General features: G+C 40.8%; 3 protein-coding genes across 7 annotated transcripts; 2 read left to right on the top strand and 1 right to left on the bottom strand.

Annotated features, from left to right (window-relative positions):
* The first annotated feature begins 24,027 nt into the window (after positions 1–24,027).
* Positions 24,028–36,790, top strand: LOC110955794 (F-box only protein 40). Its single transcript, XM_051958265.1, has 4 exons — positions 24,028–24,056; positions 28,836–28,844; positions 32,076–34,029; positions 35,961–36,790. The coding sequence occupies exons 1-4, from the start codon at positions 24,028–24,030 to the stop codon at positions 36,141–36,143; spliced, it is 2,175 nt and encodes a 724-aa protein (XP_051814225.1). The 3' UTR covers positions 36,144–36,790.
* A 150-nt stretch (positions 36,791–36,940) lies between these two features.
* Positions 36,941–39,274, bottom strand: ttc36 (tetratricopeptide repeat domain 36). 2 transcript variants are annotated; one of them, XM_051957696.1, is made up of 3 exons: positions 39,091–39,274; positions 38,696–38,880; positions 36,941–37,276 (listed from the first exon to the last, which is right to left on the bottom strand). In XM_051957696.1, exons 2-3 carry the CDS (start codon positions 38,835–38,837, stop codon positions 37,005–37,007), a joined length of 414 nt encoding a protein of 137 aa, XP_051813656.1. In that variant the 5' UTR covers positions 38,838–38,880; positions 39,091–39,274; the 3' UTR covers positions 36,941–37,004. The 2 variants fall into 2 exon arrangements, with proteins under 2 accessions (XP_051813656.1, XP_022056611.1); XM_022200919.2 differs by having other exon boundaries at positions 38,696–38,884; positions 39,091–39,272.
* A 78,097-nt stretch (positions 39,275–117,371) lies between these two features.
* Positions 117,372–283,508, top strand: nectin1b (nectin cell adhesion molecule 1b). Of its 4 annotated transcripts, XM_051957684.1 has the most exons (10): positions 117,373–118,282; positions 169,528–169,899; positions 172,637–172,936; positions 173,738–173,855; positions 178,177–178,328; positions 244,078–244,225; positions 252,697–252,790; positions 260,481–260,582; positions 265,609–265,795; positions 280,812–280,936. In XM_051957684.1, exons 1-9 carry the CDS (start codon positions 118,231–118,233, stop codon positions 265,750–265,752), a joined length of 1,482 nt encoding a protein of 493 aa, XP_051813644.1. In that variant the 5' UTR covers positions 117,373–118,230; the 3' UTR covers positions 265,753–265,795; positions 280,812–280,936. The 4 variants fall into 4 exon arrangements, with proteins under 4 accessions (XP_051813643.1, XP_051813644.1, XP_051813645.1 ...); XM_051957683.1 differs by lacking the exon at positions 265,609–265,795 and having other exon boundaries at positions 117,372–118,282; positions 280,812–283,508; XM_051957685.1 differs by lacking the exons at positions 252,697–252,790; positions 260,481–260,582; positions 265,609–265,795; positions 280,812–280,936 and adding an exon at positions 245,943–246,158 and having other exon boundaries at positions 117,375–118,282.
* The last annotated feature ends 4,850 nt before the right edge of the window (positions 283,509–288,358 follow it).

The raw sequence follows: 288,358 nt of genomic DNA, 5'->3' as shown, positions 1-288,358 counted from the left end.
TTTTAATTCAAGTGATTCAGCCCTTTAAGATATATATTTTAGAGTAGCACTGCTTCTGGAAAGGCATTTGGCCATTCCTGTGCACTGAGCTGAAATTCTCCTTGGTGCTTCCTCCATTATCGACTTGTGTGTATCAGGACTTCCCATGAGTATCGAGCAAACAGAGCGGCCTGCAGAGAGCTGTCTCTCATCATCCCCCGGGCTCTTTACTCTCCTTGACAGCATCAACGGGCAAATATTTGACTTGAGATAAGGTTCACATTACCAGGAGATCTAAATTTGTCGGGCAGAAATGGCTCGGCCACCTTCTTCATTTGGGAGCCACAACTGAGCTGGAACGTCCGAGCTTCATCGCACACGGATTTGCTGATCGCTGTTCAGTTTTGTAGTCTTGTACGTACAAGACTGGGAATGCAAACATAGAGGGCTCTAAGATAAAGACATTATGTGGTTGATTGATTCAAATTTTCATCTAAAAGTGATCATTAAAGCCACGTGTGCGTGCATTAATAATCATCCAAGCAGAACTATTTTAACTGCACCTGTGAATTCCAGTCTACTCTCGGCGGAAATTCGTCTCGCCGAAGCTCAAAAGAGACCAAAAAAAGAAGAAAAAAAAAGAAAAAGTTTGAGTTGGCACGGAAGCAGAGAGTCATCGAAGCGAGAAGAAAACACACCCAAGGTTCAAAATGTTAATGAAGCCCAAGGTTGTTCAGGGAAGAGAAGTTTAAGTTCTGACAAGGCTTAATAACTTATTAATATGAATTTGACATGAAAAATAACTTCACAAAAAAATGCCGTCCTCCGTGGAGTAAACACACCCGTAAAATACTGGAAAAAGCGTTGATAGTAAATAGATGATATCAAATCAAACGAATTATACACACAAAGAAAATCCACATTCAATCTTGAGTCCATTTATGTTTGAAAAACGCGGCTTTCAAAGTCTCCAAAAAACTGGCTTTTCATTCATACAGGGATCTTTGCTATTTGTAGCGCCGATTGTTTTATCTAACATATCAATATCGAGATTAAGCTCAGGAAAGAAAGAGAGGAAAAGAAACAGGGAACAGCAGGAGGTACACTTGTGTTTCGCAGCAATCAATGCAGGTATCAGTGAGCTGCTTCCATTTGCTGACCGACATCAAAGAGGCCGGCTGTAGGGGGCTGCTAGTCTCACGCAATGCAAATTGTGCAGTGAAGAACTCGGGAAACAATGGAGGAACGACAGAGAGCACTGTTCTGAAAATGCTCTACATTACTGTCATGTGTTTGTGTGTGTCTCGGAGAATGTGTATATTTTTGCATGCGCTTTGCACAGAAATTCACCACATTTCAATATCTTCCTGCCTGTTTTTGTGGGTGAGATGATTCAGTGGGAGTTGAGCAAAAGTTGGATATTTGGTTTGGCCCAAGCAGCTCTGTAAATCTAATACCCCCGGGGGCTCACAGATTATTTCTCTGCATAATAACCTGCAGCTCTGAGGATAAGTCTTCACCTTCACAGCAGACATAGCTCTTTTTTTTTCCTCCTCTAAAGAAAGCAATAGCTCAGAGAATTGCAGAATGCATTTCACTAATGCTGCTACCCAATTGTCAATCACTTTTATGCACAACAGGACCAAACACTGCTCTAATTGCATTTGTATAAGATCTGTTTTGTATTACATTGGCAAACAGCTCTGAACCACCCACTTCCACTTCACTGAACAAGAAAATAGGGCCTCTGTTATGTTGGCAGGGGAGGATAAAGCTGCCACTCCTTGGGAACCATCACACCTCTATTGGACTGCAAATGTTACCACACGTGCAAATATCGATGGAGCATTTTATGACTAATAACTACTCTGAAAGAGCTGTTAGCTGAAACAGGTGTCATGATATTCACTGCATGTCCATGTACACATAAAGTCATTTTAGCTCATGTTATAGTAGGGAAATTTGAGCTTATTCTATGGAATGACTGGCAAAATTGAGTTGTCAAAGCAAGAATAATATTCCAAGCCCTGTGCAAAGCATAAGACTATATGGCATATCTTACAACCTCAGTAAAGCACAGCTCAACTAGAAGGTCAGCAACAGCCACAGCATAAAACTTCAGACAGACTCAGAAGTAATTATTTATTTTATAATTAAATAATAAAAAAGAAACTGCCTGAGGGAACAAAAGTACCCCAGCCAATGCCAGGTGTGTCAGTCAATTGTACACTTGGAGTGAGACATCTAAATCATGTCTGAAAAAAAAGGAGTAGAAAGAAAAGACTTTGTAATACTTAACACGGTAAACAAAACTGTTTGTGAATTCAGTGTAGGTTTGCCTTCTGACTTCTGTCAGCCTCATCCACAAAAAACACAAACATGGTGGATGCAAGAGATGCTCTCTAGTCAAACAAAACTGAACAATTTTGTTGTCATCCTCACAGCAGGCGTCACATTAGTATACCGACGAGGGCCGGCAATAAATCACTCAGGATTCACTGAAGAAGAACAATAGATTACATAAAAAATCCGACACCAGAAATGAAAGAAACTGTCTGTTGCTACCTAAATAAATTTCACTTTATGTACACTTGTGGACAGAAGTTTATATATGTTTGCAAAGACTGTGTATGTCATGGTAGTCTTGAGTTTACAGTAACTTCTACAACTCTATTTTCAGTGATGGAATCTCTGACACACAAAAAACAATCATGCATCTTGGTTAATTCATAGCTTTTTTATTGGCCTTCTGACAAAATCACAATATCTGCTGAGTCAGAAATATACATACAGCAACATAAACGATTAATTCTGGTGATGTATACAGTTGTGCTAATCAAATTATCTTAGTGTCATGTCCTCTTAACTTTTTTTGATTATGATTGACTACAGCTGGTGACTCCTCTGAGCCAATATTAAACGGGTCCATTTAATACACTCATTATGCTCAGCCTCAAATGCTACAGTGGGAAAGTCCAAGGAGCTGAGTAAAGATCTAAAGAAGCAAATCACTGACTTGACTTGGCACTTTGAGCCATTTGAAAGCAGCAACGGATGCCAAAATCAAGTGTGCAAATAACTGTCAGTGCGTTGTGCAGTTGTGTCACTGCCACAATCAGAAATATAACACAAGATAGGTATGTGCTCAGAGTCAACTGGTCAGGACAGTCAAGACTCAACAAAGAATAACCACAAAGTTAGACGCCGCTGGAACACAGCTGTCGGTGTTCAGGTAGTTTTACATCACTATGCGCTGAGAGGCAGCCATGCAAGAAGTAAACTCTTGCCCCAGAAACGACACCTTAAAGCTTGACCGAAGTTTGCTGCTGATCAGATGAACAAAGAAAATCCTTTTTGGAGGAAAGTTCTGCAATCAGATGAAGCAGAAATTGAGCTATCTGACCTCAACTATATATTTTCAGGAAAGAAAATACATAGTTGTGGCCATCAACCCCAAGAACACCAAACGTACCGTCAAGCATGGTGGTGGTAGTATCATCCTCTGGGGCTGTTTTGCCTCCAGTGGAACCGAGGCTTTGCATAAAGTGCTTCCATGTTCTTCAGAAAACCCTAAAATCATCAGCCAGAAGGTTGGATCTTGGACACAGTTGGGTGTTCCAACAAGACAGTGACCCTAAATCTCATCAAAAGTGGAAAAGAAATGGTTAAATCAAGCTAGACTTATGGTTCAAAACTGGTTTCCTTAAAGTCCTGACTTAAAGCCCATCAAGAACCTCTAGAGTGTGATAAAGAAACAAGTTTGTGTCATAATGCAAACAAATTCAGCTGAATTAGATCAATTCTAACGAGGAGGGTCAAAGATACAACTAGAAGGTTGTGGACGACTACCAAAAGCACTCAGCTGAGGTGAAAATGGACAAATATTAGCATTGCTGTACATATATTTTTGACCCAACAGATTTTGTAATTGTTTCCAGAAGACCTGTCATTCATATGAAAGAACCAAAATGCATGTTTTTAAAAAAAAATTGTGATAAAGACACATATGTTTCAATGATAAATGGTAGATGATATATGAGTGCTCTTGGTCATATTCAGATGTGATATTTTATGACATTATTTGCTATGAAATTATGTATTAATGTGTCTGGTTCCTTAATTGAATTGCTGTTCCTTGATATTAAATTGAATTTGTCTGTAGCAATAACATGTTTTTTGATCTTGCAAGCCTGTAGCTCTTTAGTTTTCTTTATAAATGTTTTAAGATTGATTTTCTGTTTTTCTGGAGATGTTTGGTATCAGACTGGCTGCTTTGCATGCAGTGGCAGATTGGAAAAGAAACGAAAACAAAGAAGAGAACTGCTTCACTGTGAACAAATGGGCGAATCATGCCTTCTGTAAATACAACAAAAACAAAAGCTCCACTCATTCAATTAGAAAACATCTTGAGCAATTGAGAAAAATAACAAGTAAGCAGTGTTACTGGGTCAAAGCTGATAGAGTGCTCTGAAATTAAAATGTTTTCCACTTATTTGGAATTCTCTGATGTGCCGTGAAATTATGCAAACTGTTAAAACATGCAGTTATGATTGCTAATATGTGCAGTTTAATGGATTTATTATTATTTGGACTCTCGCGGCTCATGTTCAATGGTGCTGCATTAAAGTGACTCTCCGGTTCAAAGTGTATTTAAACTATGCCGGCTCTCTGGTGTTCCAGGTCCTTTTTTAGAAAATAATTAATCACACCGGACTCCCTCTGTCTCAATATTGCAATTAAGGAAACAAATGCATGTGTATAAACCAATAATGGCTGGCATAAACAGCATCAAATTCAATAATGCAAGCGATCACATCCATCACGTCTAGGTACTTGTGTTGTTTTCTCTCTTTTTCAAACTGACAATAGCTGGACCAGGAGTCAGCGGTTGCATTCACCATTTTATATTTGCTGGAGAAAGAAATTGACATTAGCTTTAAATGAATTCCAAAACATCTAATAAGCTTTTGTAGCTTATTAAACTCCTCCAGACGTACATGTGGATCCATTACTCCAAACTGAGGATCTACGCAGCATTAAAGAAGTGCTAGAATAAACATCTGGAAAAGAGGTTTAAAGGGAAAACCCAATGTTGAAACATGGATCCAACATTTTCACATGTAATAGCAGGAAAAGCACAGCTATAACCCCTGAAGACATCATTAAGACTCTCTTCGAGTGAGAAGTCCCAGTCAGCCAGCAGGCAAAATAGCAGCTTCCTGACATTGGAATACCAAAGTAAGTGCAGCCATTTACAGGATTAGATGCACCTCTGCTTAGAAGGTCAAACTGTCCTCCGTGAGAAAAGCCGATGTGGTCACTTCTGCTACTGAAGTTTTGCCTCAACTTTCACACGTATTGTGTCACTGTGTCGGCTGCTGAAGGAAGATGTCAGTATTTTTACATAATCAACATCAGACAATCATTTTGACCTGATAGTGGCATTTAAAGTTAGGAGAAGTTTTATATTATTTCCAACAGAAATGTGAATCCCATGTTGGTGCTAGACCAAACATCAAGGGGTCATAAGGACTTGTCTGGGCACCATCTGCACCAAGTGGTTTGCTAATTAATTCTGTAAGTGCTGTGAAATTTCACAGGAAGTCAGTTCAGATCATCCTGTGGGAACTGTGAATGTCTGAGCCAAATTTTATTGCACTCTAACTGATGATTTTTAAGATATTTGATCACTGAATCTGAACCAGTTGAGTCACCATCCAGACAGTCATGTAACTAGTTTGACTGTTATTTCAAAAACTTGCTGATGCTACGCCGCAGTTGCTATTGTAGGAGGACATCAGACAAAATATTTTGGACCTACTAGTGACACTAACAGTCAAGAGATTACCAACATTAGTATTCTGATGGGAATGTCCGTCAATTCATGCAACGGTTTTCTTTTAGTTCCACCAAAAATGTGTACCCCAACACAAAACGTCAGGAGGTCATAAGGACTTGTCTGGGCACCATCTGCACAAAGTGATTTGCTAATGAACTTTCTAAATGCTGTGATATTTCACAGGAAGTCAGTAGATATCACCCTGTGGGAGCTTTGAATGTCTGTATCAAAGTTTATTGCAATCTGATGGTTTTTGACATATTTGAGTCCACACCAAAGTTGTGCGACCATCCGTACAGCCATGCAGCTAGCTTGACTGTCCTAAACTAACCAAAGCTACATGCTACACTGCCCAGTGTGCAGAGTTTATTTTGTATTCCACTTTTGTTCCACCAGTGAGGATTACCTCACATGTGCAGCGGTCCATTGGGTTGGTGCAATGCTAATACAAACAGACCTCAGATCTCTCACACCTTTTTTGCATCAACATCTCGAGCTGAACACCGGAGGCGGCAGAGGAGTTGAAAGACTGGCCCAGCAGCAGAGAGCAGGTGGCTGGTGTGGGTGTTGGTTTTTGACAAATATACACACATTGTCTTCTCTTTTTCTAAGACACCGAGGAAGGCTACATTCCATGATGAAGAGAATTTATATAGACCTGTCTGGCAACACATGAAATGAAAAGCTCATGGAGTTTCACGCGACATCCTCACTGTTCCAGTAAAGTCCTTCAAAGTCTTTACAGGCTTAAAAGTCATCCAGTCTCATTAATGATCATCTCATCTGATTAGAATGTTGCTCGATTTGTAATCTGGATGTTTTATGTTACATTATATTGACAAAATACCTCTTCCTCCCACCTTTTCTTGTGCATTCTTGCATCTCCTGCAATTGTGCAAGAACCGCTGTCTGAAATGACGACTCACTAAAAACATTAATTTTATGGATGAACAACCTCAAACATTTGCAAAAGCTGCAAGCACGCTCATGTAAATGTGTAAAAATTGCATGCTAACTGCAAATTTTTCATGCAATCAATATAAAACAAGGACAGTTCTGATGCGCTCGCATCATATGTATTAATTCACTCCTCCAGGCCAGTTATTGCACTTTTTTCCTGAATTACTTTCCATTTAGGCTGTTTATGTTCTCCTGAGATGGATCAGCATCACATGTTACAAATCGGAACTGAAAGGAGAAAGAGAGAAAGTCAAGTTTCTGTTGAAAAGTTGGACAAAAAAGTGAATTAAACCCCCCCCAAAAAATGTTTTTTTCATAAAGCCTATGTTTCTGTGAAGAGGCCTATGAATAAATGTATACTAAAACAACAGCTGCATGGGGTTCGCTCTGTAATGGGAAAGCACATTATCCCAAAAGTTTTAGGCGACGCTTGCCTTTTTCCCTTCTCCCTATTGGACTTGAGTTTGAAATATCCCTTCAAATCCCCTCTTCAGTTCTGTCTATCCGTCTGCAGTCGACTGCTCACCTCTGACATCTCAATCAAAATTGGAAATATTGCTCAGGAAGAAGATTGAAACAAATGCCAGCGGCCCGTTAGCAAATCCCCGCTTAAACAGCCATCACTCATGGCAACATCACATCACAGCTTTTTAAAGTTGCAGGCGATAAATGTAGCTTGAAATTGCTGTGTCTTTTCCTTTTTTTTTTTTTCCTTTCCCCAGTGGAATGACTGTTTGAAAATCAGCAGCCATGAAAGTAGACACAGACGTATTATCCAGTAATGACTGACAGGCTTTGTGACATATTGTTGTTTTTACGTGGAAACAAGGAGCGCAGAGGGCATTTATATAACCTACGACGTATTTCTTCCTTAGAAAAATAATCCGTCTCCTGTTTTGATGTCATGTTAGATGATTCACTGACTTCTGCTGTGCTTTTTAGTGTGTATTCTTTTAATACTTCTGCTGTTTCTGCAGAGCATGCTACATAACGCACAGACATGACGGTCATTATATCCCAGATAGTCATCACAGTGAAGCAGTGATATCACAGCTCCTCGGGGTGTGATGTTACGTGTTTAAAGTCGCTTCTACACTGTTGGGATGCATTTCTGTTTCATTTTACCATACAGTCTGCTAAGCACATTCTTCCTTGTGGTAATTCTATTGATATTTTTGCAGCCTCCTCTTCTTGCTCTGTTCACTTGAGTGAATTTAACGCCATCGTAACGAGCAAAGCAGCGTCTAGATTTATTGACTGTGAATGCACCTGTGATTGCACATGCTCGCAGTTGCCTTAAAAGTGGAGGTTGGTGTAAATACTGAGGTCTAGACGAGCGTCCTTCCAGGAGTTCTTTAAAGCCCGCAGGACTTTCAAGAGCACTGCAAGAGCATATGCTACCCACAGCTTGTATAATGACCCCCATCAAAGCCATCAATAACCATAATGTTCACCCAGACATTTATGTTACAGTTACCAGGATGAGGAATGAGGCATTTAAGTCAGAGGGCAACCTTTGTGCAAACTGATTTCACAAAGGTCCTGTTCGTTTTTTTTCTGATTTTGTTAGGAAACAGCAAATGATGGGCAAAGAGCAGCAATGATATTTTGCGACAAGAATAATGGATACATTGGTAAATCATGAGTTAATGCAAAGACAAACTCCTCACACAGATAATGCAGTCACAAGATTTGAATGTAAAGCTTCTGAAATTAACCTGATCGGAGAGAGAGAGAAAAAATGAAATAAAATAAAGTAATCATGTTATATTTAAATATCTAAAGCAGTCAAAGCTCCTCAGTTGCCTTTCAGTATAATACGTTTCATTTTAATTGGCCATCTTTGATCACATAGCACACATCTGCACATAAATATAGCTTTTACATTTCCTATTGATTCTGTCCCCATGTGGAAATACATTTGTATCCAATTGTTTGCACAGTTATCACTTGTCAGCATTGTTCATTAATTTTACCAGAGCTACATTCTTACATCAAAGATGCATTTCTTTTCCTGCTGCGAGATGATTAATGTGAATAACAGAGCAGGAAGCAGCGGCAGCAGCAGCACATGAATATTGATAAACGTAAGAAACCAAAATGTACATTTTTATCGATCAGTCTTCAGAAACTCCTCTGAATAAAGAATGGCATGTAGATGAAGAGGGTTTGTTAATTACACACTGAAAGTAGCTGTCGTGGTGTTAAACTGCTGTGAGTTTAGAAAGTATCACACTCTTTTTTTCACACTTTATGGTGTTGTAGATTTAACTTTCAAAGGCAATAATTTGCATTTTTTCCCACCAGTCTACGCTCGATACCGCTGATGACAAAAGTTTCTGACTTTTCATAAGTGTGTGAAACATTCTTAATGAATTTATTCATTTCCTGAAAATTATTTAAACATTGGAAACTTTTTCACCGGCCAAATCTGTATTTAAACCCTAGAAGTTGCTGCTTTCTCAAATAAAAATGCCGTTTTCTGTTTGTCAAAATATAAAATGTGATCTAATGAAAAAGCTCGGTGCTAATGGTGACGTCTCAAATTCACAGTTTTAGGAATTTTGCTCCATGGATGTCTGCTGTTTGAGCGTTGGTGGATTCAGTGTGAGCATCATACAAAACAGTCCCTGTAATTCAAAATGAAATACTTTTAGTTCTTGTAAAATACACAACAGTTGCTTCACCGTGTTTGATCTGAGCAACCTTTGAGCGTTCAGGTTTTAAGGTTACACATTTTGCTGTTATTTGCTGGTTTGATGTTTCCACCTGCTGCCAAAGGTGTTCAAAATCAGTAGAATTTAGAGTTACTGCTCCACACAAATACAGGAAAGGCTCTGTTCTCATTGCAAGTCTTAGTGTTAAGTTTGGATTTACCGCTCAGATCTGAATTTTTGTTCACACAAGGTCATACTTAAAATTTTGGCTTCCCGACTCTTCATTTTTTGGTCAACTCTAAATGCAGACATCCATGTTTACAGTTTGTTCTTTTGGCATGCAGGTCATGACTTCACGTTATTTTTTTTTAAATGTGGCAAATATCCGATATTTAAGTGAACTACTGCCAAAAGAACAAGATGAAAACATAGATGTGCAGTGGAAGCAAGCCAGTTTGTGAATGGATGAGAACAAAAAATGAAGAGACAGGAAGCCAGCATTTTAATTATGCCTTTATGTGAATCTATGGCTGCTACTTTTGTCCTGAGATGGTTTTGGATGCTGAGTCGGAGCCAGGAGTGATGTGAATGGCTTCACTGAGACAAATTTGATCCGAAACCATGCATTCATTTCATCCAAATCGAAGCCGCTTTTATGTAGCATACATCCCCACAAGACTCTCACAGCAAAACACTCCCATCTCCCTGAGAAAAAGCAGAAAAGTTGGGTTGTTTTGGCTGGAAATGAGGGCATTTTGCTGTATGTTGTCTAACCTGTCTGGCCATGTAAGATCCTTCTTTTTTGCTCGATTCACTGCATAGAATCGTGATGAATGTCAATGCAGAGTGATGTAAAAGTTGCATGAATTCTGATAGGACAGAAAATCCGACATGTGTTGGATTTAGGACCACACATGAAATATTGAAAAGATCAGATTCCAAGTGACTTGCGCTGTTCTACTGTTGATCTGAGTCACATGTGAGCAAGACAACGAAAAAAATCCGTTCCACTTTTGCCTGCAGCCTGAATGTAGCCTTGGACATTTGGTTTAATATCTACTGAGTCAGTACGAGACCATCCAAATAAAGTGATATTTAATGATTAATGTCATGTCCGTGGGCTGAATGCGTGATCTCTGAGGGGTACGGACAGATACATTTACAGAGAAGATGCTTTAATTTAGACTTGGAAACTGTCAGACCAAGAAAGTGATTGAGGTTCCTGAATATGAACCCACCACGGATACCTCACCAGGTACCTGTCAGGTTCTGGCCACAGAGCATCGCCGGTGGGAGCTGGAAACCTGATATCCGGCCGGTGCATTGCATACCGTACACCTTTGTGCATTTCTCTTACATATTTTATGGGTTTTCTTCATATATGAGGTGAGAAAGATGATTTTTCCTGCAGTGACGTGGGTCAAACACCAAAAGCATGTCAGTGGATAACGTTATCATCCCTTTTGGAGCAACAAAAGCCCTGAGCTCCTGTTGGCTCCAGCAGGTCTGCCTGAAGCACATCACAGCTGCTGCGGTAACTCTTTAATTTTTCGATTTTCTGCAGCTTTCTTTTCATGTAACGTTAACTCCTCACCGTGTAGCTGGAGTCGGATGCCGTTCTGGGTGACCGTAGCACTAACTTTCTGGATGCTCTTTCCTTTGTACTTCCAGGAACTCAAAGAAAATATCACACTGAAGCTCTGCATGCATGCACTTACTATAAGAAGACTGCTGCATAATTATCATGTTACAAGTGTTAATTAGCAGATCAGAACACCGCGTCCTACTGCAAAATAAGAGTCGTCTTAGAAGGAACAATTTTTTTCCACGTTGTTCTTCCACCATCACATATTTTCGAGTATAGCTGTATGTTTCCCACCTGAAAGTACTAAATGTACCACAAGCACAATGTACTGTAACACACCGCCTTTACAATCTGAAAGTAAAAACTGGAATCGTGATATTCTGCTCAGAGCTGAAAATGCATTATGTCAGGAAGTCTAGCATTTTTTCTCCATGCACTAGTAGATGTTAAAATACCAAAACATTGTCTGTACTGTGGCTGCAGATGTTCTCCGTCCTCTGTTCTTAAGAAACACTATTCAGGTTTGTGGAGTCACATCTTTCCAGCTGGCAAATTGAATGCCATCACTCTGCACAGTAGAAAATATGTCTGCCTTCACATTACCGGGTCTGTCAATGACATTTACTCTGCATAATAACAGGAACTTGACAGCTGCTTCATCATATTTGCTGAACTTTGGTTACAGAGTGAGTCAATTTATAAAAGCATGTGGGGACGGTGCGAAGAACGACACTTTCTTACCTCTAACTAAAAAGAGACGCTTATATTGAGTCCACAGAGCTCTAAGAGGAGCCTTGAGCAAATGTTTGGCAGCGACGTGGACAAGCACAGAGAGATGTGATGCTCAAAGGAAGCAAGGGTTTTCCTTTAATTGTGGTTTCACGCCTGAAGCTCCAGTTTCAGGAGGTTCTTGGGTCCTGATGAGGACACCGGTGGGTTTTCCTGTCGGCAACTCTTCCTGCTAAACAGTGACTGTGACCTGCAGGTCCAACATACAGCAGATGAGACTCATTTCAAATATCCTTTAGAGCAGGGGTGTCAAACTCATTTTAGTTCAGCCCAAATTGATCTCAAGTGAGCCAGAACAGTAAAATCATAGCATGCAAACCTATAAATAACAACAACTCTAAGTTTTTCCCTTTGTTTCAGTGCAAACTAGTACATTCTGAAAATGTTCAGATTTAAGGAACCATCTTTTATAAAAAAGAACAAACATTATGAACAACCTGAAATTTGTTCTGAAAAAATAAGTGCAATTTCAACAAGAAAAACCCTCAGAGAGCACAGTACTTCACTAAGGCTGCTCAGTCGTACTATCATTTTTGACGGATGAATTCTTGAAAAGATTTGTGGCAGAAATCACAGCAACATAAACGTGGCCATTGAATTTTGATGTACCCACAAAGAAAATGACTTGCGCTGCGCAGAGACTTGTGTTATGCATGTGTATGTTATGTACGGATACCGTAAATATGTAGACTCGGACTCGGAAACATACCCACAATTTAATCAATTGTTCCTTGTATCATTTTCAATGGATAAGTCCTAATAATTCCGCAGTGATCAATTTGTAGTAGGATCGAAATCATATGATCGTCAGCAGGCAGCTGACGTAGTTTTCAGGTAGACAGTCATAGTTACAGTAGCGCCAGCCTGCTATCTCAGTGATACACAAATCTTTAACAAATCCATGGATCCAAACTATAAGCTGCATCACTGCCGAAATCTAACCACTAGGTCCTTGTGTCATTTCTGACCTTCCCTGAAAATCTCATCCAAATCCGATAGTCCATTTTTGAGTAATGTTGCTAACAGGAATACAGGCAGACAAACATATGTCGATTTTCACGTAACTCCACCATTCCTTGGCAGAGTAACAATATAAAAACACTGACAACTTCACCCTGACCACTGACAACTCCACTCCGTCCCCATCACCTCACATCCATAATCTGGGAATCAGTCTTGACAGCAACCTCACCTTCAACCAGGACCGCCTTCTTTCACCTCCAAAACATCGCCCACCTCCACAACTCTGGCAGTGATTCGGCTCATAGTCTTTGTTAAAGTTTTCTGTATCATTGCGAGACATATAACTATGACAACAGGTGAACACTACTTCATCAAATGATACAAGGAACAATTGGTTAAATTGTGGGGGTGTTTCAGAGTCCCATCAATTCCCACCGCCTGCTATATATTTAGGTCATGCGATTCAGTATCTGTATATAACATACAGATGCCTGTGCTCAGGGTATGGTATGTTTTTTATTAAAGATTTCACCTGCTGGAAATGATACAATAACTGAGCAGCCTTGGCGGAGTACTGCACTCTCTGAGTGCTTTTCTTGTTTTATAATTTAACTATGTAAAGTGTCTGAATATTTTGAAAAGTGCTATACAAATAAAATATTATCATTATAATTAATTTATGCCTCAGTTTATCATTTACACTTGTGCATTACAACTTACAGATCACAGAGTATCTACAAGAACACAAAACATGATCACAGGTTTCTGGCACTGAACAATCTAGTATTTTAATTTATGACCAAAACAACTAGATCTAGAAATGATTTCAAAGTGGCATTTTGCAGTAAATGGCTTCTCTGTCATTTTTACACTTTGTAACGTTGTTTGTTTGACACCCTTACTTCAGAGGCAGTTCTGTTCACTCCTCTTTTCTCTGTCGCTGTCATTGTTCCTGAACTATAAATAAACTTTCGTTCTGTGCCCTTAAACTGACTCATACTGAATGTGCATCGGGGACACTGGAGAAGAAAGAATGAAATCTTGTATATGTTTGAGCTCTTCGTTGGACAATCCCATAGATACAGCAAAGCTACGTAAGCCTGTTAGCTACCTCGATAGTGTGCCAAATAAGAAAAAACTGCCAATGATAATCTGCAGCTTCAGGCATGTCTGCGATTGGAAACAGGGTCCTCTTTTTGGTAATAAAACGTGTGATTAGTGGCTTTGGTTGGCAAGAAAAGAACTGATGAGATTGCTTCTTTGTTTATCTGAGAAAAGTTGCTCAACAATTAACAGAGGTAATACCAAGTGGCAGCCACGTTTTTAGGCTTTATTCATATCTCCTCCCTTTCTCTGAAGTTGACATGGTTGCATCTAACATCTAAAGGTTCCCCTCTTTCAATCTGCATATATTACAGCCAGTTTTTCCTCATTCTGTCTGAATGGATTAACGTTGCTGTGTGACATGTTACTGGCTTTGCTGCGTGTAATACTGCTCTTTTTTTCCTCATTCTGTCTCTATGGATTAACGTGTTACTAGCTCTGTTCTTAATGTCTCAGTGGCACTCAAAATAGTGTTTCAAACAAACCTTTTCTTCTGGGGCTAGGGGAAAAAACTCTGTTTACCAACAACAAATACCGTTGCATAACATAAAGCCGGCATCGATTTTGGGGTTTGATCGATTCTCGCAGGTATGTGTCGGAATCTCAGGTAAACAAAAGCAGGAAGTGGTGATTTTTGAGACGCTAATGAGCTGTTCACGAGAAAGCTTGCATTTCAAGTTTCCATTAGTCGGTCAGTAAGGGAGGACGGGATGCTGCAGGTCATTTAATTCTTCAGCAGTGAATGTTTTTGGTGTGGAATCTCCCACCACATCCCCTCCAATGAACTTTTCGGAGCATTTTTGTATGTGAATACTTGCATAATTCAGATTACAATCACATTGTTGAGCTGTTTATGTTGAATTTGTGCTGCAAATAGACAGATATCTTTAAATTTACCTTTAAATGAGCACAGCTTTTCTCTGTCACCGACATAAACGACAACATTTTACAAATACAGGCACCGTGGCAGTTTAAACTCAGATTTTTGTAACCTTTAATGGCCTCATCCAGCCTCCAAAAATTCCCCGGCACCAATAAACCGAACACATCTTGAATCCAGTTTCTAATTTTAGCCGTGAGCCTTTTGGATCAGCCTCTAAGTGTCCACTGGAACATGAATGATCTCTTTCCAGAAGACAATTTAGCCTCGTTTGGCATTTGGCCTGAATGACACACAGCTAGTAGAATGAAACTGAAGCTTTGCCAGTATAAAGATGTCTGTTTTATGTGTGTGCTTTTGCATCTTTTTTTTGTATATCTCTGCAAGTGTGTGCGTGTGTGTGCATGTGCGGTGTATATATCTGCATCCAGTGTAGCTCTGGGTCAGGCTGGGCTGTCAGCCAGCAACATCTGCAGGGGTCTTGTGAGAGTGCTGCAGCGAGAAGAAGCTGAAGATACCTGATCAGCGTGATGGATGCCTGCGAGCCTTGTGCGCACGCCGACATGCACACCTGCCGCCTGTGCCCCACTTATTGAATCCATGAATCAATTTAATGAGTGGAGGACGGGGTCAGGACTTCAATAAACACCCCACCAAGCTTTCAAATTTAATGTCCGCCCAATGAATGATACTGTATGTTCAACAAACACCCATCGCAAAAGACTTCCACTGTAAATTGGAAATGGGTTTGGAGGCAGTCACCACGTACAGTGCGTGCCGTCGAGTGGATAAGTTTTACAGCTTGTGCATAAACATTTCCAACGCGCGGTCCGACTGCAAATGAGTTCAAACTGAGAGCGAAGTATAATTTAGTTGTCTGCCCGTGTGTGGCTCAGTGTGTGTGGCGGGGGGGAAAGAGTGAGACTCGAGAAAGAGAATCAGACGTCTTCCATTGGTAATCAATACTGCAGCAGTGACCTGAGCGTTTGCTCTGTGATTCAGCCCATTTAGTGGAGCAGAGTAGGCTGTCTGAGGGAGACGACTCCGTGATTTTCTCTCGATAGAACCGTAGAAAATCCACATGACTCACATGGCAATTTAAACATGTATATCGTCACTCATACCCAACGGTAAATCCTTGAAAACCTCCTTGTCTGAACGTCGCCGCGCTGCTCTGTTGTTGGAATCACCCTGACATGCACCTTATCAGTGAGTTATATTTGCATGAAACAACCTGAGCTCCATCTTTCAGGGCAATTTCAGGCTAAAACAATCACTGTCAACCTCCTGATCTCCTCACGCTGTGATTATAAACTTACTTTCCCCTCCACTGATTTGACCAGAAAGCATGAGGTCATCTGAAGCGCGGAGGACGAATGGTTGCTATTTAGATGTCTGTGGCAGCAGCGTCCCAGTAGTGAATACATTTTTCTTTATCCACTGGGGACACAGAGGCTAATGGAGCATGAGAGTGGCATATCCCCTGGAGTTGTGTAGCTGAGTCACGCCCCCGTTTGGAGAGGAGCTGCAGGCAGCAGTTGTATGAGACTGAGACCAACAGGGCATGCTGTGAGAGTCTGGGCCAATTCAGGGGTAAACATCGATGGTCGTAATTGGAGAACAGCACAGCGGGGAATTTCATACATTTCTGATCCATGTAGAGCAATCGAGAATATCCCAACTGTGGAATTTTTTTAGGTGGCAGAAGTGATTGTCTCTTTGCCAAAGCCTCATTTCGGGTTTTGCGCGGAATTTCCTGAGCTCCCCATGATACATAAACTACGAATATTTTTCAGATCAAGATGCAATTGATTGAATAAATACAAAACTCAACAGATCAGAGGAAGGCAAGTCAACACGAACAACAGGTTTCCGTCTTTGCTCTCACGAAAATCCACATGAAAATGTAAAAAAACCAACTGGTGTGCTGCCATGAGAATAGCAAACCAGCAGAGGGTGATAAAGCCCCAAAACCACAACAATCAATAAGGCAACTTCTTCTACTGTTTCCATCTATCGTGCATCAAGACAAGAGGGAATCATATTAGCTTCTCATTATGGTGGAAGAGTTAGAAGCACTAGCACTAGTTTGGACACAAAATCCCCAGCAAATGAGAAAACATGCAGTCTGACTCACACAAACCAAAACTTTCACTTTCTACACAAACACACAGCAAGCAGAGTTTCTGGCTTTGGGTTATTTTAAAAGCATTCCGAGAAAGTTCTGCAAAGTTCAAGAGGGAATCTCACTTTAAGTTCCCAGAATGTTCTTCTTAAAGGTAGGACGATGTTTTCTGAAGACGTTTTTCTAAAAATGTTGTTAAAACATTTGCTGAATGATGCGTTGACAACATCTTTCATTTGTCATGGAATATTGTAAGAATGTTTTGTGGATCATTTCTACAGTGTGTTACCTCAACATTATTCCCAAAACATCCTTGAAATATTGCTGGGAAACTGTTCTACATTTGTTAATATATCACATATTGCATCTTGCAAACATTTGTTGAATGTTGGTTTGACAACGTTTGCACAATCTGACAACATCCTCCAAACGTCCTCTGAATGTTCCCATTAAAATGTTCTGTCTGGGTTAACCTTTAACCTTATGGGAACATTATTTGAAATGATAAACATTCTTAATACCTTCTTTGACCAGTAGATTAAAATGTTCAGTTGAAGTTGTGGAAACGTTCTCTGCTATTTGAGTTTTTTTAGTGAACCAAAAGTGCGTTTTGTGCTTTTGTGTATCAACAAAAGAACAAAACACATAGAAAATGCTCCATTTTAACACCAACATACCATGTTCCGAAGGCCTGCATTTCAATAGTCTGGCTTCTGATTGGTCCTTAGCATGTCTGTGCTAATCACACGTGTACATGTGAACACAGGTGCAGAATAAAGAGCCTGTTTGCTTCCAAACACTACATGCTGCTGCTGTCTGTCACTTTTCTAATTCAGTGGAGCTCCAGTGGAGCTATTAGTCCTGTATTTGTAATTAGAAAGAATCAATGTCCTTCATTACAGGTGTTTAAAGAACTCCTTTTCAATCTATCCATTTGTCCTGCTTTCCTCGTTTTTCATTACTCTGCTGTCCTTTCTGTGCTGGAACCACAACAAGGGAGGAAAATTAAATGACTTGAATAGCTTTAAATTATGAAACATAAGATATTCTGCCTCTGTTAGGCCTAAAATGTTCATTTTTTCCTCCTAATCAGAGATTATGGTAATTCCCAAGTTAAAGTTTGTGCTCTTTTCTTGTGTTGTGCGGTAGAGCTGGGGGTGGAAGACAAAATAACACCAAAACCTTACAGTGAAACGCATATGAAAACTGCTGCTTAGAACGTACAGCAGCCGCAGCAGGGACAGACAGCAAAACTGATGCACAACACACATAGCGATAGCATGGAAACATGTATATATATGTATGAAAGCACATGTACACCCGTCTCTACAGTGCCTCACTAGACTTGTCGGGAAAGTACGGATAGCAGCGGGAGTCACATCCTGCCGTTCTGCTCAGGTCTCTTATCAGCGTCTGCTGCTTATCAGTCAGCCCCACAACGGCAGAAACACACACGGACTATTTTAGCTGCACCTGAGAAGAAATTATCTTTATCAACGTCTGTCGCACGAAATTCTGCCGTTTTTTCCTCCTTCTGTGGATCCCTGATAAAATTACACATTACAAATAAACAGAGTGAACTGAGAGGTGATTTGTGTGCAGATACTTTTACATGCAGCACCGACCATCATTATCATGCCATTAGCATGTTTTTATATCTGTTTACATTTTATATTCCATGTAAACAATAAAAATACAGGTTAGTGAAAGCAACTATAATACAGGGATGTTGAGAGTAAAAGAAATTCATTGGATTTTTCAACTTAAAAGCTCCATAATGAACATTTCCCAACAATAATTCCGATGGTAGTGTGTACGACTCACTCACAGTGACAAACTTAGCAAATTATTACCAAATTCTGAAGCTCTATAGACATTTTTAGGCTTGTTTATGTCATTGTTTGGGTATTACAGCAGATTTACAGAGTCTCAGTGCTCTCAATAATCTTCAGGCCAGAAAGAATGTTCATAAAAAACATTTTTGTTGGAGTTTTTCCTGATGAGAACATTATTTCTTTAGGCTCCAAATGTGAGTTTTTATTTAAAATAACACTGCATAATTTTTTTAAAAATGCATTAAAATCAGTGTTGGTGTTAATCAGTAACACACCTACATTATTTTTCGACTTAGCTCTTATTATATGGAAAGCAATATATTTTTTTGTGTGTGTGTTTTTAAATCAGAGTGGCATCATGTAAACGACCTGGTATTTAAAGGGTTAAAATCCAGGGAAAAAAAAGGAATATTTGGTAATTATGATCAGAACTAATGACGGTTAATGTAATTTACTCATTTAAAGTGGAAAATTCTATTAACATATGAAATTTTAAGGCAGTTTTTTTAAACAAGCGCATTTTGTCCTGAAGGTCCTGAGACAACGTAAAGAAAAGCTACACTGCATAAAAAACACAGTCTATAATTAGCTAAATAAAATAAATTCAGCTTAGCACATTTTATATGGAAAGAAAATTAATTGTCACAGTTTTTTCCCCCATAAAAACAACTGTGACATCATGCAAACAAAATGGCATTTAAAGGGTTAAATTCCTGAAAATGAATGAATATTTGGTAGTTATGATCAGAGCTGCCGATGGTTAAAATAAATTATTTATTTAAAGTGGAAATAATACTAATATATGACATTTTGAAGGCATTTTTGAAGTCCTGTAACTTTTTCCCCTTTTTTATGTTACACTGCATGAAAAATAATAAAGCATCATAATCAATGTTGTTGTTAATCATTGACACAAATAAAAAATATCAATTTTCCACTTGGCTCTTATTATGTGAAAAATAATTGTGTTTTTTTTTTTCATAAAATGTACAATGGCATCATGTCAACAAAGTGTCATTTAGGGTTGAAATTCTGAAAAGGAATTAATATTTAGTAATTATGATGAAAACGTATGTAGGTGAAAACAGATACGTCATTGAAAGTGGAGAATAATATTAATATAGAACATTTTTCTGGGCATTGTTATTGATGTGGACATTTTTGTCCTTAGGGAGCAACTTTTTAAAATTGCAACTAAATAGTCGCTTTTGGAGAGCAAAGCAAAGTCATTCTTACATTTCTTAGCTGCACAGAAAAACAGTTTTAAATGGCAATAACACATGAAGACTGTAAGAAAATTAAATCAGATTTATGTCCAAAAAAATCTTTCAATGCATGTTGAAAGCTTCAGTGTACCCAATAATAACTATTGCATATTAAAACTATATTTAACCTCAACTCTGATTTACTTCAGGATGTTGGAATATGCACATGTTCTGTGTTAAAGGTAGTTTTTGCAATGATAGATACTTTAGTCATCTCCTTGGAGAAATTCTAGCTATCTGGAAGTTGAAAAATTGCAGGTATTTGCAATAAAGGTGCAAAACGGCTGAAGATTACAATAAAAAGAGTATTAAAAAGTCTAAATATAGTATAAAACTAGAAATAATAATAATAAGGATAGGTGGCTCATTTCGTGTACGAATGCAGAACAGTAATCTATTTGTATGCATTAATATACATGAAAGAAGAGGGGGATAGTTCACACATGACACATGCACCACATGTCTTCGGATGGCTGCACGTGTGAAAAGGTCGACTTTGGATTTGCTCGTCATACATATAAAAGTTCCTCCTGCAGAGACGAGACAGAGCAGATAAATGGCTTCAGTGAACTTTATTATTTCATTTGTCTACAACAAGCTGTTTAACTTCTTTCATGAATTTTATATGATCTATCATTTATTACGGCTGTGTATCGGTCATGAAACGGCTCTGTGCTGTAACCCCACCCCCACCCCCACGCAGCGTCTTCCCTCCTTTAGCAGTTATTAGCTCCTGACATTAGCAGAACAAGCTGAGTGAAATGTCTCATTTACAACTTTTAGGATTTTGTCATTCTTTCGCGTATTCTGCATTAATGATGCAAAATGACACAAAGTACTTTGCCCTGGGGGGAAAACCTATACAGACTTCATTACGAGGTACTTTTAATTAGTCTTTGTAATTAAAAGCAGAATATTGGGTGCAGAAAGGCTGCGAGCCAAATTGATATGGCTATAAACATTTGCATGTTCATTGGTCAGGGTGAGCAAACCGTCTCGCTGTTGCTCAGCCGGCTCTGACGAGGCTGGAGAGTTGAGCTGGAGAGGGATTTAAAAGGAAATGTGTATGACACCCTCTTAATTAAGCGGCCAGGGAGGAGGAGATGGGGGGGGAGCTGCATAATGAGAAAGTGAAAACTAGATGTGAAGTTGGGTGTAGATGTTTTCCCGTCCTATTTCTGGCCGAACCATATGCTCTGATATGTCGTCCAGAAGGGCCTCGTAGTAAAACCCTCATCCAACGGCGTATACTATTAAATGTATCCTCCAGCTGCGAGGTAATTTGCAGTGTCAGGTTAAAAAGACTGTAGCGCCTTGAGATGATGGAGGGGGTTTATAGTTTTAATGAGTCAAAAAGGCCTTTTTTAAATTCATATGCAACACTTTCTCTGACAGACTCAGACAGGGAGACTTTATAAGAAACACGAGTATAAAGTGTTCCAAAGCTGATGGATTCACATGATTTAAAGTGGCTGTAATCAACATTAATATAGGAAGTGTATGAAATATGACAGGAAAACAGCAGGACAGTGTGAAAAGAGATGAGAAATACCACTCGCTCAGCTCCAAACATCAGAAAAGCTGTTCTAAACTTTCGAAACAGTCGTTGGTTTTTCTGCCTAAGAGTTCAAAACAATCCTCGCACACTCTCCGAGCTCACTTTAGTGCATTTTCAGATTCATTACACATTTGCATAGCGGTCTGCAGCTTATTTATGGTCTTCTGCTGGCCAGGCTCTGCAATAAACACAACACAGTTTTTCTGGGTCTTTGAAAATCCAGCAGTAGCACATTTCTCTTCACGCCATCCCAGTGGTTTGGGCTTATTAATATGTTTTTGCCAGGTATAATAAACTAGATGGAAATCCCAAAACGAGGCCAATCTTTAAGAGGAGTGGTAATAAGAGTGGAAAATCTCAGGAAATTGGGTGAGATTTATAGGAGGCTCCACGGACCACATGAGGATGTGCTGGTTTATTGTGGGTCGATGGAAACATTCAGTACCGAACCAGAAACTGGAGATGTTTGTCCCACTGCAAGCTGACAGCTTTTAAATGCCTTGAATATTAATCAAGTTTGACTTTTTACTTTGACATCTAAAGCTGTCCGGTCACATTTCAGAACATTAAATTAGAGTTAAATGACATGGAGCTCGCATGAATCATTAACCTCACAGCCTCAGATTTGTTCAAATCCATGCTACAGAAAGTGAACAAGCTGTAATTATCTTCATTCTCGAGCTGCCAGGTTGCATAAGAGCTCAAGCTGAGTGTTTAAGTGATTTTCATGAGACTCTGTGTTCTGTTAAAACATGTTGTTGCTTTAGATTGTTTCAGTAAAATGTGAGTCTGGTCCTGTTTTAGATGCCTTTGAAGATGTAGAAAACTTTACAATTATCATTTTTCTGTTCACAAAACACTTGTTTATTGCAAAGTTTACACATTGGTGCATTTAATTATGATTCCAGATTCGTTTAGATGCAAACAAGTTTGTCCTTTATTGCTCTGTCACACATGACTGAATTCTAAATTGTATATGTAAATTTGCAATTGCAAAACTTAAAACTACGACTCAGTTAAAGCTGAACTCTTTGCAGGAGAGTTAACAGAAAGATTTGCACCTATTTATAGTAAACATAACCTTTCCACTCTTGTGCTAAGCTAAATATTTGTCAGTGTCATGGTTTTAAAAGCTAAAGTTCATTAATATCTAGTTTGTTTGGTGTAAACTCAAGTATAAACAGCATTTGAGAAATATATATATATATATATATATATATATATATATATATATATATATATATATATATATATATATGTATATATACGTTTTCAAAAAACTAAATGGTGTGGTGTATGTGGTCTAGTCACTTTTGGTTTCCAAACAAAGAAAAAGAAAGTCAAATAGACAATGTTTCATTTTTCCTCTTTTTTTCATCTCTTATTAGCAACAGATGGTAGAACAACAGACAGACATGAGGCAGAAGTCTAAAAACGAGAAAATAAAAGCCAAGAAGATAAAACAACCATTCTCTAAAAGTAGAATATTATACAAGGCCAGAATCCATCCTGGTTTAATGAAGATATCTGGACTATTTGTAGTAACCTCCTGGAGTGTCTGCTGGTTGCCTGGCAACCGCATTAGAAATCCTCCATTAAAATCGCTGTATTGTTTTTACACTTCGGTTTTTGCCCGTGTAAACAAATGAAAATGAGATAATGTGCAAATAATTGAGCTTTAGAGGTGCTGGCAGGTGGATTTTTGTTATCTTTGGACAGATCCAGTCAAGCTGTTTCCCTGTTTTTAATTTCTATGATAAACTAAGGTAGCCAGCTGCTACCTTTTAATTCGACTCTGGCAGGGAGCAAATAAGCAGAGCTGCCAAAACTGCTTTTTAAAAATGCACACTTTTATGTGGCTGAAGATACTGACTGTACTTTTGGGTGTTACAGTAGTTTAAAATGTACAAGGGTTATGTAGAAGGATATTAGGTTGATATCAGCCTAATATCCTTCTAATTAAAAGTCTATTACACTGCAGGTAAAAGCAAACCAAGAGTGAAGCTAAAAGAAGCTTATCCAAGTCATGTCATTGTCAACACAAGGGCAAAGTGAATTTCCTGAGTCATTTTTCTAAGTGATTACAGCTTAACCCTGTAGGATGTATTTACATTAATTCTTAAAGAAATGATGAGCATTAAATGAATGTGTTCCTTATCTGATTTTGGTGACTAGAGGTTCTTTCACTGTAAAAAAAAACAAAAAAAAAAACATGGACTTTGTTTGTTTTTGTGATTTATTCCTGTGTTGTCATTTTCTGTGCTTCTTGTGGCTGTTTGTCTTTATGTAGGTTTCTTTTTTATTTTGACATTGCCTTTCCTTGTGTGTTGCTTGTGTTTTTACTTCTGTTCTTTGTTCCTCCTTTTCCTCCCTTTTGATTGCCCTGATTAGTTTCACCTGTGTCTCTCCCCAATCACTTCTAAATTTTTAAATAGTCTGTCTTTGTCAGTACATCTATTTTGTTTTTTTTACCCTGTTTGCCTCCCTCATGTCAGACTTCCTGCTCACCTGCCTCTGGTATGTATGTTTAGGTTTTTTGAGCCTGTATGTCTTTATTTGTTTCTCCAGTTCATGCCATGCTTTAAGGGCTTTTGGTTCTATTTTTACCAGCTCCACTTGCCTTTGATTTATCTGGACTGTGGTTGTTTTGTGTTAAAGTTAATTAGTTTTGTTGCATTAGTATGTTGTTGGTGTCTTTATTTGGGTTTTTTACTCCCTGACCTGTGACTGAAAGGTGCTGTTCTCTGAGTGCTCTAACTCTAGATGCAACTGTACTCATCCTTGAGATAAAATTGGCTCATTCTGACTTCACTGACCGACCGTATGATGTTTCCTGTCTGCTCCAGATAGAGGTCCTTGGAAAAAAAAAACCAAATGCCCACCTGCAAGTGATCACAAAAACACCTCGTACATGGTTCTCACTGTTAATTTCACAGTGTCATGGAGAATCCTGAACTTACGAGAGTTACCGCTTGCACTTGTAGCATGTGAATGACCGTACTGTGTTGTATTCTTTAGCTGCAGAAACTATTTGAAAACTTTCTGATTTCTTTACTGACAGTTGGAAAGTTTAGTGCCACCTGTAAAGTAGCTGATGCATTCCAACAACACATTTTCTCTATGTGTGTAGCAAATATTTCACATAAATCGACTGAATAAAGATTTTTACTTTACCAGTTTAAAATAAAGCTGCAAATGCCATCTGCAGATCAGAGTAGAACACAGAAGTCTTTCTGTTATGTTGGTTTAACAGGATAGAACTTGAATCCACAAAATTATAGCAAGTGGACTGAGTTTATGTTGATTAAAAGCACACTGCATTTCTTTGTATATTAAATACTTTACATGCAAATATTACATAGGCAGTACATACAAACACATTTAAATGCTTATTTTAAAATATCAAATTAGAACAAAAATGTATGCGCATGTTTCATGGTACAAAGTTCAACACGTGAACTGTAGTCTATTTTTGCATGTTAACCTTTACATGATAAAACCTACATTTTTACCATTTATTCTGCACGTGCCCTTTTTGCCCTTTGCATTGTGTATTCAACATTACCTACCTCAGTTTGTATAAGCAGATGTTCACTTTTTTATGCAGCATAAATATTGCATGTGCTTCTTTTATGCAGTTTTTTAAAAATTTATTCCTGTAGGGAACCTTTTGCACTGTTCTTGTTTAGTCATATTTGTTACTTTAGTATGTATAACTAGATGCGAGTGATGTCTCTGTGAATGAATGTATCCGGTTAATCGCAGCGCCAGGTAGAGACGCAGATCTAAGAATCTCAATGCACTCATAACTTGCAATTGCTGCCTATAACGATAAAGCTTATGAATTTTTCAATCTCGGAAATTACATAAACTTTAATAATACCGAATCTAGATTTTTCCAAAAAAAAAAAGAAAAGTTAATCTGAGGAAAAAGTCTGCAAGGAAGTTCATGTGTAAGTGGCAGCATCTGGCTGTCCAAATTGCATGCTTCTTCTTTGTACCTTCAGTGCAGAGTGCAGCTGCCCTCACTTTTTAATGCAGAACGCGTACAACTGGGACACACTTTTTCATCACAACAGTGCTCCTTAAACTTTGACTGTGTTGCCCATATATCTGCTGCAGTCTGTCGTGCCAAATGAGCTGTCATATGTCTGTGCGCTCAGTGACTAAAGCCTTTTTTATACATGTGACGCTGTGACGTCGGTGATGCATCTTCCACTGTGCAGAGGATTGTGGGTAAGAATGTCCAGAAAAGCAAGCTGGCTTATATACCGCAAAATGCAACCGGATGCAGCAGGACATCCAGGTATTTTTACTATATTGCATTTCACATACAGTGTACTGGGACAGAATAAATATTTTGTTGGTGTATTATATTGTATGGTTATGTGATTATTGCAACGCGTGTTAAGTTTGTTTCTGGTTCGTGACCTCTACTTCTTCAACCATACATAACTACACCAACCCTGACTTTTTCTTACTGAATAGCCTTTTTTGTGTAGGAAGGTTCTATGTATCTAAGTGTATCTAAGTCGATGCAGTCAGATTTTCTTTGCACTGTGGTTTGTTTTTCTGTCCTCAAGAATTCTCTTTCACATTTTTCCTTGACCTTGTCACATTTTCCATCTAGCTTAATGGACGTGTTTAAGAAAAGACATCTGATCGGATTTTTTTCTGACTATTTGACTGCAACCAAAGTGTGTGTTTGTGCCTAGGTCAAGGAAATTCAAGAGGTATTGTGTTCACAAGAATGGGACCAACCATTCCAAACATTGGTACTTTTGAAAGGATTTTGATGATCAGATTCGAACTGACAAAATTTGCTGAACAAAGTTGCTTTAAGGGAAGTGCTCTGTGAATTTTGGCTAAATTAGAACTTATTTTCATACTAAAGAAGTACACATGTTCATGTCTCATTGCACTCTGAAATGAAAGCATGAAACAAATGAAGTTAAAAACAATTTAGAAACCAAATGTATTTTAAACTTTTGACTCAAAGTAGCCACCTTTGGCAGATATAACAGCTGAACACACTGTTGACATTCTTCCACAATGGAAATCAAGTATTCTTCAGAAAGTTCTTCCCAATTCTGCTGCCGAGGTTCCTATAAATGTGTGGAACTTGTTGGTTGCTTTGCTTTCACTCTTCTGTCCAGTTCATCCCAAAACAGCTCCATGAGGTTTAAGTGGAGACTGTGCTGGACACTCTGTTTTCAAGCTTATCTTGTTCTTTTCTCCTAAAATAGTTCTAGCAAAGCTTGGACTGATGTTTTGGGTCATTTTCTTGTAACGTCACTGCATACAACCCTCAACACTGTTGTCCCTTTGAAAATGAATCAGAGCAGACCGGCTCTTTGGTAGAATTCACACATGTAGAAATCCTGAAAGCTGGAGAAGCAGTAGTGTTCCACTAATTAAGAAGAATGTCACTTAGCCTGGAAAACTAGTCTAATAACATATAAAAAGGCCTCCGTGAAACTAAAACTACATTATTCACCACTAATGGTAGAAAATAAGAACAAGCCCTGGTTTCTTTGCAGCACTGTAGCCAGGCTGACAAAAAAATCATGGCTCTGTTCAGTATTGTTTCTTTAGCCCTCAGCAATCATGACTTTATAGGTTTCTTTCATCGTAAGATTCGAACATTTACGGAAAAATCCATCGCATACTGTTCACAGCTGTCACAGATGTGTTGTTTTTAAGGTGTCCTTAACTTGGATTGCTTCTCAGTAGTAGTACTGATCTTTGAGTTTACATCAATGGTTGCTTCATCTACAATGTGTCCGTTTGACCCATCAGAGCTGGACTGCTACAGGATGTTTCTCCTTTAATTAACACTTCTTTATTTGATCTGATCAATCTATCTTTATTAATAGGCTATGAACTGCAGCCTTTTAAAGTTTGCTATAGTTAAATCTCTACCCTTGATCAATGTCTTTTAGCCAACTTTAGACCTTTCTCTTATTTATATAATCCTTTTAAGAAGTAGTTGTAAATTAATTATGTGACCATTTGCATGGAAATGGTTTGTTTGAAGAGTTTCAGTCAGGATTTATGCATCATCACATAGAACCAGCACTGATGAAAGCACTTAATGATCTTCTTGTAGCCTCAGACAGTGGACTGGTTTCTGCACTTGTCCTGCTGGATCTCAGTGATGTATTTGACACAGTTGGTTGCAAGATTTTAATACAGAGACTGGAACAAGTCATTGAGATTGAAAAAAAATGCCTTAGACTGGCTTCAGTCTTACTTATCAGAGAAATTCAAGTTTGTTCATGTAAATGATGATTCTTACACCTACACCAGAGTTAGCTATGTAGTAGCACAGGGTTCTGTGTCAACTACTTTTTGCCTTATACAGTCTCCTCTTAGGCAGCATTATTAGCAAAACTTTTATCACTATGCAGATGACACCCAGCTGTATTTGTGTATTAAGCTCAATGCAACAAACCCTTTCTTATGAACAAAATGACCTGTTATTTTCATCATCTAAATTCAGACAAACCTGAAGTCATTGCATTTGGCCCTAAACACCTCAGAAATCACACAGTTAATCCATATTACTGTGATTAACCGTGGAGGCATTTTGACCACGATATGTGTTTTAGATCACACATTAAAAACATCTCAAGGATGACCTCCTTTCATCTGAGCAATACTGTCAAAATTAGGAACAGTCTGTCTCAGAGGGATTTACTTGTCAATGCATTTCTTACATCTAGACTTGAGTATTGTAACTCTCTATTATCAAAATGCACCAATAACACAGAAAAACCTTAATTTTATCCATAATGCTACAACTAGAGTTATCCCAGAAACTAGCAAGAGAGATCTTTATCCGCATCTTTTCATTAGCTCCCTGTAAAATCAAAAATAGAATCTTAAATCTTTTTCCTAGCATACGACACATTGACCAAGCGCCATCATTTCTGGAAGACCGTATTTTACCAGTATGTTCCAATTGATCACTTCTGTCAGAATACAGGACCACAAAGTTTTTAAAAGGCAGATCCTTCTGCTGTCAGGTTTCTCTCCTGAGGAATTTGATTTTATGAGGCAGACACCATCGCTACTTTTAAGATTAAACCTGAAAGTTTCTTTCCTGATAAAGCTTATAGTTATAGCTGGCTCGAGTGATCCCTTAGTTATGCTGCTTTAGGACAAGGCTGCTCAGGGAATTCCCATGACGCCCTGAGCACCTCCAGTCCCATCTCCTTTCATTTATATGACACTATCGCAGTTCACTAACTTTGTGTCTTCTCTATTCTAATCTTTCTTTTGTCTTCTCTGCAGGTGTTTCTGGTATGTGGTTACTGGTGTGTTCATCGTTACCAATGTTTATTGCTCTCTTATGCATTATTTTTTGTTTTGTTTTCTTCGTCCCCTTAAACCTCACCCCAACAAGTCAAGCCCTCCCTGAGTCTGGATCTGTCGGACATTTCTTTTATTTTAAAGAGAGGTTTTTTTTTTTTTTTGCTGCTGATCAATGAGAGTTGTTTAGAATTGCTGTGTTTCTCTCTTTAATATATTACTGTAAGGTCTTTAGTTACTAAGTGCTGTACCCTGAGATGATTCATGTTGGAATTTGGAGCTTTATAAATAAGAATGCATTAAAAGGCTCTTTGAAGAGCAAAACTTCAGTCAGTTGGTTCAATCTTGAGTCACTTGGTTCATGGTTGACGTCTGCTGTCCAGAAATAAACAAGAGTGTGACTTTTGATGTTGTGGGCACAATCCTTGGTTTCTCTTTGGAATTTGAAGTCCAGAACAGAGAAGAAAGACTAGGAGCTCCGGCGGAAACACAGCAAAAAGCTCGCATAGATTGTCGTTTTCTGACGTTTTGAGGTTGTGAGTTCGAGCCTCAGCATGCTCATATTGTCCTAAGGGAGGACTACAAAGCTTGAAAAAAAAGAAATCTCACTGTGTCTTTGCCAGTAGCTCGAAGTGTAAGAAGTTGAGTTTTGAGTTTAGCGTTTGATCCCCAGGCATTCCAATAAATGTTAAAGTCGAAATGCACAAAGTGAAGACTGAAAAGCATCCAGGAAGCAGGTTAGAAGTGTGACCTTATAGGTCATTGTGATAGACAACAGCTTGGGGTCTCAGAGTCTGTGCATTTGGTTTTCTATGAGGCTCAGTGAATATGACTTCCAACACAGAGGGTAAAGACAGAAAACTATGAAAGCAGCTCAAATGTTGTGGCCCAATAGTTGAGGCCTGCTTGAGGCTTCAGAGGCTTTGGGTCTCAATCTTATGAGAATCTAAAACTTTTGAAGTCTAATACCCAAAGCAAAGACTGAAAACTGCCCCAAAGATGTTCAGATGGTTGACCCAATAGATCAGGATGATACAGACCTACTTTGGGTTTCTGAGGATGTGTGTTTGAATATCACGAGAGTCTGTCGCTTTTGAAGTCTAACACCCAAAGTAAAGACTGATAAGTATCCAGACAGCAGTTCTAATAGTAGACCAGGGTGATAGAGAAGTGCTTGGGGTCTTAGAGACTGTGGGTTTGAATCAGATGAGAGTCTGTAACCTTTGAAGTCTAACACCCAAAGCAAGAAGCTCCCAGTGCGCTGGTAGGTGAGGTGGGTTAATTTGTGGCCATTTAAGGCTGGCTCTGGGGTGCCTGGTTCAAATCCTGCGTGTTGCCAGAACCTGCAGTGTCCAAACAACCCCCCACTGCACAAGCCTGTTGCTGTAAAGAGGAAGAAAGAGGGTTTGTCAGTCAGAGAACTATGGGTAGCTGAGCCTTCATTGAAAGATTGATTTAATAGTAAGGTGTGGATCTGGTTTGGAGAGAGGTTTGTTTTTGGTTATGACATGACCATCACAAGGTCAAAGCAACGCATCCGAGTCACATATTCCCTGTGATGGCAGTTTGTCTCTTTCTGTTTGTGGTTGCTGTAATGTATGCTGATTGCAGAGCCTATAGAAAACAAAGCAGCTGCCTCTGATAAGCTGTTTATTGTAATCTCTGCCAGGTTTAAAAAAAAACAAACTTGCATGAAGACTTCCAGATGCAGACTGTGGATCCAAACCGCTTACATGAGGTGGAAAATATGTAGGTTTTTGTGAGGTTTTGCAGGGTAGCGAAAGGAATGACAGTGCAGCCAGCCTCAATGTAAACGAGTGTGACTGGGTGAAGCTAGTTAGCTGAATGTCACATTATATTACACGTCACTTTTGTGCAAGTAAATGAAAAACAGACACATAGAATATCAAATATGTATGAAATATAATGAGCTACTGTTGAACTACTACTACGACTACAGCAACACTTTTGCATGGTGAGACACCTGAATGGCGATTTTAATCAGAAGAGGCACCTCTTTGAGTCCATTCTCTAAATGATTTGAGGTGTTGAACGCATCAGTTGCTATATTGAACCAAAACATTGCTTGATGAAGATAAGTTTCCCATCAGCTAATTCCCTTAAAAAGTCACACACTGGTCCTAAACTTGCATCGATATTCAAATCAACCAGGGACATGAGTTTCCACGCAAGCAGAATTTAAATTAACCTTTGTTTTTTTTTAAATAAAAAAAAAAAACACACCATGAAAATTCCTCTCTGATCTTACACTGCAGCTCCATGAATTTAACTAATGCATGTTGACAACAGAAAAAGCTGGTGTTGCTTGAATTTCTGCAAAAGTGTGACTGACATCTAGTGGAGGACATGGATCAAGACAACTCTAGAGTGGAATACGACGCTTGATGTATTTTGATTTAGGAAATAATCGCCCAGAATTTCAATTACTTAATGTATCTAAAATCTAATTTGGTAAATGAAAACCGCATCTGTCTGTAAAATCATACAGACGGATATTTTAAGACAAGTTTTGTTTATTCAATTATCAAATGGTAATATCATTTTAGTAGGAAATGCAACAAATAAAGCGAAATACTGGGACTGAAATGTAAACGGTTGATATTGCGTGTATACAGATGATACACTGCACATGCTAAGGTGATGTTTTCGAGCATACGTTAGTCACAGCGTTGAGCGCTTTGATTACCTGCTATTATCAACACCCTCTCAGAGTGAAGCATTGCCAGAGACTGTAACTTGACCTTGGCTCTTAATGGCTATGTGACAATAGTGCCCCTTCCCACTGGCCTGTCTGCCCCTCTGTTGTGTCTATTTATAATGTCCAGACACAGTGCAGAGGTTACTCAGAGGTGCCAGAGAACACAAGGCAGCAGAGGAACAAAGGGTGAGAAATTTTCCTCTATTGTGCTTGTTTTCCCCCTTTCTACTAAAGCTTGCGCTTGTTTTTTGCTTTCAAAAAGTCCTTTGTTAACCTGGAAATGTAATTCTACTCATTATTTGTGCATTTAAAATATAGGTGTATGTACATTAACAGTATCTTCCTTGGAAGTAGCTTCTATGTGGAGTATAATGACAAAAATTGCACTCTAACAGGATTTTCTGGCTTGGATTGTTCACAGATGATCACATCCCTGTGTTCATAAGGCACAATGGTAAGTGCATTTGCTTCCACTGTAAGAAACAATCTGATTAACACATTAGTAATGATAGGTTTGAAAAACTTGGCTGGAAATGTTGCCTATCACTGCTTTTTGTGTTGTGTTGTTTCTCTCTGAAGGTGAAGACAAATAAGAGGCCAGTGGGTCATCATGACCACTGTGACAAGTGTTACAACGTCCACTGTCAGGTCCCAGTGCAGTCCTCTGTGTCGTGCATGGTTATCAAGTGTCGTAAAAACTGCGGTGCCACCCTCCATATGTGCAAACAAGAGGAGCACCAGCTTCTCTGCCCGAATGAGACGGTCCCTTGCATTAACGTTAACAATGGCTGTCCCCTCACAATGCTGCGCCACAGGTTGGCCAAACACCTAGAGGTCTGTCCGGCCAGCGTGGTCTGCTGCTCTCAGGAGTGGAACCGCTGGCCTGTCGCAGAAACCGATCCGACCTTTTACAGAAATGTTTCTGAAAACCCCCTGGCAAACACAGAGCTCAACCTCGATGTTGCTTTGGCTCTCAGGGACCAGGAGCTGCTGTTTCAATCCATCAAAATGAAGAACATCTTTCCCGAACTGATGGCAGAGGAGGATCCTGGCCTTCAGAGTGTCTCTGCTGGGGTCAACGGCCCTGCAGAGGAGGCATCCTGTTCTTTAGATTGCGGTGAACTCACAGAAAATGATTGGGCGAAGACTGAAGTAAAAGAAATGAGTCAAGAGGAGAGAGACACTTTGGCGAAGAGCAGGGATGTGACGAGTATTGAAAATTACAACTCCTGGGAGAAAATATTCAACAAAGAGAAGGAGGGATGCAAGGAAACTGTCAAAAACCTGAATAAGGGGGAGAAAGAAAAAGAGCAAGAATCATCAAACAGTCAGGGAGAGACAAGAGACTCACACCAGGGTGAAAAAAGTGCTGCTGCTGCCAGAAGCACGGATGGTGCAACCGGCCTTGCTCCGTGGCAAGACGGGGTACTTGAAAGGTTAGGCAAAGAAGTCAACATTTCAGAGTATAATATGTACCTGGTGCACAACGGGGCCATGTTGATTAACTTTGGCCAACTTGCTGCTTGCACACCGAGAGAAAGGGATTTTGTATATGGGAATCTGGAGCCCATCGAGGTGAAGACAATCCGCTCATTTAATGTTCCAACGAGCTACCGAGCAAAGCGCTGTCACCTTAAAGACCCCGCACAGAGGGCCAAGACCACACACAAGAGTGTTGACACTGCAGATTTGGGAGTGTCAGTTGAGGATCTTCCAAAGTGTGAGGAGATTAACGCAACGCTTCTGTGCTCCCTGGAAAAGGAACTGAAGGGACATTTAATCTCAGAGAGCACATCGACAGATGGTCTTTATGTGGATGTAGGGACACAAACGTACAGCTTTTCATCTGCACCGTTCAAAACAAATGCATCCCTTGCAGAGGTCATCGCAGATAAACCCCATGGCGTTTATATGCACGTTGAGTCGGAGTCAGTCACCAGGAGGCACAATAAAACCAGTTCAGCCTTCACCTACATCTGTGGCCACTTCTTTCGGCGCAACGAATACCGCCATCATTTCAGGAATGTGCACTGTGACATACAGGCCTCTCTAAACGGCTGGTTCCAGCAGCGCTGCCCCTTAGCGTACCTCGGCTGCACTTTCACCCAGATGAGGTTTTACCCTGCAGGTCAAAGAGCTACAATAAAATTCTGCCAAGATGTCAGCACCTTTGCTCTCCAGCCACAAGTCCCTTCTTCTCTCTGTGAAGGCGGGAAAAACTTAAGCCCTCAGAGAAATGGTATATGTAATGTGGATCCCCTCAGCAGGCTCCCTCTGGAGATCCTGCAGCATATTGCTGGTTACCTCGATGGTTTTACACTGTCTCAGCTGTCCCAGGTTTCCCATCTGATGAGAGAGGTGTGTGCTACGTTGCTGCCAGAGAGAGGGATGGTCTCCCTCAAGTGGGAGAAAAAGACATATTCCACCGGAGCAAGTTCCTGGAGATACAGAAAGAAAGCAAGTATCAACCATTGCATTTTTGAACTGCCCGTGCGACTCATTTGTCATTAATGTCTGTGCACAGATTAACAGAGGAATACTCTATTTCATTATTATATTTATTTATTTTACTTATTACTAGGCACTATTTCATCTGGTAGGCAGTGAAGGCAAAGTAAACACAAGTCCAAACTTGTGCATCAGATCCCCTTTAGTACCTGCCACCAGTCACCTAACTGTCATTGGAACATTTCAATCATTCCTGCAGCATGACAGCTGCTCCATTGTAAACACTCTCTCTAGACTCTCAATAGGCCTCACTAATAATAATACAAAGCAAATCACACCCGTGTTGGTGACAGTTTATGGATTTCTGAGTATTTTTCTGCATCTTAGTTGAAGCTCATTTGTCGTGTGTGTGTGTGTGTGTGTGTGTGTGTGTGTGTGTGTGTGTGTGTGTGTGTGTGTGTGTGTGTGTGTGTGTGTGTGTGTGTGTGTGTGTGTGTGTGTGTGTGTGTGTGTGTGTGTGATGGTGAAACTTAGCTTTCTTTCCAGATATTGGGGTCAAAACAGTTGCCTGATAATTAGATGTTTGAGCTAGAAAATCATTACAGTTGCAGGATGGTCATTTTGTTCTACTGAATGAAAACAAAACAAAAAAACTACAAAAAACGAATCAAGCAGCACAATATATACAGTATATATGACAACCGATGACATGATTTTAAAATTTTGTCTTTATTTGAAAGTGGACACTGGAGAGGCTTAGGAAAAACGGGAGTGGGGGGGTCACATGAGGCACCTGGAATCAAGCCAGGGATGCTTGGTTGTTATTAAACCACTAAGCCAGACCTTAGACCTTGTGGCTTACACCACAAGGCCATGAGGACGCCTTGCGGTCCAGGAGTTTAAACCATGCAAATACCAGCAGCTGCCTCACTTTTACAGCTTACCAAAATCCTGTTTGGAATTACGAGAACTGTGCATAAGACAGTATGTGATTCAGACTCATGACCGCTGAGCTGTGGCCATTTAAATTCATCATTCTGCTGTAGCACCATCTTTTCATGAGACGCCTCCAAAATGTGCAGGACTCCTTGAGTTACTGTAGACGAGTGCACAGCATCCATCATCATCAGCTTTAGTTGCAGGTGTTGAAGAGTTGTGGCAGCTTCCATCATTGGTCACAAATAGATAAATTTGGCAACCAGGCAGGCATAAAAGAGCAATTGAAATCTTCTGAGGGCAATCGCAAATATCAAATTTGATTAAATTAATATAGCTGGTGGAAAAAGGACAGTATGTTTAGCCAGGTTGAAAGCTTTGTCGTGACACCTAAAGCTGATTTTTGTTGCTGGTTTACATTTCCGGTGTTGTGAACTGTGAAAATGAAAGTGTAGTAGATTAGAAATCAGGTTATCTTTTGCTATTTCGCTCCATTTCCTCTTACAAATTTCAAAATTCTGTTAAGGACTTTCTGACAAACAAACAAACACATGTGCCAAGAAGATGTCTGCTGCAGCTATTAAAGGACAAACACAATATAAATGCATGTGTGTATATTTTTATACGGACTATCTCGGTATTGCAGTGATCATGGGACAAAGAGTGTGCCGATGATATCAGGGATGTGGAATGGCCTGAGGCTTTGCTGCCAACAGTCATAGTGCTACCATAACCAGGCAGATATGTGATCATTCACGGAAACGCGGAAGTTGATAAGACTGTGTGGGCAACAGCTGGGTATTTGCTCCCCAATGAGAGGCATAATTTGTATGAATTTGCTATGGATGGAAACAGAAATAACATCATGCCCCCGTGGTCTAGATTCCACGGATATCAAATATATATTTATCTCCATGACTGTATACTATAACTGCAGAGCAGTTGACGGATGCCTTGACAGCAGCCTCCTACACCTCCTTCAGCTCTGCTTTTGTGTTTTACAGGTTTGGAAATTCAGCCCTGTGTTTTCTTCCGTGGACAGATGGAGCTTCGGAGATGCTCCTTCCATGTCAGATCACCTGCAAAGCTGCTCCTTCTACCAGAGACATGAGCGCAGGGAGCCGGTGGCTTTAGCCTGCCTGGGAGAGGTCAGAGGCAAACATGGTGAACTAAAACACAAAAGATAACACTTATGTCCCAGAGCACAGCGGGTGGACTGCAGCAGGAGAAAATGCCGTGTTTAGAATCACTGACGTGAAATGTATGCAACCACAAAACTGAAAAGTGGATAAAGCCTACGCATGTAAAGCTGTTGTATAAAAAAAGATGGATTTTCAGAGCTGCTCTGTGTTGAAGCCCTGCAGATAGATAGTATATATGTGAAAACATTTACTTTGGCATAAACTGCAATTTTGATGTGATTTATTCAGTCTTGTCCTCAAATCACTTTCCTCTTGTACAGGCAAAACCCTTCAAGATGCATTTACTTATGCAGAAAATGAAATAATCTCACTGAATTTCCAGTTTTACTGATGTGTTGTTTGAGAGACGTCCTCCTCAGCTGTGATATCAGATGAACTGTGTTTGGCATACTGAGCTGAATGGTGTTGTTTGTTCCATCTCATTTCATTCTTGTGGTAAAAAAAAAAAACATCATTTGAAAGAAATAACGGCCACTGCTGCTGACAGTTTCAGCATGACAAGACTGACATCTACTGGAAAAAAGCTGAAGTACCTCATCCATCCGGAGTGACGCCACATCACACAAATATTAATTTAATATCTGAATACTGAACATGAAATCACATGTCCTGTCTGTCATATTTGATTAAACTCAGCAGTGGCTGCTTTGAGATGATGACTTGCAAGAGAAAAGTAGTAGACTGATCTGCGCCTCACTGATGTTTTACTGCATATTGGTAATAAATGTGACATGCAGTTGGATTTGTGTTTTTTGCAGCAGCACAATCAATGGAAGTAAAAGCATAATAAAAGCTAATTTTATTGACTTCATAACAGAAAAAGGTGCACATATCAAACTGTCTCCATTAACTACTGCATCTAGACGCTTCGGGGTTGCGTAGTTTGTTGATCACCTCTGCCAGCATTTTGTTGCACAGGGCGGCGTACGGATTAAGGACTATGGCCTGTTGTTTCGCAAATTCGCTTCCAAGCGCAGCTGCTTTCTCGAAATCCGCCCTGGCTTCATCATTCTGGCATGCCAATCTACGGAGAAGGCCTCTCTGCACCAGCGCCTGGCAGGCAGTTCGTCCAACGCTGCAGCTCAGAGCAACTGCTCGGTCCAGATCGTCCAGGGCTCCTGAGAGCAGAGAAGAGCACCATGAGGCACACACATGTTTGGAAAGTTGATTTTCAGTTCATGATGTTTTACATGCTCCTCAGTTTGGGCTTAAAGCCAGTCTGCTGCAATATTAATGTAGCTGAATTTGCTTTAAATGGGGCTGCACAGTGGAGTAGTGGTTAGCACTTTCGCCTTGCAGCAAGAAGATCCCCGGTTGAAAAATCCCGGCCTGGGTCTGGGATCTTTCTGCATGGAGTTTGCATGTTCTCTCTGTGCATACGTGGGTTTTCTCCGGGCACTCCGGCTTCCTCCCACAGTCCAAAAATATGCTGAGGTTAATTGATAACTCTAAATTGCCCGTAGGTGTGAATGTGAGTGTGATTGTTTGTCTGTATATGTAGCCCTGTGACAGACTGACGACCTGTCCAGGGTGTCCCCTGCCTTCGCCCGAGTCAGCTGGGATAGGCTCCAGCACCCCCCCCCACCCCACCCCCCGCGACCCTAGTGAGGATAAAGCGGTGTATAGAGAATGGATGGATGGAATTTGCTTTAAATGACTTTCCTCCCACATATAGGAACATTTAACATGAATGCAAAAGTATCAGCGATTTATGATCATAAAAACAACACTTTTAGCAATATATCTTATATGTAAAGTGCTATAGAAGGATTTTGCTGCTCTGCAGTAGTGATTCAGCTCATCCTCTGTTCCTTTTTTCTCTATTTAACGCGCATTTTCAATAGAGATGTAGGTGTTTTGAATTTACGGAGGATCTTGTTAGTCATAACGAACAGCAGGAGACACCAGGTTTCAGATGAATTTGAAAGCACCACCTACCAATTGAACTCCACTTTTAGAAACAGACAATGCAAGTGTGATTGAGACCTGTGACTGGTGTGACAGATGAATTGAGCTCAGCAGAGTGAGTGTAAAAGCACCACGGGATATTCTGATCCTCTAAAGAGGTTGCATAGCCTGAGAACTACAATTTGCAAGGAAATGTAAGCATTAAGTACAATGTGTGGCAATTTAAGCTTTGTACTTGAAAAAATAAAGGAAATCTATAAAGTTTGGAAAGACCAACATCTCATGCTGATTTCTTTAGAGGCGAATGCAAAGAAGCACACAAAGGATTCTTAAGTGACTCAGATACGACTATAGACTGTATGAATGCAATGTACTTCTCTGTACTGCACTGTAGCAAAAAACACCGTACTTCATTGTCTACAAAGCAGCCATTTTTGTGACAGACAGCAGGCAAACGAACCAAACACAAGGCTAACTCAGAACGTACAGTGGTAACTCTGTCGACACAGTGCATCAGATAGACAAAGCTCTAATACTGTGTCATGCTGGCCTAAGACTTGGCAGGCTGATATGCTGGCACTCTGTGGTGTCTCTGGAAAAAGGGCTATTGTTGAATCTGTTGCACGTACCTGCTGTGTCCCCCTGCAGCCGCAGGGCCTGTGCCCGGTTGTTATAGGCTGAAGCTCGCTGAGGCAGGATCTGGATTGCCTGGCTGAACAGTTGAAGTGCAGCTTGCAAATCCCCAGCCTCTGCTGCTGAGACACCCCGCATCTCCAACTCTTTCACTTGCTTCAGCAACTCTGTGTCAAAGCCACTGTCTGGCAGAAGGAGATAAACAGGTTGAAAAAGCACTCAAACTCAATTGACAGGTACCGTGGCAAGGAAAACACAGAAATGTCACCCAGAACTCAGTGTGGATTACAATGTCATGTTTTTTTAGCCCAGGAATGGAATGTGTTCAAACAAATTCAATATGCTGTGACATGATATGTAGAGGCACATCAAGTCAGAAGCTCACGCTCACCATCATCAATTAATTCCTCCTCTTGGTTAAGGCCAGGAATGTCTCCGAAAGGGGTGTTGGGGTTGAATATAGCCTGGAGTACAGCTCTGTCATGCGCTGAAGCCATCTTACCAGTGTGTGTGTGTGAAGAAAGAGAAGAAAGATGGCAAAAAAGGAGACTCATAACACCTAAATTACAGCTGGGTGGAGAATGCTTCCTCCCCTAACTTCTGCCATTTCCACCAGCCAATCAGAGAAGGGGGTGGAAGCAGAGCTGGACTTTGAGATTCTCCTGCACTGAGCACATCTGTATTGAGTTAACTCAAAAATCCAGGCCAGTGAAGTCTGCACAGCTCTTGTTGTAATGACAGAAAGGAGACAGAGTGAAACTCCTCTCAGAGATATTCCATATGATGACAGCTGTCCAAACCTCACTGGGCTTATACTTATCGAATACTAAAGAGTATACAGTTGTTGAATACATATTTGGTTGGTTTTCTTGCTTACAAAAGTGAAAGGATTGCTTCAGATATCAGTAGTAGATGCCTATACAGAAGATAATGTGGACAGAAAACCTTAAGAAAATGCTCTATTGTATCAGAAAGGCCGAGGACCAAAACCAGTTAGCAGACAACGGGAATTTACTTTCAGTGAATGGGGCACCTGACCTCGACTCTAAAACTACTGCTGAGAAGTTCATGTGCACGCTGGTGGGTTCGGATTTTCAATATTCATTCAGCAAACAAGGCTGTTAGCAATAAGAAAATGCCTGTTTTTGGTGTTCATGCTTCTGTCCAGAAACTGCACTGGTATTCTGGCATATTCATCTATGAAAAAATGGGGATGAGACAGAAGTTTCCAAATCCTAAAGGAAATTATTGTGCCAGATATTTCTCAGAAACAAAACTGCACAACATAAGAGTAAATGCAGTGCCTCAAAGAAAAGCAAATTTAGTTAATAAATGTATATATCAATAATAATAATAACATAAAGTGAGAACTTTTGTTCAGGACCATCAGTTGTAATTAATTAGGAATAGTCACCCCCCCCCCTCCCCACACACACACACACACAAGCAGAATGAATAAAAGTCATGACAAAAATAAAAACAAAAAAGGAATAACATTTGGATAAAATTGCACTGCATAAGAACATGATTGTACTGAATATAAAATACGAAAAGAGCAGATAATCAAAATGGAATTTACCTCACTCTGTGGTGCTTGCAGCACATTTTGGTCCTTAGTTAGCATTTTTTGTTATGGACGTGGGGATTGAAACTTTTTCACTTTTCGCACATCCAACTGGATAATTTTTGCACATCATCCAGATCCGAAGAGTGTTTTCATGAGCGCTTTGCCATGAAAGTGCTTTCTCCTGAAATTATATAAGTCGGTAAAAACACTCCACTCACCGCCAGGACCCGCTCTATGGTTGACCAGTCTATGTGGTTGACACACAACTGCAACACACTGAAGGTAAACACGGTAGCTTTTTTTTCTGTTTGCTAACGTTTCATACGGTTTTAAACGTTATGCTAACGCTACTGTACTCCGTGCTAATGTTGCTTCTCCTATTGTAAAACAGATTCTCGTTAAGCTTGCTGTATTGCAAGGACATTTTGAGAAAATTCAACGTTAAATTCACGCAAATTAACACGGCGTTTCATCGTACTGAGTGGCTTATAGCTGCATCAGTGACATTAATTCACAACAGCATCTTTGGAAGGCTAATCTATGCTAGCTCTCGCCTAGTCTGTTAGCAGCATTGCTGGTTAATTAAGTGTTGCACATTTTACAAAACAGGAATTGTGGACATGTAGCGTTACATAGCAGTTTCATCACGATGGATAAACTAAATTAGTCATTCTAATGGTATCAACCATGCTTCAATTTGGATGCACTTCATGTTTATTAGCTCGTGTAGCTGGAGATGGGTATAGCTCAAGCTAGATGCTACAATTAAAGCAGTCAGTGAAGCACATGATTCCAATTTTACTTGAAAAAATAAATAAATAAAAGAAAGGAAGAGCTAGATACAGTGTGTGCACAAAATAAATTTGCTATAGAGTGAGCATGTGTCCTGTTTGCACACTGTCAGACAGAACAGGTGGAAGGTGGCTATGTGTGTTCATATTTATTGCAGTAGTGTTTGTGTGGAGGAGTAGCTGACAGCAGTGGTTTTGTGCAAATTGTGACGAGCTTCTTCAGGGCAAACAGTAATTTCATAATATTAGTATTTTCACAGAGTAGCATGTGACAGTATTTGATTTATAAATCACTTCAGCAGCCTCAATATTTTGTAAAAGAGGTGACATTATTATATACTCCACATCAATTCAGTTGTCACCATGTTTAATAATATCAATGGACTGAAGCTTAATCTGCTACTTAACATTTGCTTGTCTATTATTGATCTGAATATGTTGAACTGAATTAAGTATTTATTTAAGTGTACACTAACACAGGCTTTGGAGATGTGTTTGTGTTGTGCTGCCATATTTTCAAGGTTCAAGGTAATCTTTATTTACCCGAGGGGCAATTTGTTTTGCAGTCAGCAGCACAACACAGTGGTACACAATTTCACCACACTCTAAAACCACACAGATGACCAAAGTGTTCTAGTAAAATGAAAATAATCATCAGTCAGAGACAAAAGAATTAGGATGATAAAATGAAATAAAATGAAGATAAAGTGGATGAAAATTAATTAAATAATATAAAATCACATGGCGCTGTTTAAAAGATATTCTTTTGAGGATGTTTTTTTGGGTAGCTGTCTGTTTTTCCACCATAATGGCAGCTTTTTGGCTGGTCAGAATGAGCTGTTTTGTTCTAGAAACCAAGGAGGGTAAAGCAGAGTTTGAATTTAGCGAGTTAATTTCAGGTTTGACTAATTAGTTTTCAGGAATTTGATGGAATATGAACACATCCTCAAACACTGCCTGCTGACCAGAACTACAAGTGATTTCAAAGCCATTTCATTGTTCCGCGTGGCTTTTGTAGAGCGATGTAATCCTAAAACAGAAACTGATTAAAACGCTAAAGCCGTATAGCCTGCTTGTTGACCTTATAAGATTAGCAGCAAGTCTACTTATCAGTTTGAATGATGTTCTTATATTTGTTCTTTATTTGCTCCCATGACTGTTTAACACCACCAGGGCTGACAGAATAAAGCTTTAGACTGCCTCATACACTCGAAGAATACAACTGAGCAGCATATTCATTTAACAGAGTATACAATTGAGTTTATAGTCAGATATACTTGTGCCCTACTAATTTTGCAGTGACATTGATAAGCGTTTTAACATTCAAACAGTCTGCAGTTGTTTTTTTGCCAGCTTTCCCTCCTGCTTTGGTCTGTATAATGGTGTTTAAAAATGTTCTCTACTATTATAGTTTGCTCTTTATTTGTAAAATATGCCACTTTGGTTTCAAGAGATCTGTTCATGTCTCGACTTCTTTCATTGCCTGGGTTGATCAGTTGATAGCCAACACAATACAGTATATTTTCAGCATATGGGACCTTTAAAGTAAGGTACATATTTTAGTGCTTCCACCACTGAGGCAGCTAAAAACAGTTTAGAAAACTTGGTAGGAAAATAAAGAACTTGAAGGAATTTGGATTGGAGCTACAGTGGATGGTCACCAGCTTCATCCTAATGATTGGCAGCAGTATTTTAATATTTTATCAGATACTATACAACATGGAGCTTTAACAGAATAAACTGACACATTGATGGAGCACTGAACTTAAAGAAAAGCTATTCCAGCTTACCAGTAATGGATCACATTGCAGCAGAGCGTTATACTCACATTCTCAGCCTTGGTAAGTTTGCTGTAGCCCACTGCTAGGCTTGTGCATGGCTGGTTTCAGAATATAACATGACTGTATTTTGCAGGAGACCCCCGGGTGAAATTACCCTGCTCCAACCCTGCTTTCTGCTGTCACTCCTGGCCTGGAGGTGGATGACTTGATGCAAGAGAGGTTCTTCTACAGGTGATTGGTTTCAGTTTGTTACATGCATTTAGATGCCATGAGGCTGGTAGCATTGATGAAATCCGTGTGGAATTTGTTTCATGGAGCAAGTATAAAGAAAGCTCGACATAAATGAGATGACTGCTCGGTTTGTTGGCAGGTTTATGTGCATTGATTTTCCAATTTTGACCTTGGCTTGTAGTGTGGATATAGTATCATTCCATTCCACGTCTGTATTACACTGAATTAGAATTCAGCATCGAAGAATGGCTCAGTACTGTATGTTTCTTATGTTAGGGCTAGATATGGTACATCTTCAATGGAAGTTCACTGTTCGCAATACACAAAACGTATTTATTAGTATAGTAACACCGATTTGGGAGACGGAGTTGTATGAAAACATTTGATTTTACTACTATATACAGTTACATTTTTCTTTGATCTTTTGTTTCTTCTCCCAGTGAAACACTAAACAATTGTATTTCTTCAGGCCTCAATAGTTATTCAAATGAAACTGTCTGAGGAGACAAAAATCTCTCTTTGGTGACGCTGCTCACATCTCATGCTGTGATGAGGAATCTCAGATAGGCATTGCCTTGATTGAAGGGGTCACAAGTGAAAAACAGCTGGGTACCGCTGATGTGTTTACATCAGTGTCGTATTTTAACAGAGCACACAACAAATCTGTGGTGTAAACAACAGAAATATGACAATGCGCAGTGTTTGGAGTGCTGCAGACCTTTGAGAATTATCACAATATACAGGAAATGTGTTCAGTACTTGTCATGTAAAAACAAATTTTGTTGTACTGTAGTATGTGGTTTCTTTGGCCTTTCTGTCACACGACTCATATGGGTTTTCCACAACAGTCTATCCTCAGTCAGATTTCCAAGTTATAGCAGTTTTTTTCTTCAAATAAAGCTGAAAAAAAAAACCCATTTCTGATGAAGCAAAACCCAGACTTTGTGTTGTGTTGCACCCTGAAGTGTTGGGCATGTTTTGGCTCTCCTAAGAGATGCACTGATATGGATTTTCAGGGCTGATAACAACAGCTAGTAATTGTGTTTGCAGGGGCTGATACTGATATCAACATTGTTAAATGTGCAAGAAAGTAAGTCATGAAGAGGCAAATAAAGCAATATCTTTAAAGTTAAAGAGAGCCATTGACATCCTCTAGTGTTTGAGAGTACTCCAATTTATATCAAGCTTGATTTGGCTTGTTTTTAAAAAGTATGTAGGCTAATTAACAGCAGACCATATCTCCTTATTAACAAGCATATAGCATATAGGCTACAAAAACATGAGAATGATTTTATATTGAACTTTACTGTTTCCAAAGGTGCAGGTCTTTTAGATGAACCACTCTGTCCTGTTCCACAGTGCTCTACTAGACAGGAGAAGGAACTGAAATTTAATAGAACATAGTAAACATAGCATTTAAAAAATACTAGCTGTAGATGAGTAAGAAACAAGTTGACTGCAGGGGGAGCAGTTAAACATTGCATTTCTGCACATTTCTGTTCTGCTTGTTCAACAAATTTGTGATAAATGGTTTGTACTGTCTCTCTCACGAGCAGATTTAATTGCACATACGGGATTTAGAATTGTATTCCAGTATCTTAGGTGTGTGAAATATTATTAAAATCTTGCACTGATCCATTGTGCACCCCTAGTTATCACATATTCAGGTACAGTAACATATCACCTCATGCACTTTGTATTGATTTTAATGCACTGAAGGAGTATAAATTAATTTTGATGCAAAATTTGCAAATTCAGTTAAAAAGGAATTCTGTTCTATTCTTGTAATTCTATTTTATCACTGTAGATTTAAATGTTTTGACAATCTGGTGATGAAATAGTGACCCACTAAATGTTTTTATTGCACTATAACTGTCATCCGTGTAACAATCAGACATTCAGATTCAAATAATTAAACTTTTCTAATCTATGCTGAGCAATCTATATCACAGCAAAATGTCGACCAATCAGGGTTCTCACCAGGATTTTTTTACAGCGTAACGGCAGGTCCTCCCGCACGCGCATTAAATCTCGTGAGCGGCCGGCCCAGATGTCAGCCAATGAGCGTCACGCAGATGCTCCAAATGCTCGTGATTTAGGTCACTATTCACCATACATGGCATCATGGAAACAACCGAGACATGCTAATTGTAACCCTGAGATTGGAAGCGACTCTTAATTTTAGACGGGAACGGGTCAATCGACAGGAAAGTACGGCTGAGGTGGGGAGACATAAATTAACCTAGATAGGCACCCAGTCGATAAAAACAAATGCACATGGTGTTATCTGTCAAAATAACAGCGTAGCGGCCCTAATCACAGTGTTAACCCTTCCTGTTCGGCCCCCGACCGTGGTCAGGAAGCCCGGGGTTAACCCCCTTCACTTCATCAGCAGCCGTAGAGGCAAAGACACAGGAGCCCAGCCGCATTGAAGAACACTGCAGCCTTTATTGTCTATCAACAGTGGCTGAACCGCACAGTACCGCCAACCCAGCAACTACACACCTTCTCTCCTCCTCTACCGAACCGACTGCTGTCTCTCTCGCTCGCGCTGCATTCAGGGTCGCTCGTACATCTCGCTCTCCACCTCTCTCACACACACACACTGCTTTCTCTCTCTCATGACGGAGCCACACACTCTCATAACAACAGCGTAATCTTTTAAACCGACAGCGAAACGGCCCGTTATGCTGAAATGCGCTGGCAAGAACCCTGCCAATATTGTAATTTAAAATACTGAATGTAAGGTATAGCTCCTTTTTTGTGTGGAGACAAGCATTTCCAAAGTGCAGTTTTGTTTTTTCAAGAGAAAATGATGATTAGATCTGATTGATTGATTTGACGACAAAGATCAAACAAAATCTCAAACAAAACCCTTCATGTGGAGTTCTTAAAATCTGGTTAACCTCTGTACCAGCACAAAACTTTACTGCTAGAGACTGATTGTTGGCTCGTTGCTTTAGCACCAACATTACACAATAATATCACAGTCCCTCTTTTTTACCAGTGTTCACTCAAACATAACCACTTCAGGCATTTTCAGTCGCATCTGCTTTAGATTTGATAACAGCCTGTTGTCCTTGCATCTCTCTGTGTTCCTATTTCCTGCATTTCTCCCTCAAAAACAGCTTTGACTGGGTATTAACTTGTGATGTATAACCAGTCTGATTGTGCTGCGGCCAGGATAATGAGCCAGACTACAAACAGTAACCAGTAGAGCCTGCTGCATCAGAGCCAAGACAGTTCAGTTCAGACAAAGTATTGATTCTGATAATTGGAAAAATATGAATATTGGGTCCTAGAATCTGCCAGGCCAATACTCAATTGACCCGAGAGCAGATGCTAGTCCACTGTCTAGTGTTAACCCAGTCTTTTACCATCAGAAAGGTTATTTAGAAGCAAATTATGATTCTCAATCGCAGTCTAGTGGGTGGTGTTTCTGTAAGACTGCCACAAAAATGAGACAAAGAGAGATGCCCCGAGCACACAAGACATTAACAAAATATGAAAACTACCAGTCATTTGATAAGTTACAGTGTTGAAACAGAGAGTATTGAATAGACACAGTTATGGAGACTGAAAATAATAGTGTCTAAAAAAGGTACTGGTGCACGTAACAAATGGCAGATAACAGCAGTGGGGAACAAGAGATGCTGCCACGAGGGGAAACCGATAGCAGCCAAAGTAGGAGATAAATACAGGTTAGAGCGATCAAAACTATATTATCAAACATGGAAAGGCTGCGGCTCGTCATAGTTCTCATTGGCCTAGAAAGTTACTGCAAGAATCTCCAACAAATGTGTGTAAGTGAGTCACAGAGATGAAAATGGTTCCAGCTCAAAGCCTTTTTCAGTTGTTTCCAATTACAGGCAGCAGTGATCTGGAACAAGAGAGAGCTCGTGAAGGTACAGGCTTTTCTGGAAAGGAGGAGGCAGATCTTGATGCTCAACTATGGGAGCTGAAAGGGACCTCAGTTGGTATGAATGTGATTTTTCATTCGTGTGTAGCTTTGTACGGTCTAATTGTTGGGTTCGTTACGTTTAAGTGGCCCAAAATCCACAGAGGCACCTTCAGACAAAATGACAAAGAAGACTTCATGAGCAGAACATCGGAGGATCCACCAGAAGACGCAAACTGGGAAGCTTCAACAACAAGTTCCCAAAAATATACGAATGGAAGGCATTGGGATCAAAATTCTGCAGAGAGATGAAACAAATCAAGCAAACAAAAAAAGAATCAGGCATAACCCACCTTTTCTGTAAGACATAGTTTGAGCTTATGGCTGCTAAAGAAACTGGCACAAACATTTATTGAAAATGCCACTGTAGACCGAAGCAGTGGGATGAATGCAGAGGTATACAGAGGCATTCATTTCATTTTCAACAACGCTAAGCTTACAGTCGCAGCAACCAAAGAGCTTTTCATGGTGAAGAGGTGGAGTACACAATCACCTGACCTCAGTCTGATTGAGCTGCATTGAGCTTAAGGTGGCTGAAGTGAAGACCCAGGAGAGCATCACCTAGAAAGACACAAAGCTTCTGCTGATGTCTGTGGGTCGGAAACTTCCGAGCCTGACTGCGAGGGATTTCTATAGTGGCACCTACTTGACTAATACTTGAGGTTAAAAGTAGTTCTATTTATCAAGAAATAGAGAAATAAGAGAAAAATGTTTGCTTGATGCTGATGTCAGTATTGATAACTTTGGTATCAAGTACCCACAATGATTTTTTGGGGGGAAGAAATTTAAGAAACAAACAAAAAAAAGTGCAGCGATACAGAAAATGTCATGTAGAAGCAGGACTCCAGCAAAACACAGTTGTAACAGGTTCTTTCTGGTGCAAGGACAGCAAATTTGCAAAGGAGAAAAAGAGGACTGTGGCAGCTAACACCTTTGGATCTGTCATCCAATAAATTTAAAATCAGATTCTTGTTTCCACTCCTACCTCGATTATAATTGATTTTCTTTTTTTAAGTACTTTTTAATAAAAAACTAACAAAAAACGAGTAGCACTTTTATTCATAAATGTGATCTAACAAAGGTAAAGAGCACATATTTACCATTTATGTTGTTTATATTGCTTGTAATTGGACTGAGGAAAACATCTGTTGAGTATTTTAACGTAAAATTATTTGATTGTGTTGAATTGAAAACCCCAAAATGCACCGGGTCCCCCAGACCCGCGAACACTGGCTGTGTAACAAAAATATGAACACCACACAAGGGTTAAGCAGCGTGCACCAGTCCTCTTTTTGAATTCAAGGACTTTCTTTCTGTGTGTGTTCTTTGATTTTTTTTCTCAAAAACTGTTCATCCGGTCTACTTTAAACTCGGCAGGTGTTTTGCCGGCGACCCAAGGAAGTGCAGTATTGACTTTGAAGTAATCTGGATGTGCGTGGGATTTGAATCTTGACCGCCCAGTTCCCTAGCAGCGCTCTTAACCGCTACTTCATTGTGTACATTGCAGCCTTATTGAACTTTTAGCTTTAGCATTAAAAATCATGTGTCTAGATGATTGCTATATGCATCAAAAGCAAATGCCGATCATGCATACTTGCACATAGGTTTGTTTAAAAAAAAAAAAAAACATGTACATGAATTCCTGCTAGCTAAGTGTGATACCCCAAAAAGACAAGGCAAATTGTCACCAGTCATGTAAAAAAAAGCTACACACTTGACACTGCACCTCTTTGGTTCCCCCACAATACATGAGGTTTTACCACAGACTGTGACATCTACGTTTTGCTGATGCTAACATGTCTGTGACAGTAAAATGTGAAGGTGTAATAATGCACAAAATCTTTCTTCTTTTTTTTCCTGGCATCCGAATGTGTCAGAATTACTTGACATTGTTATAATTTGCTTCAGTTAGTGCATCAACCTGCAGTGAAACAAAAACTGAGACTGACATGTTTTCATATTACACCGCTTCTGGAAACCGCTGCCAGGATTGTTGCTGTATCACCGCAGTGTTTGCTGTCCAAAGTTGTCATGCTCAGTGTGTCCTCTGTGTCCGGTCTTATTTTTGTTGGACACTTCCTGAACACGCTTGAGAGAGAATGAAGCACCAGGAAGCATGTCACCCAGTCACTCCTGGTCAAGAATTCATTTCACATTTGTGCAACTAAAGCAGTTTCTTGGCTGCAGCTTAGATTTTGGCTTCCAATTTCCTTCCATCTACAGCACTTTACCTAGTAAAATGCCAAAATCAACAACTGAGCATCAATGTTGAACCAGTTATTTTTTTAAAATAAGACAATGCATAAAAAAAGTGGCATTTTGGAATCAGATGTGTTTATAGTTGGAAAATAATAAGTCAACTACTTCTTGTTGCTTGGCGACACTGTTTCTTTCCATCTCCTACCACCAAAATAACTAAGACTTCTGCTTTCTTTTTCACAGCTTTGACATGTATTTGTGACAAATCAATGACCAATTTGGCTATATATGTAGATATTTGTCACGAGACAGCAGAGAAAATGGCCGGAGTTGAGACACGAATTCAATCACTTAGACAAATTTCTGATATTGTGCAGGCTCATTTGAGAGCCAATCAAGTTTTCTTTTGGATCTGTTATCTCAAGAGGCGATAATTTCACACAAATACAGATCAGTGCAGTGAGAGGAGAAAAGGAGCATTTCAGGGGTCTTAAATTGGGATTGGGCTGAGACGTGAGGGAGGCTGTTTCTCAGGGGCTGAATTTAAGAAGAATGAGAAAATGGTGAAAATCTCATATTGATGCTAAATTGAGCTCAGCTATGTCGGGGAGAAACAGACTGGAAAAAGAAGGAGTTTTCCATTCTTCTGGGACAGCCTATCAATAGCTCATGCAGCAAACACAAAATCACCATCTTAATACAAACAAGCGGTTTTACTTCTTCACGGCAACAAGCAACTTTGTGTTGTATGTGCTTCAGCCCAATAAAACATGTTCGCTCACACAAGTCGAGGTTATTGAATCCTGGACACAAACAACAATGAAAGAACAACATAATTCACACACCAAACTGCCAGTTTAATGGAGTTTACCAAGACTGTATGTAGTAAAAAACAGTGATGGAAGTGTATTAGCTGGAAAAGCAGATGACATCTCTTTCCACAGAGCTCTATCTAAATGCACCAACTTGGCTTATGATCAGAAACCAGTGAATTGACACAATATGCAGAGAATCAAGACTCACTAGTCCAACAGCTAGAAGGCCAGCTCAGCGGCTGTCATGCAGGCTTTTATTTTGTAAAGCTCCTGCCAATGGCTAAAAACCAGCCTTGGATTTATTTTTCTCTGGTCTTTTGCTTGGTCAGTTTCTCTTTCATTTCTCAGCATGGTCCGTCAAAGTCCTCTTTGGTCTCTTATCTCTGCCATGATGTCAGTACTGAGAATTTTCTTCTGTTTATGTCTCTGTTCCTGCAACAGCTGAATTTGGAGGCATGATGCTTGGGAGTTGTCTGTCCGTACCTCTCGTTCTTGGGAGTGCAACATGTCAGAAAAGCATAAATGGCATAAATGTTTGCTTGGACTCGGAGATTAAGTGAGCTGAATTTGGTGGTCAGAGGTCAAAAATGAAGTTTACTTTGGCCTCACAAAACATGTCAAGTCCATGGGCTAATTATGATAAACCTTCATAGGTCAAAAATCAAAGTTCAAGTCTTGACAGACATGAATATAAACTGCAACTTGACTGATTGCTGGAGGCGGATGAGGAGGTAACTCTGGCTTAAATTTCATGATGTCCATGCTGAGAGTACAGCGCTATAGCGTCCGCTTGTAAATAGCCAAATACCTGCTCACCCAAAGTGAGAATGAAAGACGACTCATTCCCTTAATTACAGTTAACATCACAATGATTTCAAAGTTCTTGTTATAAGTTAAAATAGCATAATGTTGCTTTATTCTATTTAAAAAAAACACATCTAGGCAAAAAAAAAAAATGCATTGTTTTAAAGATGCAGTTAAAAACCTTTGACAAAATATAATAGACCTTCTTGATTGCTTGGCTGAAAGAAGTTTTCTTTTTTACCACTTGAGAGAGCTCTTGCTGCTTTTATTCCTGCCTTGTCTCCTTCTCCCCATCCACCTAGTCAGCACAGATAGTTTTGATCCTGCAGGACTCCATTTTTTCCACAGGGGTAATACAAGCTAAAGTGTGAGGGCTAGGCTATCATGTTCACGGTCACTCTTTAAGCAGTTGATTTTCTGCAGAAGCGTCGTGTGTCCCCCATGGCCTCCCCTGTAGTGCAAAGGAGGAGAAGCAACTGTGTGAGGATTATCAGTTTCCTATTACGGCAAATGTCACTGCATCAGCACCACTAAACCTGATTATGTCAATTGGGGAACACACTGGCGGTGTTTACAGACTCCAAAACCAAGAGCGTGAGAATATGGAGTCGCCTCCGCTGTAGGTCAAGAGGGAAATTAGCAGATAATCAAAAAACCCTGACCCTCAGTGGAAGTACTGTAAAACCTGGACACATACAACAACAAACACACACTGTCTTTCCTCAATTAATTACAAGGACAGCAGATAGACGAAATTATACTGCAGGAGCGGAGAATAAATAACTGTGCAACATTTGCTGAAGTGCTAACAGCAAATGACTACAGCGATATTATTCAACAAGCAAATGAGCATTTCATAACAGAGACTCTGCAGATGGACTTCTCTAAAAGCACCATAGAGATATTTTCAAGCTATCCCTTCGGTGCAAATGAGGAAAAAATACAAGTAATTAAAATGCGAAAATAAAAAAATAAAAAGACTGAATAAAGGTTAAAATAATTTCCTCTGCAGTCGGTCTTGCATATTTAATTTCGTCTCCTCTCTTCTGGCTCTCTTGTTGCTTTTTAGGTTAAAGAATGGCCTCGGATATCATAATAACACTGAGAGGCCTCGGCTTTGCTCTGCTACTGTCTGTAAATCTGACATCAAAGCTTGTGCTCCTAATCCCTCTGCCCCGTGGAGGTAAGCAGGGGCCCGTGTGTCGATACCTGGCCTGTTATGATGACGAAGGACTGTTGCATGCTGTGCAGGGGCACTCTGAGCTGGATTAAAACAAAGTAATCCGCTCTGTGGAGCAATGGGGAATAACTGCAGCGGTACCAGGGGTTAAGTAAATAAACAATGTACTCTTTTTATGGGGAGTCTTTAGCAACACCCTCTGTGCTGCAGCATAATAACTGCTAGCTGCTGCCTCTCTTGTCACAGAAATGTTAGCTGAGCAACTAATAACAGATAGCTACACAGTTTTAGCCAGCATCCTTAGTCACATTTTTGTCACAAATCACTGAATAGCATTATGAAAGCAATGGATATGTAGAGAAAAATGTCTTTTATTTATTGTCAAAGCAATTTTCACTTCCAACGCTTTTGCCCCAAAAGCAGCTATCCACTTTACTTTCAGTTTTTTATTACATTTTGCAAATTTGTTACATGGCAAACCCACGGAATAATGTGGAAATGTCATTTGACAAAGCTGCCAGGCACCACTCAAGTCTCCCACAATTGCAGCGCGTGGTGGGATCCATATTCATAAATCTCAGTACAATTTATCACCGGCTTGCACTGACGTTGCAGTTTGGTTTCTCAATTCAAATAAATTAGTTGACTGCATATGGCTGTAGTTGTAATTCAGAAGTAAAATAATGGCATAGTGCATACATTCGTTTACAACATGACAGATCCGAGGTGTGATTGGTTGTCACACTAATATTTTCCTATGTGAAGGCTTAGCTAGCCCTTAAAGGAAATCGATAGTGGCTTGCAGCCAGCAGTCGCACCCTGCCATCAGTGTGAAACTGAGTTCAGAGCACCCTCAAGGATATGCTTTTAAGATTTTGTTAAAAAAAAAGGATATAATGGTTAACATATATAGCTCTTTGCTGTACCTAATACAGTGGTTTCAAATGCATTAGCTTGCAAGTCTCTCTTAGTCAGGCCATCCTATAGAACTTAAACATTCTGCTACAGGAGAAAAAGCACTGGCTTGTGATCCTATTTCTTTAAACCAGTCGTAGTTGTCGCTGAGTGAAGGATGAAGCTTTGGTGTTTCTTCAAAATAGTTAGGGTTGAATTGTTGGGGTGGAACATTTGCATACAGAGACGAGCTCTGTAATTAAAATAGGATTAATACACAGAAAAAATTGCCCAACTGCATGATCCAATTCCCCTGCAAAAATTTGAATTTTTCCGTGCGGAAGGTTGCTAGCCCCGATGGCAAGCATATACCCGCATTCGACGTTGACTATTGACTCACTGACATGTTTATTTTCTGATATAAAGTTGAAAATGGTCAGATACTGTATTGATACATATAGATTTTTTACAGCCTAATAATACTCAGACACCTTAACTAGGTAGTTGGGTTTTGTGCCAAAAGGGTTTAGAAAATGTGACATAGTACTTTTGGTTTTGGCACACATACAAGGCAAGGCTTGATCTGAATTCAAAAAGAGGAAGTTCTACAGTAGATACATGACTATATACAGTATGTCACATTACCTTTTGAACAATGTGGACCAATACACTATCTACCTAAAGATGTACGATGATAATTGACTCACATTATAACTAAATGAAGAGGAAAACATACGTCAACAATAAAACTGTACTGATCTGTGTTTCAAGAGAAGCTCTGCCTCTGAGTTCGACAACCAAGCTGGAATTGGCTCGATCCCACACATTCACTCACTGGTCCAGCCAACCAACCAACCACGATTAAAACCATGATTGCATCAACTGAGCCACGGAAGAAAAACAAAACAAATAAAACCAAATAGCAATTTTAGGATTCAGGATTTCTGGACATGTAACTGTAATGTTTTCCCAAAGTAATGTGGTGGAGCGGAGCCGGATCTGTCATAACCGGGGATGATTTATGGTTTTTACTTGGGCACAAACAGTGGGATTTAAGTGGAGCAGGTTGCTTTGTTAGAGGTGTTGTGTAACTTTCACAGGCTGATAACAAAAACAAAATAACACACTGAAACTTTGGAACAAAACTATAACTAGTCAGGTGAGCCAGTCTGATAGATTTCCACTCACTAACGTACGTTTCAGGCCTGCTGGGAATGTTTTGCAGATGTTGAAGTGAAATTTGATTGTGTGTCCGGGGTGTTGGAGTGAAAGTGTGTTGTTTTGCAGTGCGTTTCTACGTGTAGGTCATGCAACACTGCAACTGTGCTGCGTCTCACAATCAATATCGTGTCACCATGCAATTTAAAGGTGCAATCTAGCTATAATCAGAATGTAAAAGGGGCGACCCGCTGTTGAAATTCAAAGCAGCTGAGTGGAAGCTGCTGTCAGTTCCAAATTACTGTAATTGAGTGACAAAGACAGGCAGCAGTGTTGCAAACAAATGTTTTCTGTCGATATTGAAGATGATATTAGATAGTGCTGATGTAAAGACGTCTGTTGTATCTTTAAATCATCAGTTTGTCGAATTCCTCAGTTATACATGTGGATATTTTTGGTTACAAATTACAACCAATCAGTATCCATCCCTGCATCTTTCAGTGCTACTCATAGATGCAGTTTTTTGAGTCTATCCCAGCTGGTAGAAACACTGTGATTATATGCAAGCAATTTAGTTTCTGGTTCTTAATATTCTTTGATTTATGTTCAGATCATCAAGTCTTGGTTGTTGTGAGAGAAACATTCTTTTTTGGTTCTGGGCAGACGAGACTAAACCAGCAGCTGTTTATTGGTAAAAGCAGCACAGCTGAGTCATGGAGCCTCTCTAATGCGACCACAAGGACTACTGCCAACAGTATTGTGTAAAATCCTATGGTTTTCTCCTTCGTGGTGCAATAATGCGGCCTGCACCTGTGTGCATTGCAGTCTGCTGTAGCTCCTGTTGCATGAAAATGGACTGCACTGCTGAGGTTCAAAGTAATAGTGGCCTTTCCTCATGAGGCCAAGATAACTCAAATGGAACCGAATAAAGCCCTCAAAATTCACCCACTGGGGACCAGAGATATGCCACCTTTTGTTCCAAAAGTGGCTGCCCGGCTCAAATCAGTGACAAAAACAACACCCAGAGACTTGGGCTTTAGCTTCTTCTGAGGAACAAAGTGTGTCGAGCTCTGTAGCTGCAATTTCTTTTGCAACACTTAACCTGCATTAGGCTGTTAACATCAATCCTAGCTAATGCAGCTCAGTGCGATACCTGCAGGGAATAAAACAGTATATCATAGTTAGAGGCAGTGACTCAAAGAGGAATCTTACTGATGTTTGTCCGTGAAAAAGAATATAAATGATGGATGAGCAAATAATGCACACTTTCAGTCTTTAAATGTGGCAACGAAAAATGCTTCATCTTTATTTTTCTGTTGAGCTGTAATATTCTTAGTATATTTTATGGTGGATTATCTGTTGTATTTTTACTGATGTGTTTTGGTATTGAGCACTAGAGATAAAAATGCCAGCTCCATCCTGTTTATGAAGCAAATTAAATTTCGCTATTGAATTTATGATATCCTCTATAATGCAGGTATTATCCGTTTCCCACCGTGTTGACGGTGTACACATACACCGCTATTCAATCAGTGTTATTGCTCTCCTCGTCTGACTGCTCTGTCTGGATTTAGGCGCGTGAGTAAGAGTCTCCCACTGTGCTCCGAGAACCAGCTGATGTTTTTGAAGAGTATCGGGGGTATCTTTAGTAGAAAGAGTAACATTTGCTGGTGCTGAGCTCGAGGCGCACTAAAATAAACAGTGTCAGTTTAAACAGCTGTAGCGCAATTGACAGTGCAGATCCTCGTAATTGTGTCTCTTGTGCATGACAAATCAGAAGCAAAGGATGATCAGAAAAATAATGAAATGCAAACCATTTCATTCCAGTATTTATCCACAGTGTGTTACATCATATCTGCACCATCAGGGAAGAAAAAGAAATCTAAAATCCTGTCCTCCTTGCATTTTTCTTCCCTGGAAAGCACGCATCTACCTGCCATCACATTTCTCATGCATTTTTTAGAGTCAACTGTTCTTATGCCAGGATGCACTCGAGAAGGCCTCGGCTGGCTTCGTGAGGAGCCATATGCATGTCTTTAAAGTCCCCTATTAGGAAGTTAAATAGGCACATGGATATCCCTGGAGAACGTTTACCTGAATTGCACAGAAAATAAGAGTTTTATGGTGGAATACACATTACAGCACAGCCACAAAGTAGAATGGATAGCCTTGGTCCAAAGCTTATTTAACACTTGATGTCATGCGGCTACATCATTTGGCCAGGCGGGATAACTCATTTGGAAAATGAAAAGTCCCTTGGAGTGATGTGCGAGATCTAATCGGCCGCAATATTGTAGGGTTTGTAGATTACTTCTTGTCAGCCAGTTCACCGGGTGCAAAAATGGTTGGTTAATGTGTCAGGCTGGATTGTCTGAAGGACTAAGTATGGCTGTATGAGAGCCTGAAATTTGTTTTGCATAAAAAAACTTCTCATTACAAAGAGATATTGCTCACTCTCCATTTCATCCATGGAAATGCCAAAGAGCGTACGAGAAATGCAAAATATAGGAAAGCGTGTCAACCGTGAAAGAGATGACATTCATTGTTGTTCCCCACTCAGCCTAGTTGTTGCCATACAGAACCCCAACATGCAGATTTGTTGATGTAGTTATGCAGATTGACCAAGGGATGGAGCCCAAAGACAGAGCTTTCCAGGCCCACTGTTGGTCACTTCGGGGGATTCAGTCTGTGAGGTTCATGCATGGAGACTGAATAAAACATGATGCTTCTCTTCTGCCTTCAGCAATACAACAACATCAAGACTCCATTTCACTGCTGTCTGGCCGACGTATTTTTTCTTTTTCTTATAGCATTCAGGTATTTCAAGGGCTTATCACTCAGAGCAAGATCTCAGTCTTTATTGTGGTAATTGAGAGCTCCAAGGTAGTTTCCATTAATACAAGCCAACAAGGTATTAATAGAAGCAACAACAGAAAGCATTTATGGCAAATTCACTGGTCTCTTTCTGTTGGTGACTCATAACATTTATAACTGGAGGCAGCACTGTTTTCATCTGGCTCGGGTCTTTTTGGAGCTGTCCGCCCACTCACTGCTCCCATGTAAATACAGTTGTTTGTTATGAGCTATAGTTCCAGCTAAAGGTTGGAGGCACTGACCTCAGTCCTGCTCTAATTAATCAACAGAGCAGTGCAACGTCCCCCACCATTAACCTAACTGAAGTGAGAGTGTCACAAATGGCACAGGCCAGACTTGCAAAATGAAGCTCGCTGATTTCCTAAACTCTCTGCTGCTGTTTTTCAGTCTACCTGTTACGTCAGTCAGTGCTGATCAGAACACGAAGCCACTCGGTTTCCTGCACGTCTTGTTTGCAGTAATTAATTTTACATTGTCCTCATAAATGACAGTTTGCTCAAATAGCCTGGAACCCACCTATATGTTTTCCCGACAGCTTTACAGCTTTGGTTGTTTGTTCAAGTGGGATTAACTTGAGTGACATTCTTCATCAGTGTGAAAGTGTCCTCAGAATCAGAATTTCAGATCTACACACTTTGTTTACCGGGCTGAAAAGTGACAGGTATACAAGAAGAAAACTGAAAGGTACGGTTGACATATTGATGTTCTATAGAAAAGAAGTGTTATTGTTGTTAGATTGAGCTTTCTTTAACAGCACAAATAAAAACTGAAGAATTGGTTGATGTTCTGATTTTACATAAGATAGCCAGCTATAAGCCACAACATTAAAACTACTAACAGGTAAAGTGAATGATGTTGATCATCTTCGTACAATGCAGTGTTCTACTGAAAACATGGATGTTGACATTAGGAGCTTCAGTCAAAAGCAACTGAATTTCTCTTTTAGGTTCCTGAAGACATTTCACATCTCATCCAAGAGGCTTGTTCAATTCTTGCACTGAAAATGAAACGTCCAATTGCTTTTTGCTAAAGCTCCTAGGATTAACTGAATGACTGAGAATCTACACAAAAATGTAACAAATATGGGGCACCCGGATAGCTCAATTGGTTGAGGAGGCAACCCATGAACAGGGGTTAGTCCCCAATGCAGCAGCGTGGGTTCGATTCCCGCTCACAGCCCTTAACTGCATGTCTTCCTCCCAGTCTTTCCCCTACTTTCCTGTCTGCCTCTTCACTGTCCCTATCTAATAAAGTCAAAAGGCCAAAAAAAAAATAATTCAACAAATATGCTTGATATGTCCCTTCCACTTAAACAATGCTACAGACCAGGTACTGGTAGGAACTGCTCGAGGAACACAACAAAGAGGCAAAGCTGCTCATGAAATGATAAATGTCCTTCGCCTCACTTGTCAGAGGTTCAATGTTGTGCCAACAGCCTGGTGTCAGACACCACAGGACACTCCCAGAGGTCCATGATCCATGCCCCGATGATTCATAGCTGGTTTTGCAACACATCACATAACACTAAGCAGGTGGTTTTAATGTTACGGCTGATCATGTCTAAAATACTCCAGAATGTTTACTTGCATGTGCTGCCTGTGTGGATTGTGAAAGAGGAGTTTGTGGTGGATGGTTGCATGAACACAATCTTGAGTGCATTTTTCTCCTGACCTTAACCGAGTAGTTTTGTTTCCAAACCACATTTTTGTTTGACCTTGACCACAATCTTTCCTCAATATTTGCAATGTAATTTGGTGTGTGTGCCTATGGATGCATCATCAGCCAACTGCTCATATGAGTCATTTTGAAACGCCCTGACAAGCCATTTTATCGTTTAGGCCTGAGGAAGAATTACATCAAAGATGATTTAATTCTGTTGTAATTAGGTGCACATGTTCAAACTTTTGAGCTGCAATTGAGCAGCTCCAGTGGTAGAGTTGAATCTTCATTGTCTTTTCCCGCAGCATATGTGCAGTACTTACAGAGGAAACAGAGACAAACTCTTATTCACTTTCCAATCTTTATCTGAATTCAAACCGTAGTCCTTCCAGTCACAACTCTTCTTTTCAAAGGTCAGAGAATCTGTGGGAGAAATAACCATCTGTTTCACAGTTGTCTTGTGTACTCTGTTTGGGGATGTGGAGAAAGAGAAAATACAACTTGCCATGTGCAGAGCAGAGAAAGGTACACTGTCAAGTGCAAAAAACTGAAACTGAAAATCAGCCGAGCATCAGCTTGTGCTCCACTTCACTTTTTGATAATGAAAAAACCCAGCTTCCATCTTTGGCAGTGTGTGCTTATCTTTACGAGTGTAGTCTCGGCTGATTTGAATTTGCTTCATAGAAACTTTAGGTATCAAGCGATCATATGTTCTATATCTAAGTGTGTATAAGGCAGAAAATGTAGAATCAGATGGTTATTTCTCGTGGATATTCTCAGAAATAAATCTGATGACCAATGTTAAATGTAATAATGTTAAAGTGATTTAATAGAGGAAGGGGTAGATTGATATTTTCGAAATTCAAGCTGATACTTTTTCTTCATTAACTTCTGGTCATTTTCGTTTTTACCTGTAATGGAAGTCAATGCTTGTGCAGCAGACCTGACTCAAATTAACTTTCCAACATTGAAAATCCATCATCTTACTCTCAGACTTCTCTGGTTGGGTAAAGGTGCTCAAATCTAATCCAAGTAACAGCACTATAGTAGTGTTGCTGGAAATTACATTGTGATTTGGCATCGAGAAAATCAGGCGGGCCTTCCTCCAAGACCTTTAAATAGAGACTTATTGCAAAAATATGCATACGCCAATGCGCATAACTAGATTCAATTAGAGGCACTAGCACAAACAAACAGGGAGAGAATCACAGCTCCTGATGGGTGACAGCACAACCTGACACTCCTTGATACATTCATGGGATTCCTAGCGTAGTTTAGGGGCCAAATAACCCTGGCCACAGAAAATAACTGAATAATATTGGTGCCGAAATACGCAATAAATTACAACAGGCAACATAATGAGGACAAAGAATGTAAATGTGACGATTGCAGTTTGTCATGTTGGGTGACCAGGGCCTGTGTGACTCCATTAACTTTAGAAATATGTCACTGGGGCTTAACTTGTGCTATTTTACGCTTGTGTTAGCCAAAAGCAGCTGCTGGTTGATGTGGAGCTGAATTTGCACCACCATTAATACTAATTAGCGTCATCCTGATGGAGAAAATAGCAATGGCCATGTCATGGCCTTATGTATGTTTCAAACTGTGAAAGTAAAATCAACCACAGGATCTTAGATTATCATTTATTATGTGTTTATTCATTTAATGTGCGTGAATCTTTGTTACTGGGGAACAATTTTCATGTAAGTAGTATAACTTTGCTGGGACTTAATTATGACAGAGTTACCTAAGGGTCGTAAACATTTGAGGTCAACCAGAGAAGATATGTTTACATCTGTAAAAGGTTTTTGTCTTTGGAAAGATGGGCTCTTTCTCACCAACTATGCCATAAGATTTGAACCTATTTACATTGAGCTAACAGGAAAAGAGTTTGTATTCACTATAAATGCTGTTACATTAAAGTGAGTTTTCCCCCGCCATGTTGAGTAGAGTCTTTCCTGTTGCAATGTTGTACTTTCATTCTCCATATTGTCAACAATGATACGTTTACTGACAACCCAGCAGCAACCCAGCACACAAATATCCTCAATAAAACCCACTGATTGGGTGTGCCTGAGCTTGCACATCTGCTGACTTTTTTGAATTTGCACGGTTTGAAAGTTATAAGAAGACAAACATATCAGTCAGCCACAGTGCAGCTTTCTACTCATGGCTCGTTCTAGCATGTTAACGCCGTTATTGGAGAGATGAGATAATCTCTGATTGTCTCCTGCTCCGCTGAGTGGCAGGTTTCATCTGTGTGGGATGCCACCTAATGTGACAGGAGGTGACACCCTGGAACTAATTTATTCTGCTCTTAAGAGAAATTCCATTTCTCATCTGCCTGCCACACATCCAGCCGTACATATCGTGTAGTTAGCAAATTACAGAGACGTCTCATCGGCTGACCGCTGTGAGAAATTAAGTGTTGTACTGTACGTATTGAATCTGTCTTGGTGCTGTAGCAATTATTTCAGTGCAAGAGAAATCTGAAAGTGATTCTTTAGATACAGCGTGAGCTCGTCAGCTGATTCTCTGCGAGCTGCGGCTGATGGCAAAACAGGTGAGCATGTGAATAAATGGATGTCACTTTAATAAATGTATCAGACTGTAAAATCAATTATAATTGATCCCCCATTTATGAAACTTGGCAGGGACATTTATTAAACCTCTGAGGGTTTGGGGTTTGATTAAATGGGCTGAATGGCTGGGCCTGCTTGTTTTCGTGTCAAAACAACACTTAGTTTTAAAGTGCTTTAATAGTTTGTCAGGTAGCATTTATTTGCCAGTTGTGTCTTGTCAGTTTGAAGACGGCTGTTGTCAGCATGCATGTTGTAAAGGAGTGCTGGCATTCTTCACAATCTGATGATCTGGTGGTTAAAACTTAATTTCACCTAATCAAGAAAAGTAAACAGAAATATGAATAACTCAATAATTACGCGTTACATAGACACGCGCAGATCGTGCATATTTTGGATTACGAGTAGACACAGCTTCTTTGTTGTTGCGACACCGTAGCCTGAAGGTATTTCCTGTTACTACTTTTGTGATTTCGCAGTTCGGCTTGTTTCATTCTGGATACACAAGTCAACAGCCTTTTCTCAGCAAAGGAGAAGTAACATATTAACACAGCAAACAAGCCAAGATGGGAATGTAGCTGCCAGTTACGGCAAGTAGATTACTTTGTTGGAAGCATTATTTACTTGAGATGCTAAAGCCCAGACTTGATCAGATGTATTCTCTGTTCTTAAACTTAAAAAAATTACAGTCAAGATAAGCAATGGCTTTGCTTTTAGTGGCATTAGATTTGCATTAGTGCATTAGATTGCATTTGGGTCGCTCTCCCTTCCTCTATCCCTTCCTCTCTTTTTGCTGTTGCACACACAAACCCACGCAGCTTTTGCATGGCTATCTTTGTGAGGACATTGATTTTATCAAAGCATAGTGGAACCCCTTACCCGAACCTTAACCCTTATACCAAATTAAACTTTTAAAGAGATGTAAAAAAAGGAAAAATCGTCTCAAAATTGACTCATTCCGATGGTTTAAAAGTCAAATTGGCCCTCATAACGATGGCTGTACCATTGCGCACACACACTGCACACACACACTACCTACAATTCAATTCCAGTAATCAGATTCATTTTCACTATGGACAATGCTCTTTCCGCCAGAAGCCAATGTTGGAACCTTTCGTCAACATCTTGACACAATCACAAGTCAGATGTCTAATTTACATTTGGCCTGGTGCCACTGAGCTAATTAAAGATTTAAATTTGTTTGGATGGTGAACACAAATCAATAGTTCTTCTCTGTAGACACTTTAGTGGAGTCATCAGTTGGAAAGTTTCGCAACACAAGTTGGTTTAAGAAGCCGAAGCCTACAGTGACTTGGGTTCACTCCATTTGAAAATTGCCTCACTGCACCCTCTGATTTCCCAGTTAGACATTCACTCGGCACCGTGAAGTAGAAACGGCGAGAGGGGGTTATTTCCAGCCCCTTACACTTTAATTGTCAGCGAATGAAATGTCACATGCAAACTCTCACGATTTAAATTATTGAATTTAAGTGGCAGTGGTTTTTCATTAGTACATTCATCATTCATTCACTGTGGATTTTTCTGTTGCAGCCCCTAGTTCATTTTTCTGCTATTACACTGCTCGGTGTTAGATAATGCGCAGATAAGGAAAGCCGTATCAATTAAGTTTGTAATGTTTCAGGGTGTCTAGGGTTAAAAACAGGATTTAAAAGGAACTCTTTGAGAAATATACAAGTGTTAAAATTAACAGGTTGGAAAAAATTCTGAAGTATTTGTGGGGAAGCAGCAGATTTTTTTTTAATGACTCTAAGATGCTGCAGTTTTGCCTGCAAGTCTTCCAAGTCTTTGTTACCTGGTCCTTTCATGTCAAGTATCTGTCCAGCTGTTAGTATGAAAGCTAATGGATTTCATATTGTGGCCCTCTCACCTGGGAATCGTCTCACTTCAGCTCTGCTCTCAGATATAGTTTTAGTTTCAGCTGTTTGGCCTTTTAGACTCCCAGAGCAGGTCGGCCTTTTTATTTGATCTCTGCGCTGCGTTTTGAACAATGACGGCGTGAGCGGGATCATTGCGACCTCAGCACCAGCGGTTATTGCATCGATTCGGATCATGTTGTAGTTGTGCCCTGTACGATATTGGGTCTTTGCACCGAGATAACATAGAAGAGGTGTAATAAATTTGTACTTGCCTAGCAGGGGGGGACATGTGGCTTGTATTGCTTGAGTACAACTGGAAATAGGGATTGCAGGAGAAAAAAAAAATATCCGACTGAATTCAGAAAAGGCTGTTAAAGCAAAGTGAAGGTGTTTTTCGAAGTGATGATATCCTACTGTTTGCTCGTCAGAATTAACAGACATTTCATTTCTGTCTCGAGAGCTTCAACTGGTTTCCTGCTTTGGGTTGTATCCATGTGGAACATTTCTAAATATAAATACAAAGCTAATCGCTGATGATTCATTGATGCTTGAAAGCTTGCAGACAAAACGCACCTTTACCTTTGGAGCAGCACAAAAGCAGCTTTTCCTCCTTTATTTGTGGCTTTGTGAGACTTTCTTCTCCCGTAGTCTCTTAAAATTCTTTACAAAAATAGAATGACAGCCTCAAAAAAACAGTCAGACATTGTGTTAATTATGGTCATGATCTCATAATTTAGCAGGTGCCTTGTTGGGGTGCTGTTGTTTTGCAGTAATATGACTCTGCAAGTTTGAGCTTTTTTTAATGTATCAAATAGATTCTCTTATTCACAGAAACTGCCCTTCGGCGTTCTTGCCGTCACTTTAAAAAATGTTTGGCATTTTTGTCTCTAATGAGCAGCTATTCTTTTAAAGGCTGATGGCATCACAGGTTTGAGTCACACAGCAGTTCCCTTGTTTCCTGCTTTGGGAGAAAGTTCTTCATGATTGCAATTAATCTCTAGGCTGTTTGAGGCAAAGCGAATAACAGGAAGATTCAGAAATCGACTCGAGTTCCCCTCCACCGGCTGCACAGACTTTATTTAAAAGAAACTTTTCGTGTGATGTGTTGAAATGATGCCACCCTGTAAATAAAACTGTGGCAGATCTTTAACTGTTGAAGCATTGCGGATAACAGCGAAATATTTAAGTTGATTGTCAGGACTTTAAACTTTGCTTCACTTTATCAGCTGGAATCCGGGGAGATAGGAGTGCAGAGCGAAGGGGAAAAAAAATCATAAAATGTGTCACTCTTTTACCACTGTTGAGTTCACAAGAGGTTTTATCTTACTTGGACTTAACCTCGAAAGTTTTCGGAGATGCCAAAGAGTAATTCACCAACCACAAAGCCATTATTTCTGATAAATAACATCATGCATCACATCATATCACTTTCAGGCGGTAGCTCATCCTAAAAAAGAAAAGGTATTTGTGGGGTTTCCATAGTTTTATTTGTCAAAAAGGTCCAAATAGAAGCATGTCAGATAAAGAAACCTGAGTGGGTTTTTTTTAGCCAGTGAGAACCGATCAAAGTCAGACAGAATGTGTTCACATATAGTACATGCCCAGAATGAACCTGAACTTTTATCTGTTGTTCTCAGCTGTCTGCTTTCAGTGGGTGTGCCTTGCCTTTCAATAATGCATTTCTTATTTGGGACACAGCATCCTATTTAGGTTTTGGATGAGACAATCAAACTTGAACAGGCTCCTCATAAGAACAAGCACAGCAATCATCGACTTCCCCCTGACCATGTCCTTGTCAATGACATTAGCCTCCTTCTTACATCAGCCCAACTACAGCCGCTTATACGCACTGGAGTTTGAAGCGGTGAGAATGACATCATGTTCGCCGTGTTTCACATAAAATTATTGCACTTGTTAACAGTGACAGTCACAGCTGTGTCTTGTGTGATCACAGCCTTATGCCGTGTTCTTTACAACTGTAATTATGAGCAGCTCAATCAGAAAAGACGCTCATCTCGCCTACAAGGGTACGAAATGCTGGGAATGTCTGACAACAGCGAGGCCTCCCACTCAGTGAGACAAGAATGGCAGACATTTCAGCTATTCAGGGGCAACATGTCGACAAAGGCAATCAAAGAAGATTTAATATCAGTAGTATTGCTCTCATTTTTAGCTAATTTAAAAGGAGATACATGCTGTTTGTCAGTATCTAGTTAATTTTGTCAGTAAACTGCACCACGCATCTAAAACTGCAAACGTACACTAAAAAAACAACAATAAAAATTAAATTTAAAAAACTATAGAATAATTTTCTGGCAGATGTGGTGCCAAAAAATAATGGAAAATAAATTAACTAAAATTAAACTACATAAAGTTTCTTAGTCCATGATGGCTTTTTTATTATTTAATGAAAAATATTTACATCTGCAAAAACAAAGTACCTGCATGTAATATTTCAACCCGGTCTCACGGGGATTCGTGAAACTGTCACGTAAGTTTTAGTTTCGGTTTCGTGCGCACCAACACGTGTGTGCAATAAATGAATTTTTAAAAAAATATTTACGAAGGTAAAAATGCTCTGCTTATTTTCAAATGCCACCTTACATTAGACATGTAATTTCAATTTCTTTTTTGTAATTGTATTAATATTTCCATGTAAAATCTGTAAAATTCTATAAAATTCCAGATTTTTAATTTTTAAATTTCTTTTTTAAAGCAATGTTGCTAATTCTGATATTTATATGTGGTTTAACCGTTATTGCTATGCTAGTTCATGAGTACATATCTTAGAACAATCCTCCCAAATCAGAATCACAATATGGCATGAATGCAGCATTAATTAAACCAGTAATGTCTCTGCTGCAACCAATAGATGTTTATTTATCTTTTTATTTTTTTCAATAGATGTTTGGTGGTTCTGTTTCGATTTAATCTATTCATTTATTAGTTTAGAAAATGTCAGAAAATTACAAGAATTTAACATGTGATCTTCAGAATGGTTTGTTTGATAACTGTTTTTCTTTTCTTTTTTTATAAATTTTCTGTCAGCTGGGTAATCGTGTAATCAGCATATAACTTGAGTACAAAAGTCCAACCAGTTTCATGTATTAGTTGTCCCAGAGTGTTTTAGAATTTGTGCAGCAGACAATCCTTAGATGCATATTTTGCACAAAACAAAACCTTCATTTCCACGCAGACCCTGAGGACGACTTCAAGAACCCGGAGTTTGTAAAAACATTGTTTTAAATGGATCAAGGCCACATTAGCTCTACCTATTGTGTCATCAAACAGCAGATACGCTGATAGTCTGCCTTGGATATTGTAAACTGATGGTAATATTCCTCCTAACAATTTAAAAGACAAGAAAAAAAATACAAAGAAGTCCCTGTTAACTACGATGCGATTCTCCCTCAATGACACTGCAGATTTTTTCCTTTCAAAGCTGCTCTGTACAACAACCTGTCATTGACTTTATTTGCTGCCTTCTGCCTCATTAATGGAATGGGAGCATACAGAAATGCATTCATCTCATTTTCACAACATTTGCATCTCTGAAAAGGACACCCTAACCCGAGCTGCGACATTGTGGAATCCTGCAGGAGATGAGATGGTTGTAATTTGAGACTGTTTAACACTCACAACCAAACAGGCTGTTTGTGTCGGTCGAGGAGGAAAACAGACTTCAGATAGAAGCTTTCACAGTCTCAAATATGCCGTTCAAGGTCAAAACATGCACAAGCTTCAAGCGACATTTGCAATAATAATATCCAATTTCTAAACATTCCCAGAAGTTTCTGTATTTATGCCTCCCTGCCGGCGACAGCAGTGGCTGGAGGCATTATGTTTTCAGGTTGTTTGTCTGTACGTCCATCTGTCCCACTCGCTTGAATGCAATATCTCAGGGATGCCCAGGGGGAATTTCTTCAAATTTGGCACAAATATTCTCTTGGAATCGAGCACGAGATGCTGAGAATTTTGTGGTCAAAGGTTACTGTGACCCCACAAAACATGTTTTTGGCCATGACTCAAGAATTCATATTCTCATTAGGAAAAAACACACAGATGTGTAACAGGATAAAATGACATTTTATATCCAAAAGGTCTGAGGTCAGGCATCATAGTGTTCTGCAAAACCACTTTTCTGGCCATAATTCAAGAAAACATTAATAACAGAAAGGGAGACTGTGACCATATTTTACATTGGGTTGGATACTGAATTGGAGATGCTAATCTTAAATATCCACCTTGAAACTGCTGTAATTGAATACACTCACCAATGACTTTATGAGATACACCTCACAAGTACAGAGTTGGACTTCTATTTGTCTTCAGCATTGTCTTAAGTCTTCATAGCATAGATTCAACACGTTGCTGGAAACTTCCTCACAGATCTTGGTCCATACTGACATGATAGCATTGTTAGCTGCACATCCATTTTGCGACTCTCCAATTTTACCACGTCCCATTGTTGCTTTATTGTAACGAGATCTGGCGCCCATGGAGCCCGTTGGAGTACAGTGAACTTGTTGTCATATTTAAGAAACTAATTTGAGATTTTTTGAGCTGTGACATGGTGGGTTATCCTGCTGAAAGTAGAGATCAGATGATGAGTACACTATGGTCTAATACTCAGGCTGTGGCATTTAAATGATGCTCAGTTGATACTAAGTGGCCCAAAATGTGCCAAGAAAATGTCCTCTACACAATTATCCACCACCACTGCTGTCATCTTGATCCAGCCTGGATACTCTCCTCTGACCTCTGTCATCAACAAGGTATTTTGGCCAGGAGAACAACTGCTTACCGGATATTTTTTTTCTTTTTTAAGAGGTTTTTCTTGGAAACACTCGAGATGGTTTTGCGTGAAAATCCCAGTACACCAACAGGTAGACCAACACATCTTGCACTAGCTATCGTGACACATTTAAAATCACTTAAATCACCTTTTCTTCCCCATGCTGGCACTCGGTTTGGACTTCAGCAGGTCGTCTCGACCATGTGCTATGCTGCCATGTGAATGGCTGATTAAGTAATTGAGCTGGTGTGCCTAATAAAGTGGCTGTTGATTGTGGTTGATCTGTGCTGCTGGGCTGGAGATGTTGATGAAGAGATGTTGCAGAATCCATACTTGTAGCATCAGAATCAGCTTAATTACAGCCAAGCATGTGAGCACATATAAGAATTTTGACTTTTTGTTTCTCTCAATCACACTTTACCACATAAATCATACAAATCTGGACAGACGTGGATGTAAGATGCAACTTTACTGGTTGGTGGATGCGTGCAACTGTTGGGTAATTCTACTTTCTAGAGCATCACTTCGATTTAGTTTCTCAACCAGAAGCACTCTGGAGTAAACGTTACCTTGTAATGCTGAATATAACAATCACATTTTCATGTGGCTACAAAAAAAGTCATGTCTTTTTTAGTCACTTGGACTATGGCTCTTCATGGCACACATACTAAATGTTGCATTTTATTAGGGCTCACATGTGACATTCTCATCTGTGCCTTCCTGCAGGGTTATATAACTCAAACAACCCTGCAGCCACTGAGACAGAAAATGTCGTCTTCGGTTCACTGAGGCATACCAGCCCCTGACAACCATTACTGTGGCCCCGTGCTTCCTCTACATTGTGAGCATGAATACATTTCAATGACTCCCACATGCTCAATCTTTCATGACAGGGATGTGTGTGAAATCTTAAGCCAGCCTCCCCACCTATAGTGCAGAGCGAGGTGTGTTGCTAGCAGCGGTATCAGGATAGTAAGCTGACTGACAGAGGAGGAAGCATTTCATTTTTACACGCTGTCACAGCTTTCCTCTCGTACATCCTGCGAGATTGTTTAAAAAAGAACAACCCATCTTTCCCGAGGAACCGTCAAAAACAAGCAGAGGATAAGATCTTGCAATGATAAAATTAAGAATTGGGGATCTGGTTCAGTTCATATTAATAAGTAAAGAAGATTCCTTTACTGATTTAGGGAGGATGGGATCAGATACAAGAGAATATGAAGTGTAAAGAATAGTATCACACTAATTATCTCACTGTGCAGAATCAATTGTAATGCCATCCATTGCCACGTGGATGATGCCAGCACTAAATATGCAAGAAAGAGCGGAGGCTAATGATGCTTGCCAATGGGGGCTTGAGTTGATATTATAACAGATTGCACTCCAGTCAGGGTCTAGCCAGTGGGAGAAAGGAGCAGCTTCTTTATTCATGTAGAAAATTGCGAGCACAAAGAGGAGAGGTAAACGTCATGGATGGGAGAGAGTTGTTTACACTCTAAGGGAAATTTTACACTTCAAAGGATTGACTGTGTCTCAGTTTTGACAGTGAAAGATAAAGGTTATTTGAAATACATTTTTTCCCTTTATAGTTTCCAATCCGAGAAGTCCTTATTGGCCCTGTGGTATCTCAGTCGTATATATTTTTCAGAAAGCTTATTGGAGTGCTCCAGTAATGAATTTACAAAACTGAACAATGGTGTGTCCTCATCTGTGATGCTTAACTTTCTCTTTCATTTGTCGCATCCTGCGAGCCCCGCATGCTGCATGGCACATGACACAGACAACGTGGCCGTCTGATTCTTATTAAAAAGAATGACAAATGTGGAGGAGAGATTAAGTTCTGGGGATATACTGTTGCTGGCATGAAAGATGGTGCAGGGGCTGACGAAAACAAAGAAGAGGATCTGGATTTATTTTCAAAATGACACGTGTATCAGGAAATGCTGTAAAGAAGCTAGATGTTTGAATAAATGCAGCACATTTCCTCTGATGCAATAGACTGTCACCTGTAGCTTTGGCCAGAAATGTGTCCCCTCAGCTCATTTATTTCAGATGCAGGACTGGAAATCAATCAAAATATTACACAAACCAAAAAAAAATAGAGAAAAAACAGAGATTGTGCCGTCACTTGTCACTAAGATGAATTTCCCTCCAACAGATGATGTCTACCAGCTATAGTGCTCGAGTCACTTAGCTCGCAGATGGAATGCTCTCTTTGAACGGTTATGACCCGAATATGAGTGTGTGTTTGCTTTGTATGCAAACCACTTTCTCTCGGAAACTGAGTGCAGCAGCGAGCTTTCACCTGGTTGATGCGTCAAATAAGTTGTCGTTTCTCTTCTTTTGATGTGCGGTGTTTTGTCGTCTTTCCATAAGAGCCCCTTTCAGATCTCGCTTTCAAATTTTTTTCCATCTGAGCTAATAAGATGAAAAGTGGTTGGAGGCATAGCTAGCATAAACATCCTCTCCGCTGAGATTAAAGCAGGGTTTCTGTGATGAAAGTGCTCGCTTAGATGTTTTTGCTAATTTTCACCTATTCCGTCTTCGGCACTGTCGGCTCCCATTGTCAGGATTGTGTTGGTGTGGCAAATTTGTGATCAAGAAAGTATCCAAAAATGCACAGTCGCTAGAAATACTTTAATCGGAATAGTGAAATAACAGTAACATTGCATAATTTGGTGTGTAGAGTTAATTGAGTTTCATGACGAGGTGCTTCAGGTCTGATTAAAAAGTCTTGTGAGAGAGAAATTCCAACAGCAGAGATCTGTCAAGTGCTTCCCTCGTGTATTTGACGACTCACAGTGATTCCCATTGTCCTCTTATAGACCTCTCACATCTGATTTAATCTTTCTCCTCAGAGTTTTCTCTTTTTTTCTTCCTTTCTTTTTTGTCTCGGATCATCTTGCGGTTGTGTGTTTGACATAAGCAAATAGAGGAGAAAGGTAATGAGCATGTTACAGTTTGATGTTTCCTGAGTGTCTGCAAGATCAAATTTTTTTATCTGGCACTCTTGTTTTGTCCTAGAGCAATATCAGGGTGAGGAAATAAAACATCCAGGTACTCCTGAGAGAGGGGAGAAAGAAGAAAAGAAATTGCCTTGTGCTCAGTGGGCCATAGTCAGGGAAGAAACAGGAACAGACACTCCTCTTTGTATTAAGAACTGCATGTTTACCTATATGTCTGCTCATCTTTGGGGGTCAATCCTCTTATGACTAAATCTGTATCAGGTTTCCATTCCTGTTGCTAAAAATGACTACTGACCTGCCGTTCCACATAAAGCAATCAAATTTTGAGAACATTTTAACAGAGTAATCTTGACTCAAGATGTAGCAATAGCTCGATAAATCAATTTATTCTCAGGAAAAAAACAGCCCCTAATTTCAGAGTGTAATTTGGTTCTGCATTCTTGTGGCTTCGTAGCTTGTCGGTGGTATCAGAGAACCCGATGAAGGCTGAAAAATGTGATAGAAAATAGATGGAACAAGCCGACGTGCGCATCCCACAGAGATGTCCAGAACACAAGTCAGGCAATTATATACAGTAACCTCGTAGGAAGAGCTGGAGTGGAGCTGCCCACACTCTCTAAAACAAAGAGGAAGGAAGAGAAATAGAAGAAACAACCTACATGCAGTATGTCTTTCAAAGTGGCTTCAGGGAGTGTTTTACTGGAGCTCAAAAGGCCCGCAATAGAGAAAAAGTGGAGAGCACTCAGAGAGATCATTGCTCTGCCAAGGCCACAGAAACTACTAGATTATGCATTTTAATATAGGAAGTGGTATTGAAATTTCTTTTTTCAAATCTGCCCCTTCATGTCCACCAAATATGTATAGTGATGCAGAATGTCTGAATGCTAAATTATCTATATTTTTACATGATATAACACTACCAGCCAAAAATTTTTGAATGCCCAAATTTTCCGGTTTTAACTGAAATTCATGTAGTTCAAATTCAATGAATAGCTTGAAATGGTGCAAAGGTAAGTGGTGAACTTCCAGATGTTAAAAATAAAAGTAAGGTTAAGCAAAACTGAAAAATAATGTACATTTCAGAATTATACCAAAAGGTCCTTTTCAGGGAACAAAGAAATGGGTTAACAACTTAAAGCTGTTCTGCAGTAATGCAGATTGATCAAGTCTTGAAAGTTGGTGCTACCAAATCCCACAGCTGTCCCAACTTTTCTTGATTACTTACAACCCCCTCTGTCTTCATAAAAGTAGTGCTAGAACACACTGTGGCTGCACCATAAGCTCCAGAGCATTATTTGAACAGTATTGTACTGAGAAAGTAGTGTGTTGCTATAAAAATGGTGAGAAAAAGGCAATCAACAATAGAAGAGAGACAGACCATCATAACACCTAAAAATGTAGGTCTTTCCTGCAGAGAAATTGCGAAGAAAGTCAAGATATCAGTGAGTACAGATTTCTTCACCATTAAAAGGCACTCAAACTGGGGGAAACTCTGACAGGAAGAGGACTGGAAGACCTAAAGTCACAACAGAATCAGAGGACAAGTTTCTGAGAGTCAACAGCTTGGTGATAGGAGCTCACAGGACAACAGCTCCAAGCACAACATAATACTGGTTGTAGTAAACAAAATCTCGGTTTCAACTGTGAGGAGAAGACTTGGAGTTGCAGGTTTGACTGCCATTGCTAAGACGTCAGAATAAGAAAAAGAGGCTTGCTTGAGCCATGAAACCACTGGACTACTGAAGACTGGAAGGAATTATGGACTGATGAATCAAAATTTGAAATCTCTGGTTCATCACGCAGCATTTTTGTACGCTATCGAGCAGGTGAAAGGATGGTTCCTCAGTGTCAACTGTCTAACATGGAGGAGGAAGCGTGATGGTCTGGGGCTGTTCTGCTGGATCCAGGCTCGGTGACTTGTACAGAGTGAGAGGAACCCTGAACCAAAACATCTACCACAGCATTCTGCAGCACCATGTAGTACCCTCTATATGTTCCTAGTCAGTCAGGGCTTCATCCTGCAGCAAGACAGTGACCCAAAACGTAAGTCCAAGCTATGGCAGAACTACCTTAGGAAAAAAGAACAAGATGGTAAGCTTGAAAACATGGAGTGGTCAGCACAGTCCCCAGACTTAAACCTCGTGGAGCTGGTTATGGCTGAACTGGACAGAAGAGTGAAAGCAAAGCAAACCGCAAGGGCCACACACTGATGGGAACGTCTGCCTCTGAGTTGGGAAGAACTTTCTGAGGAATATTTGATTTCCATTGTGGAAATAATGCCACCAGTGTGTTCAGCTGAATATCAGCCAAAGGTGGTTATTTTGAGTCAAAAGCTCAGAATACAATTTGGTTTCTAAATTGACTTTTTTTTTTTTTTTACTTAGTCTATTTATTCTATGCTTTCATTTTTGAGTACAATGAGACATTACCATGAATAATTTCCAATAAAAAAATGGAAAAATTGGAGTGTTTGAAAATGTTGGTCGTGTATACACTGCTCAAAACATTAAAGGGAACACTTAAATCATTGATATACACTGTAATCTATTGAGAGCAAAATGATGCAAGAATGGACAGCAGAAGATCGATATCCAAGAAGTTTTGTTGAATTGATGTAATACTGTGATTCTGGTTGCTCAAGTTAAATATGTGCACGTGATTGCAATTTGATGCTTCCCAGTAGTATGAATGGATTTGTGGAATTTGCTATAATACAGATGGGCTGAAACTGAAATATAGATGATCAGATCAGACGGAATTGTTTGAACAGTCAATCTTGAACATAGAAATTGAACAATAAAAGCAGAATCAGGAGGCAACAGTCCAAGTTTTTATTTCCCCGCTGCAGATTCAAAGTGCCAAACTTTTAAAGAGATCTACTTTGACATCTCCACTTCACCTGCAGCTCCTTTGTGTTCTCAGAAAACAACAGTTCTCAGGCATCCCTGCTTAACTGCAGCTGCTAAAAGTTCAGTGTTAACAAGATGCAGCGTCGGTCCTTTCTCAGGCTATCTGTTGAGCTGTGTAAAACCACGTATGACGTCTTGGGAAAAGCTGCAGGACAGGTCTTGTAGCATTAGAGAAAACTACAATTACCTACCACTTAATTCACTTTTAACTGTAATTATTGAGCAGATTTTATCATGCTAGAAAAGAAAACTGTATTTCCAGTAATATGAGTCAGCTCCATTTAGCAAAAGTCTGATCCGTTTGAGCTGTAATATGTTCGGTAGACTTTGAGATGTCTACCAAACATATTATCCAGATAGTATCCGCTTTGGCAGAAAGAATGAAAAATCCGTTGTGTTTGAAGGAAGATGCCTGAAAGGGACAAACAGGAGGACCAGATGCTTTGTTCATTACCGCCTCTTTGGTGTTATTATGAGCGACGGGGAATACATTCATTTTACTTTTGGAATTCTTTCACATCAGCATCCAGTAAATAGATTTTTAGGAGGGAGGTGTTCATTTTAATATCCCAGACCATTTGTAACGTGAACGCCAGAGCGACTCGTCAGCATTTTAAAAAATTTACAGGCTTCCAGGGGAATATGAACAGGAGCTGTTCGCGTTCGGTATCCAACCCTCCAAAGCTTGACGCATGCTAGATGACACCTTGATTTCATGATTTCTCTTTTCAATGCTTGTTTAGCTAGCAGCAGCTGACCCGAAAGCATTTCAAAGGTAACTACAGAGAGAACAAACTCTCTGGCGTCGTGCTTTTTCCACTCGTTCTTTGACTGGAAGCTCACCAGAGTCAAAGACTGCTTAAATTGGCTGACAGATGTTTTTGGGTTTTTTTTCTCGAAAGATTAACAACCAAACGACATATTTTCTAAAAGGAAATTTACAGTCACTTAATTTGTATGTCACTTGTGAACCAGGATGTTACTTCAGCAAGCCTCAGGGTAACTACAGGGTGCGACAATGTAAATCTGGTGTTGGCATGTCTTTATACAACAGCCAAGTGTGACGAGCACAGCCTGTGTGTGATGGACAGATGTTTAACGTAGCAAGCTGCAATCACACGAAGACACTCGGTACCAATCTGCTGCTTCTGTCAGCTCCCACTGTGACACCGTCTTTGGATTTTTTCCATGAGGAACAAGTTTACCATTTGAACGCCGGTGAAAATCGGGTGTTATTCGTATAGTAAAAACATTTAATTTGCAGGTTTGCTCAAATTGTAGCATTTAGCTGAGTTTACCGAATCCCATCAATATACATTACGTGGTTATTCGGTGGAGGAATAATTTGTCTGCCTTTCTCATCAGGTTTGTTGTTTTGCACCTCGGCTCAAATGATTTAAAAGTCTCTGCCACGCAGCGCTTTTGAAGTTTGTGTATTTAATGTACATTCCACGTACAATTAATTATTAAAAAAAACCAGAGAAACACACGAGGCGCATTGTTAACAGTATGACAGCTACACTGGCTATACAACATTTAGATAGGCCTCTTTTTTTTCTTTGGTGTTGCACAGCAGGGCACGGTCGCTGCATGTAGTTTTGCAAGGATGAACGTTGTTTTCCATTCCTTCCGTTGCTTATCCGTGGGAAGCCGCTCATGGTCTGAATAGCATTGACCCATGATACCAGAACCTGTCATCATGAAATGTCTTTTTAAACCCTTTCCTCGGAATAAAAGGAAATTTCAGTGTCGTACTGTTCAGTTTGGTGTGGACACCGGCTCAAAAGTAGTTATTATGAAACTTCCTATGTATTCCAGGCTCTTTGACAGACTCTGCATACATATATACATAAAACATGTCCATTTTCACCACATAAAGACAGCTGTTGCTATTATTATCGTTATTGTTACTATTATAGCACTATGATTATTGCTTCGCCGACCGTCCTCTGTGTGAACCTCCAAGGACATTTTACCATCTCATGATTCTGGCCATCTTATTTTTTTAAAGTTTGTACCCCCTTTCAGCTTTGCAGTATATATAGAATATGTGTGTTTTACATGTTCTTCAGCTACAAAGAAGATTTCCATCAGGTTTTAAACAATAGTGTAACCTGAATGTTCTCTGTATAAGAGAGACATGATCACTGCAATTATATGCTATAATTATCATTAATCAACCGTCTTCACCTTATCTAAGCTATATTGACTGTATAGTAAGTCATTATTGTGGCTTAAATTACACTTATGCTTTTTATCTTTACCTTATTTTTTTGTAGAAACCTCTGAAAGCTAGTTAAAATCACAAAATAAGGAATAGAATACTGTAGCAAGCACAAATTTAATGTTACTGGAAAAAAAAATAACGCAAATCCAAATAATGTGCATAAGCAATACTGATCCAGCACCTTCAGCTAAGTCTGTTTTGTCCCCATGACTTACTTGTGTTTGCTTTATTTCTATTTTAATGCTTCATATTTGTTAAAAGAAATCATTCGGTCAATGGATGACTCTGCGTTTCTCTGTATCTCAGCTAATGTGCTGTATTTCCTCTGTACACAGTTCACCTTCATTTCAGTTTTGGTCGGGACAAAAACACACAGAAGATTTAATATTCAGTGTAAATGCCTCTAGTACAACCACATCTGCAGTACATTAATGAGACGTGATTTATGCTTCTCTGAATTTTTCACTGCAAGAAGTCGTTTAATTCATATTTTTATATTGGAAATATGAAAATCTGCTCATTCATGCAAGCAATTTTGCCAAACTCACTGTCGAGGGAAAAAAATACTGAAGGACACGAATGCTGTTTATCGTTTATCGGTACAAAAGTTTCAGCTTTTCCTTGTGATCTTGCTCGCCCTGCTCTTGAGAAGCACCAGAGGTCGTATTCTGTGGGGAAGCCGCGGCTGTAAACACTGGCACCTGAATGGCAGCGTGAATGGTGTTTGGTTTGTTGTGATGAGACTGCAAATTGAATCTCCATTTCAATTATTCAGAAACCAATTACACAATTTAATTTATTACCTTGATGTTTTTGTGACTCAACTGTTCATAAGCTAATATGCTTTTTATTTTTAGATGTCAGTAGTGCGCAGAAGGGAAACCAGAGAGAATTCAGTGCATAATGTGAGATTTCTAGGTAAAAAGAGACACAATCTGCTTTTGTCAGACTTATTGTATAGACCTTGATGGACATATATAGAAATAGGCTTTGTATGTGTCTTTAATGGAAGTGTATCGCAGACTGAGCTAATGTAAAACTGCACATAAAAGGCAGAGCAGTGTAGGAAATAAAGCTGCACTCTACAGTAGACGTAAAAGGCTTTGTATTCATGGCTTCTATAGAAACCTAAATCACAAAGTCGAGCTACAGCAGAGGAGAGAGTGCTTTCTCTGCTAATCCAGACCTTTCAGATTTCATCATGGGGCTTATTTGATGCGCAGCATAAACTCTTTTCTGCACACAGGAGAAAAAAAAAAAACTACAACAACTCAAAACTCAAAAGTTAAATCCAGAGCTGTTGCCTGGAGCGATTACTCCAGGCTTTGTAATGTCAGCTCTTCTGCCTCTTGTGTCCGTTTGGTATCTTTTGGTATAAAGTGATCAGAGACCAGTCAGGTTGGTAAACAAGAGCAGCCTGTGTGCAGTTTACGAGCAGGATTTCTGGATATTCAAGTTCATTTTATTCAAAAGTACACTCCTGTCGCCATTCCAAGCCCGAAAAGTTGCCTGGTGCAGTCAAAGTCTAAATTGACCCCTTCAGGGAAGAGTGAAAGGGACTGTACTTAAATAAGCTATTAAACAAATGCGCACATGCAAAATTATGAAATGGTATTTTCAAATCTGTATGCCTCATTTCAAATGGAGAATGCACTCGGCGAAGACCATTTGGCCGGCGGGCATAGGTGCTAGAACCTCTATTACACATTCATTTGTGTTTTTATTCAGGTTTCCAGTTTGCATAAAGAACAGGGGGACATAACAAAGCAAAAGGAAATGAGGAAAAGCTGCCCATTCTGCCATTAGATAATTACATGTTATACAAATGTAAGAAGATATTCAAACCACTCAACAGTGTTACACAAATAGTTTAACCCATTGCACATTCAGAGGTGGTGAAAGGGATAATAGGAGTTTTTAACTTGTCAGCAGCATGTATTTAGTATAGTTATGACCACTCAGAGCAGGAGAAATCACATTTTCCTTGATAAACGGCCCTCATGAGGTTGCAGAAGGCGCCACAATAGCCTAAATCAGATCTCCCCAGCAAATAATTGCAAAAGTTTATCTGATTAGAATATATTTTCTATTTCAGTTCTGCCTCATCACACTCATCTTGCTCATTGTTATGGAGGCAGCGGTGAGACTGGACCGGATTACAGTGCCCTCTGATGAATGCGGTGGAGATACCGCCCCACAGGTACCGCTTTACACCGAATTACAAATATGGCGAGGCAGCTTGTGACAGGGCAACAGTGAGGCTAGCGGTGTGCACCCAAGTGAGACAAAATACAGCTAGATAGTAAATCACTGGCTATGGCTCCTGGGCTGAAAGCAGCAGTGGCAGTCACACTGTTGAGCTTCATCATGGATGAGGCGCTGTATTGGCAGTGAGCTGAGGATGTGTTTGAAGTGATGAATCGTGGAACCCAAACACACAACATATCTGGGCACATCCTGTCTCGCTTAGTATACAGCAAGGGTTTTCTTTTCCAGGATAAAACAGATTCATCTTCTCAGCCCAGAAGAAAAGCCTTTCTGTTTTCTTCACGTCCATGCGAACGCTGTCTGCACCTTTTCAGATTTGAAAATCTTGTGTGCTGCAAATCCTGCGTAGAAATGCAGTCCTTTAGCTAAGACATTGTTATGGTAGTGAATGATTCTTAAGTGATGCTCTGTATCCATTTTGCAGTTTGGAAAACTTCCCCGGTCTCGGCACAACCCACTTTTGTAATTGACCATTTACTTAAACAAAAAGCAACCAAGAGGCAAAACAAAAACCTTCCCAGTCTTCAACTGCCAAGCCTTTCTCTGTGCTTTGTGTTCAGTGAACCAGTGCAGAAGAATCATCTGCAGAATTCACTCTTGTGATTGGATAATGCCAGAAAAACAGATGATGTTACTCAGTCATCACCGTCGTTGCTGGTGCAGAGCCAACGACATGGAAAGTGTGTCCTTCCACAGGAGTGTCAGAAGAATGTGTTGTTGTAGAATAGAGGAGCAATAGCTTACATGCCTGAGGTGAGTTAAGTCATCAATTGTATGTCGAATCGGCCTTAAAGGGTGCTCCATCAAATTCTTCCTTGCACTTTTCTATCAAAAGCTTGCAAGCCTTCTGCTGCTACACAGCTCTGCTGTTGTCCTGCATTGCAGAGGGACTTTTTAAAAAGGTAACACAGCCAAAGGATGTCTGGATAACAATGGTGACAGCCCATAGAAAGCTCTGCCCAACACAGTCGAACAAAGGCTAAAACTTTCCTGAAGCCATGATTTCTGACACCAAACCAAAAAGAGAAAAGCAAACTTCAGAATGTGTCTTATAGTCTCTCGGCTGCTACACAGAATAAGAATATTGTAGCCAGAAATGAAAAAAAAGCCACTTCTAATATCAGCACATGAGAGTCAGAGTTTGTGCTCTTTACTCTGACTGTGTGCTTCTTTGAAGAAATAAGAGCGAATGTAAAAAAAAGTACATTTTGCAGACCTTGTCACGAGGGATTAAAGAGTATTGGAACATGATACACAAATATGACAAACTTGTGATAACAGTGACGGAATGGAATTGGAAATGTACCCAGTTTAAAGAATTCCTTTTATATCGCACCAATACCCACCCTGCTGTCAGAGTGATATTTTCACTTCTTGGCTCTGCTCTGAAATATTAGAAAAGAGTTTTAATTCCTTTGTAGTGAAATATTGATGTAATTTCTGGTTCCTGGTGTCCGAATGATACAACTCTGTCTTCACCATGTGCAGTGATTTTGCACTGACAGGTATGTATGATCACTTCAGCTCAGAAGCCCAGCAACATCGTCAGCGTTGGAGACACTATGATCTGAATGTACTTTTTTCCAAGTCATGTTACTGAACGGAATGCCCACGCCCGAAGATGCCCACCCAGTTTTAAACTGGGCAGACGCGGCTTCATAAAATCAATCTGGTTTGATTAACATTTCCAAAAGTTAGTTTAATAACATCTGACCTAGATTCTGCTCACTTTTAATGGGATGATGAATTGTGCACTGGGTTGTTATTTAAACAGCCATATGGTTGTCTCTCAGGAATTAATTAATTGCATTTATATCTTTAGAAAGGTGGACTAAAACTTAATTCAACCAAATTGGCATCACAATGCAGCACACACTGGGCTTTTAGATCACCCTGCTGTTCTCATTTCACCACGGTTTACTGTACTTCCTGTGCTACTCCCTCCTGCCTGTGAAAACATGAACGTATATTTTACACTATTTTTGCCTTGCTCATGGTTACAGGGTTTAGTCTTCTGTAAACAGGGCAAAGGGGAGCACACGTCCTCTTATCCTTCCCATGTGGTTTGGGATTGATGTAAGTTTATACATCTGTAGAAATTTAAATTACATTTAAGTGATATAACTCCCTGCAATCAGTGAATACAAATGTGGTTCCCATCTGAATTGTTCCCCATTGCAAAAAACACAAGTTAAACATTCCCCACATGGGGCTTGTGTGAGGGATGTGCATTATCTTATGACTCCGCAGTCTGCTCTCTTGGCTGCCTCATCAAACAATGCCATTATCCCAGATCAGCATGTGTTACATGGGTAGATAAGAACTGGTAAATCATACCGCAGTTACATACTGCAACTGGCACACGGTAAATTCTCTCCCCCAGCAGCTACATTAAATCAGATCCTCTCAACAAAAAAGGTGTCTCCTTCGGCTCGAACTCCTCCTTAAGTCTTTGCGGCGTGGTGCCTCATCTCCCTTTTAAAACTCCTCTCATTTGTCCTCTGTGGAGGTTTCTGATGTCCTGCAGCACACATTACTAAACAGTGGAGTGTATGGATAGGCTCTTTGGAGATCCAAATTCTAATTATGCAAATGAACAGGATTTTATTTTAAGATTGAATGCTGATAGTGAATTTTCCATTTTTTGGTAAAACATGATTCTCCTTGGCTGGAAGGTCAGTGCCTGTCTTTCATTAAATGTCCGGCCTTGAGGTATTGCCAACCAAATATAATCACTATTCTGCATTAATATGCTGATCAAATTCTGGGTTGCAGGCGCAGACATGGCTTTTCATCCCCACATTTCCCATTCAAAATAAAATATGCACAGGCATCATCAATGCAGTTTTGGGTGCGCTGTACCTGCTACAGGGTTACTTCCTGACATCACATAAAGGATCATGCATCCTGACTGTCCATTTAAGCATGAAGGGATGCCTCTCGCGGCCATGCCTGGCTGCAGACATCATCTACAATCTGTTTGGGTTGAGGCGTTGTGCGTTCTAGATGCATTTTTGTAGAAGGAAATTGCCTCCTTCTGAAGAATGCTTAACACAGTGTCTCCATTCATTTGTTCCTTTATGGGATACTATAGTGACACTGCTGCATCCTGACTGTACATTAGTGCAGCTCCTGCTCAAAATGTGCCGGTTTGAAACACTACAGTGATTTTATAGATAGCAGAAGTGCTGATAGATAGCATCAGAAACTGTGTAACACCAGATGGTTGTAAGTTTGCCTATAGTTCGCTTTTATCCTCACAAAAAATGGCAAACTAAAGCTTGGCTGAGTGGTGCTGTTTGTGCTTCTGCTTGTCAACTCCAAGTTCTTTGTAGTATCCAGCAAAAGACTGAACAACCCATATCCAAACTCCACCCTCAGGCCTAATCGCTAAGGCTGTCTTTCATACTGTATATGTTTTCTTTTTACTTTAAGTCTGTAGTACAGCTTCCCTACAGTTTCATGTAATATATGTACAATTAGGGCATACTACTTCATCATAATATTGCACCTTAAACTTTGACTGTCGCAGTCTGTAGAAATGAACTGTCATCTGTGTGTGCAGATGGCCAAGGCTTGTTTATCCTCACACAAGACACTACGACGTAAATTAGCAGCGGATTGTGGGTCAAAAGCATGCTGGTTGGCAAACTGCAAACTGTACATCCAGGTATTATGTATGGCATTCTATGTATTGGAACATACAAAATCTTTTTCTGGCAGGGTACATAGTACTGAAGGATGGATATTGGACCACACCCCGAATCCTCACAGGCTTACCGACATCACCTGTGTGCATCTGTCATTGTCTTTTAAAAAAAACAGACAAGAAACAAAAAAGGAAACTGCACCTTCAGCATGCATTTGACAGTTGCAATTATCACCCTGTTCTTTTTATTGCACCTCAACACAACTACTTTACGGAGCCCCTCTCATGACATGGTAAAAAAATAAATAAATTGTGGCCACGATATAGCTATATCGTGCGCACGAAATGCTACTTCGTTCCCACGAAATGCTACTTTTGCTTACCCAGCTGTCCAGGAATGATATTAATAGTATTAGTTAGTATTTCGTGGGCATGTTATACCTTTTTCGTGGCCACAAATTAGTATTTCGAGCGCACGTTGTACCTATTTCGTGGGATCGAAGTAGCATTTCGTGCACACGTTATAGCTATCGTGGCCACAATTTATTTATTTTTTTATCATGTCATGAGAGGGGCTCCGTACTACTTTAAAGTCAAAGCTACAAGCTTTTCTACACTGCCAACTTTACCCTATGATGACTGAAAAATACTTTAAACTCAGTTTCAGATAATTGTTTGATGCATCTCATGTCTGCACTTCTGCTATTTTCACTACATCAGTTAATTTATTTGAAAATTTTGATTTGCATTTGAAATTTGTGTCTGAAATGTGCCATACAAATAGAACTCCCTTGCCTTTATACTAGCAAATGTCAGAAAAGCCATGACTGTATGTGAACCTATGTAGATATTAGACTCTACAAACATGCAATAAATAAGCACATCAGTAAGCAGCCAAATGCTCTCCCTTAAACATCCTAGCAGATTTCTTCCTTACCTCTTGCACGCTTAGTTTGTGCACGCTTTGCGGGGGACAACACAGCCATGTTTACGTCCACAGAAAATCTACAGATATGCAGTTACATAAAGGGCAGACAAAAGGCAGCATCAGAGCCCTCATGCACTCTGTGATTTAACAGCAAGACAGCCCTGAGCCTTCATGCACTTAGCGACAATGTGCCTCAAAATCTACGAGTTTGTAAATGTGGACGCTGGGATTGAGCCAATGAGCTGCAGCTTTTGACCTGATGGCTGTTTACGCCCCCCCGATGACGAAAGGAGGACGTCACGGAAAACAGACCGTTGTGAAAACAGGACAGAAACCTACTTTTAGCTCAAATATGACGTCTGCTTGTCCATACAGCTTCACACTCAACACTGCACTTCAGTGTGTCCCCAGGATTACACCTACAAAGTGTGAAAAATACCCCAGAAATGACTCTCATGACCTCAAAATCTACCAATAAAAACTCTTTACTGGGTAGTTGATACATCTCAGTCCACTGCAAAAGGAAGAAAGGCAGAATTTGGATCTCTCTCAAAGAGAAAACAAGAGTGACAGCTTTTTTGTAGCATGACAGTGAACACGAAACTCCTTTCCATCCATTGCTCAGTTATGCAGAATTCTGAAGGATTGGCAAGTCTAACCTATGGAATTCTCCTCATCCATGTCAGAAACTTCAAGACTTGATTCTAAAAATGGAGAATGCAGCATCTTCAGACCGTAACTGCACTTCTCATAAGGACATTATATTAGATCAATCCATGTAACAAACATATGTTCCAAGAATGAAAGCAGGGGCCAGCTGCAGCCAAGAAAGTATTTTGTTTGTCTGGAAGTGACTAAACATAGAAGTAAATGGTTACGAATAGATCAAATAATGACAGTAATTAGAAAAGCACTTACAGTAGTCCGCCAAGGCTGCTCAGTCGTATTGATTCCGACGGATGAAATCTTGAAAAAATTTGTGGCAGAAGTCATGGCAGTATAGATTGTGGCCATTAAAATTAGATTTATCCACAAACAAAATGACCTTGCACTGAACACAGGCGTGTGTTATGTATGCGTATGTTATGTACGGATACCGAATTGCATGAACTAAATATGCAGTGGGGGGTTGGGAATTGATGGGACTCGGAAACACCTCCACAATTTAATCAATTGTCCCTTGTATCATTTGCGATGGATAAGTCCGATAAGTTCGCAGTGGTTGAAAAAACAGTTAAATAGTCCAACGGGGTCTTAGTTAACAGATGAATGATAACCTTAAAGCTGCATGCAAACAGAAAGTAATTCATTTTTTATAGTTAAATTATATGAAAAAAAAATTCCTTTTTCAAACAGTGTAGCTGAAGGTAATAGTTGTCTGCAGAGGACAGCTGAGCTAATGTAACTGTTGTTGGTGAGATCACAATAACCAGTTATCTGCCTTTCTATAGGTTTTCAGTTGCTGCACCTCATTTTTCTGAGGAACTCTTGAAAAAAAAACGACTTTTCAGCAAGTAACCATGCATTGCTACGCTTTGCATAATGTAAAGGATGAAACAGCTATATCTTTGTGGAAGTCCTGTAGTGGTGCTGATGCAGTCAGAACAAGCACATCATACCTTGCGGCTTCACTGTCATAGCCATAATCTCAGTAAAGAATGTCCTCTCCGCTATCGCTCCTCGCAAGAATTGTTTGAAGGGAGGTTTGCCAGCCATGCTGAAGTGGTTTTACATATGATCTCCACTGCAGCACACAGAATGGCCGCTGTTTATCTGCTTATATGCAAATAAAAGGAAAGAAAGCACAACATAATTTAATGCGAGCAAAAAAAGTCTCATTAATGGCTCTTCATGCATGAATGAAGAGTTGGATGGCAAATTAAAGAAAGACCTTACAGAGAAAGTACTGTCCTGACGATTCAAATATTGAGCCAGAACATGAAGTTTAAGCCAAATAAAGCCGAACATAGTTACAAGCTTCAGTAAACCCTACAGTGTCCCAAGATTTGTACTTCACAAACTCATTGCACACACAAATCTCCGTGCAGTGATAACTGTCATCCTGAAGGTCAAGATTTTCAATAGCCCGTCTTCAGAATTCGAGATCGCCAAGGTATGAAGAGATGGAGATAGAATAAGAAAAAATGATTATAGTGGAATCTGGCATTTTCTGGATGAATGCACTTTGGCACTCAGAGGCTGATTGTGAGTGACACTCTATGACCAGTCCCAGCCTGTCTGAGCATCTGTGCTGTCAGAGACAGCGAGGGGAGAAAGGGGGTCCGCTTGTGTTATCATGCGGCTGTTATTCTCTCGCTGAATAACTTACAGCTGGGAGATTATATTAGACAACGGTGTGCGAGAATAAAGTAAGGCTGGCATTTCTTCCTTTCCTAGCTGCGCTCTGTCAGGTGATTTCTCCTGGCAGCCATGTTGGAGGCCTTTAACTCCCAGCTCCGGCGGCTTTTAACAGCTGATTGTGTTCCTAAACAAAGTGACAACTTTGTTGTCTCAGCTGAATTTATTAGACATGGGAAATTGATTTGCCTCTAATATATTTGATTGATTTTGTGTTGAGATGATGTTTGCTTGCTCAACATACCATGGTCTGCTAACCATCGCTGTCTCCGTCTCCACACATCACTTTTTCACATCAGATAATTAGGGCTGCTGGCCGGGGAACAGCCTCAGTGTCTTGGAGAGAAAAAGGAAGAATTTCTCATTTTATGTTGAATGTTTTATTTATTTTCTGGCTCACTGAATCTATTAAAAAAAACTCAATAAATAGATTGTTTTAAGACACAACATGACACACCTTTTAAGTCGGTGTCACTGAGGCACATCTTATGGGTGATGTTCTGAGGTCATTTTGATAGTAGTAGAATATTTTTCAAAAATCGATTTAAAGTTTACATTTTTTTTTTCATTTGAGTTGCTTTTTTGGCATTAATGTCAGTTTAGCAATATTCCCAATACATCAAGTTCTTTTTTTAAATAGAGAGAGAAGACAGACATTTTACAAAGTGAATGCAAAAGAATGAAAAAGTGTAAATACATTTTGTGTGAGTGTGAGTGCACCATATTGTCATATTCAGTCATGCTTTAATTATGTGTCTCTCAGCTTGTGGCATGCAGTCGCATATTGTGCAGTTAGATAAGCAGCGTGTCCTCGACTATCAGAATCTGACTTTCACTGTTGTGTTCTGTGAAAATTGGGGTTCAGATGTAACACTTTCTAAAGTATTCTTCTCTTGTATTTGTCACATTTTAAGAAGAAGTGCATCTCTTTCATGGAGTCACTACAGATACTTTCCTCCATTGGTAGTCACTTACTTCCTACACTTACTGTGCCAGTAGAGAAATTTTCTGCCAATTCTTATTCATTCTTCAGGACCAAATAGTGCTGGAGTTTCTATAAAAGTTCGTTTTTTCTAATGGAATCATTTGGTTGACTCTGAAAATTGTGTTGGTTGAGGTTGTTGTGTGTTTTATGATCAGGAAAAGCCAACAGAAGAGACTCCTTTGGGGGTTTATCTCTTGTATTTGGCGCCCCTGAAATGTCAACATGTCTAGCGGGCTCGATTTAAGACGTATCCTAAATTTAAGTGCTCTTCCTCCTTGTTTTATTATTTCCATAAAATGTGTGAAAGCTGCAGTGACGGGCTCTACTGATAGCAAATGACAAGTTTACTTACCTCACTTTTCTCTGTGTGTTTCTGTGTGAAATGAAAAGAGTGGCACAGGGCTCAAGAGAGCTGCAAGAAATAATTAGAATTTTTTCATTCTTTTTATTAAATACCTGAATTTTAGTCGCACCCAAAGTTCAGCTGTTTCAGTACTGCAACTGAGACAGCAATAAGGATGCTGGCAATAGTGATTCAAGAATTTCCTTTAGGATTAATAAAGTTGTTTTTTGTTTTTTTTCTTATGTTAGCATGAAGCTAGCAGGAGTGGCTATTTGCATGCAAACTGACTTTATATATTTAATTTTTAAAATACCTGCATTAAAACATGCAATGACAGTCATCCAATAAGGAATATATTAAAAATTAAACAGTGTTTGATACGTTTTTGACCATGCATTTAATTGTTCATACTCCTAACAATGACCGGCATAGCATAATTTTAGATTTTCTGTTTCGCAGTGATAAACAAACCTGAGTACTGAACTGTGAGGCAGCACGCAGTATATTATGGCTAAAAATGCCTTTCAACTTCACCTAACTCCGTGTCTAAAAACCTACAAAAGCAACTTCTTGAAAAGCTGAGCAAAATATAGGATGCTGCATATGTAAATGTGTTTTAAAAAGTAAAGTGATGTTACCATTCAGCCATTACAGCTCCCAGGAGTCTTGAGTGTAGTGATACACTCTTGTGTGCAAACTCACAGCACTGGCTGTCTTTCAGCAGCAGATAGACAGAAATTGTAAATGACAGTATTTCCTTTTCAGGTGTCTCCTTCTGATCCGGCTGTTTGGACAGTTTTCCAGCAGACCTCCGTGATGTTGTCAGTCGTGTCTGGCTTGAGATTCATGATGTAATCGCACTGCCTGTGTAGAAATGTAAACTGAAGATATTTAGTTTAAATTTTTGCAGCCTTACATGCCAGCAAGACAAAGAAACTGTGACATGTGTGTATATAATGTCACCCTTTTCTGCTCGTCAGAGAGTTACCGATACCCTCTGCTGCCTCGTTGTCGTCTGAACGTGATAACACGCTTTAAACCTCGGTGTGATTGGAGAGCACACGAGCTGCGATTGTGGGTTGCTGCATGAAACAAAGAATTTCTGTGGCTGAGGGAAGCAGTTAGGCTGCTTTTGTTCTCTCTGCAAAGCTCCTGTTGGCTTGACCTAAGTCAGGATGACATGTTCACCTCCTATCCTCAGTACCTATTTCTGGATGACTGTAACTTACTCTGACATTGCTGGGGGCAGCTCTTCCTCTGTATTACTCACAATAGAAAATCTCACTAATGTATTTTGGCTGTTATTTATCTTAGGCAAAAACATTTGCGAGGAGTAAAAAGGAATAATGTGTGTTTCGGGACAACGTAGCTGATATTAAAATGTGCATACAACATTCTGATCACATTTTTGAAAGCTTTAAACAAGAAACGGCTCGGAAATGTATTATTTTTTGCTCACCTTCTGCACCATTTGGGCTGAACTAAAGGACACGAGCACTGCGACGGAGGTTATTCTAAGATACAGTGGATGCACAAGAGTGGATGTTATTTTGTAAGCACAAAGAACAGTTGAAAATAAGGTTCTGTCTCTAACTAACCACACGTCGTGTCCCAGTCTGAACTGCACTAAAGGAGGTGCATGGAGTGGCTTGTTTACGCCGTATGCACAAGATGTTTGCACTCACAGGGACATTTGTGCTTTGGGCAGGATGTGTTCAAGTACACGTGTCTGCCATCAATGTGTGCACGTTCTTAAAAATAGTGAATACTACAGGTGATTATGAACAGTTTCCATTTATCCTTGTCATGCATTTTACTTGGCATCCACTAAAACAGTGGTTCCCAACCTGGGGTCCCCCTAGAGGCGGTGCTTGAGATCAGGGATGGGGGCAAAAATCCTTTGCTGCTTCGATGGCCACACCTCCCTGACCTCTAAACTTCTGTCCACGCTGTCTTCAGGTTGGCTCGCTAACTCATCTCGATTCATTATTTTTGTGTGCAAATTACTGATGGAAACGAGAGGGACCTCACATTTGTTTTTTTATTGAAGGACAAGACAGAATTGAGTTATTTGTGATGAAATGCTCACAAATGACAGCATGAAGCCAGCAAATCACGGCAACATCAGGAAACAAAACACAGTTCGGTAAAGTCCGACAGATTCTTACTGCGGGCATCAATGACTCATGAAATATACGTTGTCAAAACATAAACTATGCCTATTTCCCATCGTTGTAAGGTAGACAATGTGCTACAAGCCCAGTTTAATCAAAAGTAGCTACCTTTCAAGCTGCAGAAGTAACATTGGTGTCTATGTGGAGCTGTCTGTGCGACAAGTGAACAGAGACCAAATGGCAAAACAGTTGCAGCAGCAAGGACACTGTTGTCACCAGATTTACTGCAGCCATTAATTGGCTAATGCTGGTCAGATTACGACTTGGCCAAGCCAAACAGGTAGGGAACCACTGCACTGAAAGCACCACATCGGCATCTTAATCAGACAAAATGATTAGAAATGTCACAATGTTCACAATCTTTTCACTGAAATTAATTAGGAAATCAATAAATATTATATTTAAGAACATCCCAAAAATGCTGCTGATCCAGCTGCGCAGTTTATTCCTTGTTCACATTGGTGAATAATCTAGAAATAGAAAGCGTATCTCAGCGTAGCAGGCAAAGAGAGGTGAGGAAAAATGGACGTCGGAGTTAACTGGAAACTCATTTTAATCAACCTTTTCTCACCACACATAATAGGCGACGATATGCTATCTAGTCCATCAGGATAATCACCTTTGGTTTCTGGTGGTGCAATCAGTTTGACTCTGTATCAAAGTTGAAATCACAGAACACGGCACAAAGAAGTCTTTCAGAAGTCTGAAGGTCTGATAGAGAAGGAGGGTCCCGGCGACACGACCATCTGAATAAAATATGCTTGAAGATTAAAACCAGCTTTTGCCATTAAAAGGGAAACAGGGTGGAATTTAAATAATCAAAGGGGCTCTTATGAATGGCAGCGTGGTTTGCTTTGGATTGGAGCTGAGCCCTTTTATTTTTTATTTCCTCGGCAGCAGAGGAAAATTAGAGAGATGGAGATAACGCGCATCAAAGGCAGTCACTTCTACTCAAGGCTGTAACGTCGCAGTGTTGTCTGCCAGCAGCATCCAAGACGATATCTTTTTTTTTTTATGTTCTTCATCTCGTCATTGCGAGCCAAACGAGAAAATATTTCCAATCAAGGTAGTTCAAACACAAACCTCGAGTCAATAGTAAATCTGCCTTTAACTGTGAGCAAAGCAAACACCACTTCAAGGATGTGAAACTCGCAGCTTGTTGTCCAATATTGACTTAAAACGTGGAGATGTGCGGATACCAAGCAAATTGTCAAATCAAGTGTCATTGTCCTGTGATTCAGACTGAAAGTAAACAAACTAAGTCACACTACTGGCTCCACAGTATTGCTGCATCTCAAACCTGTAGCGACTGCTGAGCTGCAGTCAGACTCGGAGAGCTCTGTTCTATTTATAATGCATGGGGCACTTGCCTGTCCTCATGAATAAACCGTACTGGGATGATTGTTTCCCACTGGGATTACAGTATGGAAGTGAATGAGAGGATAATGTCCACTGGTGTTTTTAGGTGGGGAAAAAAAAATGTGGTATGGGACCAACTGCTTATGAGCAGGCTTGTGCCAACTGGGAATCAAATCAGCTACTTAAAGCAAAAAAAATAAAAAAAATCCTTGACTGTTTTATTTTTAAAAATTAAAACATTTGCAACCTTGTTTCCATCTGACAATCCCGACCAATGCGCTGTGCAATTCGTCAAAACCCTGCGTGTCTAGTCTGCTCACGAAGGTTTTAGCCTGTGCACAAAGTGTCCACAGCATCTGTTTGCACCACATTGTGTTCCTGCCTCGCATGACCCGACTCTTCCACCACTGTACACTCCGGCTTTATTTTCCCAGACAGGCTTTGAAGCCTGAAAGTCACTGGTGAATGTGTAGAAATGTTTGTAATTATAGATGACGGATTTTTCAAATATGCATTTCATTTGCTGCAGATTTTGCAGAGCTATTATTTTCAGCCTAATTCATGGCAGAGAAAACTGAAAAGGCAACTTTGTCTCCCTCAAACCTCAATTCAATCTTCTGTCTGCTCACTAATTTAGTGTTAATGCAGCGAAATTTAAAATGTAGTTGCTCTCATTCACACAATTGTCAAGTAAATGAAACAAATCCCATGTTATAGACTGTAGCTGTGCTGTGAGATTCACTATACATGGGGTCCTGGGTTTACGACGTCCTTAACTTTTGGCATTTTGTCTATATGTCGGAACTGGTTACATGGAACTAGTTAGCAAGTGGATGAATACATTGTCACGCGGCGCTGGAAGACGGCTTTGTTTACATTCTCTGGTTGTACGCCATCTTGGATTGTTCGCCAACCTTTTTCCCTTCATTATGGTTTCCAAGCATAAGTCAGACACTTGATGGTAAAAGCTGCAGCTGTCCATCTAGTTGAACTCGTGCTTGCAAAATGAATCGTGAGTCGTAGCAAACTTGATGTCTTTACTGTGGCTCTTGATACACATTACAGAGTGAAAACAGAAACGAAAACAGGTTAAAACAACATAAATGCATGCAAATAAATCCTTTTAACTTAGCCAGTAAGCCCAACAATTCAGTTTATTACTTTTGACATAGTGGCATCAAAATAGCAGACAGGAAGTGACAACTGTGAACAGACATCAAAATAAAGGCTTTTTCAAATAAAAGTACATTGATAATTCTGCCTTAAGGGTAACACACAATGGAAGTGAATTTTGATTTAATGAAACACTAGGGACACAGCAAAATACTGACGAACATCGGATTTATTAAATCAAGTTGTAAAAACAGTGCAGCAACATCTTCTCTAATCTTCTCGTGAAGTGACTCATACATGCATAAAAATCGTTGGAATTCATGTCTTTTGTGAAGAACTGATCAATATCGTGATGCACGTAACCGCTTTGTTTGCATTTTCTCCGGAGTTCCGACTTATGACGAAAATCGACTTACATCAATCTGTAGGAACTGAACTCCTATGTAAGTCGAGGACCCAATGTTTTCACATTTGAAATGAGTAACCAGAAGTAATCAGATACTAAGATACTCAGATACCCACATATACCAAGTAAATACAGCATAAGAGTCACAAATAAAGCCGATTACACCGTAGTGCAACACCTGAGAGGGTTTTCAAAAACAATTCTTGAGATCAAACCAGATTAAACTGGTCAACGCCACATGAGAGGCATTTTCCTTTTCAGACCTCAAAGCGATGTTGTAAGTGACATTTGGAAACTGTGCTGCTTGCCGAAGCCTGCTGATGTCTGATTACTGTTTTTGAGGAAAATAAAACCCAATTATCCTGAAAATGTTAATCTTGTTGCCCAAACCAGCATGTAAAAAAATTTGTGGATACCGAAGGGACAAAAACGAAAGAGCTTGATGTTTTGAATTGCAGCTTACATCTCAAACTTGTCTTCAAATTAACTTAGAAGACATGGGATTCATAGAACCTAGCATTGTGTACACATATAATCATATATAGAATCATAAAATACATTATCCTTTTTCATACTTTCTTGTGAAAAGCAAGACTTAATCTGTATTTATGGAAGGATCATGAATTGTTTGAGATAAAACCAAGTTAGCAGTCCAAGCTAAATGACCCCTGAGATTGAAGTTTGACTCTGTGAATGGCTACTGCTTGAACTTTGTTACCAAACCTCTTTAATGGCATTAACAGATTAGTTATATGTCACAAATATGTGCTCCATATTTACGAGAGAGATGTAACAACAAGGAAATAAGACGTTGTTTTCAAAGGCCATGCAGATGTAACATTAGTTGCTATAAACATCACAATCAGATAATCAGTGAATATATTACCAACACAGAGTCTCGTTTTTTTCTGGGCAAAATCCACAGAAAGTGCTCGAACTGTGTGGGTGTAGAAGAAGAAGAAGGAAAAAGAAAAGGCACACTGGTAAGCAGTTTTTCAGGAACTCCCATTTAATAAAGGGCAAAGGTGATAAGGGATTTCATTCAATGGAGGTGAAAGCAGTTCCATCCAAACCCCAGCATCGAGCACTTTGGTGCAATGAGATAGCTAGTGCTCACTGAGTTTGTTTATGTTGTATTTTTATGTTGCATTAGTGCTAATGCAACCAGCAAATGCTTGGAAGAGGGATGAGGGAGTATTTTTTCACATTACCTAAAAGCGCATTTGCCAAATCAAACAATTAGTCCTCGTCCTTAAAGTACTTCTTCTGGAAAACCACTTCTGATGCCAAAACAGGTCTTTGAGGGTGAACTCATTACTGCCCCTAGAGGTTGGAGGGTGTAAGAACACTGATTAGTAGTTGACAGTTCTTCAACACCCCCAGTGGTCAAAATGTGCCAATATTAGACTTCAATAAACTTGGAGAAAACATGTAGTTTTAAATTTTACAAGAGAAAAGACTGAGGATGAAATAGATACATTGGGAGTTGAACGTTTTCGATGGAAGTAGTTTTGTTTCGCCACCCCATTCTGTAAAACATAAAGGTCTGGATGCACCTTTTGGACGGAGTCAAAGGACAAAACAGCGACAGTTTTCATCTGTTGTTTTAAACTGGGCGATTAAACAGAACTTAATTGTGCAATGTATGATGATGATGAAGTGATCTGATCTTCTGAATTTATTTATTTTATTCTTGGTGGAACCTTTGCATGCAGGGAGTCAAGCACTGTGATTAAACTTCATAATGCACCAAAAAAAAGTAGCAGTCCTGCCTTAGTGCAGGATAGAAATCCTTGGCAAAGCTTAAAATTTTCAGTGTGGTAGGTTGCTACCTAGAAGGTTTTTTTTGTAGCTTCCTGTACCAAAGGGGATTTTCAAATTGCTAACACATAAATAGCAAATAGGAAGGACAAATGCACCTGAAATTAACAGTCAATTTCAGGCTTATACCAGCAGCCTACATCTGGTAAGTGAGTTGCAATCGACAAGTCTTCAATGCAGTGGATCAGACCGTTCCCAGTGGAGCTACTCTGTGAAACATGAACAATAAGAACGACGACAATAATGTAATTATGAAGAGCAAACTGTGCTGTAACGGAAGTTTGACATAGCCAGGCTTTCTTGTTTTTAAGCTGGATCAACAAAACCAGACAAAATGGGTATCACAGCGGTGTTATCAACTTTTTGTGTTAACCAGGTTTTCTTTATCAGACTCTGAGGGTTTATTTGACTCTTATTTTCCCACAAAAGGAGCTGATGTTGGAGTAATGCTTCAGTCAAGAGGAACAGGTTGTTGTAAAGAAGAGCGACGCAGAATATTAAGATTATTTTGCTAAGAGGTGCTGCTCCTGCAAGTGATACAATAGAGGCGTGTTAGTAGAAAGCTGCTTTTCAAGTTAATAGATTTATTTAACCATTCTGAATGCTGCTGCATATTCCTAATGTAACAGATGCCCACTGGAAAACTTTGAAATGCATTCATTCATTGTGCATTTAGGTCTGACATCGTCCCATAATGAAGGATACGTGGAAAACGCCGTAGTTTTTGACCCAATCAAAGCGAAATGAATCTTATTGATTGAATATTCTGTGGAATAAACACCAAAAGACTAATCACTTTTCTAATCTGTTTTCATTAGCTGCAGTACAGGCAGTGTAAAATGGTCTTGGCAGCTAATCACAACCAAACATAATAACACAATTATGCATTTTCTGTTTGTAGGTTCCCGTGGCAATGAGTTACTAATGTACGTCTCAACAGGTTTGCAGATCGAACAAATCCCTCATCTGAGAATCTGTGTTGCCCCTGGAGACTTTTTAGGACAAGACTTTATGACAGAGAGACGCTTCTTACAGCTGATTTAAATCTGAACCTCAGAGCAGAATCTCTTCCCGAGCTGTTCAGCGGTGCAGCATCAGTTACCATGGTGACCTAGCAGGCTAAAGAGAGACACCTTTGTGAAACTGAAAACTCTGATTTAATAACTAATAATCAATTTCTAAAGTGCTGTGTGTGTTCTGACTCTTGTAAGAACACATCTGCACAAATAAACTGTTGTGACTTAAGTGAAAGCACTGCTAAAGGAGCATTATGCGATGATTAATCAGCGTATTGACCTCTGAGTAGCATCATAACAGAAAAGTGATGAGTCAAACATACAAGCAGCATGATTCAGGAGCACAGTGTGACTCTGGCGATGAACTGGATATCGTGTTTTTGTGCCGTTAATGTGATTTTCGCGACATCCTGTAAGTTGCTCACCGTCAAATCAGCATCCTGCTTAATCTGACACAGATGTGTGATGCATGTGTGCAAAAAACTCCTCAATAGATCATCGTAAATCCTGCTGAGAGAGCCCTATTGTTAAAAACGGCAACAACCGAAAAGTCCAGCGTCGCTGATTGATGCCAGCGCAGTGCCGCTTGTTGTTCGGGCCAAGAAAATGCCAGTCAGATTTCACAGACGCGTCACCTCCTCTTCATATTTAATACCACAACAGCAGCCCCAATTTTCTTTTTAATTCCCGTCTCCAACAGAGAACAAAACAGGCGGCTGGATTTGTAAACAACTGTCTCTGTTTTTTCCATCTCAGTGCTTTGATGTGACCCTAAGGTGATGCCAATGGGATTGACAACATGCTCCTGCAGGGCTTCTGGATTTGGAATAAATCACCGAGACAGGCCCTACCCTCTCGGTGCTGTGCTCCTGGACACTAATATATCTCCCATATAGCTCACTGCCCGAGTCACTCGGCTCAGATGAGAAAAACGACAAGGTGCCTTGGGGGAAATGAATTGCACGCATGCAATTTGCTAATACATGAGAGAAATAACACCTCATAAATGTTGGTAGGTAAGAGGAAGACGGTGTAGATGTGACAGCGATTAATTTATTTCCAGCGACGCACTGCTTATGACACAGAATGAAGGCATGTGGCATCCTAAGCTTAAGTATATTGTGGTAGAACAGTAACAAATGAGAGACACAACAAAGAGATAGGATGTCCTTTATCATGTATTTAGATAGAAAAACACCCTCGACAGTGAATGCAGATAACGAGGTCAGTGATCGGTGAAACACGTCTCCCAACAGAAAAAAGATAAGTCATTTAAATGTGGTTGCAGCGGCTCTTGCGTGACAACTGAAAGCTTTTAGGCAAGGTGTTGTTTCTAATAAAACGCACCCTCGGTTTTTGTGCTGCGTCTGATTAGGTTTCGCCAGCAACGGTCGCAGCAGGGGATTGCATATTGCATTACACCCAGATTAATGCAAAAACCGGTTGGCAGATTATCCTATGGCTGCATCACATCTTATTTCACGGGTAAATAAAGGATCAAGAACACATTAGAGACTACTCTGGTATTTAATCAAGTTACAGCCCAACACTATTTGCACACATGACATAATAAAATGTTTCATTTTCGAGTGGATGTGAAGTATTTATGCCACAAGATCACATGACCTCTCAAAATATCTCTGTCTTTTTCATATTTTATGCCTCCTGCCTAATTTAAAGGAAAGAATTAGAGCATAAAATACTTAGCTCTGGATGGGGGGAGGAGCGGCGGACACACACATGACATTAAGCGCTATCCTTTTCCTCACCCCGAGACGATGCCAACACAGGAGATGTTTTGTTTGTTGTGGGCTCGGAAAATGTTGAGTTTAAAGCTTCACTGACATCCTAAAAGTCCAGCTTTTCAGGCAGACGTGGAAGGTTTGCTTTCATCTGTTAAGCGGTTTGGCGCCACACACTGAGTGTCAAATGGTGAGGGATTCGATCACGCTCACTTTGGAATAGCAAAAATTCTCATTCGGATAATTTATAATACAGAAATGGAATTTTTAATTACATGTCTTTAAACACAAATGCCACCATTCATGGTGACCTTTGTCATAAATTGTAAGAAAATGTCCATCATAGCGCAAATTACTGGTGGCTACTTAAGCCCAAAGTGACAGAAATCAAATTATATGGTTATTTTGAGTCCAGTAAATTGCATATATCAATTTAGAGAAGCGGCACTGCCCCAAACCAGATTAGCTGCATTTGTGGATTATTTTTCAGTCTTGTGTTCACAATTAACGAAAAACTGGCTCCAAAATCTCTTCTGCCTTTTAATATTTAATGGCAATAATGCATCTGCGCTATTTTTCCGAAGTATTGTGTGTACACTGCACCAAAATAGCAGCCTTGTTGACCAGGAAATGCTTCAAACAAAGACTCCTGGAGTCCACTCTGGCTGCACAGTTTCTTCGGTATCTGAGTGAACACTAAGGAGTAGCAGCCTGGAGGGATCTTGAGCAGCATTAATAAAAGCATTTCTGACATCATTTGTACGTATGAAAGAAAAAAAAATAACACAGAGCCTCCACTCAGTTCAGAACCACCTCTGTGCTGCATCATTTAATTCACAACAAATCTAAACGGCGATCACAATCCAGGGGAGACGCATTTACGAACCCATCGAGCAACGCAAACACACGCGACTATGTGCAGTGATCTGCCCGGCACAATGACAGCCTTGTATTCCCAATGACAAACGATGCATTTGCTGCCTGATCTGCCCGAGCCCTGTAATCTTAATTTCTCTCTTAGGCTTCTTTCATGTCAGACACAACTGCAACTGGCACACGGTGCTGAGCGTACACAGGAGGGAACCTTTATTATGGATATACTGTAGGAAGAAATGCATATTTATACCTTCAAATTTTTTTTTCTTAAAGAACTGCAAAGGTTTGACGTTTCTGACAGTGAACCTCCAGTGTTGGGGGGGGACGCTTTCGCTTTATTTAATTATTTAACCTGAGGGCTATTCTCACCCACCGACACACAGACTTATGTTCACGACCGAGCCATTGTATACTTTGCACCATTTATATGTTAAAAAGTAGAGCAAAGGCATTGACCTCTACAACGCGAGGAGTCACTTCTCTGCCTCCAGAGATTCTACAGACCAATCTCACAGCAGCATAACAGGATGTAAAACATGCATGAGTAGCTCGTAGCATCATGGGGAGTGTTAGCTAAGCCAGCCTTGACATCTCTTACATAATGCTAATAGGGAACGCTACGTCGGGATCTAACCGGTCTCTGGCTGTCTCATGGCAATTCCACCGCTGCTATTTCAACATAGAAAAAAATAACCCCAGTTTCCCTCCTCTGTAATTCTGCCGTCTGTAATTCTCTTATTATTCTGTTTTTGCGTAAATAAAAATGAGCGACCTGTGAGCCTCAAATGGACTTAAATGCACCGCCTCGCTCACACCAGATGTACATAGTGCTCATTGCTCAGTCAGTCATTTCAAATGTAGGAAATCCATTACACATGCATCATTGATTTTAAGCTGCATTTGCATTGTGTGGAGCCTTAGGTGTTGACTGTGTTGGGGGGAAAAAAAAAGGAAAGTGATGTTTTTCACTGGCAAACAAAACTCCAGCTACACACTAAGCACTTTGTTTTCCAGCTTTCTTTGATAGTTTCATTATGGTGTCTTGAATTAATAAAAGCAGGAGCAGGAGGAAAAATGACATTTCACACTGTGGGAGCTTTGAGTTTCTAAGACCAGCGTAGTAAAGATCATTTGGTTCACTTCCAGAGCTGCAACATTACTGGCACAGTGATTATATTTCTCTAAAACTTGAAAGAAAAAATGAATAAACAAAGCACATTTTGGCGGTTTTCCAAATCAGGTCTTATACAGGGTGTCACTTTGGAGCACTGGAGTTAGTGTTTGGGTTGCATGCACCGCTGGATCGCTGTGTGGGATGTAATGCATTCATTTAGAAGTCAAATGTGGCACAGCCTACAGCTGCACCTCTCAAAGTGTCTGGCTCGAATCCTCCCAAATCAAAGTGGCAGCCAGAGCTTGTGCATGTGTGCGCTTTAGAGAGAATTCATTCTCTCCAACCAAACTACTTTAATTGGAGGGAAAAAACTTGGAAAAAAGGGGGGTTTGCATCATTGAACAAAAGAGGACTTCCACCATGAAGAGGTGGGACACGCAATTAGAAACGTAGTTTTTTTATAATTATATCCCGTGCCGTCGGGCTTATACGGTGTTATCGGAGGTCCCAGACTTTCTAACGGTGCTCCTGTTTGTAATGTAGCATTAATCATGTACAAACACCTGGACTGGCTCTATGATCTAAAACTTTAAATCCCCAAACTAGCTAAAAGAAAAAAGCCTGATCAGCTGCTGGCATCAACATACAGCAAGACAAAAGTTGAAATCATGTTAATTTAGGTGGTATTATGCTGCTGTTTAACCCCCTTGTGCCCTTTATTCTTGCATACACAACAAGATTTATGAGCATTTTATTTACAGCAGGCATTGATGATGTGGCTTCAGTGACCGTGACTTTGCCTCCAAACAGATTTGCACAGCAGTACGTTGGGAGAGTCTACCTAAAATAGTTTCGTGACGGCGAACACGCCAGCTACTGAAGTGTCCTTGAGCAACAGCTTTAGACACGCTCTCCTGTAGCTGGAACCGCAGTCTGACCTGTGTGAAAAGATAGTTTCACCATTCAGGAATCCTCTCATGCATAAAGAAAACCCAAAGTGTGACAGCTTTCCTCTTTGATTACATGAATAAAATGCAACACATACAGAGGAGACTCGATTCAAGGAAGAAGACTCTCAGATAAGAGAAGGTTTCGGTGAAAATGTGGAAATTGCACTCAACTGTTGCAATGATTAGTCTAAGTGCTAATCAATGTCAGCTATAATTACAGAATGTTGCAATGCCTGCTCATGGATTGATAAACTGTTTTCCTGTCTCTCCCCACACCCATCACATTTTATTTTGTCTGCTGCTCGGGAGGACATAAAAAAACTGGGCTGTTCCCGAGCAGTGGGAGAGGACGGTCTCTGGGGAGAGTTTGCGACAGACATGATTATCATCCATCTGTTCAATTAACTGTCAGCTTTCTCAGAAATGAATGGGGGGAAAAAAATGGGGGGCTGCAAAAAAAAAAAAAAAAAAAATCAAGTACATTGATGAAGTCAGGAGACAAATTGAAACAGTGGCCTCGTGCATTTGAAGGCGTGAAATATGAAAATGGACACGCAAAAATGCAAACTGGAAAAAGAAGGAAGGATTTAGCTAATTTCCGACAAGAGCCTCACAAAATATGCATAATATCGATATCTTGCCTCTCTGACAAGTGATAAGGATAATGAGCTTTTCTTCTTCCTCTGCTGGATTCAAGGAAATCACATTCTCTATGTTACAGATGTAAGTCTCATTATCTGACCTGAGTTTCTTCACTTCAGTTCCCACAGTCTTTGCTCACTAAGCGCATCAGGCTGATTAAAGAACTTTTCTAGGAGACTAAGCCTGTTTTATGCGTGGGTCCTATGTTATCACACCACAAGCACAGCCCTGTGCTCTGGCGGCCAAACAGATAGCGTAGCCTACACATCCCAAAGCTGGCTTGAACTCAGACAGCAGCTCATCACCTTCTTCCATTCCTCAGGTTTCCTCTCCTTCGACCGGCATTATGCAGAAACATGCTCGCGGTGTGTAGCCATCAGAGCAGCGGTGCAGTGAACTGTACAGCTCTCTAGCTCAACAAATACCAGACAATCACAGCTTTTAGAGCGTTTGCTTTGCTCATATTTATACATGCTTATACATGTATTTACATACATGCTTTGCTCACATGTGTCATCACGTATGACCTACCACATGTCAGCTTAATGCAAATTATAGGTGCTTTTGTGATGTGTAACAACTCTGCAATCTATCTGAAGATATCCTCTAAAAAAACAACTTTTTTAAAAATTCATCTCTTAAGTCTTTACATGCAGAATGGTTGAACATGTTATCATAATATGTCAGGATGTTTCTATACATTTCTATACATACACACCAATTCAGGACAGATTTAGAAAAAGAAATCTAAATCTGTCCTTAATTGGTTAATTGCTCCCAGGTGAATCTTGACTTTCTCTAATGAAGGGAAATGTGTGAAGGGTTAGAATTTTCTGAAATCATTCAAAGACACAAGAGAATATATTTCTGATGTGATGAGAATTTGTGTGTAATTCCTACAGCACTGCAAGTACAGTTCTCCCTGAGGAGATTGTCCTATGTTCACATTTCTACTTTGATTTTTTTTTCTTTGTGCTATGCAGCGCTGTTTTCCTTTCTGTATCACAATGATGTGGTCTGTCAACAAATTACTTTACAAACAGTAAAAATGTAAATATGAATCTTATCCAGTCTCTTGCAATCGATCTCCCACATACACTAAGGTGTAACTTACAAGTTACAATAACTGACATCAAAACTTTAGCCATAGTTTACATCAGAACATCCCTCCAGAGAACACTGTTCTTATGAGAACAAGACTAAACAATTTGACTCTATTATCCATACACAATAACACAAGGACTTGTCATTCTGATGGAACTGACACGTTCATTGACACAGATATTTACTTTTGAGAGATGAACTAAAGATTTTGAGCAAGAGACTGGCTTTTGCAGGTCATCCATGGTGTTTTGCTATTTGTACAAATTGTTTTGAGAAATGCACTAACTGTTGTGCAAATATCAATTCTGATCTGAGAAATGAACTCAAGCGACTGAGAAAAACTGTAATCAGGTAAGAGATAAATACAAAAGAAATCCTCTGAAAAATAACAGTAATTTTCCAAAACCATCATGATTTTGATCATTTAATTTTGGATTTTGTTCAGGATTTCCTACTTTTATCGTTCCATCGCCGTAAATTCTCTTTTTTTGCAGTTATTTTCCCCTTTTAATTGCCCCTTGGGGACAAATAGAGTTTTTTGAATTGAATAATTTTGTTTTCTGTCTCTCAAAACATACAATTTCACACTTCATCTGAGTGTACAAAACTAGTTAAGTCAATTTACATCATTTTATGAACATTTCAGTCTCCATACATTAATCAAATAAGAGAGAAATACAAAAACATACATTAGAAAATCCTCTTTGCTGTTCATGTTGGTCATTAGACAACACTTACAATATTCATAAACTGTCAAGGCCCATTTTATTTGGGTTTTTTGTTATTATATTGAAAGTAAACTGATATTTTATTAGGTTTTTGTTGTCAACTGTTAATATTTTGTATGGATTTTGTCTGATATCAGATCGTGGTAAATAAAAAATGAGGCTAATATCTTAATAATCCACGGTTGTCATTAAAAAGCGACAGAATACTGATAATGTTTACTCCCGTCCTTCAGTGGTCTGGGAGTCTTTGTGGTCACAGGAACAGTGAAATGATGTTTGAGATCGTGTTTGATCGAGTCACTGTGATGGCCTCTTCCTTCTTCCGTGGGGACAGTGGAAATATTGTCAGGTCAGCTTATCATCAAAAAAGAGCCTCAGACCATCAGCGTCTGGCAGCCTGGTGGGACCGGCTATTTCACTGTTTCCATGACGACCGTGTATATACACCGGGATAAACTGCTGTAAAAATGCAGCCGAATTCTCACAGTCATGTTCTGCTTTTTCTTTTCTTCAAAAAACGGTTAAAGAACTGTCAGATCTGATGCTTTTTAGAGCCACAACTGAAATGACCATTAACAGCAGGCTTCTGTTCAAAGTGACGGTGGGAACTGAACAAAAAGGTTTTGGCACAACAAAACCCTGACTGGAGTAGGGATTTGATTTAAGTAGCTAAGATTAAAAATAATTTATGCTGATACTCTGAGGTACAGGCTTTTACATTTTCTTACATTAAGTGAAATAGTTTTTACTTACGTTCTGAAATATATTTTATTGGCAACAATTTGCCATTCATTTCTGCTGTTGAAAAAATGCCCCCAGTCCATAAAGATGTAGCTTGCCTTATCCTTTATCCGTTATTGTGAAAGTGTTGTTGTGCTGCATGCATCTTTAAATTTGGCAGCTTTTCATTTTGGGTCATAATTTAAAGACACATTGTTACTTCACAGCACTGTTTATGCATTTTAAAAGAAGAAATGTCGTAGTTTACATTTGCAGTTGACGTCATGTTGATTGTAAAAACACTTCATTACTAGCAACCACAGCTGCCAATATTTTACCATATTTAGCAGGAAAAAGGGAAATTTGTTGCTTATATACCTCATATATAATATACATATTGGTTGGTTAAGAACGATTGCTTGTGAATATACATCATTGTGTTGTTTTTTTTTTTTTGCTATTTTCTAATTTCCAACGAGATTTATAACAATATGCTGATGTTCCACAGTTCAGCGTGTGTTCACAGCAAACACATCCAGTTTCCCCTTTATTGTGTCAGTAGCAGCCATTCGATGCACATTTCTGTTTAACTAGTTGGAAATGCAGCGCAATGCTGTGAAAATTATTCAACCAATTATCGCTGCAGTGGTGGCAGGATGTCCGTATCATACTGTGCCAAAAATGCTGTTATCATACGCTGGTAGAGTCCAGGTATGGTGGTCTATTTAAAATAATAAGGGTGATACCTTCTCTAATAGAGTTCTATGGGTTTCCTTTGCATCAGCATAATCAACACATCTATTATCACTTGATACCAACTCTGTGAGGATCCAATCCAATCCAATCCAACTTTATTTATAATGCACTTTACAAAACAACACAGTTGACCAAAGTGCAGGATGTAGCTGTAGAGGAAAAAGAAGGGGCTAAAAGCAGTAACTGTACATATTAACTATACTTTTAAAGAATTGCTCTCAAAAGAACTTAAATGGAGACTCTATTCAGTTTAGCATAAACATGATAGTTCTGACTCTATGGGTCAGACAGCTTTGAAGGTTGTCGAGATTCGGGGAAACAAGGATTTATGTTAAATAGTGTATACGTAGCTAAGCAGTACAAGCCTCCTACAGATTTCCGAATTAACATAATTTCTCTATGCATCATTTAAAATCCTTATCTGACTCTGAGTCTGACTGAGAGCAAACACAGAGCAGCCGCAAGAAATAGCCATGAAGGCTAACTGCATAGGGATTTACATCCCAGTTAACCTGTTGGCTGACCTAACCGCCCTGCTTTATTAATCTCTGCTAGCCGCTCTGTTTGCACATGTCAGCCTGGATTTCACTGCAGTTATTCTATCTTCTGAGGAAACTCAAATGCAGTGGGTTATGTTGTGATCTGTTGTGGTGACCAGCTGTATCTTGAAGGCGAGATGCTGCGATGTAGGTCTTAGGTCATTCTGATCAGAGATGCAGACTGTAACTTGTAGAAACTTTGATCTGTATATACAGTCATGAACCAAAGTTTACATGCACTTTTAGAGAATGTATACCATGGCAGTCGAGAGTTTCCAGTGACTTTTATAACTCTGGAATCAGTGGAACACATACATCCATGTCACAAAAAACTAGTATTTTTGGTTATTTCATAATTGTAATATAGGGCTTCTGAAAATATAACAAAAATATACACACAGCAACTGAAATGATCAGTTTTGGTGATGTAGAAACTGTGTTGATAAGAATTTCATAGTGCAGTGGCCTCTTGAGTTCTTGTGAGTGATTACGATTGACTACAGCTGCTGACTCCTGTGAGCGAATTTAACTAGGGCCAATTTGATTCAGTCATTAGCCTCAGCCACAAACACTAGAATGGGAAAGCCAGGTCAGCACACATTCAGAGCTGAATAGCAGTGTTTGCACTTGTCAGTCTGGTTTGTCACTGCTGTTATTCTATTTTCTAAGGAAAATCAAATGCAATGGTTTGTTAAATGAATATCTATTGTGATGATGACCAACTGTATTTTGAAGGTAAGATGCTGCGATGTAATTCCTTGGTCATTCTGATCACATATGGAGGCTGTAAGCGTTAGAAGCTTTGATTATACCGTCATGAACCAAAGTTTGCATACACGTGTACGGACCACGTATGTCATGGAAAGTCTTGAATTTCCAACCACTCCTATAACTTAATTTTCTATGATGGAATCACTAACCGATGCGTCAATCACACATTTTGATCCTTTCATAAATTTATTGTAGGCCCTCTGGAAATATATAAATATACAAGCAGGAAATTTCATGGTCAGTTTTGGTGATTTAGAAATCTGTGTCTATCAAAATTTAACAGTGCAATGACCTCTTCTCATGAGAGATTGTGATTGACTACAGCTGCTGACTCCTCTGAGCCAATGTAAATAGGGACCAAATGGGTACTGAGCCCTGGTAGTAAATAAGCCCTTTGGTGAAATTTTTAAATATCGAAGGATTGATTAGCTCCATTGTTAACTGTTCTGTTAGTGATACTTTAGAATACAAGAAGAATGTTGTTTTGCAGACAAACTCTGTCTTTATTTTCAGTTTTTCTTGAACCACATGTTGGTGTTAGTGGTAGGAGAAGCACTTTTCTTCACTAAACCTTTAACATTTCACTGTAAAAATGCTGTCAAAGTCCTGCATTCATTTTGTACATAAAAGTGAAAGAGGTTTTATCAGCACAATGTGCTGACATTTACATAATTCTGCTTTTAATTCTGATATAATGCTGGACAGCTTAATGAAACATACTGCATAATGTTTCATTTTGTGAGTAAAATATGACACCAACCACACACAAGATTGGAGTGTATATACATTTTAGTTTAAATACAGAGCGTATGAAAAAATTAAGCAGTCTTTTTTCTGATCTTAATTTTATTTATTTTTGTCTCTTTAAGAACAAAACAAACATTTAAAAAATGCCATTAAGCATACCGTTAAAGTACCAGACTGGTAAGCAGTCTCGACAAAAGCAGTAGTACTATTAAAATCTCAGCGATACCCATCCCTACTGATTAGAAACACTACAGTGGGAAAGCCAGATCAGCACACACTTGGAGCTGAATAGCAGATCTTCCCTACCACCAGTTTTTTGCTTCTCCTAGGAGGTTGGAGCCTCGAGGGGATGAAGCAGCAGGAGAACATGTCTCACTTCTCCTCAACATACATGCCAAGCAAAGGGAGAACCAGTGTTGTACTGCTTCACTCCTGTGCAGCTCTTTGTCGATCACAGAAACTGAGTTCCTTGCGGCAAATAGAAGAGCAAAAAAAGAAAAAGTGTAGAGTTTGTGTTGAAGGCTTTGCACTGATAACTGAGTTTTGTCAGCCGGCCCCCTCAGCTCCCATCCCGTCCCAAAAGTGGCCCTTGAACTAAGCCATTTGACTCTCGCAGATACAGGATGTTATAAGTCAAAATCCATTCCTTTCCTACAGTATTGTTCAGTAGATTTTAGTTAGATCAGCACAAAAAAAAATAAAAAAAACCCCACATGCAGAGGAAAAGAGGCAGTAATCAATTTCACCATCCTGAAGTCTTATCAGTTCGAGCAGATCCTCTTTTTTTTATTATTTATTTATTTCAGCTATCTTCTTATTCTCAAATGTTGCTACCTCAGCTAAAAAAAAAACAACAACACTTTTTCAACAACAACTTTATAAGACAGGTTGTTACCAGGAGGTGAAAGCTGATAACCCCCTGGCATGCTCAGAGGGTATTATTCAAACTCATGCAGGCAAAAAAGCAGCAGAGATAGGCGGGCGGACTGCTGGGGTTTCAAACAGGAAGATGAGACCAACATGACAGTATCATGTTTTTTATGATTGAGGGTGTGGATTTATTAATCTGAGGCTGTTGACAGGGGTTTATTTTCTGTTAGATGACTTATATTCCTGCAGCATGCTTGATCTCTTTGAATCAGATTGCACCTTATCAGGAGAAACAGACTGTGCAGAGCTATCTTAAGATACTGCAGCAGGCTGAGCTCTCCATCCACGTGTCGCTCGATAGGCACATTAGCCACATCATTATTGCAGGCCCCAGCGACACTTCCTCCACTCTGAGGTAGCCCCCCCGTCGTCGCCTTCCTAAATATCTAATTGAAAACCAGATGTTTCTCTCACATCGGCGTTAAGGAGGATTGATCCTGAGTTGATTCCGTGCCCCCATTGTGATAATAAGAAAATAAACAAGATGCACTTCCAGATACGGGAGCAGGTCTGTCAAACGGAATCCATTTTTCCCTGTGCATTCAGAAATTGTTACGCCTTAAATGCGCAACATGTTTCATTTTCTCTGAGGTTTTATAGGGGGTGAAAAAAAGGGATAATCTTATAAGTTTCCAAGACTTATTTTCTGATGTTTCAGCCATAATAAAATATATGATAGAGGCGACTGTTGCCTACAGCTAGAATTTATTCAGACGGACAGAGTAATTTTGTCTTGTGTGCACCTCCAGAATGGTCCCTGTGATGAGCCCTGTGTCACTGCCCACCCATTTGCTGATAGCCTACTGGTCACTCACCGACTCTCTCATTTTCTGAGTGCAGGCCTTTGAAGCCCAAGACCGAAATTAAAGATCTCCAGATATAATCCTTTTCCTTGCAGCACTTTGGTCTTCTTTCCTCCATCTTGCTCAGCAGTTTAACTCCACCGACTTTGGAAGCATGTGCGAGTGCAACACTATGATTTCTAGGTTTTATATGCACATGCAAGTTCCGTAAACTATAAATCTGCGAGCATCATCTGCATATTTAATGGTTTTCATCTGAAATGTATTTAATATTTTTCGCAAATAGATTCAAAATGTTTCTTAACTTAACTCTTCCTATGGTGCTTTTGCAGTTAAAGCCTTGCAATTGTGCTTCAAATAACTCCAGGCTATGCCAGGCTATGCATGGTGGGTTTTCTTTGTAAAATAAAGGCTGCGCAGGTGAATTTCAACACTGTGGTTTGAAAGTTTTGGCCCGCTGAGCTTAAATTACCTCTGTGCTATTGCTAAATCTTTATGTGCTGGGTTTCTGACAACGACGGATAATAATCCCGCCGAACTGACAGAATAAAATATGTCTCCTGCCTGCAGTGCATTTCCTGAAAGCTTAACATAAGAGCCATTGATTGAATTTGGATGCACATCTGATGGCTTTTATAATTGTTCATATTGATGGAAGTGTAGAATATTACATTGAAATTTGCAAGAACACAAACAGTGAAATTACTTTCTGTCTGCTGTCATGCTGTTAAAAGCATTAAAGTGTATTTATAGAATGCAGATATCGTCTGTCTCCCTTATTATACGTATCAGTCAGTATACAGTCTCCTCCAAAAAGTCAAATCATGTCATTCCCTTATATTCTACACTGATTGATTAGGAGCACACCAACGTTCTCCTACCTTGATTATGTTATTCTTGAAAACGGAGACAAATTGAAGAAGATTTGACTTTGTTTTCGTGTCACGCAGGTATAGGAGATGCATAGTACTTCATTAAAACTGCATAATTTCATTATTACCCGAGACTCAAAGCGCAGGGAATGGTGTAAATTAGGCTACAACATGTAAATGCAGAGAAAGACAGAAAATTGTAGCTTTTATGGTAATTTGAAACACTAATGGCATCCACAAAACATCTAAATACGGTATGTGGTGTGTCTGTAGATTCTCAGTCATTCGGGTTCATGATGAACCTCAAAGCTTCAGTAAAAAGTTCAACAAGAAACATCTTGGATGGGAGATGAAATGTGTCCAAGAGCCTAAAAGACACTTTTATTGAAGGCCTTTGGATAATATATGCTGCTAAACAGGCTTATAGAAAAGCTGAAATAAGATTTGTACGTAATGCACATCGAATTTCAGTATCCATAACATCATGTATTATTTGAAAGTCATCAATCTTTGTCCATTGAAGCAAATGTGAAACTGTAATACAAAAAGAAAAAAAAAACACTGCAGAAGTAGCAGAAGAGAGTAGTGACAAATACAGAGCGAATACTACAATATGCTAACAAGTACTCAGATGTGGTTTGAGCAAAAGGTCAGTAATAACAGGAGTATTACAGTGGAAATACGTCGAATAAAACAGGCTGTCTGAAAATTATCAAGGCCAACTTTTTCTTTCATCTGTCAGTGGAGTATTCAGATCTGATCCCCTGCAAGTTGCAAGTAGTTGTTGAAAGTATATTCATGCTACACTTGTGGTTGCACAAGGATTATATGGTACGATTATATTCAGTGATATATTTGAGGATCAAAAGATCATTTCCAATCTAGTTCAAGCAGTTTAACTTTCATAGGATACACTGTGGGCACAAATAAAGATGAATTTTGTGGGGTTTTGTTGGTGAGAGAACATGAAAAATCTGAACATTTGACAATAGGTGGTGCATTTACCCAAACAGAACATTTGTGGATGCTTTTATGTGTTGTTACAATACATATATGGTTGAATGAAGAATGTCCTTTGCCCAGTAGAAATTTTGTTTTTGCTTAATTAATGAGACCGTAAGCCACAGGGGCATGACAATGACAATAAAGATATTCTACTGGTTTTGTTTCTCTAAAAAAGATCATTTTTGGACCAACTTTAATGAAATGCAACTGAATTAAGTTGATCCAAATTAGCTTAGCCAGTAAACTGAATATCACTGGTTTAAGTTAGATGCACTTAAAACATTTAATTTATCTTCAATAAGCATTTCTGCAGCATTACTTTAAGTAAAGCCAACTTAAAATTTTCAATTTTTCCAACTTAAGTATTCACTTTACTCAAAATATTAAAAGAAAACATGGTTTTGTCATTAGTTTTTTTTCCCTCTCTTTAATCTGCTATCCAACTCGAACAAAGCAGCGGTTGGGTTGTAGCACAAATATTTAAAGAAACGTGGATGTCAAATGCACAACACCAAAGAAGAAGTAAACCTATTTTTGCACTTTTGCCAAAATTAGAATACCAACTTAGAGGATAAAGTGTAACTCTCCAAAGCAAAAAACATAAATGAGATTCATTTAAAACAGCACTTTACTTTAACTACAGCCCAAATACAGTTTTTACAGTGTAGGATGAAACTCACGATGCTAATGATGGTTGTTCTTTATGACATTATCTTCACAGAAATACTAAATAACAGCAACAGGAAGTGTGATGTTACACTTTTGACCTCCAGGATGACTGCCATGTGATATTTGCACACAGAAGCAGCTGTTTTTAACTAGACGTTATTAAGTTTAATAATAATAAAAAACTCAAATCAAAAGTGTAATCCAACTCAATCATATTCAGAAACCTTGAACATAAAAGACATATTAACCCCAGGTGCAGCGTGAGTCAGCTCTGTGGCGCCTGTCTAGATCCCTGCTTAATTCTGGGTGACTGTCATAAAAGTTTATTTTCACACTCCGCTCATGTTTTTTTTTTGAAGTGCCAGCTTATTTTAAGTGTTTTTCCAAATCTGAGGAAAAACCAAGAGTGGCCTTTAGTGTCACTCCTTCCTGATAAGTTTATGCTAATACGCTGCTGGTAAATAAATCATGAAACATAAATAGAAGTTAATAGGCACCAACAGAAAGCATGTGTCTCTCTGCGAGCACTTTTAATGATGTAGTCCTTTGAAATAAAGAAATGAAATCACCCGCCTCAGGCAATAGTCGGGAATAGCCTGAGCATCATGCAGTCAGCATTTCAAAATGTCCAATCTAGGTTTTTGTACATTTACTTTGCATTAATTTACATTCTCAGAGGAAAAACAGCGTTGCCTATAAATCCATTCCTTTTTCACCACGCAGATTTTTCGCTCTTTTGTTGGTTTTTATCCCGTCCGTGCATGTATGTGTGCATGATTGCTTGCTGTCAAAAGAAACAGAAACCTGCCACAAATATAGGAGTAAACAAACTCTCTCTTTTTTGTATTATAATAAGTAGTATTTGCTATTTACAAACTGCACATTGGGAGCGCAGCGTTGTGGCACCGTCTGCTCGACGAGGGGGTTTGGGTTTAATGATCCCGGCGTAGGTGACACAGCGGATGATGGACAATATAATTACATAAACAAGTAATTTGGTTAACTTAACGCTGAATTGTCGAGCGGCCCAACTGGAGGATTGAGACTCTGATAGTAACATGATAGCAGAGCAGCTGTGTCACCTTCGGGTGTCCTCCTCAGAGCCCGACAGAGAGAGGTACTTTTCTGTTATTACTTTGTAAAAAATGCTGATAAGGTTTGTACTTTGACAACACCGTGAGAGTTTTTTTTCCCTCCACACTACTTGTTTGACCTTGCAGATATTTGCATCAGCTCTCTAGATACCGAGGTGTGGTTTGTGGGCGTAGCTGGGTTTTTAAATTGACCTGAAATATTCCCATTGTGTCCCGAATCCAAGGTAATGAGAAGTTTTTTTATTTTATTTTATACAAGTCTAAACCCACAACAAGGCTTGTTTTTCCTGCACAGTAAATCCTTGTTGTGTCGGACCAAGAAGGATGTCAATTATATTAGTTTTGTTTTTTTTATCAGACAGGACAGGCCTGGAGCATTTTCTGCAAAAATTGTGAGGCACATGTGCTAAACCCCGGCTTTGAATGCTGCCACAAAAGCTGGATTCAATTCGTTCTCCACTCGGCAATCAATTCAGCAAAGTGGATATTCTTCAAAATTCTAAAAAATTGAAAGGCTTTTGGCATGAAAAAGGTTGTCATTCCGAACCGGGAAGATATCAGAATGAATACTCGACCATTAGCAAATGAGGCAGCTTCTATTTACAGTTTGAAATGATTGGATTGAAAGCAAATCATCCCCGACTGGCGCACATGGACATCAATGATAGTAACCTGCCTTCCACTCGCAGCTTTGGAGGTAACAGTTATGCTAAACCTTGCCTATTTTTAGCACTGATGAGTGAAATAAACGGGGCTTAATGCCATCAGGAAGGTGCCGTGATTACAAAACCATGAGTGATTTAAGGGACGCCTGATAGCACCCTCAGAAAGATAATTTCTTTTTCATGCGGGGGGATGTCTGGTTGCTTCTGTACGAGTGCAGAAACATCCACATTTTAACAAGACAGCCAGTCAAAGTGGAGACAGCCTATCTGGGCTATAGGAGGTTGAAGTGGCTTGAAAATGAGCCCGCTGATAGATAGTTAAAACCATGTAACTTAGCAAGCGCTGCCATGCATGTGATCCATCTCATTATCCTCAGAGCAGAGATTTTTATCCTGCTGCCACTGCAAAAGTGCCTCCGTGCTGAGATGTAGCTGTTGGATCCACATTCGGAAAGATAATGCAGCCACAACACTTCTGCACAGCTTCAGCCGGAGCTCAGAGACAGGCAAGTCATGGGTGAAGGGATTAGTGCAGCCTTGAATATTGGAAAAATAAAAACAATGGGGAATGTTAGTGGGGGCAAATTTGTACTGGAGAAGTGAGCTGGATTCTGGTGGTTAAGTTAAATTCGCAAGTCACTTTTTTTTTATAGGGATTTCGGTTACAAAACATGAAATTATGAATTCAGAAGCCATTATTATACTTGGTGTTTGCCATTTGACATTTGGCAGCTACCTCGGTTGGTTATATGTTGTTAGATTTAAAGACTGATTTCCTCTTTTAGCTGGAAGCGGTGGCATTTTCCTCAACATTCCCCGGAGCAACGAATTACCCAGACTCTTTCTTCCAAACGCACACATCGTACGTAAATTCACCGACACACCATCTTTCCCTGTCTTGCAACTGAGACATCAAGATTCATAAATAAAAGACTGAATACCTGCTCAGTGCACACAACTTGAAATGCTGTAGGCTATTTGTGTTTCTTTGGTTCGCCATCATTTTTTTGTGCGTGTTCTCCTTAGTTAAAAACAAAAACACACACACACAACAGCATGGAAGCACATTGCATTTGCCTTGACAAAGAAAAATCACTGTTTTTATTTTTTTTTCACAGTACCGAGGTTTCTTCTTATGATTTGGAGACTTTTTTTTTTTCTGTTCATCTGATCAAAAGATCCGGTAATATCGTGTTTTTTTGTCTCATTGTTTAGCATCTATTTTGTTTCTTACATCCTCATCTAACCCTGTGAAAGAATATGACTGCACAGCTCAACTTGAACTAAATAATTCAGGTAAATCTACTAATTATTGATAATGGCGACATGCCCCTGCTAAATACAGCTGCATTGTCAGGTTTAAGCCAAAGTTGGCATTAATTAATTTATGTTAGGTAGCCGGGGATGCTTTAAGAGAAGCTAATACAGAAACATTTATAGATTTTTTACCTTTCTGAAAGAGATATTGTAGAGAAATAGTTGCCCAGTAAGTGTGTGCACTATTTAAAGATGTGTGTTATTAAGATTAAACTTAAATGTCAAGAATTATTGCGAGTGGTCACAGATGCTTCATAAAGGTGTTACATTATATCAGCCGTAGTCTTGGTTGTTAGCATTTTCTGCCTCCAGTCAAACCTGCTAAAGGTTAAATTTACTTCCAACTCAGTTCACATTATTATACATCATTTATTCTCAGGAGATTTGGTTAAATATAGAAGCAGTCCTGGAATCCATATGTTTTCATATCTATCCAATTAAAGTGCACAATATGAGCATAGGTCAGGTGTGTATTTATGATGTGTGTATTTAAAATACAGTGTTAGAAACCCAATAAACTGTCTTTTTAAAACATTTTATCTCCAGCCACAGAGGTAGTTTCTTTCCAATTTGTCCAATTCTGGGTTAACAAATGGGAAACTTGCTTGGATCACTTCTCATCTGACATTTTCTGGGCTTCTCTCAGGATCCAGTGAGAGTTAAACTCCCCAACACTTCCTATTTTCTACTTCTAGTGATTTCCGAGTACATGTTGGTAATGCCCAGAGAGCCACTTTCTGTCCCGCTGATTTGTACCGGAAGAAAAGAAAGATAATACATTGTCAATAAAAACACTGTACAGTTTAACCACCTTGTATAAGATATGACTTTTTTTTCCCCATTCACTGTAGATTAGCTTCCTCACTGCAGTCTGGTGGACTTTCTCCTCCGTTAAGAGTCGTTTTGCTCTTCTGGTATGACTTTAATATACTGTTTTCAGTTCGCACAAAGCAAATTCTTCCTTTTCATTTCATATTTTTAGAATGTGGCTCAGTTGAGTCCATCTTTGGGTGTAGGACAGTTTTCTAGGAGCTGCTGACTTTAAGTTCCACCATTTACAAATTATTTATAACCATCTATGTTCCTGTCTATCTAGTGTTGGGAGACTTAATCAGGATGTCTTCCACAGCCATCTATTTTGGATTTGTAGACTTTAAAATTGTTTGGTAAAAGAACTTCAATCCACTGCATCAGTAAATTGTTTTAAAATGGCCAGCAATGTAATAATTACTGGTAGTATTTGTTGTTTTCAAGTGTTAATATGCTGTATTTAGCTACTTGCCTGTTAAAATACTGTTTATTTGCAATAATGTTAAACCTAATTTCACATTGTAGGTTTGTCTTCGTCGAGACGCCGTCGACAGGGCAAAGATTTCTCTATCAGATGTTTTTCAGGGCAGAGAAACTCTCAGTTTTTGGATCAAAAGATTCGTCTGCTCTCCAGGGAGGCAGACTTGGGTCGAGCCCAATGCAGATTTCATGCTATTCTGGACTCCGGATTCTGTTTTGCTCATCAGCACTTTGCCAAAGTTCTGCCACAATATTTTTGTGCTCACAATTGCAAGTTTTTGACAGCTTACATTAGGTCACCACCAATACGAGAAACGTCACTTCATATAAATCAGAGTTTGCATCACGAGCCGAGGTGATGACAGAATGTGGGACTGAAGCGGATCAGAGTCACGCCCTTTGTCAGTTATTGATAGATAGCATAATTTAAGTGAACTGGGTTATTTTTTTTGTACAGTTTTGTCTCTGTTGAGCACTTTGGGCTGTGAATATTTTGGGTTTTACTTCAATTTTCGGTTCATAAAATTGCAAATAAGAGACTTTAAATCACACTGTGGAGATCATTTTTTAAAAATCCGACACTGAAAGACACCAGATGAATCTCATAATGACAAAGACATCGCATTATAAAAAACAATGTGCTCATATTTATTGAAGCAATCATTTTTGTAGTCTGTTGAAGCTTTTGTTGTGAAAGGCAAGTGCAATAACTTCTAAGGACATAATCAAGCAATGGTGTCAGTGCCTTTTTATCTTTTAAACACCGCTGTCATACTGTTATCAAGAAAACATCAGTTGCTTTTTCTCTGCAGTAAAATGCATCATCCCCATTTATTTGATCATTTAATAGGAGGAATCTTTATTTTCCTTAACCTAAAATTGAGCCACTTCTTTCCCATGCGTCTCCAAATGTACATTATTATGCAGGACACCTCCTGAATCTTCACAGCGGCTCAGCACTCGCCTTGAGCTCTGGCACAAGCTGTAGTTCGGAACAAGTGTATCAAATTTCATCAGCTCGCCTGTAAATCAATCACCTCGGCCGCTCGATGGAGGGGGCATCGGAGTTAATGCACCAAAAGCAAGGGGCAAACCTGGAGTTTTTTTTACCCATTATCTGTCTCGGGAAGTTTGACCAAGCATGGAGGCTTTTTGTCAGCTGGGTTTCGACTCGGCGAAATAAATGCCTTGCTCAAGGGCACGCTTAAAGGCATTAGAGGAGATTTAATTTCCTACGACTTTGAACGTAGCATACGCATGCGCACATACAACCTCTCCCTCACCCCCCTCTAACCTCCCCCCTCTTAACATTTACGAAGAAACGCCCCCCTCCAGAAACTTGCGTAGGACTCGTGAAGTTGTCTTTTACGGCTGGGTCCCCCTGGATCTTTATCTGCCATTATGTAAAAAAATATGAGCAAAACAAGTCGCCAGCTAACTACGAAGCTATACCAAAGCAACACATACAGAAAACATGTAAGTCCAAAGCGTACGTAATCTACGTAACTAGGCCTGAGCTGGAAGATTTTTGATTGACAGGAAAGGGAGCAAACCAAACGCCTCGGTCCGAGCGTATTGATTGGCTGATGTTTTCAGGTCCTGCCATGTCCACAATTATTATTTTTTATTCTTTTAGAGACCATACATTCAAGTCCACTAAAGGTCAGTATATTCATTTTATGTGAATCAGACAATTTAAACAAACAAAAAAAAGCATCCTCCATAATGCCTTTAAGGTAGTCATCCTTGCAGGGACTGATTTCATGTTCCCCTTCCCTTCCAACCTCCACCCCTTAATATTCCAAGTCTATCGGATGTAGTCGACTTCCCATCCCTCAACACCTCCAGGCTGCTGCTGCCGCTCTGACCTTTCAAGGTTTATGAAGTAAAGTGATTATCCTCCAAATATAAAAACTAGTGCAGAATTGACATTGTTAATTCATACTGTATATTTTATTCATAGCCCTGGAAAATACTCCTGCTATCTTGATGAATTTCCCGCTTTCAGCATGTGCCGAGTCAATAGACAGAAATACATTTCAGCTGCAAACCACGCGGTACATGCAGCAAACAAGATTACGTTCGGTTAAAACCATTACTTTGGGATAAGCATGCTGAGTTTGGAGCAGCAGCCCTTTTGTTTTCCCTTTGACAAAACAAAATGTCAAGTCTTGGGTTTATCTGGGTGCTTCCAAATGTGCTCCTCCAGTCTTATTGCATTTAACAGGATTCTGGGCATGTTTATTAACTGCACATCATTCACCTGGGGAGGATAGTGTTTGCTGCATGTGGTTTTTCTGTTGTATACAGTATGATTTATGTTGCCACCGCACTGACCCTAATAACCAATTGGCTATTTTGTCATGCCAGGTGTTTTCTCTCGCTGCTCAGCAGATAATTCGGTGCCGGCGAGCACAGATCAAGACCAAATAGAGGATTTTGACCACATACAAATCTGGAGAATCGACTTGGGCCACATTAAGCATGTTACTCCTGGTCTGCTGTAATTATCTGCAGAAGTACTGTCCACAAGAGGGAAGTGTTATCACATCCATACTCCCCATTCGCGGCCGGCCCAGTGCTGTAACAGGCCTGATCCTGTTTGGTCGCTTCTGGACAAAAGGATGAGCTGGCTGAGGAGTGAAAAGAGGAAGGAAAAGGGGGAGAAGGGAGGTTAGTCAGCTCTCACAGTTGGCTCGCGAGGTAAAATAGATCTCCTCCTCCCATGCACACAAACACACAGAGTGAGTCATTTTTGCCTGCAAGATCATCATAAGAAACTCCTTCCTCCACTGTCACCTCCTCTGTTTTTAATTTAACTCACCGCGAGTTATGCTGTGTGTAGGGATAACTATCAGGATCATAATTCAGCTTTCACTGCCCGTGATTTTGTTATTTTGTGGTTCACATGAGGTCTGGGGCTTTTTATTTTGCTGCAGGCATCGTAGAGGAATTCGATGCTGGTTCCCAGCATATTAAAAAAAATACTACACTGTCTTAATTATTTAATCATTTAAAGCTAACAGTGCTATAATTGATGTAGCTGTTTTGTTTGCGGGTTTCTCTGCCAGGAAATGTGATCCATGTACATTAATGAGATTCCATTTAAGAGATTTAATTTCGTTATGGGGCCATTTGATGGAGTAAATTATCTTTTGATGATCTTATTTTGCTAGAAAATGGAGGAAAGCCAACAATAATGTTGACTATGAAGTAGGGTTCAGTCACTTTTCTTAATACATCAGTTAGAATCTGCCTTTGGTGCTTGTTTATTTGGTTTTGATTCCAATTTCTCTGTTCCCAACACATATAACATCCAGTGGCCAAACTTTTTGTGCGTCTTTAGACCCTAATTTGCATCTGAACATGTTAACCAGCCTGAATATAGAATTGTTTCTCTTCAGCATGGCTGCTCAGGCTCTGCTGTTGTCCTCTTCCCACATCCAGGCTCTTCGACGGATCCATCTATATTTTTTTTACGGACAATTCTACCACATTCTGCTCCAAAACGTGCCATTTTTAGAACCCTCGACGCGCAGGAAAAGTTGAGGCTCCCTCGCTGTAGGACGCTGCCGGGCTGCTGTAGTTTTTCCAGGCGATGGTTTTGCTTTTTGCAGGACAATCTAGGCTCCTCCCTTTTGCACAACGTCACTCGATCCCGATCTCTCTCCCGAAGCGTCAGCGATAGTCAGCAGCACACTGTGGTGGCGGATCAACGGGGCGGTGCGCATAGCGGGATAAAGCTACACTGTATTTCATCCCAAAAAAAAGAAGGAGAAAAGGGGGGCACATCCCAACCGTTCTCTCGAGTTACAACAACTTCACCGGCCCGCTGTGCTGATTCCTCCAGCTGGAAGCGGCTGCACACGAGGGGGAGAAGAACCGGGAACTTACGGAACTAAACAGGGACGGTGCGCACGAATCATCTCTTCAGGTTGCAGTGTCATTTTTTTGTTTTCTTCGCAAGCGACGTTTCCTCTGAGGAAACTCTCCAAGTGCTGGAAACTTCCCAGCACAGCATCGATCGAGGACCTCCCGCCCACTTCTTTACCTCTGATCCACAGTGCTGGAAGAGGGGGGGGAGAGAGAGTTGAGCAGCCGCTGCGGTGGATGGAGCAACAAAGGCTACATGGTTAAACTGGAAGAGCTCCTTTGATGAGAACCCAGCGCTCCCTTTTCCTCTCCTGTTCCCTCAAACACTTCAGCACCTACACGGCGAAGCTGCAGCCGCTTTGGATCTCGTTTTGAGGGGAACCCAGCCAGGTTCTCCTTAGTGCAAACTCAAAAAAAAAGGAGGGGGAACCGCCGCAGACGCGAAAATTGATGCTTTGGCACGGAGGAGCGCAGCGCAGATCCTCTAGTTTTGCCAAAGTCTCAGCGAGAGAGCTCGACTAGTTTGGGTCCGAAGTGGGATTTTTTTTGCAGAAGTTGCATGCGTGGTCTTTGTCGTCTCGAGTGAGCCCTGTCCATCCACTCTCAGGTTATCAGACGAGATCCGGATAGTTGAGGTGCCATGGCGCTGTGTGTGGGGATAGGGGTGCTCCTGTTGGCGCTGCACATTCAAGGTAAGCCGCAGAAACAGAGAATCATGTGCATATTCCATCCTGAACTCCCTGCTCTCCCTCTCCCTGTATGCATGTGTGTGTGTGCTGCATGAGGTTCCCTAATGACACACTCTTGATTAATGCGTAAATGTGGATTGATTCGATTGCACGCGTTTTGTGTTTTGCACCAAGATGCGCAAAGACAAAAAAAAAGAGTGGAGAGAAAATTGGAAAGTGTTGTTCTGCCTCTGAATCCAGTCCCTCTTCTTTAAACGGCTGCAGAATACTTATTTGGCTGCCAAATAATGAACTTACCCGGGCAGCAGGCAGATGGCGATATGTGCGAGCCGTGTAGGCCGAATGCAGCCTTTAAGTTTATCCAGTATTTCATTGTAATGGCAACTCGGAGACACACAGAGCACCGGAATGATGACTGAAACATGATATCCTGAGCTTCTGCCTGTTAGCTGAACAGTAAAACGATAATGCAGTTGGAATTAGGGGCTAATTGGAGCTTTGATATTTGGTTTTAAAGTCAGTTTTGTTGCAGTAATGACGCTTTCTGCGGATTGGTGACTCAGGATGTGATGACATTTTGACTGTGCAGCTTCAAAAGGACAGTTTTTGGGTGTGTGATGGTGTCACCGGTGGCTGATGAATGAATGACTGCGCTGATAGTTGGGCATTGATCATCCTGGCATTAAAGCTCCCCCATGTGGGCCTAATTATTTAAACACAGGCTTAATAAAAGTATTGGAAATTCTGCATGTGCCGTGTTTGCATTGACGGCCCTCTAATTGGAAAACAAAACGAGCCCGGCGGCGTGTCTTTGCGCATGTGCGTGCATGCTTGCGGTCCATCATGCAGACGGATTTGGAGGCTTAGCTGGAAGTTTACTAGTTTGTTTACATCTGCTAAATTCTGTCTGGCGCCCCCGTTTTTTTAAGGGAAGAAATGGACAAAGGTCAAGTGTGGTCAAGAAATGTCAGATTATGTTTTGATGGCCCACTGATGTCCTGGTTCCCACTCTGCAGCTTGGACATGTTTACTCCATGTAATCTCACTTTGGTGATCCCCTTATGAGCCTAATACAGCATTTTCTAGTGAAGTATTTTGGCACATCCTGCACCCCCTCCCACCCCCACCCCCAACTCATTCGAGCTTGAGAACAACCAAGATGTTGACCTTGTTCGCTGCGAGGCTCCTTGTGGCGTCATGTGTTTAAGACTGATTGAATACTTTGATCAAAAGCCCTGTCTGATTTATATTGAGATGATCCCTTTGGTTGTGGAGAAGATCAGGATTAACTGGTTCCCTTGGGATCCGTGCTGGAAATCTTTTGAAGCTGTTCAATCAAGGGGAGTGGAAAATGTCTCAAAAAATTGCGCTTAAAGCTTCCTGGAAATGTCTCATTTGTGTAAAGCAGGAGGTGTTTTTCGAGGACGTACACTCTGTTCCTATGTCTTTTTATTGCTGTAATTTATTTCAAACCAAAGTTGCTACATAATTAATGTGTTCAGACATCTTCACGAGCAGAAGGGCTTTGATTTTCTTTTTTTTTTTTGTATTCCAGCAGTTGTTTGGACCCTTTTTTCTTTTGACATGCAAAAACAAGAATTTGGTCTTTCACCCTGAGGTTAAAGGGCGCTGCCATAAATGCCCACTGCCTTTGATGGCTTAATTGATATAAAACATGTTCCAGACTTTTCCCTCATTACCAAAGCACAAACAAGCAGGAAGGGCCTGAAACAAATGCAAGTCACAGCAAAACATGAAAAACCCCTGTTGCACTCATCCACGAGGGGAAACCATTTGCGTCGTGGCAATAACCATTTGTGGAAAACACAAGCAGTGCCAAATTCATAAACTGAGAAATATTCTGAACCAGCTCGCCAAATAGATTATCAAATAAAAGGAACATTGAGAATAATGGATCTGTGAATAATAACAGCAGCTCTGTTCCTGCCTTCTTATATAAGCACTCAGTCTCTCCTGTATTCCAGACTGATATTTAATTGACTGTGAATTGAGTTAGCAACCAGGTGCTTGTTTATGGCTTGGCTCCATCCTCCGGTGTTGCTGCTGCTCTACCAGCCCATATAGATATCACTGTGAGGAGATTTTCCCCACTCTAATTCCTCATCATAGTTGGATTTAACGTTTGGGAAATGAACTGTGAATGGTGGACGAGCATCAACTATTAATGTACCATTATTCAGGATTGGAAATTGTGTAGCTGTGAATTCTAATCTTTGTAATAACTTGGCAGCACGCGAGCTAAAAATCATCCTGCGGCAGCCCCCCACCCCCCACCCTCCCGGTGTTCACTTCTGTCAGGCAGCCTCTCAGAAGAGTTTCTCTGGAATGATTAGCTTCTCTGGTAATATCACAACACAGCTACATCAGTTTGTGCGTCGCTGGCCTTTAATTGTTGTTGTTGTTCCGACGCTCACGTGACGTGTCTTGGGATTCTAGCGCCTTTGTTTCAGGTCTTGTAAGGGTTACTTTCTTGGCTAACTAGCTGCTTTCCATGCACAAGAACACAGCAGTTAAATCTGACTCCAGTCCAATGTTCACACGCTGCGCTCTTTGTTTCTCAGCCTCGTTTGAAGCACATTGAAGTCTACTTTTCTGTTTAAAATGTCATGCACTTCAGCCCCGATTGATTGATTGATTGGGGAGTTTGGGGGGTCGGAGGACAATGGCAGCTGCATTCATAAACTGTAGAAATAGATGCTTGATGTTGAGCAGGGAAATGTTTCCTCTGAAATGCCGTGGAAGGAATACTGCTGGCCTTTGGAACATGGTAATTAGCACTTTTGACTTTGTTCGCCCCCCCTCCCCCTCCTCTTGAAGAAAACTGTAATTGCCGCTTCGTGGCATTTTGCATTTCACTGGGATGACAGTTGTGATATCATGAAATGGTCATGGTGCCACTACGCGATTGTTGGGCCTTGTTGGTCTGAGTGAGAATGCAAATTGCTTTGATCCTCATTCCTTTGGGGAGTCTCCCTTTGGTCCCCGCTGAGGTGATGGATGGGAGAGAGCGCTCTGAGTCCTGGGAGACGAGCTTGAGGGGAGCTGACAGGAGATTAAGCTTCAACTTTTTGCCGTAGGAACTAATGGAGGCAGCTGGCCACTCAAACTTCATCACGCTCAGCATTTAGCTCATTGTGGTTCTGCTGTCAGCTCTTTAGCGAATCCTTCCCCAAACACTGCGTGAAATGTTCCTGTAGATTCTCTTTTTTTATTTATTTCATTCCTGAGTGTCAGGCGTGATTCTGGGAATGGAGTGGCCCTTCATTAATTTGTGATCAAACGAGCGATTTTTGGTTCCGAACAAGTTGATCCAAGAGGCATATTTCTCTGTTCTTTGCAAGTTCATGATGCACATTTCTCGCCCCTGTGGTCTCTGCATAAAGACTGCGTATCACAAAATAGATGAATAAAACATGACAATAAGCACTGAACCTAAATAATGGAAAGGTTAGAACAAAATGGAGTGTTCTCTGCATGCGGAAGACTGCACAAATAGTATTAAAGACTGAATGAATGCTAAATTAAGTTCACCTCTCCGATTGTTTGGAGTCTGTAGTTTATATGCTGGATTTTAGTCATGATAGGGAATGAAAGAATGTTTTTCAAGGCCCCGAGTGAGGAGCTTACAGCTTGTGTGCATGTCTCTGTGATGATGAAATGGTTTGGATCTGATCCCCCGTCGCTGAATGAAGCTATTTTAGAGGAGAGGGAAGTTTAGTCAAGTATCACAAGTAATGTTTGTCCCAGACACAAGCAGTCTAAGGTTGCCAGATATCTTGTTTGGAGGAACATGCAGTTCGGTATCATATGCAGTGTTTTCCTGAGGTTATTATTCTGGTGGTGCAGCGTGTCTGTCAGGTGTCCTCTCCTCCTCTTTTGCTGTCTTCACACCAGACAGTCACCATATTGGATCAGGATGGAAAACACATTTATCAGCAAGCTGCAGCTGCAATTTTATGCTTTTAAATCGTTGAAATTCTTCTCTGTTTCAACTCGGATCGCGGTATCAGCAAAGTAAGAGAAAAGGAAATCAATAAAAGGGATCAAATCTAGCCCTGAGCCTTTCTGATTTGGCATTAATCTGTCGAGTCTTCTTCTCTCTATTTAGCTGATCCTTGTCGAGGGATTAAATGGTTAAATTCCTGCCCTGCTCTTGAGAATGAGAATGGAATCGACTAACTACTCTCGTTCCATATTTTCCTCGCCTGTTGTCAGATAGCTGCATCTTAGGATAGGCTTATTATGCATCCTGAGTTGATGTAAATCTTCTCAGACGAAAAAGTAAATAATCTCACATGTCGGAGGGATTCAGACAGAATGCACTGTTTTCCTGTGACGCCGTCTAAGCTTGTCAATAGCTTGTTGAACTTCTTAGTGCTAGTTCTCCCATAGTGCTCGGTTACTGTAGGTCCTACCTGTAATCAGTCATTTCAGATAAGAGCTAATTCTATTTATTTCTGCACTGCAACTGTACACATGGCAGTGTTTTTCCACGCTGCTGTGTGATTGGAATGCAGCCTTTTAATGCATCATTTTAATGTTTCTTACGCAGTCAAGTTGTATTTCCTGCTTCACTGGTTTAAAAGAAGAAGCCATATGGGAACACTGTTCTTTGCTCATTGTGTCTCGGTTTACAACTGGGGCATTTAGTCATGGGCTGATCGGGGGGGATTGAGGGAGTGGATAATTCCTGGTCTTCTTACTAAGACGGTGTGCTTTTAGAATGAAACGGATCTGATCAGGGCAGTTTCCACAACAGGCAGCTGGGCTGATGTGCCTCTATTAAGGAGCAAAGAAGAAGTAAAGACCAGCCTCCCAACATCCTGCTGAGTGTGAGGATACACGGGAAAATGAGCCAAATTTTCACCAAACATGCGCTGCGTTCTCCGTTAGCAAACTGTTTTGTTGTGCTTGTCTCTCGCGGCTCTGCTTTGTGAACTTGTTGTGGAGAGCTCCTTTTCAAAACTTGATGGACTAGTTGAAGCCGTTGCCATGTTTTCTGCTGTTTGACTCAGTTGATTTTTGTGCTGACTGCTGCAGTCTGTTGACAAGAGCTGGCCTGCAGCTCTGCCTCTTACTGTCTTGGGTCAAGCCGATATATCAGTTGGCTGACATATTAGACCAGAGCAGGCTGTAAATTGGATGACAACGGTGTCATTCTGATGTTGTTCTTTGCCTTTATGAGCTGCAATATTGCAGTAGCTTTAAATATTTTACATATTTCATCAGCAGTAGTGGTTTGAAACACAGCAATGGGTCCTGCCTCAAGTATACTGGAAAGAGCTGCTTTTTTTCTTGGTTCCTTTGGCAATTTCTTGTTTCTGACACCCTAACTGCTGAATAGGTGGGTTTTCCATCCCGCTCAGAGCGAATTCTGATGAAAATGCTGACATTTTTTAAAATTTATGACCTCACACGGCATAGCACGCTGCATTCCGCACAAACTCTCTCCAACTTCTGACTGAAAATGTGCATGCCGCCTTGAAAAACCATATCTGCCAATCCCATTACAAGCCTTCCAGCTCGCCCACTGCACATGCCATCCGCTGATAAATGCCTCCAGGGGTCATGCAAGATGGAACACTGGCTTGGAGAACACATTTGAATGAAAATATCGAACAGTTCTAAAACTTAGGCGCAGGAAACGTTCAGAATCATCGTGATTTCCGTCATTGTGACACACTGCTTTCTCAGAGCTGATCTCCTGCCAGAACTTTTTTTTCCTGTTTTACTTTCTCCAAACTTGCCTCCTCCTCCTCCTCCTCCTCCTCCTCCATCTTTCTTCTCCCCTCTTTTCCCTCTCCTCGCTGCTCTCTGCCTTTGAGAACTGTGCGCACTGAGAGTCAGCTTGGTTAGCACTTGATACAAAAGGGGGTTTGTTTCATGAAATGTTTCCCTTTTTAATGAGTGATGGTGTTCGCTCATTTAATATTCCGTGCTGATATCTCTCCGGGAGCTGACTGTGCTTCAAAGCAACACCGTGGTTGTAAATGGGAGTGGGTGAAGTAGGGGTGGTGGTGCTACGAGGGAGGGAGGGGCTGCTTGGAAAACACAAACACAGGTTTATTTATTCTCCCTGACATATAGCTAAGCCCCCCCAGTGTGCCGCAGCTCGGTGCAAAGCTCCTTAGTGCCCCCGTCCTTTGCAGACAGACTCAAAATATGACCGATAACAGGTCAGCCTGTACTTCTGTGTCTTTTCCTTTAGGTCTCTCTGATCGACTGTATAGATAATTGCTCAATTCAAGAGGATTTCAATTGCTTCTGTGTGGGCATTTCTTTTGATTTCCCCCACTCGTGTCACAGCTGACGCACGGTTCTCCCAGGGCTCGTCGTTATTATCGAGATTGAGGTCGACCTGCGTGCAAACGGTTGAAACTCTTCACCCTGCTCGTTCGTGGCGGCTCGGCTTTGCTGTGAAACAGAGAAACACAGAGATGGCCCCGCAGTTCGGCATTGATCCTTCCATTTTGTTAGCAAGTTCCATGCCAAAGCAACTAATGTAGTCTGCTATCGATTCCCCAGTTTTAAGCCTGGCTGAATTTCACTGCATTGTTTTCAGAAAGTCAGGTGTGCCAAATGGCCTCTGCCTCCTTCCCACAGGTCCGTTCTCTTTTTCAGTTGGCGTCGCAGGGTACGTGGCTATTAGCGGATTTCGTAGTCAAACGTGCGTGAAACAGAGGTGGGTGGGTGGGCTGGGTGAGTAATCTAACCACCTGCCCCACCCCAGAGCGAGTTAAAGGACTTGTATTTATCCCTTTATCTCAAGCTCTAGCAGGCTGACTCGACGTCAGAGCTGCACCTATTTAAACTCTTGACTCGTGCATGAAAGCAGAGCTGGAGGCAGCGTTGTGCTTAATCTATATTCAGTCCCCTTAAATGCAGCACGCTACCTTGCAAATACAGTACAGTAGAAGGGAGAAAACAAGGAGGACATGCTTTAAATTCTGTTCTTTTCATGTCTGACATTTATTAGAAGCAGCTTATGTGAACAAGATGTGCACATCCCATCTACATTTGAGGTTTAGGTCACAGAAAATGCACATACTATCCCTCATGCACTGTTTTAGCAACTGGCTGACTGGAAGCAGGTCTCAGAAATGAGGAAAAAAATCATCTTTTGTGTTTTCGAGGCTATACATTGTATGGTTAAGATTAAATTTCAGCTAATATTTGATTATCTTACATGAACATATAACATAAGACAGACATGTTTTGCAAGATTTCATACATTCAAACAAAGATATGTCTATAGGTTAATATTTTAGAATCGAAGCTTCAAAATAGAGTCTGCGATTCTGTAAAGAGACTTGATATTTAGCTCATTTGCATATTTACTTGGACTTACAATCCCTCTTGCATCCAGCGCCAACTTTCCCTCCATCTTTGCAGAACAGCGCTGTCATAATGTGAAGAGATATATGCATAATTAGACCAAAAATACATTGGATTAGAATGGCATACTCCACCTTTAAATGAGGAAAATTGCAGTCCAACCGTAATAAAAATAGAACATTTACAGCTGCAATGTAATGCACTACAGTTTATTTCCACTGTTAGGTCATATTTTATTTGGAGCTCTTTTGCTTAATTTATTACTTTTAAAGAGTATGAAGACAAAATGATCACACTTCCATTTTTGCTAACATTAACTTCGATTGTTTTTGCTTGTGATTAAAGCAGTGCATGGCAACTAAAACCACAAAGTTTTGGTTATGAGAAAAACTGTCACGGTCCGGTTCTGGAAAATAACAAAACAAAAATAAAACATTGGTTAAGGTTAGAGAAAGATTTAGGTCATAGTTGACCTTAATCTGACTACCAGTCGACATTTTGTCTGGGTTACTTTTTTTTTTTTCTTTTTTAACTATTTCCCCTGCAGGTAATCATTCCTAATGCAGAATAGTTGCATATAAAACACCTCCAACCCACCTCTCTTCTCTTTCTTCCTCTCTTTACCTCTTCCAACCGAGTAACTTTGCCAGGGGTTTCCACATGGGAGCTTCCACCACTCTGGCAGCACACGTCTCGCTTGGCTATGAGCTTGCGACTGGAATTAACCATTCAGGAATCTGGAGAGGGGCTTTGAAACCGGTGCAGGAATCACGCAGGGCCATTTTGCAGTTCAGGGCAATTGTCAGTTGAGCCGTGAAGATGCCAAATGTCACGTCAGGCCAGAGAAGCAGAAGGTTCTCGGGGGTCAAGGGTTCCCCGTTCTCCCGCCCACTTGTCGAACATGCGAGTTATAGCATTTATACGACGATAAGTTATGCAGATATAAGTGGCTACAAGAACACCCACTCGCTGACCCTGCACCCACATAGCTCACAGTCTCGCAGATGAGAGCGAACAGTGCGTTTTCCTGCCTTTATCTGAGTCAAATTTCTTACCCTACTTCTGCAGGCGAGCATCGTAAATATTTATTTCAAACGGATGCAGGGGCATGCGTTTGTTCCCGGCAACTCTGTTCCTTCTTTGTCAGCATTATGAAACTGAAAATAGAAGCTAAAGAGGAACAAATGTTGGAATGAGAAACTTGATATAGAGGCTGTTTAATACCGCAGCGAAACCCTCAAAATACCTTCCCTCCTACAAGCCTGCAGACTCATACCCTTCAGGTTTCCGAGTTTTAAATTCTTCCACAGAATGGGCTCCAGCAAAAAAAAAAAAACTTGCAAGGGAAAATAAGTGCTTAAATGTAAAGAGGAAAAAGGGTAACTAGAGAATTGAGGTTTACATGCAGGCCCTGTGGGGGATGGGAATGTGCAGCGGGTCATGCTGTTCCTGAATAAGGCGACGTTCCAAGGGTGATTCTAGTTTGCCTTGAAATCGCGTTTCTTGGCTGAAGTTCTGTTTAGGCACTTCAGGGCTGCTCCCTGGAAGAAAAGGCTTGAGCAAATAAAAGTTCATTCAATTTCTTCCAGCTCATTAGGCCCTTTTTTGTTTCTATGCGGGAAGTCAGTGGACCTCCCAAAACCAACACATATTCTCCATTAAAGCTGCCTTCAAACAAATGCGTCACCCGTCGCCTAATCGTACGAATATTACCAAGTAAATTCAATTAAGAGCTCCATAATGTGCTAAAGATCATATTGTCTGCTAAATTAGTTTAATTAACGCTTTCCTTAATTTGAGTAATGAGTGATTCAGGAGCTCAATCAGATCTTTTACAACATGCGGGTCCAAGTGGAGATGAAATAGAAGTCCTTGTTTCAATAGGCTGCTCAATATGCGATGAAAGTAGCGGAGGGATGAAACTGATTGGATTTGCCCCACATCGCCAAGGGTGCGTTTCATCCCTGCTGTTTGTGAAATTTTTGGTTAAGCTGGAAAAAAGAGAGGAGGCAGTTCCTGCCAGAGTGTAGCGGTGCTCCGGAGGAAGTAATCCAAATAACGGGTGTGATTCTGTCTGTCGTTATATGAGATTTAAAGGGTTAATCCCATTGATTTGGTTGTGGGGATTTGCCCGTTGTAATTCCTGCAGGAAGTTTCTCTGACCAGATCCAGGGGGGCAGTTTGCTGCGTGCTTCCCCTTCTTTTCATTCTCACACTGCTGATGCTTTGTGACTGGCATGGGGTGGGTATTTGTTTTTGCTCGGAAGGCCCGGGAAGCGGTGCACCGATGCGTGAACTGTGCGCGCGTGGCTGCAAATGCATACGTCTGCGCGCAGGCCCGAGGCAGAGGCAGCTTCACGTTGTCGGCCCTGCTTCCAACCCCCCCGATCCTGACCCACTTTCTTTCCCCCCGCTCGTCGCTCCCTCTTTAATTGCCGCGCGGCACACTGAGGCCATCTGCTCGGCTGAGGCCCGTCGCCATGGAGATGCTGGGAGGCTTTTCGGATTTGCTGTGGACTGACCAACAGGGAAATAGAGGTCAGGGAATGGGGGTAGAGTGCTGAACAGTCACAGGGGCACCAGAACTGTTTCAGGAGGCACTTCTTGACGGTGCGGCAGCCACACCTGGGTGATACACGTGACACACATTCAGCCGGAGCTTTTTTTAAAACACACACCGAACACATATCTCCGCAAAATCTGCTCTTCAGAATGCACGATTCATCTTCTTCTAATGAGCCCTGTGAGGTTCAGTTAAACCTAAGAGCAACGGAGCATGTCGATCCCCGCAATTTAGCCAGAAACATGAAGTATAGTAATTGGAATCACAGTTTTCATTTGACACTGAAAGTAGCCGAGAAATTCCGATAACAGAAGCAGAATAGTTTTGTTGTCTGCATTTATATGGAACTTTTTCAAGTTAATTGTTGGTCCCAAGGACAGAAAAATTCCCTGAATGCTTGAGATTACACATTTTGTTTTTGCTTTGAGGGCAATTTTTAGACACAAGGCTATTTATCTGTGTTCAGATTAGCACATTGCCTCAGTCAGATGTGTATTATTTAGCATCATCTCATCTCCCTGCTCGGATACTGAGCTATGTTCCTCTATTCTTATGAATGCTTTTGTATATTTTGCTGCTCCTGCTTATTTCCTTTCCAATGACACGCCTCAGTGAGGAAGCAGTTGTGCTGTGTTTCCAATTAACACTCAGGCGTATTTCAGAGCCGTGGTCTGCTCAGCTAGGTCACCTCTTGCTCCTCAGTCTGTCAGCTGCAGTTGCATCAAGCCCGCCTCGAGTGTGTTGCTTAAGCATTCAAATATTCCTCATCTGTTCCTCAGCGTAATCATTTGGACAAATAGCTCAAATGTGGCATTTTTTATTTATTTTTTATTCCAGGAGACTGTTTTACTTAAACATCTCTAATGGACTCTCTATTGACCTCTGGCACATGAATAATGCTGAGCTTTGGGAAACACTCTGTATATTTACTCCTCTTTTAAAGGTCAATATTGGTAGCTGTCATTTCTGAGGTGCCATTTATAGGTCAATACCTCATTAGTAATCTGGTTAGGTTTGGATCAAAGACCCTGTCTTGTCTGTGTGTCGCTGAGCCACTTTGAAGTTCACAGCTAATCCACTGGATTCTATTAGACTGAAGCAGAACCTGACACATTTAATATTATTTAATTAGGAAATTTAGGGCTGTTGGAAATGATTATTTTCACTGTTGGCTGATGGGAATGTTGGATCGATCAAATGGAAGAAAATAATGGGAAATAGCCATTTTGGCGTCTTCAAATTGTTGTGTTCGTCCAACAGTCCAAGATCCAGCGATAATTAGTTAACAATTATATGAGCAAAGCCGCAAATTTTCAAATTTAAAAAACTGAAACTAGTGAATGTTATTCAGAATTACTTAAATGATGATTAACTAATTCGGTGTACAATCTATTCTTGCATTTTGTCTAGTAATGGTGTTGCTTCAGGCTAGTAGAGCTGTGGTAGTTGTTTATGCGACTAATAATATAGTCAATATGTCACAGCAGACAGACTAAACTAAGACAGCAGGTGCACACCTCCAACATGAATTTCTACTCCATTGTGGCATTGGGAGTTACACTGTCTTCCGACTCGATTGCTTAACAAGAGTCAGACCTCCTACGAAGGGCTGTCAGAATCCGGCGACTTTGATGCCGTCACTATCTTCATAGATGTCGCAGACAGCTTATTTTGCTCCTCCGTCACCCGCCACTGACAGAGTAACACAGGAGGCTGTGACAGCGGAAAAAGGTAGCTCTGTCAATTTAAACTCCAGAGAGCGCTTGATCTCTGAGCTGCCCAAATGTACAGTCGGAGCCGAAGTTAACAAGACAATGTGCCCGGTGCCTGTAATTGGACCAGGCCCCCTTTTCAGCAGTGTGAAAAGACAGAGAGCGCGTCTGTCAGCTGACTCTCCAGTCAAGGTCATGATGCAGAGTGCTGGATGTGTTGTATTTGCCTCCATGCCCTTGGTCCTATCGCAACTTATCCAGCTGCTGCTGTGCAGAGGTGGGGTGAGAACCACTGCGCTCTGTGGACAGCGCACTAGATTATGTGCTCGGAGAGATTAATCAAATCGTATGATGTTATGCTGGGAAAGAGTGACCAAGTAAAATTTCACCCCGCCGATATTTGCCCCTAAAGCCAAGTTGAAAGTCGTTTTGTTTGTCCTTGCCGTCATTGCCAAAGGGGCAGCGCATTTATAGCTCAACACGAAGCAGCGCAGTGATGGGAAATGAACTCTCTTTGCAACTGATTGTGTCATGGCAGGGCACTGTGGATGGACTTGTTTAGCTGAAGTGCTTTTCATTTGGAGGCCATGCTAAAGCAGCCCTCCTCAAGTACACATGCTGACTTGACAGTGGCGCCTTTTGATTTGTTGAACAAGCGACACCTGCCTCTTTCCCTTACTTGACCTGAGCTTTATCGCTACTTTCAGTGCCATCCAACCGCGGGTTTCTGCTCTGCAGCCATGTCCGTGGCTGTTTATGCTCAAAAGGGCTATACAAAAAAGAGAATGTCACTACTTCTTTTATGGACAGCGGGAGGGAGGCAGAGAGAGGTTGGTTCGCTATTCAGTGGAATGCAATCCACTCCAGCACTCAACAAAATATTTATTTATTTATTTACCCTCTTGATGCCATTCTGGTCTGCAGAATCCCTGGAGAGGAAAATGCATTAAGCCACTCACTGTATTTACTTGTGTTGGATTGATGCTGATGTGCGAGGGCAGGCCAGAGGATGGAGGATGGGAAATTGATCATTGGTGAATGAGTGTCGGGGGAATCTTGACATCCGCAACCGCTTTTCACACTCTTGAGCTCGATGAATGCATCAAGCTGAGACGCGGTGCCATCTGAGAACACGTGCTCAACACACCGATTAAGATGTTGTTGTTGTTTGTTTCTTTTGACTGTACAGAATAATGGACTCCCTCTCCAACTTATATTAACTTGCGGTAAACACGAATACATTCACATTGTGGCCGTGAACTCTGGTCCAGAGTGTTTTCTCTCTCTTAGGAAGGACCTGCTAATGTTAGTGAACGTGTAAAGAACAGGGCATAACCGGAGCTACACTTGCACATGAAGTAGTAATTTGTGAAATAAATGGATGAATCACAGACCGACAAGGTGATTTAGAAGTTAAGAAGGAAATCTTACCTCATGAAATCTGCATTATTTGCTTCAGTTGTTTGCCCATCCGAAGAGCTTTTATGTCTTTTCATAATTCTTTTGCAGCACATTAACTTAAATAATGAAAATATTGCAGTTATCGTGACTTACTGCATTTTTTACAAGAATAAACACAATAAATGTACTTTTTTGATGTGTTTTCTGAAGCAAAATTAGATGTGTCCGATCACCACAAGATGAAAATATATAATTGTAACAAGCACCGCAGGAGGAACCGGATAAGTTTGTGTGACTGTGAAGATGGCCACAGTTGGACTGCATTGAAAGGAAAGTGTTGGATAACTGAATGCAAATGGTATCATTATACATATAAAAAAAAATGGATGGATTAGCAGTTTATGCAATCAGTGAAAGAACGCTGCATAAAATAGTCTTCACATATGACAGAGTAACAGTATGGGTCCTTTGTGGAGCATCTCTTTTATAATATGGGAATGACAGTTAAGCATTTGCAAGGTAATCCCTGGTGCCAAGGCACGTTAGCACAAAGACCGTCTTCAAAACTAATTTCAGCTAAGAGTCTGTATTCTGCAAATCCAGTTTAAATAATGAATGAGATCCTTTTAAAATTACCTTCTAGATAAACAAAAGCCAGGAATGAAATGCTTATCTCTGTGCGTTTGAGGTTCGCCATCCCACACACCTTGACAATTTCTTCTTTTTTTTTTTTTCAATTTGAAAAGACCTTTGGAAAAATTTAAGAGGAAAAACAGATGAGAACTGCCATTAACGGCTGTGTTATATTTTGAATTAAAGGCATTTCAAGGATGGGTAGCAGGATCTCCCAGGCATGAATAAGCCCTTTGTGCTGCATGTGTAGACTCATTTGTTTAGCTCATCATGTAGACAGTGGTGAATTTCATGAGCTGGATGTGAAAGTAGACTTCATGAATAACAAGAGGATTACAGGCATTACTGTTTCATGACAATGCAAGTTTATTTAATCCACGTAATTGTTGATTATTTCTTTATCTTTGCCGGGTCTCAAACTTGCTCCCACAGGTTTGAGGGGCCTAAATGTGCTGGCTGCGTTTGCCTTTTCTGTTATTTAAATTGGCAAGTCATTATTGTAAATCAAATTTCGTTCTCAGCTGATTTCCCCAGTAAAACAATGGTTTAATGAAAGAATTAAATGCTGCACGCGGAATTAATTCTCCGGTTGCTGTTTTCATGCAACTCTTGAATTTACTCAACGCGTCGCCTGTTCAAGTAAAAAGCACCACAAGCGGTGGAGAAAACTTCCTCTACTAGTAAATTCAGAGGGTTAATTAAATTGGCTTAATTAATATTCCTGACTGGTTTTGTCTTTCAGATTATTCACCACCATGGCTTGAACCTTAGATTTATGATTAATATTTATAGGAGACTGTCAGGAGCTGTCAGCCTCCTATGAATCAACAAGGCTTCAGAACTCAAGAGCCAGCTGATGTGCTATAAATCAAAGGGCGAGGAGGGAAAAATCCCACCAAGATGAATCAGAAGAATCCAATTAGAAATGTGTAACCTTTCCGCAGGCAGACTCACTTTGTGATTTACTCTTGCAAATCTGTTTACTCCTCCCCTCCTTCTATTATATACTTTAAATATCAGAGCAAATGAATGTGTCCGAGAGAGCGAATGAGCCCAGACTGCATGACCGCAACTCATGCATTACAATGGAGGCTTCTCTTTCATGCAGCGCTGCTTCACACGCACCGGCGAGGTACTACTCTACTATCCCAATCCTCCAGAGCAGGCTTGCATGTGTAGGGGTATTTTTAGCAGCACGCAGCGCTCTGTTTCTCCAGCGCGGATGTGTCAGGACGGTAACATGTTAAGGATTCAGTCAGATGGTCCTTAATGCTTTGCCCAGAGCTCTGCAGAAGGGATGTGTTTGTCCCCGGCGCTGGAGGGGGGTCACGTGCTGACCTCATTGTGTGCACGAGTAAGTGCACTCTGCAGCATCAGAGTGCAGCTCCCCTCCACATAATGAGAAGGCGACTTATCTCAGCGCTTATAGCTAATTGATTGATTTCCTTGGCACAAATATCCTAGACAGAAACATTTTTTTTCCCTCTATGCCCTCAAGTGAAGTTCGAGAGGCACGGGAGCTGGTGAAAAATGAAAATGGACCCTCTCTCTCTGAAAATGGAAAGATTTAATATATTTTATCCCTAGAAAGGAACTGACACGCTTTATTACTCTTTGCCTCGCCACCCCCGCCCATCCCTCGCCGAGAGCCTCGTGCTGCTTGTGGTGCCGTCCTGCTATGGAAAAGCACTTTGCGATGAAAAACCGACATTGCTCTGCCGTAAACACGGAGGTTAATGTCTTATTTACAAGCTGCTGCCCTCGTGGTTGACATGTTGACACAAGAGTGTCTCTGTCTTTTTGAGTCAGACACAGGCAAAGGTGATGCGAGGAAGGCTGATCCATCTTGTGTTAGCCTCTTCCTCGCGGTGTCTTAGCCTCGCACAAGTCACACATCCTCCCTGCTGGACCTTCAAAGATTGCAGCTGGCCTGCTTTCTTCACCGGTACATTAACTCCTGCAGCCTGTGCTGCTTCACTGGAGCAGATGCCGCCAGAAGAAAACAAAGCTAGCAGGCCACGGGGTTAATCACACTCATCTAGAGGTCTGTCACACTGTTGCCAGGTGTGTCACACTCAAAGTACACTTGGCTTCCTTTCGTTGCTGCTCTTTGACCTCTGTTTTTCACAGCGAGGGTGGCGTCTGTTTGTGAGGATGTAAAAAGGGGATCTGTTCAAGAAAGAGCCTGATGGAATCTGTTGCAGCCGAAATGTCAAGTTTATATTAGGCGGAAAGTGAGTTAAGTGAGGAAATCAGGAAAAAGTGAAGAATTTTATGGGTGCCAAAAAAACGAAAAGTTAAGTGGCCACAAATCACTTCAGATATTTTTTCCTTTGGTTTTGACTGAAGCGCATTAAACGATCCCTGAGTCGTGCTCAGTGTCTCGAGGGCCGAGTTGTGCAAGTTGACAACAACAAAATACCACTGCAGCCGGAGAGGAGTCACAGAACACCTCGAATGTGCTTCAGATACTGTATCTGTGTTATTACTCTTGTGTCAAAACTTGGGGTTTGTTTCTGGGTGATTATTTTTCTTTTCTGCTCAGCACATTCATTTAGCAGCATGTGTTCACTCCATCTTCCTTAGGTTGCTACACAATACACAAGATGGGGGGCTCGCATACGTTTTGGTAAGGAATATGCTGCTCCTTCTCCTTCACTGAACTGTGACATTCGCATTGGAACTCAGATGGTATTGCTTGTGACAGACTGTATTTGAGTAAGGCCAGTGTTTTACATCAATATGCCAGAGAGATTTTCTATTATATTTGCTCCTGGCAGCGCAATGCTTTTGTCTGCATTTTGCTAGCAGCAGGGAAAATAACTTTTTTTTTTTTCTTTTTAAAACAAGTACTTTTGGCATCTTTAGCTCATTTGAGAGCGGGTTTGATACCTAGTAAAGAACATCAAGGTTGTCTCTGGGCCTTGTATTGTCACCAAACACAATGTGGAATTTTCCGAGCTGCAGTTAGATTCTTGTTAAGTCTGTTACATGCTTATCATTTCTCTCAGTTCCCAGTGATGCATTTGTGAGGTAAAATGCCAATTCCCTCCTTTTGAATGCGTCTCCTAAGACACAGCTGCCTACTTAGATAGCTAATGGCTGTGTTTTGTGCTGCGGCGCTGTGAGCCGAGTGTGGCGTGATGGCATTTGTTCTGTCTGCCCAAGGCCTGGTCTGTCATTGTGTATCAGGCCAGCCAGTGGCAGTGACTCACACATGAACCCTCTGGGTGCTGCAGCTCGCCGAGGAGGCGCAGTAGTTTTTAACGCTCGGCTCACAGAAACGCATCCGGGGTGGGGGGTAGGTGGTGATCCTGGTGTGGGAGGGTGTGGCAGGACACGGACAGTGCTAATGAGGACGTGTTAGCAACTGTTTTCTTGTCAGAGCAACGGGGGCTGTAGTTCTATTTTCTTGGTGTTAAACCCGTCCTTTTTTCTCCCTCGGTCATTACTACGACGGTTTTCTACTTTAAGCAGAGTTTCCTTTTCAGGCGAGCAGCGTTTCCAGCTCCGTAGCATCTGTTTCTTTGGATTTTCTGTTGATATAGTTGATCTGTTTAGGCATCGGCCTTCTCTTTGTGTGCTCAGTCACAGCGCTGCTCCTGCTATGATTCTGTTTATTTTCAGCTATTTTTTTGGGCTTTTGCTAAATTAAACTGCACCGCTTTCTGTGCTGCAGATTTTTCTTATTTCTTCTTCTTTCCCAGGAGTAACGCTGCCTTTAGAAATCCTCCAAATGTAACAGCTTTCCTGACCTGGGCTGGATTCCTCTTTTGTGTTTTATAAATTAATGATTAAGGGGAGCCACACAGACATTTACATGAATAGAAAATTCACAGATAACTGCTTAACCTGAGTCCCCGAGACGCTCGCTGTTGTTCTTAGTTTCCTGCTTTCATTTCTTTCACCTGCCTTTCTACTTCCTCTGACGGCTTTATCTTGCGTATTTTCAGAATCATATCCATCAATAGACGTCTCCCCCCTCCCTCGCCGCCCCTCCCAGTTCAGTGACAAAAACACTGGCTGTTGTATAACATCATCTATCATCCCGGGGCCTTTGTTCAGCATCCTGTCTCGTACGGGGGCTAGCAGCCAGTGTGAGGGTGGCATTCTGTTTGACAGGCCAGTGCAGATGCTAAATGACAGTGACACAAAGAGGGGGCCCTCCACACAGGTCCTGACAGGGCTGTTTTCCATAGAGAAGAGGCTTGACTTGACTTAAAGGCCCAACCCCAAATCAGATTACAGCGCCGCTCTTGACACCTCTTTGGCCTCGTTTTAGTGTTTGTAATTCACCTCAATAGGAAATAACACGAGATTGAAGCGTATTTTAAAGCCCTCAGCAGTTTCTGTCCATTTGTGTTGACTGAAAATGGTGTTAATCAAGTGTTTTTGTGCATACTTGAGATTGCAGTCGCTTTAAATTGTAATTTCAGCCTTTAATTTAACCCTCTGAACCCGCCAGCAGGTTTGAGACGTACACACGTGGACAAAATTGTTGGTACCCCTCAGTTAAAGAAGGAAAAACCCACAATTCTCACTGAAATCACTTGAAACTCACAAAAGTAACAATAAATAAAAATTTATTGAAAATTAAATAATCAAAATCAGCCATCACTTTTGAATTGTTGATTAACATAATTATTTAAAAAAACAAACTAATGAAATAGGGCTGGACAAAAATGATGGTACCCATAACTTAATATTTTGTTGCACAACCTTTTGAGGCAATCACTGCAATTAAACGATTTCTGTATTTGTCAATGAGCGTTCTGCAGCTGTCAACAGGTATTTTGGCCCACTCCTCATGAGCAAACAGCTCCAGTTGTCTCAGGTTTGATGGGTGTCTTCTCCAAATGGCATGTTTCAGCTCCTTCCACATATGTTCAATGGGATTCAGATCTGGGCTCATAGAAGGCCACTTTAGAATAGTCCAACGCTTTTCTCTCAGCCATTCTTGGGTGTTTTTGGCTGTGTGTTTTGGATCGTTGTCCTGTTGGAAGACCCATGACCTGCGACTGAGACCAAGCTTTCTGACACTAGGCAGCACATTTCTCTCCAGAATGCCTTGATAGTCTTCAGATTTCATCGTACCTTGCACACTTTCAAGACACCCTGTGCCTGATGCAGCAAAGCATTCCCCAAAACATTACTGAGCCTCCTCCATGTTTCACCGTAGGGACAGTGTTCTTTTCTACGTATGCTTGGTTTTTGAGTCTATGAACATAGAGTTGATGTGCCTTACCAAAAAGCTTCAGTTTGGTCTCATCTGTCCAAAGGACATTCTCCCAGAAGCTTTGTGGCTTGTCAACATGCATTTTTGCAAATTCCAGTCTCGCTTTTTTATGAGTTTTTTTCAGCAGTGGTGTCCTCCTTGGTCGTCTCCCATGAAGTCCACTTTGGCTCAAACAACGACGAATGGTGCGATCTGACACTGATGTACCTTGGCCTTGGAGTTCACCTTTAATTTCTTTGGAGGTTGCTCTGGGCTCTTTGGATACAATTCCAACGATCCGTCTCTTCAATTTGTCATCAATTTTCCTCTTGCGGCCACGTCCAGGGAGGTTGGCTACTGTCCCGTGGGTCTTGAACTTCTGAATAATATGAGCCACTGTTGTCACAGGAACTTCAAGCTGTTTAGAAATGGTCTTATAGCCTTTACCTTTAAGATGTTTGTCTATCATTTTTTTTCGGATGTCCTGGGACAATTCTCTCCTTCGCTTTCTGTTGTCCATGTTCAGTGTGGTACACACCTTTTCACCAAACAGCAGGGTGACTACTTGTCTCCCTTTAAATAGGCAGACTGACTGATTATGAGTTTGGAAACACCTGTGATGTCAATTAAATGACACACCTGAGTTAATCATGTCACTCTGGTCAAATAGTTTTCAATCTTTTATAGAGGTACCATCATTTTTGTCCAGGCCTGTTTCATTAGTTTGTTTTTTTAAATAATTATGTTAATCAACAATTCAAAAGTAATGGCTGTTTTGATTATTTAATTTTCAATAAATTTTTATTTATTGTTACTTTTGTGAGTTTCAAGTGATTTCAGTGAGAATTGTGGGTTTTTCCTTCTTTAACTGAGGGGTACCAACAATTTTGTCCACGTGTGTATGTTGTGTTTTGAAACTCAACAAAATTGCACCATCTATCACAGACAGGAACTGAAGAAGCAGAAGATTTTCATCTGTGATGTGTCGTTTCATTGTAAAAAAAAAAAAAAAAAAAAAAATCAGCCAAAAGAAATGCTTTGCTCTAACACATCCTGTAAAAACAAAAAACTCTGCGCTACACAGCGGAACCGAAAAGCCACAAGTGACAAGTGACTCACCAACAGTCATGTGACAAAAATTTTGGGACTTTTCAGCAGAACTGCGGCCAGTGTTTAACCAGAGCAGAGAGGAGACGAGCACGGAAACAAATAAAAATGTAAAGTTAATTATCTATAATATGTGGAGCCACCATTCTTTCTAGTATTGGTAGCAGCTGTAGGCACTTGGAAGAATGTTGTACATGCTCAGAAATTTAGATGGTTTCACTGCACAAAATGCATCTTTGTGTTGTTTCTACTTCTATTGTAGCATTCTTAAATTTCCATAGAGGTGCAGGGCTTTATATGGCAGGGAAAACTGACCCTACAGTGAGTGAAAAAGTACCCAGAGCAACAACAACCACCCAGAAACTGCTTGGAGTTCAGTGTTAACTTGTGGTATATTTTGAACTTTGGAGTAGCAGCTTTGCCTTGACACAGATCTGCTACAGTGTATGTAACATGCAGCATCAGTTGTGTGTCCTGTTGAATTGTCCTTGAGCTAGAAACTGAGCCAATGTCTGTCTCTGACTGTAAATCACTGTGGATTGGAATAGTTGCCAAACGCCTCGAGAGTAAATGTAATGATAATATTCATTGTTGTTTCAATTTACCTCGTATCCATTTTTCTGCGATGCCCTGAAGGAGAACTGCTGTTCTAAACCCTTTTGTTAAAATGCTGAATCTAAAGTACACTGGTATCTGCAGTCACATCTGTTGTTGGGATATGGATACGCAGACGAGTCGCCCCACTGTAGTCAGATTACACAGCCTCGCCATTTGTAAAGTTGTCTTTATTGCTTAGGTGTGTCACGGCTGGTATTGGATTTACATTTGTTGTGTTTGTGCTGGTGTAGTTACTGTATCATCTGAAAGCTGTAATCTAACAGGATTAGTGTTTTGTAAAAGCTTTGCGGTTTCCTATAATGCAATTTTCACTGTAGTTTTCCCGTGACACTGGCTCCCATATCTACGAAATGTATTCCAAAGTGTTGATAAAGTTTACTTTTTAGACATGAAAGGCAACTTTAGAATGCCAGCAACCAAAAGTTACTTCAAATGGTCAGAAATATCTAAATTTACTGTCCCACCGTGTTACGAATGTGTGTCCAGCACCAGCGAGAGTGGAATTATATTAATGGCTTCATTTCAAAGCTCTTTCTCCTCAACTTTGATGTCCAGTCAGCCTCATTGTGTGGGATCCATTAGCGAGAGAAGATTCTTGCCTTGATTTGCCTCTAGTGAAATAAATGAAATATAAATGCAGGGTATTTATAGATGTGAGGTGGCTCTGCAAGGATGTGAATCTTTGAACCCAACGGAGATATAAAAGCAAAGGACATGCAGAGTTACAGTCACAGGTGACCGAATCTCTACCTGGAACAAACATGTCATTACATGCGAGATGGTTGTCGGCAATCTGCAGGGATGAAGTCGCTTTGTTTATTAGCAGGATATTCAAAACCTAAAAAAACCCACTGACTTCAAATGTCAGTGTTTGTTAAAACCAGATCATTGGCTAAAAACCAGAGATTTTTGACTTGTTTCTCTATTTTCTCTTGAACCTCTTTCCATGTTTAATGCAAATGTAAGTAGATTGTGTCAGTAGGCTGTGACCTTTATGTATTTTAATCAAGTTGCAAGGCATAAATTACAAAGCCTGTGGCCTCTGGGGCTTTCCCACTTCATTATCACATCTCCTGTACAGTATCTTAAAGTCAACAACGAAGTCACAGTTCCCAAAGTGGAAAAGAAACGCAGAAGAAAGAGACACTTCTTTGTGGCCTTCACTGCACATAACTGATTTTTTTGTGAAACAAAATTGACCTACCCAAATCAAAAACGGGTTAAAATGATTAAAATGCAGTGTCTTCGTGTTTACTGCTATTTTCTGTGAAATACCACTTATGTTGCTCAGTGCCAAAAGCCATTTGTAAAGGAGTGGCACTGAGCTTTTGGAGCCGGAGCTCTAAACAGGCACGAATTATGGGTTATAAAACTGTCATTATCTAAAGGACACCAATGAGAAGGGGAGGGGTCTGCGCTCACAAAACAGGTTGTTTTAACCCAACACGTATAGAAGGACTCCTTTTATTTACATTTGAATGAGGTTTGGCTGTGTCTTGAAAGGCAGAATCACATGTGTGCCAGTAGAATATCAGACTGCTTTGTCTGTCTTTTTCTTCCCCTCAGCCCTTCAGTTTGTGCCCTATTTAACAGCAGCATTTCAATCTCTGCGAAGGACAGAGCTACATTTCTGTTCAAAAGGGTACTTCACACTTGCCATTAAGAAAGATATGGATTTAGTATGCAGCCTTGCTTTTAAGTATCCAGGAAAAAAAAAAAAAAGAAAAAGCCTCAGTATCTCTAGAGAAATGCAGAAATTGCAAGTGTCAGCTTTATCTTTTGGTAACCCCCAACGCCTGGCATTCACGTCAGCATTAGCCACTTCTGTGTAACTTTGTGGACTGTTCGGATTACGCAAGAGGGGAGAACTGGATGCCACAAGTCCTGCCACGATGTGAACCAGCTCCAGAAATGTTGAAAAACTAAAACTGCTCCTATCCACTTCACCACAGGGAAGGCTGACTCATCAAAAGAGGGCTCAGCTTTCTCCTTGGGGTAGAAGTTAACAATTTCTGCTCGTCCGGCCTTCTGTCTTTTATTTATAGTAATAACCCGGGGAGGCTTTGCCGTCCAGCTTTTTTGTCAGCCTGCTTCACCTGATCCTTTAACTGTAACAGCATCCCTCCCTGCGCTTCGCCAGTCTTCGCTCCTGAGCTGAAATTCCACCCTGTTTTCTTCTCTGAGAGCACTCTTCTCTGCCATCGTTTGTTCATGCGCCGCTTGGAATTGGTCAGTTTAGTCATGCGGCTAATTACACAGACATCTCCAGATAACATGCTATATTTTTTTCCGTCACAAGGAGACCATTGTTTTGTAGATTTGCAGGCGACCGGTGAGGAGCGTCTGCTGCTGTTTTCTGTGACAGCTTCATCTGTGAAACCATATTCTCCAAGGGCTCAAAGCCTGCCCAGGGATCACTGAGACCGTTTAAGATTACATGTCTGCTGGCAGGGAGCAGCAGATAGGTGAAAATAATTGGCTTCGTCACTAGCCGCCCCCCCCATTCGCCTCCTTTTTTTTTTCCTTACTCCTGGCGGTGACGACAAACGGCGCGACACTGCGAGGTAAGAGGAGCCCAGCTTCCCCCATCAAACAACAAACCCACCTGAGCTACTCGTCTAATCTGCCACGATGCCGTCACCCGGCTCCTGTGGCATATAATCAAGAGAGGGAACCCTTCTGCCCCCCGCTGATTGGGTGTAAAAGAGGTTGCAGACCTAGTTTCATGCAATTAGTGGAGGAATGCCAGACGCTAATGGAGCACAGAAGTGTTGGCAAAGCATTACGATGGGATTGTTGGGGCCACAGGAAGTTGCACAAAAAAAAAAAGAGGACATTTGCCCAGAGGAAGCGTAGCACGGTACAGTATATGAAACAATAAACTGGAATGGACGTGGGGGAAATTACCCACACACAGCATGCTTTTGGGTCTGGGGCTTATTAAGGAGGGGCTTTGTGGGAAAGTGAGCCTGCTCAGTATAACATGATAAATATTATTGAAGTAATGCAGATGGTGAGGCGCAGGGGAGCACTCTGGAGGGAAACAATACTGAATGGGTATTTCTGTAGTAATTATGCTCTAATTTGTGTTGACGGCAGATGAGGCGTTGATGCTTTTTCTCCAGACTCTCGGCCAAATCTGATTGGCGACAGCAGAGGGGAGGAGACCTTTTGTGCTCAGACAAAAAAAAAAAAAAGTGGCTCAAGGGAGGAAAAAGGGGTGAAAACAAACTCATCAGAATTTGTGAATTTGTGACACTTTAAATGTCACGTTTGAATATGTTGACGGAATAACAGGAAAATAGCGATTCTTCGGATTGGCTGTTGGAGTAGTTCAGTCATTAGAGGAGCATAAACAAGACCAGGCAGGTTTCAGGATGGTGTAAAATTAGTGCAGGGAAAGTCATGTGCAAGTAATTTGGCTTATTTATGTACTTTGGGATTAACAAGGCACCCTGTTGGGTCTGTTTGGGAAACATTTTGTTATGCGTTAGGTTTAACCTTTATGTCAAATATGAAGGAGTAAAACTAAAAGGCTGCAACTATTTTCATTGTATACAGCGTGTCTGCATTCGTTGATTTGTAGATTAACTCAGCCTTGTGCGAAAAGCTTGTTTTGTCCAACTTGGTGGTCCGAAACCCACAGCTGTTAAATTAACAGTGACATAAAACATAAAAAGGCAGGGAATATACTCAACTTTAGGAGGCTAGAAGCTACAAATGTTGACATTTTTGCTCATTAGGTAGGAATTATGCATGCACACACGTGAAGCTGTGTATATAAGGTTGATCCATGCTAACAGTCCGATGTTTTATTAATGCAAGGTCTATCAACAGGGAGTCATGCAACGAGTAGGCGTTGCAGAAAATGGGATGTACCACGGGACAGAAATGGAGCACTGCTAGTTCAGCAGTAGTAGAGGAAGATGAACCAATTACAAACTACACTGATCAGACGAAAGCAGCACAGAAACAACCCCCAACAAAAACAGAGAGATTTCCGTAGCTTGTGCTCTGAGCTAGCAGGAATTGTAATGTCACCACCTCCGAGTGAATTTGCAGCTATAGGAGGATGTTTCTCCAGCTGTCTCTTGGGTTTTCTCCCACTTTTCCCCCCCCTTTGTTTGCCCTTCCCCACTTAAAAATGCCGCACTGCCAAAGTGTCACTGGGGGTTTTAAATAAATAATCACAAAATGCATTTATCAGATGACAGCTCTGGCTTCTCTTCACCCCTCCCGCACTTTATCTCAAGGAGGTTCAGGTTTGAGCTCTGACAGGAAGGACAAGTCTGTGCCTGCACCTACAAACGACAAACCCAACTGTCTCTTAGACACTGTTGAAACAATCGCTCGTAATACCGCCGGCTCAGCCCACTGAATGGGGCCGTTGTTCCTCTGTTGCCATGTGAATATTCCACGAATGAATCACCCCTGATGTTCCCGAACCTGCAGAGTTTACACAGACCTTGACATCAGTTCTATGTCGGCTCACAAATATTATATAGGGAAGACAGTGGGATCCAACTATACTGTGGCATTGTGGAGGCCTTTAGAAAACTCACAATAAAGCCATGAGCTTGAATAGAAAAGACCAAGCAAAAGGCTGAGAGAGCGAAGAGGAAGGTGCGCTTCCCCCACAGTAGGGCTCTATTATCGCCTGTACTGTTTTCCTCCAGAGGCACAGTGTCCTTGGTACAGATGTGAGGACTTCATGTGTGGTTAGAGCATTTTCATAGCCTTTCAGACACACAGCTCCTTATGGATAATGGCAGGGGATGGGCACTGAGTGGCTGTCAAACCTTGAAGCTTGTTTGCACAAAGCAGAGACTGAGGCATTTTCGGCCGGCAGCGCCGCTCGCCGGGTTTTCAAGCGTCTCATATTGGCCATGTTGTGGTTAGTGAAATGTGTAGAAATTATATGTGACTCTGGCCAGAGAGTAAGCTGTGGCAGAGGCGGCCGCCACACCCAGCAGCCCAGCTCACCCACACGTCTGCACACCAAACCAAAAAAAAAGAGGGGAAAAAAAAAAGCAGTAAGGGTGACATCAGCTGTGGACAGAGCTGTTGAACCGGTCTGTGGACGGGAGACGTTATCTAGAGAAAGCCGTTAAAATCACCCTCAGGTGCTGTGTGTATGTGTACTTTTGTTACAGAGGGAGTGTTTGCATAGTGTGCATTGCCATTAGGGAGTTGTTTGTTTTGGGTAGAAGTTTATTGAGAGTGATATTTAGACACCATGGAAGCGGCGGATTAATATGGCGGCACAAGCGGACCTTGCTCCTGCTGAATGGGGTCACAAATGTGATGTGATGTGTTGTGGAGGGGAAATAACACATCTCTGTTTTGGATTCACTGCACACAAGCAGGAATTTACGTTCTTATTAGGGACAGACCGATTATCAGCCTGGTCGATAATTGTAGCCGATATTTGGCTTTTTATCTATTTACCGGTATCAGCATTTTTATTGAACAATTATTGATCAATTACATGCACTGTGTCAGGTCTGATGCAGTCTCCTCTCTCAGTCTGTAGTCAGGAATGTCTGTCAAGCAGCAAAAAGTCAACAAAAAACCCAAGACCGGGAAATTAGCTTCCAAATGGTTAATGCTATGCTAACGACTAAATTAGAAGACGGCCACAGATCAATCTGAAACAGAGTCTGGACAATAGTAATTAATGACGCTTTAAGATAGGGACCTTTGTGAACAATAAAAGTGATAGAACAGAGTGACTAGTAACCAGTAAATATTAAGAAAATAGAGAAGAACAGCACTACATATGCTCACTCTACACTCACATATCTATACATCACAACACCACCACCACAAGAGTCACTTTCAGTTATTATCCTCCTCTATAGCTGCTTAATATTTTAAATTTGAAATGTTTTATAGTCTGGTTGGAAATACTGTTTTCAATTGTCCATACCAACTTTATTTTGTGTGTACAAGCCGGCTCAGGTACGCAGACCATTTTACTCTGCACTGTACCATGTACAACTGTATATGTATCAAATAGATTTGATTTGATAGGAATTTGATTTCAAGAACAGCAGATGTAACTGCAGGAAACAAACTGATCAGTTTCAATCGATTCCACATAAACGAAGGAGATAATTTAATCACTCCTATTTCTATTCTACATAATCAGTTATGCTCACCCTTATTTTTGACAAAGCCTAGTTATGAATGACAAGTTCTCTGCTGTCACATGCTGGTAAAACATTACATTTCATGTATGTCGGCTCCAAATATTGGTTATCGGCCTGTCTTGCTTGCCAGTAATCGACAACGATATCGGCCTTTAACAGCCCATATCAGTTGCTAATTCTTATGGTTCTTCCAGAGACCAATACACATGAAATAATGTAACTTTAAGTTATTTTCAGCAGACTTCTGCAGATTTCAAACTACAGTGTTTCCAGTTTTTAACAGAGTTCTTGTTGGTATTCAGTATTGCAGTAAAATACTCTAGCATTATTCACATTACATGAAGAAATCAGCCACATTCAACCAAGTTTATCCCAGTTCTGAGACAGCTGAACGTCTCCTCACCTGCTACTTGCTCTCAGTGAAATCCTCTTAGATTTCTAGGTTACCTCTTGCTCCCATTTGAATCTGTCTGAAAAAGTTGTATCGTGCAGCCTTAATTATACAAGGAACCTTACCCATTCACCCAGTTTTAAGAGTGACATTATTATTTTATATGTGTTACATTGAATGTGACACAAATAAGAAAGCTCGCGCACCGTGTCACTGCCAGACCGACTGGTACGAATAAAACTATTCTTAATAGTGGAGCAAGAGGATCAGGGATGAATTACCTCATTTTAGTAGAATATTTGAAGTACAGCCAAAGGCCAGTCATACTGCTGATATGTTTATGCTTCTTGTCCAAACATTAATTTGTACGAGTGGCAAGAAAACACAATCCTGGGCCGTTAAAGGGTTCACACTAATTTTTCATGTCTTTTCATGTAGAAACTTGTGCAGAATCTTTCACTATTTTTTTCACTTGTAAAATTTGCTTGACAACTCAGACGCCTGTGTTTTTTTTTGTCCTTTCTTCACAGATCTTCGAGACGAGACTTGAATTTGAATGCGCCGCCTACGCCGCTCAATTTTTTTGCGCTTCAACGGCAATTTCGCTATGAAAATGCTGCGACTCCTGAAAGCGGGATCGGTTCTGACACCATTACCTTCCCATTGTGGAATATCACAATTTCACACTCCAGACCATGAAACAGTCTTATCGCTGCAGCCAGCCCTTTTCTGCCTGCTGCTGTTAGACTTACAGCGCTCTCGCTTGTCTCACTCACAGTTCAACTTTTTGTACTTGCGATTTATTGACCTTAATATAAACAATTTACTATTCTTTTGCTGTTTTTTTCCCCGTGTTTCATGTGCTCTATTGTTGCTCTATAGCCTCTTTCTTTGTCGAGAAGCTCTCATTCTATTGCTTTATTGACCTCCACTGCCTCGTCTCTAAATTATTAAACAAGGAGAAGACCAAAAAACTTCAGCAATAAAGCAAATGGACATGCTTCCTTGTTGTTTTTGCAGCCGAGCATCGCTTGTTCACACATTTCATCGGACAAAATTATTAAGCAGCCTGGCTACAATTCAATAAACTTGTTTTATGTCTGTGAATATTGTAATCCTGTGGGCGGTTTACTCATGCTTTTTACACCCACATTACAGAGCGCTATTTCTTCTCAATGGAACATCTGCTAAATGCATCTGTGAAGCGGGTGCCAAGGCTGGAAACCAGGTGTGCTGGCGAACATGACCCAAGTATTACACAGAGAGTCCTCATTTGTCAGAGAGAACTCTCATTATTCCCTCGCTGATGACTGTACATCCTTTTCGACTTACACTACAATCCAGGAAATCCTCCGGTGGTCTTGTTTTCTTTGTTAAACTTTGACAAAGACAGCCTTGCACGACAAAAAGTTACATAAATCTGTTTATTTCGCGCGACTGTTGTGCAACCAGGTGCACTCCAAACCTTCATTTCTGTCACATTTGAAAAGTCTCAGATGTTTTCTGTAAAAGTTGCCATCGTGTCATTTCCGCAGTGTTTTCTATGGGTAAATAAAAGCGCTCACATTTCAGAGAAAGCATGACGAAACTCTTGGTCGGTTCGGCTCCGCAGAGAGACGCGTTCAATTTGCGAAAAAGGCCTGAAACTTGTTGGTGTGTTGCAGTAAACATTTCGTGCAGCCTGTGCTTATGTTGCCTCGTTCACCAGATGTCAAACATCATGCGAGTATCGTGGTGCTATCTGTAACAGTCCTGTCACGACAGATTCACTGAATTTAGCTGGGTGAAAAACCAAAGACTTTCACAGATGAACACAGTTGCAGTTTTGTGCCTCAAAGTAGGGAAACATATGATTTTTCTGCAGTGTGTTTTCACCATGTTTGCCGCTCATAGATATAATGGAAACCTCTTTTTTTCCCCCTCAGACCACACGCATATGGCAGTAAATGCAGGCCTTGTTTACAATCAACAGCACTCCTAGCCCTGACATGATGGTGTGTGAGAGCTTTCTGACAGAGATCTCGATGGAGGCATTCCAGGATGTATTTACACAACACTGGACGAAGACTCTCACTTAAAACTGTGCGAATGTATTGATTCCCCTTCGCTCATTAATCGTTCATACACGCATAGCGATGAATGCAGGTAGAAATTAGACAATAATGCGTCACATTCCCAAATAATTGCACGCAGATTACAATATAAACACTATATTTTGCTTGATGGTCCTTTGCTGTCCTTTAATTAGCATAATTAAATCATTCAGATGTGCTCTCATCACGGTCTATAAATAAGCCACATTTTTATTCAGCTGCTCCTCAAGGATATTTTCTGCTGCTTTGGTTCCATAATGCAGTTCTAAACTGTGCACTGATGCTCATATGAAAATTTGATGCACTACACGCTTGGTTCTCCCCCATCGCCGCGCAGGGGCAAAACAAGCCTCTCCCTCCTGCATTCCCATTTGATCTGGCATCCCAGCTGTTTCTCCGCTCTCTGTCCTCTCCATCAACCTCCCCCTTTCTCTCTCTCTCTCTCTCTCTCTCTCTCTCTCTCTCTCTCTCTCTCTCTCTCTCTCTCTCTCTCTCTTTTTTATTCTCCTCATCGCTTCAAATGTGCAAAAATCATAAATTACAGGCTTGTGCGCGCCGCCGTGACGCTTCCGCCGCACTTCCACATCCCCAAAAAAGGAGTCAGTGAGAAGGTTATGTCTCCTCTTAATGAAAAATTCACCCTTGACTGACCTTTTAGGTGTCAGGAATCGCAGAGGCACTGGAACATGTTTTTTTTTTTTTTCTGGTGCTTTTAAGACACCACCTGGGGAAAACTGCTGCGCTGTCCTAAAATGCACTTAGTCTGCTACTTTTGTCACAGTTTTTTACTGTTAGTTATTGATTTCAATCGCTGTAATATGTTGCTTTCAGTAGCAGGGCTGAAATTAAAGCGGTTATTTGTAACACTGTAAAAATAAACTCCTTGTTTTCTGTCAGAGAAGTCTCTTTGAAATGACTTTGTAAAGTTCCAGCACTAATCCCTCACTCTGAACTGCTACTCCTTCATCGGGAGCTGTACTGTTTACAGTGTGGGTGTTGCACATCCACATGGTAGAGTGCAGTACCTTGCTTAGGAGACACAAATAGAAGTGTTGTCTGATAAAATGATTCTCTGAGGAGAGACATTGCTCATCCCTGTTTTTCCCTTTTTCTCATCCCACTGTTTGTCTATTTTTGTGTCTCTCCCTGCCTTACTTATTAAACTCCCCCGCCTTCTGTGGCTGTGCCATCCCTGTACTGTATAATAGTAGTAGGTCAACTCCTACCCCTCGGATGTGACTGTGTTTAGGGTGTGTGAATGGAAATTAAAACAAAGATCTGCTTCCCGGTCAGTGAAAACAGGTGGGTTTTTGGTGCCAAGGGTGGAATTCTGTTTGTATTTTTTCTGCGGCTGGTTTTTCCTGTTGGCGGCCCCCTCAGAGCACGACTCTGTGACCCATACAGAGCACACAGGGCCGTATAGTCCGTGTAAACATGTCAGAGGCAAATCTCAGGGTGATTGCCTCAGCAAGGTCAGTCAAGGACAGTGTTCTCTGTCGTACAGGAGCTACACAAACACTCGAGCGTGCAATAATGCCGAACCGACATTTCATTCCTGCTCTCACTACGTTGAACTTATTGGATATTTAGGCAGGATGAAATTTAAATGTGTCCCTGCTGTTGTTTTATTCATTAGCCGCTCAGTGCTTAGATGGGGGCCAATTCGGGTCAATGAATTCTGAATAGAGAAGACTCTTAGTTTTTAAAACTTAATCCTATCTGTGGGTGTTTTATCTAAATGACTGTTTCCCCGAATTACAAGTTGCATTTTAAATAATCAGGTGATTTCAGAATTAGTGAGGATTTTTTCTGCAATCTCTATTCTTCGAGAGTTTGGGTTAATGCCGCGGTATATAGATAGTGATGGGGGTCAAACTCATTCTAGTTCAGGGGCCACATTCAGCCCAATTTGATCTGAAGTGAGCCAGACCAGTAAAATCAGAGCATAATGACTGATAAATAACCACTACTTCAAATGTTTCCTGTGTTTTACTGCAAAAAGGTACATTCTCAGTTATCTTTTTACAAAACATTATGAACAACCTGAAATTTCTGAAGAAAAATAAATTCAGTTTCAGCAGCATTATGCCCCAGTTTATCATTTACACATTACGCCTTCCAGATCAAAGTGTCTACAAAGGAGCAAAGCATTTAGTCGCTGGTATCTTGAACTGACTGTATTATACTTTAGGATCAAAACGACTAAAGTCAGGCAAAAAAAATAAGACATAATATTACAAAAATGAGACAAACGACAAGAAACAAAACAAAATTAGACAAAGTTACAAAGTGGCAAGAAAATGGACACAAATGAGACAAAAAGTGACAGCAAAGGAACAAAAGGCGAAACAATAGACGAACAACACAAGCGAGACAAAAAGGAAACACAAAACGACAAAAACGAGAAGCAAAGTGACAAAAACATGAGACAAACAACAAAAATAAGATTTCAAAAAGGACAAAAACAACACAAAACAAGACAAAATATTACAAAAATGAGACACAAAATGACAAAAGAACAATATATAATCTAGTATTTCACTTTATGATCCAAAAAACTTGTTCTAGTCTAGAAATTATTTTAAATTTATAGTTTCAGAAATTTACAGTCTGCAGTTAATGTGTTCTCTGTAATGTTTACACTTTACAAAGTCGTCCCATAGGCCGGATTGGACCCTCTGGAGGGCCGATTTTAGCCCGCGGGCCGCATGTTTGACACCCCTGTGTGAGATCTTTAAAGACAAATTGCAATAAAGAACAAGCATCATGATCAGTTCACAGTTCATGGCTCTGATAAGGAGGAAGTACAGATAAAAGTTCACTCGTCTAATTACTTGAACTGTCAGCGTGGCCAAAATAGAAATGTCAACTCAGTCCGTGTCAAATTGTTGCCTCAGATGCAGCGCGAATGCCAAATGCTGCAGCCTTATATAATTCACGGCACAGTTTTTAGCATTTGCTATTACTTATAGTGACATCCTCAGAGCTCTGCTGCTTCTCTGCACGTCCCAGAGTTCACTTGTTAAACTGCTCGGGTGCCCAAGCTAGAAATCTCTTCAGTCTTGGCTCACTGACTCAGGATTCCCAGCACTTGGGGACAGACCAGTTGATTGAAACGCCGTAATTATTTTTGCATTGTAATAGTCTGCACGGCATTTCTTATACCAGGCCGCTTTGATACTTAATTAACTATTATTTATATATAATTATATTCTCGGGACTTCATTTATCCCCCTGGCATTAGGAGTCTGTAGAAAATTTACATTCCATAGAAGCAGTAATTGGTGTCTTTTCAAAATAAAAGCAGCGTTTTTTTTTTAATTTCCTTGTGCCTGCATCCTTAAACACCTTAATCACCATTTTTCCTCTGTGTGGATTTGGTTTTTCCTGTGAGTTTTGTATTTATTTAGCGGCAAAGCTGTCAAACAGAGCTGATTTTCAGATGGTATTCTCAAACAACGTGCTGTTTTGCTGCAGTTTGGACTGACTGGTCACATCAACAAAATGCAAAAGCACATTTTCCATCCACTAGCAGAACAAAACTAACAGCAGCTGTGTTTCTCAGAAGCAAAGCTGCGTGCAAAGTGTGAGATTGTAAAATTTCCAGTGAAGGACAACAGCAGCTGATGCACTTCACCGGCCCCCGATGTTTGCACACACTTTTACGCACAACTACTTGTAGAAGTGCAAGTTCTGGTCCAGTAAAATACATCAGCTCATGTGTGTCCTGCTTACGCTTTTTTTTTTTTTTTCCGCAGGCATATGCTACTCAGCGCTCAGCTCTTATTTCAGCACTTCAAAGATTATTACTTTAAAGCCTCTTTAAAACCTCTCCGTAATTATCAGACACTTGGTGGAAATGCATAACTCCTTTTGTGTCTACACAGATATTATCCGTCCAACTGTTACCCAATCCAATTACACTACCATCCACCCTACGGCTAATCAAACTTTTAATTCTCTTATGGTGCCTCATTCTGTAATTGGTTTATGCAGTCAAACCAACAAACAGTGCACATCAGGACTAGTAATCCCCTGACTGCCACACATGCTGAGTCTGCTAAATCATCTCTTAACAAATAAAAAAGAAGAAAAAAACAACTTCTGGGAAACTTCAAGGGGAATCCAACACTTGTTCGGGGGATGTAAAAGGCCAGCAGAGACCTGATGTGGAGTATTTGCAGAGGGGTTAAATGTAACTCCGAGGGATGAAGCGGTAAGCCTGAGGAACGATTATACAGTAAAATAGTAGATAGCAATTTAATTGCTTCGCTTGGATATATTATTACTGCCTGTCTGCCTGGTGTGTGTTATAACAACCTGCAATCACGGAGAATTTGTAATTATTTCAGTTTTGAAGTGATAATTTGTCTTTCTCTTACCTTTCTAACATGAATGCCTGTTTCTTGCAATAACTAAGTGTGTGTCGAAGTCTCCACGTCCTTAAATTCTGGGAAAATATAAGTCGGACCTGTGCAGTTTACCCGCTTTGTTGGACTGCAGTCATAAGACGGTGGGTGTGAACCAGGTCTTGGATGTAAATACTAGGTGTGTTAGGCCTATAAAAAATCAAATGGAGCAACAACAGAGTAGTTAGTGAGAGTTTGGCATTTCAAAAGGCAAGTCTCGAGACAACAAATGTTACACATATGCAGAAATATGCTGTGCGTGCCTTAGCATGAAGAGGAATCCATCCTGTGGGAATTGATCACTATTTTAAGGAGAGGTTTTGGCAGCTTCTCCCACTGTGGGACTTTGAAAGCCTCCCTGCAACAACGTGCAATGGCCTCGGTGATTGCTTTTGTAGGCCTGAACGGGGCGAGCGTTCACGGTTACTGCTGGATTCTATTACTGCAAACGTGAAGTAGATCTTGAAGTACAGTGACGTGAGGTACTGTACTGTTTCTGACTTGCAGAGAGTTGAAAGAGCTGCACAACCTAACAACCTTCCCAACACACAATCCCCTTTGTAATGTCTCGCAGTTGAGAGGGAAGAATTATCACAAAACTAGCAGCAGAAAGCTCTACAGAGTGCTTTGAGACCCATCAATGCTGGTGATAGGCTCTCTAGCCGAGATAGAAATGGCCCGTAGAAGTGATCTGAATAATAATTCCAGAAGAATTGCAGTCTCCTCACACACACATGTGCACATCTCAGTCAGGAACCTTTGTTTAGATTGATTTGTGAGACAAGTTCCCTGGAGTTTTGAGTGATTCGTCGTGTGCAATCACAGGACTGACTCATTTTAAGTTGTGCAAGGTATATCATGTCCGGGCAGGCTCGTGACGTTGTTTACGCTCTTCCTCTTGTACTGAAACATAAGCAGCTGGCTATACAACCTGCAACTCTTACATCCTGACAGCGGGGATCCTTCAGGTGTTCACTGGAGTGTGTCATGGCTGTGCAGCGGAGCCAGCTGATATGAAGGTTGAGAGCCATCAGCAGAGTTCAACATGTTTCACACTCCAACTCTGACTGGTTTGCCTGGTGAAGAAGGGAAAAAAAAAAAAGCAAGCAGAAACAACCTTGGAGTTGTGTCCCGTCACAGTTCATCAGCCAAGCAAAGTCAAGCCGGCTGAGCTGTGGGAAAGAGGGGAGCATCACCTCAGCCTGTCCGGGCCTGCTCACCCTGCAGGGGAGTGGCAGCACATTAACAAAGCACAGCCGCCTCGGCCTCCTGCAACGAAGAGCCGGAGCAGCGAGGGTCTGTCCTTCACCCACCTAATCAGCCAAGGAGTAGGACACAGACCTGGCTGCCCTGCGTCCTGCTAACAAACTGTCAATAAGGATCCCTGTGCAAAATATCGTGCTCGATGCGACTGTTTCTGCTTGGCTAGCCTCGTGGATAGAGGGCGGGCGCGGCCTTGTCATGTGGCATTCTCCTAACTAGGTCACAACAAGTTTCATTTTAGTGCAGCCGAGCGAGATCTGCTCATAGCTAGAAAATGGGTATATAAATATTTAACAGATTTCTTCTTGTTTTTTTATATTCGTGTGTTCTTTTTTCCTGTCCCCCCACCCACCCCCCACCCACCCACCTCCCGTAACAACAGGATTAAAAAGGGATGAGACATTTGTATTCATAAAGTAAATTGCATTTCAAAACTACAGCAAAAAATTATGGCAAGCATGATAATTGCTAAATAACTAAGTGTTCGGGGAATAGGAAGACAATACGCTGCCGCACACCATCGATGCTCCCACCTCTTAAGAAGCGAGTGTCTTTGATCATCGCCAGAGTAAAAATACATGCAATTTAAATCTAAATGCAACTGCTATTAATATTAGTTTGTTGGTTAATCCACTTTCATTAGGAACAATAAGCTGATATATTAATAAACTACTCTCGCTGACTCCCAGTGGCTCAAGTGTGAAGTCATGATTTATATTTAGGCATTTCGGTGCTTTATTTTTCCCCTTTTTTTTTTGCGCTACTGTTGTTCAGAACCTGCAACCACTTTTTTTTCTTGTGCTTTAAACAGCTTCTGTAAGCAGAAACATATTGGCTCGTAATCTAAATTCAAAACAGTGAATGAGTGACAAGTGAGATACAAATAAAACCGGTCAGATGGGACTTTTTTCATCATTCACTTCCACATATTAGACGATATCAAATAGTGTCGTCGTCAGCCAGAGCATTAGCATCATAAATGTAAACAGCATCACTGAAGCGGCACCTGTCGAGTCGTACAGTGTGAAGCATTGGAGCCTGTTTAAATGTTGGGGTGGAAAAAAAAAATCTCATTGTGTTTGCCCTGCACCAGCCCTTAGCCTCTAGCATCTGCAGCTGTGTGGACATGAACACATCTATAATGTATGAGGGGTCGGCCATGTCACTGTAGAGCACGTGAGAATACATTGCAGCCAAGCTGGAGCAGATAAAAGCAGTGAGAGCCTCGTCTCTGTAGACATCAGTCAGCACTCCACTGGCCTTCATCAGCCAGTGATTTAATGGATTTTTTTTCTTCCCCGAGACAGTGACAGTGTGTGATGGGTTAGCAGACGTCTCACGTGCAGTTTTCTCTTTTTATTTGGCTCTTTTTATTTCACTCTTTTCTGTCAATCTTGCTGGATTTGTATTAGCAGTGTAATGAAACACTTAAGCAGGGTTCATGGTGTTTCTGAAATGTGTAAAAGCTTCAGAAACCCCAAACGCTCTGCTTGTTTCAAGCATCCTGACAGGAGTTTCCATGTCAGCCATTATCTGTAACTTTCAGAGACCAACAGTCTGACATTGACACCTCTTCACTTCATGATTGGCTGTAAGGAGGTGAAAGAGTAGGGAGGAATTGTACTTCTCTTTCTTGGTTCATTTTTCCTTTTCATGTGTAAACCCTGGCAGAGCACTATGGGTGTATTTTTGCACAGATTGGGTAAAAATGTGCATTGTTATCCTCTTTTTTTTTTTTTTTTTTAAGGATGCTGATGTTCCCTGGGCAGGTGTTGGTCCAACTTGTGAAACCTCTAAGAACCAGTTAGCTTTTCTACGAATTAAATCACCACCACAGAGTCACCGCTTGATCTCCAGTTTCATTACTGAAGCTTCCTTTTTTTCAGAAATTCTGTCGCAGTAGGAGACGGTTTGTCTCTCCCACAGACCTGAGCTGGACAGCCAGTGAGTCATTATTCGTGTCATCTTCCCCGCAGTTAGACGTTTTAATTTTGCCAGTTAGTGTTTCTAACCGCCAGCTGGTAATATTAAATCATAAAATGTGTTTAGAAACACATTTATAAATGGCAGTCAGCGCCTGTGAACGCCACTCTATGCACCGACTTTTGCTACGGTGTTTACAATCGCTATCTGATGATCGTCTGGTGATTTCACAACACTGCTACAGGTTTTCTTCTTCCTCTTTGGGTTAGGTAGATTAGCTAAAAAAAAAACTTAATCACAAAGTTGCCTTGTTGATCACGATAATCTCTGATGAAAGTGGGGGTTTTTTTCGGTTGTAGACCAGAGTGTTGGTGCCACTCTGGAACCAGTTTTCCTCGCTAAGAGTTGGTTCTGTGCCTGTTGCAACATGAAGAACTAGTTTGATATTAATCACTGGCTCCAAACCAGCCTTTAAACTGCCACAGTGAAAAAGCGTATCTATGCTTTTCACCCTGTCCTCTACTGTGGCTCTTCAGATCAACCCAAAAGACTTCTGATGAGTAATGGCATTGGACAGTCTTCACCATAACATGATCCTTGAAAACAGTTTGAAGAATTTCTATGATTATGTGCAGATTAAATGCTGATCGGATGCTCGCTCCCATCTCTTGCAGCTATTTTTCTTCACACCCTGGGTAGCTGTTGTTGTGCATCTGCATAGCTGTCACAACCAGAGAGTTAGGAGTGTCTGCAGAACATTAGCTGGCAATCAGTGGGTGTTCCACAACCGTTAACCCCAAACCTATCCCTAACCACGTGTAACGGCCACCCAACACCCACTCTGATGGAGAAACGCCCACATGTGTTCGGAAGTGACCTCGGCTTGCAAACAGCCGGTCTCGCCACAGATAAAATGATTAATGTTATTATTTGTCCTGTTTTCTTTTCTTATCCTAAACATATCCATCATTCTGAAATTAATACCGGCTGTAATTACCACATTGATATGCATGGCAGATTAATGCGCAACACACTCTAAAATTCTAAATAACTTTAAACGTGATTAAACACACGATTATTCCCACAAGGGATACACCTGTCACAGCTCAGTGCCCTTTATTTTACTCCGGCCTGCATTAGCCCATATGTCGAGTCTTATTCTGGCATCCATTTACAACACGGCGCTTCGAGTGCACGAACACTGTTTTGTCAGTCATCCAGACACCTGGACCGAGGCTCATTTCTGCTCAAACATTTTCCCTTCCAGCCTTGTAAGTCTGGGATTGTAGGAGCGCAGGGTGCACTTACAATCTGTGAAGGACACAATGAAGATGAGAAATTTTCACCCAAGCTATCATTTCCCGGCATGTGTAATGCACTGTGGCCGGAAACACTGGCATTTATTATCCTGGTGGCAGAGAGTCTTCCCTGGGCGTCCATAAAAATACCCACGCTGCGGGGGGAAGATGTGATCCTTAATGAAGAAGAAACTATCAAAATCTCATTGCTCTAATTGTTGCTTGTAGTCAGTAATTAAATTGAACACTACAGGTGATGGTAAGGTAAAGAGTACGATACATCCCTGCATGGTTTTAGTCACACAAGAGGTCAGCCAAAGGAAAACTGAATCTATATTCTTTAAAGTGTTTTGCAAAATTCTAGCAAAAGTCTAGCTTCCGGGCTTTTCCCCACATCTTCCCCTCCTGTCACTTAGACCTCGTTTGAGAAGCCAGCTTCTATAAATGAAAGGGAAAACGCACACATGAGAAAGGACCAAAGAGCAGCTGCAAATGGAGATGTGACCTAGCACGCCAGCCACACCTTCAGCCTTTTTCCTCCTGCAAAGCCAGTTTCACACCCACTTGGAAACACTGCAGGAAACGTGTGAACTTGCTTCTTTCACATTTTCATCAAACATCTAAAGGCGGAAACGAAAAGCGAAGGAGAACTCGCACGGCTCCACACTTATGTACTACGTGTAATTGGTCATTTGGTGTAATGCTTCGTTAGCCGATGCAAAAAGCAGCCAGTCTGCTTCGGCTCTTTTTCATCCTTTTTCATAAACGCTGAACTTATGACATTGCATTGTAACGAGATCAATAAGAAATATGAAAATGAGCAGGTCTGACGCTCTGATAATCTTCATTTGACAACATCTTAAAAGTCTCTTTGTTGTGTCTGCTACGTCGGTTTAGTAAGAGACTTTATTTTCTCACGGCAAAAAGAAACAAGATTACAATTTGCAAGCACAATGCATCTCTGTGCCCATTGAATCATATCGAGAAAGACCGGCTAGGTGACTGTGTGGGGGAGGGATCCAGAAAACTGTGAAAATGGAGCCACTGTGGAGATGAAAGTGGTGGTGAGTGGTGTGTGCGACACGGTTTGAGATATCTTTTTGGTAGAAGTCACCCAACCTTTGAGCTCTTATCCCACAGCTAAAGCCACGGTATTAGGTTTCATTTTAAAGATTACCCTGAGATACAATGTCAAAAGAAGAACATTTTCTCTTCTGTGAACCTGCAAGTGGAAAGCCTACCAGAAGGGATGAAATTGGTAAAGTATCCACAGGAGCAGGTATCTTAATTCACCATCGTCCAAACTCAGACTGAAGTAAATTGAAATGTCCATCTCTGGATTATGACTCCAGAGAGCATGACCAGCTGTTCCAGTTTGAGAGATTCTCTCTCTCTTTTTATTTTTATTAGAGAAAACTGGTTACAGTGAGACAGAAAACGTGTTGCCAAGATGCTATAAACTCTGTGATTCGGGTAACTTATTTGGAGAGGCTTCAAGCGAACTTCAAACATCTCTTTAATGATCTATAATCCTTTGGCAAATCTTCAGTGGGCAGCCCGGCTTTCAAAGTTATTTTTAACAGGATGTGGAAATCCGTGATGAAATTAAGTCAGAAGCTGGAAAGAAATAAATACATTGCAGTATGTGCTTGTCGCTTTACATTTTATTCTAGTAAGAAAGCAACCCAGCCGGTGCTTCTTGGTTGTGCAAAAAATGTGATGATCTCCTACACGGAAAGAAAACACAACACTGTCCCTTTTTGATATGACAAGTAAAGCAGAGGGAAGTAAAAGGAGGAAGAGGCGGGTTAAAGGTTCTTTGCAAGCCAAAGCAGCACTGTCAGGAAGGGAAAGCAGACACAAAAAAAGAGAGAGAGTTCAGGTTGGGTCTTAATGGAGCCATTGATCCTGCACCAGTGGAGGACACACCCAATAGAGGACTGGCTCACAGTGAGGAGACAGGTGTTCGCTCGATATCTGTCCCACTTCTCTGACCTTAAAGCTTTTAATCAGCTCTGCCAGGGAGCTTGTCAATCCTGTCAAACAATGAGCAGCACACAGTATAGACACAGCAAGGGAGGGCAACTCGAGGGCAAGAGCTCTAAATAATGCTGCTGCAGCCCCGAGGAGAAACCTGTGCATGCGGTGTGCAGCTATTTTGTCTGAGCTCCCACCGGACGAGCCCCGGTGTCTTGTAGCCGGCTGCAGCAGTCGCCTAAACCCCGTCAGCAGATTTCAAAGGCTGTTAATGTCAGAGTGTAGCCATTCACGTGAGGATAACATCGGTTTGTGGCTACAAAAAGCTTTCAGTTGACGTCCGTATGATCACTTAAAAGGCCTCGAGCCTTTTGACAAACTTAGCAATGCAAATATGAGGGGTTTTTTGTCTTCCTATAAACATTTCTCCATTGGTTGATTGACAGACATTCCAATATGGCCTAATTGAGTTGCTGAATCTCCCCTTGACTGCCTGCTTTGCTTTCCCTGCTTCTAATCAATAGTAATAAACTACCGGGATTTGTCAGCTATACTTTTCTTTCATTGTTCCGTCAAGGATGCACGAGTGGGAGCCCGTTCGGTTCCTGCTGGCTCATTTCGCCGTGCATTCTCCTGCATTAGCGAGTCCGAATTGGCACGCTGTGAAGTTTGAGTACAGCATATCTTTTTAACGCAGGGAGTAATTACAGCGCCGGTTTGATTGCAGTTAATAGCGCAAGCTGTCAGTGGAGCAGTCACACAGCAGTCACACGGTTACAATTTAGCCACACTGAAATTGCATCGAACCGCACAATTATCTCCAGTCGAAGGCACTTCTCTTCACCTTTGTTCATTGCATCTGGATGCTACTTAGTATTAAAGTTTAAACTTGAGGTTTGTTTCAAGCAGTGGTTAATCCCACTGTTTATAATCTCACAGGAGCTATAGGTGTGGAGTCCCACTCCTCAGTTTTCGACAGCAGCATGTAGACGTAGAAAAAATAATACGAGTTCATTTCCTGACTACTTCTTCTTTCTTTTCTTTTTTTTTTAAATGCCCCAAGCCCACAGCCCACCCACTTTGGTGTTTTCAGATGAAACCCAGAGAAACCAGAGAGTCGTTTCATGATTTTTGATTCCTTTGATTGATTACTGCTCCCATTCTTTCTCCTTCCAGTCACATTGTAGAAGTGCCTGTCCTGTTTTTCTTGCTGTGTACATCTCTGAGAATGCAGCGAATGGTTTTTGTATCCTGGGTTTCTGTGTCAATAGACATTGTTAGACATCTAACAACCAGTGGAGACTTGAGTAACTTATACCACCCGACTCAGTTTTCAGCCTCCATTCCCCTTGCTGTGGCTTTGTGGTTCTCTCCTTATGTCTCCATGCCAGTTGCTTTTCTCTTGAAAGGCCAGTTGCAAACTGTGCAGACATTTAAGTGCTGTTATTTCATGTGTTTCTTTTAAAGCTTTCCATCAAAAATATGTCACAATATAAAGAATGAAGGGCGCAGAAGCCTGAAAAATAAGCCTCCATAGAATTGCCTCCCATAATATTATTAAGTCTCTTAGAGTAGTTCAAGTAATTTTTTAAAATTCTGTCCTTGCTGTCAGTTCCACATGTAATGGCCTTTAGGTAGTAATGGATGTAGTGTCAGAATGACATATAAGCCAAGATCTGAAATCTTTCATAATATCCTGCCCTGTATAGGCTTCGTGTAGCGAAAGTCACAGTGTGGAAATATACTGAGCTGTGAGAAAGTAATGTATATGATGAGGCTCAAAGGCTGGTGGGAAAGACAATACTCCATCACAGCTGGAAAGCACATGCAGCAGAATATGAACATGGTCCTGAGATGTGGTGAGCATTCCAACGGTTATATGTATGTGGAACATGGAGCCTTACTCGCCTTGGAAAGATAGGCTGTGGTCGTGGTTTAGGAAATGGTTCAGCCCTGGTCTCGGAGTTCTGCCTGGAACCGCTGGATTTCATAGAGGTTTATGATCAAAACACACATGAAAAAGGGGAATTTGGCAACGGCCAGAATCCAGCAAGCAGAAAGCTCGTGTGTTTCCATGCAGTCGTCTCGTGTTGGCATCAATCATGTCGTTTTGTTTACATGTCATATTCGCTGTTGATGCTTCTATTGTAACTTCACTCATTTCTGAGCTTCCAGCAGCCTGTTCAGAGTCAGAGTTTCTGGCAAAATGATCCCCAGACAGAAAAGCCTGAAACCTCCTGGCAACTATGCAGTGAATGTCACCGTTAAACTGCAGCAAGGAATGCCTATTAAAATGTACATCCATTACCAATGTGGAAAATAATTTAAATAACTAGATAAGATAACATGTTCAGGGGTAAAGTAAGTGTAGCATATCTAACTTTATCTGCTTTGGTAACTGTGCACATCCTTTCCTCCAGTGGTGAAATCAGGATACTAATCCATGCCTAAATGATGTGACTGCAGGGCAAAATTCATAATCGTGTTTATTTGTACTTAATTCCTTGTACACGTGCGTCGCAGAGAGGACTGGTTTGTTACAGTGTTAAATCTGTGCTACTAGTGAGCTGTTCTCAGTGCCTTCAGTTAGTGGACCATCAGACATGATACAGGGGCTGTAAGCTGCTAAAGCCCTGCTATTGTCACAACATTTTTTTTGAGCAAATGCACAGCATTTTCTGAGTCCCATGGTGATCATGACTCAGACACATACTAAGTGTGCTTGTTAATTGATAGCAGACTGGGGTTTCAGCCCACTGCCCACTCCAGCTGGAGTGTGAATTCCCTCTCCTATATGTTAATGGATCTGCTGTATAAATGGCCTGCGCCGGCAGTGCTGGAGAAAAATAGCTCTGTGCGACACACCAACAAGCAGAGCTGTGTGCACATTGCCCCTGCTGTCCTGTTTATGTCCCAGCCACAATTAGTGATGCACTTTGATGACAGCCAGTTCTTCTATTTTTTTCCTCCTGCGCATCCTTAAAAATGCAGGATATGCACAACAGTAATTTATTTCAAGAAATCTATGGAGGCCACTCCGATATAACTCAGAGTGGAAATGTCTGAAAAAATCACAAGTGACTCTAATCAAATATTGATTGTTCGTTCTCCTTTCTTGGTTTAATAAGCCGCCGGTCATGCAACAGTGCCTCTCGCTGTGCTCATACTGGACCTATTTATCCCTGAAAGGCTTCCTCCATCCTGCATGCCTGTAAGATATCAGCTGGCCTTTGTCAAAAAAGGGCAGCAAAAAACTCACCCAGTAAAGGTCAGTGCAGGTCAGATGCCAAAACGATATTCTATTCTCTCGCTGAGTATTTCTAAAGGTCACCTTGCATGGGGTGTATGGATTTCCACCCATACAATGTTGTTTTCATCGGGAATGCAGAAGGCATCACGCGTCCATTTCCTTCCTCAGGTGCAGCCGATAATTGATCATGTGGTTCCGGCTGGATAGTTGTTTGATTTTTGAAATCTTAATGTTTTATAATGTATCCAACACAAGTTCTTGGCATAGTCACATGGAAATATTCAGTGTTTGTACTCTATGCAAGACTTATCTTTACTTGTGGACAATGGAACAGATGGTGTGAGAGAAGGATTTGTCATGCATGGTTGTCCAGGGCCAGACTCTTTCTCAGCACTTTTTGGCAGGACTTTATATGCATTTCATGCTGTATTTGCCGAGTGCTTAGCAGACGTATAGGGTGCTGCTGTGGCTCTGGCTCAGATGGAGCCCTCCCCATCCTAGTCGCCCCACTCCAGAGCCATTCTTATAGATAATCCTGTGTGATTCATTGTCCAATGCATATTTGATGAAGATCTTTAGTAGTTCATACTTTGAAAACCGGCATCAGTACTGACTCAAGCAGGCAAAATGAGTCGCTGTCACAACCAGTGGTGATTAAGGCAGTGATAAGTATCTTAAATTATCGTCATGATGAAGCATTCTGTCAAATATTTGGAGATAAATCTAAATAATGTCGCAGGTTTCAAGGTTATCCAGCTGAGAGATGTGATAAAAAAGCATTAAATTCTAACAGGTGGTAGGTGGACATGTTTTCATACTGACTTTATGATAAATCAGTAACAAAATAGTAAATTTTTACTATCTAAGCCCAAGATTGATACAAGTGAGCATCCATTGATAGCACTGAGAGCCCACCTGTATATCTACGCTTATTATAAAAGTGTTGTTTTACTGTTCAATGACACGAGAGGTGAGCTTACGGACATGTTAACCTCCTGAATTCCGGTAGATCTGAATTAATTTACTGTGTGTTTTCCTATTGCGATTCCCGCTCGGACTGCATGCTAACCTGAAGGCACGAGGAGAAGCGTGCTCCTGCAGCAGCTTTTGTGTTGTTGTGCTTGTCATGTCGACTGTGTCAAAAGTATATGTGGACATAGCCTCTTTGTCACCCTGCGCTAATGCTGAAATTTCCACGGGAGGTGTGTTGCCTGCAGCGGCGTCTCTCCTCCGCTTTAATATCCTGAGTGCTGTAATCTGCTCACCACGTCTGACCCGCTGTGTGTCACTCTCGGTGCTTACTCGCCTCCTTAACTCCCCCAAAATCCTCTTCATCACATTTACGTAACCCCAGCCCTTAACCCCTCCAGCTCCCTATACCTGCTGGGGCTCAGCCTGTCTGAGACCATAATGCATCACTTTGCCGTGGCCCCCTTTTTATTTATTGATCAGCTCGTTCCTATTAAGACATCCAACAGCTGGCTTTGTTTGAAAGCCCAGGGAAACTTTTGCATTATTAAAAAAAAAAAAAACCGGGGCGCATCATCGTCTGCTCTGAAGCCATAATGTGGATGAAAACCTTTGTTGACTAATTGTCTGCTCCCTGTAAGTGCTCCCCAGCGTCTTGGCTTCAGATGCGTTTGATAAAGCGTGTTATCATCAACATGACTGTTACTCCTCTCACCCCCCTGCCTCACCTACATTTGGTTTCTGATACTGCACTTTTAGGCAACACCTGGATGTGTTCCCAGCTTTATTTTCTCTGCGAGTTTCAACGAAACACACACAGACGGTTACAGTCATTCATTTACCAGGTGGACGTGGGGGGTTAGTAGTTCCCTTTCTCTCGTATCCAGCCTTTTGTTTGCTGACAGTTGCTTGCCGGCTGGTATCAGTGGGTGATGTCATCCGCCATTTGGGCAGGTAACGTCAGAGTTGTTTATTTTGTGTCGTAGAACCGAAACCATGGTGGCCATGTTTGGTTAAGCTGCAGGGTGAGGGAGAAGGGTCACAGCTCTCTGATACTGTGTTTACTCTGAAATGTGCATTACTCTCCCTCCCTCTCCCTCTGTAGGGCAAAAGCCTTATTTTTGGCCCAGCTTTATTTGTCATTGCCACGGTCAAAGGCAGCTAAAACCCCATCATTGCTTCTAGCGTATTTCCTATTAGGCTGGAATAAAAAGCAGCGTTAATTACAGGGAATCCATAGGCACCGCTATTCACTGCATGTGTTACATTCAAAGAGGAGAGTGAAAGGTTTCCAGAAAAGAAGGGCATAGCATACGCCACTGTGTCATCTCAATTTGGTTCTTTGAAACAGTCTGATAACAAAACGCAGTAGTAGTGTTTTCCAGTGTTTCATTCAAGGATGAATCATTATCCCGCTGAACTAAGATAAGAAGCTCTATTGCAGGCGAACTGATGCATCCCCTTGACATTTGAAACGCCTTAAAGCTGCTCGAGGGGCGTGTGTGTGTGTGTGTGGGCTTGTGCTCTGAACCCCGCGTTGCCTCAGAAACCATGGATGCAGCTGCATTAGGTGAGAATCGGTGCGCATAACTGAGTAGCCGATGCTACGCGCCGCCAACCCTAAAGTTGTAATTTTATAGCCCCGATGGAGAACACGCGACTGCTCTGCTATACGACGCTTAGTCATTACTTTGCTGCCTCTTGCTCATGCAAACAGCCATCACGGAGAGTTAAAAAATGAAACGCGCCCTTTCATGGAGCCATCCCAGATTGGGAAGTTGCCTAACATAATAAATATTCCCGATAATCATTAACATTTACAGCGCAGCAGATGTTACATTGTCCTCAATGAGCGGCTGTGTTGTACAAAAAAGCATTTTCAAATTTGAACCAGATAGTGGAAAATTAGGAACAGGTCTACTAACCATCTGTTCCAGTGAGGTTTTGCTCGCCTCTGCAGTTGAATGTTTGCTCAGGGAGACAGAGGGTAAAGAGAGCTGCTTTGGCAGGTACACCATTGTTTACCCAAGAGACCTGGCTGAAGCACCATCAAATAGTGTCTGAGTGTAGATTAAAACAAATTCTCTGACACATACTGCTCCGTCTCAGAAATGCCGAATGGCCACAGTCCACAAAAAGACAACATTAACCACAGTATACGGCTGCTCCTGCTTAGTGAAGGGCCCTATGTGGGTGCACTAAAGCCTCGAGCACAGTGAGATAGCTGCCAGTTATCCCTAAGAGTAATGCCGTAATTTATTTATTTTTTTTGGAAATTACTTCTATTTGTTATATAACATGTGCAAAATGCCAGCGGATGAGCTCTAAATTACTCACTGAAAGCAAAAAAAAAAGAATTAAAATGTTCTGCCAGGGGAATAAATGGAAGTTTTTTTGTGTGTGTGATAGTAGATTTGGACTCCCCCTGAAACACCCCATGTGTGGTCATGAATAGGGGAGCAGAGAGGCCTGTGCCATCGCCGTGGGAACTGGGACTACATTAAACAGTCATTATCCCTAGTGGCTCAAGCCGTGGTTTATCTATCAGCATCCCACTTAAGTAACAGAGGGGTAACCAAAGCATATCGAGCATGAGGAGATGATATGTCTTCGTGTGATAAGCTGTAAAGCCGCATTTGGCGAGAAGTTGACACCAAAACACTACACATGTTGTGTCTCTACATACTTAGATTTGACCCATTTGCGAGAATAAATTATTGTGTGGGTGTCGGGACAGAAGCAGAAAATCGTATTTGTTTCCAGGAAGTGGCGAGTAATTAGTCCGTCCGGTGAAAATTTAAACCCGACGACATTTTAGAGCGCAGTTTAATGACATCACATTGTAGACTTTTTTTTGTGTGTTTTGAGGTCTTTGAACTTCAAACAGCGACGTCTCGCTGCCATTTGGGACCGACGGCATGCCAGGTTCCCTCGGTGCAGCTTTAAATAGAAGACACTACAGAGTGCTTCTTCTGAAGTATGCATTCAGTTCAATTTAATCTGCCTCACATTGCAGCAGCTTGAGGTGAATTATTCTGAACTTTATTTGACTCAGGCACAAATGGGTTTCTTTGGATGAGCATCGCCCCAGTAACACTGTAAGAGCCAATGGTCTTTTGAAATATTGTTGGTTGTTGGCAAGATCAACTCGGGGGGGGGGGGGGGGGGGGGGGGGGGGGAGAGACAATAGAGTTACATATCAGTTGCGAGATGAGTTGCCAAATAGCAGTTGTTTTAGGAAAAAGAATCTTCTTAGGCTTTAGCAGATAGTGCTCTGGTTGCTGAGTTTATATGTTGTGCTGTTATTGTTTCATATGTGGAGCAAGGTCTGGTTTAACATTGTGGGCTACAGAAGAATATCTGGGACGGATCAATGTAGCATTTTTGGTTCAGAAAAGTTATTTTCTTTCCCACTGCAGCACAGACAAAAGGCAACTATTTAATATTAATGTCCCTCATTTTGATTTATTACAGAAAGAAATCAGTGCTGTGTTGTTTTTAATCTTTGCTTTCCCAGCTGGGTAATAAAACGTCTAAATGTAACTCGTTTAAATACGCTTCAGGCTCGTGTGATCAGAACCGTTTTTGGCGCAGATTGGCCTGCAGCTCTGTATTTTCCTGGACGTCGGACGGCCATTAGACTGAAGGCTGTTATTCGCCGCAGCGTCTTCCGCACGACGTCCAATCTGCCATATGCAAACAACACAAAGCACATGCTTTTTCTTGCTGCCTGACAGGCCGGATCTTATTACAGTTGAATGTCGTGTTCACAGCCCTGCGTCGAGGCCTTGGGAGACTCGTGCTATCAGCGCAGGGCCAGACGGTACAGCAGCTGTTTCAATGGTGTCCCTTATGTCCCCCTTGATCCAAGTCAGCTCACCTGGTGTGAATCAAGCCACTCTTTTTTTTTCATATATATATTCTGCCAGCTTGGACATACTTTCTGCTTTGTTTGTTTGTCCTATTGCTTTACCTTCCAAAAATAGGTCTCCGCTCTCCACTGGCAACTCTTAAGGCAGTGTCTAGCCTCAGGTGTATTAGAGCATGACTGTCCCCCCAGTCACCCTCTTGTCAGTGTGAGAACAAAGCGCCAGCAGCAGCAGCACAAGCGATAATGCCGGCCAGCCTCAAACCTGCAGCACACTTCCAAATCTCCCTAAAGCCCCACCTTCCTCTTTGTCTGCCCCTTCTGTGCACCTCCACTACTTTGCCTATTTCTTTCTCTTGTTTTGCTCTGTTTCCGCATCACCGGCTCCCACAGCCCCGCTAAAATCTACCATCTTAATGCCTCTTGCATGTACAGTTTTCTGTGTCAGCTGCACAGTGAGCTCAGTCCTTGAGGAAGAAGGGGGCCTCAGTGGGCGCCGCCGGTCCTTCACAGAGGGGATTTGGACTCTGTGTAATTATGACTGTTCCTCTGGTTTCCATTTGCGTGAGCTGCTGTTTATGTGGTTCAATCTGAGTCAGGAACATCGGCGTCAAAGAAGGGCACAGCGAGGGGAGGGAGGAGCTGTACGCCTCTCGCACAGCCGGCCCCTGCCAGTATTGTTTTACCGTTGAAGTGGGTGAGGTCTGGCCAGGTACATATTTATGCGTTTTTACAGCCCCCCTGCGCCCGCTAGCTCCCCCAACTTAAGATTAAACTTTAACTAGTGTTGTCACACAGTAAATTGTGTTTGCTATTTCGAAAAAATATCATACTATAGCTGCCACAACTGGTAATCTAAGCTGTGGAAAAAATGGAGTAAAGCATTGCCCAGGGGTGCTCGAGGACACAGGTGGTTCTGAAGGTACAGATGACAAGGTTGCCAGTCCTCTCTGTCAAACTGTATTAGTAAATCAATCTGTCATCTTCAAATCCCCCAAGTCGAAATCTCTGTAGAGGGAGCCTTGCTGATGTGGTCAGAAGGAAATGAAAGATGATGTGCACTCAGTATCTTCAAAAGGTTGTCACTATATTATTATTTTTTTGTATGATTTGATGTAGGCAGCACAGGCAGTATTTGAGTGAAAGCATATAACAATAGGTTGAAATTGCCTTTCTCTCATAATGCACTGCTTCCTAGCTTTAGCCATTCAACCTGAGAGTTGTGCGGGCACTGTGAAAAACTCAGGGGGGAAAAAATACATTGTTAATCTTAATGGTCTTCTAGCCAGAGTCTGCTCCATTTCCGCTCTTTATGCGTGTATTGTGGTGTGATGTCCTTCGGCTGAATACCTACAGTTTTTACAAGAAGAATCTTAGCGTAGCGCTCGCTGCTAAAGACGGTTTGACGGGCGGCACACGCACACAAACTCCCCTCTGCTTCTCAATTCTCCTCTAGTTCAAGATGGACTGCGTCAGATGCTGTATTCAGGGGGTGTGAACAGAAAATGGATCTCTCACATGTATTCCTTTTAAAGCCCCCTTTTGGGAACTTTATTTCTGAAGGCAGCGATTATCCATCATTGTGATGCACTTACCCCGTGTTAAAGAGCCACTCTGTTTGTGGTGTACATGTGTTGAGGCCCCCAGCTCTCCACTTGAGGCCACAACATGTTTTCTCTCTGTTTATGACTGGATTCACTGGTGGCTTTATGAGGTCGGTGTGATTAACGGAGGAATTTCAGTCTTTCTTCCTGTGGGTCCTTGTCTATCCATGGGAGATAATTATGGCTGTGGCTGGTTGTAAATACAAGCTCAGCCAGGGGTTGGCAGATCAGGAAATGGGACATCATCAGCCTTCACCTGGAGAAGGAACATAAATTAGAGGCTGAGATAACAAAGACGCGTTGAGGACAGCATAATGTAGAAGCCCTGCAATAGCACATCTGTTCACAATGCAGACACCGCAGACCAGGTGAAAATGAAAGTTGTTTTCCTGCGCTCCAGACTCAAGTTGAAGGAACAATAGAGGACATGAGCAGACGGCTGCTGCAGTTGTTTTCAGCATTGATGTATCGATTTTTGTTCCATTAATCAATTAAGTCTTTAAATCCATGAAGATGGAGTCAGATTTTTATTCTTTTGATCAATTCACCAAAACCCCCCAAACTTTTTCCATATTTACCAATTAACTGGCTGTCTAATTATTCAAATTCAGGATAAAAGAAGAGAACTGTAAGGAAAATTAAATTCAAAGATGTTAACTGCTAATGTTAAGCAGAAAGCAAATGTGCAATGGGAAGGGGATTTGACACTTCATTTTAGCATGAGGTCAATATATGCATGAAAGATTAAACCACAAGCGAATTTAAAGGTCCATCCTGGCTAATTGACCTTTTTTTTCTTCTTCACTACCAAGTTCCTCGCAGGCTCAGATAGTAAGAGAGAGATGCATAATTGCCGTCTTTTTAATAGAGCTAATGTGTGTGTTCCTCATTGTTTTGAGTGGACTCCACATTGTTTGTTTTTTTTTTAATAGGAGCTCCAGGCTAGTCATTGAAGTATTTGCGAGTAAAAAAAGTAATTAAAATTACAATGGGCTACCCGGTGTGATGCAGTGGGGGGAGAGCAAAGCAGACGATCACTTGGCTCCAGCTCACTGCCCTTACTAGCCTCGTACTTATTCATTAGTGATGCATTGGTTCCTGCTCGGTCCTCCCATCTCATCAGAAACACTACCTTCACGCACAAAGACAGGCTTGTATGGATGTGCCTATTACGTTAAAAACAGCTCCCACAGCTTTTGCGCACAACCAACCACATGTAGCAGCTTTACATCGATGTATAGGGAGCATGGAGTTGTAGCATAAGAGTGTGTGTGACTGCGAGTGTTGTGAGTGCATGTTCTACCTAGGAGGCTGAATTGACTCTTTAACTTTCAGTGCATGTCCTCTCTATTGACTGGAGTGCTTTGCTTGGCCTTGGACACTTGTTAATCGTAATTAAGTGTTTGCTTTTTCTTTCTTTCCTCTTGTGTGTCTCTTTATGTATAGCTGGCAATGGACAGAGTGTACAGATGGACTCCAGTAAGTCCGGCTTCGTGGGTACACAAGTGGAGCTGCGCTGCATTTTCATCAACAGCAACCCGCCGGTGAAGATCTCTCAAGTCACCTGGCAGAAGCTGCTCAACGGCACCAAGCAGAACGTGGCCATCGCCAACCCGGCGCTGGGCGTGTCCGTCCTGCCGCCCTTCAAGGAGCGGGTGAGCTTCAAGCAGGCGGCGGTTCGTCATCGCACGCCATCGCTGGAGGACACCACCATCGTGTTCTCCAACCTCCACCTGTCCGACGAGGCCGCCTACATCTGCGAATACACCACGTTTCCCGCAGGCAACCGGGAGAACATGGTCAACCTCACCGTGTTTGGTAAGAACACTGCAGAAGAAAGTGTAATTCCTCCAAGTTTTATTCACTTTTGATGTGTAATTTGAATGCCAGAGCTGGCAAAGTCTTGCATTTTCGCAAAAAGAAAGCAGCTGAATCTGAATCTGAGTAATCTAATCGCTGTGCTGTCTGTTTGCTTTTTATTTGTTTTGTTCGTTCAGCTTAGTCTAGGATTTATCTCAGTGGAAGCATTCCACATAGGTTCCTTGAATGCGATATTGTAGAATGCTTTTTAAAAAGAAACTACAATCTAAAGGGTCTTACTTTATATTTAACATGGCAGAAATGTATGTTTAAGCCTGAAATAGATACAGAACTTATGTGGGATGCTTCCTTGGAGATAAAGGAGCATGATCTAATGGTTGTGCCGTTTGTTTGTTTGTTTGTTTTGTTCTTTAAGCTTAGTCTAGGATTTATCACAGATTTATCTCCATGGAAGCATTCCACAAAGGTTCTTTAAAGGCGATGCTGCAGATATTGGCGTTTTAAAAAGGAAGCTACATATTGTGAATATTAACAACGCCAATCAAAGCCCTGGAAACATTAGTAGAGTTATTAAAGGGTCAATATTTCGATTTAACAAGGCAGAAATGTACGTTTAAGGCCAGAATACATTTAGAACCGATGTGGAACGCTTCCAGAGAGATAAATGATCGTGATCTAATGGCTGTGCTGTTTGTTTGTTTTTTGTTTGTTTTGTTCTTTCAGCCTAGCTTCTGAGTTATCCCAGATTTATCTCAACGGAAGCATTCTACATAGGTTATTTAAAGATGATACTGTGGAGATACATGCGTTTTAAGAGTAAACATTTTGGGAATATTACTGGCTATAATAAATGCTCTGGAGAGAATAGTACAGTTTCAAAAGGGTCACAATTTAAATGTAGCATTTCAGAAATACATGTTTGAACCCAAAATGCATTCAGAACCTATGTGGAACGCTTCCCTTGAGAGAAGTCATCATGAACTCGTCACTGTTTTATTGCTTGTTTTTAGTTTGCTGTTTCCGTTCTTGCAGCCTAGTCTAGGATTTATCTCAGATTTATCTCAGTGGAAGCATTCCACACAGGTTCAGGATGTACGTTTGGGCTCAGACGTGATTCCTTATCTAAATCTTGACCCTTTTCAAACTGTTCCAGTCTTTCCAGAGCTTCCACTGATACCATGAGTGTTCTCAAAATATCTTTTAATTTGATAAAAATATCATTAAGAAAGACTTTTCCTTGTAATAACTATGGTCTGATATCCTGCAACTTGAATGAAATGTTTGCAGATGCAGTTATTTTTGTGGACTATTATGGAAAGAAATAGTACTGCTGTGTGAAACTAAAGAATGCTTCTCCATTCAATGCCGTAACTGAGTACTTACAAAGTTCGTGTATGGATTCAGCAGAACAGATTGTGTAACTGTTGCAGCGACTCAAGGATGTATAATTTCATTTTGAATCAAGAACACAAAAAATAAGCTGAAGCTATACATCACGCCATCAGTTAAGGAGCTATCTCTCGGAGTGTGTTTGTGCCGGTCGGAGGAGTAATCAGACAGATGTAAAAACCTGTCGGCCAAATTCACTTTCTTTTTGACTTGAGGCAGAAGCAGCAAATTTTTCGGAATCAGATAACGCAAGGTCAAGCCGACATCTTTCCTTTAAGTGAAAGGCTAAATGAAAACACTTTTACAGCTCCACTCTTCTATGCTACATAGCCACAGGCTTTGTTGTAAAGTGGCCTGAATTCCTTTAGAACGCCTTGAACCAGATGCTGTTTGTCGAAGCTCTCGGTCTATCTGTTATTTACAGCTGAAAACTCCTGCGACTGACTAGCGGTGCCGCCAACCGTTGCGACGTGGCGGCGAAAATTAACTTACGAATTCTTGATGCGATGATTGACACGTTGTCTGACACTCGATTGGTCAGAATAGTCTCTGATAAAACAGGAAGCTGCCACAGAACGCAGTCAATAAAAATGGCAGGTGAGGCGGAAATCAATAAGGCAGCTTCAGAGAGTGTAATTTGGCTCGAATAGTCTCCTCTTGTGGAAAGAAAAGGGGTGCTTGAGATGTAGTTTATCTTGGAAAGAGGCAGCTTTGAAAAGGTTGTGCACTGACTCTGATTAGAGAACTAATTAGAAATTAAGTGATGGTGTGTTTTCCATTAAGTCCCAGTAAAAGAAAAGCACTTTGCTAAAGTAGTGCTTGTTGCCAGAGCTTCTTAGTAGCCTCTGAGTCCCTGTGTTGTGTCATAGAGCCTTGCAGGACTTTTTAGGCTCCGGCAGTTCAGCGAACATGAGGAACCCCTGTGCGGAAAACCGACCAGCGGCGTTCAAAGCGGCCTCTTCATGGCCTATCTCTTTCAGTTGTGCATTCGCTCAAGCTCGAGCCTGCCTTTTGATGTACTAAGAGTAGATTGCTAATTGGCAACTCACAAAGGATTCAAATTGGATGACTGCGCATTTGGGTAGGCAAGTGGGTTCTACATCTGAGAGCCCTGACAACTGCTTCAGCTTTGAGGAGGGAAAGAGGCAAAACTTCGCCTGATTTGAGCAACACTGTTTTCATCCCAGCCCCGCTTAGTTTGATTTAGCTCAGATTGTTGATTGTAGGTGAAGCTGACAACACAAGACACCAAAATGAGCCGACAACCGGAACACAGAACACAAGCCCCTTCTTCTGTGAGGCTTTCTCTTTTTCCCTTAAGTGATTGATCCTCTCCTCTCCACAGCTCGGCCCATGACACGTATGACCTTGACGACTCCCACGATCGTTGCCAGGGCCCAGAAGCGCAAGATGACCGTTGCGACTTGCATATCGGCCAATGGGAAGCCGGCGAGCGTGATCAAATGGGACACCAGGTTGAAAGGCGAAGCCATTTTCCAGGAGACCCGCAACCAGAACGGGACGGTGACGGTAAAAAGCAACTACCTGGTGGCGCCGAGCCGCGAGACCCACAAACAGAAGCTCACGTGCATCGTGACGTACCGGAACGAGAAGATCGCCGACAGCGTGGTGCTCAATGTGCAATGTAAGAAATGCAGTTTTATGATGCTGTCACTTTTAATTTTGTACTTTTGTGTGAATTTGGACCATAAAAAATGTTTTTATTCCAGTTTTTATACTGTTTTGCACCCAAAAGTTGTGCTCTTGGTAACAGCATGACACCAGTCAGTATAGTTTAGAAAGTAAACAAGGTCAAATACAAAAACAAAATGCAAATGAGCTGCTGGGTTGCACATGCACCAGAGTCTAAGTGTATTTTTTTAATAGAATAGAACAGAGATACTTTATTGATCCCTAAGGAGAACCTCTGTTGGTACAGTAGCAACCAGACAGAGACAAATAAATGAACAGAAATATCTGGTAAAGTAAGGTAAAAAATAAGAAAAATATAGTGAACTACAATATGCACAATAAAGTGTAAAATGTAGTATGAGTATTAGATAAAGTATTTAATGTATTTCTGTCAGTGATTTTAGAGAACCATGACTAAATTTAGATTCATTTAGAGTAAAATCAACACAATGCAGTGATTTTTTTTTTGTGGTGCTAAGTGCAGACTTTATTTGGTGGATTTCATTTTTTTGCACAGCTGTCTGACATTATCACATAGAATTACCCTGTACTATAAGAACAATTTTAGTGCAAAGTAGTGGCATAGTGTTGACTGAAGCTACATACAAATAGCTAATGCTAACTCTTTATTTCCACCCTTGAAAAGAAATAGATGAATTAGTGATTTTTTTTTTAATCCGTTTTACTGCTAAACTCTCAGTGTGCTGCAGGAGTTTTTCTGGGATGAACTGACTCTGGCGTGACTTCCTTGCAGATGAACCCGAGGTGAAGATCGAGGGGTTTGATGGAAACTGGTACCTGAACCGTCAGAATGTTCAGCTGACCTGCAGGGCTGATGCTAACCCCCCTGTCACGATCTACCAGTGGAAACTGTGAGTCTGACTAAACCGTAACAAAACCCCTTAAGGCTCAGAAGACAAGACAGCATGCCTATGTGCTTTTTTTCTCCCACAATATATTTCAGGGGTAAAAAAAAAAAAGAGGAGCTGTGTTTTTCTGTGGAGGGCTCGCTAAAGCACAGGAAGGCAATTTCACAGAACGGCCTCGTTGAGTGGAGTCTGCAGTTTCCCCCCCAACATTTGTTTCAAGGCGTATATATATATATATATATATATATATATATATACACACACACACACAAGAAAGTAATCTTCAAAGATAAAAAAACACACCAACTTCCTTCATCCTCCCCAGAAATGTGTCTCTGTTTATTTGTTTGTTTTTAAAACGTGTAATGAAGATAAGACTAGGACCCGAGGCTGAGCACAATGGGACTATTACAGCAGCAGCGCACGCCCCTATCTGCCAGATAGTCACAGATACAGCCAGATAAATGAAAACACAACACGGTTTGCTTTGCTTTTTGGGGGTTTAGCTTTGAAGTCGGAGGACCAGCATGCAGGTAAAGGGGGTATGAAAGCGTCATTGTTAGTAATGTTGTTCCGTGGAGGGCAGCGGTTTGTCCCTGACACTCAGAGGAGAGGGGCTGGAGCTTGGAGTGGGAGCCGTGGATTAAGCCAACATACCGCGGGGCTGACATCAGGGTGTTTTTTGGCCTCCGAGACCAACCCTGCAAAGCAAGACGAGATACAAGCATGTTTTCTAGGCCTCGGAGGGATGGAATTCGCCAAATAACCCCCGGGGTTTGACGCGCTCTGAGGAGTGACACGAAGATTGGTTATGCGGAAATGCGATGCGTGGAAGGAATAGAATGCAGAATTGTTTGCCGTAATTTGCGCAGGTCAAACAAAATCGGTGCAGCTCTGCGATTATTAAGCAAATATATTACTAATTCAAGTATTATCTAGTCAAATTGAGAGATAAATGTAGCAATTTGTCCTTTAATTGCTTAGCGAAGGCAAGGTTGAGAAATATGTCGCTGGACTTGAGTGGATGTGGATTAATAGACCATTGTGCCCTCATTGTAGCTACTCTACAGACCTCTGTTGGATTTTAATGAGGCGAGGGGAGTCTTTTCTTCCCAGCCCCCTTTCAGGACAGAAACACAGAGACAAGACAGAGAAGATTTGGCCTGTTTGAGTGTTTTCCTTTTTTTATCATTATTATTATTATTATCAGAAGCCAGGGGAGATTTAGGGAGATAGGAGAAGATAGGAAGAGGAGAGGAGGAGGAAGAGGGTGAAGAGATGTGATCTAGAAAGACGAGGGCACTCCGCTGACAGATAGGAGAGGACGGCCATTGCTGCACTGAAAATGAGATGCCAAATCTGTTGTGAAGGTTCCCCTGGGCTCCACTGTGGAGGTCAGCACAAGGCTGTGACGGAACGATCCGGAACAGGCTGGCAGGATTGCGTCACACTGCAAACAAATGCACGGGGAGGTGTAGCCGAATCCAAGCAGATCTGCATTATTAGACAATCAGCTGTGTATACTGTTTATCTTATTCTCTGTAGATTACAGGGTTTATATTAGCAAGCACGGTGCGCTACTTTCTTACTGTGGTGGCTATAATTTTGAAAAAATGTTTATTTTTTTACCAATCATTTGTAGCTTTCTCTCTGCCTTGACATGTATACAGTCCTTGAGGAAAGCAGCTTTGATTTTTTTTTTGTTTTTTTTCTTTGCTTAGAGCACAATGCCAGAGCTATTTCTCCAAATGGGCTAATTGGGAGCTTCACTGAGATAGCAAAAAAAAAAAAAGACTCGACTGTAAAAGAGACTCGGCTATTTTAACTTTATTGATTATTTTTGAGTCTTTTTTGGAGTGCGTGCTGTACTTTTTAGTGGACACAGGAGTAGTAATAGAAAGCCAAAGAGTTGTTTGTCATCACATACAGCTCAATTACAAGTGAGATAAGATTTCAGAAGTAATATTTCCTTTTCTCTTTTCCACAGTGAAGCACTTTTCCGGGACGCGTCTTCTCCCTTCACAATGCGTTTTCTTTTTTTTTTTTTCAAAGATAAGGGGGATTCTATAAATAATATTAACAACAATACTGCATTTCACAGTGTGATTACTTCAAACTCTGCTCTATTTAGCTGGCTTACTTATCTCCATTGTGATTCTGTTAGTTCTTTCGAATAAAGGCCACAGTAGGACAACTGTTGGTTAATTTCTCCAGTCACTAAGAGCTGCGGATGAAACTCCCAGATTACTTAATGGCCCTTTAAATGACATTTATGTTGATTGTTAAAGCATCTCAACCGCAGGATGCAGTGCAGACAGTCCCGCCATCATGGAGGCGGATTGCTTACTTAACATAAGCGGTTGCTAAATATTGCTAATGCTGTCTGAGCAACAGAATTCCTCATTAAGGTTGAATGGTGGAAAGCTTTCAGACAAACAAAACAGATGGATGTTTGATTAAAGACACCGTCCTTTAATGCCACTTAATTGTTAATTTGTAGTCCAGACAACAGGCTGAGTTTCTTCTCTTAATGAATATTAGAATAAACTCCAGTCACTTGCCAACCTGAATTGTTGACTTTATTATGCAGGTCAAACTCATATTTTTTTAAAGAAATCATGCTTTGTAACTGTGAATAGTAAGCTTTTTTTGCCTTCAGCTCCACATGATCTTGCAGTTTACAGTGAAATTTGCTTGATTGTGAAGTAACAAACGCCCACATCGGTTCACACGCATCGCATACATGCATGCACATGAGCGGCCCCGCCAGTCATCAAAGAAAGCTGCATCACTGCCAAGCTGTCTTCCGTTCTCCTGCACACACACACACACACACACACACACACACACACACACACACACACACACACACATTCAAATGTCTCGCACAAATGCAGACATCTCTGGACGTGACAGAATCTGCGGTGAATCGCCGTTTGCCAGCCTTTCATTTCTGCAGCAAATCAATTGGGCTTTGCAGAACTCAGCGTTTGATAGAGGCTCAGAAGGTAACTGATTATTGAATCGTGACATACTGTATTGAGGGTTGTTTGCGGCTCCACTGCGATTCCTCCGCCAAGGTGGCCGATGAAAAACAACTCAGCCGTGGCTCTCTCCATTACTTTTGTTCTGAACTGTGAACCCTTTGTTACTAAGGAAAAAAACTTTCCATGGCGACTTGCTCTGAAATTTTGCTCTGTGAACTACAAATGGATGAGCTGTTTGTAGTAGAGGTTTTAAGAGGATCTGATTAAATAGCTTGTCACCGAGGAGCCTTGTTGAAAGCGTATTTAGTGAGCCAGAAGTGCTTGATGTGTGACCACTCCTAGCATGATGCCTACTTTTGTTGCCTCTCTGCACTGTCATTTTATTTCCCTCTCACTGTAATAGATGAAGCACTGCATGCTTTTATAATGTTCTCGCACAACAGCCCTTCGAAAAGTCACCCGCAGGTGATGGACGGACATCTTTAGTGTCCTTATTGTTTAAAAAAATCTACCGCCAACTGGAGTCCGACTGAAGGGCGATTCAATATTATCGCTGTTGTGTTTTGTAGCTACTTAAACAGAGTCCATTCAGAGCCGCTGATGAAGCTGATCGAGGGGAAGGCAGCAGGAAGCGGCTAATTGTCATGAAAGTTGATACCTTTTACAGCCTCCGGGCTCCATATAAAGGAGTGTGGATAATAGAACGGAGAGCCGGTGTGTGTGTGTGTGTGTTCACGATCCGTGACCTCAAAGTCTGCTGACCCGATCAAAGGACGTGAGCAAGTCTGAGCTCGGTGGAGATAACGAACCATAAAGAAAAACACCTCGGGCAGGAGAGAGACGGGGCTGCACTTCTCAATGACAGCTCGGTGTTTGGTAGATTCTGCATTTATTGCTTGATCAGCTGCCTCTCCTGACAGCTCCCCTGAGTTTTTGAGTTCAGCCATGTGAGCTGAGGAAGGGTGAGCCCTCCACCAACACTACATCCCCTCCCTCTGCCTCTGTTTTGTATTCCACATGCCAAAACAGTCCTCAAACATCAGCTGTATCTTACCTGTTTGGACCTGCTGGGATTCCCTGTCCTCATAATTTTGTTTGGACTTGATGGATGATGGCTGAAATATAGCGCTGTCAAATATTCCTGGTATTTATCTCACCCCCACTCATACATCCAGGTTTGTTTGGCACTAGAGACTGTATTTTTCATGTGCTTTGAATTGCTTTGCAGCATCTGGGAGAGTTTTTTCTTTCTTTCTTTTGGTGGTCTGGAGTAGTTCTGCCTCTTTTTTTGTGGTCTCTGCATTATTGCTTCTTTCTCTTCTCTCCCCTCGCTATAGCTTGAACGGCTCCCTGCCCAGCAATGTGGAAATCAGAAACAACACCCTGTTCTTCAAGGGCCCGGTCACCTACGACCTGGCGGGAACGTACGTCTGCGACGCCACCAACGGCATCGGGACCCGCACCGGCATCGTGGACGTCAACATCACGGGTAGGTTGATTAAAAACCCGTTTCCGCGCTCTCTTCCTCTCTCTTTCAGTAACTCTGGCATGGCTCCATCAATACAGTAGCCCTCAAGAAATACCAATCAGCAAGCCTTCAGCCCCCCTTCTGCCCAAATAAACGCCAATATCGGTGCACATGCACAGACCAGGTGATTGTAGCAGATCTCCTGCGTGCTTTCAATGTGGATCCCACTTGTCTGGGCTCTGTGGCACCCTGCTGCACACTGTGGCAGGTTAGATTAGAAAAAAAAACGAAAAGCCTCTGCGTTTGTGTATCAGAGCTCCTGTGAGAACAGCCGCCCCCTCCCACCCTGCCCTGTTACACATCCAAGCGCATGTGTGGGAGCAAATATAAAGCAGGTCTATTATCGGCGCCTAAAATAACATCAATGAAAGTGGGGGGTGAGGAGGGGTTTGAGGTGAGGGTACTGTATTGATCATAGTTTGTTCTCATCACGCTCGCATTTCTCCGAACAGCCTCTTTCGCAGTTGAACTCGTTCTTTTGTCTCCTCTTCTGTCTTCTGGGGGGAAAGCAAAATGCTGAACAAAACTGATTCAGTTTCCCCTGCCTTCCACATAATTGTTGGCACACACGCACTGTGGTTCCTCTGGGTTCTCATCCATAGGAGACAATATTTTTGCACTCAAAGCTCCCTAAGCTACAATATATACCAGACCTGGCTTCCCTATACATGCTACAAATGTGGGGATCCTCCTCTATTGGTACCAGCTGTGCGTGTGGTATCGGGGAAACTGTCGCAGTTTTGCTCTGGTCGGACTGGAAAGAACCCCCCCCCCCTCCTCTCCTTTGCTCTCTTTGCTTGGTTTCTGGGAAGCTGCGGTGTTCTAACTTGCACTGCTTTGCATGTTGACTCATGTCGTGTCTCTGGAAAACGTCGTGCTTGGTGTGAAGTGAACAGCTGTGCCTTACAGTATCATCGCATACCTCTCCTTTCTGTTTCCTCTCTTCCAGTGCGTTATTCTCTCGTGCTAAGGGTAAGGCTAGGACAAAAAGCAGCTTTGTAGGATGTGATAATTACCTGCATTGTGAGAAGTTGTCCATCAAGGCGGGAGGTGATAATAGAAATCCCAAAGGAGCATGAACAGGCCTTAGGTATCAAACAGGAATGTGACGAAGTAACCAGCTGTCAGTAAATCACTGTGAACCAGCTCGTGTAGAGTAACTGTGTTGGCATATAGCGCTGTTCCCTTTTTGGAAAGGCAAAAAACAAAGGCGCCAAAGTCATTTTCTATTTCTGCTTTTTCATTGATTGCTTAAATTAACAAACCACATAGCTGTCGTCCCAGTGGTCTTTCTGTTTATTCTCATCATTTTTTGGTGTAATTTTATTGAATGAGCGAGGTGATGCAATGCGTGGGTACATGATGTGAGTGCGTTCAGTTTGCCTGCACACATGATTTGAATCTGAACATTTTCTTGCGGTTTTTGTGTATTTTTTTTCCCCTAACATTTAGAGGTTTGCAGATTGCTCGGTGGCGGGTTGAAGGAAACGTAATGACTGATTTTGAGCCGCTCCGTTCTCTGCAGGACGTCTTTGTGCCTTTCTGTCACTCTGCACGTTTACCATAATAAATACACTCAGCTGTTACGTAATATACGATACGAAGACGTATAATTATGCATTAAAGTAGTGCATTTTCCTTTTCTCTCCTTGACAATATGATTGTTAGTTTTCCTTCCCCTGAAAGAATCCATCCTTGATATTTGGAGTTACACTAACCACCACTGCCAAAACATCCCCTGAATATTAAATGGCACTCAGCACTCCGGTGGTCTGTTTATACTCTCAGTAGTAATAAGCTGGCTGAGCTACGAGCTCCAGGTGTTGTTCTATACTGTTTTATGGCAAACGTCCTGGATTTCTGTTAAGGATACATTCCCAAAGGGTGCCGTACGAGTCTTAAAAGCATGTTGCCAGTTCCCATAGTAACAGTGACAAGTTAAAGGGAGAACAGCCAGCCTCTCGTCCTAAAGCACGGCTCGGCTGCAGCGTGGTGCCCCGTCAAATCGCACAAAAGCTTACAAATGGCTGTTGTTGACTTGAAACATTGGTGTTTTATTTTCAGGATGCAAACAACCAGGAACAGAGCCGCCCTGCCCTTTTTGCGTGTCGCACAGGTGCAACATGGATACATCACGGCGGCACACACTTAGGTGCTCTTTGCTGATGTCGGGAAATCCGAGCCGATTCCCATGTTAATGCGCGCGTGTGTCGGCATTGACTCTTTCACGGCCGCACCGCACCACTACAACAGATATATGCAAAAGAGATATTCCAGCTTGGAAGCCATTACGGTCGAGTTTGCATCAGTTAGGATGAATAAAAACGCTGTTAGAGGTGAGCTTCGGGGTGGGACACGCTAATATCCTACAAATTTTTTTTTTGAACAGCTCCGCGCAGCCTTGACATTGGCTGTGCATAATGACCCAGTGGCGGAGGTATAAGAAGTATGCTGATGCTTCATTAACTTCAAAGAGCATCTTTGTGCCTCCCAACAGCTTCAGAGAGGCCTGACTGAGACGTGGCAGGTGAGAGAGATCCGCTGCTGGCTGCCGTTCAAGGCTGCAGCACCGGGCCTGAGCGAGTGTTTTCCGCAGAAAAAGGAAGGCGACCAAGTCAATGACTTCAAAACATTTGTTCACCCAGAGCTGACAATATCTCGATTAATGACAAACATGAAGTAACTGCTTCATTTCCTTGTTAAAAAGCTTTTTTTTAATGGTGTTTGGATTCAGAGGCTCTCGGGAAAGTTGGGTGTCAGTAGAGTCAATAATTCAGACATTGTAGCTGATCTGTTTTAGCCTGCAGTAAACTGTATCAGAGCGGTGACAAATATGACAGATAAGCAATGTATTGGGTCGTCGTGCCACCATTGTGCATGGTTTTGTCGCCATCAAGGCTGAGAGTTATTCAAATGCACTACAACTAGTTGCATTATGCATGGATTTGGCGCTGGCGCTTTTTGTTTTCATTTTGAAGTTAATTTTTGGATTGACACAGCGATATACACCTGCTGGGTAGACAGCCCTGCTTCCAGTGTCAGGGAAGATAAAATGTCCGTGACAACTTGTTTGTATCACAGGAAAGCTATTTTCTCACACTGGGATGCAACACTGATGGAGCACTTAAGGAAAGCGCATTTTAATCAAGCTCCTCAGTTTTCATGGACAGATTCGTGGGAGCTGCATAACTGTCACCTCAGCTAGATAGCGAGGGGCCACGGAGCACCTTGTTTCAATTAGTTTGGGAATAGTGTTTGCCGTGGAGATGGCATCGACTACGGTAAGTCGCATGGGCTAAAGCGGCTTTCTCCAAGGACATGTGTTCCGCAGATATGGTGTCACTTGTCAGAATCTAATGAACCACTCTCCTGTTTTAATCAATCCTCGCTGCTGGAAAAGAAAAAATAAAGAGGTAGAAGAGGAAATGTGAGGGAAAAAGAAGCGAGCGAAGGGAGGGGGTCTCTAGCAAAGAGAGATGAGCTTCATGTAATGGGGCCTCCTAGCAGACACCTCGCTCATTTACATGCAGTTCAGAAATCTTCTGAGGGAGACTTGACAAGTCGTCAGATCTGATTAATCAGCTAATTACTAACAGGCATCGGAGGCCATGTTTAAAAACAGAGACAATCAAACAGCCCCGCATTGAAAGTTATTTTTGTGCTTTTAACCATCTAATAGGAATGCCAGTCAAACAGTCAGTTCTGTAAAATACCGCAGCTGAGAGAAGCCACAGGAAGAGCAGGGCTGAATAATGTGGTTAAAACTCAACTTAACAGCAAAAAAAATCAGCCTTTCATTAAGATAATCAGCCTCTCCGCCATCACAGCGTGTTTTTTTGTGCTTGAAACAAATCAATGCTACCATCTTAAATCCCTTCCCAGCGCATTAAAAGGCGTGATGAATGGCCGTTTTGTCAGGACGGCCTTACAATTATGTCATTATCACCCCTGAGAAAGCACAAGTGTGGTTTTATTCTTGGCAGTGCACAGTAATGCGACACATGGGAAAATTTTGCTCTCTGTCAAACGACGCGTATACTACTGAATACATTTGTTTACCCGCTTTACCCTTGACTCTCCCACAGAACGGTGGGAGGCAGCGGCCGGCCCGAGCCAGAGACAATGCATAATTCCTGCCATATTAGCAGGATCAGCTGTGCGGGATGATATCAGATCAGCTAGAGGGTCAGCTAGTGTGTGAACCCTTTCGATGATTCCCCTTACGGCTCAGCGGCGCTAACTTTCATCCTCCTTTGTCAGAGCTCGTGGCACCGAGCTGCTTTGGAGAGCAGAGGTGCAGCCGGCTTTGCTACAGGGGCTTTACCACTCGGGTTAAACTGGATGTGTGAGTGAGAGCGTTCTCTTCAATTTAGCGAGAAACCGTGAGGATGGATCCTTCTGTAAGCAAAGGCAACCGGTGCCGACATCTGTTCACGCTTGCCTGAACAAGCAATAGTTGGCTCCCATGTGGGGAAAATGAAGTTAAGAGAGTAGAGGTGGGGGGAGGAGAATTTTTAATCACGTGGTGAGAACGAGGTGAATCCGACGCTGACAGTCCGGCGGAGATATAAATAAATAAACATGTGACTGGAGGAGATGCTTCAGTGGGTCTGAATTTTTGGAATTTAGTTGAATAGGTAAAGTGGATTCCAGAAATGAGCTCCCGGGCAAACAGCATCTGGGAGCAGAGGCAGAGGCAGAAGTGGAGGAGAGGCCAGGAGGCTGCTTACATGACTTTATATAACAGCCTGTGTCAACTTCTGCTATTCACCACTTGTCACTTCCTCCATCCACCGAGGCTCGCAGTGGGATGATATGCGACGGCATTGAGACACGGTTCTGGTGAGATGCTTAAAAACAGCACTTATGTGGACCTTTTTTTTGCTGTTTGTTTACCAATCTCACTTTAATTTCATTGGCTTCCATGTAACCGATGGAAGCAAATGAGGCCATTCTCAAGAACATTAACTATATCTATATAATGATTCCTAATGTTTGCTACCAGGTTGGCAGGAAAGCGGCAGTCGGGTACTTGGCAGTGGCAGAGGGAGCTTTCTCAGCATAAACATAAATCACTGTGCAGAAGATGTTTCTCTGAGCTGAAATTAGATGTTATAATTGCCCTAAAAACTCATTACAGCTTGAACTGAATGCATTTTACTGTTCTGGCGTTATGGCTGTAAAATTCCAGAAGTTACAATTAGAAATTCATTTGGCATTTATCCTTTATTATACAGGTATTGGGCTCATTAATCTACATTTTACAAGATTGTTTATTTAAACTAATTTTCTGGTTTCTTCTGTTGTCTGACATGAATGGTTTGTAGATCCATGGAAATGGAATTTTAAATGTTCTGTTATCCTATTAAATTAAACATCTGCTCACCTTGATAGCCTGTTGGTTGGAAATGTTTTAACAAGAGATCCATCACTTAACCCTCTGAAGACCAACCGTTTTTCTGCTCCTGTCACATTTTTACTCACTGTGGGCTCATTTTTTTTACTCCAATATAAAGTTCTGCAACTCTATAGAAACAACACAATCATGGCTAGAAGGAGAGAGATTGTAAAACTGTCTTCTCTGCAGTAAACTAAAGCTATTATGACAAAAAACATTTAAAGAATGTGGAAAAAACATACCAAGTGTCCACGGGTGTTTCCAATATTAAAATAATGGTGACACTACATATTACAGTAGTACTAACTCTGTTGTTAATTTGCTTCCATAGCTTTCTCCTTTCTGCTCTGTGTAAACATGACCTGCAGTTCAACCCAATTCAGCAGAGAAGACACTATATTTTTGTAACTAATGGCTTCCTTTTTTTTATTTTGACTGTTTTTCAAATGAAACATGAGAAATAGAGTGGGCTTAGATTCGTAGCACGGACGAGTAGTTCAAGGACAGTCGTAAAGTTCAAAAGCTGATGATTCTCTGCGTATTTACAGTTTCAGGCTCTGATAAATGGTGTAATTTTGGCGAATTTTTAAAAGCAGCTCTGCTGGGGTTCAGAGGGTTAAAAGGAGGCTTTGTAACTGAAAGTTCATAGTGGCTGCCAGAAAGGTTCACAGTGACTTCAAAAGAAGTGAATCCACACGGAGGATTGAAACTTTCCCCTGTATTCGTGATTAAGGAAACACCTCCTGTCGCACATCATGACTGTAAATAACAGTAGGTGTTGATGGAATGCTTCGTTTTTATCAGCTGTGAAACAGGCGTGATGGTCTCTGCGTCACTGCGGGATCTGTCGGTTTTCTCGCCGTGATAACATGTCGATCGCTACGTGTAATAAACCTTGCGAGACTGCAGTGAGAACATCCTTGAATAAAACAAGTAACGCACCATATATTACTGACATCTAACAGCGGTGCCGCTCCATTCAGCCATTTGTCTCTTTCATTTCTCTGACACAGACAAGAGACATTATGATGTCAGCTCTGCAAAAGCCTCCCCTAGCTATGTGAAATTTGTTTGTCTTCGCCTGTCATGGTGGAGTCTGTCTCAATCTGTGCGCTATAGCACATCCCACCGTCGCCTTCTCACACTGCCGCCTGCATTATTCAAGGATGCAAAGGCCACACATGTATATCTTGTAGATTATTAAACTCTAACATCAAGTAGATGCACCCTGTCAGACAGGTTGGGAAGCACCTTCAGCGTTATGGTCTCCTGCTTGAACTTTCTGCTTCTGCATGCGCGAGCCTGGAAGGATTTGTGTCTCCGGCTCGATGGAGTAACTTCCTAGCCCCCGTGTCCTCGCTACGGGGAGGGATGGATGGAGGGTCGGCTCAGATCCTGCCAAGATCACACCTCATTATCCAAATGAGACATTAACATGGGAGCCTCCCTCGCTCGCTCGCACAGCACAGGCCGCTCCATAAAGCCTCTGCTGGGGGAAAGCACAGAGGGGGGAAGACAGTGTAGCTCGTTTTTGCATAAAATGGAGGAAAGGAGGAGGGGGGTGCTCCCTGTGTGTGTGTGTGTGTGTGTTGTTTTTTTTTTTTTTATTTGGAGAAGAAGAGATGGCCCGGCTGGAGGAGTGAAATGCAAATGTCACCAGGGGAGAGCATGTGAGAGCAGAGCAGCTGAGATCGTAGTGATTTATCTTAGCATTTGTTTCTGCGTGGCTTGCTGTTTCAGCTCTCCGGAGGATGTGCACATAGAGGAGAGGGATGTGGCGGACAGATGGAGCAGGGGGGACTGGCCCGAGCCCCCTTCGGCCCGGCTCACCTCCCCTCCATCCTCCTCCTCTTCCTCCTCGCCGTCCACCCGTGTGGTGTTGGATCTGTCACGCCTCCCCGAGAGCCCGACGAAGTAGGTCAGACGCTGTCCCAGGGTCTGACCACTGGCGGCCAGGCTGCTGCTGCTGCTGCTGCTGATGCTGTGGTGATTCACTCGTTACACACACGGCTCCAAAATAACAACACAGAGATAAAAAAACAAAAAAAACAAAGCTGTGGTAACTAAACAGTGCCCCCGACCTCCCCTGGCTTAACATGCACTAATATGCAGATTTGCGCGCCACATGTCTGCTGACCCAATAACTCGTCCTTACAGCCGCCACACCCACGTGCAGGATAGCAAAGCAAATGTTATTTTTTAAGAGTTAAAAAAAGAAAGCATTAAAAATTATTAGCGCCACCTCTGTTGCACAAATATTATACCACCAAAGGGAGGAGTCTTCTAGCACTTTCAAACGCACAGCCTACATGTGGGAATTTGTCGCTCTAATTTGCTCGGTCAGGATTGTTGTTTATTTCGGCCGTAAATCACCGTCGGTGTCTGGCAGACGGGCTGCCAGGGAATCCTCGGTCACCAGTATAAAGTCACAGAGATTAGTTTCTGCTGAAGGGAGATGAACACACGAGGCGAGTTTGTGCATGTTCACACACCGTTTTTTTGATGCCGGCATTATCTCCTCCAGCACATCCCATGCTTTCTTATGCATTTTTTTTTATGACGGGGAATTGAATTTGAATTATTGATTTAATGGCACGAGTGGCATTTACCTGCATGTGAGGTGAGCTTCTGCTCCTGTAAAATCAGCGATAGCGAAAAAAATCTCTATTGACAAACAGGGCAAAATGGTAGATGTTGGAAGGGAATAACGCAGTATGGTGGAAAAGAGATTTGCCTCAGCTGCGACTCCCCAGGCAGCATGTTAAATTCCTGTCAGTGATGAGCTTTTTATTCGTCGTGGCAGCATTACATTTCCATGACTTCACAACCACTGGCAAATTCAGACAAGGGAGTAATGAGGATCTTTGAAATCACTGAATTAATGTGTCTTCTCCCATTGTCCCCCCTCGCTCATTGTGCCGTTCTTTATTTGCTGTCGTCACTCCCCAGCCCCCTCAGAGGCTCCATCATCTTCTTTTTCCCCTCCTCTCCTTGTTGCCTACCTCTCAACTTCTTAGAGTAGCCCTCTATTTTCTTTTCATCTTCTGTTGTGTGCTGCTTGTTCCTCATTTAGTCATATTAAAACACCACTCCCAGTAGCACTCTTTTGAAATCCTCTCCCATGTTTCTAGCCTCTGTCATAACCTTGTCCAAGTGATTGCGCTAAGTCTCAGGAATGTTTGTACCTGTCTCTCTCCTCCTTCTTTTCTTCATGTGCAGACATGACTGGAGCACACCCAGAAGCAGTACCTGCAGGACAGAGTTGTGAAACAGTTTCTCTCTACTTTAAAGCCCCCTTCTGCTTCAGACATTCCTTTTCCTTTCGGTATCTTTGAACGTTCACTGCGTCTGCCGGTTGTTTTGCACCGAGGCATACACTAAAGCACCAATCTGAAACCTCAGTTCATGTCTGCTACAGGATATCTAGTGGCGCCGAATTTGTTTACCATTTCTTTTAAAGACCCATTTCTGTTTTAAACAAATGACTCAGACGAAGAACACTCGTCGAGTTGTGAGGGAAGCAGATTTTGTCGCCGAGATGTTTGCTGGCACTAAATCATCCACTCGATCAAGTCAGATGTGACCGTTCAGAACAGCATGATTAATCCAATACAAAACGGTTGTAGCGCTAAAACAGCCGCAGTGCTTCATGTTATTCATTACCTGTACGCATATATCACACGTCCGGGTTGAATTATAGCCTTTCATAGCACATCCTGCCCAGCTATTAATCTAAATGGTGCGTTTTAGCAGCTGCAACTTAAAGTTTTCCGCGGTGGCGCTAATAGACATTTGTCGCCTCGAACAGTGTCAGGGTTGTTGTTCTGTGCTGCTGAGATCTTCTTTATCTATCTGCTGGCAGGTCTAGTGAGGGCTAATGCTAGTGGGACGCCTCCTCCCTCCTCCGTGCTGTCAAACACGAACCATTTTTACTTTTATTGTGTTCGTAATGTGATTAATTTGCACCGTAGCCACTGTAATATCACATACATTCATGGAGGGCGTGGGTTAGACAAAGCCGCTGTGCTGGAGAATATATATCTTCTTTTGCTGTTTTGTTATCTTCATGCGCACACAAGGCCAGCGGTGTGACCTTGCGGAGGGATACGAACAGGCGGCCCTCTTCGCCAACACGCCTTTTTGAATTGCAAAATAAAAGCAGGAGGAGGTGCTCCTACACCGCTTTCAGTGATCTGATGAGTAATTCCTGGTGTTTCTGAGCTTCCATCTCCCTTCTATTCCCATGCTAGTTCCAAATACCTCCTTTAGAAAACCTGCTTTTGTTGCTCATCTGGGTTGGATGCACCGGCCAACAAAAAAACCCACAAAAATACCCACATGTTTACAACTGCTTTCATGTCCGTAGCTGGTACGGACAATGAATCATTCTGCATTCGTTACTGGTGTTGACATTCACATCCTTGAAGTGCAGGTGTGAAGAGGTAGCGCCACTTGATCCTTTATAGGGACGGAGATCACCTTTGAAGGCATCTTTCTGCGGTTTAGAGGGCCAACTTTGTGCTCTTCACCTCTTTAAATGGTGGTAAATGCGGGGTTTTGGTAACCTTAGAATGACGGGGCGAAAAAGAAAAAAATCTGCCTAATTAAGATTGAATAAAGGGCCCAGACGAGAGCAAAAACAGATCCTAGCAGAGGAGGGCAGTGAAGGGTAGAAGAGAGGATTACAGGAGACTGTCCCACCCCCCACCCCCTCGTTCAATTCCTCAGGATTTTCACCCCTCCTTGGACTTGGTGGGAGGATGTGTTCTCTAGCAGGGGTGACCTGGCTCTGCTCTCTCATTGATGTGTGTAATGAAGGCCTGTGTCTGAATAATCCCATTAGGTGGTCAGATTAAAACCTGAGCTGATATTTGAGACTGTGCCCGGCACCGCTTTAGAAATTGGAGAGCTTTGCTGCCGTCCCTGGGAGAAAGAGTGCAGAAGGAAGAGCAGCTGAGGAGAGCGGCGGCGTTTGGGAGGTCTCTCCGTTTGCACCGATAGAGCGCCATTGTAATTAAAGCAGAAAGGAAGGCTTCACTAGCTTCTTAGCTCTTCTTTTTCATCCTTTCATACCTGAATTATGCTCAGAGATTTATCATTCCCACTAAAGAGCAGCTCTAATCAGGTGCAGTGGCTTTGATTCAACAGTTTAGGGCAATGATTTGAGGAAGATTTTCTGCTTATGTGGGAAATTTGTCTCATATTTTACATGATGAGGATGGCAGAGGTTGTCAAGGATTGCTGTGTTTTCTCTCCTTTTTTTGTGATTGTGTTTGAGAGTAGCTGCACTGATAGTTTAGTATCTCCAAGGAACACAAAGCAGTTTCGATGCGATAATTTCCCTGCAATGCTGATATCTCTTTTATGTACTAACAGCCCACAACAGTGGTACTTTGTGCGTTTATATATACATAATAATACATTTAAACCCCCATTTGTGCAAATCAGCCGCACTCAAGCCCTTACATGTGTCATTTGTTGGTTTATTTGTGTAAACGTTTGTCAAATCAGAGCCTTTTGTGCTGCCGATTACATTATGATGTGTCATACAAGGGTTGTAACAAAGCAGTACAACAGTAGTCATCGTGTCAAAAGACGATAGAGTACATAAGAAGTATGAAAAGCAGTAAATCTTATCTCTATGTCGCCCGACTCGTCTTGGCTTGTTGCGTCTAGTTTGCCCTGTTTTGCTCCCTACGATGTTTTGTTCTTCCAGTCCTCTGCCTCGCCATTTGCTCAGTAGATGATGTCACTCTGTTGTTTCTCGCCTTACCTTCCTGCTGAGGATCGACCACCGAAGTTAAACGTGCCTCTGCTCTACCCCAGTGCCTCCAGGCTTTGATCATATTTAAGATAAAAGTCTCTTCTGTGTCTTTGCTCCGAGGAGCTTTGCACATTTCTTCTTTTTTAAGATTTGGTTTTAAGTGAAGATGTTCATGTAAAGGACGTGGCTTTCAGTGCTTAGCTTTGCTGTAAGGAGTAACTCTTCCTGTGCTTTGTGCTCTCTAAAATGGTGGCTCTGCTCAGTTCCACATATGGTGGATTTAACCAAACAGCGCTGAGTAAACATGCTCTTCGCCTTCAGACGCTTGCTGGCATCTCAGTTATTGCCTCTAACAGGCCATTAGTCTTATTCACTCTCTTCTAGATTAGGTTCTCGTCTCTGACTCATTTGATAATTTTCTCTCTTTTCTCCACTGTCCTTACTGAATAATATATCCGTTTTCTCTTGGAAGCATATGCCGTTTCTCGCTGTGCGCTCTGCTGCCTGAATGGAAGAGCTTCATGTTTACCGGCTCGCTCGATGCATTGTGGCTGTGTATGCTTGGCTGATGATAATCATCTCTGGCAGTGCTCTTTCATTTCATTACCACCACGCTGATGATGAAGATGTCTTGTTGTACTACTTTCTGCTGGACTGGACTGCAAGTGCACCGTTCAGTCTGTTCACTCTGACTTGTTTGAAAGTTGAATTTCTTAACCGAAAGCTCGCATTAATTAATTCTTGCACCGTTTTCTTATTAAATTGTTTCATTTTCCTTCCAAACAGAGGGACCGATGGTTAATGCATGCTGACAAAGCTCCATTCACTTTAATGTATTCAGTCATTTTACTCTTTGATGGTTTTGTGTGCTGGACTGGCTCTTTATTTCTTTCTTGCATGCGACTGTTAAAAGCCTCGCCACAATGTCGGTGACGGCTCCTTTGGGTGGGGTTGGGGTTGGGGGTCGTCGTGGGTCCTTCCTTTCCCCTCTGCTTTTCCGTCCTTGTCTCCCTTACTTCATCTTTCCTTAAAAAAAAAAAATCTGCACCTGCACAAACGCACCTCCTCCCACCAGAGCACTGACACACTCCCTTCCATCTGTCTTTTCCTACCCAGAAATCCCTAACAACCAGCCAAATGAGGGCGATGAGATCCCGCAGGAGCCGCACAATGCCGGCGCCGCCATCGGGGGCGCCGTGGGGGGAGTAGCCCTGTTGGGCGTGGCGGCCATACTCCTCTTCGTATTCCTGCGCCGCCGCCAGCGCACCTTCAAGGGAGACTACAGCACCAAGAAACATGTGTTTGGAAACGGCTACAGCAAGGCCGGCGGGCTGCCCGCTCACCCGCCCATCCCCAAGAACCTGCAGTACCCGGACGACTCGGACGACGAGAAGAAGCCCGCCCAGATCGGCAGCACCGGAGGGTTCGAGGCCGGCGAGCGCGATTTTGACGCCGAAGCAGAGGACCTGAAGAGGCCCTATTTCACTGTGGACGAAGGGGAGAGCCGAGATTATGACGAGCGGACTCTGGCCTTCCAGTATGACCCTGAACCTGAAATAGCCGACGATATGATCTCTCAAACCGACGGCTCTGTCATTTCTAAGAAAGAGTGGTATGTGTAGTGGCATGCGAAACAACCAAACCAAACAGCCCCTTGCCCACCCCTCTCCACCTACCCGCATCACCTCCACCGCACCCTTTCACCTCCATCCACGACCCCGACCCTCACATCTTGTCAAAACTGCACCGTCACTCCTCTTTTGGTCGACCTAGTTACCCCCGCCTCTCCCCCTGAATTCCCCCCATATCAGACCCCCATCCAACTAATCTCAATTAGAAAAACCAAGCGTGTATTTAAAGTGCTAGCAACATCGTCTCAACATGACAGCATTGGTATCCGTTCCATCAGGCGAATGGGCAGAGAATACAAACTAAGGTATGTAAACGGACTCACCCAACTAGTAGGGAGGTGATTGGTTGATCGATACTGGTGTATTCTTCTTTTTTTGTGTGTTTTTTTTCCTCCATGTTATAAATGTATTAAATGTATAAAAAGAGACAGCAGGTTGAGGTTTTGCTGAGCACATTTGTGAAAGTCCTACACTGGATGTATGATTTGTTTTGTTTTCCATTTTGTTACTTTTATGATGCCTTTTTTTTGTATGATTTTTTTGATAATGAGCAGAGAGTTGAGAGTTAAATGTGTGACATTAATTACAGGTGGAGTTTCTACGTGTTTGTGACTTTGTGGTCAACTGTTTTAGAGAGAGAAAGACGGAAAGAAAGGGGGAAAAAAAAACCCACAGACCTGTGTCATTTCTCCTGTTTCTCAGTGGGGGTGGAGCATACAAGGAATTACTCGTTTTCATATATTTGCAGCATTAAAAGCAGATGTGTTATTACTGTTCTCCAAAGACATGTGCTCATGTGCTTGATTTGTATCTTTCCTGAGAGGGAGTCGGTCTGCTGAGCGGTGTGGACATGGCAGTGACAGATAAATATCCAGTGTTTTCATGTTGTTGTTTTGTTAAAAACTAAATCTCACACAGGCCCTTATCGGTGAGGCAAAAAAAGGGTTGCAGAGAAGGGCTGCAATTTTAGCACACACAATAATTTCTGCTTTTCAGTGGTACGTGGCAATCATGTCCAGAAAACATTTGGTCACGGGGAAACCTCTAATAATGCTCTGAAATGTCGCGATTGTCACTTGAACAGGTCGACCTGTGTACGCAAAATCTTACCACTATGATGAAATGTCTGTTATTTGTGTTGAACTGTCATGTTTTCGTGTTTTTTTTTTTTTTTTGTTTCTATCAAGTGTCTGAGGAATTTCCCAATAATGACTGTGTCTCTCCTTATGTAATTGTGACTGTGTTGCTGACGAATTGGCTTACATCAACAGCATTTTCTCTGAGGAGTCATCCATGGACACAAAGGACACGGATAGAAATATGTCAGTGGATGCTTTTTATTTACATGTACAGAGAAAAATCATTTTAACATGTAAAGGGAATTGGAAAAAAAAACGATGATGGTGGCCACGCTGGAGTATAATAAGTCACCTGCTGCTTTCATGATGTTTTTGTTCTTTTTTTTGCCTTTCTAAAATGATTTTCCAGTCGTTTTTTTTTTTTTGTTTTGTTTTGTTTTGGGTGATTTTAAAGTAACAGTTGTCCTTTTCTTTAATGTTGGCATCTGAATCTGCTCGTGGGGATAAAAAATGACCCTGTCAGCAGGCGTTTTATAAATATATATATATATATCTGTTTTTAAAATTGCTGTTAACAAGTGCCAGTGGATGCTAGCATAGCAAATGACTTGTTTCTGTCCTCAGCACCGAGGTCCATTACACAATCACCAAAATGCATTTGCTTCAAACAGAAAAAGATGAAAAAAAAAAAGCTCAATGTGTAAAATCGGATATACCAGAAGCATTGGAGTAAATCAGTGGATGTAAACGACATATCTGACTGGCTCTGAACAATATAAATACTGTATTAAGCCTTATTTTATGCATGTTCTTTGTGTGGGAGTGGAAGTGCATATGTTGCTCTTTTTTCTATCAATTCCAGTGTGTTTGTCCTCATTTCCAGCTCAAAAGATGACACTTTGTGAGTGTCGTCAGTATTGACAGAGGTATGAGTCTGTGGGCGCACAGTACCCACTAACAATATTGCAGTTAACACACAAAAAGGTATATAAATATACATATATATATATATATATATATATATATTAATAAAGATGAAAAAAATGACATCTCGGTGAGAGCAGATCTGTCTGCTGGCTCGAGATGTGAATGTTTTACAGTCCATGCTTGTCTACTGTATGTTTTTAGATGAGCATGTAAATCATGAGCCTCAAACTATATTGTATTTTCAACGCAAATTAGCATCACAAAAGTGGGAAATATCATATCTGTTTAGTTCAGTTTCCTATTGATTTTAGTGTAGATGGTTTCATTTCCGACAGCCTTATTTCTGTTTTCGTTGCATGTATCCACCACGGAGTGATACATGAGGCGCGCCTCCAAAGGTTTCAGAGGGAGAAAGCTAAAACGACAGCAGCGGCGCAATTGCCGCTTTTAGTGCCGCAAAAGCAACTCGCGATTTTGTAGTTTCTAGTTCTCCTGCAAGGGGAACGGCTTTGCAGTAACTTCTCAGTTTTTATATCGTCACGTCGAACATATGGAAAGCACGTCGTTACCTTTTGTTCTTGCATTCAGTGCCTATCAAAGTCTAGGAGACATGACGTAGTCTGAACTAGTCGCTGCTCCATCGTTTTCACGCCCAGAATAACACATTGAATAGTGGTGAACTGTAACATGGGTTACTAACATCTGTCAGATAAATGATGGTTGTTTACTTGAGGTGAATTTGAGTTAGTGCAGTGGGGATGTTATTCACCGCCATCAATATATCTATACTTGATCTATAAATCAATTGATCTCTTAGAAGCTGCATTTTGAGGTTGGCTACCTAAATGGGGATACAGCACTTACTCCCACCCGGCAGCGCATTGCCCTAAGGAGATCAAACTTTTGCAGCTTAGTTGCTGATTTTTTCTAAGCACAACTATTGAAATCCAAAAGAAATTATATTATGCTTGTACATTGAAATTAATCGAGATTACCCCCCTTTCAAAGCACAACTTCAAGGCTTCATTTGACATCGTTCTGCATCCATTATCTAACCACTGCCACATTTGCTTCTCAGACATGTGGGAGAGAGAAAAGCCTTTCCGTTTCGAGTCGCCATCCTGTACACCGGTAGATGTAAACATTGTCTTCACGTCGTTGGGGTGTTATGAGTTTCTATTTTGTAATACTGACTGTAACTTCATTCCATCCTAATCTACTTTTTTGTATTCAGTATGTTCAACATTCCACTGTAAATATTGTACATAAGGTTGAGATTATAGTGGGGGTTTATTTAGGGACAACTGTGTAGGGACCCTGTTCTGTAAAATATACCTATTTTGACTGCAAACATGGAGACTCGATGATGGATAGATGAAGTTGATGCATAGCTTATTTCCAAAGTCCCACCTAAAAATGCTCCTCTAGTACGTTTTTAATATGCCGGTAGTGGCTTCACTGTCGTAACAAGGAGGGTGACGCATACAGTTTGTCAATTTATTGTCGAGTTATTTGAAAGCAACTCAAAAGAGAGAACTTGTCTGTATGCAGCCATGTGAATGTATATTTCTGAGGGTGTTACAAATACGAAAAAAAGAAAAAAATCTCTTGTTCAATTGTGATGACCCAGTGAAGTAACTTGTATTTGTTTTAAGCATTAAATGAGTTCAGTAGTCAACAAACGTTCTGTCCCAGTTCACTGATTGGATAGATGTGTGTTATCGGATTGAATATGGTTCATGTCTGCATTTCTTATCACTGTGTGTTGATTTTGTAAACGCAGCTTTTTCCCCCTCCAAGTAGCTTTTATCAGTGATGTCTGTCTGTCGCCTGATACAGGTGCTTATTTGGATTTACTTTTCATTAATGACTATGTTGTGAGCCTTAAGTGTAAGACATGAAAATAAATAATACTGCAAAAAATAAAAAATATCTGACTTAACAAACATAACGTAGAAATCCAGATTATACAGTTCTGCTACCAGAGCAAAATTCTTTTTGGTCAGCCCTCTCCGGAGCGTGTGCAGGCGTCCAGCCATTAGCAGATCCACAGTTTTACATCGCAGCATCCAGTATTCAGAAGCAAAAAGACCACAGAGACAGCAGCAGGACGATTCCCTTTGGATGTAGCCGCAGTTGCCTCCACTGTTTGCTTCGGTTTTTGAACCTGAGCATGACACGAATCCGACGCTAAAAACGAATCAAATAATATTCGGTAATGTCTGACAATATTTTACCATTTTTTTTGGTGTCAATCCAGCTTCCACCACTGAGAAAAAGTTGAAAAGGGTCACGGTTTGGTACAGATCATTTCATGTAAGGCTGAAATGAGAGAGATAAAAGGATACATACAGTATATAACAAGAGTCTTTGATGGTTATCACTGTAGCTTTTGCTGTATTTCTTTTCTCTTTGCTTTAATTGGAGAGTAAAAACTGTCTGGCAGATGTTGATATTGAGTTCGGTGCTTAATGAAGCTACAGTGATATGATGAGAGAGGCCCAGTGTAGAGCCAGACAGATCTGTCTCAGACTGTGGGACTCAAGTGCAGACATCTGCACTGTGCACATTAAGAACAGCCCAGAGTTTGCAGCTGTTGCCATCCATTTGCTAAAAGAGCCTTTTGTAGCCCAAGGGGCTTTGATGGCACATAGGCTTTTAACATGCATGGCCGTCTCGTTTTTTTCCCCTCCTAACAGAGCCGCGAGTGGAATTCTACAACATTTCTTCTATCAAAGTACTTTTTAGGATGAAATATGGCTAGATTTTTGTTTAACAAAAAAAAAATGTGTTCCTCATGGGCCCTAAATTCAAAAGCGAGTTTGCTGAAGCACCTTGTACGGTATGTGATGCCACTCCATTCAACACAGTGTGAAATCAGAGAATACAAATTCTGCTATCAGACTGCTAAAGACTACAATGCCTATAGTGAAAAATGATCAGACAGTGCCTGCCATGGTTTATGTAGATTAGTGTGTTTTATTTTTTATGTTTTTGGCTTTAGAATTCCCTATTTTATGGTGCTAATAAGTTCAGACGAGTATTGTATTTGAAGCTGAATAAGTCTCCAGTGCTTCAATAATGCAGCCCCATGAGTTGATGAGAATTTTTTTTTCTGGTGAATCATTTTGCCTTTTCAATCTTGAGTATCTTTCAAGAGTCAGTTAGCTAAACTCTGGATTGGAGTTTTAAATTTGCATGAAACTCTCTGCAACTGTGAATTGTCGAGCTGCCAATAAGTCGAGAATTGGGGGGAAAGTGATCAATCCGAATGACCGGAGGGAAGCACACATACAGCCAATACCACGAGTCATTAAACTCCAGTGATTAAATGGTTAATGGACATAGTGTATGCACAAGCAATTCATTGGGCTAGATACAGGAGGGGAGTTTTCCTCATCGATCAGTTAGCGGCTTTTAGCTGCATTAGTTTGTAGCCTGGAGGCCAGTTTGTATTCAGAACCTGCGTAATGGGGTTAAATATGTGATTTCTTCAAATGACTGTGTCTCTATAGAATCTATATTCAGTGGACTCTGCTGTGTAAGTCGCATTATGAAATGTTCTCTCATTAAATATTGTTAGCAAAAAGACCCAGCAACCTTACCTGTGTCAGCCTGTAACAAAAAAAAAAAAAAAAAGAAACAAAAAAAGTGCATTGTTCTGTCAGCACAGTTTGTTTCATGCATCCGTTTCTGATAACCTTTTTATTTTTGGGGATAAACAAATTGTTCATGGCTTCTAGAGATCTGTTTATTTTTGTTTGTTTTGTTTTTTTTCTTGCTCTTGTTTTCTACCTGTTTTCAATGTGTACACTTTGAGGTAACATTTGGGTTGTCCATAATAATAATAATAATAATAAAAACTGTGTTACCATAAAGGACACGTTTTGCTCTCATCTTAAACATTTTTCAAGTAGTTAAGTCTTCTCAAACACAGTCCGCTAACACACAGCCTTCAGCCGTCAATCAACTCCTTCCTCACAGAGGTTTGTAATTACATTTTCACTCAAACTTAATGTCCTGTAGATGTGTTAAAGGAGAGAATATGTGTGATATTAAGTTTTGGAGGGAGGCAGGTTAGTATATTCTGAAATGCCAAGACTTAGTCTGGAGCCGGAAACTGAACTTAGCATGCAGAGAACGGCGTCGTCTGCTGGTTTATCGTGCTCCCCATCAAACATTAGCATGTTGCTATGATTTATCACTACACGCAAAGCACACCTGAGGCCGATAGGATGTTATTTATTGCAGGTATTTCCAAAAGAAATGTCAAAGAATCGTCGACATTTATCTTTACGTGAACGTTTGTACGGGATTTAATGCTATCGGTCCAGTGGTTGTCGAGGTTGTGGAGACAAGAAATCCCTAAAGCAACACTGTTAGCATGCAGACAATAGCCTAGAAAAACAGGAGTGCATTGTCTTCGGTGTTTAAAGAAAGTGCATCACCCTGAAATACTGTAATTTTGGTTGTAATAAACTAAAGTACACTTTGAAATTTGCGATGTAATGTTGCATCAGCTGTTACTTTTAAGATTCTAGAGAGTTTATTTGCAGAGCTGTGCAATAACAATAAGACATGATAAAAGAACATCCTTTTAAAACAATAGAAAATTAGAAAAATGTCTCCAGATTTTAAAACTTAAATGCAGTTTTGCAAGAGAACATGTGTGTGTAAATTACATTGAAAATGTAGAATAATTACATGTCTTATTTACCCAAACTGTTGTACAAAAAATGCAAATGATCATTTTGCTGTTGCCTAAACTATTATTTTTTAGACATATTTAGTTATTATTTGTGATTAATGCAACACAGGATCACATTTAAAGATTACAAATGTAAAATTCCACTTGATGCACCTTCTTTGAGCACCAATATAACGGCAACTTGTTCACATTGTTATCCGTTTCTCCCATATTTGGTTTATATATAGTCTTTTCCACCAACTCTGCATGAAGCATCAGTCTTGTAGCTATTCTTCAAACAGATTACTATGCAGCTACATGCTATGTTTCCTGTATATAACAGACCACAGCATAGATTTTACTAGACACCTACCAGGCAATCAGAAACCTGCATGCACAGCATGGCGCTTAAGCAACAGCACCTATTAAAGCAGTACTATGTTATTGCAGCATACAGTCATGTGGTCTAATTAGTCTGTAATGTAGCCTGCTATGCTATACTGCCTGCTGCTTGAACACAGCAGGAAGCATGTGTCGAATTTACATACAGTGCCTATCATAAATATTCACCCCCTTTGATGTTTTACCCTTTTATTGCTTTTATAAATCAATCATGGTCAATAAAATTTAGCTTTTTTAACAAAAAAATTATTGGAAAAACTCTTTAATGTCAAAGTGAAAACAGATTTCTATAAAGTAATGTTAATGAAAGAAAATTATATAAATAAAAAAATTGTTTGCATAATTATTCACCCCCTTTTTAATTTAATGGTCTAATTCAATAGAGGTCCATCAAATTGTTGCCAATAGTCTCCCAATTAGTGAAATGAAGATCACCTGAGTGGTGTGGGTGTGTTTCAAGTGATTGAGTTGTAAAACACCTGTGTCTGAAGGGTCCAGAGAGTGGTTGATCAGTATTCCTGGCTACCATTACACCATGAAGACAGAAGAACACTCTAAGCAACTCAGGGAAAGGGTTATTGAGAAGTACAATTCGGGGGATGGTTACAAAAAAATTTCCAAGGCACTGAACATACCCTGGAGTTCAGTGAAATCAATTATCAAGAAATGGAAGGAATATGGCAGTTGTTTGAATCTGCCAAGATCAGGTCGCCCTCGTAAACTGAGTGACCGTGCAAGTAGGAGACTAGTGAGAGAAGCCACCAAGACCCCTACAACTACTCTGAAGGAGTTACAAGCTTCAGCTGCTGAGATGGGAGAGACTGTGCATGTAGCAACTGCTGCCTGGGTTCTTCACCGGTCAAAGCTTTATGGGAGAGTGGCAATGAGAAAGCCACTGTTGAAGAAAAGTCATATTAGATCTCAACTAGAGTTTGCCAAAAAGCACGTGGAAGACTCCATGGTCAAGTGGAAGAAGATTCTTTGGTCTGATGAGACCAAAATTGAGCTTTTTGGCCATCAGACAAGACGTCATGTTTGGCGGAAACCAAACACTGCACATGACCAAAAACACACCATCCCCACTGTGAAGCATGGTGGTGGCAGCATCATGCTGTGGGGATGTTTCTCAGCAACTGGACCTGGAAGGCTTGTAAAGATAGAGGGCAGAATGAATGCTGCAAAATACACTGAAAACCTGGGGGACAATCTTTTTCAGTCTGCAAGAGAACTACGTCTTGGGAGAAGATTTATTTTCCAGCAAGACAATGATCCAAAACATACTGCAAAAGCTACACAGGAATGGTTAAAAAAGAACCAGGTAAATGTTCTGGAGTGGCCGAGTCAAAGCCCAGACCTCAATCCTATAGAGAGTTTGTGGCTGGACTTGAAAAGGGCTGTTCATGCCCGATACCCGCGCAACCTGACAGAGCTTGAGCAGTTCTGCAAAGAAGAATGGAGCAAAATTGCAGTTGGCAGATGTGCAAGACTGACTGAGACCTATCCACACAGACTCACTGCTGTGATTGCAGCCAAAGGTGCATCTACTAAATACTGACTTGAAGGGGGTGAATAATTATGCAAACAATTATTTTCATTTAGATAATTTTCTTTCATTAAAATTACTTTATAGAAATCTGTTTTCACTTTGACATTAACGAGTTTTTTTCCAATAATTTTTTTTGTTAAAAAAGCTAAATTTTATTGACCATGATTGATTTATGAAAGCGATAAAATGATAAACCATCAAAGGGGGTGAATACTTATGATAGGCACTGTAAATATATAATGCAAAATATATGAGCCGCTCTATTAATGTAACCGAGGAGTGTTTCTAAATGGAGTGTTAGTTTTGGACATTTTGCTGGATTTGACCACCAACATCCAGAAGCCAAGTTTTTGTTCTCATGAGTTTACAATGGAGAGTCTTGTTTATAAACTAAAAAATCTAATATCCATACTGCTTCTTTCTCTAAAGTCTTGACTTTCCTCCAAACCAAACTCTACCTCCGCGATAATCGTCAGGAAAGATGCAGCTGATGTTTCTCTCTGCCTCTTGTGGTATTTTCACTGGTCATCCGATCAAAGGTGTCCGACTCCACTTTCTGCATTTCCACTCTCAGTTTGCTGTTTATGTCTCCTCACATTTAGTCTCTCAGGCAACGAGTGGCGCGACCAAAAGCTGACACATGTTTCACTTGGAGCGCCGTCCAAAACACAAGGCGCATAATTTGTAGACGTGTTCCTGCCATGACCAAACCGGAGAAATGAACTGAGCAGAAAGACGCATTCAGATGTCAGGGCGAGCTCACACGGTTCTTTCCATCCGCTTAAACCGCTCTCGACAATGAGCTGTTTTTGTTCCACGATCCTGCCGCTGACTGAACGATCACAGTATTGGAAATAAGCAGATCCCAAGTTCTGCATCTAAATCACAAACACACACTTGGCTGAGTGTTGTTGCCATATTTAAAGCTGTTTTTTTAACAAATTTGCCAGCCAAAAAAGCAAGAATTTGTGAATACCTGACACACCGAGGCAGGTTATTGCTCAGAATAATCAGTGTCTGTTTTTGTTTTGTTTTTGCATTTTTCTTCCCCCCCTGCTTCCTGATGTGCACCGTGTCCCGGCTAACCCTTCTGTTTGCCCTGTGGGATGTGTACGCTACCTCGCGCCTCCTCTGCTGCTCATGAATCTCTGGCTGTCATCTCAGAGTGAAGAATTTCCACAGGAGAGCATAAATTCATGCTACTCCGGCTCCTGGGCTCAACTGTCCAGCCGGTGGACTGGATCAGAAACAATGACATCATCCCTCCTCCTCCGAAGACACCGCTGTTCGGTTTAAACGGCGTCCCAGAGGTGTTTTATCTCCACAGTCTCCACTTGGATGCACCATCCGTGGGAACTTAATATAAGAGTGGAGGCAGCTTTAAAGCACCCCAGATGTAAAATGAAAACAAAATATGAATCAAAAGGCTCCTAAAACAAAGATTGGAATCCAGTGGGAATCGTAACCTGACCCATACTTTACCCTCCGTAACCTGAAACAAATTGCTGACTTCAAAACCCACACATGTCAACAAAACCACATCTAATAGCGCATTTAGTGGTAACCAAACTATGAAAATGCTCTAAAAATAGCCTGACACTGACCCCATAACAGTCTGACTTTTCATTCAGAACATATAATACAAGATGTAAAATGAAAAAATCCAAACCAACTGCATCCACAAGCAGCTCTTGATCTTTCAACAGTTTTTTGACTAACGTAAACACAGATCAATGCGTTTCTCTCCCCTCCTGTGAATCTGTCAGAGCTGAGCACATCACAAAATCTGTCATAAAATGCGATTGATCATCAACGAACCGAAAGGAGAGAAAAAAACTACAATTATTTGTTCCCAGATGAGGCTTTTGTGCTGTATATCGACTCCTCCTGACACTTCTGTTATTTATATCCCTTTAATTCTTTAGAGGCCCCCGTCACCGTTTACGATGGTACAGTGGATGAGCTACACGTTTTCCAATTTGTCTCCCATTGTGCCGAACGTTTTGCGACATTGTTTGGCTTTTGTTTGATGGAACATGTTTCACATACAACCTGATCGATTGGGCATGGAGTTCACGCCCCGCTGACACACAGAACGAGTCAATTCTATTTCCAGAAAATGTGAAATTATAATGAATTGGCAATTATTTGGATTAACCCAGGATCAATCTGCCGAAATTATTATTGCCTATTATTTTGTAAATGAGTCGACTCATAAACAAACTGCTCGGATCCCATGAATAAATTTGCTGGCATCTTGAGGGAGGCTTTGCGGCGGCAGTGGCTGCAGACACAGACACAGGAGCCCCCTTTTTGCTTTCACGCCCTCTTCCCATTTTCAGAGCCAGTCATGGCTCGAGCAGCTCTGCCATCCAGCTGGGCATTAGCGTTCTCCAATTAAACTCAGCCATCCCGGAGCAGAACGAAAGGCCTAAACCCTCTGGTGAGAAAAGTGCTGACAACCCTCATCTACAAAGACCTGCTGGGAATACTGTGTCCCTGTGACCATTTACCCAGAGTCTCAGAAGTTGTGTGTGTGTGTGTGTGTGGATTTAAGCAAGGCAGAGAGGGAGTTAGTGTGCATACCCTTCATCTCTTTGTTGACCGGTGCTTTTACTGCACTCAGCCCAGAGTGACCTTAGCCGCACAATAACCCTCGAATTACAGTTTTTTTTATGTGCATGGCCGCAAATTTTTGATTTTGCTAAGAAGACGTGTGAAGGAATTTGTGATATTTGCTGTGCGTGTATGCGGTAAAAGACTTCTGAAAGCATTTCCTTTGATTTTGAGTCTTGTCTTGTCATGAGATTAAATTTAAAAAATCCCCTCTAATATGAGTTTTTGTAGGAGCTGGTTGATACACAGACTTTATTCTGGCATTCTCCCTGAAATGTTCGGTTACACAGCAGGGCATGGCAGCAGAAACGGAGACACTGTGATGCTAATGCAAATAGGCACATTGTGCACCAGTCACAAAAAAGCACAGGTACAGGTTGTTCCTTGTTTCACATCATGATGACATTATTTCTTTTGTCCAAATACCATCACAAACATGCATATTTAGTTTTCTTCATTGCTAACACTTTATTAGATTGCTCAGCAAAGACAAGATTCTCTGAGAGCACAGTTTTTTTCAGTTAAATGAAATGTGCGACACCTGCTAATTACCTATTTGAGCCATTATTAGCTAGAAACAGATGTATTCACATCTAATGGGTTCTCCTGCATGAAGCTGAGAGGAGGCAGGCTATTGAGAGGTAACTCATCAGCATGCTCCTCATCACCTGAGCACAGCACGAACTCAATTTCTTACTTAAGAATTTAGTAAATTATCAACACGTGCATTCTTTCTTCAACAGAAAAAGCTAATTAGGTCTCTCCGCAGTCTATATTGACATGCATCTATGAATATTAACCCAAGGCTCAACCCAGATCTTAGCCAGTGTCCTTGGTGATCATCATGCATGAGTCCGTCGCTCTCACTGGGAGAGAAAATGCTTTGTAGGATGAGTCAAATCTCATTCAGCATCATTATGTCGGCTGAAATTAAAATTCCCCCGTCCCCCCAGACGTGAAGCGTTGCCACGAAATGAACCTTCACCTGTTAAGAATCACCGGACGAGGTTCACTGTAGGGAGACACTCTCCACAGTCCACATTGGGAATGATTCATCAACCCAGTTACCACGGAGTTCCAGCATCTGACAAATGGAACAAATGGGGTAAATTAAGAATCCAGTGTCTCCCACCCCCACACTCTCTTCCCTGACTATTGACTCTCACAGCTTTATCAGTGTGCATTAGTGTCAATGCCAGTCTACGTTTAGAGTAACTGTGCCAGAGGAGGCAGCCCATCAGTGTGTACAGGCATGTCTGTCGTCATGCACAGCCAATGACCCTTTGTCAGAAACAATTCTCATCAGCCGAGCCACCAGGCCGAGGCTCTACTGTCCACTCGCTGTGGCACTTACCCTGTCCTGCTCTCAAAACAAATGAAAGTCACTCGTAAAGGAATGTATATAGTGAAACTGTACTTTGCACTATTTCTATGTCTGAACAAATCTGGATTATTCACAACATTTAAAAAAAAGCTGCAGAATTTGACTAAATATTCAAATCAAATTTGATTTTGAGGAGAAATGTTCATGAACAACAAGGAGAGATTAATCAAAAGTGAAAAAAAACTGACCATCACTGTTAAATCTTCATTTTTCTTACCTCTACTTTTGCTCTTCTTTATTGTAATGCACCACACAATGTCACCTGTACTTCACAAAACTTCTTAATTTTGATGTTTTCAAAAAAAAAAATCCACACACTTACCTGTGGCTGACACTGTTCCCATTACAGTCCCTCAAAATGTGGAATGTGCCAATTAAAATGTAGATGTGATTAGTTGTTAAAAAAGAGCAGCAGGTTTTTTAGATTTTTCTGCTCTCCCCACAGCTGAAAATGAGGCAGACACACAGAGATGTGGAGGAAAGGAAGCAGTGGGATCTGATTGTATGCCAGGAGGGACATAGGCAGGTAGCTGCAGCGGCGGCTGACTTAACCACTCAATTATCGCCGGGCACCAGAGGTCATCAGAGAATATTTAATTGAGTCCAAAGTTCTACATCTTACACCGCTTCATGTCTCGGGGAATCTGTAGCTGTGGACTTGTGGGCTTTGACCTCTAAACTCTGGTGTTTGAAGGCTCAGAATTAATGCTAACAAAAATAAGTCTCCTAATCTGCTACAAATGCATATGCAGAAGCCAGCCATTGATTAGATTACTGTGTTGTTTGCGACTCCATCTTTGAAAAGCTGATCCATGCAAAAATGCAAACAAACTAAGTGATCCTCACAACACAGCCGGTCGCGACTAATTCCCCTGAAGTCTCGTGGCCAGTTGCCATGACGAGTCACAACCAATTAGTAGCCCCGGGGGGATTGGCTTCCTGCAGCAGCAGGTTTCAATACCCGAACCTGAGGTCGGTCACTGAGCCCACATCAGCAGGGCTGGTGTCGCTTTGTTCTGTCAATGTGCTGGTGGTATTTAAATCTCAGCCAGAACTGGACTATTTTAAGAATTTGGAATACAGCAAAGGGCAAAAAGGATTTATATGTAAAATATTATAGCAATAAATGATCAAACCAGCTACTTTGTAGCATCATCTGGTCTCAATGTCATTGTCTAGTCTGGACTATTAAAACACCTTCCATTAGCATGTTGTTATCAGCCTGCTTTGTGATTGTTGGGTTTTGTTTTGGCAGCTTGGTTGAATTAACTGTTGACAGTTAAGATCTCCAATGCACTTGGCAGCTGAACTACTGAGAGATGTGGAATCAAATCCAAGTTTATGGTTCATGCAAGGGTAACAAGTGCACGATTTGATTTTTAGTGCACCTTCCCAAAACTGGATGGATGTTTCTGACACGGTCTTGTTGTGATTAAATTATGTCCACAAATCCCTGCAGTAACTGTTTCACTTCTTTTAGGTTTAAATGATTGAAAAATTCAAAGGCTTTATTGTAGATGGTGTACAAGTTAGAGTATTACAAAAACATCTTTCATTAGCATGTTGCTATCTGCCACTTCTATGAATATTCTGTAAAGCTTTGGCAGCTCAACTACTTGGTTAAATCAGCTGTTGACTGCTAAAATATAAACGATTAAGGAATCAAAAGCCAAGTTTATGCTTCATGGAAGGGTGACTGTAGTAACTTAGAGCATGTCATTTGATTTTGAGTGCATCTTTACTAAACTGGATGGATGTTTCATACATGACCAGCTCTTATTGAAGCCTCACAGCTTCCATTAGCATGTTCCTGTCTGCCACCTCTGTGATTGTTGGGTTTAGTTTTGGCAGCTGATAAATTGAGAGGTGAGAAATCAAAAGCCAAGTTTATGGTTCATGTAGAGATAACTAATTACGTAGAGTGTACATTTTGATTTTTAGGGCATCTAGATGGATATTTCATACATGACCATGTTTAAACCATGATTACATTCAATCCACAAATCACTGCTGTAACTGCTTTACTTATCATAGATTTAAAAGATTCAAAGGCCTTATTGTAGGTAATGTGACATCCAAAACAACTTTCACAAATATTGCAGAAACACCTTCCATTAGCATGCTCTTATCTGCCACCTCTTTGATTGTTGGGTTTAATTTTGGCTGCTGAATTACTCGTTTAAGCTAGCTGTTGACTGTTAAAAACTGTCGTGCGCTTGGCAGCTAAACGATTAAGAGATTTGGAATCAAAAGCCAAGTTTATGGTTCATGCATGGTTAACTGTAGTAACTTAGAGCGTATGATTTAATTTTTGGTAGTGTCTACAGATACGGACCTTACCCGTAGCCTGTGGGCTACGGATACGGCACTTTCCATTTGCCAGACAGATACGGACCCGTATACGAGTCTCGCGAGTCAAGAAGCTGCTAACCACTGCAAACTGTTGAAAGGTAAGCAAAGGTTAAGGTTAGGGTTAGTGTTAGGGTCAGGTTTAGGGTCTGTACCTGTAGTACCGATGGTACGGGTCCGTACCGCTAGCGTCTACCGGGAGTCACGTGACCAGATCTTGCGTATCTGATTGGCAAATGGCAAGTGCCGTATCCGTAGTCCACAGGCTGTGGGTACAGGTCCGTACCTCTAGCAACAACCTTAATTTTTAGTGCATCTTTACTACATTAGATAGAAGTTTCATACATGATCAGGCCATTCACAAACCCTGCAGTAGCTGTTTCCCTTATTTTGGCATTGAATGATTCAAATTTCAAGCTTTATTGCCCTATGCAGCGATAAACAAGTGATCAGTGATATGAAATTCTTAGTTTGCTGTGTCCCTAAGTGAACGTAGCCTCATAAAGAGAGACAATACGACATATCTGGATCTGAAACACATTTGCAATTACAAACTCATGTCAAAAAATGACAAATACATTTCTTCTTACGTTGCTTTTGCTACTGTATCAGAACCCAGTTTGGCTGAAGGAACAAGTAATTTAGGAAAACCTGAATAACCAGTAGGCATATACTGTGTTTAAGTGAAATTATAGTTTGTGGTTGCTGTGCTGAAGCGATTTCAACTTATTTATAAGCTTTAATTTGCTAATCAAAGTTCCAAATGTGTTAGAATAATTTAATGCTCAGTATAACTGATGACATGTTTATTTATGTCTGTCGCTCCTTGAAGATGATGAAGGCGTACAAGGCTCATAATCACTCGCGCCTTTTTCTAAAGAGCTTTGTCATCTTGTTTTGCTGCGAAGTTGGCAGAAGATGAGGTCTTCAAAAGCATTTCTGATTAATTTTACCACTTGTTGATCTTTATTCATTACTTGCAACGCGCATATTGTAGCGTTTGCTTTGCATCAGCCTCCCTCTGTGTGTTCAGTCTTCAAATCATTTTTATTGCTGTTGTACTTTGCCTTGACATAAAGGTTTGTTTGTTTTTTTAGACAATCAGGATGCTTCTGGTTTGAAATCTCTTCCTATACAGATGACTCATTTAATTCTCTGATTAGTTTATCCATCACTGTCTGCACGAGTTGTTTTCTGCCAGATTTATTGTTTGCATCTGTGTCGTGACATAGATAATATTCAACAGCTTTCATAATTGCATGCAGTGATTCTTGAAAACACTTCACGCTTTCACATCTATCCCGAGGCCCTCACATCTATCTGTGAGAGCATGACAAAAAGCCAAGAATGACTCACTCTTCATGCACAGGTATCGACAGAAGGGCTTCCTGCCACAGAGCGTTTTTGTCAAAGGGAAACTTGATACTGTAGTGTTGATTTAACAGGTTTCCCTTCTTCCAATGAATGGACTTATGGGGTAAAAAGCTTCCTGTTTGAAGAGAAGGCATTCAGCAACAGCACAGTGAATGCCTGGCTGATTGCTTCATGAGTAACTTGGCATAATATGCCTCTTGACAAGAAAATGCACAGGAAAACAAAGCTGCACTTTAAACCTTAAATTAAACAGCACCACCACAGAGTCTAACACACATACAGGGGATCCGGTTTCTTCACTCCAGCGCCGACTATGTCAGATACAATTTATTTCTCTTGTCTTTTTTTGTGCTTTTAATAAGACAGATGATTTTCTCTAGAAACCCGGAATGTGTTCGGCGCATAGCCTCACTGTAAATATTAAGCATTTGTGGCCTTCATTTATTAAGGGGTTCAAGTGTGCACAGTACATAGCAGTGTGTGTGTGTGTGTGTGTTTTTTCTTTTTCTTTTTTTAAATGACAGAGTTGAAAGATGTTTTCTCGTGAGTGGCTCTGGGGCCCCAAACTGCAGCACTACATGTGCTCGTGCCACTGGAAAAACATAATCTCGAGTACAGCCCCAACAAAACACATTTATCAGCCGGCTGCACTGAATGGAACACACTTTATGGGATTTTTTTTATTTTTATTTTTTTTGTACATGCAGCAGCATCTATGCCAGATTAATGATGAGCAGGGTAACCGCCTACTGACTGCCCGCTGAGAATCATTAATCAGTGTTTCAGATTTAAGAGGGATGATAATTCTGGATCTTCATCATTAGAGAAAAAGAGTGAAAATTTACTGACAGAAATCAAAGGATGCTCTGTCTAACAATTTTAATGTATGCCACTTGAAAAGTCATCAGAAATATGTGGAAAGATGCTTATTTACTGTCTTTAGAAGAATTAAAAGAGAAGATTGTTGCCATTCTTAGCATCTGTGGAGTAAACATGAACCTAAAGCTATCAGCTAGCTAGCTAGCTTAGCATAATGTAAACCTCTAACAACAGCATTATATACACTTCTGTCACTTAAAAAGTCTGTATTTTTGAAAGAAAATCCTTTTTTTTTTCAATGAAGATAACGTTAAAGTAATCAGAAATACAGTCTGGACATTGTTAATGTGGTAAATGACTGTTCTGGGTACAGAGGAGCATTTCCAGCACCCACTACTCCTGTGTTCTAATGCTACATTGTATTAGCTAATGGTGTTGAAAGGCTCATTGATGATTAGAAAACCCTTATGCAGTTGTGTTAGCACATGAAGAACAGTGTGAGTTTTCATGGAGAACACAAGGTTGTCTGGGTGACCTCAAACCGTTGAACGGTAGTATATTCATGTATGTACTGTAATGCATCAGTGTTGTACTGGATCATAGTGGTGAAGGAGGAACTGAGCTGGAAGGCACAGCTTTAGATTTAATAGTCGATCTAAGTTCCAACCCTTTAGCTCTGCACAGAAAGAATGAGGTTTTAGATACAGGCAGCCTAAATGAATTTCCTCTATAGGGTGGCTGAGTTCAGCCTCAGAGATATGATGAAGAGCTTGGACATCCAGAGGGAGCTCGGAGTCGCTGCTCCAGCTGAGGTGGTTCGTGCATCTGATTAAAACGCCTCCTGGGCACATTCCTTTGGAGGGTTTTCAGGCAACTGGGAGGAGACCCGGGCTGGAACCAGCTGGAGGGATTTCATATCTCATCTGGCCTGGGAACACCTCGGGCTCCTGCAGGAGGAAGTCAAACAATGTTACTGGGGAGATGAATGTTTGGAAAGCCCTGGTTAGCCTCCTGGCACTGCGACTCACCCCTGGATAAGCATAAGAAAATGGACGGATGAATGATTTATTCTGTGTAAAAAGGGAAGTCGAGTCTCAAGGATGGCACCTGGTCACTATAATCAAAACTGCACCAATGGCGCATGAGCCAAAAAACAAATCCACCATCTAGTTTGCTTCTGCAGGGTGTAGCCCAGTGCACATGTATTTTATTTCCTCTCTTACTCAGTTCACAGACTTTACATTATGATATCCTAAAAATAAAACTCACTTTGCTGAGGAGGCTTTAAAAAGACGACACTTCCATGGATCAAAAGTTCATAAATAGAAACCAAAAGGTCAATCTATTCCTTTAAGCCTGCCCATTTTTTCACCATTGAGAGAACCAAATGTGCTCAGCCAGAGATCCCTGTGATATATGCATAATGGATGAGCAGGAAAACAGCGAGAGGAGGTCTAGATTGTGATTCCCTGCAATGAGACAGAGAGAGAAAAAAAACAACTGAGTTCAATAAACTTTATTCATCCCCACAGGCACAACAGCAACAAACACATGCTACAGTATCCAGCACTGTATCTGCTGTACACAGTGTTCACAGATAGTGATGCATAACAAAACTGTACCCTCCAGTGCAGCAGTAAAAGTGGTGCTGTGGGTTGTTGGAAATGGAGATCAGTCAGATTTATTGTTGTGCAATGGAGTTTCAGCTCCTGGGAGTCGATGTTGTATTACAATCCGTGAGGCAATGTCTGCTTTTTATTGTTGGTTAAATTGCTAGATCTGATTGCTGCGGTGCCTGTTGTGGTGCAGAGGAGGCGTTATTGGGATTGTACTTTTTGATATTTCAAGGACATGGGCCTGTTTTAACTACAGAGGCCTACTGTTGTTGACAAAATCGCAGCTCCTGCAGCATCAGCTCCAGTGTGTGACTTTAATTGCAGCATCTGCATTCTGCCGGGGTCAGTAAAGCCGAGCACCGACTGCTGCTGCATGAGTCTCCCAAAGTCCTGTTTGGAAACTCAGTGTCTTACTATCTTGCCTGGAAAATCCAGACTGACTTTATTTATGTATTAATATAAATACAAATAAAGGCAGTCTGGCATTGTGATGATAGGAGACGATTTCAAAAAGGAGAGGCTAACGAATGCAGCTTGAACGAGAAAGAACCAATCAGCGTAACACGGATGTGACGCACAAACAAATCGACCTTGAAGTCCATGTAGTCCAAACAACAATGGCATGCAACCGAGAAAGCGTCGCGGTGAATGATTACTGCCGTTTTTGTCACAAAAATCTGCGAATACATGGGGTACTCTCAAGTACAACACTTATTTTTGAAACAAAAGACTCCTTCCGAACGATTAGCGGTGTTAGGAATAACTTTAAATCAGAGCCAAACCAAGTTGGTGCATATGTGTAAAAGTTGCTTAAATTTACTCACACGTTTGGAACGGGATTTTCCTCTGTACAAACAATGGCAAGAAGCCGAAAGTAACGAGCCATCCACTGCCTCCTCATCGTTGGAAACGTCAAGTGAAAAGAGGCAACGACTAACGCCATCCAAAACGCCAAGAGACCACAAAAAGATTCGCTTTGGCCCCCCTCCTCACTGGTAATCCAGGCGCTGAAGATGACGCAGCATTAACTCCCGCCTCCCGTGCTATGATTGGTCGTACCAAACTTTCCCGGGAGGGAAACGCGATTCAATTCGCCCAATGCCAAACTGATTCTCCTGTATCTCCTAACATGGAGATAGGAGATTACATAGAGATTCAGTTTGGATTTTCCAAGCTACTTACTATCAGTCACTGGAGTAACATTAGTGTCATTTTCTTCTCCTCTGATCGTGTTTGTTGCAGATAAGACAGGACAAGATTAGATAAGAATGGAATTCTAATGCCAGGTATTGCTCAGGAATAACAAAATTACTTAATATAAGAAATGCAGTGCCTGAAAAATAGAAAAACAATAGCATATACATGTACAATACATCACTGAAATAACAACCATCCATCCATCATCTATACACCGCTCAATCCTCATTAGGGACGAGGAACACCCTGGACAGGTCACCAGTCCATCATAGGGCTACACATGAAGACAAACAGTCACGCTCACATGGTCAATTTAGAATCACCAATTACCCTGAGCCTGTTTATCGACTGAAGCCGGAGTACCGGGAGAAAACCCACGCATGCACAGGGAGAACATGTAAACTCCATGCCGAAAGATCCCGGGAAAGCGGGGACGCAAACTGAAGATCCTCTAGCTTCAAGGCAAGAAGTGCGAACCACCGAGCCACTGTGCAGCCTCTGAAATACCATAAGCAGGCTAAAATATAAAATTAAAATAAAGCATAACAGAGGCAATAACATCACACATTAACATGAAATTTTGCAGGTGCTTTGGTTGAGTGGGCGACCCATAAACTGAGGCTATAGTCCCCAACGCCGTGGTCATGTGTTTGACTCTGACCCACGGCCATTTGCTGCATGTCATTCCCTCACTCTGCCCCCCTTTGTTTCCTGTCTCTCTCTCCTCTGTCGTATATAAAAAGACCAAAAAATAAGCAAATTTTGCACCTGAAAATGAGACAAAACACAAATATTTCACATTACACTGACAATATTGTACATAAAAGTGAAATATTGCACATGTAATCAAAAGGTTGCAAATGAAAATGAAATATTGCACCTGAGATACGGAAACTATTATCGCAAAACCACTGAGAAATGTAAGATATTGATATCATTGCTTCAATCTTAGTGTCCAATGTTACTCATAAGTGTTATGTTTGACTAAACTCAACAATTTCTTTGGCTTAGTCATACTTGTTGCATTGGTTAGAATCTGTCCCAGGTTTTGTAATATTTGCTTAAACAACAAAGTCAACAGGTTGTGATTTGTAGTGAAGTATCTTGGAGAATACATGGTGCTATTTAGCTTACAAGAACTATTTTTCACAGATGGTAAAAGTGTTTTTAAGTATGCAAAGCTCCCAAAGCTCAGCGACGTGTTTCTAATCATGTTTGGGCGATAATAAAGCTTAAATCAGGCTTTGAACAGGCAAAATACTCGTTAGTAAGACTTCGTGTCTTCGTGTTGGTTGCTGTTAATAAGAAAAATACAGAAAATCACCTGAACAAAACTGAAAAGGTGTCAGATATCAGCAGGAAGAGCAAAGTGAGAAGAATAGTTTTTTGGTGATATTTTTGCAGAAATCAAATCAAGCACAATTAGAGGTAAAGAAAAACCCAAAGTTTGTGTGGTTACTTCTAACATTAGGCCTATTGCTTTTCCTTTAAAATGTGTTTTTGCGGTTACCTGACCACAGAGCAGCTAATTTAGTCTTCAATACTTGCTTCTGACAGGAGCTATGAACTGTATTTACCGGAGTCTGGGTGGCACGTTTTAATTAAAATGAAAATCACGCTGTTATATTCGGTATTTCAAAGATACTGACAACACAAACTACAGTGACAGCACATGAAGAAAGCTGCAGGGGAAGGCTGAAAATACCTGCAGGGCTCACAAAGAAAACTCTGCTAGTGATATGAACCAAAAGAAGAAAAAAAAAAGTGGATGAAATCAGATGAAAGTAAAGAAGAAAGAAACACAATCGCACATGTGCTATGGATTGCAGTAGCAGTTTATTTCAGCTTTTGATTCTGACATTAATTCCCTGTTTTGGCATCTTCTCAGAAAAGTGGCGTCAAGGTGAGAAGTGCCTCTTCTTGTTGTGTTAATTTGGTGGTTGGGAATGAACAGATCAGTGAAAATGTGGTTTTAAATTCTAAACCGGTTCATGTAATTGATATGAAAACACCATCGCAAAGTGTCTGATTACGTTCCAGCGATCATCTTTTATTGCATTGTCTTTAAATGTGGCGTTAAAATTAGCAAACTGAGATCTTATTTAAAGTTTTTCAAAGCAAAAAAGGTGTTGTCTTCAACACTAATTATATATATATACAAGATCTCTCTAAGAGATGATGAAAGCTACATACAGTCTAATCAAAATCTCTGTGACACACAACAAAATTGAACCTAATGAGCGCCGTGTTCTGCAGATAGTATTTGTCACAGTCGTATTGTGTTAGATTGTATAATTTTGCACGTAACCTCTGTAATCATATGCTATTATTTACCTGAATGACAAAGACTTGCATGAGAGCAGATGTGCCCATTTGAACGGCGACAGCTCTGTGAATGTTTTATTGTAGAGGTGCTTGATATGATTCCGTGTAGCTCATAATTAAGTGCCTGTTCATCCATCGGGTGATGTCTTTTTCTTTTTGTTTTTGCAAGGCGATGTCGCCACCGCTGCTGCTGCTGTGTTTTTCTAGCAGTTTTTCTATTTCAGGCCAGAATGAATCAGCTTCTTCTTCTCCTCTCTCTCTCTCTTTTTTTTTTTTGTTCATTTTGACACCCGACAAAACTCATCGCCTCTAAGGGAATTGGAGTGGAGGGTCTTGTTTTGTTCTGGCAGTTCTTTCAGGAATGGCCATCAATCAGGTGATCTATTGTGTTAGAGAGAGGACCTTTCTCTATTGAATTCATGACTGGCCGCAAAAAAAAAGCAGATGCTACAAAGGTATTGAAAGTTTGCGGGGTACATTATGATCTGACGGCGGGAAGACAACGGAGGCCGCGCTTCATAATGATTCTGCTGCCAGTTTATATGTGGAGATGAGGTGACCCCATTGGACAGTATCAGTATTCTCTCATGATTATTCTCTGCAGATCATGTTCTGGTACAGCGATTCCCTCAAAAACAAAAGGCCCCCTTTTCCAGTAATTGAAAAGAAATCCAAGACTGGAGACAATTACGTTGAGCCGAAATAATTTTTCGTGCAAAAAAAGAGAACAATAATGTCCCTGATTGCAGCTGTTTAATCAGCCTGACAGTGATATTTTTGAATGCGTTTGCTCCATGACAGATTGTTGCAGTCTTTTCCACGCAGCAACCAAAATGTTGATAGATTTGGTGAAATGTCAGCAGACTGGAGGGAAAAAAGGGGGAAAAACAGAGGCCAGGAGTTGGTTTGGACTCAAACATTGCAGCTACTCCAGCAGATTGATGAGCACGGTTGTGGTGAGCTATCGTGAACACATTTACTCCTTGTTTCAAACACTGGAGAGTAACTGGGGAGGGAGTTTGTAAGTCTTAATTTGCTGGCGTTGTCAGTCAGTGCCTGTGTTCCTCGGGCTGGAACTGCCCAGATGAGGCATAAACAAAGTGTGGGCTCTGTTTAAAGAGCTGCGGATGGTGTGGAACGAGAAACAAAACAAGGATCAGGCTGAAATTCTGACTATGTGTGTCATTTCTGCAGATGAGGACTTTTGGAACAATGCAAATTTGTTTTGGGCTGTTGTGTAAAAAAAAAAAAAAAAAAAAAAAAGATTATTCTGAGAAGCCTCTAGGTTCCCTGAAACCTGAATATCACACTGATGTCAAAACTTGTTTCCCAACATTGCTCAGTATTTGCAGCAGCTTTCTGGGACCCAGCGGAGATAATGGTGCCTGTTCAGACACTCATATAGAATTGTTTATCACTAAAACTTGCAAATGCCCAGAGCAACAGCTACTACTTTTTTAAAGGTTTCTGAACACAGAGTAGGAATACTGTAAACTGCTGCCCTGTTATTGGAACAACATGAAGCTATTCAGTCATCCATCCATTCTCTACATACCGCTTTATCCTCACTAGGGTCGCAGGGGGTGCTGGAGCCTATCCCAGCTGACACCCTGGACAGGTCGCCAGTCTGTCACCCTGGGATTTGAACCGGGGATCTTCTTGCTGCAAGGCAAAAGTGCTAACCACTACGCCGCTGAGCAGCCCCTATTTGGTCATTTAAAACAAAAAATCTGATTTCAGCACTTTTGTGTCTCATTATTCTACACATTCATATCTTGTTTGCTTAATCGGTGCAAAAGCTAATTAGCAAAAACCATAGACTGTGTAAAAACTTGGACAAAGCAGCACTCTTGGTCACTGGGAAATTGTGCAGAGGCCAAAATGTGTGCTACACTTCAGCTACAATGTTAGCTTAGATTGTCCTAGACAATTCCATTCAATTAAATTTCAAAGTCATCTGATAGCACTTTGATAGTAAGTTTAAGTATTTCAACCAAAGAACAGAGTAACTAACAATCCAAAGTAGCTTTTCGATTCTCTATGAGCAAGCAAGTCAGCAATGATGGGAAGGAACAAAAACAAACAAAAATAACTTTTGCTTGAGAATGAAAAATAGAATGTCAGACAGAACCGGGCTCAGTCACGGCGGCCGTCTGTCTCCACTGGTTGGGGTGAGAGTGGCAAAGAGGGATGCTTATTATTTTCTGGATAAAAATCTAGAATAAATTGCTAATTTTCTAGCTATATTATTCTAGCTCTTTGCTTTAATGTGAGAATTAACTTACGAGTAAAGTTATCCTTCAAAGTACAAACTAAATCCCTATTGGCAGTGGAACAAACTTACCTGAGGACCTTTAGCACTTTGTGGAGGAAGTCTGTAATATTAATCCAGTGCAAATCTACAATGACTGTAATTTGTCAAGTAAAAATACCAACAAGCGGTCATATTACAAGATACAAGCGTTTTTATTTGTCACATATTCACAAAGGGAAATGAAAGCTGACAGTCTCTTGGTTTTGCAAAAACAATAAAACCTCATAAAATGACAGTTCTTTTTAAAAAAAACATGAGACAATTAGAAAAAAAGAGTCACAATGTCATCAATAATGAGGTAGCCAGCTTAAAGGCATTATGGAGGATGGTTTTTTTTTTGTTTAATTTGTCTGATTCACATAAAATGAATATACTGACCTTTAGTGGACTTGCATGTATGGTCTCTAAAAGAATTAAAAAAAAAACTGTGGACATGGCAGGACCTGAAAAACATCAGCCAATCAATGCGCTCGGACCGAGGCGTTTGCTTTGCTCCCTTTCCTGTCAATCAAAAATCTTCCGGCTCAGGCCTAGTTACGTAGATTACGTACGCCTTGGACGTGTTTTCTGTATGTGTTGCTTTGGTATAGCTTCGTAGTTAGCTGGCGACTTGTTTTGCTCATCTTTTTTACATAATGGCAGATAAAGATCCAGGGGGACCCAGCCGTAAAAGACAACTTCACGAGTCGTACGATAGTTTCTGGAGGGGGGGTGTTTCTTCATAAATGTTAAGAGGGGGGAGGTTAGAGGGGGGTGAGGGAGAGGTTGTATGTGCGCATGCGCATGCTACGTTCAAAGTCGTAGGAAATTAAATCTCCTCTAATGCCTTTAAACTAAAGTTTTGCCTCATACAGAGATCCTGTGATCATATTAATCCCGTTGCAAAACAAGAACTGAGTCATTTGGGGTACTTTTTAAATTATTTTCTCCTCACCTCACTTTTCTTCTGCCTGTTTTGCTAACAAAAAACAAAAAAAACGAGTTTAGGCAGAGCCTCATGCCACCAAGCAAGATGGAGATCCATTCAGAGACAGCTCAAATTCAATGGATTTTTAACCTTGAAGTTTAAATTAAATGGATGATAAGCATGAGGTAAAGGACAGTTTGCTGTTATTTACCAAGCTCAACAGTGATTATATTGCAGCCTGTTAATATCATATTGAGGAATAGTGTCAGTGAATTTGAGTTAAACAGTCTTATTTTGTGTCAGTTTTCCACATGGAACAAAGACATAGGGGGTAGTTTCTAAACCACAGGAGCACCGTTAACTAAAACATTTTACTGCAAAAACTCATTTTATGTATTGAAACAGACAAACCTCAACCACATGACCATAGAAAAGACCAGTCCTCACAGTGGAAGACCACAGCTGCTTCCTAAGTGACTTTGTTCAAAAGACCTGCATCATATAATGACTGAAAAATAAGTTATGAGAAAAATGAACACTTGAACAAACATAGAAAAGGTACTTAATAGGATAGAAACCATGTTTTGGCAATATTTATATGCGCTGACATGAAGGGGGCAGGGTTTATGTACATACTGCAAACAGCCAACAGGGGGGCAGTAATGAGACTTTTGAGTTAATCCTAGAAAGCTGTCATGTCTGTGTTAATTTAACCTAGTGAGAAACTTGCTTTAGGGCATGCTTTTTTGATTGACAGATGTCTCTGCTAATCACAGACAGTCGCTGCTTGTCTCACGTCAGCATCACTTTGTCTCTGCTGACTAAACTTTAGATTTTCCACTTCTGTCAAAATGTCAGCGAAGGATGAAACTGAACCTTCAAAACATTCCTCCAATCTGCGGTTGATGTTGGAGGCCCTGCTTAACGTTCCTCTGTAGTGGGAGAGAAATTCGCGATTGGCTAAAAAGAGGGAGATTGGTGGCCGCCGTTATAATGCCCTTTTGAGTCCGGAGTGAGATTAAGGGAAAGGTTCTCCTTTGAGACTCGCAAGATAAAGAGTTCGTCACTCCCGATGCCCTGGAGAGACTCTGCAGAAAAGATTAGGTCCATGTGCCACTCAATTATCTGTTCCCTTAAAGCATTCTCTTTGAGGATGCAATTATACAGAATGGATGTGAGTGTTGGACACTGTGATGCAGGGCTGGCCACTGGTGCAGCTTTTAATTTGGTCAGTTTAATAGATCACATATGTCTTGGCAGTGTTTTTATTTTCACTCAGCAGACAAGAGTCATATTCTTTACGGAAAAAATGAGGGGGGACAGCATGCACAAGCGAGAGGTACGCTCTGCATTTCCATCTGTTCCATTCAATTGCGCCATTTTTCTGCCACCTTCCAAAAAAGCCAGTCGGACGTTGTTGTTTTGTGATGCTGCTGCTGCTGCCGTGGCCTAAACTCTCCGGTCTTTATGGAGAGGTTTAACTGTACGCTGCCTCCCGCTTTCACCAGATCAGGTTTCTACTGTTCCCCACCGCTGAATCTCCCTCAGGCCCAGCTGCCTGGCAAAGCATTCATGATTAAATGTGAGACACGAGCCATCCTGCCAAGAGAACGCGGGGAGGAGGGGGCTGCCGCTGCTGGCTTTAGGACGACCACAGTTTGGAATTTCTTCGCTGTTTGTCATACACGGGGAGAAAAATGAAAGCAGATGTAGGAGCGAAAGGAGGAGGGGGAGAGGAAAGAGAGGGGAGAGAGAGGGAGGCAATCATCAAAGACAAGAGGTCTCTCAGGCAATAGATACTGTAGGAATAAATCTAAAGCAATATTTATAAAGGCATATATGCTGCATGCAGAGTAACCGGCCAAGTGGGGCTTTAACTACACAAACATTTCTCACAAGGCACAAACAATCTTATTGGCTCTGATAAACCACAGTGGGCAGGGCCAGAGAACAAGCCAAGTTACATTAAAGCTCTCCCCTAATATAATAATTACACGGGGAAGAGGAGGAATTAATATTCTTTTTACTGGCAACGAATGAGATGAATGTGGGCAATGTGAGGAGGATTGCTTCAACTCATGAAGCCACGGTGTTTTTCTTAGCCTCTTAAAGTGCAGTATTTCATTTGTTTTACTGCTCTCAAGGACTTCAAAATAAAAGCTTTTGCACACAAAAGATCAAAAATATCTCATTTTGTTCATTTAGCCCGACGACGGACGCAATCGAAGTGATGGACATTGCGTGGGATTTTTTGTTTTGCTTTGTTTTCGGCATCATTTCCAGCCGTTTTGAAAAGGCAGCTTCCTCTAACAAAGCTTTAATAAACCCACAGCGTGCTGCTTGCCAAGCACCAAATGGCAAACTGGCAGCATTAGCGACTACATGGTTAGGAAAGTCAAACATTTAGCAGCTAAAGAGGCATTTCTTTAAGTAATAAGAGACATAAGAAGCTGTTTTTCTCAGAAACTGATGGAGACCAAAACCGAATTTAAAGATGATGTGCAATTAGATTCATCAGGTGGCCAAAAACACAACAAATATGGAGTTTTTTCACTCTAAAGCAGCCAAAAAAATACATTTTTCCACCTGCTTTTAGCCCAAAATTGCATTAGTTTCAAGGTAAGCAGGTCCTTTCCAGCGAGTTTTTGGACAGTTTGTACCAAACCGCAACCTTCAGCAATAACAGATGAGGTCTCTCATAAATGAGACGGAAAATATTCACAATTTCATTTCACTTTTAAGACAGAATTTCTTCTTTACTTTGTCACAACTGGTAAGTGACTCACCTACTGAGGCTTAAATCAACACATGACGATAATTCTTACCTCCAAAGTCTCTAATAAAAGAAGGGAAAAAAAGCAGCACTAATTTACAAACTAAAACTAGCAGCAGGAGCCTGGAGGGAGGAGCTGAGAGTTATTGAGGGGAAATTAGTCTCACCTGGTTTGACTTCCTTCTACTCTATTTCAAGTTGTGCTTCTCAGCCACTCTCTGTAGCTTTCGGTGTAAGCTTTTTTAAATTTTTTGTCATGCACAGACAATAGTTACTTAACACTCTGAATTCTCACCAACATCTCATCCTCGTCACCCTGCTTTCTCCGTTGTCGAGGTGACTGTCACACGAAAGCATGAAGAGAAAACGTTTCAAACTTTTCTAATAATTAGCATAAATCAGGAGAAGCTGGTTTCCTGCGTGAACATGCAGAGGCAGGTTTAGTCACTTTTGTCCATAGAAACAGGTGAGCAGGCGAAGGGTGAGTGTTAGGCAGGCGTAAACTAACCGTGACATCACCCGTTGGTTTCAACGCCGAGAAAATGAAGCCCGGATTTTGCTACTTCCTGGTCGCCGTTTTGGATTTTTTGGAGCCAGTGACGTAAAAAGCGTCATCAAACAGACTGGACCGGAGAGCAACAAGGGACAGGATTGGCTGAGGACTCTCTTATCCCGCCCACATTTTACTGCAGAGGCTTCTGTTGCTGTCTATCAAGTATAGCCACGCCCCCTGGCTCCGCCAACTTTAACGATTTATTTAAAATTCAGTATTGATTTATTTTAAGATCGGCCACCTGATCTCTCATTTTGACCATGAAAACTAACGGGAAAAAAATCCTGAGCTGTAGAAAATCAGTCTAGCAAATTTTATTTTTTCCAAAAATGAATTGGGGTCTACGGAGAAAAAGCTTTTTGGCACTTCCGGGTTGGCTTCAATTCTGGAGCCAGATGCTACGTCCACTATATATACAGTCTATGGTGTTAGGTGAAGTTGTTGTGGAGTCAAACCTAGTATCTATGTGAAGCTAAAAGCTGAAAGAAGCCAATTATTGTAGAAATTCTGATTATTTGAACAGCTTCTGCATCCAGGAGTTGAGCTTCTGGCCTCATCCGACTGCTGTAATATTCCATGTGAGTCTGGCTTTGTATGTCTCTCTTCAGCTTTTACTGATTGTTGGTTTCATTTCTGCTCCGGTTTAATACAATGCATTCACCCAACTCTTAATGATTTCAGATTCCTTTCTTACGTTTCTCTTCTTTTTCACTTAAATACAATCAATGCTCCGTTGAAATAAGGCCTTTCAAAACTTTAACCGCAGAGGCCTTGAGTGAAAATTTTAATTTTCTGCTCCAGCTTTGTCCCGATTTATGAAATCTGTTGCAGCTGTGTTCGATCGTTCGCCACATGAATATGGAGACATTCAAAAGCTGATAATCAGTGTCTTTTGTCAGAAGAATGGAGGCTCATGGTGCAGGAAATGTAGCTTTGTACTAGTGTGAGTGTGAGGTGGGAAACAACTGCGGAGATGATAGTTGCATTGTTGCTATAGGAAGAGACGATGGACAGCTTTACCTTAGTGTTAAATTTAACAGCAGTTATCTTCCACTGTACCAACTGTTAATGCAATTAAGGATTATTTACTGTCATAAAATCGCACATCTAAGTCACATTCACTTTTTAAACACTAGTTTTATATATAAAAATAGTAGGATGTTTGGTTAGGAAGCATGCTAGATGAAAAAAAATCTACAAATAAAGTAAAAATGAACTCCAGACCCAGTACTGTTTTTTTTGTTTTCTCTTTTTACTTCCCTGCTATTAATGATTTTATGCTGTCCTGGAAGTAAAATGCTTCTTTTTGCTTCTTTATTCTCTGCTGCATTTAATGTTGAGGTTTTTTTCTTTTAAATTTTCACAAGTAAACTGGTAAAACTTACATTTTCTCACTGTTTTTCAGATTATTAATCCAGAATTGGTCACTGGTGGAGCTTCTGCAAGCAACAAATTTAATGTGCAGTAATTTATTTGATAATTAGAATGGATTTATTGCAATTTGTTGTCAGTTTACGATGTTTGGATGGAGAAAAGGACGTTTTATGATGTATACATAAATTAATTTTCTGTTAGTTTAAACCGTTTGGTTGCAAGAACAGAATATGACCGAGGTCTTATGATGTATATTTTTGTCTTCTTGTGATTTTCTACTCGACCTTTTATTAATACTTCAGTTCATTTCAAGTGTGGGTGACTATATTTGGAATTTTGTGATATATTTTGGGTAAATGCCCATCACATATGACTCTTTATCCATGGTTTATGGAGTTTGGATGGAAAAATCGAGGTTTTGTGATGTATATATGCATGCATTTTCTATCATTAGGGTGAAAATCATTTGGCTGCAAGGACAGAATATGACAGAGTTTGTCTTATAATGTATAGTTCTACTAGTATTTGCTTAATTTCAAGTGTGGATGACTGCTAGCTTTTCTTTTTGAGGCAAACACATGATTATTTTTTGACGGTTTATGACATTTAGCTGAAACAAATTGAGGTTTTATGATATATACATACATGTATTTTTTATTATTAGGGTTTAAATCATTTTGCATTTCATCGACTGCAACAACAGAAGATGACAGAGGTTGTCTTATGATGTGTATACTGCTCTTCTATTTTCTGGTGGACTTTTTTTTCTAGTATTTAGTTAATTTCCAGTGCACATGACTTAATTTGTTGTTTTGGGAGTTTTTCAGAGCAAGTGCCCATCGCGCATTAATATTTGTTTAAAGTTTAGGGTTTCTAAGTCAGTTCTTGCGATTGAGCTGCTTCTATCACCTGCTCTCATAACGAGCGTGGTTGTTTCTATAAAACAAATCCCCAAAGCAGCAGATGTATTTTTAGCTGGAAAAACTGAGGTTTTATGTTGTAAACATACATGCATTTTCTATTATTGGGGTGGAAATAATTTGGCTGGCAGAACAGAATATGATAGAGGTTGTCTTATGATGTTTGCTTTCTTCTTCTTTCCAATTTCTAGTAGATTTTTTTTTCTACTAGTAATTTCAAATGTGGGTGACTACTTGTTGTTTTGTGATTAATTTTGGATAAGTACACGTCATATTATTGTTTATCTGTGGTTTATGATGTTTGGATGGACAAACTGAGGTATGGTATATACATAGTTTCAAAGTTTTTTATAGCAAGAACAGAATACAACAGAGGTCTTATGATGTTTATTTTCTTGCTATGATTTCTTTTTTCGAGTAGACTTTTTGTCAATTAGTCTTTGGTTAATTTCAAGTGTCAGTCACTTAATTTGTCATTTTATTATTTCATGTTTTGGGCAGCTGTCATGCGTTCCTATTTCTATATGCTTTATGGTGTTTGGATGACTGAAAATGTTTAGAAAATGGGGTTTTTATGATATATGCAAACATGTGTTTTCTATTGTTGCAGTGTAAATCATTTGGCTGCAAGAACAGAATATGACAGAGGTGCTCTTGTGATGTTTATTCCCTTGCAGTGACTTTTTCTACTAATATTTGGTTAAAATTAAATGATTATTTATTTTTGTGATTTTTCTTTTTGGTTACAAGCTCATTAGACACTAATGTGACAGAGGTTGCCTTATGATGTATGCTTTGTTGTTATGACTTTTTCTACTAGTATCAAGTTAAATATTAAGTGTGGATGGTTATTTTTGATTCTTACGGAGGCAAGTGCATCATATTTGTCTGTGGTTTCTGACATCTGGATGGATGTTTGGAGGTTTTATGATGCATAAATGCATGTGTTTTCTCTTGCATGTGCCATATTTGGACTATAATAAGAACAGATTGTAACAGAAGTTGTCTTATGAAATCTGTTTTCTTTTGCTCTGACTTTTCTACCGCTATTAATTCTCTGATTGGATGACGTGTATCAGCAGGTTGTTAATCACCGTCTGGGTCCTGGTTTTGCTCTTTGATCAGGGCCACGGCCACAAATGTCTGAGCAATGCTGAAAAATGCCTCGAGCTCAGTGCATCAGTTTCCTTCTGCTGCGATTCAGCATTAGAAGTAATGCATTTTTAATTCTGAGTGCTGACTTCATCTGTTATTTAGATTTTTTGGGGTCAGTGCCCATCAGATTGTAAGGATTTCTGAGTCGGTTCTTGCATTTGAACTGCTTCTGTCACCTGCTCTTATAACAAGCGCGGTTGTTCCTATAAAAACAAATCCTCAAAGCAAACAAGAACAGCACTTTAATCAAAAATCTGTTTGGGTACATTTGACATAGTGGCAGCAGATGCATTTAAAAAAAAAAAAAAAAAACTCGTAGCATTTCGGTTAAGCTGTGTATTGTGTGGTTCGAAATGCATTCTGCAAAAATCAGATGGTCGCCGTTGTGAGGACTTATAGGGAAGAGAGGGCGAGAGGAAGAGGGATTGTTGGAGAGACAAAGAGAGGGAACAAGCAGTGCCGTCTGATTGAGGTGTTTGATCCAGGTCATGCTGCGGTTTAATCAGTGTAGCTGTGGATAGCCACTGTTGGGGGCTTGTTTTATAAAGAAGAGATGGTTGTGCAGGCCTCCTCTCCAGGACCTAATTCAATTGAAGAATAAATGAGTTCTGTTGGTAATTTGGAGATAACCTGTGCAGTGGCCGAGCTTAAAGGAAGATAAGAAACGACACAGAAATGAAGACAAGGAAACGAGACAATTTTTCACCCTGCCAATGCCGAATTAAACTTTTCCCCAGTCCTCCTCAAACTTTAATTAAAACACACACTTGCATGCACATTGCACACACAATCGCGCGCATCCACCCGATAATCCGAGAGGAGTTGTTTGAAAGAGATCAGTAGACGGCGAGTGGTGAGCCTAACTGGAGCATACTGTAGCTCCTCCATCCGTCCTCCTTTTGTTGGGATCAATCAGCCAGGTGCGCTCTGAAAGTCGATGGTCCTTTGAGTCGTAAAACACAGATGTGTGTAGTGGAGAGGCTTCTTTTTCTTCTTTTTTTAAAGGGTCTATTCACTAAAAGCACAAAAACATGTTTTCCCAACTGGCATGTTTTCTGTGGAGGTAGTTTGAGGCATCTTTCTGAGATTACTGCTGCAAAACCAACAACCGGAGTGACGGTTTGAGTAGTTTTGTCAAAGTAAAAAAGCAAAAAAAAAAAAAACAAACCCAAAAAACAGAGTCGTATAAAGAAGTCGACAGCGATGTCAGATTTAAGTGGAAAATGTTTAATTTGCCTCATCTGTTTTCAGAGGTAGTAGCATAAATTTACAATGTGCTACCTTGACGGAGAAGTGAATGAGCACTGCATGTAAAGTAAATGGAAATAAAGGCAGCCAAGACAGTAATGGACTGCACTTTATGAACAAACTGAAAGAAGAGGCAATGGAGGGGAGGTTGGATGTAAAATACAAACACAACATACTGGAAACTGCAAAACTGTCATAGTGGATAAATTTGTGAGAATCATGCTATTAAAATGTGCAGTACGACAGAAACTGTGGCTCAAATGTGTCAGTAAACAACACAAAAAATCTCTCAGATGACAGACAATAGTGCACACTTGCTGGTAATAGAATATGTTTAAATCTGGGAGAGATTTGTTTTGATCGTATTCACATGTTTCCTCGTAAACAAGATGAAAAAGAGGCAGTGGAGGGCATGTTGGATGTAAAATACAAAAACATAATCTAAATGTGTCTGGAAACACAACATACTGGCAACACAACCTGTAAAACTATCATCGTGTGACAGTAAAATCTGCAGTATTTCAGAAATTTTAGCTCAGATGCTCAGCCAGTAACACAAAGAAGCTCCAAAGAACACTGAAAAAACAGCAGATAATTTTCACTCCAAGCAAATGACGGGGTAGCACTTTATAATAACTATACACTATTAAGCATTAGTTAAGCATTGGTTAAACATAATTTCAGCATTAGTTAATCCTTAAATCCTCATGAACTCATCATGAATTCACCATTAGTAATGCATTACAAAGCATTAGTAAAGACAGTTTTAAATGTTCAACTAACACATTATTAAGCATTAGTTAAACATTAGTAAAGTGCTTAATTCATCGTTAACTCATCATTTGTAACTAATTAGTTATACGTGCATAATTAATCATGAATTCATGATCTGTATGGCATTTATTATGCATTACTAAGCACTTAATAAATCCGGTTAAAAATGTTTTGTTGCTCATTGTTAATCTCCGATGTTAATACTTTATAAAGGGTTAGCAACTGTGTTAGTATATGATTTACAAACACATATTCTTCCTCAATGAATAACTTATTAATGCGGTTACTACTCATTAGTTAAGTATATTCCGTGAGCCCATCTAAAGTGAGGACTATCTATGCTTTATAAAGCATTTATAAAGGACACAGAAGCAAAGATATACAAAGTGTCAGTTTTATTGGTCCCAAACAATACAAGCTCTTTTAAATACACACTTTAAACAAATACAATCTATAAAATTTCAAGTAAACTTGACAAACATCTTCAATAACAACAGTCTGTGATCGTATAAAATAGAAACATAAAATACAAGCTCTTTTAAATACACACTTTGCAATCTTTAACATTTCAAGTAAACTGGTGAACTATCTCTTCAGGGCACACACACACCAGAGGTAAGTGGCTGCCTGATTCTGGGATTCCGCCAGTGCATTTCAATGGTGTGCCCTTGAAGTGCACAAAGTGCTTTACAGTAAAACAAGTATACCGTTTTCAAATATTGCAAGATAACACTAGATAATTTCTGCAACCTGTTTGCCTCTACGATCAGCTGCCATCTCCCCAGCGTGATATGGTTCTCTCTCCGACTTCCGCATTTCAGAAAAATTAAAAAAAACCCGCGCGGTCTCGCTCTCCAGAACCGCGGAGGAGGCTGGGACTTGTAGGACTCTGGGACTCTGGGATTTTGGAGCATGCGCACTAGCATTTTTGACGGTAAGAGCATGCGCAGTAGAGTCCTACACGTCCCAGAGTCCTACAAGTCCCAGCCTCCTCCGCGGTTCTGGAGAGCGAGACCGCGCGGGTTTTTAAAAAATTTTTCTGAAATGCGGAAGTCGGAGAGAGAGCCATATCACGCTGAGGAGATGGCAGCTGATCGTAGAGGCAAACAGGTTGCAGAAATTATCTAGTGTTATCTTGCAATATTTGAAAACGGTATATTTGTTTTACTGTAAAGCACTTTGTGCACTTCAAGGGCACACCATTGAAATGCACTGGCGGAATCCCAGAATCAGGCAGCCACTTACCTCTGGTGTGTGTGTGCCCTGAAGAGATAGTTCACCAGTTTACTTGAAATGTTAAGGATTGCAAAGTGTGTATTTAAAAGAGCTTGTATTTTATGTTTCTATTTTATACGATCACAGACTGTTGTTATTGAAGATGTTTGTCAAGTTTACTTGAAATTTTATAGATTGTATTTGTTTAAAGTGTGTATTTAAAAGAGCTTGTATTGTTTGGGACCAATAAAACTGACACTTTGTATATCTTTGCTTCTGTGTCATTTATAAATGCTTTATAAAGCATAGATAGTCCTCACTTTAGATGGGCTCACGGAATATACTTAACTAATGAGTAGTAACCACATTAATAAGTTATTCATTGAGTATGAATATGTGTTTGTAAATCATATACTAACACAGTTGCTAACCCTTTATAAAGTATTAACATCTGAGATTATCAATGAGCAACAAAACATTTTAACCGGATTTATTAAGTGCTTAGTAATGCATAATAAATGCCATACAGATCATGAATTCATGATTAATTATGCACGTATAACTAATTAGTTACAAATGATGAGTTAACGATGAATTAAGCACTTTACTAATGTTTAACTAATGCTTAATAATGTGTTGGTTGAACATTTAAAACTGTCTTTACTAATGCTTTGTAATGCATTACTAATGGTGAATTCATGATGAGTTCATGAGGATTTAAGGATTAACTAATGCTGAAATTATGCTTAACCAATGCTTAACTAATGCTTAATAGTGTATAGTTATTATAAAGTGCTACCAATGACGGTTAATAACATTCACAATATAATGTGTCAGTGTTTAAATCTGGTAGATATTTTATTTTTGTATTCAACTGTTATACAAGCTAATTGTGTCTGGGAACACAATCGTCAAAACTACCATCAATTAGTGTGACTCGTGCTTTAAAATGTGCACTTTGTAACCATGGCCTGAGGAAATGACGATAAGATAGACATTTTAACTCAAGTGTTCTGTAAATAACATTAAAAAAAAGCTCTCAGACTGGGCCCAATGGTGGAATTTATCCACAAACTGAAAAAAATCAGCACATGATAAACACCAATAAACTGATTCCAGTCAATGGCATGCACTCACTCGTAATATAATCCGTTTGCTCAAGAATGAACTTAAAGAAGAGGCAACAGAGGCAAGGTTGGATGTAAACTACAAAAAATATAAGCTTAATGTGGCAGGAAACGCAACATACTGGAAACACAATCTGCAAAAATGACTATCATGTGACAGTAAAATGTGCAGTATTTCAGAAATTTTAGCTCAAATGTTCAGCCAATAACACAAAAAAGCTCTCAGATCATCCACAATACTGAAAAAACAGCAGACAATCTACAGTCCAAGCAAATTGCAGTCAATAACATTTGTAATATAATATGTAATGTTTAAATCTAAAGGAGATTTTATTTTTCAATTCAACTTTTACATAAGCTAATTGTGTCTGGAAACAACATGCTGCAAATGCAATCTGCACAACCACCATAGCGGTCAAATTTGTGCGAGTCATGCTCTTAAAATGTGCAATTTGCAACCACACTCTGAGGCTATGACGATACGACTCGTAATACGTTTAAACCTGGCCAAGATTTATTGTATTCAACTGTTTGCTCAAGAATGAACTGAGATAGTTGAAACACAATCTGCACAACTACCATCATGTGACAAGTAAAATCTGCATTATTTCTAAAATTTTAGCTCAAATGATCAGCCAATAACACAAAGAAGCTCTGAGACTGGGCACAACAGTTGCAATCGTCCACAATGCTGAACAAAACAGAACAGAAGACGATCAACACTCCAAGCAGATGACAGTCAGTCGCACTTGTAAGATAATATGTAAATGTTTAAATCTGGTGGAGATTTTATTTTTCTATTCAACTCATTTTTTCTATTGCAAAGATTTTTGTAGCAAGAACAGAATACAACAGAGGTCTAATTGTGGTTGGACACACAATCTGCAAAACTAGCATCAAATTTCTGTGAATCATGCTATCAGAATTTGTAGTACGACAGAAATTTTCGCTCAGATGTTCAGTAAATAACAGAAAAAAGCTGTCAGATTGGGTTCAACAGTGGAATCTGTCCACAAACTGGAAAAACACACCACACGATCAACACTCCAAACAGATTACAGTCAATAGCACACACTCACTCGTAATCTAAATTAATGTGACAGCAGACGTTTGGCCATGAGTTGCACCGCCTGTGTGCCACAGTGTGATTTTGACTGAGGCTTCGATTTGTTTTTTGATAGGTGCGACATTTCCGAGGCATTGTTGCATCTTTTCGCCGGCTCGCTATGCGATCGAGGCCCCTTAAAGGCGGAAAAAATCTGACTCAAACTGGGACAGCAGCTTTCCTTCATCTTTAACAAGCCTATTTATATAGTCATTACAATCACAAAAACACATTTTCAAACCTCCCAACCTCAAACCAAATATTCATCTAGGCTGAATGGATCATCTGTGCATCTGGTTTTTTTGAAACAAGCTGCCCACCAGGGTCCTCGCTTCCAATCCTCCTTGAAATTACACTGTTGTAGCTCGACTGAAACCGAACAAAGAAACATTTGGAGGTAAATGGCTCCACGAACCTCCACATGGTAGCACTTTGTGGATGGGACCATTTAGCAACTTGTCTACAGAACAGTTTCCCTCGTTTCCCCACATGGTTACCAGGCAGAGACCCACTTTTTTTTTTGCAGTTGTGCTTGTCATCTTCTCTCACATTGTAGTGCGATGGGGTCACTCTGATGTGTAATTATTGCAGAACGAGTTGCAGTTCATGTATGAGCTTTCGCTTGTGTTTGAAAGATTTAAGCCTGGCTGTTTGGTTTCATGTTGTGGTTTGCTTGAATTTCTAATCCAGATACTAAAACCTGCTGGGTAAAATGGCAGATTTTTTTCAATTTGCACATGCAGCAGGACAAATAACACATATTTGGAGTGAAATACAAAGCCGTGATGTGGAGAATCGCCACACCAGCGAGTCTTCCTTCACTTTTGATGAACTTGACTGAACCGTCAGTGTAGGGTTAAGGCTAGATGTGTTTGCTTTGGATTGTGGGATGAATTGTGTGTGTGTGGGTCTGTGTGTGTGCGCTGCCTTGGCTCTTGGAGAATAATAAAGTATGTTTTTACTGGGTCGTGTTGACATCTTTTATTTTTTCTTCGTCTTTCTTTCCCTTTTGCCACAACGGAGCGGTTTCCAAAAGCAACAAACTGAACCCAACGAAGGCAAATATGTAAATGTTTAAACCTTGTAGAGATTTTTTTTTAACTGTTTGCACGTGCATATTTTTGAAACTTAACTGCATTTATATCTAAACAATAACAAATATATCCCAAGTTGCTGCGCTCGGATTTCTGCTCAGCCAGAGGTAATTGCAACAGCGATTTAGACAAAGAAAAAAGCAGCATTTTTCTGCAACTGCACTGACTTTTTGTTTCCAAAGATTTGCACAAATTTCACTGTAGGGTCTTTATTTTTTTTCTCTCTCTGTCTCCATCTTCTTCTCTCTATGCTCTTTTCTCCTCACTGATTTCCTACCGCCAATAATTTTCAGTGACCGCAGTGGAGTCTTGAGATTCCACCGGCAGTATTTAGTGGTGGAAGTAAGTAGCTTCAGCAGCTCGATGAGATGCCTTTGAAACTGTGGTGTCTGTCTAAGCGCTGTGTGCTCAGAGCAGAGCTGCACTCGGCTGGGGTTGAGGGGGTGATGGTATGCGTGCAGAATCACAATAGTCACCCCTGTTACGTGGTCTGGAGCAGATCTGAGTTCAGGCAGCTTCTGTGAGCAAGAGCTAGAGTGTTTTTTTTTTCTTGTCTGTGGCGAACAGGGCATACCTCTTTCTTTTAACTTTAAACCAGACATGAGAGGGGCAGGGCGGGTTTGTATTTATGTTGGCACGCTAGCCTTAAACAATCGTGGAAAATGCACAAGCTGCACACTGCATCAGAGTAAAAACACCAAATTTTCTGGGCAGATTTTTCCCTTTTAAATTCCATCTCAGTTTCAGGAGACTCGAAACCCCTATTGAGATTACGCTGTGATTGTTTTTGGCCGACCTTCATGGCAGAAATCTCAAATAGCTCCCCTCCTCTTCGGCCGTATTAGCCATCACATCGCGGTTTGCGGTGACGGGTCATATTTGTCTCGGTGGTCATTCTCTGCTGCGTCAGCACAGCTTTAAAAAGGCTGTAACAGACCCCAGTCAAGTATTACAACCTGTCAGATGCACTTGTGCTCCGTTCCTCATATCACAGCGCAGATTTCAGCTTCATGCGAGGATTTAACTTTCGCAAACGGAAACGGTTTGGCGACAGAAATGTATTTTCTGAGCGGTGGAGGTGGGGGATTGTTGAGATCCCGAGAATCCCCTGTGTGAATTTTAAGGGGTTTATTTCCACTTGGAAAATTCAGTATGCACCCATACTGTGTTATTCTCTTTAGCTTCCTCCTCAGTGGGAGCAACGAATGCAGGATGAAAGCGTTTCATCCATCCATCGATTGCTCCTTCCGCTAAGAGTGCCACATCATGTTTTCACTGAAGTGTTTGCCTGAAATCTCAAGTGCTGTAGAAGCAGCCGATTGCAGAGTCCTTATAGCAACCTGACTCTCCATAAACCACAATGAACTGCACATTAGTGCCAGTCTGTGGAATCTGCATTCCAGTCAAGCAGCGGGGAGGATGTGTCTACCAATGAAATTGTTCTGGCTCACTTACAGCCTTTATATTTACCGCATATTGATTGATTTTTCCACATACAGCCGCATGTGCATACGGACAAGAGGTCTCAAAGCCTCAGCCTTCTTTGAAAATCACCAGCTGAGATGGCTCATTTCCTCCACTTTTACCCTGAGATTATATACAGTATGCGATGGCGAACGCTTCTTATTTACACAGAGAGAAGCTCCAACATGTGATGTCATCTCGCAGCCTCATACTGCTTCATCAGCAGGCAGAAACATGTTGATTTTGTTGGCAGAGAGCATATTTTTAGATATTTTTTTCCCCCTGTAACTCACACTGAGTTGAATTCTATGAGGTACTTCACTTAGTCAAGGAGAAAAATGTTTCCAAAGCCTCCAAACACAACAAATCGAGGGTGTAAAATTTCAGTCTTGTAATATCTGTTTTGTTAGCTATTCTGGATCCACTGAAAGAAGCATTAATTATGAAATTCAATGACCGATATGATTACAGGTTGATTGAGTTTATATGTTTGCTTTACTTATTTCTAGTAAGCGGTCTATATTTACCATTTTGCCAAATAACTAACCAACAACAAAATCACCAACTGACATGAAATTATACTCACCCCGAACATTAGCTGCTGCTTGCTATGCAAATCGAATGTCTTTTATGAGGCAGTAATGCTTATTTTACATATTAACTAAGCTAATAAACAGACATCTGAATCCCACCTAGTTCCCTTGTTGTTGAGTGCGTTCTGTCCTCTGAAAGCCTCCCCGCTTTGCTGCACCGAATTAAGCTTCCGCACAGATAACAGATAATGTACAATTCCCAAAATATAAATGGGGTGAAGTGAGGGTTCTTCCAGTTCTACATCATTAATATGCTAGATTGCAGTCGGGCCTGTGAATAATTTGAGGAAATATGTTACATTCCATTTCTTGCGCTGCTTCCAGAGCCTTTATGAGCTTTTGTGAAGATGCTATTTTTGTTCGTTAAATGAGGATCAGACATCCGTTTGGCTCGGGGAAGACATCACTTCAGAACAGATTTTCTTGACTTCTAAATCAAACATGGAAGAGGATCAGCGGTCGGGTCTTATCATATTTAAAGACATGTTTGTTTTCTTCCGCCTCTAAACTGATGAAGACAGACAAGATGGTTATCTCTGTGATGGTCATCTCTCAAGTCGTCCGAGGTGCCGAGGAGCTTTTGTCTGTTTGGTCTTTATTTTGGTGAAAAAGTTGGAGGAAGTCGTAGCCGGAGGGCATGTTTTGTCGACGGGTTGCTTAGTCAATCCAGTTTTTCCTCCGGAGTAAAGTTTGAGTTGTGGATCATGTCTTTACCAATTCTAATTGAGGTTGCTCTCTTTTGAAGCATTTCTTACATTATGTATAACGTACACAGCGCAAACAGTAGTAACAGGTTGAAGATGGAGAAAATAAGTCTTACCCAGAATAATTGACTAAATATTAAATTTTTTAAACATGTGTCTGCATAATATTTTAAAAACATCAACCATAGGAGGAGATATACCTTCTGTTACTGTATTTAGAAACTCTCTGAGGCCTGTCGCCATTTTGTATGTAATCAATCACAACATTCAGACGATTTGTAATTAAGAATGTGACGAACTTGATGGCTTTATGTGTAGACAATAACGCTATCAACAATTCATCTGCCGCTGCTATGAAGACAATGGGATTAGTGTCAGTTTATGAACAAGTATTGTTAATCGCCATATAATATTAAGAGGATCTGCATCAGGAGGATTCATTTCATTATCTGACATCCAAGGGAAGTTATTGAAAATGTCACAGCTCAGGTTTGGACAGAAAACGGACGGTGAAATCTTCAGATTTCTGCTATTTTACTTATCGTCTCAGTGACCACATGTTTACTTTTTGGGCACATAAAATCGAATCCGTCCAATCTGCAGCAGAGATAGATGACGAACTGTCTCCGCTGAACCTGAAAATTCTCAAGATGTCTGCCGTTATCAGTTGTGACGTACAAGTAGCCTTGTGTTATGGGTCCTTGTTAATTGTGTTAATGGGTAGATAAAATTCCAAGAAGGCTCCGCTAATGCTCAGCACAAAGGCAAATAATAACCCATTTAAAGGTAAAAAGAACAGCTGATGACAGATACCCCGAGAAAAAGACTCAGCGGAGCGAAAATAAAAAATTAAAATGTCAGATGGGAGAGAGGTGCTTTACAAATGAATACTGAAGAGTGGATTCATATTCCTGCGCTGGATTCCTGAGGTCTGCCAGCACGTAGAAAGGAATCAATGGCAATTTTCCAGAGAGAACACAAACAGCCCAGTGAAGGAATATAAATATATGTATTTCTGATCTAACACTCCATCCCACAGTGGTTATTGAATACATTTGAGTGTGTACGGTGCTTGAGATGAAACACTTGCTTAGCAGCGAGGCCAGCAAAAAAGGGGGCCGGCCTTTGGGATGGGATCTGCAGGCTTCCCGGCCAAGTGTTGCTAAATTGAAAAGCTCCTCTCGAACATATCCACGCCGACTGGACCCGTTGCTCTGTCAGCTTTTAACCAGGCGAAGGAAATTACAGCCGTGACCTCATGCCGAGAGAGACAGTGAGAAGTAATTTTGCTTACACAGAGACGAAGAAGGTAGGAGAGGTGGAGGACGAGGCTGCAGATGTGTATAAGCACTGCAGATTCCCTCCAGTTTAGAGCCGGGAGCAGGCAATAAATTAACATTCAACACATAGAGGAGTTCAGCTGGGGCATGAAAGGGCTTCGAGAGCGAGAGAGTGCCTGTTAAAGCAGACTGGGAGCTCCTATCACCAGCGCTGCATGGCCAGCTCCTTCCTGTTAGGCTTGTTTTCATGTAAGTGACGATGCACAGCAGAGTAACGGAGTAACTGTGCACGTCAAATCCCCTCATATCTCCAAGAAAGGGATAAAACAAACAGCCGCCTATTGCACAGTCTGTACATAACATTGCTATATGTTTCTGTAGTATATATATATTTTATTTCTAATGAAGGTGCTGGACCAGTGGGCAGAATGGATGGAAAAGTTATGCTGCTTTAAAAATAAGCTATTACATCTTGACAGCAGCTAGCGGTTCCTGAAGTTAATAAATGAACGCAATTCACTTCCTGGAGCGATGTTGCGGTTTATTCCCCCATTAGGAGGCAGTGGTCCACCCATTCCAATCATTCTTTAATTAGAACTGTTGTTATTTGGGCTGTCACAGGAGGTAATACCTCATGACAGCATCAGCATCAGCTTGGCATCCTGCAATCTCACATTCACTGACAGGGAGCTTTGGTGCCGCTTGTCGCCGCTTCATCTACCTCACCGGACTCAGCGGTGCACCAGACACCTCCTGATGTGTGTGTGCGGTGCTTGGAGATCTCGACGTGCCGGCTTTCAGTGTCGTCTATTTAAGCGTGGAACATGCTAAGTGTGTGCGTGGGGTTTTTTTCTTGTTTTTTTTTTTTTTATTATTGAAGCCTGGTGATTACTTTCCCAGATTGCCTTAACGTGCCATTGAGTCACAAAATGTTTACACAGGAATGGGAGAGGCTATAAAGTGAAGCAGAATGGCTCAGCAGGCATTTATTGAGCCGTGCAGTGACATCCACTCATTACTCTATTTGATTCTCAACCGCAAGTGCGAAGACAAGAAATATAAACAACACAAACTAGCAAAAGTGATCAAATAAAATTGACTATCGTGATTTTACATTTTAGCCTCGGTTTAGGTAAGATAAGATAAGATAGACTTTATTGATCTCACAAAGGAGAAATTTAACATTACAGGGCTCTTAGAAACAAAAAACAGAGGAGAGGTGTTTCTTTTGTTGCTCTGCTCTGCAGGTGCAAGGTAGTTAAGTGTTAATGGGCCTAGTTTCAGCCCATGTTTTAACAATCAATCACCATCATCAGGTCTGAGAGTTGACAACCAGTTATCATGGTCGATATTTGGCATTTTACAGATTATTGGGAGCACTATTTTTAGTGGTCGATTATTGATAAATTAAATGATGCAGCCTCCTCTCTCTGTCTGTAGTCAAGCAGAAAAAGCTGAACAAGAAAGCCAAGCCATTGCCACAAACCAGGAAACTAGCTCTCTCAGTTGCTAACAGGCGTAAACTAACCGTGACGTCACCCGTTGGTTTCAACGCCGAGTAAAGGAAGCCCGGATTTTGCTACTTCCTGGTCGCCATTTTGGATTTTTTGGAGCCAGTGACATAAAAAGCGTCATCAAACAGGCTGGACCGGAGAGCAACTAGGGGCAGGACCAGTCAATGGGACTGTCAATCAAGTATAGCCACGCCCCCTGGCTCCGCCAACTTTAACGATTTATTTAAAATTCAGTATTGATTTATCTTAAGATCGGCCACCTGATCTCTCATTTTGACCATGAAAACTAAGGGTAAAAACATCCTGAGCTGTAGAAAGTCAGTCTATCAAATTTTATTTTTTCCAAAAATGAATTGGGGTCTATGGAGAAAAAGCTTTTTGGAGCCAACCCTAGTGGACGGCGTGATATTGCAAGTTTTTGACACTTTCGGGTGGGCTTCAGTTTTGGAGCCAGATGCTACGTCCATCTTTATATACAGTCTGTGGTTGCTAATGCTATGCTACCAGCTAGCAGCTAAGCTAGAAGGCAGCCACAGATTAACCTGTAACAATAATTATTAATGCTTTAAGATCTGGACCTTAGTGGTCAATGAAAGTGACAGAATGGTGAAATATTAAGAAAACAGAAGAAAGATTTTGGGAAGAGGTCAGAGCTACATGTCAGACGAGCATTTCAAAAAGAGTTTCATTGGACCTTAAGTTGTTTTTTACTTGGTCTGTATAAATATCATAAAAATGAACAAATATTAATCAACCTCAGCTTTCTAAATGCTAGAAAGTTAATCTCCGTTCTGGAAAAACACTCACAAACCAACCACTACGCACTGAATAGCATTAATGATGTCAAACCTTCCACTAGAAAATCCAACTGAGGAGTAACTTTGAAACCATGCAGATTTAGTAAAGAATATGTCTGACAGACTCACTTAGAATAACAAACATTATTTACCATCTATTAGTTGAGAGGAGCAGTTCAGTTTATTACTTTCTTCCATTCTTTCTCATCACTATTTTTTCTGTATTTGTTGAAAAGGAATAAAGATATTGTTTGGGGCAATAAAAGAAATCGGAGTAACAGTAAACGTACCTGCAGGAGACGAATTGATGAATCTCAGTGGATCGCACATAAACAGAGGAGATAATTTAATCGCTCCTGTTTCTATTTTACATATTCACTTACAGTCACATTATTAATGAAGAAGTCTAGTTATGTATGACAGGTTCTCTGTTCTTGCATGGTGTTAAAACTTTACATTTAATTTGTATCAGTCATCAGCCTTTCTTGATCACGAATAATCAGGCCTAACAAACTCATACCGATCGATCGTTAGTATGAATCTAGGTGAAATAGGATGCAGACCTCTCCAGAGGGTAAACTACTGTGGAAAAAGAGGATGACATCAGGAACCTCCGGCTCCCAAAGGAGAGCAGCTCTGGAAACATTGAACTTTAACGAGATTACCAACTCGGGGAGGGGTAGGAGACGGAGACGAAACAGCATGTACCGCTCGGAGCTGGCAGCATGAAATACAGATTTATGAACTCCATTAAACCACATTTCGTTCACTTTATTGGGCCTGCAGCATTTACCCAATGTGGAAAAAGTTGAGGAAAGAAAAAGAAAATGTCCTCCAGATAAATTACTAACAGCCTGGGCATTTGCTTCCACATAAGGTAGCTGTACAACTCATGAATAGAGACATAAAAGCAACTAGTTACCTTGACTGTTACACTGTGCTGGTCGACTGGCAGTTGGTGCAAGCCAAGGTAGAGAAACCAGGCAGTGTGGTCTTTGGAACAGGTGGCCGTCTCAGACTGGCATTTGTGGTGTGGAGCTGGCACGGGTTAGTAGCCAGACTCTCAATCTGTCCACTTGAAACTCCCCAGTATTGCTGGAAAGTATTATGGCCCCTGTGGAGGAGATAGCAATTACAATTTCTGATGGGAGAGAGCGAGAGCGCCAGGAGCCACATCCATTCTTGGAATATGATCAGACTTATGCCTGGAACATTTTTACAAAACACCACTACACAAATGTCCTCTTAATACCACCAGTGTGATGCCTCAGAGTTCTGGGCCTTCATGTTTTTAGTGTCTTCCTGTCAGATTGCCAGGGGTGACTTTACATTTAAAGACATCATTAAGCTGTGAATTGTCTTCCCTTATGCCGCTGTTTGATGATCCACACCGGGCCTCAGCAGGTACATGGCAGTGATCCACCTAAAAGAAAAAAAGGAAAAAGCTGCCCCCATTTAAATCCCGCATTGCTGCATTCTGTGACAAATTGGATTTGGAGTGGGCAAAGCCTGCTCCAGCTGGAAAATGCTCACCTTTTGACCTCCTACCTGAACTCTTCCTGCTCTGGTATGTGTGACTAACGTGTGCTATGGGAGGCGGGTAACTCTGGAGCCCACATGTTTTGGCTATTGAGTACAGCTGGTGTTTGAGATTACACTGTTTTCACGCGTTTTGGGCATTTTCAGATGGTGAATCGCTGTGTCACTGCTTGTAGTTCACATTTACTCCACCCCCTCCAAAAAAAAAAAAATGAGGCCCACAAGCTGCAGTGAGAATGTAATCAATTTTCAGGCCACAGCTTCAGCTCATCAGTGGCTTTTGCTCCATAAAAACGCTGCCAGATCTTCTCTAAGTAGTAACCGCCCTCCTGTTGGAAGCATTAGAAGCTGTAGCTCTGCCTGAGCGATGAATATGTAATCATCGCATGCAAAGCACTCATTCACTGCGTCCCTCCACCCCAAATCCAATGACACCTCTGGCTAGCTGCACAACCTGCCTGGTGGAAGTTGCTCTCAGCCAGTGACACCTTTCTTGATGGATTGTCAGGGAAATTTGATTCTCTGTGAGCCGTGCAACGCCACAAAGCCTCTCAAAGCCGACGGAGGGCTGCGTGTAGTCTCTGTTCTCGAAGATCAGAGGGAAAAACAACAATGGCACATACGCCTGGCACAGCTCAATGAACTCTGGGGAGTAGAGATGTTGACGGGGATGAAGGTCGCCGCCACCTCGGAGGGAGTCGCGGCCACAACAAGCAGCAAGGTCGAGTTTATCAGTTTGAATGTGCCACAGTGGTGGAATGACAGCATGGCGCGAGCTTCTGCATGGATGGGTGCTCCACACTTATTGAAAATCAATAACAATCTTTCGGTGGCAGCTGCAAACATATTTGAACAACACACTTTACTCAGTAGAGTCTGGTCGGATTTTTTTATGCAGGTTTTCCACTTGTGAGGAATCAAAGGAGGTCAAAGGGTTGTTTACACTTTACAAGTGTTCTCTGGTGTTTGGTTTTTGGGTCACGTCGATGATGAAGGGTCATATTTTTTTTATTTTTTAAACTTATTTTACCTTCTAAAAGTGCAGATTCTTCACTGAAATCACAACTATGTAAATGTTAATAAAGTCTAATGATTGATGTTAAAAGACAAATACACATAACGATCTGCAGCTCTGTTGATCTTTTTAGCCATTTTGCTTATTATTTTTGGTTTTAATGGCCTGTATATTTACTGTACTGAATAATTAAGTGTTATCAGGGTTATTTATGGTTTACAGGTGTTCCTTGGTGTTTGGATTTTGTTGTCACATCAATGATAAGTGATCATGTTTTTTAGTTTTACCTTGTATTGTCTTCTCACCAGTGCAGATTCTTTACTGAAATCTTCATTAGTATCTTTGATGCTAACATAGTCAAACAGTTATGAAGTCAGCAGCCAAACACAGACAGGATTCTGCTGCTCTTTTCAATGTAGTTTTGCTTATTATTTTGGTTTTATTGGTCTGCACATTTACTGTACGGAATAATTCTGGCATGAGGGTTATTTATACAGACGTTCTTTGGTGTTTGGATTTTGGTGTCACATCGATGATAAGGGGTCATATTTTTCAGGTTTGCCTTCCAAAGTGCAGCAGATTCATTACTGAAGTTGTAATTAATATCTTTATTTATAGAGTGAAACAATAGTGAAATTTGTCGACAATCACAGACGGGATTCTGCTGCTCTACTGACCTTTTTAGTCTATTTTTGCTCATTATTTTAGTTTCGATGGTCTTCATGTTTACTGCAAGGAATAATACTGTTATTAAACCCAATACAGACACATGCTTTCATTAAGAAACTCTCTGATAAGTCCCTGGTAGAGTTTTGTTTCTCTTCTACTCCTAAATTGATAGATTTTGGTGTCACATCAATGATCAGTGATCATAGTTCTTGGTTTTACCTTGTTTTGCCTTCTCATCGGTGCAAATTCTTTACTGAAATCATAATTAACATCTTTGATGTTAGTAGAGTCAAATGATTAATGAAGTTAGCAGTCAAATACAATCAAAAATTCTGTAGTTCTGAAGCTCAGTTGATCTTTTTAGTCTATTTTTGCTCATTATTTTGTTTTTTATTGACTGCACTGTACTGAATGATTCTGGTGTTAAACCCAATATAGACACAAGTTTTCTTTAAGAAACTCTCTGATTAGTCTCTGTTAGAGTTTTTTCTCTGCCATGCCTAAACTGATAGATTTTTGGTGTTACATGGATGATTAGGGGTCCTCTTTTGCATTTTACCTTGTTTTGCTTACGAATAAGTGTAGATTCTTTACTGAGATCATTGTTAATATCTTTAATTATAATGAAGTTAAATGAATGATGAAGTTAGCAGACGATCACAGACAGGACTCTGCTGCTCTGTTGATCTTTTTAGTCTGCTTTTGCTTATTATTTAGATTTTAATGGTGTGCACATTTACTGTACTGAATAATTCTGTCACTAAACCAAATACAGACACAACTTTTTAAGAAGAAGAAAGCCTCTGGGCACTAACTGCCCAGCACCAACCAGAAGGCAGTCATTTACGGAGCTCTGTGTCTGAATGTGGAAGCTGCTGCATTAACCAGAGCAACTGTATGAGGTGAAAACATCAAGGCTGTGTCCTCTGGTGGAGTTTTATTTCTCCAATGCTACTAAATCGATAGACGTAGCTTTCAGAGGAAATGCCACAGAGTGAAAATGCTACTAAAGGTGAAAGACTTGCATTTAAACATTTACCTAAGTGAAACATTGAGTGAAAATTAGAAGCACAAGTTCAGCGCACCGCCTCGTCTTCTTACATGCAGCACATATTCAAAACAAACCTTATTAGCTGTTTTCATGCACAGAAAGTGCATCTCCCTTGAAGCCGTGAATCTTTCCTAGAAAACATTTTGCAATACTGTATGTAACAATACTATTCGTACCAAAGCTGTGTTTATCTTAATGTGTAGCTGTGGTTGCACTGCTTCAACGACTTGCTGTTTTCACTCCTTGGTAGATTTTCCCTTTCCGGCTAAACAACATGGCACGAATTTGGCTCCTTTGTTTGATGACAGTGCTGAAGGTGAAGATAATGCAGGTTTTTTGGTGCCGGTACCAGCTCTGTTGGAGACTGTGACAGCAGGAAGGAGAGAAAATGCTGCATACAGTAGCTCGGTCCCAGTGCTTATTACTCTTGGCAACACGCTGCATGTTGTACAATGAGGACAAAGCCCTTCATGTAGTGCAGCCTCTTGTGTGCAGAGTGGGGATGCTTCCACAGAACTGCGTCACGCACATCAGAGAATAGTAACACATCAGATATTTGAGTCTCGGCTGAAGATTTGAGTCACAGCACAGAAGCTGAGCACAGTCAAAGGCTACGCATAAATATTTGTGAGTGACTCATGTAAACATCTCACTTGCCAGCTCGACTAAATTTTATTTTTCGACATCTGGACACTTGAACTCCGCATTCTAGACTTGCTCTCACATTCTTCATGTGCCCTTGACGGGTATCAAAGAAGTTCTCTTTTCTCAACATTCCACTTGTTGTCGGTTGGTATGTGGTGGAACTTTTATTTAATGAAACTGACCTTTGCGGTTCCAAATTCACAGTAATTCCCGTCCTTGAAAGCGCATTCCCCTGCAGTAATGGAGTGATCAAGCAGCAGCTATCTGGTACAGTTCTACTATCTTTCTCGCGCTAATTGAATTTGAAGGTGTGCTGTCGGGCCGCACACGGTGCAGAAGGGCTCGGCCTCTCGCTTTTGTGATAAAATTATCCCGGCTCAGCGTTATTGTGCGCAGCATGGGAGTGGCGGTGCATGCTTACTAATCGTTTTGTTTCACAGTCCACAACATCCGCTGCTGTACGCGACTCTAACATTTTGCAAATTCGTTTCCACCCAAAAACAAACGGGGCATATATGTGAAGATGGGTGCCTTTTTAATGTAGAAGTCGTGTACGGAAAATTAAAGCTTTAATTTTTGATGACTCCCCGGCTAGAAGCAGACAAAAGCCTCCGCAGCAGATGGCTCACCCGACTATATGTGTTAGGAGGTGACAGTGTAAATCCTGTGTGCTGAGCGCCTCAGGCTCCACAACAGGGAAATTGCATTCTGATCCAGTCCACTCCTCTGTGTATTAGTGTTATACAACAGACTATTGTGTCTGGCATTTGCATTAGGGCCATGAAATTCAGCCCACTGGCTTTCACTATGTAGCGCAATGAGACAACAGTAGGAGTTCCTGCTTATCTGCTCCCATGCTACAGCGAGATCACATTTAGGGCTGGTCTTCAAAGCAACTCCACGGTCATTTTCATTGAAATGCATGGCGAGGAGGGGCAGCATGTGTGGCTATAAGAGAGTCTGTTTACTTTCTGTTTGTGTGCAGTGGTTGAGATGACTTTTAGGTACCAGAAGAGAGAAAATTAGATCAGCCACAACAACCACGGCAGGACAATCAGATGGACACGATATATAATCGCTGACTTTGAGACGGGTACAAGGTGGGCTAACGTGCTCGCTATTGTGTTGGCTGTATGTGAACTGGTCCTCTGTGTATCCATCATTATGGGCGGTGAATCAAGCGAGCGGGGCTGTTGAGAAGAGGCCCCCTGGGAGCGAGGCCTTGTCCTGTCACTACCGGGAGGGACGGACAGATAATAATGGAGACATCATGAGGGCAGGAGATAGGCTTTCCTTTTTCAAAGCGCAAGATAGTGAGAATTCGCAGTGACCCATCACAACAGACTCGCAGCCATTGATTGGTCCCCGGCCTGTCTTAGAAAGGACAGCTTTAACTGCTCTTGTCGGAGAAAACAGATGCCAGTGCTGTTTGCTTTGAGAGAGGAGGGGGAAAAAAAGCTCCTTTATGCTTCTGAAAGGAAACAACTGTCCTATTTTAGTAATACCTGACATCATCCGGGACACAATGGAGGAAAGCTCACATGGGACCTGCAGTAATTTAGGTTTTCATCCGCGTGACAACAGATGAATTACATTCTGATGCGCTCTGATCACATACAGGATGAATTATTGTTTACCACATGTAAAAGCAGGAAATCAACAGGCCCCTATGCAAAGAAGTGACGATGATCTCCTTTTAACGTCTTTAGTTGAAGCGGTTGTATGTTGGCATCAAAAGGTATTTATTTTCCAATATTTCTCCCAGTTTCTCCCTCCGGCGCTGGTCACAGATTACTTATGACAGTCCCTTCAAAAAGCTCTCTGAGACACTTCCAGAGTGTGGCTCTCAAAGACGCTTCCAAAAATTAAGTTGAGGAGATGATAACGCTGTGCAGCTCTTTAAAAAATTGTTTGCATCAATATCTCGAGTTTTCCACTGCAATCCCTATGCCTTTTGTAAAGTTAACAGCCTTGACTTTATCAACAGAGGTATTGAGCACCGTGCAGAGAGTAACATCAACAATCTGCTGTGTTTACCGGGCTAGACCTTGATGTCTCCTTCATAAGTCAGTGCAGCTGACAGTAGTAGAATAACTTTTCCATGTTTTGCTCTCAACAGATTTAGGTAAATCGCTTCACTTTGGAAACCCCACACATTCTTTCTCTGCGATGCCAGAATTTGCTTTTGCATTTGTTACCCCCTGCTGGTAAGGACTTTAAAATATAATAGCTCTTAGGAGTGCATTTGGGTTCGCTGTCAAATCCAAGCCAATTTAGGCTTCTTTTGAGCAGTTGATGAAGTGCACAAAAGAAATGCAGCAGCTGCTGAGTGACCACTACAGTGTGGTTATTCATGCAGCACCAGGACCGACAGGACAATGGCCCCATCCCTGAAATAAGACTCTGAAAATAGTGTTTGGATGTGTTTTATGACAGAAAATGAAGCCTGCCAAATGTTGTGTCAAATGGTTTGTAAAGATTTCTCTCTACACCAGTTGCATTTGTCTATTTTTTCGGGTTTGTTTGTTCTTTTTGGATGCATTGCCTGTTTCATTTCGAAACCAGTCGCTGGTCCCAAATTGTTGTGATTTACAGCGAGAAGTTCTGCGAAAAACCTCATGATGCCTTCAAGAACACGACATGTGACATTAGTGGAGTCTCTTTGTTCTCGCTGCTGCTTTTTTTTTTTTTCAAAGTTCTTCCGAGCAGCATCAATTACTCAAAGAGCACCCACCCTGACACTGTTATTTCTCCTCTTGACTGCAGAGAAGCCGATGGCGCAGGGGCCCCCAGGTGGTGTTATCGGGATCCTTGGAGGAGTCGTCGCCATCGGACTCATCATTGGCGTGGCTGTTACTGTTTTCATGGTCCATCGGCGGCAGCAGAAAACCCGCACTGAGACAGATAATGACCTGTGAGTACCGAGCCTCTGCCAGAGAATATTGCAGGGGGCTAGACAGGTGGTAAGATTAGGTGTGCACTCTTGTCAGCCCACCAGAGAAAAACACTTTGAAAGGGCCGAAACGCTTTGTTTTTTTATTTTAGTCCAGGTAATGTGTTGGGAGACAGAAGAATATGCCACAAACATGCCACAGCCTCATTTATCCTTGACACCGATAATCTCGTTTCCTATAGGTTAGTTTATGAAAAATAATATAATTGCACTCATGCTAAAAAAAGCAAGTTTATCTTCATTTACTTTAGCACACAGAATCGATGATTATCATTAAAGCAGCAGCTATTAGGTGGTTGCTTGATTGTAATGTGTGTCTACAGAGGCCAATCCCCATTAAAACACTATTGTTTTAATCAGGACTGATTGGAGGAGCATGTGCTGCAGACTCTTCTCGGGAGAGTTTCACCTCTGTTGGATGGTTGTGATATCATCAGGAACTAAAGTCGATTTTCTAGGAGATGGTTGAGTACGCTGCAGATCCCGAGGTCAGACTGCTTCCAAATTCCTGCTCGGACGAACAGTTGGGGAGTCATGCAAATATGTTTTTATTTGAAGGAGCAATTAGCGAATGGGGAGCTGAGTTTGGAAACAGGCGAACCTAAAAATCAGATGCAAATTCAGATATTGCTCTACGTAGCTCGAACCCGATGCGGAGGTAGAACTTCAAGTCTAAATCGTGCAAAAGCAATGTCAAAAAGGTCACTTAAACTGAAAAGCGTCAGAAAGTCTTTTAAAGTCAAACATGTCTTTTGTTGCATCTATTCATTCAGCCAAATTGTTATTATAGACAGATTTAGGAAGCTGGTAGCTCTATTTGCTCCTACAGCTCCTCCTCCAGCCAACCAGGTAATTTTGTTCTGCCTGCAAACCAAAGGCCATGACAGTTTTGAACATTGCCAGCTGCTGCCCGTACACAGAGGGGAAAACAGAAGTTGCAGTGGGTGCAGCTGAGACAACAGCAAGCAACGGAGCTGTGAAAATCTAAAGTATCTTTATTTTTGCGTCATTGTGACATGTTAAAAGTCTCTGCCATCTGTTCAACTACAAATATCAAGAAAGTGTTTCCACTAAAGAAAGAAACGCGCATTTAAGTTGCGTTCTGCTAATTGCCTTTGTTTAAAACACCTGGGCGCGACGTGTAGCTCCGCGGTTGCCAGGGTTTCCATGATGCTCTTGGCTATACTGGATATACAGGATGTGAACCACATTCCCATGGGAAGGATGCCGCTGTGTGCAGGAGCTGGCTGTCCTTCTCCCTGGGAATATTACCAAAACAACAGAGGCCGGGGGTGTGCAGAGTCTGGCAGAGGGTGCACATGAGCCTTTAATCAACTGAGATGATGAGATTATAATGCTTATTTTAGAGGTTCCCCCTCCAGAATCTTGTAACTGATTTGACATCCAGAGCGGCGGTGCTAACATTAAACAGCGACGTGAATTTCTGCCAGGTTTTTTCGGTTCTCCGCCTGCTGCTGCCGCTGCTGCAGGTCCAGCTCTGAGGCCACAGAGACCCAGATACCACACTGGTTCCACTGCTTTTCAGGACAAATGAAGCACACAGACTCTTACCTCTCCCAATGCTTTCTGTCTCTTTCCCCTCCCTTTGCTAATCTATCTTTCTTTCTCACTCTGATACCGAAGTAACTGCTCTCTGTCTCCCACTCCACTCCCTCAGCATTGCTGTTGCTGCTGTTGCTGATAGTTGTGTGACACAGGGTCCAGAGAAGCCAGAGTCCCCCACAAGGAAAGTAGAGGCACTTGACCCCAGTCTGTCCCCTGCTGATCCCTGTCCTCCTGGATCCTCTATTCTGTTGCCTGCATGTAATGGTGGCCTGCAAGTGACATACTTGAGCACACCATTGTGAGCGCTGAAAGCAGACAAATAAAAAGCGATCATTTACTTGACACACAGTGGACTTGATGTCTAAAGAAATGACTGTTTGTTTTGATGGCATTCCACAAATTGAGACTCTACTTCAATTTTATGCATGACAAAAGAAAAAAAAATCAAGCATAATGGCAATGCGGCTTGACAAACAACTTTGAATGAAAATTAAGCTGGATGAAAACAGTGCCAAGACCAATTAAACCTAATCAAAATTCTAAAGATAAAATATCCAGCTCCACTTAGTTTATCAGATTCAGGGAGCTTGGACAAAACAGAATAATGAGACGAGATTTAACATACATATCAAATTGTTCATCAAAAAGGGAACTCTGTGAGCTTACAGAGGTTTCGTTTTACGCAAAGCTCAATAATAATGTTAACAGACCAAATTGTCCAACCTCTCTCTCTCTCTTTTTTTCCTCCACCTCTTGCTCTTTCCTCCTCCTTTTGTGTGCATGATTTCTCGTCAAATATGCATGACAAGAGTTGTCGTCATCAGTGCTGTAACTGTCGTCGTCGTTTCCCCCTCACTAGTTTTTTGGCATGTATTTGCTCGATGTAGTGAAATGTGATGCAAAAAAAAAGAAAAAAGCTTTGCGATGAAATTTCTTGTCTATTTTCTTGTCATCAAACATGTTGAGTGTCTTATGAAGAAACTGTTTACTTTATTTTGAAATGTCTATTTATGTGAATGCAGACAAAGGTGCGGTGAGAATGTTTTGGGGGTTTTATTTGTAATGTAGACAACCACTGCAGGAGATTCATAGTTTTATATGAGTGTCTGATGTCAGGGTAAAGGGGAAGCATTTAGCCTGACTGTTTAATTCTGCATGTTGATGAGCTGTTAATCAAGCTTGGGCATTTGATAACATGCCTGACTGCACCGCCAGTCACGCCTCTGTTTGCCCTTACAAAGCAGCACATGATGTGACTCAAAATTGGTCAATCCTAATAAATCACTGGCCCTTTAGAAGCTGCACTGGCACAATAGTCAACTGATTATCAAAATAGATGGGCATTGTCAGGGGCGATGTTCACAGAATAATGTGTTCATCGCTCTGTCTTTCTCGCCCGGCCGTGATGTATGACCTCCAAAATGCGGTAAAGCGCTGCCAATTGTGGCACCGTGGATAAAAAAATAAACATAAATAAAATGAATTCTCTCGCTGGTGTTCGCTGACATACAGCTGGTGTTGACACAGTTGTAAATACTTTGTGGTATAAATCACTTTGATGCCAACCTCCTGGGCATCATTTCCAACAATATATCTGAAAAGAATCACGTGCAGAATGTAAAAATGGACCATATCACTACACAATATCAAGACTTTTATTTATTTTTCCCCCTCTCTCAAGAATTTATCCATCTTGAGGGCTGGGGATGGTTTTCCAGGACTGAAATGTAGCATCATTGTCATTTTGGAGGAGATTTGGAATTACTGACAGCCTATCAAGTGAAGTGTGTGTGTGAATAAAGCAGCTGTAAAAGTAGATGTGTGCTGTAGCAGTGCATTTGTTTTTGGGTTTGTTCGTTTTTTTGGGGGGGAAAGAGAACATTGGGTGAAATATAGTAAATTGTTCTTGTGCTTTTCACCATTGCTGTGTGAAGATCTTTCTAAATGTGATGAATGCTCATTCATTGTTGGACACCTTCTTGCTTGAAGCTGTAACCAAAATAGGACTGTTTTTTTTTTTCTTGTCTTTCTGAGTCCTTCAACATTGATTGTTATTGTACTCGGTGTGAATTCAAATCATTTCATTATTGTTTATGTGTGGGGAAAGAAAAGATGGTGCTTGGTTTAATCTGTTCAGAATGTCATACATGCAGTACAACTTGTTTATAACAATCACCTTTATCTCCATGTATTTTGTACAGCAGTGTGTGTATACTAGTAACAATGCCTGAGGGGTTTTGGAAACTGATGGTGTACAACTGTAAAGTTAAATGTTCTAAAAAGCAGGAAACTTTCATCCAGCAGCAGAATAAGTTTTTGATAAACTTGTCAAAGAACAACAAAAAAAGAAGTCATTTTGTTTCATTCTTTTTTTCGTTCTTTTCTTGTGAGAGACGGAAAAAAAAACAAAAAAGCTGAGCTCTGCAGAGTAATTGTTGTCCGCCTTTTGAAAAGATCGGAGCTAGACAAAGCATGAAAGTAATTGCCTCCTAAAGATCAAATCACATTTATCCCGTCTTGCAATTAAAAGTATCATTAGCATTTAAATTGCCAAATAAGATTGTGATCAACAGAAATCAATGAGAGCACCGAGGATCAGCTCAAACACTTCACGTTGTTTTCCACGAGCAGGGCTGCGGTCATACTGTGGCTCTTTAATCCAAACGCTTCTGGGAATGCGACACTTCACTTTCTCTCCCATACAGGAGGAGTATTTTCTCACTGTCACTCTGAGGGACATCTTAACTCTGATTATCGGAGCAAGAAAACTGCCTCACTCGAGCAAAAATTCCTAATAGGAAAGTCACTTCTCTTTTTTTTTTTTCTTTTTTGCTGAGTGCATTGTAAAAGTCATTTTCTTTGCTGTAAATCTCCCCTCACAGATTACTCTTCTCAGTTTAAGGATTAGTTATGTTTTCTCCTTGCTATCCTCCTTAAATCTCCCCTTAAGCTGCCCTGAGCCTTTTGTAGCCAACGGAGCGAGGAGGAGCAAGGTCTTCAAGGTGGATGTCTGAGAAGGAAACAGTGCAAACTTGAATGTAGCTTATGGTTCCCTGCCCAGTGCTTTCAGCTCCCCACAGGCTTGTGGCGCTTGTCAGCTTTCATTAGAGTCTGCATCTCACACAGCCAACGCCCCCATGCTGCCTTTGCATCACACTCGGCACTGAGGCAGTCTGTGTGATCACACAGCTGAGATGCTCGCGAGGTGGTCAAGCTGAGGAGAACATCGGCGCATCTGACTAATGACTGATGGAGCAAACATTAAGCCCGAGCATTAGTGAGATTAAAATGCATCAGGGGAGAATTTGGAGGCGGTGAATATTTTATTCACCATATGGCAAAACGTGCAGGATCACGGCAGAAAAGCAAGCTTGATAAATATTTAAAGTTACGCCGCCTATCCGGCCATACGTTAGCTCCCCTTTTGTTTGGGTTAATACTGTCTCTTACATTACATCATTTAATCACCAGATGCAGTTTCAGACAGTTAAAAGCTTCACGTCAGCTGGTCACTCAGACACCCAAAAAAGCTGCATTTATGAATTAATCAACAGCAAGAAAGGAGACATAAATAAATCAATTCAGGATCAAAGGCTAATCTGATTTAGCTTGAAGGCAAGCTGTGCATAGGAAAAAATACTTGTCATTATTATTGTCTAGAGAAAAACATTCACCAGTGACTCAGTAACTGTAGCTGTGAAGCTTTTTTGTCATAAATTCAGACAAAAAAACATTCCGCTTCACCTCGTGTGCATGGGAGTTCACTTTGTGTAGCTGTCCATGTGTCTCATTCTGTGTCAAAATTCCATATTACAGGCCAATTCTGCGCACACTATAGAGAAATATAGCAAAATACTGGAGGTGAAACTTTGCTCCTGCCTCTACAAGACACTATTGGCCCACAATGCAAAAGGATTGAAGAAGCTGATAGGCCTCAGGAGTGCAATTTCGGCCATCTTTGTCAATAATCCTTCTCACCGAGTTAATTGCTGAGATCTAATAACGGAGCAACATCGCTGAAAAGAGCTAGACACGGAGACAGGTTTAAACGCTCTTATTTTGTCAAAGAAAACAAAAGTGAATGGCACCATTTAAGCCAAACGGCTTGCAGATCGATTTGGCAGTTTTAAGAGTGACTGAATTTACCTGCCGTTGTTGCTCTCACGCATAGATTTCTAGTAAAATGAGAGATTAATATCCACGTTTTTGCATTGCTCATGCAGCTTCTCTCTCTGAGTAAGAGATTATTCTATCAAAGTGCTCGGTTGGGTATGTTTTTGGTGCATCAGATTGTTAGCAGATCTCAGCAGTTAACTTGAGTTAAACATTATCATAAGTGGTAGAAATAATGACCAAAAGTAGTTTGAATATACTGGAATTATGCTTTAGAAGCTAAATTTAGCTTAATTTTGATTACAGTGTATAGCCGCACAGTTCAATACCAACAGGAGAAACATAGGAACAAGTGGTGGATTGGGTTGATTTCTTTCTTCATAAACATCTGCAAATACAAAACATAAAGTAATAAAACTTCCAAAAACAGAAGCATTAAGCTCTTCTGTGTCAAAGTTTTACATTCAGAAGTTTCCAACGTCACTGTTTGTTTGATGTTGGCATCCATTAGTTTATTACTTTGTAGCTTCCAAGATAAAAAGGTAAATTAAAGCTCCGCATACTAAGAACAACAGCATGTTTTTAAGGCAGTCCTTTATCCGTCTGTGGTATGGAATCAGGACACAGTTTGAGTGACTGTGCACACACATACTGTAGGTTTACTTGGTATCCATTTGAACAAAGTATATGTGTGTACGCTCGGCACACAGAACGCTTCATCAAGCACCGATACTACTCTTTTTGCTGCGTTTTCCCGTTAATGTGTAAATGGCAGTGACAGTCTACGCGCTGACCTTCGTCTCCCGAGGCCGATGCCTGTACGTAACACGATTACAAACGTAGCTGAATTCAATCAGGAACGGGGGGATATGACAGGGAGAGAGCGGTTGCCATGGGGTGGTAGTCATGAGACAAGGGAATTTCTTCATGTTTGGTTAGATTTAATAAAGCCTCTCTGCATATGGGGCCCCGGCACTTATTTGAACAGGCAATGAAATGCAATCATCAGAGGTTCTGTGGGGTCAAATGTAAGTTAAGAGAAACGCTGCAGGATCTGAATGCAAATGCGGCATTGTACGTAAACACTGTGTGATTTCAGTCATGACAATGTGCAACTGATTTGCCCTAAAAAATGCAGCAAGTATTGTGTCAAATGTTGGATGACGCCACATTTCCTTTTTCATGAGATGGCAATTAGGTCAGAGCATGAGATGTTCATTAGCGTTCTGTTCCAACAAACTGAGGAGAAGTCATGATTTGGTGTCGCAGTGTGTGCACAGGGCAGAGAGAGACTGCAAATTACATTTTGTATCATACATTTCTTGAAAGCGAATTACCTTGTCAGCTGTCACCGCTTTTTTTTTTTTTTAAAGTTCTCACCTGTATCAGAATCCAGTCAATCATAAGCAATGGATTACAATACTTTATAATGAGCGCGCTGCTGTACCTGCCGAAGCCGCGTTTTCCACAAGACTCATAATTATCTGTCTGCGAGAAAATGGATGTTTTTCATCTGGAGGCTCTGCGAAGGAAGAGGTTATTGCAGAAGATGTGGTTTGCTGCACGCCGCCTCTTCTGTACATTCGCTGCGAATGTGTGCTGCAGGCAGAGGAGGGTGCCACATGAATCTGGCAAGTGGCACGGCAGCCCTGTCTGGAGACAAGGTGATACGGCCTGGAAATAATGAGCGTGAAAGAAAGAGTTAAGAGGAGCACTCATGCACAAATTTTCTGCACATTAAAACGCCAGCATGGCCTTGCGGAAAGGTCATGTTATTCAATAAGGACGTGAACCAGTGCGAATGGGAGGCGGGGGGAGCCGGAGATAATGCATGTAGGTACACAGCTCAGTGTCTGTGCTCCACTTCATTATCTTTGATCACTCCTGATATCATGTCAGAATACAACAGATGACATCTGACTGCCAGCATGTTTGAGGGAAGGGGTTTGCTTTGTAACGACTGCGTGGCAGCAACCCTTCTGCTTCCTTGTCTCAAATAATTATCCAGATGCACTTCACACCATTTCAACATCAAGCTTCCAGTTACTGCTGTCTGTCCTGTTCACTATTTAATTTTCCTTTTTATTATCATATTAATGACTGTGTGCCAGAGTGGCCTGCATCTCCGCTGTAAATTTCACTGTTGATTTGAAAGAAGATAGCTCGCTGTTCTGCTAATGGCGGCACCAAAACAAGCACAGGATGCGGCTGCCGAGGCTTTGTTCTTCCCCAGGTGTGCCGACAGAGGGGCGGGGCGAGCGCCTCGGGATTGGGGGGGTGTTAGTACCCGGGGGGAACCAGAGAAAAGGTGGGGAGCAGAAGCGGCCCGCTGAGCTCTCGGTGTCACAGCGCAGGACGATATGTCAAACAAACAGTCGCTGCACAGTAGGCAGGGTGTTTGTCCACGTGGCACTCTGGATGAGGCTCAATCCACCCTGAGGACTTGACTCACACATGCCCTTCTCCCTGCCCTCCTATACCCCCTCCATTCCCATCTCCTCACCTCAGTGTCCAATTACAGCCCACTCTCATTAGAACAGTGTCTCTCCAGCGAGAGCCTTTGAAAGGGCAGGGATGGCTGCCGCTGCAACAAAGCCACCAACACGAGATCTATCAAAATCCAAGGAAAGAGTGGAAAAAGGCAAGTGCAGGCAGGACTTCTCATTATAGAGTGCTGTAGAAGGTGAGGGACGTAAAGAGTGGCAATCCCTGGCTGTGCTGAGTGTCATGTTATCTTTTCACTCTCTTAACAGGACTGACCTCCCACCCGCCCACAAGCCGGCCCCTCCCCCGCCCAAAAAGAAGAACAGTGACATGAAGGGACACTTGACATCCGATGACATCCAGGTGAGTGCCTCATCTTTCTCCTTTTTACTTATTTCTCTCTCTGGGTGAAATGCTAAGATTTCTGAAAGTGAAATTCAAGGCAGTGAATACTTAACAAGAGAGCAAAAACAAAGTCGGAGCACAGAGAGTTGCATTTATACGGCCGTAAGAGCAATTATGCCCATTTAATTTGTCTTGAAATGTCATTTCCTCCACATCAGATGGTTGGTGTTTGAATGGTATCTATTGTAACAGTCAGTTTAGTGCTGTGAGGCTGTTTTTTTCCCCCATGTACAATTTTACACAGCTGCCTGACGCAACTTGTCACAAAGCTGCTTCAACAGTCCACTCACAGTACAATTAAGAGAACCTGAATATGTCATTATAGCAACATCTTGTTATTACTAAATGATTAATTTTCCTCTTAATAAAAAAAAGTAATTGTCAGTGGGTCATTTTTGACATAAATATCCATCTTGTACTGAGCATAAATCTCAAAAAAAGAACCTTATTGCATGTGCTGAATGCTAAATGCTAGATTCAGTTCGTGTACAGTTCAATGTGTACCTGAGCAGAGAAGTGGTGATAATTATATAGCAACGCTACAATCTTGTAATTTCACGTTGCTTTTAGTTTATTTAACCTCAAGAGAGCACTTGGTTATCACAGCAGGAAGGTTCAAACCCCGGTCAGATGCTTTGGTCTCCTTCTGTAGAGTTTGCATGTTCCCAGTACTTGCTTGAGTTTCCTCTGGGAGCCCAAAGTCATGGAAAACGTGTCGGGTTAATTCTCCAAAGTGGACTGGATTAAAGCAGGAGCAGATCCCTGGATGCTGCACAGTCACTGCTCTTTATATCGAGGACGGTTGAATGAAGTCTGTGAATTTCCCACCGAGGATCAGTAAAGTACAATTTTAACTTTAAGATGTGTTTTCGTCATTTCAACCAGCAGATTAATATGAATCAGAGGCAAACTATTTGCAGAGTAAGAAAAATCTACTGATGGAACAATTCTCTGAAAACACTCCCCACTCGCAGAGTAACTACAAGAATTGCTGCTCAATCTTTAGAAGTGGTAATCTAAATCTACGAACATGCAAAGGATGGAGTGATTGCATGAAAGCCAAATATTGCAGTTAGCTCTCCTGGTGAAGTCACTTCCTTGCAGAGCTCTGTCTCCCTAAAGCAGCAGTTTTATAATTAAAATAGAGACAAGTGAACTATGAACACTGACATTATCACAATCTACAGCTATCTACAAACAGTGATCTGAGGAAAATGTGCAAAACACTCCACTTGCACCCCAAATGCAAGTACTGCTGCTTAGTTTTTCGTAGTGGTATCGTGTGAATCTACAAGCATTCAAAGGATGGAGTGGTTGCATAAACACCGCATGCTGCTGAGGCTGCTCCCTGGCAGAGATCCATCTCCCAAAAAGTACATCTCAAGCAACTAAACATGATTTTGAGAGAAATGTGGTCCAATTTTTGAAGTAGGTATCAAAATATGGTTCTAATCAGTGTATCTTTGGTCTTTTTTGTATTGTTCCCAACCTGGCACTCCTTTTCAGCCAAACCGTTCATGTATTTGATGAGACTCATCACCACAGTAACCCAGAAGAGAAGAAGCTTCTAATGTATTGAGTTCCAATGCAAACCTTGATGATTTCCTAAAGCTAGCCAAGTAGTTTTGGTACCTAAACCCAACCAAGCTTCTAACAAGTAGTTGATATTGTGAAAAAGTCCATTTTAACCAAAAGCATGATCTTTATGTAAAGCAGCTCCAATGGTTTACATGCAAATGCAAATGAAATTTAAACCTCCTGGATGGAAGTCCTGCATCGGACTCATACCAACGCCACCCTCGGTGCAGACTTTGTGGCTCTTTGAAAGCGGAAACCTTCCCTACTATGTCATACTGTTACCTGGAGAAAATACGTTTCTTTCAAAATGTACTCGAGAATGCAGTTTAGCTGTATAGGACTGTAATTTTTGGGAGATAGGGTTGCTTGGCAGGTTCAAAGAAGTAGGCCACACTCTCAGCATGTCCCTAAATCCATAATACATCTAATTCTATGCCGGTTTTCAGTGTGTGGTGTCTTCCCGCTGGAAAAGTGACAGAATTGAGCGAAGTCAAAGCAGACTGCATATATATGGTGGATTTTTATATGTGCTGTCAACCGGGAAAAAGGTGAAAACTAATTCTGGATGGTGAAACTGTGCCAGTAACACCTCTGCAAACAACAGCATGTGCTGATTCCTGTGCTAACGGTAGAAATGCATACACTATCAACATAAGTAGCGTGAGGTGTATTGAATCAATATCTAGTCTTGGAAGAGACCACTCGTATGCTCCACTGCAGTTATGAAATTGCGACTAAACCACGAATTGCCTTGGGTCATAAAAATATTTCCGAGCTGCTCACTCGCAATTTGAAACCTCACTTTCCGCGGTCACAGCGATTCTGCATAGCTCCTTGTTGATGATTGGCTCCTGCTCCGTGTGACCAACAGTTCTAATCAGCTGGTGGTCACACAAAACAGAATTCCTCTGTCAGCCTTGCATGAGAACAAAATGTTTATATTGTATTAAGGTGTTTAAGGAGCACCAAATCTAAAGGAAACTCTGGATTACTGTAGCCTTGCATCAGCGTTCGCAGTAGTTCTGTCCACAAACTGCAGTTTAGCAGCTCTCGTAGGAACAAAGAGCATTTACACATGAACTGCCACAGACTTGGTGCCTGCAGAGGTTGCACTGACTTTGTCAAGACCTTGTCAAGGACTGCAGTGTATCTCCACAAATTGAGGAGATAAAGTGGAAAAAAAGAATTATTAGAATCTGAATAATTGAAGATTTCACCTAACTGTCAAGCTGGCCATCGCATACCAGCACTGCTGAGATTTTAAATCTAACTTTATGATACTCTTCATAGGGCCCAAGGTCAAACTGCTGGACATCTGGGCTGAGAAAGTAATGGAGAGAAAGAAAAAGTAATGTGCTCTCCTCCTCGGCACAACTGCTGCAGAGTCCAGAAAGGCGTCTAATGCCTAACTGGTGATTAGTAGAAAAGATGAGGCTGCAATAGACACATTACAGGATTTAATGTGTTTGCTTTTTTACGGCTGCCGTCGCTTTAAAACGAAGCTACGCATTCAGCAAAGTTGCATCTGGGAAAATAAAAGTAAGCAAAAGAAAAAAAATATAAGAGCAGGTTTATGACATCATGAGTGCATGCATAATCATTGATCTCTGATGCATTAAAAGAACAACTGTTAAACTAGTGGGCACGTGCAGTGGAGAATATATGCAAAAAAAGATTATTTTAATAGCAGCAGCTCAGAGCTCAGTAGCAGCACCTTCAACCGTCAGCTATTTTAAATGACAGAACAGGTCTCAAAAGATCCAAGATAAAAATAAGGTGCTAAGGAACAATTGGAGCTGTAATGTTAAATCACAAACCCAGAAAGAGTATCATTAGGTGTTCCTTCCTGCCCTAAAGCCTGTCAATCATCACACGATCAGCATCTGCAGAACCACCAATTAGAGCTGCACATTTAGCTCAAAAAGATTTCTGTTTCTCACTTTCTCTCAAGGGTAAGCAGTAGATGCTATTATTGAAACAGGAGATTGTTGGGGGTTTATTTCAGGTTGAAGAGTCTGGCAGCGTCTCAGTTTTACCATTGTCCGGTGCACAGAGCAAAACTGGCAACGCTGCTGAAGTGTCAACATCAAAAACGCTGAAGTCTGAGAGCCAAACGGACAAACATTTGTCTGGGAGGCTGACGTCTTCGTGGTCTGAAGACATGTTTCCTCCCCCTGATTGCAGTCAGTGAAGCTTCGTACTCTGGTGTCGACCGCTTAAGGCCCTGTCACACTCTAGCGTATAGAGCCAGTGTATGAGGAACTTATGAACTTTTAGGGAATACGCTGACATACGCTGAAACACGCTAGGGGTACGCTGGAATACGTTTCGACTACACCGGGGTACGTCCCTGTATGCTGAAGTATGCTGACAGCCAAAACATTTTTTGAACATGCACAAAAAATTTTCAGCGTATGCCGACGTATGAATTTTATGCTCCTCATACGTCGGCATACGCTGAACACGCTAGAGATACGCTGAAGGTACGTTACTCATACGTTGAGTACGCTTCTCATACGTTGAAATTGAGTGGGTCAGGAAACCTAGCGTTAAAGGCCCTGTCACACTCTAGCATATAGAGCCAGCGGATGAGGAACATATCGAATATTTCGAAAAATTGTTTATACGCACAACTTTTCAGCGTATGAGGTCGATTTTCGGTTAATGACCGTTAGAGTAATGTGAGCCTAGCGTACCGTCAGCGTATGAGTAGCGTACGCATAGCGTATGTCAGCGTATGTGAGCGTATGTGATGTGATGTGTGTAACAATAGGAACTATTGTTTAGTTCCGTGTTGACACACAGGCTTGTTTTTGTGTGACACCGCCCGAGTTAGCAGACCGAGCTGAATGTATGTACCTTACACGCCGAAGTTTTATTAAAGTCTATAACCTGGTTGGGTTGAAACAGTACTAAGTGTGTCTGCTTCTTGAGAAGATAGAACAGACTATAACAATGTGTATTTGAGTTGAACGTATACCGACATATGAGTAACGTACCTCTAGCGTGTTCAGCGTATGAGGAATGTTGGCATACACTGAAAATTATTGAGTATGCTAGACACAGAAGAAAAAGGCGTAGAATGAGACTTTAGGCTGACGTTCCGCATACATTTCTCATACATCGGAGGTACGCTGATATACGTTACTCATACGTCGGTATACGTCCAACTCAAATACACATCACATCACATACGCTCACATACGCTATGCGTACGCTACTCATACGCTGACGGTACGCTAGGCTCACGTTACTCTAACGGTCATTAACCGAAAATCGACTGCATACGCTTAAAAGTTGTGCGTATAAACAATTTTTGAAATATTCGATACGTTCCTCATACGCTGGCTCTATACGCTAGTGTGACAGGGCCCTTAGATGTTCCATTCTTTGCCTTTTGATGTGAAATGAGTGAAAAAGTTCACCATGTTGACAGGCACCAAAGGGCTATTTTTGAGCATCAATTTAGCTGCCTTTTGATCCTTAAACTGGGCAGCACAGAGGTATGAAACGGGGGGGAAAAAAGCATTGTTCACCAACAATAGCATGAATCTCGCACATTTTTTCGTGGATTGTTCTGGACAGCTTTGATTTCTTTCGTTCACTTTTTTTTCTTTTCATTTGTGCGAAATGCTCTGGCTAATGTTTAATGAAGGGTTTTTTTTGGGAGTGGGGGTCATCTGTCATTACAATATTAGTTAATTGCTTTGTGCCATGACAGGCCTGCGGAGCCCGTTGTGAGTAGCCCACCTGAAAAAGCCTTAAAAGGTGTTTCACTGACAGAAACGTCAAAATGTACTTTGTGATTACGATGAGGTTTGACAGATCAATTACAAGTGCACTGCGGAGAAAGTCTCAGATCGACAACCTACTGAAAGTGAAAACTATAGAGGAGCTCACTGCTCGCTCTGCTAATACGCAGCCTCCATTATGCCACAAAAAAAAAAAAAAACTGGAGAAACAGCAGAACCTTGAATTTTAATGTGAGGAACTTAGATGTAAAGCCTGGACCCCAATCTAATCTGCTAAAATATGAAGTAAAAGTAGTTGCCAAATCGTTTATTTTTCACATACGCTACCATTCAAAAGTTTGGGGCCACTTAGAAATGTCCTTATTTTTGAAAGAAAAAAAAGACTTTTGTAGCTGTAAACGGCTGATTTTTAATGGAATATCTGCATAGGGGTACAAAGGAACATTTCCAGCAACCATCACTCCTGTGTTCTAATGCTACATTGTGTTAGCTAATAATGTTGAAAGGTTAACTGATGATTAGAAAGCCCTTGTGCAATTATGTTAGCACATGAATAGAAGTGTGAGTTTTCATGGAAATTGTCTGGATGACCTCAAACTTTTGAATGGCAACCTTCAAAGTGTCTTGAAAAACTGATGATGTTTGAAAGGTTCACACCCAATATTGATTTCCTTGGCATTTATATGAAGTGAATTGCTAAATGTAAACTACTAATGGCATTGTTGTCGATGCCTGACCTGCAATCATTCTCATTCTAATTCTCATTCTAATTTGAATTATTTTTCTCATTCTAATTCTTAGGATTTTCCTATTCTAATTGTCATTCTCATTCAGATTTGTATTATAATTCTATTCTAATCATCATTGTAATTCTTCTTCTTCTTCCCATTCAGATTTTATGCCTATTCTAACTCTGATTCACATTTAATTCTTCTACTCAGTCTTAATCTAATTCTCATTGTTATTCTCATTGTTATTCTTAGTCTTATTCACATTCTAATTCTTACTATTACTCGAATTCTTTTTCTTGTTTTCATTCTAATTCTTATTCTTACCCTAATTCTTATTGTTATTCTACTTCTGTTTTCCCTGAACTTGAATGGCTCTAACTTCCAGTTGAATTTTCCTGAAACATCCTCATATCTTCACTGGATATATTCATGCCAAATATAATATTTCACTGCCTCTTCATGAAATCCAAGTTACACTGATTCCAGCAGTTAATTAATCTGTCAATATTATCCCGTTTTGTTTTATACTGTCAAATTTCAGCATCATCTTCTCACATCTAATATCTTATAAAGTTGAGTTAAGGCAACATCGATTTGAATTTGCAGAGATCAGATCTCCTGTTTTTTTTATAAAGTTTTTTTCTCAGAATAGTAGCCTACAACCATATTGATATATCTTCTGCACAAAGAATATAAAATCTGATAATTTATTTCAAACATGTTTTGGAAGTTTAACATTTCTCTCTATAGTCCAGTTTTCAAATCCTCAAATGCAGAATAGATATTCGTCTGCAACTTGATCAATACAAGTGAAAGTTGCAGCAAATCTCATTTCAGAGCATCTCTGCTGCGGCACGAGGCCAAATTCAAACCTTTCAGTCAGCAAAACCAAACCACAGGAATGAAACCTGCCAGAATAAACACAGAAGCAATGGGACTTTAATCCAAGACAAGACAGGCAGCTCAGTTAAAAATAGTTCCTATTTTTGTTTATTGTAGGATAAGAATATCAGATTTGCACTGGTTATATTTAATAAACTGTCTTTGAGACACGGTAATTAATCTAAACCATCTATTTTCGAATCTCATGCCACCTTCACGTATGAAATAATCTCCCAGCTACGAGGCGCAGTCGGTCCCTGCAGCTGTACAGTCGCTTTACCACTTCTGCTTTAGCCATTTCAGAAGTTTGCATCATGCCCTTGTGTGATATGGAAGTGATTAATTTGACAAAACAACTTTGATGCACATATAGAGTTCAACAGAGCAGCTGAAGTTCAGTCTGCTGTCGAGCCGCATTCTCTGCCAGATTTGAGATTAATGCTGCCGGTTTCTGCTCATTACCGCGGAAAAAACAAATGTGAGCAAATGAAGTCAGAAACTGTCAACATAATGTTCTGCCGCTGACGTGCCGTTGCTTTGAACTGATGTGTGTGCAACAAAAGGTAGAAGTGCTGTGATAGACTAATTGCGAAGCCAACCAGGGCGAGGACTCCGGTCTAACCTGGTTTGTTGAGGTGGTGTTTATTTTTGATTTTCTTTTGGAGCTCGTTATGAATGCTGCTGAGCTCTCGGTGTTTCCTGTAGGTGGTTCATCTCGACAAGGAGGAGGAGATGCAGAAGCTTCCTCTTCAGCCTCCTTATTACGACATGGCGCCCTCCGAGTCGACCCCCTTCACCGATAAGCCGGTGAGTACTGTGCTTTATCTAAGAAGGGGTCATCCACGGTTTTTGGTCGAAACTTTCTGCTTGGACGTTGATTCCACGATAAACGACGCTTCTATTCTGTCATTTTTCTTTGCTCATCTGGTGTTAAAAGTAGAAGGTGACCAGTAAATCCACTGACTAAAGCCCCCTTATCTCATCATCTACATCAGCACCTCTCATCTTGTATGTAAACCCGGCCCGGCCTTGGTGGAGTATCCTGACCCCAGCACTCCCCCGCTCTCTTTGCCCGCCGCCTCACCTCCCCATCCACTTCCTCTAATCCACCGTAATTACTCGGTGTGTTCGCCTGGCAACCGGGCGCAGATAGATTGCAGTGTGATGCTCTACAGTACACCATCACCCCCTGAGTGTTAACTGTCGGCTATGAAGTGTTTGCTTTTGCTGTATCAGATGCCTCTTCTGACTGTGGTGAACCTCCCTCAGTGGCGCAGATGCTCGAGAGCGTTGGGAGGAGGTGGTGGTGGAGGGAGGCTTGTTTGCTTTGGCTGGAGTTTTCTGCCTTTGAGCGAAAAGAATGAAACTCTGTGGAACTTTTACGTAGACAACGTGCTCGCTCGGAAGCAAAACCCCTTCAGCTGTGTCTCCGGTAAATGCGAACACAACCACAGAAAGCTAACGGGGTACTATTTTCTCTAAATTAGCGCTGCTAATTTTACCTGCGCTGCTAATGAAGGTAAGAGGTGTCACGTTGCCGGTAACAAATAAACAGCTGCTGTTGGTGCAGATGGGAAAGTGCTCATGTGCAGAAAGTGATAGCATTAACATGTGCGTGTCGCTTGTGTCTCCATACACTGTAAAATCCCATCACCAGTGCAGTGAAATCAACTTGTACTCCAGCTTCATGCCAACTGAATTTAATATCTGTTGTTTACTAATCTGAAACTATGTCAGAAGTTGCTTTCATTCGTGCAGATCTTGATAATTAAAGGATAAGTCTGGTGATTTTCTATAGTTTTCTTATCATAGACACAGTAGATCATTCTCCAGTGTATCCCTGGTTGCTGATTTAACTCCTAAAAATGCATCTTTGTGTCTCAAAGTCACATATTTAGATTTTTTTTTAAAAAACATCTTTTCTACTTTGAAATGACTTAAAATGTGACTATCTACGTAGTCCATGCCCCTCTCACTGTATTTAACAATACATGTTGGAATAGGAAGCTGATTCTGAAGAAGAAAAATGCAAGCTGACAGGATGGATTCCTTTTGTTTGTTATGTATGTAGTCTGGCTTGGTGTTTTTGCTATCTGTGTACTCCAGCTTTAAGGTGGGAATACTCAGCTCATGATATAATTTTTTGTATAAAACTCACCATATGGACATGTTACCAAGGTGGAAAACTTTACTTTGCTAATACCAAAGGCTCTATGAAGAATAAAGAAACTATTAAAAACGCATCACTGAGTCACCACCACAATTAACATACCCATTATTTATTTTTATTCCTCCATCCCAGCTGCTGGAAATACTCTGTAGAGCACCAGATGTGTACTAATACACTACTATCGACACTATCTGTCAAACATTTTAGAACACCTCAATTCTTTGTTTTTTCATGAAATTCAAGCAGTTCAAGTTCAATGAATAGCCTGAAATGTTGCAAAGGTAAGTGGTGAACTGCCAGAGGTTAACAAGAAGGTAAAGTCACCCAGAACTGAAAAATAATGTACATTTCAAAATTATACAAAAAGGCCTTTGTCAGGGAACAAGAAATGGGTTAACAGCTCAAAGCTGTTCTGCAGTAATGGAGATTGATGAAGCCTAGAAAGTTGGTGCTACCAAATCCTACAGGTGTCCCAACTTTTCTCGATTACTTACAACCCCCTCTGTCAGCAAAAAAGTTACACAGAGACAATAACATGAATACATTTCAATAAAAAACTGAAAAAATTGGGGTGTTAATATACAAAAATCTTTTTTTTTTCATTTTAAAGTCTCATAATCTGGTTAGAACGTCTGAAAATGACATTTACATATCATTCTTCAGTGAAAAATGGAGAATTAATGAATGTACAAATGTTTCTGAGAATTTATTTCCCCCCACATATTTACATATCATAATTGCTTAAGTTGTGCACTAAACCAAGTTTGTCGTCCAAACTAGTTTTTACTTGCAGGTACTTGTCCGAAACTCAGAGAAACTTTTCACTTTCAGCAAATGAATCTGAAAACAACATTCCAGCACCCAGCAGTGAATACATATCATTCTGGGAGGTCAAACTAATCAAAATACATTTGTGAGTGAAGTGGGACTATAAAGCTATCCTTTTCTGCCGTTGTTGCCTGGAACTGCCTTTAGTCAGAGCCGAGAGACACCGACAAGGTCAGGAATTCAGAAAGTTCACAACGAGGAAATTATAGAAGAGCCAGCCTTATCCTTTAATCCTGTCAAACTTTTCTTTTTCACAACTTCAGCAAAGTAAATTTTGCATTAGAACAAGTGATCCGAACGGATATTTTAATTTATTTTAAATCCTTGCAGCAGGCTTTTGTCTCTTTTCTTTGTCATATCGGACAGAACCTTCACTGTACAGTGTGTTTCATGTTTCTCTGAATTGCATTTCTTGTGAATAACTGAAACCGACTTAATAATAATTGTGTTAAATGAAATCGATGCCCGCAACTGAAAGTTTATGTTCACTTTGTTGTGCTTTGTGTTGCTGATGAAGTGCATGTTTTGAGCTTGATAAAGCCGCTTTGCATTGACGCCGTAAATGACTCATATTTCTCATCGAACTTGCAGGTATAACTCAATTACCATCATTCTTTTTCCCGAGCGAATTGATTTAGATATTCTGTATACTTATTCAAGGATATTAACCAATCGTCTTCAATTCTATGCTCAATGGGACCGGATCATTAATTTTGATAATCCTTGGACACTGAGGATAGATTTTTCCTCCGATTCATTTCTTATCTCTGATAACATTCCACTTAAATTGAAGTTTAGGGCTGCTCTTAAGATGAATGGAGTATCACAGAGGTTTTCAAAACACTATTTGTGAGAGACATTCATTGACTGCTGAGCGTCGAGTGTTACTAATGATGATTCTCTAGGGGCAAAACACTATCTGCCAATTTTGAATGCGATGTGGCTGTAATTTTCCCCCTGATTGCACTCTGGTCATGACAAATATTCCAGATATTTAAATATCCAGCGAGTGCAGAGTGTGAGTGGTGGGGAAATATGCAACGGCAGAGAAGATTGCAAAGAAGATTTGAATTATTAACAGGAAATTCTGTAAAAAGCTTCAATCATTTCCATGTAATCCTTTCTCAGATGGAAATAAGGTACACTGATGCAATGGTGGGGGGACAACAGGTATCATCCCATTGCATTTCTCATCCACAAACCCTTCACCACCCCACCCCCCCCGACATGCTCCTCTGGTCGATATGGGATGGCCGACATCTCCGCTTTTACCTTGTCATGAATGTTTCTGCTTTAATCCACTGATTTCATTAAAGCAGAGAGACGAAAAGCAGCCGTTTTATCCAGTCTCCGTCCTTCTCGTTTCGCTGTTGTTGCTCGTACAATCTTGAAACAAAAGCAGCAAAATGGACTCTGGAGTTTTTACACTTTGCAACCCTAATCGGCAGAATAAGAGATTTGTCCATTATCTTTCGATTCCCGCCAACATCCACTGGTAATTCTAGGTTGTTGGTAATACAAACATCGGTTCATTCCAATTTCCATTTATATTCCTCTGTGCTGGAACAACCAATTTGTTTTGCTTTTTGTAAGAAATTACATGTTATTCCGTTTTTGGTCCGGCTAATAATTCCAGTCAGATAGAAGACATGCTCAACAAAGTGACTGTTCTGTAGCTAAAATGAAGTTTTAATCATCATCACCTTTAATGGGAAAATCAAATCCTCATTTATTTTAATGTTGTTGTGTTACCCCTCCTCCCCCCACCCATTTTCCCAGCATTGAATACAATAATATGTATTTCACACCATTTTTGTCTTGTGTCTGAATTCATAATGTCTCAAATTATTCTCCTCTCAGTGATCTTGAGAAGAACGCATCAATCTGAGGAGTGTTTTTGGAATTGGATAAACGGCGCCGAAAGCTTTCATTGTCGCTTATTGATTATCCCATTAAGGACATTTACTCACTCATCCACTTGGCCAATTGCTCATCGAGTCAATCGGCCTGTCAATCATTTGGACTTGTTTTTGTGCTCCGTGGTCAGATGCTGGTTGAATGAAGGTCTTTGTCTGTGTTTACATGCACACTGATATTCCAGTATTGAGGAAACCACAGCAGCGTCTCCATTAACGTGCTTCTGGGCTCCATGCGCTGCATAGTCACTGCGGTTACAGACATAATCAGTCAGCTCATGCGCTGATCAAGACACATAAACGGCTGTCCTTCCAGCTTGAGAGATCGCATTGACGTGCATATGCAGCATGTGTTTAGTTAAAGAGTGTTTGTTTTTGTTTAAATCCAGTTTAGACGCCCAAATAGTCCAAATATTGCATAATTCCTGAGAGATGCACACAGACTCTTGGAAACATCAGTAAATGGAATATTTTTTTCTTTCCGTTTCACAAGCAAACACTTGAATTAAAATACTTTACGAATCCAAACAATACAATAATGTCATTATGTGCATAGTAAACAAAGATTGACTCCTTCTCCATCTCAAGCCTTTTATTTATTGCTCAGTATCGACTTTTGACTGTTATGAATTTCTTTGTCCATCATCTTGTTTGTGTGTCACATTAATCAGTCGCTTTCTTTGTATGTTCCGTGCATACATGACACTTCTCCTTTTTTTTTTTTTTCTTTTTTCCACCGTTGGCTTCCTCGCTAACACTGCTGCTCACCAGCTCAAAATGTCCCCATGACCATCCGACCTCCAGTCGACATTTTTCTCATCTGTCAGTCTCTCTCTCTGTCATTTTATCGCCTTTCTCACTCATTTTTTTTTTTTGGCTGCCTCACTCCTCACACACCTTTCGCCTCTCTTGTCTCCAGAACTCTGGCCACAAGGACTGTGATGTCCAGTATGCGGAGCTGGATACTGCAGCTTTGGCCTCGTCTCCCAGCCCACGAAGCTCTGCTCACACTGGCCCTGGGGACCTTGTCGAGTATGCAACCATCCAGCCTAGCTCACACTAGCGCATGCCATTATAGGCCTTTCCCCTCAGACTTTGGCCTCAAGGTACACAGACTGATGCACTCCATCCCCTTCATTCATACCCCTTTCACACGCACTGACCTCCCTTTATATTCTCCACATGGCTCCCTTGTCTGCCTTCCTCCTTAGCCTCGGCCGTCTTTTGATTTCCCCCTTGCTGCTCTGCAGAAAGTTGGATTGAAGCTGAGATATTTTCAGGCTATTGTTTGACAAAAATATAACAGAAAAGAAAAAATGGTATTCGAGCAGTTCTTTGGCACAACAGAGACATATTGAAATGTAAATCTAAAGGCACATTATTGCAAGAGATCATAGGATCAGCCACAGAAGTGCTCTGTTATTTTCTGAAAACATCATGTAAAAATATGAGTCATTGGCAAGCGTGAAAACAATTTTAAACGTCTTTTTCTTCTTCTTCTCTTGATTCTTTCTGTCTTTGCATGCATGAATTCTGATGGTAGAGAAAGTCGTAGAAGTAGAAACATTTCCCTACTAACATCAGTGACGTGGGTGATTTCGCTGCACAAATCTTTCTGCATGAACATTTTAGAAGGAATGCTGAAACACTCTCCGTTCATATAGTTAGAAAATGTGTCGTCTTTATGTCGCTATTTGCCTTAATAACAATGACAAAATATCTTAAGTAAAGAAAAAATAGCTTTACGGAAGAGTCGAACACATACAAAATGTGTTTCTCAAGTGATTATGTCGTACTTGACAGCCCTGATTGGTAGCGGAGCAAATAAGGCTCTCATCCACAAGCCTGTGCTCTGATATCTCATCTGAACCCCACAGGAGGAAAGCTGGGAGAGAAATGCCTCCGTCGCACACAAACGCAGCCCTCTGCACCACTTGAAATCGTTATTACACACATACAGCAAAGTGGGATATAAGGGGGCTCAAATTGCCATGTTGCCAGACTGGTTAGACTGGTTTCTATGGCAATTCATAAAGCAGGTAATTCTCCAAGCAATTGAGGAGGCTTTCTTGAGGCAATTGTGGAGACATGCAGAGCCACACGGCAAAGTGTGTGTTAGTGGAATACTGCAGCGACAAATCAAAGTAAATGCTGATGTAAAATGCATTATGGCATAGAAGTAAAATGTAATCTGGGATATTTTTTTGTAAATCTGTGAGTGTTGTATACCTTTGTGTACAGAGCAGAGCAGCTTCACCCGACGACAGGAGGACACATTATTAATATTTGCCGTCTTAAACTACAATTTTGGGTTCGCTGTTGAGGTAATTTGTAGGTGTGACACCACTAGAGAGCAAAGAATTTAAAGCTACATTAAATATTCACTCACTGGCAGCCCCCATATGGCACCCGGAGATACAGATTGAATCCCGAGCAGCTAAGTGGCCAGAAATCATAAGACGAGATGTCCGTAAACAGCATTTCTCAACCCAGAGACTCTGTGATGCTTCACACTGAAACAAACAAAAGAGCAGTTTTTCTGTGGACAAAGCAACCGGTTGCCAGGAGACCATTTGTATTCTACTTAGCTCTAATTATTTGCCTCTTGATGACTGGCTGACCCAGCGTAACAACAACTGATAAATGAGAAATTCTTCTGTGCAACATCAATAATACAGGCCCAGACACTGCAGTCAGTTCAATTAAAATTTCTTGGACATGCATGATAAGTAAGTGTGACATCTGTTGTGAAAAAGCTTGTCTGTCACTTATGCAGCTCATAAACACAGACGAAAAAGGCGGACGAACTTCTGCAGAGAAAATGTGCTTTAGTCGAAACACATGGGGAAAAAAACCTATTTTCTAAATGCAGATTAAGTGTGACAAACTCTGCCAGTACAGAACAATAAACTTTCCCATCCCCTATACGAGACCTGTATGTATATGTTAATTAGTTTTCAGACTTACATTACTTAAACAACAGAATTGCTATATATCTTGTATATATCTATGCAGAGGTGATGTGGGTGGATGGTGGGCACACAAAACGCAAGAATCTGACAAGATTTTGCATTTTTGGTGACAAATTGGTAGGTTTAGGCAACAAAGACAGACACTTGGATGGGAAAGGATTGAGATTTTGGTCAAAAATGAATAAAGCAAACAATTCTTAAGTCTTATACTTCAACTCACTGTTGATATTTCAAGTGTTAAGCCGCTAAAACAGCCAGCAAATGTAGGTGTAAGAAGAGAATTCACACTTTTAAGAGCACAATACGCTAATGAAAAGGCAAGAATTTTGCATCACGTAGTATAATTGAGTGAATTTATCGTCCCTATTGTCTGTCAGAGAGGTTGTTTCTGTAGAAGTGCATTCATGTGATGGCATGAATGGTATTTAAGTGAAATGTTGAATGTAGCATTAGCTCACATAAAAAGGCCCTACCTGATGCTAAGAAAGGCATATCTAATAATATGAACCATAAAATCTTCTAATAAAGTGAGAGCTGGTCAAAAGCAGTGAAGGTAAAATTAATTAGAACAATTCAAAAGAGGTGGTTTCAGTTCATGTTAGGCTCCTATAAAAGGACAATTTTAGCCTCAGATGTTGCAGCTGTTTCTGTCCAGTGTTACCAACAGGCAGAAATAACTTTGATGCTTTCAGTCATCTTCTGCCACTCGTTTTACTTTACAGCCAGTTTAAATGAACCCCGTCTCATTTACATGCTGTCTGTAGTTAGATATTACAAAGTTGTTCACCCAGTTACATGGTGCCGACAAATGCAATCACTGGCAGGATTATGTTCTGAGGCAAAAAAAAAAAATTGAAATAAATGAAATGTTCCCACGCAGTTGTGGTGGATGACAGACATGCGAAGTCTTTAGCCACAATATTTGAAGGAAAACAAAACAGAAAATACAGTATCGGGGTTATAATACAATTTAGGTTGTGTTTCCCTTAATTTGTTAATAGAAAGTGTAAGAGGAGTAGCATTGTTTTTCTTTCAACAAAATATTTACCCTTGCAAATAATTTGTAGTAATAAACAGCTATATACTGGGACACAGGGTTGCTTGAAGGAAACATGCCCAGCAGCAGAATAACAAAGGAGCCAAACCGAGCTTGGCTGCTCCTATTAAGAGCTAATAGAAGCTCCCCTGGAAACATGGCTGCTTGTAATTTTTTTTAAAAAATTTTTTGGGAAGGGGGGTTGTGATGCATTTCTATTTTTCTATATCTTCATTATCATGGATCATGCAGAAAATTAAGCCCTTATTGATGCATGATTCATGCATGAGGATGATTTATTACTAATTCACTTTAATAAAAATACCAGCGTGCATGCTGCTCATGCCATCACCTTCGAAGTGTGACGCCGCAATATCATAAAGCAGAATATTTTGTATTGAGCCTATTTTTATCAGCAGTAAAGTCTACCGCCATTAGAAGTGAAATAAAGAGTGTCTCTCTCTTCGCTGCTCTCCACTGTGCTGAAAGACCCACAGCTACTTTTTAATCCATTTTTTTTAACTCTCATTAATAGGAATGATGATAAATAAAAGCTTAATTAAGCGCTTTATAAGTGCTGTTTCTGTTGTTTCTGACCACAAAAAAAAAGTGAATTCCCCGAAAGCCATGTTGTAATTCGCACACAGCCCAGCAGAGCTTGTGGAGCAATAAACTTCTGACAATAAAGTTGGTGCCTGCAGGTGGATGTTGAGTAGAAGTAGAGAGAAGCTACTGAAGAAGCAGCTGCTGCAGTTGTAGTAGCAGTATAACAAATGATCAGACAAGCGGTGTGGCAGTAACATCAGGAGCATAGACGGCTTTAATACGCATTTTTATAGCACTGTCAGTGTCCTACAGCAACAAACTCTACCTAAAGTATTAATATATTAGTTTAAGAGGCTGGATTTAGTCTATAGATTCAGGGTATATTGTGGAGCTGCCATAAAAGTCAATAAAACTGCTTAGGATCGATAATAAATAGACAAAACTTACAGTGGAAAATTCCTGTAAAGACTAAAATGTACGTTCAGCCTGACTACTGGAACAAATACTCCGAATTATCAGTCAGAACTTAATGAAGATGTTGAAAGGATCCTTTTTTGTGAGTAAACAAACAATACATTATTGAATTATTCCTTTCTACTGGACCCCTGAGTGATTAAGACTACAGAAATGAGCAGATTTAATTATCCTGCATACAACACCTCTGTGCTTTAATGCAGACCCGTGTGCATACAATCTGTATTAACATCCCAGACTGTATTAAACCTTTGACAGCTGCATGTGGGAGGAAGCTTCTCAAAGTCTTCCAAAATATCCACAATAAAATATCATTTATTCTCCCTTTGTGTTCACAAAAATCTTCATTACACTGTCTTCTTTTTGCTCTTGAAACAAAGGTAAAAGTGAACAGGAGCTCGACGGGAGAGAAGAGTTTCATTTTAAAGCGTCATTATGTCTTTTAAGACATCGTTGAAGGTAAAGCTGAACAAGAATGTGATATATTATTACAGTTTCTTGGCAGCTTTTTAAGATGTGAGGAAACGGTGCAGAACAATGACATTAAGTGACAGTTTATCTGACTAGAAATCACACCATGGATGCACAACTGAAAAAATTTGCACCCATAATTTGTTTATTAAACATTTCTTCAACATCTGGATGAAATCTAGACATTTTTTCCCAACTCAAAGATGTTTCAAAGCAGCTGTCTCACCTGAAAACAACAACTTGCCTCCACATTCTTGAGACAAAGCAGAAAAAATAATGAATATTGATCCAGGTCTCATGTCAGTTTTCTCTTCTATTTAGACAGCAGCTCTGTAACTGCTGCTTTAATGCACTAGAGGAACAGTTGCAACATGAAAGCCCTCCAGGGAGTCGCCTGTTGACATTCTCTGTTTGTAATAAGCCTCATCTCTACCAGCTCCAGTCATGGGGTTACATCACTCAATAAAATCTCTGTTTGCTGAGCCAAAGACTGAACCACTGGTTCATATCCAGGGCGACAAAATCCTCATTTAATTCTCCGAAAAGGTAAGGAAAAAAAAGTCCACCTTTGGTCAGTGACTTAAAAGAAATCGGTGGAATAAATCGGCCAACTGTTAATCACAGCCTGATTGTATTTTTCTAGCATCCGTTTGCTGTGACAGAGTTATTACATTTTTTTAGATATGAAAACTTATTTGGGCCATACTTCCCCGAGGTTATGTTATCTCGCCAATATACTGCTGCTGACTTCAAGGTGAGTCAGATTTCATTTAGATTAACCCTCACTTTTAAATGTATGCATTTTTGATGGCTCTTCTTGTCGCCTTTTGCTTTACATTTGTGCAAAGTAAGAATTAAATCCCAAATCTTTTATTTCAGTCTGACCCGACTGTAAGTGAAACGATGTGGGTGCAGTTTGCCAGGAATAGTTTTGAAAAGAAATATTTAAACTTCTTGAATTCTGGCCACTTAGTAGTCGTGTTTCAAGGATACATTCTGAAAGGGTCACATTAGATGACGTTAATGGAAATGGAAAAATTTGAAAACAAAATGTCTTGCAACAAAAGGAATGTTTTCATGGTAACTCGAGGGGATTTGATTTTTCCCTTTTTCAAAGGAATTAATTTGCAAAACAAAAGATGGAGACACCTTGTAGCAACCAATAATGTAATAACGGTCAATAATGTAATAATTTTGGCCATTTCAAATGTAATAAAGCCAGTAACATAATAACTTACCAATAATGTAATGAACTTTTTAAGCCAATAACATAATAAAATTTTGCCAATATTGTAATAAGTTATTATGTTGTTGGTGTAGCTTAAAAAAATCCCTTGAAAATGCAATAATGGCGGCCGATAATGTAATAATACATAAATATGACTGCATTTTCTTGGAAATAAGACACTACGTTATTGGCCTTATTACATTTACAATGGCCAAAACTACTACGTTTTTAGCACATTTTGTGTTATTGGTTGCTACACACCTTTTTTGAATAAGTTCAGACTTACTAAACATTGAACTCACATGACTGCTGAGCTTTTTGCGCTTCTTTTGTTGTCATCATGTCGAACCTATCAGCTGACATGCAAGAAAAACTGCAACATTCCCAACTGAAAACGGTTTTTAAAGATTTCATTTCTCTCTCATAGATGAACAAAGTTTTGCTTTTGTTTTCCTCTTAAAGGTTTTAACACGGTCCATTTTTTCACTCAAAAGCAGCAAAAAGCCAAACCAATCACCTGTTGCGTTCGCGTTTTGAATAATTGTGGAATCTTTATTGAGCCATTTTGAATCTGCTGCTGTTTACTTTCTGTGGAAGCTGATGGATGGACTGAAGCTTGATTTGGCTCATGTTTGGCTTTTGATTTACACATCGTCACTTGGCAGAAATAACTTAGCAAAAACATTAGTTAGCTAAATGACAGAGTAAAGTTTGGGAAAACTTTCATCTTTGCTGCACATTTTTCCACTTATAGTTTGTATTTAGTGGATAAAAGCAGACCTGGATGGAATACAGAATGCTGTCTTCCTGTTGTTCTTGCACTCTCTCAGCCTTTTCCTCTGCTAAGCAGTTTCTGGCGCTGGCTGACAGAGATGTGAACTTGTGAGGGAAATGTGGAAAAAACAGCTAAACTGTGATATCCATTCATTTGCATGACATTAAGTTCTGCTTCCCTGTGGAAATAAATTCATATTATCACTGAATGAAAGTAAGGTCATGTTCTCTCCACACAGATTTAAAATTCAGCTGTATCGATTTAGTATGTTGAATTACAGCTGCTTTTGTACAAATCTTTAGATTTTTTTTTCTTTTTTGGGATGGATGCCGCCTGCAGCCCAGATGATGAGCAACATGAGAATAAATCAAACCAACATGGTCAATAAATCTAATTACAGCTCAATTAAATGCTAGAACAAGTAAGACGTAATTTAAAAAACATTGGATCAATGGGGACTGGTGGTGCAATATGCAGCAGAAGCAAAGCATGTGGACTCATGTAAAACAGAGAGAACTGTACTAAAGAGCTAAACATACCCACTCAGCTGCAAGTCTCATTAGTAAAAATGCCTCATTGCTCTCATAGTCAGAATGGTATTTTTAAAGCAAGACACTTGTTTTGGCTAAAAGTAACCAGCAAATGTCGGTTCAAGAAGACAATACAGTTTTATCTCCAAAAATTGTTGATTTTTTTGCCGCAATACGCTAATGGAAGGATGAGAATTTAGCATCACACAGTATAATTGACTAGATTTATCTTCCCTGTTGTTCGTAAATTCATGGTATTACATAATGGTGTTTAGGCAAAATGATGAATGTAGCATTAGTGCACATAAAAAGGCCCCAGCTGATGCTAGGAAAGATGCATTTATTTCAGTGAACAATAAAATCATCTGAAAAAGTGCAAGTTGGTCAAAAGCAGTGAACGTAAAGTTAATTAGGGTAATTTAAAAGGCACAGTTTCAGTTCATGTTAGCATCCTATAAAAGGGAGGAAAAAAAAGAGCTCCAGATGTGTCTGAGTCAGCAGGTGTTGCAGCTGTTTCTATCCAGTGTCACTAACAGGCAGAAATAACCAAGAGAACTGCAGAGGTTTGATATTTTCAGTCATCTTCTGTTGTTTACATTCACTTTGAATGAGACCATGCTGCCTGTAGTTATATATTACAAAGTTGTTCACTCAGCTACATGGTGCCGACAAATGTAATCACTGGCGGGATTATGTTCTGAAGCAAACTTTTTTCGAATGAATGAAATGCTGTCTCACAGCCGGGGTGAAGGAGAAGCATATAAAGTACAGGACTGTGGCACCAGGATTAGGTTAAAGCAAATGGAAGATTGTGGCTTTGGATAAATGGTAAGAAATGTGTTGCATTTCAAGCCACTGTGGACTTTTTCTGTATTAACCTGTACATATATGAGTCATTTTTCTACGACAATTTGAGCCATATATTAGTAAACATGATCAGGAGGTGCAAGTGTATCTTCATTTGCAGAATTTTAATACCAAAGAAAATGAAGCTCTGAACCAAACTGGTGCCAATACCATCAGGTTGCTCAGACAAGAAGTCAATCGGACAAACTTTTGTGTCATTGTGTCCAACTTTAGTCATCACAGCAGCAAGAGAGCGACGTCCCCATTAGGTCAAATGCAAATTACAACATTTTAGATAAAAAATGTTGTTTTAAAGGATTTTCTTATAATTTTTTGCCATTCTGATACAAGCATATCCTGAAAGAGAATGCTAAAACACCATTAAAAGTTATTTAAAGAACTGCAGGGAGTTGAATACATAGGGAATTATGTATACCCGACCCAATATATGCATCTGAGCGTGTTCTTGATCTGATATTACTGTCTATAATTCGCAATTTTTAGAATCAGTTCAGCCTGGAAAAGAGCTTTAACATTTTTAGTTCAAGTTTTTAAAAAAAATGTTGTAAACTAAACCAGCTGCAATAGCATTGTGTTACTGAGACAATAAGTCAATCGGACAAACTTCTGTATCACTGTGTCCAACTTTAGATATTACAACAGCAAGAGAGCAACGAAGTCAAACTGGAAATTACAACATTATTACATACCTCGTGTTGCTAGCAATCATGTTTTTAGATTAAAAAAACATGTTCTAAAGGATTGTTATATAATTTTTTGCCATTGACACTAGCGTACCTGAAAATCATTGCTAAAAAAAAATCAATAAAAGGTATTTGAAGAACTGCATGGACCTGTTATGTAGCCCTGGCCCAATATAAGCATCTGAGAATGCTCTTGATCTGATATTACTATCTATAATTAACATTTTTTTAATCAGTTTAAAAATCAGTTTGACCTCGAAGTTTTGCTCGTCAATACATTTTTAATCGTTAAAGTGCTGCCGATGCTTAAACATAAAAACGTTTAACGATACTGAGGTTAGTCCAGGTGGATGAAGGGTTTGAAACAACATAAGCACACATTTCATTTGCTGAGTTTCAATTTCAAAATTAATCTCTGAACTACACCAGCGGCATCACCATCATGTTACTAATCGAACAAACTTCTGTATCACTGTGTCCGACTTTAGACACCATACCAGCAACAGAGCAACGTTACCATGATGTCAAACTACTTTAGACATTACAATATTATTAGAAATTCACTTTATTAGCAATCATGTTTTTAGATTAAAAAAAAACATTGCTATAAAGGATTGTTTTATCGCTTCTTGCCATTCTGACACTAGCATAACAGAGAAATATTTCAAAATAAGTCATTAAAATTTATTAGAATAACTGCCGGGAGTTGAATGCATCATATAGTCCTGACCCAAGGTATGCATTTCAGTTCTTGACCTTATAATACACAATTTTTAGAATCAATGAAGCCTGGAAAAGGCTTTAAACATTTACTGTGCAGGAGTTTGACCTCTATGTAATGTTTATCCATACTTTTTAAATGAATCTTTCACAAACCTTAAGTACTGCCGATGCTTAAACATAAAAAAAAAACATTTAATAATTCCGAGGTTACTACAGGTGGAGACAGTATTTCAAAAGAGAATATAGTGTTTTAGTGGAAAGCTAATAAAAAATGTTATCGGTGAATATTACACTGAAAGGTCCAGTGTTGCCTTTTTTGTAATTTTCCAAATAAGTTAAACAACATTTTCTCATTATGTTGATTGAAAACATTATCCAGTCCGCTTTGCATTTCAGTCTAAATGTATTTGCTGTTTTCTTGATGAGTAGTATGTAAATGTCATTTCTAGCAGACGTGATTTCCGTGAACTGAAGGCTCAGCCATTTGTTACTCTGCAGGCATGTAGATGTTCCGCTTCCAAGTCCATTCCTGACATCCATTTAAACACAATTTTGTAATTTAGGCTGATAACGCTGATAAATAGTCTGATAAAACTCCTGCCCGGTGCTGCTTTAATTCTTAAAGCCTACCAAAAAGAAGACCTTTGAGTCATTTCAATTAATGATCTTCTTTGCATTTAATTTCCCTTCAAAAGTTATTATACATCTTCAGATAGGCCATTATCCTAAATCATCAAATCCCTGGGCTCGCTGCCCAGAGTTTGATGTAGAGACTCTGGGAGTGCTTAAAAAGAGAGGAGAGACATTCAGATTGACTTCTGGTCAGGATCAGCGCGAGGTGAAAGAGCCTACGGTCATAAAAATGTATGGATTAACAAGACTTATAGGTCAAACTCAAGCAAGTTAGATTTTAAAATTATTTTTTGTGTAAACAGTCTGAAAAATAAAAACCCAACCAATCCTGAGCTTTGCTAAAAGCTTTGAAATACAGACAATAATGTCAGATCAAGATCAAATTTGAAGCCCACATGCAAACAGTCTGACCTTCATACCTCCACGTTTAGAATAAAATATCTGATGTGACTGGTTTGGAGAGTGTTTTGAAAACTGTTGGATTCATATAGGATTATATTTTTGATGAGTCTGACTTTTCGAACTGTAGTTTGTCAGCTACCTCTTGCATGTGGAGGCTTCGTCGTCTGAAAAGGCAAGAAATAAATGTGGAAATCCAACAAAACAACAAATAACACAAGAAACCAATGGGAAGTGGGTCTCTACCTCTTGCTCAATAAAATCTTTATTGTTGTCCACTGAAAACCCACTTTAAAATATAAACCACTCTGGGATGAAGACAAAAAATAGTCCTTAGCCTGCATGTTTGTCAAGGAATAGCTTAACATTTTGGAAAATATGCATTTTTTTTTTATCCTTGGAGAGGCTTCCTTAAGAAGACGAGCACAGCTCATTTGGTAAATACGCAACTATAGCTAGCTGCAACACTAGCTTAGCTTAGCACAAAGACTGACATGGAGGTAAAAGCTAGCCTAAATTTGTCCAGTATGCCTACAGATATTGTCAACTCATCATTTCTAATTTGTAAATACATACAAAGATCAAAGTAAACAAGTTACAGGGTTTACTGATGTGTCTTTTTGTTTCTGAGCTGCAGGAGCTGCTGGGACTGAATGTAGTTACTGCTAACTACTTAATTAAGGCCTTCTTCTACTGCAGAAACCTGCAGGCCATTTCAGGGTGGTCTGAACCTTTGTGGGACTTCTTTCAGGGCTGTTTTCAGGGGAGAGTAAGACAACAAGCTCCTAAGTAGCTCCGAAAAAAAAAAAAGAAACTGCTGTGTCTCTCTTGATGTTGATTGGTAAAATTTGGAGAACATGATCAGCACCATTTTTCTAAATTTCCAACGCTCTGGTCAGATAGCAGCTTCTCGCTAACTGTCCCGTCAATAAAGTAGAATTCATCATGTAAGTTAAGAGCTATTTGTCATTATCTTGATACACTTAGAGTTGATGGGAAGTTGTTAGATCCTTTAATAAGTAATCACAACAAAAAGATAAAAGCTGAAAGGCTGATTAGGGGGCTGTTCCTGCTATTCTGCGACTTCATGCAGTGGCAACTATGTGAAACTTTTCTAGCCCATAGTTCGGTATGTAAAGAGTTATGAATAAATAAATAAATAAATAAACAAGAAATGAGCTTTACAGGATTTGTCAGGCAGATTTTCTTACCTTTGAAGTAGTCAGGTTGATTGGTTATTTCACCTGTTCTCCATGTGCTAAGTCAGCAGAACATAATAAACTGCGTTGTAGAAATATTGTTCTACAGTGAAAATCATATCATTTGCACAAAAAAAGTCTGTAAAATTGTGACGTGTGTGTATCTTTTAGAGGCTATTTATGTTGTAAGATCAGAGCTTTATGGGTAGCATTTGCATGGATGTATTTTGACCCAATCTATGGGCAGAGACCATTAGAAAATAACAAAAACATAGACATCTCACAATTTTACAGCTTTTATTGTGAAACTAACATGTTTTGCATTGTGGACCAATTATATTGGTTATATTGTTATTATATAATTTGCAGTGAGATGGTGTAAGTTAACTTGCCCCTAGTTTTTAATATTCAGAAGAAAAAGCCAAATTATTGCTTGAGATAATCAAAATTAGTTTCAGCATACATGGTTTACCTGGGCAGGCAAAGCAGGTAAGATGTATCTCTCCTGAAAGTGACATTACCAAACATAGAATCAGACTTTTTCTGCAGCAGTTTGCCAAAGTTTCAGGTCTGAATCTCAAATGTCCTCAGACAAACCTATAAGATGGAAGGAGAAAAAAAAACCCTGCTCCTCAGACTGTTGGTTTTAATTTTACTCGAAACCACCAAGGTCCTCTCAGCAAACAAAGAAATGAATCACCTGACAAAGTGGAAAGTTTTCTCGAGTGGTTCTTGATAGTGACCTGAAACAAATAAGCTTTCCGGATGCTTCTGTCAGTGTCTCCTGCATGTGTGTCAGGAGAAGTTTACTTCCATGTCTTCTTCTGTGAGAACAGCAGGTCACCTTCACACCAGCTTTTGTCTTTCTGGGATTAACTCTGCTTATCTCACAATCATCCCTCCTCACCGTGTGATTTTAAATTACAGCTTCTTCTTTTACTTCTTTTTCATCTTTTCTACAACAAGTAGCAACACAGATGTTTAGATTTTATCAAATGAACAAACAGGCTTTTGTTTTACTTTGCTTGTGGCCGGCTTATGACAAGATCCTTGGCATATCCTCAATGTTTTACCCATAAAATATATATTTTGTGCTTTGGCAGCTTTTTGTGTACTGCAGACGTCCATAGTTTCACATTTTGTTAAACAAATGCAACAATCTGTAGGCAGGTTTAAGTCTGTTTTGTGGTTTTGTTGCCCCGCCTAAACGTTTTCAGAGTTGGGATCGTCGTTTTCGTAGATGTAGAGATGCTTGAGGAATATTCGTAAGTTTCATCTTCACTCTCATCCATTTTCATTTTCTTATTTTTGCATGTCTGCTATTCATCGCTTCATTTCACAGTCATCGTAATCCTTTTCTTTTTTTGAGAAACACACTTAAAGAATTCCTTGAAAAAGTATTGACTTCAGAATCCGCTTTGGGCAGCTTGTTAATTTTCTTTCAATGACGTTAATTTGTGGACCTTCAGTTATAATGGATTTCAAAAGCAGGAATCTAAATTCTCTGAACTCCTTCAAAAATAAATCCAAAAAGCAGTGAGGGGCTGAGGGCACTATATTCACGATCAGTAACCTTACTGAGCTAATTCTGTTTCTGTCCTGAATTTAATATAAAAAATAAAACTCTGCTGAAATGAGCACTGAGCACTGAGCATGGAAATGTCAACAAATTTAATAGCAAAATATAATTACGATGCCAGAAACTTGACTTTCCACCTACCTAAAACACACGCTGGTGCATAGTTTAATTTAGCAAAGGCATTAATAACAATGAAGCAGGGAATTCATTGAGTTAAATCAAACCTACTTGTCACCTGCATGTGGGTGTTTAATTGCTTTTTCCTTTAGTGAATTAAATCTGTGCAGTCGTACGAGGATGATTTGCACAAGACATTTATCCAGGATGAGTGCTTTGGCTAAAAAAAAAGGGCACAAATTATGCAAAATAAATACGCAAACCTCTGCGCCTCTTTTTTCCTGCAGGCTGAAGTTGCTCACTTGAGCACAGAAGTCGCAGATTCCGGTTGAGGCAGTGACATGATGAGTGACACCCCGAGGACGCCGCTCCACCGAAGATCCTAAAACCATTATAAACTTTCAAGTAGCACCAGAGGCGTTGCATTTTGAAAATAGATAAACAGCCAGACAATGGACCCTTTAAACGACATGATGCAACAGCAGGATAATAGCTGCAAAAAAATACAAAAATATACATAAAAAAAGACAGTGGCAGGAAAAAATAAGTCTATTTTAAAAAAGTCTGCTGTCGCACAATTCTGTCTGGATATTTGATATTCAGCAGTGTAAATATGATAATTACATGGAGGCATTGCTTTATGAAATCATGTGCACATAAGGAGCTTGTGAAAACAGGGCAAAATGTCATCTCTGGAGTGAGATTTCTTTAGTGTGAGAAAACAATGCCTACAGGCTTGTTTTAGATTTAACAGGGAGACAGAGATGTGTGTATTTCCCAGAATGTAAAATGAAACATGTTCTGGAGTTTGCATTACCACAATTTGAGGTGAATACGAGAAACTCAAAGTCGAAATATCCCAGCTTGTGATATATAGATTTGAACCTTTTTTAAATTTGTTCTGGAGACAAACCAACTTTATCAAAGTAATTTTAATCTCTGTGCCTCTGTAAGTAACCAGATGGGACCATTCGTGACCCCAGCGGTATATTTATGTGCTTTGGTGTTCAATCCAATCTAATTCTCTATCATTATGGAAAAAATATGCATTTTCTAACCTTAAAAGCTTTGATTTTATTCTAAATTTCCGCTTCTATACTCTATACTTCAACGTTTTGCATGGTTAACTGACACAAAGAAGCAAAATTTACTCCTGCAGAAGCCTTGAGGCAGATTCTTAATGTCTACAGTGATGATTAAAAAAAACAGCTTAATTGATGGAGATGACTTCCGTTTTGCATAAAAAAGTAACATGATTATTCACCTTGGAACATTATTCAACAGAAAAAAATCATTTCTGTATAAATTTGGGTCACATGAAGGTTAAATATCCACAGTTATTGTGGTCATGTAGGTGTAACCAAATATAACTGCTAACTAAATGCAAGAATTTTAATCTGCTGAGACAAAACAGCAGCTGATGAAAGTGACAGTTGGTTGTAACATCCGCATTCAAATCCAGACTGAGAAGATCTAATCCATGATAACTGCCACCAGCTCCAAACCAAACACCTTTTTTTTTCCGTCTTGTGCAAAACGTTTGCACCATCTGCATCATTCCTGCTCATGAAAATAGAAGCCCTCAGTGTAAAGAGTTAAAGGGTTAGTTATGCACATATGGCTTATGTAATGCCACATCTGGCTTTAGAGTAGCATAAAATGAAAAAATGGGTTATATGTAACTCACACAATTTGTACCAACAGATATTAGCTAATCCGACCCTTCTGGCGTCATGATTTTTTAGCGAAAACGGAACATATGCATGAAAGAGTGTTGAAATTCTGGAGGATGTTTATGAATGAACCTGTCAGAAACACACGCTCTGCTGTACTGGACTAATCATTGGAGGGAAGCTGTGTGACCCCGCTGTGTTTTGTTTCTCCACGCAGGACTCTGGGAGGCATCCAGAAGAGCTGTTGAACCCGGCCGAATACATGAGCTACCAGCGCGTCTGCAACATGGAACCCTTCCCCGAGTCCCAGCCCACCCAGGCCTACCCTCCCGTCACCTTCCTGCCCCAGCACCCCTACCCCCAGCACCCACCCGGCAGCGGAGGTGGCGGCGGCGGCGAGCCCATGTACTCCAACACGAGCTTCCCCGCCCACGGCCCGCGAGCCCCCTACACCTTCCCCAAGGAGCAATCCGTGTGACACGCCACTTATCTCGGCAAAGGTGATAGTGCCACAAATGCTTTTCAAAAGCTCCGTCGAACAGATGTGCATCCGCCCTGCCCTGCCCACACCTCGCTTCCGTTTATTCTGTAGGTTAATCCCCGCCAAAATAAAAGCATCCCTCATATCCTCTCCATTGTGTATAGTGTGCTGCTGCTTGCTCCACTGAAGCTGTTTGAAACCCGACACCTCGTGATGTTAGCCGCCACCATCCTCCTCCACCCTTCACCCACTCACTCGTCCATCCCGTTTAGAGCTCTTCCTCGCTATTTTTGCTTTTTCGCCAACCGTCTAATCGTGTACAGAGTATGCCATTGTATCACTCAAGATGTTATTTTTCATTCCTATTTTTATTTCTATTCTCTCTATCGTGCGCTCGCTCTCTTTTTTAACATTTCCCACAGTGGTAGTGACCTTTTCTAGCGACGTGCTATTATTTATTTTTTAATTTTTTTGTTGTTTTTTTCTGTTTTTTCGTCTGTCAATCATATTGCTTGCTTCTTGGAAAGTCATATGCTATACTGTATGTGTGATCAGGTGTTTTCTGGTGAAAAAAAGTAATGCCATTTGATTTGTGAAACTAATTATCAATCTTTAATGACATGGACTACCCCTTTAATGACAGATAATGACAGGGTTGTTATGTTAGGATGTGAATTGGCAGCCTTTCAACTGAATCCCCTCATTAACTTCCATAATAGCTTTGCTGTTATGAAGTTTGACCGGCTATTTCGGACTATTAGAGGAGAATTTGATCCTCATTAGCTAAGAAGAAAAACAAAGGGCTTGAGATCCAACAGTATCTACTTTCTTCTTTCTCTCTCATTTTCCATGTTTTATTATCCACTCATTCAGGTTTTTTGTTATTATTATTATTATTATCTACCAGTAGTTGCCAAAGACATAGTTTCTTTCAGTTTTTTTGTCCATTTTTGTTTTCATGCCAGTGTTTACATTACAACTATCTTGTTTGATGGGAAATAAACTGCAGTTGATTGGCGATGTGCTACGCTTTCCCAGTTTACATTATCGCTTTACCATATGCTGTATTTTCCATATCTTTATGTGAAAGTTGAGGTTCATTACTCCGTGGGTTCTTTGTGTTTTGCGCAGAGTTATCAGCTTAAACGGGAGTTTTTCTTTAATGCAGGTGTAATAAGGTGAAGACAATCACATACTTGGGGTTGTCCTGGGAAAAAAAAAGCAAACAACAAAAAACAGTTGTTAAGTTGCTAAAGGGAAAGGCTTTTTCAAGGACAGCCCACACGTTTAACATATTTAAATACTTTTTGAATATGATTTCTACTAACATAGCCTAAAGAGTTTCGAATCAGTCCAAGAAACAGAACTGAAGAGAAAAGCTCGCTACTGTATTTTTTTAGAGAGTGCTTAGTTATATACGATAGCTTAGTCCACTTATTCTCAGAGTCCATTTTACACTGTGACTGTTGATTTTCAGACCATACATAAGCTACTACGCTTGACGAGCCAATTTCTGGATACTGCCTCCCACACACAAAGCCCTCCAGACACAGCAAATTTGCATCAACTGGAAGTTCACATTTTTTGCCATGTCAGATGTACGTTTGGGGAAGAAAGAAAAAAGACAATTAAAGAAAAGAAAATACTTGTGTTTGTGCTCGATGTGAAAAAAAATAAATCCTTGAGGTGTTGAAGGTAATTTAGTGTTACTCTTAATGGTGGTTAATGGGATAGAGTAAAACTTGTGAGACTTTCTCCTGTGCTCACCTTGTTGTCTTGCAATGGCTCGATATGTGTGCTAGAATTTAGTTTAAATAGTGGTCTCTGGTTTGAACCACTGAAGGAGTTTGTTATTGCTGTACCTGCTGTGTAAAAAAAAACAAAAACAAAACACTGAAACACATCTTTGTCTTTTTGTGACACATTTACTATTCACAAGATCCTTCCTTTTCATCCTTCTTCTTCTTCTTATTGTTATTATTATTATCATTATTATTATGTGTAAGTGCTACAACTTGCTGAAGAATATGCTAAAATTGGCATTTACATGTGTTATTTTTATTTTTACTGTATTCATGCCCTGAAATATTTGCCATGTTTGTTTCCACCCTCGACCGTTTGTTTGGTGTTTTGTAAGACTGTAACATTTAGTTTTTATTTTTTTACCATATACATATATATACAGCACATCTCTGTTGACATTTATTGCACATTTGTGGAAGGATAATACTCAAAAACATATTTGGGGTTATGACCTTTTTTTTGTTGTTGTTGCCCAGGATGAAATATTGAAACAATGTGAAACTGTCTAATCTGTTTTTGTTTCTTTGTTTTAGTTTTTTTTAGTTATGTTTAATGTAAATATTAACAGTGTAACTGATGTGTGGAAAAAAAACAAGTCATGCAGTTTAACATTAAACTTCACAAACTACCCGTTGCGTTGTAGTTGTTGTTGTTATTCTGTTGTCCCGATTGCTGGGACGAGGCATTTGTGTTTGTTTCATGCTTTAAACAAGCAAAATGAGATTAAAAAAAAACATTGAAATAATGCCGAAAAAGTTAACACATGCTAACAAATATGGACCTGTGAAAGTCCACAAATGTTTAAAACATTTTGAAACTATTTCTGTCCAACCTTCTCTGACTTACCTGACATTTTTAAAATATAAAATACAAATATTTACAAAGATATGTGTTAAATTTTAGCTTGGTATATCAAATATTTTCAGAGAGAACAATTTTTTAAATTCCCGTATTAAGCACTAAAATCTTAAAGTTTTGAAACTCCAAAACTCTGTTTGGATTAGGCTGTCTATTTTTTTTTTTTTTTTTTTTGTGGTTCAACATGCCCACTTTAAACAGTTTTTAAAGTTTAAACAAAGTTACTTTTGTACCGTGTACCTTGCTTTTTGTTTTGTAGTATTGTGACAAGCATCTGCATATGGTTCAGCAAAAAATCCCTCAAAATGCTCAAAGATAGGACTTTAAATGGCATCTTCATTTTCTAACTCAGCCATTATCAGAGAGTATTTGATCTGTCTTTTCAATATTGGAGATTCTGAATCAATGACCTAATGGGAAGTAACAGTGATTTCAGTCATTTTATCTCTAATAGTTTCTGTGATATTATGATCAAAACATAGCCTCAGATGTAACTGTGCAAAAAAAAAAGAAAGAAAGAAAGCAAATTTACCGAGAGTGGGGTGATGGGCAATTATTTTAAAAAATATATTTCTGAAAGTACTCTGTATATCAAGCTAAAATTCCACAGACAGTATTTTAATATCATTAGGTTATGATTAGGCCCCTGATGGTTTGAGACGAATAGCCCAGCTTTAGCTGAAAAATGCTCCTTTATGTTCACTAGCAAGTCAGTGACTTTGTCTGCAGTTTGGAACTAACAAAGTAGCACTGAGGGAAAAAAGATTGATTCAAGCAGTATTAGCAGGTTAGGAAACGAACACAACGATCCACAAGTGGCGAAAGAGAAGAGCTTAAGGAGAACTGCAATATTTGTGATTATTCTGTATGTCCGCTACACGACACATGTTTCACAAAAGACATTATACTCATTGAAAAATTAATTTAAAAAATGAATATGAAGGAGTCAGGCACTACATATTTGCTTTAATAGCAGAATATATGCACATGTAGCGGCACTGCAGTACTGTGGGATACCAGTGCCTTTGCTTTGAACCAGTTGGTTCTTGCACAACCAAACTGAGGGCTGAATTCTCTGCACAAACTCAGCCATGTTTCCAGAGGGTGTTGGACTCCACCAGAGTTGCCCCTTGCTTTCAATCCTGTTTGTAGCATTCATGGACGGGATCTCAAGGTGCAGCCGGTGCAAGGAAGGTGTCTGGTTTGGGAATCTCAAAGCCTCTCTACTTTTTGCAGATGACATGCTTCTGTTGGCTTTATCTGGCCATAACTTCCAGCGTTTCTGGGGTGGTTTGCAGCTGAGTGTGAAGCGGCCGGAATGAGAGTCTTTAAGTCTGAGGCTGTGGTTCTTTACCAGAAACCAGTGGATTGGTCTTCTGGGTTTTTTGGGAGTTGCTGCCTCAAGCAAAGGAATTTAAGTATCTTGGGATGCTATTCAGGAGTGATAATTGAGCATGAAATGGACAGACGGATTGTTGCAACATCAGCAGTAATGCCATAGCGGTGAAGAGATTTACCAGCTGATCTACGTTCCAACCTTCACTTATGGACATGAACTCTGGGTGGCGAGGCTCAGCCATGAGCTCAGTCACCTGGAGAGAGTTGAGTTTCTACTCCTTGAAATCGAAAAGAGCCAGCAGAGGTGGTTCGGGCATCTGATTATGATGCCTCCAGGCTGCCGTCCTTTAGAGATTTTCTGGGCAACTTGGAGAAAACTCCTTGGTACATTAACTGGAGGGATTTTGTGTCCCGTCAGGGGTGGGAATGACTTGAAGGAGGTGGAAAACATTGCTGAAGAGAGGGATGTTTGGAAAGCCCTGCTTAGCCGGCTGCTGCCCTGACCTGACCATAGAAAAGTAAAAGAAAAATGGTGGATGAATGGATAAATACGTACAAACCAGACTTAAACACCAACAACCTAGCATTCACTTTCAAATAAAGATACATTAGATGTGCTGATGAGATGTCTTCCTGATTCTAAATAATGATGTAACAATGCTTTCACACAGAATTAGCTGACAAAGAATTCCTATCTAGTCCATTGTCTTTCCAGTCATTACTCTAACAGTGTAATCAGCCGAACCCAGTTTTTGGCCATAGCCAGAGGAGATCTAGTTTGGCTGCCAGAGAGCCTGTAGCCCACAGCGAAGCCGCAGGAGCAGAACTGGACGGAGTCAGACCTGCATGACAAAGACTTCAAGCCCAAAAATATTTCTCTTTTTGCCACAAACACCAGTTGCAGACTAAGGGGCTTTTCCTGAGCAACACTCACACTCCAAACAAGTCTCCTAATTTTCTCAATTTGAGCTGTTTGGTTCCATTTGGATTTAAACATTTTCTCACAGAAGTTGCAGAATGTTGTATTGTCAGTGGACTGAAAGCCGGTTTTACAAAAAGAGGAAACTCTCTGCTTTGGTACCCATGATGAATTGTTGTAAGCATCTCCCTTGCTGAGCTGATTGACTGCACATAAATGGCACTAGAATGATATTTACAGTTCTTGATGAGACCAGCGGTGGCTTTTGCACCCACTGCTGCAGTCTGTGCTAAATCAATATTGTATCTGATTATTTCTTAATGGTTTTACAGCTATATCTGTCGCATGTAAGCCAAAAAAAAAGTCTCATTGAGTCCAGACTGTGGCCTTTTCATCAAAATCTCAGTTCAGTGTTTCTTTGTGAAGAGACTGAGTCGATTGAGTCGCTGACTGACGAGGATTCTTTGTTCTAACGGTGCTTGTAGGTGGCCAGAAACAGCATGTCATTTATTGTGCACATTACTGTAATTAAATAGTGTGTTTAAGGGAATGATTTAGCCTTCATACGCTACAGTCATTTTTCCAGCCCTGCTGCTGCCACTTCATTTTCTTACTAACAAGAGATTATTATGTCCACACATTTAAGAATGCCCTTCATAACTGAACCACTAAAGAGCCACCACACAAAGAGTGATAAAGAATTTCAAAATGTTTTCTCTTAGTCAATGTTTTAATGAAACAGTGTACAAGCTGCTGGTAAAGTGAAAAAAAAAAAAGTAATATTAAATGATTCAGCTCTAGTTTGTGTTTTAACTAACATGAAATTTTAGTTATAACTGCACAGAGCCAGTGGTGGTTTTATTTCAGTAAAAAATGGATCCAATATCTCGCCAGAAATATAAGATGATTGAAAAAGTCTAAAACTGAATTACATTTGTGCATCAGAAGTTCTTTTGTAAACTTATTTTGTCTTACATTCATGATCTCATGCAGTCCCAGATTCATCTGAGATCGCTGAATGTAAATTGAAAGTAGCTCCACCTCCAGTTGCTGCAACAGTTACAGGCTGATTACACATTGATGCTTCAGTATTATTAATCTAATTATGTCATATGCAATAATATATCAGTCACATGGGGGATCACTTTAGCTAAGTTTTGTAGTTAATAGTTATGTACATTTACCTAAGTAGGATTTTCAGGGAGGACTTGTATTTTTACATTGTGATATTGGTGCTTTTACCTAAGAATGAAATACTTCTTCCACCTCTGCGACAAATACTGTCGAATAGCACATCTACAGAAAAATCCAGTTTATTCTTTAAACTGATGCACCGTATTCTGGGGCAAGGTGATTTCTGGAGCTCGGGGAAAACAGCAGGCGAGCATTCTGTCAGTCACTACTGTCAATCAACAGCCACGGGTAGACATCAAAGCCTCTGTAAGCCTTCAAATCTTATTAACAGAGCAATAATTTACAAAGCATTATTAGAGGGCTCAAATTTAGCAACTGAGACCATAATGACTTTTTGAAAAAAAAAATGGCTGACTTAGTAAGTGATACTTTTGGAATAGGAGTCTGTTGGAGCAAACTGGTGCTAACATCTAGCAGCCATTGGTGATATTGCACTTTAAGGTATTTTTGCACTGGTTTTAGACTCAAACTGTGGTAGTTCTAGTTTCGATGTACCAAAAAAGGTAGGTGAGGTGAGGTGAAAGGCAAAGCTTTCAATTTACTAGTCAGTATATTTTCCAACCCTCACGTATGGCCATGAAGTTTGAGTAATGACTCAAGATTCAGAGTATACATGCATACTTTCAACATAGTGTCATTGGACTTAGAGATGAGGTCAGGCGCAGACTTTCAGTGTGAGCTTAAAGTACAGCCTCCGCTCCACTGCAAGATGTGACCAAACTTTGGGCTTTGTTCCAGTTAGATATGCCTGGAAAACTCCAAAGAAAACTGCCAAAAATAAAACATAATCTGAATACCAAAAAGATCAAAAGATTTAGTCGAGCTTGGTCACACCTTGTAATGCCTCAATATTCACAAACTGTCTTCTGTGTGAGGAGTTTAAAAGGTCCTCTTAATAAAAGAATGAAATACATTGCCTGTGCCCTCTAGAACGAAACAAGAGAAGCATTTTGAGATTTGACTGCTGTATCGGCAAATCGATTATCTGAACCTTCCAAATCAACAACGAATCGTGGAAAAAAAAAACACCTTCATGATATGACAATGCCATGATTATGGTTGGGTTTAGCCACAGAAAACATGGTTAGGTTCATGGGAAGACAATGGATTGGATTGAGAAACAAACAGTGGGCTCCTATGTTAAAGCCAGATGCTTTGTTTAGCCATCTAC

The sequence above is a fragment of the Acanthochromis polyacanthus genome, chromosome 13, assembly GCF_021347895.1.
Source record: "Acanthochromis polyacanthus isolate Apoly-LR-REF ecotype Palm Island chromosome 13, KAUST_Apoly_ChrSc, whole genome shotgun sequence".
NCBI classification, from domain to species: Eukaryota; Metazoa; Chordata; class Actinopteri; family Pomacentridae; genus Acanthochromis; species Acanthochromis polyacanthus.
The sequence above is the reverse complement of the archived record's forward strand: the minus strand, read 5'-3'. Positions and strand labels throughout refer to the sequence as shown.

What these genes read in the sequence shown, in the direction of transcription:
- LOC110955794 (XM_051958265.1), top strand. Translation starts at nt 24,028, where the DNA reads ATGTCAGACTTCCTGCTCACCTGCCTCTG. An exon ending in CCTGGAGATACAGAAAGAAA is followed by an intron (nt 34,030 to 35,960) that starts GCAAGTATCAAC and finishes TGTGTTTTACAG; the next exon opens with GTTTGGAAATTCAGCCCTGT.
- ttc36 (XM_022200919.2), bottom strand. Translation starts at nt 39,253, where the DNA reads ATGAGTCTCCTTTTTTGCCATCTTTCTTCTCTTTCTTCACACACACAC. An exon ending in GGAGGAATTAATTGATGATG is followed by an intron (nt 38,885 to 39,090) that starts GTGAGCGTGAGC and finishes TCCTTCTGCCAG; the next exon opens with ACAGTGGCTTTGACACAGAG. An exon ending in GCTGCAGGGGGACACAGCAG is followed by an intron (nt 37,277 to 38,695) that starts GTACGTGCAACA and finishes CTCTGCTCTCAG; the next exon opens with GAGCCCTGGACGATCTGGAC.
- nectin1b (XM_051957683.1), top strand. Translation starts at nt 118,231, where the DNA reads ATGGCGCTGTGTGTGGGGATAGGGGTGCTCCTGTTGGCGCTGCACATT. An exon ending in CGTGGACGTCAACATCACGG is followed by an intron (nt 178,329 to 244,077) that starts GTAGGTTGATTA and finishes TCTTGACTGCAG; the next exon opens with AGAAGCCGATGGCGCAGGGG. An exon ending in ACTGAGACAGATAATGACCT is followed by an intron (nt 244,226 to 252,696) that starts GTGAGTACCGAG and finishes CTCTCTTAACAG; the next exon opens with GACTGACCTCCCACCCGCCC.